This window comes from Cetorhinus maximus, chromosome 9, assembly GCF_964194155.1.
Source record: "Cetorhinus maximus chromosome 9, sCetMax3.hap1.1, whole genome shotgun sequence".
NCBI lineage: Eukaryota > Metazoa > Chordata > Chondrichthyes > Lamniformes > Cetorhinidae > Cetorhinus > Cetorhinus maximus.
The window spans coordinates 38,426,851-38,688,922 of NC_135887.1; the positions used below are offsets into that span (position 1 = coordinate 38,426,851).

General features: G+C 44.3%; 3 protein-coding genes across 3 annotated transcripts; 1 reads left to right on the plus strand and 2 right to left on the minus strand.

Moving 5' to 3' along the window:
- Positions 1-8,081: 8,081 nt before the first annotated feature.
- hsf5 (heat shock transcription factor family member 5) lies at positions 8,082-176,146 on the minus strand. The gene is made up of 6 exons (XM_078547925.1): positions 175,621-176,146; positions 122,279-122,692; positions 94,291-94,388; positions 67,977-68,522; positions 8,716-8,908; positions 8,082-8,146 (listed from the first exon to the last, which is right to left on the minus strand). The coding sequence occupies exons 1-6, from the start codon at positions 176,144-176,146 to the stop codon at positions 8,082-8,084; spliced, it is 1,842 nt and encodes a 613-aa protein (XP_078404051.1).
- A 5,676-nt stretch (positions 176,147-181,822) lies between these two features.
- Positions 181,823-193,384, plus strand: supt4h1 (SPT4 homolog, DSIF elongation factor subunit). The gene is made up of 5 exons (XM_078548553.1): positions 181,823-181,960; positions 184,893-184,999; positions 188,055-188,110; positions 189,445-189,498; positions 192,713-193,384. The coding sequence occupies exons 1-5, from the start codon at positions 181,889-181,891 to the stop codon at positions 192,778-192,780; spliced, it is 357 nt and encodes a 118-aa protein (XP_078404679.1). The 5' UTR covers positions 181,823-181,888; the 3' UTR covers positions 192,781-193,384.
- A 34,905-nt stretch (positions 193,385-228,289) lies between these two features.
- Positions 228,290-228,612, minus strand: LOC144684191 (large ribosomal subunit protein eL39-like). The gene has a single exon (XM_078547840.1). The coding sequence runs from the start codon at positions 228,443-228,445 to the stop codon at positions 228,290-228,292; it is 156 nt and encodes a 51-aa protein (XP_078403966.1). The 5' UTR covers positions 228,446-228,612.
- Positions 228,613-262,072: the final 33,460 nt, after the last annotated feature.

Sequence of the window (262,072 nt, forward strand, 5' to 3'; positions counted from 1 at the left end):
TAGCCATTATCCTGCAGGATGCCTTTAATGCTCCCTATTTCAGCATCAAGCTTGCATGGTGAGCAAATGGCTCCTCTTCTCTAACACATAATACAAAACTTGACATGGGAAAACCATCACTAAGCTAGAGAGTTCCTCTCCAATGACAAGACTCTGACCTTCCTACAAATAATTAAATTCCATCTAACCCAACAGGACTTGTTTTTGGTTCCATCAAATCAAAAATTCCGTTCAAAACCCAGCGGCTCTCCTCAAATTCAAGTGCATCTTTGATGCACTTCTTCAACTTGAATGGATGCAGAAATATATCTCTGCAACATACACCATATTTAGTACTGCACTGACTGGCTCCACCAAAGCATAGAGGGGGCTTGAGAGCAAGATAGATCTGGTTGACAGGTACTATCTGAAGAATGAAATAAAATTTAGAAACAAAGTCTTCACAAATAACACGTGTTGAAAATTTAAAATCAAGTATCGGACATACTCTTCCACACAAATATTATCTTCCTTGCAGGCAAATGCTGCAGAGGCCCAGATCAAATGTGCAAGTTTCACTTAACCAATTTATTCAACATCTATGACAGATGTACTCATACTAAAAGTTTATATCTTAGCAGATAAAGGGATTCTGGACATCACCCTTGATATACTTTTATTCCTGTGTATTCCTGGATTTTAAAAAATATATCGGCTAGCTACATGCTTCTGAAACTGAAATATTGATGTAGATTTTCAACTTTTCACCCAGATGTAAAATTAACACTGCGGATTGGCTACTTGTGATAAACACCAACTGATCTTCGTTACTATTTAAATCAGTGGAAATTAAAATTGAGTGATTTCCATAACAGACAGTCAATTGATAATGCCAATATTATGCCCAAGCTGCAGGTTGAAAATCTACCCATATTATTTTTTAAAAATTCATTCATTGGATGTGGGCGTCGCTGGCGAGGCCAGCATTTATTGTCCATTCCTAATCACCCTTGAGGAGATGGTGCTGAGCTGCCTTCTTGAACCATTGCAGTCCATATGGTGTAGGTACACCCACAATGCTTTTAGAGAGGGAGTTCCAGGATTTTGACCCAGCAACAGTGAAGAAACAGCGATATATTTCCAAGTCAGGATGGTATGTGGCTTGGAGGGGAACTTCCAGGTGGTGATGTTTCCATGCATCTGCTGCCCTTGTCTTTCCAGACTGTAGTGCACATGGGTTCGGAAGGTGTTGTCTAAGGAGGCTTGGTGAGTTTCTGCAGTGCATCTTGTAGATGGTACACACTGCTGCCACAGTGCTTTGGCAGTGAAGGGAGTGAATGTTATGGATGGGATGCCAATCAAGTGGGCTACTTTGTCCTGGAGGGTGTCAAGTTTCTTGAATGTTACTCGAGCTGCACTCATCCAGGCAAGTGGAGAGTATTCCATTATGCTCCTGACTTGTGCCTTGTAGATGGTGGACAGGCTTTTGGGAGTCAGGAGGTGAATTACTCATCACATTATTCCTAGACTCTCACCAGCCCTTGTAGCCTCAGTATTTATATGGCAAGTCCAGTACAGTTTCTGGTCAGTGGTAACCTCCAGTGTGTTGATAGTGGGATAGTGGTAATGCCATTGAATGTCAAGGGGCGATGGTTAGATCCTCTCTTGTTGGAGATGGTCATTGTCTGGTACTTGTGTGGTATGAATGTTACTTGCCGCTTGTCAACCCAAGCCTGGATATTTTCCGTGTCTTTCTGCATTTGGACATGGACTGCTTCAGTATCTGTGGAGTCATGAATGGTGCTGAACTTTGTGCAATCATCAGCGATCATCCCCGCTTCTGAGCTTATGATAGAAGCAAGGTCATTGATGAAGTAGCTGAAGATGGTTGGACTGAGGACACTAATCTGAGGAACTCCTGATGTCCAGGAACTGAGATGATTAACTTCTAAGAACCACAACCATCTTCCTTTATGCCAGGTATGACTCTAACCAGCGGAGAATTTTCTCCCTGATTCCCATTGACTCCAGTTTTGCTATGCCTCTTTGATCTCGGTCAAATGCTGCCTTGATGTCAACGGCAGACACTCTCACCTCACCTCCGAAAACATGCTGATTTTGCAGAGGCAATACATCTAATGCTCTGCTATTCTGCAGCAGAAGCAGATCAAATATGATCAAGAAAATCTGCTGCACCCTTCAATTGAAGAATTGCTACTCTGCCATTTTGAACATCAATTGGAGGAAGATTTGAGGGAGCAATGGTCTAAAATGTACTCTGGGTGGAGGACTTCAATGTCTCTGACTAAAATTAGATGATGAAACATATAGCTGCCAGACTCAAACTGTATCAGGTTGTGAGGGAAGTAAATTACTTGACGTCATCCTCACAACTCCAGTCTAAGTCTAAGGTGGACATGAAAGATCAAATGGTACTATTCAAAGAAGAGCAGGAGAGACCAGTGTCCTAGCCAATATTTATCCTAAATCAAGATCAGATCAGCTAGTCATTACCCCATTGGTATTTATGGGAGATTGCCATGTGCAAATTGGATTACCAAAGGCAAGAGGAGGAAAAGCTTTTTTTATGCACTGAGTGGTTAATGCACTGTCTGAGGATGTGGTGGAGACAGTTTCAGTTATTGCTTTCAAAGGGGAATTGGATAAACACTTGAAGAGAGGAAATTTGCAGGGCTTCGGGGAACAAGCGGGGGAGTGGCACTGTGTTGGTTGCTTTTGCACAGAGCCCGTATGGACACAATGGGCTGATTAGTCTCTTTCTGTGCTATAACTATTCTATGATAAGATGTGCCAGAGAGACAGTTTAAACACATTTTCCCCATAGTGCACTTATTAAGATCCTTAAAAGAGTAAGTTAAGCCATTAAATGGAGATAGACAAGCTCAATGTACTAAGGGTACAATACAAGATAATAAAGGGACCCACCTGATCCTGTCCACTATATCCTTAATACCTGTTTTGATTTTTTGATTTAATATTGTTAAAAAATATTTTTAGTCAAATTAACCTGTAAAGTGCTGTAGGCTATATTGCATGTTCTAGTTATTCGAAGAGATGAGACTGGGTGGTGGGGATTTTCGACTTTTGATTTTTGTGGATCGACCTCCCATAATAAAAAACAGAGAATTTCCTTTTAACTGATTTAGTGATAGCTTTGACCATTTCATTGTCCCTACTCCTAGGGCTGAATTTTCCCCCCGGCGCCCCCGATCAGGTGCACGCTACCATTTTACGTGGGCAGGCCAATTAAGGCCTGCCCAGCGTGACGCTCGCCCGGAAGAACTGAGCGCTCCCTGTGCGGACTGGGGGGATTCCCTGAGTCGGGAACACACATGCGCGCGAAAGAGCACAGAAAAGTTAAAGTTTTTAAAAGTTAAATACAGAAAAGAAAATATTATATGACATGTCCCCTCATGTGACAGTGTCACATGAACTGGGACGTGTCAAGGAACATTAATAGAGAACTTTATTTAATTTATAAAAACTTCATGAAACCTCATCCTGCCCGTGAATGAGGTTTCATGAAAAATGCGAAGGCCGCCTGGGCTCTTCGCTTGCCCGCCAACCGTAAGGTTGGATGGCCAGCTCATTTAACTATTTTAATTAGTTTTTAATAGGCCTTTGACAGTTCGGTGGGCATGCAGCTGAGTCGGCTGTGTGCCCGCCGCGCTGAAAATCTAAATGACGCGCGGTGACGTCAGGACGCCCGCCTGACGTCAACGCACGTCATTTTATGCATCGGTAAGCGGACCCTGCCCCCACTTGCCGACCAGAAAATTCTTCCCCTAAGATTTTGAGCTGACTTGTTCTAACCTATTTAACTTGCTTCAGTGCTATTGTTGTGTTACATGGTGCCAAAGAGCCACTCTGACTGAGATTCTGCTCCCCACTTATTGGCTGGAATTTTACGGCCCCATTGCTGCGGGGATGGGGCTGTAAAATGCGATAAGCCATTCTAAATGCCATTGACTTCGGCGGGAATGTCAAATCTCACTGCCGTAAAATTCCACACATTGGTCCTGCCAATCATGGTCACATTAGCAGGGTGTACCATTTTAGCTTTGCTTGAACATTTCCTTTGAAGTGCTTCATATATGAACCATATAGCTTACAACTCAAGCCTGTTTTTTAGGCAAATGTATATTTTGTGCCTGATTCCAGGAGGTGACATGTCATTAACAGAGGAAACTAAGCGGGTAGCCAAATCCTTAGGCTTATCAATGCTTTATGACCTTCACTGTTTAGCTGTAGCTATTTTGGACGCACAGGAATCTGTTGAGACTTTTGAAGGATTCTTATGTTCATCCTATAGAAATTTGGTGGTACAGGTAAAATCATGAATTGTAAAAAAAAACTTATGCCTGCCATATCAAAGGCACACTGAATTTTCTCTTTGAGAATGTGACAATTTTGAACTTTATTTTTTGAAAATCATGCTTGTGATTTAAGCTAAGGAAAGGAAAAGGAAGTTGAGTATAAATCATAAGGGAACCCTGTACATGAGTACAAGAAGGGTTAAATCATGCTGGTCAGCGATGCAATCCCCAGGATTTCATCAAAGAGAACAACAGAATATTGTTGTAAGCATCTGTATAAGTTTTATAGGCCTAAATTTCACACTTGGCATGTGTGCCAAGTCGGCGGAAGCGGAAGTGGAAGCCGCTCCCGGCCGTAGTTGCGTTGCAAACGCGATTTCACGCTGGATGGCCAATTAAGGTCCGCCCAGCGTGAAATGCATCTTCTCAATGGTCGGGAAGGTTCGAGCAGGGGCGGGAGCCTGTCGGGCGCCAGGTCCAATGGCAACCTGGAGGGCGCTTTAAAACCAGCAGAGGCAGCTCCCTGAAGGCTGCCAAGGGAGAATCTTTGGAGTCTGTCCTGGAAACCATTTCATTTGAACAATGGCCTCGTCAGCGGCTGGAGGCGTCAGGCAAGGGGACAAGTCGGGTGAGCACTCGGCTCCCCGTTTCTCGGATAAGTGTTTTGCGGTCCTTGTGGAAGAGGTTGGTGTTAGGCGGGACACTCTAGTACCCAGGGATGGCAGGAAAAGGCCACCGCACCTGACCAAAAAAGCCTGGGAGGAGGTAGCAGCCAAGGTCAGCAACCACGCCGTTGTGCAGCGCACATGGGTGCAGTGCCGGAAAAGGTTCAACGATCTGCTGTGCTTGGCAGGGGTACCAAGTTGGCATGGATCAGTGTGGAGAAGTGTTAAGGACTGGCCACCCCCTGTGGAACTCAGGGGTGTTAGAGTCTGAGTGCCAACTATCACTGACACCAGAGCCGGCCAAGGGGGTGAGCCCTGACTGCTTGGCCTGAGTGCCTTGCGGGTAGACAGCCATAACTCAGATGTGCCCTGTAGTTGTCCCAGGGGAGTGAGTTTACCAGGCTGCAGTGGCATTGCAGGTAGAGAGTGAATGAATCAATGAATCTTCTGTCATTTCAGGAGAAGAGCAGCAATAACACCAATTAAAGAACTAAGACAGGCGGAGGACCCCAAACCTCCTCATTCTGAGGAGGTACGAGATGGATGCCTTGGAGCCGGAATGCCACCACCCACCTCGGTCATCCGGTCGTGGAGAAGCAGGGGTCTCTGACAAAGGTAAGAGTGCAATGCAAAGATGTGAGAGCGTCGGATTGTGCAAACATTCTTGTGTAGTCTGATCATTAATGAGAGCCTCAAACCTGGAGCCCCCATTGATCACTGAAAGACAATGGCGCCATGATGCTGATCTCCATTGTCTCACCAGGACGCCTAGCATGCACAGTGACAGTGTGCTGACTTAAACTAATGGCATGTCATTGTTCTCCCCTAGAATCGCCAGCTCGTCCACGAATGCAGGACCCCGAAGAGCCACTCTTGGCGCCAGAGGACCACTGGGGTTTAGATGCACCTGCGTCACACCCCCTCTCTGAACCAAGCACCAGTGCAGGTACCAGCACCTTGGTGGGCATTAGATTGTCGGCTAGAGTGTTGGTGCATAGCGATGAGGGCACTTCACACTCGCTTGAGGAGCAGGCAGAGGCAGAGAGTGCCCAGGGCACTGGCAGTCAGAGGACTCTGGAGACCAGGATGATGCTGAATCGAAGGCAGATGATGAGCCTCTGGAGAAATGCTGGATGTGTGGAGATCCATGAGGGTATGCGTACCATGGTCTCTGTTGTGGAGGAGTCCATGCGGAGCACGAGTACTGCACTGACCTCATTGCTGACTGCACTGCCTCCTCCATTGAGAGTGGTGACTCTCATGGACAGGCAACTCCAGGGAAAGAATCAGGGGTTCCAGGGGCTGTGTTCGGACCTGCAAGCCCTCACACAGGCAATGGCCTCAGGTGATTAGTGCCTGTGCCAGTGTGGGAGATGGATGAGGCACCCAGTATCCCAGCTAGGTGCCTGTCCATCAATGACGAGCAGAGAGGTCCAGAGTGACCTTACATTGGCACATGAGATGCTTGTCGTCTCTGCGGGCTCCTCTCAGGGTGCTTTGGGTGATGGCAGCAGCTCCTCCGCCCCTCTGCCAGTGACTGGCATCTGATGAAGTTGTGATGACTGGGGAGAAGCCAGCCTTGGCACTGGCCGCTCCCTCCCAAGCGGGGCCAGCACAGGCTCCACTGGCTAGAGGACGACTGCCAAGGACATCAAGGCCAACAGGACAGCACAGTCAGCAGGCTGCCTCCAATGCCGCTGCCAGCAAGTGGGGGGCAACAAGACGCAGCACTCGCAAACATAAGTTTAAGGCACAGTGAGCACAAGGGGAACTGTTCACGGGTGATCTTCTGTTCTGCCATATTTTGTTAATATGTTTACTAACGTGACTATTAACACCTGAGTATGCTTCACTTGTTTTGTAGCTGTAGGGCACGCCAGTATCTCATGCTGGACGCGAGTGGCTCTAGATTTTATTGCACAGGCACTGAATGGACTTTGGGATGAAAGGAATCAGTCATTTCAAATGTCCGGGATGGAGGCGGCACCCCTGGCATGAGGTGGAAGCAGATCTTTGGCAGCCTAGCTGAAAGGGCGTTGGATCAAGGCGTCCCTGCCTCCCTGAAGGATCCAGAGGTCTGCCTCCACATCCTCACTGTTCTCCTCTTCTGACTCACTACTGGATTCATCCTCTGTGGCCTGTGGAGCTGCCTCAAGATCCTCTTCCTCCAGTGGGTCCCACCTTGCCAGAGCCAGATTGTGGAGAGCGCTGCGTGCAGCCACAATCAGTGACAACCGCTCTGGAGGGTATTGTGGTGCTCCCCCTGAATGGTCCAGGCATTGGGAGCGCATCTTCAGAGGACCTATGGTCCTCTCTATCACGGTCCTTGTGGAGGCATGACTCCTATTATAATGCTGCTCTGCCTCTGTTCTTAGGTGGCCGAGAGGCATCTTGTGGTCACAAACTATTTGGACATTCATTGAATGGAAACCCTCCCTGATGACAAAGGCACCCGGCTGACTCGCTGGCGCCTTGATGGCTACATGTGTGCAGTCGATTGCACCCTGGATGCAGGGGAACCCAGCAATCGCTGCAAACCCTCTGGCTCACTCAGCCTGGCTGGCTTCATCCGTATGGAAATGAAGGATTGTCATTACCCGCCTGAACAGAGCATCAGTCACCAGCTTGATGCAACTGTGGACAACTGATTGGGAAATCTGCAAAGATCCCCCACTGACTCCTGGAAAGAGCTGGAGGCATAGAAGTTGAAGGCCACTGTGACCTTCAGAGCCTCTGGCATGGGATGTCCACTCACACAGTTGGAGGTGATCTCAGGCTCAATCGTCTGACAGATGGAGGTCAAAGTCTCCCTGGAAAGGCAGAGCCTCCTTCGGCATTGCACCTCGGACATGTTGAGATATCACTGCTTGTGAACCCTGGCAGTAGGATAGTGGAGTCTTCTGTGGCTCCTTCTGCCTTGGGCTATCTGCTAGCCTCTCCTCCCACAGGTCGCTCCCCTGGAAGCTGCATAGGGACACCTGGCCTCCTCTCCCTTCTGCCCCTCTCTTCCTCCTCAGAGGAGATGCCACCAGCGGAGAGCACAAATTCCCATTACCAGGGTAACAGAAGGCTGTCCAGTGCCTGGAAGGTGTCCACCTGGTCAAAATCCTCCGGGGACCTTGGAGACACCAATGCGTCCTGAAATGATGTCTAGAAATACTAAAACTGAAGCTCAGAACAGAGATAAAGCTGTCAAGTTCAAATAATCAACCAGCAGCAAACTATCTCCTAAACTCCTCACCGCTCACAATGACAATACTGCAGACCCTTTTTATCCTGCCCTTGGATGAGGTTTTGTTATAGGTGGGCTGCCCACCTGCCCGTTTTGCCTGTGCGATGAGCATGAAATTACGTGGGCAATGTAAAATCGGGATCAATTGCCTTTTAAATGGACTTAAGAGGCCCTTTAATTGTTGCCAGGCGCAGCTCCGAAACCCATCCATGAACCTGAAGCTTGCTTGCATGTGAGATGACTTCGGGACACTCGCCCGACATTATCTCGCATTATTTCACATCCGTTCAGGTCGAGCGCGTGCCCGCACATGAGACGTGAAATTCTGGCCATAATCTTAAAAATTATCTGATTATCTCCTCTTCCTATATTTAATCCTGAAACTAATATAACAAGAACTTCATGAATACTGTAACAAATTTTTTGATGTTTTCCCACCTTAGTTAAAAATTTAGAGACATGGCACACTTGTGCACAGCTTCTTATTACCAAAATTCCTTACCTGGAGACTTGGTCTGCTGGCCACTGCTTTGTCGTTGCCTTGATTTGATAGGGGTAGAAGAAGCAGTATTAGCTGCAATTGTATCTTTAGGTATATCGAAGTCAGAAAGTAGTGCTGAAATAATGGTTCTTGATCGATCAGTGGTCTGGATAGAGTCCAAGGAACCAGTCTGATAGTCAGTGCTCTGTACTGTCTGCAAGAATGAAGATGTTAATTTAGAAAGCATAATACAATTTCAATACTTTACCAAATAGCCTCCAATATATAAGTGTTCATTGATTGTTTTATAGTGCAGTCTGTATAAATTTTGAAACTCACGCCAATTCACATTAATATTAAAGAACCAGCAGGAGATTAAAAAGTCCAACTGAAAATTTTAGTGCAGCTTTGGATACTGTGCTTATACAAGTTTGGGGCTGTCAGTATACAATATCCCTCATCAACTTTGTAAATAAGCAGTATAGTAATATCTAAGGGCTGAAAGTAACACATGTAACATGAAAGACCTAGGAATTGTGTTGTCAATGGATATTACATTAGGAAGTGTCGACCTATTTTGTTCCTGGTCCACAGCACTTTAGTGTTGATTTGGGTATACTATTTCATGCTCAAGAGGATTCCCATAGGTCCTACTGTATGACACCATATCAAAACTTACAAGTGCAATCTATGTGGAAGCGGGCAAATGCGCAAGTAGTTGTCAGGCATCTTTTATGCATATGCTGCCTTCCTTCATCATAGAATGCATAGAGCATAAGGTTTGTTTCTCCCCTCAGGGTTACAGGATGAGGAGAAAATATTCCCTTTTCACAGATGCGAGACACAACTGCAGCAGGACACTTAGTTCTGCTCCAACTGAGTAGTGTCACATTAATGACTTGTTAGGCAATCCTCTTGGAAAAGTGTTTGTTCTAGAGTAGGGGTCTTCCAGTTATAGCTGTACTGTTTGGAGTGCTTTTTGAATTCCTATTAATAACATTCCTACAATGGTGCTCCGTTTTCACACCAACACTGTGTACTTAGCTATTGGGAGAGTATCTAGTCATGTGTGACCTTACCACCCTAGATCATCACAGCACACAGGCAATGGGTCTTGTTCTGTTCATTGTGAAACAGTAAAAGATATTGAAATGATTGAGTTTGGAGGCAGGTTGGTAGCACCAAGCAATTAATATCATTTTTTGAGATATTTCCCATATTCCTTGTCTTGCTCCTTTCCTGGGGCTGCATTTACTGAAGTATGATGGAGAAAATGTCTTCGGTTCTTATATTTCGTTGAAACATGTTTACAGGCTGTTCTTTTGTCTTTCCATGGGTTTGTCCTACCATGAAGTTCCAGGGCGCTGTGCCTCAACAATCTTGCAAATCATAGGGCATTTTAGAAGTACTTCCCATTCTCTTAGCTACTAGCACCGTGTCAGCTAGTTTGAGGAAAGGGCGCCAGGTGGAGTACTAATTAAAGTAAGGGGTTGGGTGGGGGGCGCATATAGATAGGGTAGGAGAGGAAGAAAGAAGTTCCAGCGAGCCTGAATCTATCCTACTGAGCACTGGAACATCACCACCTAGAAAATTCCAAATCCCACACCACCCTGACCTGGAACTATGTCGCTGGTCCTTCACTGTTATTAAGTTAAAATCCTTGAACTCCCTCCCTAACAGCACTGTGGGTGTACCTACACCAAATAGACTGCAAAGGTTCAAGAAGGCGGCTTACCACCATCTTCTCAAGGGCAATTAGGAATAGGTAGTAAATGCTAGTCTTGCCAGTGATGCTCAAATCCCAAGAACGAATAAAGAAAAGGAAAAACTACAAACAGAAGTTGCTGCAGGAACACAAGCCAACAGATTTATTTTAGCATCTACCTTTAGTGAGCATGCAGGATGAGATGTGTGTGGCCGGTTAAGTTAGGAAAAATCCCAAGTGCATTCGGAAGCTGCCTCCAATCCTCCGACTTCTGAATTTCTGAATGTGTGTGTGTGTGAATGCAATCCATGCAGGAGAGGCAGATTGTCAATTTAGAGCTTTTTTATTCATTCATGAAATTGGGCATTACTGGCAAGGCCAGCATTTATTACAGATCCCTAATTGTCCTTGAGAAGGTGATGATGAGCTACCATCTTGAATTGCTGCTGTCTGTGTGTGAAGAGGTACTCCCACGGTGCTATTATGTAGGAAGTGTCAAGCGTTTGACCCTGCAACGATAATGGAACAGCATTATATTTCCAAGTCAGGACAGTACGTGACTTGGAGGGGAATGTGGTGTTCCCATATGCTTGCTACCCTTGCTTTCTAGGTGGAAGAATTTTCAGGTTTGCAAGTTGCTATTGAAGAAGCCCTGCGGATTGCTACAATGCATCTTGGAGATTGTACATGCTGCAGCCATGGTGTGCCAGTGGTGGTGGAAGCAAATGTTTAAGATAGTGCTTAGTGTACCAGTCAAGTGGGGTTCTTTGTCCTGGATGGTGACGAGCCTGTTGAGCATCCAGCCAGGCTCTTGAGCAGCCTTGTGTTTTGCACTTGTGCTGTGTTTTTTGTCATAATTGACGATGGGGATAGTCAGTGAGCTTCCTATTCCAGTTAGTTAACCACCATGTATGACTTGATGTGGCAGAACTGCAGAGATTTGATCTGATCCATCAATTAGAGCGATATTGACATTGGTTATGTAGTTTAACTTTTGATCCATGGGTGTCCCAGGCTCCCTAGAACTCAACAGTGAAAGCAAGGCAAAAACACAATGGCAATTGAGGAGGGTGAAAACATGGCAGGAAAATATCTGAATAAGTATTCAGTACTTATAGCTGCTTTTACAATACTTGTGCTGAGAGGTTATTTTACACAATGGAGTTGTCATCTACACTTTGGAGATTTGGAGGTTTGATCTGCACTTTGGAGCTATGGTCTATCAGATAGCATGGGTTACACTTAGGCTGGGTTACTCTAGGACTGCAGGTGAAGATCAAGATGACCAATAGCAGGAACAGAACTAGCAACAGCGTGCTGCTCATAAACCTGCAGCTCCACAGCAAAAAGGGGATCAGCAGAAAGGTGAGGCTCACAGGAGGCCATTTCTAGCATCCAAGGTGTACCGGCAGAGAATAAGCTTCCTCAACATTTCAGAGCACCAGTTCCTGAGCAGGCTCAGTGTTGCATCTGGTGGTGGAAAACATTTGCAGCTTGTTGCTAACTGGACTTGGTTGCCTCATTTTACCAGTGTTTGTTAAAGTCACCGCTGCCCTTTACTTCTTTGCCTCTGGATTCTACCAGCATTCAGGCAGAGAAATTTGCAGGATCTTGCAGTCAGCAGCGTACAAATACATTAGACAAGTGACCAATTCCTTCTTTGCCAGGGCAGGCAATTATGTCAACTTTTCTTCTGATGAAGCCCATTAGAATGAGAGGTGCTTGGATTTGTGGCTCTGGCTGGCTTCCCACAGGTACAAGGTATAACTGACTGCATGAATGTGGCAATTAAAGTACCTACAGATCAAGTATTCCTCAACCACAAGAGCTTCCAGTCCATCAATGTGCAGCTGGTGTGCAAACATAAGAAGAAGATCAGATATGAACAAGATATCCAGGCAGCTGTCATATTGCTTTTGTCTTGCTGCAGTCCATCCGCTTTGATTTCTTTGCACCACGAGGCAAGGTACCAGTTGGCTGCTTGGAGACGAGTGATTCCCGTTTAAAGCACTGCTGATGACATCTCTCAGAAATCTGAGGAATGAGGCTCAGGAGAAATACAATGAATACCATATAGTTACCAGGTATGTCGTTGAACAAACCATCAGGTTAACTACAGTACCTTAACAAATCTGGAGGCTTCCTTCAGCCAAGATCTCCAGAATGATTGTGGTGTGCAGTGCTCTGCACAACAATATGTTGCAGCGAGTTTTAGACCTGCAGATGGAACAAGACACAAAGTACAGAACCTCATCAGATGGTCGTAAGGAGGAGTAGGAGAAGGAGCAGGTTCTGCTTAGGTTATAAAACTGCTTTATGCATTGAATCCAGGAACCTGGCACTACACTCCTGCTGCTAACCTCCTGGGTAACTTACAACCACTCCTTCTTTGTGTCACCTGCAAACTCCCTCTCACCTGGAGGGAAGAGTATGTCCCTCCTGGCCTTTACAGCACCCAACAGCACATGCAGGGAAATGTTGTTGAAGCGCGGTGCAGCCTTTGCCTATCTCGACTCCACACTAGCAAGTCTGTGGCTCTCCATCCCAACTCCAAGCTCATTCAACTTGGATGTTTGGAATGCTCCTTTAAATACAGGAGTTGAAGTCTTGTAACGTGACTGGTCATTACCCCCGCTGATGTTAATTGGACGTGAAACCTGGAAGTAAAATGATAATTCTGTTATTCATTTAAAAAGCCACTGAAAGATGTGCTTACTTACTTACGGGTTTCCCATGCATTATTGGTCCTCCCCATTCCCAGTGTGTCTGTGCATTGAAATTTATGAGTGTGCTCCTGATTAATTGGAAGGTAGCTGGGTCTCACTATTTTTGCATCCTGCTGCTGTGTTGGAATTTCTAATTACAGTCAACAATCATGGGGGAAAAGGATGACCCTGGTCAGAGTAATTTGTTCATTTTCTTTGCATCAAAAAGAATTCAGGAACTGTGAATTGTTGTAGCATAAAAACATTGTAGGTGCTCCCAGGAAAATGGAAATTAATACATAAGATAACATTTTTGTGGTCGGAAATCAACTACATTCTACACATTCCTATTTTTATACACATTGGGATTGTGACTAGGATCCATGTTGGCCACATGGATTCATTTATGGCACCTTCCTCTCTAGGGAAGTCTGTAAATCGTTGAAAGTTCTGTGTTCTTTCCAATTGATGTGTTCTTTCCCCTGGTAAATTGATAAAGCTGTGGCTTCTGGCAAATATTAGGGTATAGCAGAGTGGTGATTTTGGCTCTGGATCAGCAATCCAGGGTTCATGAGTTCAAATTCTATTGTGACAAATTGTGAATTAGATTCAATAAGTTTGGCATTTTGTGGGCTGGCACCAGAAAAATGACCATGAAAACTGCCAAATTATTACAAAGATCCAGCTCACTCATGAATATACCTACGCACCTACCAAATCAGGCTTACATTTGTCTCCAGTTCTGCATTACCTGTTTGACTCTAATGCCCTCTTATGTGGGCTAGTGTGTCATTCAATTATAAAAATAATATTGGGGCATTAAACATTGCCTTGCTGGTGTTGCTCACACCCCAAGAGCAAAGGAAACGGTGTCACGAACTGCAGATTGGTCCATTTGTTAGATATTCCTTGCTGTGGCCTCAAAGAATCTCGCTGTGGTGACATTCTCTGTAACTTGACTGCAGCAGAAGGCATAGATAGTAATGCCCAAGGTCTTTATGGCGTCAGTCATAATATTCTTGAGACTGCTGTTCTGCAATTGCTCCCTCACTCCACAGGTGGCCATGAAGATGCCACTTCCTCTATTGTACTCTGATTTTGTGCAAGTTTCTTCCACAGCATCGCAGCAATATATAAGATGAACATTCTCAGAAAAAAGCTCAGATACTGTGTCTAGTGAAGTGGAAGCAATAAAGACAGATTGCTTCCGTCATGGCCATGTAGGAGTGGTCTGGTCTCTAAGCAATCAGGTCCTGAATGATGGGAAATACAGGACTTAAGGTGTTGTATCTGAATGCACGCAGTATACGAAATAAGGTAAATGAGCTTGTGGCGCAGATTGAAATTGGCAGGTATGATGTGGTGGGCATTACGGAGACATGGCTGCAAGGGAATCAGGACTGGGAGCTAAATATCCAAGGATATACATCCTATCGAAAAGATAGGCAGGTTGGCAGGGGGGTGGGGTTGCTTTGTTGGTAAGAAATGAAATTAAATCGATATCAAGAAACGATGTAGGGTCAGATGATATAGAATCTGTGTGGGTAGAGTTGAGGAACCACAAAGATAAAAAAACCATAATGGGAGTTATGTACAGGCCTCCAAACAGTAGTCAGTATGTGGGGCACAAAATACACCAGGAGATAGAAAAGATGTGTAAGAAAGGCAAGGTTACAGTGATCATGGGGGATTTCAATATGCAGGTAGACTGGGAAAATCAGGTTGGTAGTGGATCCCAAGAAAAGGAATTTGTGGAATGTCTACGAGATGGCTTTTTGGAGCAGCTTGTGGTAGAGCCCACTAGGGAACAGGCAATTCTAGATTTAGTGATGTGTAATGAGGCAGATTTGATAAGGGAGCTTAAGGTGAAGGAACCCTTAGGAGGAAGTGACCATAATATGATAGAATTTATCCTGCAATTTGAGAGGAAAAAGCTGGAATCAGATGTAACGATATTACAGTTGAATAAAGGCAACTACAGAGGCATGAGGGAGGAGCTGGCCAGAATTGACTGGGAGATGAGCCTAGCAGGAAAGACAGTGGAACAGCAATGGCAAGAGTTTCTGGGAGTAATTTGGGAGACACAGCAAAAATTCATCTCTAGGAAGAAGAAGCATACTAAAGGGAGGACGAGGCAACCATGGCTGACAAGGGAAGTCAGGGACAGCATAAAAGCTAAAGAGAAAGCATACAATGCGGCGAAGAGCAGTGGGAAACCAGGGGATTGGGAAGCCTACAAAGACCAACAGAGGACAACTAAAAAAGAAATGAGGGAGAAGATTAAATATGAGGGTAAACTAGCCAGTAATATAAAAGAAGATTGCAAGAGTTTTTTTAGATATATAAAGGGTAAGAGAGAGGCAAAAATGGACATTGGGCCGCTGGAAAATGACGCTGGAGAAGTAGTAGTGGGGAACAAAGAAATGGCAGAGGAACTGAATAGGTACTTTGCGTCAGTCTTCACAGTGGAAGACACGAGTGACATCCCCAAAGTTCAAGAGAGTCGGGGGGCAGAGGTGAGTATGGTGACCATTACCAAGGAGAAGGTGCTAGGAAAACTGAAAGGTCTGAAGGTGGATAAATCACCTGGACCAGATGGATTACACCCCAAAGTTCTGAAGGAGATAGCTGAAGAGATAGTGGAGGCGTTAGTGGCGATCTTTCAGGAATCACTGGAGTCAGGGAGGGTCCCAGAGGACTGGAAAATCGCTAATGTAGCCCCCCTGTTTAAGAAGAGAGTGAGGCAAAAGACGGGAAATTACAGACCGATTAGCCTGACCTTGGTCGTTGGTAAGATTTTAGAGTCCATTATTAAGGATGAGATTTCAGAATACTTGCAAGGGAGGTCATGCCTGACAAATCTGTTAGAATTCTTTGAGGAGGTAATGAGCAGGTTAGACAAAGGAGAGCCAATGGATGTTATCTACTTGGACTTCCAGAAGACCTTTGACAAGGTGCCGCACAGGAGGCTGCTCAGTAAGATAAGAGCCCATGGTGTTAGAGGCAAGGTACTAGCATGGATAGAAGATTGGCTGTCTGGCAGGAGGCAGAGAATGGGGATAAGGGGGTCCTTCTCAGGATGGCGGCCGGTGACTAGTGGAGTTCCGCAGGGGTCAGTGTTGGGACCACAACTTTTCACTTTATACATTAATGATCTAGATGAAGGAACTGAGGGCATCCTGGCTAAGTTTGCAGATGATACAAAGATAGGTGGAGGGACAGGTAGTATTGAGGAGGCGGGGAGGCTGCAGAAGGATTTGGACAGGTTAGGAGAATGGGTAAAGAAGTGGCAGATGGAATACAAGGTGGGGAAGTGTGAGGTCATGCACTTTGGTAGGAAGAATAGAGGCATAGACTATTTTCTAAATGGGGAGAGAATTCAGAAGTCTGGAGCGCAAAGGGACTTGGGAGTCCTAGTCCAGGATTCTCTTAAGGTTAACTTGCAGGTTGAGTCGGTAGTTAGGAAGGCAAATGCAATGTTGGCATTTATTTCGAGAGGACTAGAATATCAAAGCAGGGATGTGCTGCTGAGGCTTTATAAGGCTCTGGTCAGATCACATTTAGAATATTGTGAGCAATTTTGGGCCCCGTATCTCAGGAAGGATGTGCTGGCCCTGGAGAGGGTCCAGAGGAGGTTCACGAGAATGATCCCAGGAATGAAAGGCTTAACATATGAGGAATGTTTGAGGACTCTGGGTCTATACTCGATGGAGTTTAGAAGGATGAGGGGGGATCTGATTGAAACTTACAGAATACTGAGAGGCCTGGATAGAGTGGACGTGGGGAAGATGTTTCCATTAGTAGGAGAGACTAGGACCCGAGGGCACAGCCTTAGAGCAAAGGGAAGATCTTTTAGAACAGAGATGAGGAGAAACTTCTTTAGCCAGAGAGTGGTGAATCTATGGAATTCATTGCCACAGAAGGCTGTGGAGGCCAGGTCATTGAGTGTATTTAAGACCGAGATAGATAGGTTCTTGATTGGTAAGGGGATCAAAGGTTACGGGGAGAAGGCGGGAGAATGGGGTTGAGAAACTTATCAGCCATGATTGAATGGCGGAGCAGACTCGATGGGCCGAATGGCCTAATTTCTGCTCCTCTGTCTTATGGTCTTATAGTCATTTAAACCGCTCTAGGAAAGTTGGAAAAGCTGACAACTCGAAAAAATTACATACAGCTGAAAGCTAGCCCTTAATCAGGGGATACACCACAGAAAATTTTGAATATTGATACTTATTTTGAAGCATTTTCCAGCATTTTGAAGTGTACTGTGATTCAGCATTTGTAACTGAAATAATTTATTCTTGAAAAAGTTGCTACATGTTGCAACTGACTCTTGTTTTTGTACCATTAGGAGGTAAAATCTACTTGTAACCGACCTGTAAAAAGCTGCCATAGCTGGATGAGATAATGAAATAATGAGGAATGGTCTGCAGGCTTACTTACAACATATTTAAATTATAAATACTAGGACATTTTTAATTAAAAAATTGATGTAAGGAGCTTAACAACAATTGTGCTCCTCAAGTTCAGAAAGATGTTTTATGGAACTTTAAATTTCAGAAGAAAAAATTAGTAAATGGGTTAGGAGCATCTTAAAATGGGAACATTAAGAACAGGAGTAGGCCATTGTCTCACAAGCCTCTTTCACCATTCAAACTAGATCATGGCTGATCTGCACCCCAACTCCATTTTTTTACTTTTGCTCTATATCCCTTGATATCCTTACCTAACAAAATCTATCCATCTCAGTGTTAAAAGTTCCAACTGTCCTAGCATCCATAGCCTTGAACGGGAGAGAGCTCCAGACTTCTATTACTCATTGCATGAAGAAACATTTCCGATTTTGTTTATAAGTGGCCTAGCTATAATTTTAAGGTTAGGGTCCCTTGTTCTTGATTCCCATGTCAAAGGAACGAATTCTACTGCATATACCCTATCAAATTCTTATAACATTTTAAACACCTCTATCCCATCATCCCTGAATCTCCTGTACTCAATGGAAATCAAGCTTGTGTAACCTGTCCTCATAATTTAACTCTCTAACTGGTGAATCTGCACTGCACAATCTACAGCATAATGTATCCAACCTGAGGTGTGGCAGCCAAAACTGAATAGATAGATAGATAATTAGTTTATTGAAAAATCATCATGGCAGCTGGTGACAAATTGTGATGATGATACAAACAAAACAAGTAATCATAATTTATAAAATAGTAATAGGAAATCATTAAAATAAAAGTATAAAGAAGGTTGGACAATTATGAACATTTCAGTATACAAGTAATTACAATATGTTGCAAAATGCAAGTCTCCTTAATTTACAGAATAAAAATGAAAGGTTTACTGCACTCTGCATTTTGTATTAAAGTCCAAAGGCCATATGGTGTCAGGTTGAGTTCATTAAATTCTCAAACATTTACATACTATTTGTGAATTTTATAAAGTAGGGGATTGGGCTATTTCGTAGTCTATTCGTTCTATATCTTATTTGTGGAATGGTGTCTTTTCTGCTTAATTCCATCGCACATTTACTTTTGTGTGGTTGTGGCAAGAGATAGCAGAAATGGGAGGTGGGATCCAAGAGTTTTCTAACAAAGTCCATACGGAACTTTTTCTGCCTCTCACAATGGAACACATATTCAGTTGTTTGATTGTGTCAGCGTAGCTTTGATATAGCTTTGGTTGCACTATTGGGCAAAGTTTAGGGGATGGCACATAAGATGGTAATGTGCCCATGGAGGGAGATGGGATGAATAGATGTGAAATGGCCATTGATACAATTCGTGATACGTGATTATCACTATCAAAGCTGGGTATGCTGATCAGGAGTCGATAAGTGATGTCAGATGCCATCAAATGTATCCCTCTATACCATGCCACTGGATTACTCTGCTTAAGGCAGTGGATCTAGAAGGGCGAGGGCAGCAGATACATGGGAACACCACCACCTGGAAGTTCCCCTCCAAGCCACTCAGCATCCTGACTTGGAAATATATCGCTGTTCCTTCACTGTAACTGGGTCAAAATCCTGGAACTCCCGCCCTAATAGCACTGTGGGTGTACCTACACCACATGGACTGCAGCGGTTCAAGAAGGCAGCTCACCGCCACCTTCTCAAGAGCAATTAGGGATGGACAATAAATGCTGGCATAGCCAGAGAAGCCCACATCCCTTGAATGAGTAAAAAAAAAAATCAATTTGGAGTAGAAATAGCACTTCGCATCTATAATCGCATGGTTCAATCTGTTGTCAGTGTCTATACCGACTGATGTTATCATGGTGATAGACAGACTGCTGTTCACAAATCATCAAATGCAATACTCCAAATGGGGTATGATGAAGGCTCTAAACAATTTAAGTATTAAGTTCCAAAGTAGAGTCATATACTACTCTTTTAGTAATAAAGACATAGGCCAGAAGTTTTCGCTCGCCGGGCGGGGGCGGTCTGGAAGCCGACCACCACCTGTGATCGCCTCCACACTGCAATTTTACGTAAGATGCGGCAGTGGCAATAGCGAGAAGGGGCAGGCGGGGGTGGGAGCCCAATGTCCGCTGGGTCCAATGGCAACACGGCGGCCGATTCAAAGGTGTCCCAGGCAGCCCCTGGAAGGCTGCCACAGAGGGATGTGAAGTTGTCATGATGGATCCGGTTGCTGGTGGGCACGGCAGGCGGGACGGCAGGTCGGTTGGCCGCGGGCTTCTCTGACAAGAGCCTTGCTGCCCTAATGGAGGATATGGCAGTACGGCGAGAAATCCTTGTCCCAGGGACGGGAGGAGGAAGCCCCCGCACTTCATGTAAATGGTCTGGGAGGAGGTGGCATCCTGGGTCAACAGCCTTGATATGGTGATGCGCACATGGGTCCAGTGCTGGAAGCGCTTCAACGATCTCCTAACGATCCAGAAGGATGAGTACTGTGTTGGCATGGGTCACTTAGCACAGCAGTTAAGACATGCCCATCCACCCCTTGGATCTCACAGGTCTTACAGTGTGAGTGGCAAATGTAAAAGAGGAAGCATCTGGGCAAGGGGGTGAGCCCTGGCTTCTTGGACTGAGTGTCTTGTGGCTCCAGGGTCACGAATCAGCTGAGCCGTGTGAGGTATTCCTCAGATGAGGTTGGCCAGGCTGCAATGGCAATGCAGGTATAGGGTGGACTAATCAATGCTCCTCTATCCTTTCAGGAGAAAACATCCCATAACAGTGCCAAGAGGTTGTGGACTGGTGGGGGACCGCCCCACCTACTCATCTTGACCCGATATGAGCAGGAGGCCATGGAGCTGGAGAGACGCCATGCACCTAGGTCAACCGGCCGAGGTGAGGTTGGGGTGCCACAGGGAGGTAAGAGTGCAGTACGCTGAGGTCAGAATGTCTGTCATTGCAACCATTCCACTGTAGTCTCTATATTGATGTAAGCCTTGAACCTTTAATCCCCATTGATAATGGAAAGACGAGGGCCCCCTGATGCATATCTCTGTCTCATCCGGGTGCCAGGCATGCACAGTAACAGTGTAATGAATTCAACAAATGACATGTCCTTGTTTTTCCTTTCAGGCAAACCAGCAGCTCATCGGGGTGAGGTGCCTGAAGGCTCACCACTGACCCCAGAGGACAGCACCCAACAGAACGCACCTGCATCACACCCTCTCAGCCAGCAGGCACCAGCGCAGATACTAGCACCTTGGTGGGCATTAGATCGGCGGCTAATATCTCAGAGCACATTGGTGAGGGTACTTCACACTCGTGCAGATGGACGCAGAGAGTGCCCAGGGTGCTGGCAGTCGGAGGAGTGCTGGGGAACAGGACAATGCTCAGTCGGTGGCTGATTATGAGCCTCTGGAGTCGTCCCTGAGGCAGCAGATGCTGGACATCCAGCAGGGTGTGTGAGAGGATTTGGCGGGGATACATGTTCTCCGTTGTGGAGGAGTCCTTGTGGAATGTGAGCAATGCAATGGCCCTCATGGCCAAGCACAATGCCTCCTCCATGAAGAGAGTGGTGAATCTCATGATGAGGCTCCTCCAGGAGCTGAATCGAGGGTTCCTGGAGATGCAGTCAGACCTGCAAGCACCGGCAATGATCTCAGGTGGTCACTGTCAGTGTGGGAGATGGATTGGGCACCCAGTATCCCAGCTAGGTGCCCATCCATCAATGGTGAGCAGGGAGCTCCAGAGTGACCTCACGTTGACACACAAGTTGCCTGTTGTCTCTGCGGGCTCCTCTCAGGGCATTCTGGATGAGGGCAGCAGTTCCTCCACAGCTCTACTAGTGACTGTGGCATCTGATGAGGCTCCGGCGATAGGGGAGAAGCCAGCCATGGCACTGGCCGCTCCCTCCCAGGCAGGGCCAGCACAGGCTCCACGGGCCAGAGGATGCCCGCCAAGGTCATCAAGGCCATCAGGACAGCAGAGTCAGCGGGCTGTCTCCAATGCCGGTGCCAGCGGGGGGAAGAGCACCTAGACATAGCACCCGCAAGTGCAAACTTAAAGCACCTTAATCACAAGTGATTAGTGATTAAAGCACCCCTGAATGGTCCAGGCATCGGAAGCGCATCGTGAAAAGACCTGTGGCTCTTTCTACCACCGCCCTTGTGGACCCATGGCTCCTGTTGTACCGCTGCTTGGCCTCTGTTCTTGGGTGGCGAAGAGGTGTCATGAGCCACCTTTTGAGGGGATAGCCCTTGTCACCCAGCAGCTATTCATCCAGTCGGGCTGGAGCACTGAAGAGCCTCGGCACCTGGGTGTGTCTCAGGATGTAAGCACCATGGGAGCTGCCAGCTTGACACAACTGTGGACAACTGATTGGGAAACTCCATAAAGATCACCCACTGACCCCTGGAAAGAGCTGTAGACATAGAAGTTGAGGGCCACCGTGACTTTCAGTGCCACTGGCATGGGGTGTCCTCTGCAAAATCAGAGCTGATCTCAGGGCCAATCTTCTGACAGATGGAGGTCACTGCCTCCCTTGAGAGGTGGAGCCTCGTTTGGTATTGCACCTCAGACATATTGAGGCAGCTGCATGGCTGCCTGTAAACCCTGGAAGCAGGATAGTGGTGTCTTCTGCGGCCCCTTCCGCCTTGGACTTCCTGTTGGCCCTGTGCCCCTTGTGCCTGTGCCTCTCCTCCCACAGGTCGCTCCCCTGGAGGCTGAATAGATTCACCTGGCCTCCTCCCACTTCTGGCCCTCTCTTCCTTCTCAGAAGAGGTGCCTCCAATGGAGACCACAATCCCCATTCCCAAGGTAAGGGAAGGCTGTCTGATGGAAGGCCCCAAATGGTATGAATCCTCTGAGGGCCTGGAAAACAACACTGAGTCCTGAACTGAAGCCTCTTATTTCTGTCAAAGCAGCTGTGAAGCAAAATGGAGATGCCCTGTTCACACAAGCAAGCAGCAGGAAGTTATAAGCTAAAGTTGAAACTACTCACATTAAGAAGTGCACTCAACCCTCTTATCCCACCTGTGGATGAGGTTTTTGAAAATATGGCCTGCCCACCTGCCCCTTTAGCCCATGTGACATCCTGAAAATTGCACGGGCCACGTAAACTCTGGGACAATTGGTGTCTTAACTGGCGCTTCCATCTACATCGCGTGCCCGCCCAGCGAATTATCGTGAAGGTGCGCGTTGACGTTGGCACCCTCGGCAGACGTCAATGTGCTTCATTTCTCGGTCGGACGTGTCAGGTGCACACCTGACCTAAAAATTCTGCCGATTAACTCTGTTTCACTCTCTACAGATGCTGCCAGACCTGCTGAGTTTCTTCAGCACTTTCTATTTTATTTCAGATTTCCAGCATCCACAGTATTTTGCTTTTATTTAAGTATAATTTCCTCCCCTTTGTATAGTAGCCCCTTTGAGTTAAAGGTCAACATCCCATTACCTTTTGGATTGCATTTTGTACTTGTGCACTGACGCTTAACGATTTGTGCACATGAGCTCTCAAATCTGGCCTTGCCAGCAATGTCATGTCCCAAGGACTAATAAAAGAGAAAAACATTTGTTGCTCCACTACAGCTTGTAGTTTCTCACCATTAGAAAATACTTGGATTTTTCTTTCTTGCGTCCTAAGTGATGCCAAGTCCTCACACTTACCCACATTGAACTTTGTTTGCCATAATTTTTCCATGTACTTAATCTGCCTGTAACAATGAAAGGAAGACTTGCATTTATATATCCCCAGGATGTCCCAAAGTGTTTTACAGGCAATGAAGTACTTCTGAAGTATGATCACTGCTGTGATACAGTAGACTCAGCCAACTCGTGGACAGCAAGATCCCACAAATAGCAACGTGATAATAATCAGATCATCTGTTTCAGTGATGATGGTTGAGGGATAAATATTTGCCTGGACACCAGGGGGAATTTCTTTGCTCTTCTTCAAAATAGTGACTATTGTTGGACTTTTATATTCAACTGAGAGGGCAGAAAAGGTCTAGGTTTAAAGTCTCATCCAAATGACATCAACTCAAACAGTGCAGCATTTCCTGCACCGGAATGTCAACCCTGGTTTTTTGTTCAAGTCTCTGGACTGGGACTTTAACATGTTTCAGAGTGAAAAATCCCATTATTAAGCCATAGCAGGCACCTGCATCCCATCTATCTGCACTGCTTTCTGCCTTTTCTAGCACAAAGTCAATTTTTAAATGTTTTTAATCGTCACTCTCCCACATCCAGGCTCTCATTACCCAAGCTTACAAAGTCACTTTGTAAGACCATAGTTGACAGAAATACATACCTCATTCAACTACCTGTCCTTTTGCAACAAACCAGGGGTGGGGGCACCTCTGTAGCGCCATTGACATGCAAGATCTGCCCGATGTTATATTCAGGGCTGTGAATGGGCAAGCAGCACACCTATTTGAAATAGGTATGAGGCTGCTTTATTATGCACATCAGGGTTCTGTGCTTGTTGTAGAACCACAGTGTGAAATTTGTTTACAAATGAGCAAGCTCATATCTAGTTGTATCAGGCCATGGCCGGCCCAATGAGTGGATAGTGGAGGGACTTGGCAATGATAATGTCTTTGAATGTTAGGGAGAGGTAGTTACGCTCTCTCTAATATTTGACCATTAACCTAACATTTATGCAAATACTACTTTTTACTTACCAGCTCAAGCTTAGATGTTTACCAGTCTTGCTATATGAACAAGGATTGCTCCATTATCTGAGGGATTGGCAATGCAGCTGAACAGTGAAATTGTCAGTGAACAGCCTCACTTCTGATCTTCTGATGGAGCGAAATTAATTGATGAAGCAACTGAAGCTGTCCTGAGGAATTGCTGCAGAGATGTGTGGGGGTGAAGTAATTAATCTCCAAGAACTGCAACAATCCTATTTTGTGCCAGGTATGACTGTAGCCACAGGAGAATCTTCCACCATCTCTACCACTTGCCCTCTTTCCCCTGTACCTCCTGATCCAAGCATGGAAAATACATTTCCTGTACACTCCTTTGATCCTAATATAATGTATTCGTACTACACTGGGGAGACCAAATGCAGATTCAGTGGCATCTTTCTCAAATGCCCTCGGATAGTCCATATTTTGAATGCCATTTCAATGTCCTGTTGCATTGGGGTGAGGTGGTGGCATAGTGGTATTGCCACTAGACTAGTATTCCAGGGACCTAGGTTTGAATCCCACCATGTCAGATGGTAAGATTTGAATTCAATAAAAAGCTGAAATTAAAAGTCTGATGATGACCATGAAACCATTGTTAATTGTCATAAAAACCCACCTGATTCATGAATGACTTTTAGGGGAGGAAATCTGCTGTCCTTACCTGGTCAACTACAGGCTGACTCTTAAAAAATGCCCTCTGAACAAGGGCAACGAGGGATGGGCAATAAAAAAAAATCCTACTCTGACCTCTTTGCCTTCTACACTGTTTCAAAGAACACTCTGTTCTTCCTGAGATGAGTTTCTTGCCACATATCCCCAACATTACTAAGTGTCTATTTCCACCTCCATAACATCACCTGACTCCAGCCCTGCCTCATCTTATCTATTGCTGAAACCCTCACCAATACCTTTGATTATTCCAAAGCACTTCTTGCTGGCAGCCCACATTCTATCCTCCATAAATGTGAGGTCATCCAAAACGTTGCTGCCCATGTCCTTAGTTGCATCAAATCCCATTCACTCGTCCTCCCTTTTAAATAATGCCACAATTCCAAAATTCTCATTCTTGTTTTCAAAGCCCTTCGTGACTTTGCCCGCCTTGTCTTCCAAGCTCATAACCCTCTGAGATATCTGTGTTCTTCTAATTCTAGGCTCTTGGGCACTCCAATTTTAATCATTCCACATTGGTGACTGTGCCTTCAGTTGCCAAGATCCTAAGCTCTGGAATTCTCTCTCTAAATCTCTCTGCCTCTCTTTCCTCCTTTAAGATGCTCCTTAAAATATTGACAAAGCTTTTGGCCATCTACCCTAATAATATTTGGTGACTAGATATCAAATTTAGCTTTTTAATGCATCTGTGAAGCTCCTTGGGATGTTTTATTACATTAAAGGTGCTAAATGAATATAGAGTGGAATTCTACATTCCCTCCTGCCAATGGGATTTTCTGATCTCGCCGAAGACAATGGACTTTTGAATGGCTTGCTGCATTTTCCCATCTGCCCCCGCCATGACAGGGCCATAAAATACCACCCATAAGTTGTTATTGTTTTGCACTTTGCAGCCCTCTGGCCTAAATATTGACCTTAACTGTAGTGCTCACTGTCGTTTTGGCAGGAAATTTTGCTGTGGAATGTGGGTGCTGGTATTTCTGTGGGATGGAGGAAGAGGGTGGAGCAAATAGAGTTGGTGCTTTGGATGATGCTCCCTGTTAAATCACTGCTGGCAGGACAGTTCGCACCCTTGGTGCTGACTTGCTTTTTTTTCCATCCCAAACTCCGAAGGTACTGGAGACTGCTTTGCCTTGCCAGTTTTCGTGTTTCCATTTCAGCCTATTTTGTGGTCAGTTGGAACATTGCATTGAGGTACAAAGTACATTACTTTTAAGTTCACAATGTTAATCCAAGAAAATATAGGGGTAACTGGTGCTACATCACTGAACAATGTTCCAAAGATATTATTTCCAACTCTTGCATATGCAATGCAAAGGCAAATCAAGGGGGAATACGAGTAGAGATTTGAAGCTTCTCCCAGCATATGTTTTGAAATTATTTTTACACAAAAGCTCAGTTCTAGCTTTGTATTTCATAGCTATGAAAGAGTCTCAGTACAAGAAGTTTATTTCAATCCCTGTAGCCTTTTTATGGGTAGCATTAGAAGTTTTTTTCAATTTACAAATAAATCAAATATTAATTTTGTTTATTATCTTTGTTTCTAGATGTCTCTTAACTGTAAATACATTATTTTTTGTTTGTAAAAATATGGTTTTACTTATGATACATTCCATCATCCTAGGGACTGAAGATAAAGAGGGGATCATACGTAAATTTCAGAATACAATGCGGGTCAGTGCCACATTAGTTGGTGCCGAGCAATGTCAGCTGACATAAAAGTCGACCAACATCAAATACATCATTAGAGATTTTTTTCTAGAACAGCTGATTAGCCTGGTTGAACATGGTGGTCTGTTGAGGATGCTGAAAGAAAATTGAAACCTAGATTTGGCAAGAATGGCTAAAATGGCATTGAACTAATCCGTGGTACAGGTTCACATAAGCCAGGAGCTAACTGCGGTGTTATATTGTTATAATGGGACCCAATCCACCTCCAGAAAGTTTAAAGAATTGGCTAAACAGTATGGGTTCAAAAGCATCACCACAACACCACATTACCCAAGGGGACACGGTTTTATAGAAAAACATGTCAAGATGGTCAAGAAAACACTCATGAAATGCCGAGAGACAAGGGAAGCCCAAAGTTGCCTTATTGTCACTCCAAGCTACACTGCTCAAGGCTGAAATAGAATCGCCAGTAGAGCTATTGAATGGCAGAAAGAGCAAGACAACTTTGCCATGCAAGGTACACCCACCAAGTGACCAGGAGGAAGTAAGACAAAAACTCATTGATGCATAGGTATGAGGAGGTCAACACTTCAACAAGCATGCCAAATCCCTGCCTGAGTTGTTGAGAGGGCAAAATGTACATGTACAGGAACAAATCTTGAAAACCTGGAACCCAGCAAAAGTTGTTGGTGAAGGTGAAACCTCAAGGTCATACATCACCGAGACTAAAGCTAGTAAGCAAATGAGAAGGAACAGAGCCCATATTCAATTTACACATGAGCTGGAAAAGCAGAAAGGGTCATCAACAACATCACTAACAAGCGAGACGACATCAACAGTGTCATCAACATGTGGTGCAACATCAATAACAGATGACGTAACATCTGCAACAGCATGCACAATTCCTACAACACCAGGCATAACATCGCCAGTACAGCATGCCAACTCATCACTGAGAATGATGAATGCCAAATCCACGAGATGGAGGCACAACATCCCACCACCTAAGTGACACTGTGAATGTTTTTGAGAAAAGAAAAGCTACAAAAGACTCTTAATGTGCTCAGTTTAATTATAAATGTCGATTGTTCATCTTTAGTTCTGATATAATATAAAAAAAGTTAATAGGTGGAATTTTCCATTTCGGAGACTAAGTCCAATGGTGGAAGCGAAAGTTGGAGTAGCTTCTGCTGGAAAGTGGCGCAGCTGAACACACGAGATCTTGCACTGCTCAGCTCATTAATTATGCAGCCATGAGGAGCACCTTGAATCTCATGGCAGGGCAGGCAGGAAGTGGCCCACCCCGCCGTCACTTCATAGACTCCAATGTCTCCATATTTAAATGGCACGCAGACATCCAATGACTCTCTGCAGGCCAGGAACTCCAGATTCCATTAAAGAAAATGTCCAGGAGAAGGCATCAATCTTTGGCCACACAGTTCAGCAATGCCTCCCTGTAGATTCTCCTCCAGACAGTCAAGGAAAGGTGGGAGGACCTCTTTCTGAGAGATGGGAGCAGGAGGGCCTCCCGTCTGACCATGGCAGCCTGGGAGGAGGTCGCCAGGGTGGTGAGTGCCCATAGCGCCCAAAGGAGGACCGTCCTGCAGTGCAGGAAATGGATGAATGATCTCATCTTCTCTGCTAGGGTAAGTCAAACTTCTACACACTACAAACACACATTCTCATAAATCTAAGGGTTAGGGTCCACAGGTGTGACACACAATCCACAGATGGCACATCAGCACTGATTTTTTTGTATTCTTTCATGGGAACTGGGCGTTACAGGGTAGGCCAGCATTTTTGTTGCCCATCTCTAAATGTGGTGAGCTGCCTTCTTGAACTGGTGCAGGTATACCCACAGGGCTGTAAAGGAGGGACTTCCAGGATTTTGATCCAGCCATAGTGAAGGAACACTGATGCAGTTCCAAATCAGGATGGCGTGTGGCTTGGGGGGGAAATTGCACATGGATGATAAAAGTCATGTGCAAAAAGCCTGATGTGGACATTTTTCCACTTGTCTCCACTACCCTTGAAACTCTGTATAGAGATCATTGCAACAGCAGCATAGAGGACCAACAGAATTATCCCTTGTCAGTCATGACCATTCACCCGGGAGGGTGGAAGTTTAGTCGTGAGTTGGCAGCCCTCCACCAACCATACCCCTTGTAGGCATCCATCCCCCCCTCTCCCTTCATTCCTACATCTGACTGCAGCTGATGGCAAGTGGCTTAGAATGAACGGCAGCTCCATTCCTTGCTGGAATCTCGAGGTCATGAGACCCATGACTCTGCGACAGACCTGATGCTGTGTGGCCTTCCCCATAGAGTGAGAATCTCAACTGACCCTAGTTCTCATACACCTTCCTCATGATTATAAGGGTGTCCCTTTAGTCGGCCTATTGTGCTGCCTTTGAGCTCTACCCATCCGAATATACCCTCCTCCCACCTTGATGCATCGCAGTTTGACATTGAGGGCGTAGCCTTTCTGTTGTGGAGATGGTGCGCATCTCCTTTCAAACCCCCTCCACCACTTTCTCCACTTCCCCGTAACCAACCAACTACCTCCATCACCACTGGCCCACCAATGTGACCTTTACTCTCTGCTCTGTCACCCTTGAACCTCCTCCTGATATCCTGGACCTGTCACCATCCACCTCCACATGCCTTTTCTCCCCTCGGAGCCCACACATAACCATACCCATGCCCACCCTGACCCCTTCCGTTATTTATGCCACCTTTTGTGTCCCCTCCATGACCTTTCTAATGACACCTCCAACTGCTGGCCACACACCCTGAATCTCCCAACCTACCTCATCCACCTCCCTTTGACTGTCATTGTTCCCTCTTACCATCAGTACCCTGAGTTCTCCCTCCAGTGCCCCACCGTTGACTCCACAGGCCTTGCCTCCACAATAATCTGCCCCCCTTCCCCAGACACTTTACCCTCCTGTCCAGCCTTCCACCTCCTGCCCCCTCCCCTCCCACCACCCTTCTAGCCTTCAACACTCTACCTCCCTTCCAGCCTTCCAGCCCCCGCTTCCACTCTAACCACCCCTCCAACCCTTCCAGATTTCCACCCCCATTCCCATGTGCACCATGTCCTGCTTTGGCACAGCTTTGGCTCCTAACACCCAAGAGCGTTGTGCAAGGATGGGGAATGCAAAGTTGCATGCCTGGTAAGTCCAGGAACCACTTATGTACAGACATGAAACAGAACTTTCTAAATTCCCGCCGGATGGATGCTGAATTTGGAGGGGGGAACCAGGTTCCAGTGTGTTGGGCTTTTAATAAGCATTCATGAGATGCAAATGGGGTTCCTGACATAAATCCGTGGGACATGGCCTGCCTTTAAGCTGCCATGAAAGTTGGGAGAACAAGATTCCAAACTAATTTCCTGGTGTTGTGAAACTGATTTTTGGCCTCCCGCCAAATCTTGTTCTCCTGCCCGCCCACGACCCTGCTGCTGGCGAGAGTGGAAAACTCCGCTCAATGACTGGAACAGTTATATTGATATATAGAGGCATTATACTGTTTTGAATAAAGACAGATGCTATGTTACTCGTAATGAGTTAGGACCTATATTGTTAGATGCATGTATATTCAGGATGCCTACATCATTCACTACTATAGTCAGGTAATAAGCAACAATGTATCAGTCCACAGCACATGGTTGAAATCTGTGAAATACATTCAAAGAAAGCTCCAGCATTTTATGGTTAAAAGTGAGATTATTTAGAACTTCTGGAACCCGCAAGACATCATGTGGGGTGGAATCTTTCGGTTCCACCAGCAGCGGGAATCATGGCGGGCGGGGAAAATTAATTTGGTGTGAGGCCAAAAGTTTGTTTCCCGATGTCGGGATTAACTGTCAGAATTTTGTTCTCAGGATTTTTAAGGCAGGTTGAGCTTCTTGACGAACAACGTTGGTAAATCCTATTGCATGCATTACAATCTCATCCATGCTCATTAAAAGGCCACCTCACCAGAATTAAGTTCCCCCTCCAAATTAAGTTCCCCACCAGTGACAAATTAGAACATTCAGTTTTACAACTGTATATAAGTAGCAAGAACGTGGTGAGCTTCACTTCTTCCATGACTTTGAGGTCAGTAGACGCTGCTCTCGTCTACTTGGGGACTGCTGCTAACTTCACTCATATTGGATGCCAGTAAGAAAAAGCAGCGCTGAGCCTTGACACGGGAGGCAGGACCAGCTGGGAAGGGGGAAAGCGTGGATCAAAGGCTGGACAGAGGCTGGGGGAGGACCAGCGGGGAAGGGTGAAGCGAAGGAAGGATGGTGGGTGAGAATGGGACATCGTTAAAGAGTGCAGCAGAGGCAGGATGGGGAGGGGTGGACCAGCGGGGAAGGGTGGGTGTCCAGTGCATCTCAGAAGGGTGTCTGGGGAATGAAGACAGACTATCCAAGGCTTGTTTAGGAGGCTGTCTGGGGAAGGCAGCCAGACTCTCCGGACCATGTTTATGAGGCTGTCCAGGGAAGGAGGCCAGATTGTCCAGAGCATGTTTAGGATGGTGTCTGGGGAAGAAAGATAGACTGTCTGGGATGTGTTCAGGAGGGTGTCTGGGAAGGAAGCCAGACTGTCCGGGGCATGTTTACGAGGGTGTCCGGGGAAGGAAGTCAGACTGTCTGGGACATGTAAAGGAGAGTGTCTGAGGAATAAAGGCAGACTGTCTGGGACATGTTTAGGACGCTATATGGGGAAAGAAGGCAGACTGTCCGGGGCCTGTTAGAAGGCTAAGCATGTCAAGTATCTCTTGGTTCCATTGTAGGGCGGTGGAAGGCCTCTCTGGGCTGTGAGCGTTGTGGAGCGATGTGTCCAAAGGACATGGTCTGAGTTCTTGAATTTGGTCCTAGGGATTTGAAGGAGGGTATTGGGACTCAAAGGGTACCAGTAGAGGAGGGTGTTGGATCAGATAGGGGGGAAGACTCACAGCAGGGTAGTGGGGGATCTTGGAAAGTCTGGGTACAGCTGGCCTTAAGAATGGGAGGAGTCAGGGTCAGGAGGGGCAAGGGCACATCGACAGTGAAGGGAACAGGGGGAGAGCATGAATATTAAAATAAATGATATTTGGGTCTAGCTATCAGGAGGTGGCTGAATGGTTACAAGAGGGAGAGGAATTAGGAGGCAGTGATTGTGGAGGAGGAGGTGGGGAACTTGGTGGCTAACAGGGGGTGGGTAGAATGTATTGGAAGTGCTGCCAAACTTCAGATGTACCATCTTGAATCTCTCACGGTTGTGGCGTAATTTGTAAAACCACTCAAGTATTCAATATGGGAGGAATTTCAGAACAGGTGGGAGGAGCTAATGACTTGTCTTTTGGGCTGAGTGAAGGGTACCCTATTAATTATTAGCTCACTCCATGGAGAACTAGGCTTAGCTGAGATCTGTTCTGGAGGTTCCAATGCCCAATAAACCAGCATTGCTCCATGACTAATGGGTCACATTCCAGTTTGAATCATTCAAGGTCTGGAGCTGCCATTCATTCTGTGCAATTTGCCATTTGCTGCTGTCAGAGGCAGGGCTGAAGGAAAAGCCTCCAAGGGGCATTGGTGGATGATGGCAGCATGTTCCTGACTCCAAACCTCCATCCTCCACAGTAAATAGTCATAGCTGACAAGGGTTCATGTGGCAAGTCTTTCTATGATGCCAAGGCAATGGTCTCTCTAAAGAGTCTTGAGGTAATGAAGGCAAGCTGAATAGTGTCTGAGGGAGGGCTGTCGTGCATGCTTCTCATCACCCCGGTCAATGCACATTGTCTCTATGCACAGTCATGTATGAACAGGAGGAACACACATCTCTGGTCCTCCAGGATGTCCTTCACCTGGAAGGGGTGGGGTGTGGCCAGGCAAAGGCCTGCTGGTTTTGAGATGGAGGGAAATCTGTAAAGGATATGCTCACTAAATTTATTTCTTCAGATCCCCTGAGGTGTCGGTGATGCAGGCTGCAGGCAATCCTGCCTTGGCACTGGCTGTCATCCAGCTGAGGAGAAGGAGGGCCCATCGCAGGTTGGCACAGGGCCAGGAGGAGCAACACCCTGAGCAGCTAGAGGCAGCAGGGCCTCAAGAAGGTCAAGATGTTGGCAAACAGGGTCCACTACAATGGCGACCATTGGCCCAACTGCAGGTGTGTTGCAGGCAGTGCTCTTATCTAGAAATGAGCGGAAAGCAATGCTGGAGGTGCCTTTGTTTGTCCTGGCTTGTGGTTGGTCACATCTGCTGGCTTCGCTAGGATGAGTTGCAGCTGCAAGGGCTTGGAGGGAATCCCATGCTGGTGGCATTGAAGGTTACTGCCACCTTGAACTTCTTTGCCAGTGGATCATTCCAGAGCTCTGGGGACCTGTGAAGCATCTCCCAGTCAGCGACACAGAAGTGCATACCGGAGGTATGCCCTGTTTGGGAGAGTGCACCAATTTGTATAATTCCACCTGGATCCCAAAAGCCAGGCTGTAAGAGCGTTGGGATTTGCAGCAACCTCAGGTTTCCTACAAGTGCAGGGCACAATTGACTAAACACACGTGGCCTTGAGAACTGCCTGGCAACAGCCTGTCATATTCATCAATAGAAAAGGACTCCACTCTTTGAATGTGCAGCTCACAGGAGGCAAATCCTGCATGTTTGTGCTTTGTTCTCAGGGAACTCTCATGCCACATCCATTCTAAGCCACTCTCAGTGCCACAGGTTTTTGAAGGACCTCAGAGATTGCAGAGTTGGCTCCTTGGTGACAAGGGATACCCTGAGGAGATGTGGCTGATGACACTTTTACCGTCCGCAGAGTGCTGCTAAGGAGAGCTACAGTGATGCACAGAATTTGAACAGTTAGGAGCTAAATTAAAAAACAGAACCTGCAAGGTAATAATCTCGGGATTACTACCTGAGCCATAGGCAAACTGGCACAGGTAAATAAAGTCAAGCAGTTAAATGCACGGCCCAAAGAGTGGGAGGAATGGTTTTCAGTTCATGGGGCACTGGCGTCAGTACTGGGGTAGAAGGGAGCTGTTCAGCTGTTCATTTGAACCATGCTGGAACCAATGTCCTGGTAAATCGAATACCTAGGGCTGTAGAGAGGGCTTTAAATTAAATAGAAGGGGGGAGGGTTCTGGAGAGGCGATACATAGGCTTACAAAGCAAAAGGATATGGTAGCATTGCAGGGCAGCCATTTAGGTAATGATTCCCAGAGTGGTGACAGGAAGGGACAAAGTGTACAAACATTAAAAAAGGAGGAAATAAGGTCAAAGGGGGAAAAATAGTGAAAAGTCAAAGTTAATGGCTCTTTACTTAAATGCATGTAATATTCGGAACAAGATAAATGAATTAACGGCACAAATAGAGGTTAATGGGTATGATCTTATAGCCATTACGGAGACATGGCTACAAGGAGATCAAAGCTAGGAACTAAATATTCAGGAGTATGCGACTTTTCAGAAGGACAGGCAGGAAGGAAAGGGTGGCGGGGTAGCTTTGTTAGTATGAGATAGAATAAGTACTATAGCAAGAAATGATCTTAGATCAGAAGATGTAGAATCCATATGGGTGGAGGTAAGAAATAGCAAGGGGAAGAAGACACTGGTGGGAGTGGTCTATAGGCCCCCTAACAGTAGCTATACTGTAAGACAGATAATAAATCAGGAGATAATGAGGGCATGTAAAAAAGGCAGTACATTAATCATGGGTGACTTTAATCTTCATGTAGATTGAGAAAATCAAATTGGCGGAGGTAGCCACGAGCACGAATTAATTGAGTGCATTCGGGATGGTTTCCTAGAACAATATGTTGTGGATCTGTGTACTGTGTACAGTTTTGGACCCCGTATTTAAGAAAGGATATACTGGCATTGGAGGCAGTTCAAAAGAGATTCACTACGCTGATGCCTGGGATGAAGGGGTTGACTTATCAAGAACAGCTAAACAGGTTAGGCCTTTATTCATTAGAGTTTAGAAGAATGAGAGGTGATCTTATTGAAATATACAAGATTCTGAGGGGGCTTGACAGTGTAAATGTTGAGAAGATGTTTCCACTAATGAGGGAGTCTCAAACTTACAGAATTTACACTCAAAGTTACAGAATAAGGGGACACTCATTTAAAACTGAGACGTGAAGGAATTTCTTCTCTCAGAAGGTAGTGAATGTCTGGAATTCTCTACCCCAGAGAGTCGTGGAGGCTAGATCACTGGAAGTATTTAAAGAGGAGGAGGATAGAATTTTGAAATATTGGGGAGTTGAGGGCTATGAGGAGCTGGCATGAAAGAGGAGTTGAGGCCTGGGGCAGATCAGCCATGATCTTATTGGAAGGCGGGGCAGCCTTGAGGGGCCGAATGGCCTACTCTTGCTCCTATTTCTTATGTTCTTATGGATCCAACCAGGGATCAGGCTATTTTGCATCTGGTAATGTGTAATGAGACAGGCATAATAAATGATCTCACAGTAAAAGATCCCTGAGGAAACAATGAGTATAACATGGTAGAATTTAGCATTCAGTTTGAGAGTGAGAAACTTGGATCGGAAACAGCTATGCTAAACTGAAATAAGGGTAATTACAAAGGAATGAGTGCAGAGTTTGCTGGAGTGGGCTGGGGAAGGAGTTTAGCAGAAAAGACAATTGATGAACAATGGCAGACGTTTAAGAAAATAGTTCATGACCTACAACAAAGATATATCCCAGTGAGGAAGAAGGATCCTAGGAAGGGGATAAACCAACCATGGTTAACCAAGTAAGTTAAGGATAGTATGAAATTGAAAGTAAAAAACATACGATGTGGCAGAGATTAGTGGTAAGCCAGAGGATTGTGAAAGTTATAAAAACAAACAAAAGACGACAAAAAAAAGGGGAGAAAATAAACTTTGAGGGTAAACTAGCAAGTAGTATAAAAACGGACAGTAAGAGCTTCTTTATAGAAGAGAGAGGCCAAAGTGAACAAAGGCCCCTTAGAGAATGAGGCTGGGGAAGTAATAATGGGCAACGAGGAAATGGCAGAGGAGTTGAATAAATACTTTGCATCAATCTTCACGGTGGAAGACACTAATAGCGTTCCAAAAAAACTAAATAATCAAGGGGCAAAAGGCAGGGGGGAGAGGGCGGAAATAAATACAATAACTAACACTAAAGAAAAAGTACTAGGGAAACTAATGGGGCTAAAGGCTGATAAGTCCCCTGGATCTGATGGGTTTCATCCTAGGATATTAAAGGAAATAGCTACAGAGATAGTGGATGCACTGGTAGTAATCTTCCAAGAATCCTTAGATTCTGAAAATGTCCCAGAGGATTGGAAAACTGCCAATGTAACACCCTTATTCAAAAAGGCAGACAAAAAACAGGTAACTGTAGGCCAGTTAGCTTCACATCCATCATTGGGAAAATGTTAGACTCTATTATAAAGGATGTAATAGCAGAGCTTTTAGAAATGCATAATATAATCAAGCAGAGTCAGCATGGCTTCATGAAGGGGAAATCATGCCTGACAAATTTATTAGAATTCTTTGAGGAGGTAAGAAGCAGGATAGGTAAAGGGGAACCAGTAGATGTAATATATTTGGATTTCCAAAAGGCATTTGATAAGGTACCGCACATAAGGCCACTTAATAAGATGAGCCCATGGGAGAGAATTTTCTACCTATCAGGCGGGCCAGTCGGGAGCAGGCGTGGGCGGTCGTGGAGCTGATCACCACCAGCGAACGGCTGTGTGCTGCCATTTTGTGTGGGCAGGCCAATTAAGGCCCGCCCAGGGTGACCCACGCTAAGCGCTACCTGTGCAGATGAGGGGAGGAGGGAGAATTGGGGCCTGCACTCTTTTGCGCATGCACTGAGCTGCCTCAGGGAGATTAAGTTCAAGTTTAAAGTTTAAAATAAAGAATGTTAAAAATCATTTACGCATGTTCCCTCATGTGACAGTGTCACATGAACTGGGACATGTTTATGAAATGTTTCAAAAATTTTTATTTATTCAATTAAACCTTCATGAAACCTCATCCTGCCCGTGGGTGAAGTTTCATGAAAAATCCGAAGGCTACCTGGGCTCTTCGCCTGTCCACCAACCTTAAGGTTGGACGAGCAGCCCTGACAATTAGGTTAATCAGTTTATTAATGGCATTAGCAGGCCTTTAACAGTTCGGCGGGTATGCAGCCGATTCTGGTCGGCGCCCGCCAAATGAAAGATCTGAATGATGTCACCGTGAGTCATTTTATGCATCGGCGTGCGGGGTCCACCCCCGCACGCCGACCAGAAAATCCAATCCATGGTGTTGGGGGCTAGCACATTAGCATGGTTAGAGGATTGGCTAATTAATAGAAGACAGAGAGTTGGGATAAAGGGAGCATTTTCAGGATGGCAACCTGTAACTAGTGGAGTGCCACAGAGATCAGTGCTGGGGCCAAAATTATTTACAATATACATTAATGACTTGGATGAGGGAAGTGAATGTACTATCGGCAAGTTTGCGGATGACACAAAAATAGTTGGGAAGGCAAGTGGTGAGGATGACACAAAGGGCAGAATTTTCCATTTGTCGGCGACGCGGTGGTGGGCAGGCGGGCGATTGCCGCTGGAGAAATGGGCCACACCACCATTTTCCGCAGTCGGGCCTTACAGGTAAGTGACTGCTGTGGAGAACGGGAAAATAGTCGCGGGGTGGGCGGCCTCAGGCTTCCAGTTCCAATGGGGAACCGGCAGCCTGTATAAAGAGTGGCCAGGCAGCAATGCTTGAGGCAGTGCACCATGGCCACTCGTGGAGAGAGAGAGGGAGGGAGGACCGATTGGACAGCAGCATGAGCAGGAGGAGGGGGGCAGGCTACAGGAGAGGCCAGCGGGGGGCTACTGTGCCCCCCGATTTTCAGATGCATGCCTTGCTGTCCTCCTTCAAGAGGTGTCTATCCGTCGGCATGTACTGTATCTGGAGGATGGGAGGAGGGCCCCCCATGTCACCAGCCAGGCGTGGGAGGAGGTGAGTGACGCTGTCAGTGCCCATGATGATGTGCAGCGCACTGGCACCCAATGCAGAAAAAGATTCAATGATTTGCTGCGCTCTGGACGGGTGAGTGCCATGTCGGTCTTGGCCATTTGATCCAGAAGGCTGCCTTAGCCTTTGAGCGCCCCCACCATGTCTTGCTGTTGTTACTGCATAGGGCATCTGGCGCATGTTGGGTGGGCAAATGGATACTGACCATGCTTAGATCAGCCTTAGTGGTTGAGGTGAAGAAGGGTTCTCCCCACAGCATATGTTGGTGTTTGTGGCATTTGAGTAGTCTGGGACAACCTGCAGGGGAGGTTGACACATACTCAGAACTCCAACACATGTCATATTGATGGCAATGAGATGGTACAAGGGGTGCCTCAAGGTGTTTTGGCCAAGTGTCATCTGCTGGCATCGGCGCCGCACCTAGTTGCGCCTTCTTGCCATGGGCACAAAGACCGGTGTGCTATTCAAAGCGATGGATGCCGAATGTGTCCAAGGTGGCCACTGCGGGAGGGGGTTGGGACCAGCCATACTATCTTCTGGGGACTGATCACCAGTAGTGTGGGCAGGAGCCGCAGGAGGCCTCAGATGGGCTACTGTGGTTGGGGTGCGGCGTGCGCGTGCAGAGTACATAAGTGATCAGCCCCAATAAATCCTCTTCTCTGTTCTGCAGGCAAAAGGTTACCACAATGCCCAGGAGTGCCAGAGGACTGGAGGTGGGCGCGCCCTCCTCCAGTGCCTCACAACCTTTGAAGAACAGGCCATGGAGCTGGGCAGGAGGCCAGGGTGGCCGGGGACGGCGAGGCTGGGGTCCAGCAGCCAGGTATTTGAGGTCCTCGGTCCCATCCACTCTGTCTGCACACCATTCAAACCACTGATGGTTGCTGCAATTGTTAATGCTGAAACAATGCTCATTCACAGACTGAGACATTCTGACGTGTGGGTCATACAGAAGGGACCCTCGTCCCCTTGAGGATTTGCGTCTCCACCACCTTCCAAAGTCACCTTATCCCATTTGTGACCACTATCACCATGGTCTAACATGCCATTGGATTGCTGCTGCACTGCCAAAGAGTTATTGCATCTTAGGGGGTTTGGGACCTCCAGCACCCTTTCAGCCAGTGCGCCCCACATTACTTTGTCCAAAAGGTCCTCAGCACCTCAGCTGTGAACCTCATGGCACTCAACTTAGATAAATGCCACCACATTACTCATCCTTGCGCCAAGGGGAAATGTTGCCTTCTGCCCACCTAGTCAATGCCCCTCCTAACGGAATGAAGGCCAATAATGTGACCTTTCAATCTCCTGTGATCCACGGCAAATGTCGCAACTGTTTGCGATGTTTCCTCAGCTCTGCAACTATCCAGGCCAGCGTGCATCCAGGTCAGGTACCTCTGCACTCTCCCCACTCCTATGGTACATAACATGCCATGTGGCATTCCTGAGGCCATCTGACCAGCCTGTCTGCATGTGCGTTTAATGTTTGGGGCTCCTCATGACTCTTTCCCACCTCACCATGTTTGTCTCCTTAGGGTCTTGAAGGGTGAGCGACTTATGAGGCTGGGGGGGGAAAGGGATGAAAGGTTGAACTGAATGTACGCTAATTGATGCAGCGTCCTTGTTGTTAATTTCAGCATCACCACCAGAGCGAGCCGCATCTCAACACCGCGGCCCCCCCATCCACACCTGAGGGCCAACGTGTGCAACTTGCGGCACATCATTTCAGCCAGCCAGGCACCAGACACACATACCTCGGTGGGGACTTTACCATCGGCTAGTGTCCCGGGTCACAGTGGAGAGGGCATATCACAATCGCTGGAGGAGATGGTAGGGGCAGAGAGTGCCGATGGCGCCAGCAGCCAGAGAGCTGCAGGGTACAAGGCACATGCTGAGTCCGGCACTGATGACATGCCTCTGGAGTTGTCCCCAATGCAGCAGATGCCGGACAGGCGGCAGGAAGTGCATTTGCATCTGGCAGGGTTGCATGAGGGAATTCTTCAGTTGCTCTCTGCGACGGAGGAGTCCAGGCAGAGTGCACGTGAAGGTTTGACCCTCAGGACAGAGCTTCAGGCTTCCTCCAAAGAGAGATTGGCGACTCTCATAGAGAGGGGCTTCAATCGAATGGAACATTTTATGATTGGGATACGCTCTGACCTGCAAGCCCTCACAGCGGTATTGGCCATGGGTAGTCATTCCCAATGTGGGAGATGTTGTGGGCACCAAGCGTCGGCACTTGGTGCCCATGCATCTGCGGTGAGCAGGGAGGTCGAAAGGGACCTCACGTCGGCGCAGCAGCTGCCTGTCGTCGCTGCGAGCTCCTCTCAGGGCGCTCCGATGAGGGCAGCAGCTTCTCTGCCCCTCTGCCAGTCAACGTTTCTTTTGTTGAGGCTGCGACAACTGGGGAGGTGCCAGTTCAGGAACTGGCTACTCCCTCCCAGGCAGAGCCATCACAGGCTCCACGGGCCAGAGGATGCCCGCCAAGGTCATCGAGGTAAATAGGACAGCAGAGTCAGCAGGCCGTCTGTCAAGCCACTCTGAGAGATGGGGCGGCACCTAGACGTAGCACCCGAAAACGTAAGCATAAGTTACCTTAGGCACTCCACGGGTATGTCACTGGTGATTTTGTGTTGCCCTTAGAATAGGGACCCAAATTCTTCTTATTGCAATGGAGTGTTGTTTGCTTTTCTTTTGGACAGAATAAAGTCCACCTTTGTTACCATGGCTGAGGGTCTTTTGTTTGCGGTGCATTTTTCTTTTTTACGTATTTATCATGAGTGTTTGAGTGGACATTGATGTTTCTGTACTAAGCCCTTAGTTGCAGCTGAACAGGTGGAAGATGTGGCACCTAAGTGCCACTTGTGGAAGTGCCAGGCAATGCTGTTCCTGCTGATCCATGTGTGTGGAGCTAGCTGAAGGTTCTTTGGATTAAATTGTCCCGGGTGTCTATGCCTCCTTGGTGTAATTGCGGGTCGTCGTTCTGCCCCTCATCATTGCCCTGTGCTCCCTCATCCTCTGAGGCACTGCTAGATTCATCATGTGCAGCCTCATCCAGGGCGTCAAGGTCTTCATCGTCAACTGCATCCCTCCTTTCCAGCGCAAGATTGTGCAGGGCTCAGCAGACTACCACTATCAGAGAGACGCGATCTGGGGGGTACTGAGCGGTCCACGCAACGGAAGCGCATCTTGAGAAGACCAGATGGCTCTCTCCACCTCAGCCCTTGTGGTGCCCTGGCTCCTATTGTACCGCTGCTCAGCTTCTGTTTTGGACGGCGTAGTGGCATCATGAGCCAACTACGCAGGGGATAGCCCTTGTCACCCAGCAGCCAACCATCCAGCCGAGCCGGAGCACTGAAGAGCCCCGGCACCTGGGAGTGTCTGAGGATGTAGGCGTTGTGGGAGCTGCCTGGGTACCTTGCACAGACTTGTAAAATCTGCATCCTATGATCACACACTATCTGCATGTTCATGGAGTGGAAGCCCTTCCTGTTGACGAAGGCACCGGGCTCACCTGCTGGCACCTTGATGGCCACATGTGTGCAATCTATAGCACCCTGGACACGGGGGAAGGCAGCAATGGCCGCGAAGCCTCTGGTTCGCTGTGCCTGACTTGCCTGGTCGCAGCGGAAGTGGATGAAGGAGGATACCCATCTGAACAGAGCGTCTGTAACCTGCTTGACACAAGTGTGGACAGTTGATTGGGAGACACCGCAAAGACCACCCACCGAGCCCTGGAAGGAGCCAGAGGCATAGAAGTGGAGGGCAACTGTGAGCCGCTGGCATGGGGTGTCCACCCACACAGTTAGGGGAGATCTCAGGGCCAATCATCTGACAGATATAGCTGACTGTCTCCCTTGAGAGTCGGAGCCTCCTTTGGCACTGCACCTCCGTCATATTGAGGTAGCTGCTTCGCTGCCTGTATACCTTGGCAGCAGGATAGTGGTGTCTTCTGTGGCCCCTTGCACCTTGGACAACCTCTTGGCCCTGTGCCCCTTGTGCCTGCACCTGGCCTCCCAAAGGTGGCTCCCCTGGAGGCTGATTGACCAGCTCTGGCCTCTGCCTTATTCTGTCCCTCCCTTCCTCCTCAGGGGAGCTGCCTCCAGTGGAGAGGTGAGAACCCATACCTCCAGGCTAAATGGAGGCCTCCGGAAAGCTGCAGGCCCGAGAAAGATTACTGTTCGCAGACTGGTTTCAAAGTACACAAGAAGTTCTTGGAAGTCAATGAGAACTGCTAACAATCACACAGGCAACTTTTAAACACTTTCATCAATTAAAACTTCGTATAAAACATGAACAACCCCTCTGAGTCCACATATCCCAACATTGCATGAGTTTTCTTAAAAAAATCTCCTACCCGCCTGCCCGTTGGGCCCGTGCTCCGACCTGAAGTTCACACGGGCCCCTCAAAATCCAGGACAATTGGCAAGTTAAGGGCCTAACTGAGGCCTTCAATTAATGGCAGGTGAACGCCCCGCTGCTGAGCTTGCCTGCTGCCCGAAATATCACGATGCTGCACGCCGATGTCGGCACACGCGCGTGACATTTTAAGCACTGACGTGCGGGCTCTGCCACCCGCACGTCAACCGGAAAATTCTGGCCAAAGATTCTACAGAGGGATGAAGGCAGGTTAAGTGAGTGGGCAAAAACTTGGCAGATGGAATAAAATGTGGGAAAATGTGAGGTTATGTACTTTGGCAGGAAGAATAGAGGAGCTGAATATTATTTAAATGGAGAATGACTGCAGAAATCTGCAGCACAGGGGGATTTGGGGTCCTCATGCATGAATGACAAAAAGCTAGCACACAAGTTCAGCAGGTAATAGGGAAGGCAAATGGAATGTTGGAAAGCTATACAAGGCACTAGTTAGACCACACCTAGAAGAGTTCTAAATGAATACTTTGTGTCAGTGTTCACAAGTGAGAGGGACGACGTGGGTATGGAAATCAGGCAGCAGGACTGTGATATGATTAAAGAAATTAGCATAGAAAGGGAGGAGGTTCTAAGTGGTCTGACAGGCTTAAGACTACATAAATTTCCAGGCCCAGACGAAATGTATCCCAGGCTGTTGAGTGAGGCAAGGGAGGAGATAGCAGGGGCGCTGGCAATAATTTTCAGTACCTCTCTGGCCACAGGAGAGGTGCCAGAGGACTGGAGGATAGCCAATATGGTACCGTTATTCAAGAAGGGAGGAAGGGATAAACCAGGAACTACAGGCCAGTCAGTCTAACCTCAGTGGTGGGGTAACTATTGGAAGCAATTCTGAGGGACAGAATTAATCTACACTTGGAGAGGCAGGGATTAATCAAGGACAGTCAGCATGGTTTTATTAAGGGGAGGTCATGTTTGACCAATTTGATTGAATTTTTCGAAGAGGTGACTAGGTGGTGTAGATGAGGGCAATGCATTTGACATAGTCTACTTGGACTTCAGCAAGGCTCTTGATAAGGTCCCGCATGGGAGACTGATAATGAAGGTAAAAGTCCATGGGATCCAAGACAATTTGGCAAATTGGATTCAGAATTGGCTGAGTGGCAGGAAGCAGAGGGTCATGGTTGAGGGGTGTTTTTGTGACTGGATGCCTGTGTCCAGTGGGGTTCCACAGGGATCGGTGTTGGGTCCCTTACTGTTTGTGGTATATATAAACAACTAAGACTTGAATGTAGGAGGGTTGATCAGTAAGTTCGCAGATGACATGAAAATTGGTGGGGTGGTAAATAGTGAGGAGGATAGCCTTAGATTACAGGAGGATATAGACGGGCTGGTCAGATGGGTTGATCAGTGGCAAATGGAATTTAATCCAGATAAGTGTGAAGTGATGCACTTGGGCAGGACAAACAAGGCACGGGAATACACAATGAATGTTAGGACCTTGGGAAGGACTGATGATCAGAGGGACCTTGGTGTGCATGTCCACCGGTCCCTTAAGGTAGCGGGACAGGTAAATAAGGTGGTTAAGAAGGCATATGGGATACTTGCCTTTATTAGCCGAGGCATAGAATATAAGAGCAGGGAGGTTATGCTGGAACTGTATAAAACGCTGGTTAGGCCACAGCTAGAGTATTGTGTGCAGTTCTGGAATCCGCATTATAGGAAGGATGTGATTGCACTAGAGAGAGTGCAGAGGAGATTTGGGCTGGCGAGTTTCAGTTATGAAGAGAGATTGGATAGACTGGGGTTATTTTCCCTACAGCAGAGGAGATTGAGGGGGAACATGATTGAGGTGCATAAAATTATGAGGGGCATAGATAGGGTGGAGGGATCAATAATCAGGGGACATAGATTTTAAGTAAGGGGCAGGAGGTTTAGAAGGGATGTGAGGAAGAATTTTTTCACCCAGAGGGTGGTGGGGATCTGGAACTCACTGCCTGAAAGGGTGTTAGAGGCAGAAACCCTCATAACATTTAAAAAGTATTTGGATGTGCACTTGCGATGCCATGGCATACAAGGCTATGGGCCTAGTGTTGGAAAGTGGGATTAGAATAGTTAAGTACTTGTTTGACCAGCGCAGACTCGATGGGCTGAAGGGCCCTTTTCTGTGCCGTAGACCTCTATGACTCTAATACTATGAACAGTTTTGGTCCCCTTACCTAAGGAAAGATATACTGGCATTGGAGGCAGTCCAGAGAAGGTTCACTGGGTTGATCCCAGGTATGAAGGGATTTTCTTATGAGGAGAGGTTGAGTAGTTTGGGCCTGTACTCACTGGAGTTTAGAAGAATGAGAGGCGAGCTTATTGAAACATACAAGATTCTTAGGGGGCTTCATAGGGTAGATGCTGAGAGGTTGTTTCCCTTTGTGGGAGAATTTAGGACCAGAGGGCATAATCTCAGAGTAAGGGGGCACACATTTAAAACAGAGTTGAAGAGGAATTTCTTCTCTCAGAGGGTAGTGAATCTGTGGAATTCTTTACCACAGAGGGCTGTAGAGGCTGGGTCGTTAAGTATATTCAAGGCTGAGATAGACAGATTTTTAATTAGTAAGGGAATCAAGGATTATGGGGAAAAGACAGGAAAGTGGAGTTGAGGATTATCAGATCAGCCATGATATCACTGAATGGCAAAGCAGACTCGATTGGTCGAATGGCCTACTTCTGCTCCTATGTCTTATGGTCTTATTGCCTCCACCATGTTCCTGACTGAGCAGACAATAGGCCCCCTAAAGATGAGGTTCAGGTGTCAGGACTGCTCAGATGGAGCTCTCCAAATCTCACCTCAGAGAGTGTCCTGGTTCATTGTTTTCTGTTGCACTCTGTACAACCTTGTGCTAAAAAGGGCAGAATGTCTTGCCTGAGGTAAACATGGAGGAGCAAGATGTCTCCTCTGATGAGGAGGACATTGAAGAGGATGGAGCTGACGAGAGGAAGGGAGGGAGGGGAGATGGGGAAGGGACGGGTTGGGGGGGAAGAGGGGTGGAGGATGGGAGGGAAGGGGAGGGAAGGGGGAGGGAAAGGGAGAAGGGGAGGGAAGGGCTGGAAGGGGAGGGAAGTGGGGAAGAGGGGGGGAAAGGGGAGGAAAGAGGGGAAAGGGAAGGAGGGGGGATGGAAGGGGAAATCAGGGGGGTAAAGGGGGGAAGGGAAGGGGGAATGGGAGGGAGGGGAAGGGGAAGGAAGGGGGAAGTGGGAGGGAAGGGTGGAAGGCGGAGGGGGGGGGAGGTTAGAAGGGGGAATGGGGGGATGGGGAGGGGGAAGGGGGAGGGTGGGGGGAAGGAATGGGGAGGAGGGGGGGAGACAGTAGCTGCTGGTTGGTGGTGGGGAAAGAGTAGGTGCTGGTGGGGTGGGGAACAGTGAGTGGCTGCTGGTAGAGTGGAGGAGAGAGAGTGGCTGCTGTTGGGGTGGGAGAGAGAGAGTGGATGCTGGTGGGAGGGGAAGAGAGAGTGGATGCTGGTGGCAGAAGGAAAGAATGGCTGTTGTTGGGGAAGAGAGAGTGGCTGCAATGGGGTTAGTGAGAGTGGCTGAAGGTGGGGGGAGTGAGAGTGGCTGCAGCTGAGGTGAGAGAGGGTGTGTGTGTGAGAGAAAGAAGGTATGTATGTGTGTGTGTGTGTGTGTGTGAGAGAGAGGGTGTGTGTGTGTGTGAGAGCGAGGGTTTGTGTGTGCTTGAAAGCGAGTGTGTGTGTGTGTGTCTGTGAGAGCGAGTGTGTGTGTGTGTGTGTGAGAGAGAGAGCAAGTGTGTGTGTGTGTGTCTTGGGTCTCCAAGGTGTCCACCACCCTTTCCACAGAAGCAGCCAAGAACTCGCATGCCAGAGTCACGACAACAGACAGAACGTGGATGGACTCCTCCAGCTTGTTCCTGTCTGTGCATGGGCTCTGGCAACTCCAACATCTCTTAGGGCCTAATCCAGAGGCTCGACATCTGCTTGGGGCTGAGCAGGGGCCTGGTCTCCAGCAGTCCTCCAAATGTCAAAGACCTCAGCTGTCACTTTCTCTGCTAGCTGTGGACTTGGGTCAGTGATGTGCTCACCAGCTTGTGACCCCAAGCCAACTCTAGAACTTGGACCCACTGAGGTGAGTATATCTATGCTGGTGGAGGATTCAGTGAACGCCGCCACGGTGCATTGAGGCATGCTCCTCAGAGGTGGGTTTGGAGTTGGGTCTGTGGCTAGTCCGAGTTGCATCCCCCCTCAGTTTCTTGCTGGTACCTGGCATAGAGAAAAGATTTAGTGATTGGCTAAGCATGCACGCAAATTAAAGACATCTCACAGTCAGTGTGCGCAGCTGACAACTGCAGACTGGATGCATGCTTACTGGCTTCCTGGAGCAGTCCTATCTTGCCTTCAGCAAAGGCATGGTCCTGCTCCTCCCCAGTTATCTCGACAGCCTGCTCCTCATAAGAGGTGTGGAATCTGATCTCAGCCATTGCCCCTCTGGTCTTGGCCTGCTACTTGTTTTTTTTAATTCATTCATGGGATGTGGGCGTCACTAGCTAGGCCAGCATTTATTGCACATCCTTAATTGCCCTTGAGAAGGTGGTGGTGAGCTGCCTTATTGAGCCACTGCAGTCCACGTGGTGTAGGTATACCCACAGTGCTGTTAGGGAGGGAGTTCCAGGATATTGACCTAGTGACAATCAAGGATTGCGAGTGGCTTGGAGGGGAACTTCCAGGTGGTGGTGCTCCCATGTGCTTCTAGATGGTAGTGGTCTTGGGTTTGGAAGGTGCTGTCTAAGGAGGCTTGGTGAGTTCCTGCAGTGCATCTTGTAAACGGTATACACTACTGCCACTGTGCATTGGTGGTGGAGGGAATGAATGTTTGTGGATGGGGTACCAATCAAGCGAGCTGCTTTGTCCTGGATAGTGTCAAGCTTCTCGAGTGTTGTTGGAGCTGCACTCATCCAGGCAAGTGGAGAGTATTCCATCACACTCCTGAATTGTGCCTTGTAGATAGTGGACAAATTTTGGGGAGTCAGGAGGTGAGTTACTCACCGCAGGATTCCTAGCCTCTGACCTGCTCTTGTAGCCACAGTATTTATATGGCTAGTCCAGTTCAGTTTCTGATCAATGGTAACCCACAGGATGTTGTGGGCATTCTTCTCCTACAGAAAGACAGAATGATTGATTATGATCCCAATGGTTGCATAAGCAGATTAGGAGCACTCATGTGTATGGCAGCTGCTGAGCCCTCCCCAATAAGTGACTAAGAAGCTGTTTGTCCTGCAACTGATATGAGATTGAAAGCATAACGTGGCTGGCACATATTCAGTACAGATGGCCCTTCTGCTGGTCATGTGTGACATCCTTGTGCACTCTAACCCTTAGACTGCCTGATGCCCTTATTAGATTGTCAGTTTGCAGTGAGTAGTTGGTGCGCAGCAGATCATTCATCCCTTCCTACACTGCTGGCTGGTTCTTTTTTGGGTTCCACGGGCACTAACCACTGTTGCAACCTCCTCTCTAGTTGCTGTCGGACGGGAGGGCCTCCTGCTGCCATCCCTGCAAAACAGCAACTCCCACCTTTCCAGGAGAACCTGGAAGCGGGTCTCCAGGGAGGCATTGCTGAACTGTGGGGCTTCAGGTTGCTTGTCTTCTCTTGGACATTTTTTGGAATGCAGATTCCTCAGCTTCTGGCCTGCAGTGAGTGAGTGGCTGTCCGGGTGCCCTTTAAATATGGCGCCAGGACTTTTGACCAAATGAGGTAACGGCAGGGACGGTGATTTCCAGCTCGTCTCCGCCATGAGATTTGCCTTGCTACACACAGATGAATAAGTAATTAGCTGAACAGTGCAAGATCGTGTGTGTTCAGCTGTCCCACGCAGCACCCCCCACAGCCAAGTGGGTCCGCGCCTGCAACGGAAGTTAGTTCACAGCGGAAGGTTCTGCCTGTGGTATCTGTGCTCAATTTTCTAATGGGAATCCCTCCCCTAATTTGACTAGGTTACTTGCACATGAAAACCTAACCAAGAGAGCCTGGCTGATGGGACATTTGAGAGATGAGTGTAAAATCAGCGAGCCAGTGGCATATTAAAGGCTGAATTTTGTTTTTTAAATTCTGGCAGTAACAGAAATTAAGCATTGTTCAGAATGGCACAGCAGAGATATAAATACTATTGCAGCAGATGTACTAAAGGAGAATGGCTCTATTTGGTGTTGAAGGCCATCCTCTTGTAAAAGCAGAAGTGTATGGATATATGCTACAGATTAAGTTAATCCAGTCATCCAGAACCTTCATACCTGGCTGTAAAAGAGGAATAAGTTTTTAGTTATCTGGAGGAAGTTCAAGGTGATTGTGCTCCTCACTTGTGCACACTTCTCATATAGGGTCCATGAGTGATGGCATAAACACCAGTTAGGAATTCTTGTGCATTCTGTGATGTTCATTTAAAGCACTGCGCATTACTGCTGCCCTTTTGTGCTAACTCCTTTATTATGCCAAAAATGAATAGCACTTTCCTTGCTGGTGGAAATGGCAAATGTAAAGCAGCTTTCTTATGCTGTTAAGGGGTTTCTCGGTGGGCTTAATAGTTATGGGTACCAAGGTTAGCCCTAGTGCTTCAAGAACCTTCTCCTCAATGTTTCTTTTTCAAAAATTGCAGAATCCATTTCTGCCACATAATAAAAGTATGACTGCTGCTTCCTAGATAAAGCTCAAATGTGAATTACGTGTTCAGAAAACAGCTGACTATTAATTCAGTGCAAACCCTTCTAGGTCATAGGTTGTTGTGAGCTGCTTTATTGTCTGCATGGGTGTCATGTGTGAAGCCTTGTGCTTGAGGAAATCTTGCCACCCATTGAAAGCTGTGGACTCTGTCTGCCTGGTGCCCCCTTTCCATGGCGAAAACAATGAATAAATTGATCTTGCTGCAGTAACAACTTGCATTTATGTAGTACCTTTAACATAGTTAAGCATAATAATACAAACGTTAATACTGGGGTGTTAGGACAGTCATTAAAAGCTTTGTCAAAGAGGTAAGCTGGTCATGGTTGTTAGAGGCCAATCATCTCCTCTCCGGTAATTGCTGCAGCAGTTACCGTCTTTAGCTATTTCATCAATGGCCTTCCCTCCATCATAAGAGCAGAAATGGAGCTGTTTAAGAATACAGGAAATAAGAGTGGGAGTAGGCTATACAGCCCCTTGAGCCTGCTCCACCATTCAATAAGATCATGGCTGATCTTCGATCTCAACTCAGTTTTCCACCCAATCTCCATATCTCTTGGTTCTCTTAAAGCTCAGAAATCTATCAAATGTATCCTTTAATATACTCAGTGACTGAGCATCCACAGATCTGTGGGGCTGAAAACTCCATAGATTCATAACATTCTGAAGAAATTTCTCATCTCAGTCCTAAATTGTTGACCCCTTATCCAGAGGCTGTTCTCCCAGTTCTAGACTCTCCAGCCAATGGAAACATACCCTCAGCATATGAACATACGGACAAGGAGCATAAGTAGGCCATTCAGCCCCTCGAGCCTGCTCTGCCAGTTAATAAGATCATGGCTGATCTAATAGTAACCTGAAATCTGCGTCCCACCTACCCCTGAAAACCTATCACCACCTTGCTTACCAAGAATCAATCCACCTCTGCCTTAAAAATATTGAAAGGCTCTGCTTCCACCACATTTTCAGGGAGAGAGTTCAAAGAATCACGGCCTCTGAGTGAAAAAAGTTTTGCTTCATCTCTGTTTTAAATGGGCGATCACTTATTTTTAAATAGTGACCCTTAGTTCTAGATTCTCCTACAAGAGGAAACATCCTCTCCACATCCACCCTGTCAAGACTTTTCAGGATCTTATATGCTTCAAACAAGTCGCCTCTTACTCTTCTAAACTCCAATGGATTAAAGCCTAGTCTGATCAACCTTTCCTCATAAGACAACCCACCCATTCCAGGTATTAGTCTGGTAAACCTTCCCTGAACTGCTTCCAACTCATTTACATCCTTCCTTAAATAAAGTGACCAATACTGTACACAGTACTCCAAATGTGCTCTTACTAGTGCCCTGTACAACTGAAGCATAACCTCTCTACCTTTGTATTCAATTCCCCTCGCAATAAATTATAACATTTTATTAGCTTTCCAAATTACTTGCTGCACCTGCATACTAGCCTTTTGCGATTCATGCACTAAGACACCCAGATCCCTCTGCACCTCAGAGATCTGCAATCTCTCACCATTTAGGTAAAACGCTTCTCTTTTATTCTTCCTGCCAAAGACAATTTCACATTTTCCCACATTATACTCCATCTGCCAGATCTTTGCCTACACATTTAACCTATCTATATCTTTTTGTAGCCTCCTTATGTCCTCTTCACAACTTACTTTCCTACCTTGCTTTGTGTCATCAGCAAATTTGGCAATCATCCCATCCATTCCTTCATCCAAATCATTTATGTAAATTGTAAAGAGTTGAGGTCCCAGCACTGATCCATGTGGCATACCACTCATTACATCTTGTTCACCTGAAGAAGACCCATTTATGCCTACTCTCTGCTTCCTGTTAGCCAGCCAATCTTCTTTCTAAGCCAATATGTTTCCCCTATACCATGAGCTTTTATTTTCCACAATAATCTTTGACGTGGCATTTTATCAAATGCCTTGTGGAAATCTAAGTACAGTACATCCATTGGTTTCCCTTTATCTACAGCAGATGTTACTTCCTCAAAGAACACCAATAAGTTGGTTAAACACAATTTCCCTTTCACAAAACCATGTTGACTCTGCCTGATGACCTTGAGTTTATCCAAGTGCCCTGCTATAACTTTATTAATAATAGTTGCTAACATTTTCCGTAGACAGATGTTAAGCTAACTGGCCTGCCGTTTCCTGCTTTCTGTTTCTCTCCCTTTTTGAATAATGGAGTTATATTTGCTATCTTCCAATCTAATGGGACCTTCCCTGAATCTAGGGAGTTTTGGAAAATTAAAACCAATGCATCAACTATCTCACCAGACACTTCTTTTAACACCCTAGGATGAAGTCCATCAGGACCTGGGCTCTTGTCAGCTCACAGCTCCAACAATTTACTCAGTACCACTCACTTCTCTGGTGACTGTAATTTTCCTGACTTCCTCCCCCATTTCCATTTCTTGGTTTATAGCTGCTGCTGGGATGTTACTTGTATCCTCTATATTGAAAACCGATGCAAAATACCTGTTCAATTCATCTGCCATCTCCTTGTCTTCCATTATCAGTTCTCCAGACTCACTTTCTATAGGACCAATGGTCGCTTTGTTAACCCATTTCTTTTTAAAATATTTATAAAAACTCTCACTATCTGTTTTTATATTTTTGGCTAGCTTTCTCTCATACTCTAATTTTTCACTCCTTATTTGTCTTTTAGTCATTCTTTGCTGTTTCTTATATTCTGTCCAATTTTCTGACCTGCCACCTGTCTTTGCACAATTATATGTTTTTTCTCGATGTTTCATATTATTTTTAACCTTTCTAGTTAACCACGGATGGTGTGTCCATCCCTTGGACGTTTTCTTACTCGTTGGAATGTATCTATTCTGTACATTCTGAAATATCCCTTTAAATATTAGCCACTGCATCTCTATTGACCTATCCCTTAACCTAATTTGCCAATTCACTTTAGCCACTCAGCTGCCATGCCCCCAGTTGCCCTTATTTAAGTTTAAAAACAGTCCTGGACCCACTCCTCTCTATCTCTCTCAAACTGAATGTAAAATTCAATCATATTGTGGTCACTGCTACCTCGGGGCGCCTTCACTATGAGATCATTAATTACTCCCATCTATTGCACAATACCAGGTCTAGTATAGCCTGCTCTCTGCTTGGTTCCAGAACATGCTGTTTTAAGAAACTATCCCGAAAACATTCAATGTTTTGTCTAGGCTATCTTTGTCCATCTGACTTTTCCAGTCTATATGTAAATTAAAATCGCCCACGATTATTGCCGTGCCTTTCTGACAAGCTCCAATTATTTCTTCCTTTATGCTCCACTCTACCATGTGGTTACCGTTAGGGGACCTGTACACAATGCCCATAAGTGACTTCTTGCCTTTACCATTTCTCATTTCTACCCAAACCGTTTCCACATCCTGGTTTCCTGAACTTAGGTCATCCCTCTCTATTGTGCTAATACCATCATTAACTAAAAGAGCCACCCCTCCACTTTTTCCTTGCTTCGTGTCCTTCCCAAATATCCTGTACCCTTCAATATTCAGGTCCCAATCCATGTCCTCTTGCAGCCATGTCTTTGTAATGGCTATCAAATTGTAATTATTTATTTCTATCGGTGCTCTCAGTTCATCTATTTTGTTTTGAATGTTATGTGCATTCAGATACAGAGCTTTTAGTTTTATTCTTTTTATAACCTTTAGTTTCATCTGTTGATTTACTGTTAGATTTGTACTCTCTTTCCCTTCCTGTCATGGTCTGTTTTTCATTTCCCGTAATAATACCTTTTTCTTTTGCCTTGTCTCTGTTCTTTGATTTACCACATCTTCCCAAATTTGATCCTTTGCCCCCACTATTTAGTTTAAAACCCTCTCTACTTCGCTAGTTATGTGGCTCGCAAGAACACCGGTCCCAGCATGGTTCGGGTGTAGACTGTCCCAACGGTACATATCCCACTATGCCCAGTACTGGTGCCAGTGCCCCACGAACTGGTGGATCTACCCTGTCAAGCCATCTCAGAATTTAATATGCTTTAATGAGATCATCTCTCATTGCTTACAACAGTGATTACACTTCAAAATTACTTCATTGGCTGTAAACAAGAACACAAGAATTAGGAGCAGGAGTGGGCCAACTGGCTCCTCCAGCCTGCTACGCCATTTGAGAAGATCATGGCTGAGCTAATTGTGGCCTCAACTCCATTTTCCTGTTTGTTCCCCATTGCCCTTGACTCCCTCGTCGATCAAAAATCTATCTCACTCGACTTTGAACATATTCAATGACCCAGCCTCCATTGCTCTCTGGGGAAGAGAATTCCAAAAATCAACGGCCCTCTGAGGGAAAAGAATTCTCCTCGTCTCAGTCTTAAATGAGAGACCTCTAATTTTTAAACTGCGTCTCCTAGTTATAAACTCCCTCATAAGGGGAAACTTGCTTTCAGCATCCACCCTGTCATGCCCACTTAGGACCTTATATCTTTCAATAAGATCATCTCTCATTCTTCTAAGCTCCTATTAGTTTAGGCCCAACCTCCTCAATCTTTCCTCATAAGATAACCCTTTCATCCCAGGAATCAGTTGAGTGAACTTTCTCTGAACAGTTTCTATGACAATTACATCCTTTCTTAAATAAGGAGATCAGAAGTGTACACAGTACTCCAGATATAGTCTCACTAAAGCCCTGTATAGCTGTAGCAACACTTCCCTACTCTTATACTTGATTCCCCTTGCAATAAACACCTACATACCATTTGCCTTTCTAATCATCTGCTGTAGTTGCATACTAACTTTTTGCGATTCATGTAAAAAGTCATCCCGATCTCTCTGTACATTAGAGTTCTGCAATCCCTCTCAATTTAAATAATGTACTGCTTTTTTTATTTTTCCTTCCAAAGTGACAAGTTCATATTTTCCCACATTATGCTCCATCTGCCAAACTTTGGCCCATTCATTTAATCTATCTAAATCCCTTTGTAGATTCTTTATGTCCTCTTGACAACTTACTTTCCTACCTTTGTGTCAATAGCAAATTTAGCTAACGTACACTAGGTCCCTTCTTCCAAGTCATTAATATAGATCATAAATAGTTGAGGCCTTGGTACTGATTCCTGTGGCAGTCCACTAGTTACAGTTTGTCAGTCTGAAAATGACCCATTTATCCCTACTCTCTGCTTCCCATTAGCTAACCAATCCTTTATTCATGCTAATATGTTACCACTTACACCATGATCTCTTATTTGTTGAATCAGCCTTTGATGTGGTACCTTATGGCACTGGTGTACAGGCCACTTAATAGTACCCACAAGGTAGGATGGAGTATAAAGGAATAAATAATGGGAGCATGTCAGAAAGGTATGGCGATAATTATAGAGGATTTTAATCTACATATAGACTAGAAAAATCAAATGGGCAAAGTTAGCCTCGGTGAGGACTCCATAGAATGTTTTCAGGATAGTTTCTTAGAGCAGCACATTCTGGACCCAACCAGGAACCAGCCTGTACTAGAGCTGGTATTGTGCAATGAGATAGGATTAATTAATGACCTCATAGTGAAGGCTCCCCGAGGTAGCAGTGATCATAATATGATTGAATTTTACATTCAGTTTGAGGGAGAGAAGGATGGGTTCCAAACTGGTATTTTAAACTTAAAAAAGCACAATTTTGAGGACATGAAAGCACACTAGTGAAAGTGAACTGGCAATTTAGATTAAGGGATAGGTCAATAGAGATACAATGGCAGACATTTAAAAGAATGTTTTGGAATACACAGAATAGATACATTCTGACGAGAATGAAAACTTCTCACCATTTGTGGTTAACTAAAAAAATTAAAAATGGTATCAAACATAAAGGAAAAGCATATAATTGTGCAAGGATGGGTGGCAGATCAGGAGATTGGACAGAATATTAAAAAAAATCAAAGAATGATTAAAAGATTAATAAGGAGGGAAAAATTAAAGTATAAGAGAAACCAGCTAGAAATATAAAAATATAGTAAGAGTTTCTATAGATATTTAAAAAGGAAAAGCATTAACAAAGTGAGCATTGGTCCTATAGAAAGTGAGTCTGAGGAATTAATAATGGAAAATAAGGAGATGGCACATGAATTGAACAAATAGTTTGCATTGGTCTTCACTATAATGGATACAAGTAACTGTAGCTGTAGATCAGGAAATGGAAGGAAGGGAGGAACTCAGGAAAATTACAATCACCAGGAAAGTGGTACTGAGCAAATTGTTGGAGCTGTGGGCTGACAAGTCCCCAGGTCCTGATGGACTTCATTCTAGGGTTCTAAAAGAAGTGGCCAGTGAGATAGTTGATGCATTGGTTTCAATTTTCCAAAAATCCTGAGGTTCCATTAGATTGGAAAAAAAGCTAATGTCACTCTTTTATTCAAAAGGGAGATAGAAAGCAGCAAGCTACAGGCTAGTTAGCTTAACATCTGTCATAGGGAAAATATTAGAAGCTATTATTAAAGACATTATAGCAGGTACTTAGGTAAATTCAAGGTAATCAGGCAGAGTCAACTGGTTTTGTGGAGGGAAATCATGTTTAACCAATTTATTGAAGCTCTTTGAAGAAGCAACATGTACTGTGGATAAAGGGGAACCGGTGCATGTACTGCAGTTACATTTGATAAGGGCCACATCAAAAGTTATTGTGGAAAATAAAAGCTCATGTTGTTGGAGATAACATATTGACATGGACAGAAGATTGGCTAGCTGACAGGAATCAGTGAGTAGGCATAAGTGGGTAATTTTCTGGTTGGCAAAATGTAATGAGTGGTGTGCCACAGGAATCAGTGCTGGGATCTCAGCTTTTTATAATTTATATAAATGACTTGTGTGAAAGGACAGAAGGTATGGTTGTTAAATTTGCTGATGATGCAAAGATAGTAGGGAAGTAAGTTGTGAAGAGGACATAAGGAGGCTACAAAGGGATATAGATAGGTTAAGTGAGTGGGCAAAGATCTGGTGAATGGAGTATAATGTATATACAAACATACGAAATAGGAGCAGAAATAGGCTATTCAGCCCCTTGAGCCTGCTCCGCTATTTATTGAGATCATGGCTGATCTGTTTGTGTTTTGAATTCCACATTCCCATCTACTCTCGCTAACCTTTGATTCCCTTCCCTAACAAGAATCTATCTACCTCTGCGTTAAAAATATTCAATGACCCCACCTCCACCACATTCTGAGGCAGAGGATTCCATAGTTGTGCAGCCCTCTGAGAGAAAAAGATTCTCCTAATTTCTGTCCTAAAAGGGTGACCCCTAATTCTAAAACAGTGGCGCCTAGTTCTGAACTCACCCACAAGAGGAAACATCCTTTCAACGTCCACCTTGTCAAGGCCGTTCAGGATCTTGTATACTTCAATTGAATCACCTCTCACTCCTCTAAACTCCAGTGGAAACAAGCCCAGTCTGTCTAACCTTTCCTCATAAGACAACCCACTCATTCCAAGTGTCAATCTAGTAAACCTCCTTTGAACCGCCTCCAATGCATTTACATCCTTCCTTAAATAAGGAGACCAAAACTGCACACAGTATTCCAGGTGCGGTCTCATCAATGCCCTTTATAATTGAAGCATAACATCCTTACTCTTATGTTCAATCCCTCTCGTAATAAAGGATAGCATTCCATTAGTCTTCTTAATTACTTGCTGTACCTGCATACTAACTTTTTCTGACTCATGTACTAGAACACCTAGATCCCTCTGCACCTCAGAATTATGCAACCGTTCTCCATTTAAGTAATACTGTGCTTTTTTGTTCTTCCTGCCAAAGTGAACAACTTCACATTTTCCCATATTAAACTCCATTTGCCAGATCTTTGCCCACTCACTCAACCTATCTATATCCATCCACAATCTCCTCATGTCCTCTTCACAACATACTTTCCTATCTATCTTTGTGTCATCTGTAAGTTTAGCTACCATGTCTTCACTCTCCTCCTCTAAGTCATTGATGTAAATCATAAAAAATTGAGGCCCCCGTGGGACTCCACTCGCCACATCCTGCCAATCCGAAAAAGACCCATTTATGCATACTCCCTGCTTTCTGCCAGCCAGCCAATCTTCTATCTATGCTAATATGTTACGCACTACACCACTTTTACTTTTATTTTTTGTAATAATCTTTGGTGTGGCACCTTATCGAATGCCTTCTGGAAATCTAAGTATAGTACATCTACAGGTTCCCCTTTATCCACTGCGAATATTACCCCTTCAAAAAACTTCAATAAATTGGTTAAACATGATTTTCCTTTCACAAAACCATTGCCTACTGCCTTGAGCACTTCTAAGTGTCCAGCTATAATCTCCTTAATGATAGATTCTAATACCTTCCCGATGACAGACGTCAAGCTAACTGACCTATAGTTTCCTGTTTTCTGCCTCCCTCCCTTCTTGAATAGAGGGGTTATATTTGTTACTTTCCAATCTAATGGAACTTTTCCAGAATCTAGTGAATTTTGGAAAATTAACATCAGCGCATCAACTACCTCTTTAGCCACCTCTTTTAAGACCCTAAGATGCAGTCCATCAGGACCCAGAGTCTTGCCAGCCTGCAGCTCCATCAATTTGCTTAGTACCATCTCCCTGGTGATTTTAATTTATTTTGAGTATTCTGAAATATCCCCTTAAGTGCCTGCCACTGCTTCTCTATTGATCTCTCACCTAGCCTAGTATCCCAGTTCACTTCAGCTAGCTCAGCTTTCATGCCCACATTGTTGCTGTTATTTAAGTTTAAAATACTAGTCTTAGACCCACTTATCTCCCTTTCAAACTGGATGAGAATTTCAAACATATTGTTGCTGCTACCTAGGGGTGCCTTCACTCTGAGGTCATTAATTAATCCTGTCACATTACATAATACCAAGTCTAATATAACCTGCTCCCTGGTTGGTTCCAGAATGTGCTGCTCTAAGAAACTATTTTGAAAGCATTCTACTCATCCAGGCTCCTACTGCCAATCTGATTTTTCCAGTTTATATGTAGATTAAAATTACCCATTATTATTGCGATCTCTTTATTACAAGCACCCACTTTTTCTTCTTGTATACTTTGTCCTAAATTGTGGTTACTGTTAGGGTGCCTGTAGACCACTCCCACTAGTGACTTCTTTCCCCTACTATTCCTCATTTCTATCCAAACTGATCCTATATCCTGATCTCCTGAACCAAGATCATCTCTAACTATTGCACCAATGCCATCCTTGATCAACAGTGCTCCCTTCCACCTTTACGTAGCTTCCTATTGTTCTTGAATGTCATATACTCCTCAATATTCAGGACCCAATCCTTGTCATCCTGCAGCCATATCTTCATAATGGCTATCAGATCACATTTATTTACTTCAATGTGTGCTATCAATTCATTTACTTTGTTATGAATGTTATGTGCATTCAGATACAGAGCCTTTAGTTTTGTCTTTTTGTTATCTTTGTAACATCTAGTCTTGACTATTGGTGTATTCTTAGGTTTTATCTCTTCATCCCTTCCTATTATCTATGATCCTCATTTCCCATATTACTGTTATGGTCTCCTGCCACGAATCTACCCCTTGATTTTCCAGATCTACCCAAGCCTGATCCCTCACCCACCTTGTTTAGTTTAAAGCCCTCTCTACTTTCCTAGTGATGCGATTTGCAAGAACGCTTATCCCAGCACGGTTCAGGTATAGACCGTGCTCACGGTACAGCCCCCACTTTCCCCAGCACTGGTGCCAGTGCTCCACAAACTAGCGCCCACTTCTCCCACACCAGTCTTGGAGCCATGCATTCATCTCTCTAATCCTATTTGCCCTATGCCAGTTTGCATGTGGTTTAGCTACTAATCCAGAGATTATTACCTTTGAGATTCTGTTTCTTAATTTGGTACCTAGTTTCTCCTACTGAATATGCAGAACCTCCTTCCTTGCCCTGCCTATGTCATTGGTACCTACATGGACCACAACAACTGGATCCTCTCCCTCCCACTGCAAGTTCCCCTCCAGCTCTGAGCAGGTGTCCCGAACACTGGCACTGGATAGGCAACACAGCTTTCTGGACTTTCGCTCTTTGCTGCAGAAAACAGTATCCATCTCCCTCACTATACTTTCCCCTACTACCACTACATTCCTGTTTGCTCCTCCCACTTGAACAGCTTCCTGTAGCATGGTGGCATGGCCAACCTGCTAATCCACCTTGCAGACCTCACTTTCATCCAGGTTGTGAGCACCTCAAACCTGTTTGACAATTGCATAGCCTATGGCTTCACTACTGTCTGCTCAGTCCCATTACCTGCCTCACTCATGGTCACGTGCTCCTGTCCCTCACTGCTGACCAGAACAGACGACCCTATTTTAAGAGGCGTGACCGTCTTCTGGAACCAAGTGTCCAGGTATTTCTTCCCCTCCCTTATGTTGCGCTGTGTCTAGAGTTCGGCTTCCAGATCAATAATCCTGATCTAGAATTCCTCCAGCTGCTTACACTTTCTGCAGTTGTGTTTGTTCTGGATCACCTTGGCATCCAAAAGGTCCCACATTCCACAGCTGCAACAGCTGTCCAGCATTATTACTTATGTTATTTAGTTAACTTAATTTAATTACTTGCTTAATTAGTTTAGAATAATTCCTATGTATACACACCTTTTTCCCCTGTGTACCAAATTCCCATGTGACCCTAATTCACTACTCAGTCCGTCTCCATCTCACTCCAGCATAGTCGCCTTTCTCATTATGGCACCCTTACTGATCGTGCGGTTTAAAAAGCCTGTTACTTTTATAGACCCTCTGATGAGTCATTAGCTAGTTTAGCTTCCTGGCACAGTAATTAACACTACTTGAATCAACTGCATTCAGGTGATTGACAGATAACTTCCACTCCAGTCAGTTCTCTACTTAACAAGATAACCTAACTTACTTGAAGGTTAGTACTATGTCAGATCTTGATTCTTAATCTACAATTAAAACCTGAAATTGTCCATTTTGGCAGGAAGAGTAAAAAGGAAGCACATTACCGAAATGGTGAGAGATTGCACAGCTTTGAGATACAGAGGGATCTGGGTGTCCTGGTGCATGGATCATAAAAGGTTAGTATACAGGTACAGCAAGTAATTAGGAAAGCTAATAGAATATTATCGTTTATTGCAAAGGGAATTGAATACAAAAGCAGGGCGGTTATGCTTCAGTTATACAGAGCATTGGTGAGACCACATCTAAAACAGTTTAGAGAAGGTTTACTAGACTAATACATCAAAGGCATCCTGTGGGATAATGGCTACCCTGATCAGATCATTTCACACTATCACACAAACTCATGAACAGCCCTAAGGCCATTACTTTCAGCCCTGAAAAGTTCCAGTCTATCTCAGATTACCCTGGAAGGGCAAGGTTTCTCCAAAATTTCAGCAACAGGTGAAGCAAGCTGTACAGTAGCGGCATGAATGCTATTCCTCACTAACAGGATGCTGCCGCCAAGCCAAAAAGATATTCTGCTATCACACAAATGAGTAATGTGGTATATGAATTTCTGTGCCAGTATGATGCTAGGTATGTGGGCCATACGTCCCAAAGACTGGCAGACCATATCAAACAGCATGTCCCTTCCGCTGTTAGCAACAGGCAGGGTTCAGACCATACCCAACCAGTCCGTGCTTGCAAAACTCAAAACAGGGTGTCCAACATTAGATGTGATTCCGCGATTGGGCAACGTTTGCTAAATAATCCGCAGTGTGCTAAAAATTATGCTGACACCCAATTTAAGATTGTCAGTTGGGCTCGCAGTGTGGCGCATGTGTGTGTACTGGAAGCTACATATATGAATACACAGGGCACTGTTCTTTGCAGACAGAAAGAACATGATAGCCATTGGCTGCCTCATTCATCAGGGCAATGCCTTGACAATCAGAGTCAAGTTGCCTGATTTAAATTTCAAACAATGTTTGGCAGTTAACTGTCAGTCAACATTAACTGGTGAGTTCTCCATGGCAATGCCTCTATCAATCAGAATCCTTTTGTCGACCAATCAGCACTCTCTTCTCATACAGTATAAAGTTGTTGCTTCCTCTGACATTGGTATTTTTGCCCTAATGAGTGAAAGACAAAAAGTTTTGACAAAATGTCTTTTAAGTAATACTCATATTCCAAAGAACCATGTCTCAGACCCTGAAAGGGATGGAAGGAGTAATATGCCATATGGGTGACATCCTCGTACACAGATCATCAAGGGAAGAACATGACCATCGAGTGAGAGCAGTCCTCAAAGCTCTACAAGAAGCAGGTTGACATTAGACGACAAATGTGAATTTGCAAAGCCTTTGATAAAATTCTTAGGGCACATTGTGTGAGCTTTGGGAATTACTGCTGACCCACAGAAAACCAGGGTCATTAGGGAGTCCCCACAGTCTAGGACCATCACAGAATCACAAATATTCCTTGAGATGGTAAACCAAATACCATATAAGTTTCTACCAAACTTGGTGTAAATCAGTGAGCCATTATGTAAGTTGTTGAGACTAAGTCACAGTGGTGCTGGAATATGGACATCAAAATGCTTTTGACAAGATCAGAAATCTCCTAATTTCACCAGAAATTCTATTGCTCTATGAACCAGAGATGCCAACAATTGTAGCAACGGACGCATCACTGAGAGGCTTGGACACCATGCTGTTTCAAGTTCAAAAGGATAGACAAAGGAGACTGGTTTATTACATTTCAAGATCTCTCATGGACACAAAGAAGAGGTCTGCAGCCATTGAGGAAGAAACATGAGAAGCCATATGTGCTTGCGAGAAGTTCTCTGACCATGTCATGGTATTAAGATTGAAATTGACCATTTGAAACCGACCTCAAATCTTTGGCTTTTCTCCTTAACCTAAAGGAAATTGCAAAAATGCTGCTTAGAACTCAATGTTTCAGACTGAGCCTCATGAGATACAATTCAGTTACTGAGTATGTTCAAGGGAAGTACCAGACAACAGCAGATACATTATCAAGAATATCAGCAAAGGAGTGAAACTAGAAGATTTAAATTTTATTGAGGAAGTGGAAGCAGATTATTATTATTATCATTACCAAATATTTAACAGCCACTCAGAAGAGAGTACAAGAAATTAAGCAAGCACAACATCAGGATGATGAGTGCATCAAAATAAAAGAGCATTGCCAGAAGGATTATACTCCTAGCAATCCAATACTTCGCCAATACTTCAACTTCAGGCACAAAGCACAAGACTTAAAAGGGCTACAGCCCGGGGAAAGAGTGTGGATACGAGATCAACGGAAAGAAGGCATTGTAATAGAAAGAACTCCACAACTGAGATATTACATAATTGAGATGGACCAGGGAAAATATCAGGAAATGTCAGAAGGAACTGAAGAGCCTTGATATCATTGGGAAGGAAACCAATGGAAACTTGGACATTCTATTTAGATTCGGATGGAGACATGGAACCAGAAACAAGTAGGAACTCTACAACCACCCAGTTGGAAGACATGCCTTTCAAATAATGAGAGAGTGCAGTTCACTTCAGCCTCGAAATGAAATCAGGAGCAGATCAAGGAGATTGGTCAAAGCACCACAGAGACTAACCCTGTGAAGTCAGAGACTTTGCGGGGAGATGTTGGCACATGTATATAGCTGGGATAAAGGCTTGTGGGGGGAGATGTAGAGCAAAGGGTTAACATCAGGGGCACCTGATACTGATGTAACTGCTGATGTAACTATGATGCAGTGTCGCATGATTAAGTGACTGTGACCTGATGGGAAGCAGATGTACAACCTCATGTAGAGTACTGAGTTGTACATAGATCTGTAAATAAACAGGAATATTTTTTACGAATAACAGTCTATGGTAGCATTCTTAGGGCAACAGGCAAACCCTAAAGTAACCCCATCTAGACCCCGAACTCAAGACAAAACACTTGCAATAAAGGCCAACATGCTATTTGCCTTCCTAATTGCTTGCTCTACCTGCATGATAACTTTCTGCATTTTGTGTAGAAGGACACTGTAGAGCCACTGGTTTCCAACACAACGAAAACCTCAATGCAAGAAAATGCCGCTGCCCATGCTTCCTCCCACTTCCATAGTGGCCTGTGAGATGCCCCATACTCGGAAGGGTATTAAGGCAGATGTTGCCCAGCAAAGTTGGGAGTGGTGCTATCATGACACCAAATGGGATGGAATGGTGTAAAGCAAGAGGTCCTTGGTTACGCCATCTGCACTTTGTGTAACATGCCAAATAGCAGGATGTGGGTGAGGTGGGAGTTGAAAAGGCTACAAAGCAGCTTCATATCCTCATTATGAATGGTCTCAGCTGTGCAGGATGCTAGAGGCAGTCAACCCCATGCATCAGAGCACCATCTCCTCTGACAGGCTCAGTGGATGAATGCTTGCCTGGCCCCTGCCGGGTCTCTGCTGCTCCCTTCTGCTGTGTGACACCTTGTCCTGTGAGAGAAGGAATAATGTCAGTGATTCTGTATCACTGTATTTGGGTGATACACATGCCATAGCTGAATAGCTAGAGGTATTTGGAGGCAGTGAGTGCTGGGTGTGAGGCTGGGGTCAGTGGAAGGTGTGTGATGGTGAGGTACAGTATGTGAATATTAGGCGCAGGACCTGAGTGCTAGGATTGCTTCCGGGTGCGTGATGGGGATGTGAGCAGTGTGAGTGTCTGGTGGCGTGGTGAATAAGAAATATCATGTGAAGATGCATTCACTGGCCTTGATCAACTGTGTGAGGGCAATAAACTTCTTGCAGCACCATTTCAGGTCACTGGGGGCCAGACTCCAGGAATTGACCTCCATGGCTATCTGTTCGCATGCCCTTTGAAAGGCATTCCTTGAAGGCCTCCATGAGCCATAGAGTCCTCTCTCTGCCCTGATGTTTCATCTCCCTTGGTTGCAGTTGCATCAGTGGTACTCAACAGCAACCTTGTGAGAATCAGTGCAGCTCCATTTGAAAAAAAAGACAGACTGCCATGAAGAGCTGGGGGCTAGTTAGAAGACACGTTAGCTTCGCCCTAAGCATCGGTGTGGTGGGTGTGCCGAGCAGATATCCGCTTTGCATGCCTGATGTTTCCCGTGCTCCGAGTGGCTTAGAGACCCTTGACCCCACATGACCCAGCTCGGCCTGAACTGACAGATCTGGCCTGACCACCTGAACCGCATAGGAGAGCCCAACCTGACACCTCCTCTCCATCCTTCAGGTACCATGCCATAAGAGGGCACTGGCGACCATGGACTTCTGTTGGAGTAGTCCATGATTATACTTGGCAAAGTACTGCAGTGTATTGCTGTTGCCTTCTGCAGTATGACTGACCAGGAAGCTCTCCCGCTCTCAGCACCTGCCATCAGGCGTGATGGAAGGATTTACAGGCTGATAATCAACCTATCTGGCCACGTTATGAATGCGCCTTCCATGGCCATCAAGTCCTGGAGTAGGACTTGAACCTGGAACTTCTGGCCCAGAGAGAAGAAGCAAGACTAGGAGGAATTTGAATACAAGGATGAGAATTTTAAAATCAAGGCAATTGTGGATGGGGAGACACTGTAAGTCAGCAAGAAAACGGGTGATGGTCAGTGGGATTTGATATTGTTTAGGATATAGGCAGCAGAGTTTTGGATGCGATCAAGTGAAGATGAGAAATCAGAAATGAGAACACTAGAATATTTGAGCCTGGATGTAACATAAGCATGGAAGAGGGTTTCAATGCCAGATGAGCCGAGGCAAAGGCACAAGTGGGTGATGTTATGCAATGGATGTCGGTGGTCTTTGAGATGGAGTTGATATGGGGCCAGATGTTGAGCTTTGAGTCAAACAGGATGCTAAGGTTGTGAACAGTACCAGTAGTGAGTGAGCGGGATGGATTTGGTGATGAGGGAATGAAGTTTGTTGTAAGAGTAAAAAACAATGACTTTGGTTTCCCCAATATTTAATTGAACAAAATTCTGATTCATCTGGAATTGGATGTCAGACAAGTGGTCTGCTAACAGAGGCAGCTGAGAAGTCAATAGATGTTGTGGAGAGATAGAGCTGCATGTCATCAATGTACATGTACATGTACATGAAATCACGTCATCAGATGGTGTTGCTGAGATGCAGCTTAAAGATGAGAAGCAGTGGAGAACTAAGGACAGTTTCATGAGTGACAACAGAGGTAATAGTGTAGCAGTAATTGTCAGGAGCTGTATGGAAAATTTGATGGACCATCCAAACGATCATTGACTTCGGGCGGGTTGGTCTATGATTCTATAAGGGACTAGACAGTTTGTTGTCAACTAATGGGATTCAATGTTATTAGAAATGCACTAGGTAAACGTTGTGGGTATGCAGGATAGATGGGCTGATAGTCTTCTCCTGTTTGAAATTGTTATTATATTAAGATTCCTGTGACTATAGTTAAATGGCATGAAAAATGCTTGAACTACACTGTGGGCCTATCAACATCTCTAAAGAGAAAAGACAGGGAAATAATGTTTAGGACTGTGAAATTGGATTCAAATCAGCTTTTTTTGCCATGTACAGAATTTAAGCACAAGAGGGCATATTGCAAATTAAGGACAACGAAATGAAATTGGAAATGCAGGAGAAACATATATTAATAAAAGGGCACTCAGTAGAGTGCAGATTTCCACCACAGTGTTAACTCAATGTTATTACAGGTACACAGCTCTTCCTTGAGGCTTTCCTCTGCCTGGTTGTTGCTCCGTAACTATTGAAAAAAGAACTCTTATTATTAAGACCTTCCATCTCACTGAGGAAGCTTCAGGCCAATCCATATCCAATGGCCCGCTCTGAAAACTCTGCTCACATTTGACAGCGGTGACAAATTGTACCACAGCAGCTGAGACAATCCACAACATTTTAAAACAATCAGCAACATTCAAAATAAAACATGCCACAACATTCTAAAAAAAAAGTCATTTCACCCTATCCCCAATGTTAACAGATCCTTTAAGAAATTCCAGGATCCCAATCTGCATCTCCGCCAAAAACTAATCAGTCCTTCCTTAGGCTATACCATATCTGTGTATCATGTTACATTGAAATCAGTCCATTTGTTTTTGAGATACATTGTTTATAGACAATTAGACTAACAAACAAGGGTAAAAACATTACCTTTGCCCACCTGCAATGGCAGAGGTAAAAAGTCAATTCGTCCTACCTCCCAAAGTTACTAGATTCTTAAAAAAATTCCAGGATCTGGATCTGGATTTTTGTTAAAAAGTAATGAATTCTTCCTTGGAACCAAACCCTCTGTATCAAGGTTCATTGAAATTGGTCCATTAGCTGTTGAGATAAATTGTTTACAGACAGACTAATGGGGCAAAAATGTTACCTCTGCCCACATTCAGTTGCAGAGCAAATAAAAAAATGGTAAATACATTGTGGGTTATTTCCAATTTTCAGTTCTGGGGCAGGGTATATTCCTGGAATGAAGATGTGTTTGTTTTTCAATGCTCATGTGCATTTCCACCATTACCTGTTTTCTTTTCATTTTTATTTCACTAGAAAGTACTGTTTGCTAGAATAGTGGATGAACACATAACACACCCTTATGACAATGCTCTGACATCTATTGGAACAGAGTTTTAAAAAATTCGTTCATGGGACGTGTGCATCGCTGACAAAGCATTTGTTGCCCATTCTGAATTGCCCTTGAGAAGCTGGTGAGCCGCCTTTTTGAGCAGCTGTAGTCCATGTGGTGTAGCACCCACAGTACAATTAGGAAGGGAGTTCTAGGTTTTTGACCCAGTGATAAGTGAAGGAATGATGACATAGTTCCAAGTCAGGATGCTGTGTGTCTTGGAGGGGAACTTGTAGGTGGTGGCATTTCCATGTTTCTGCTGTCCTTGCCCTTCTAAGGGGTACAGGTTGCAGGTGTGGAAGGTGCTGTTGATGTATGCTTGGTGAGTTACTATGGTGCAAATGTAGATGGTACATACTGCTGTCACTGTGCCGGAGTGAATGCTTAAGGTAGTGAATAGTGTGCTGATCAGGCAGACTGCTTTGTCCTGGATGGTGTTGAGCTTCTTGAGTGTTGTTGGAGTTGGACAAATCCAAGCAAGTGGAGAGTATTTCGTCACACTCCTGACTTGTGTCTTGTAGATTATGGACAGGCTTTGGGAAGTCAGGAGGTGAGCTATTCCCTGCAGAATGATTAGTCCACTGTGCTCTTGTAGCCACAATATATATGGCTGGTTCAGTTAAGTTTCTGGATAAAGGTAACCCACCCCAGAATGTTGATGGTGGGGGATTCAGCAATGGTAATACTGTTAAATGTCGAAGGGAGAGGATTAGGTTTTCTCTTGTTGATGGTTATTCTCTGGCACTTGTATGGCTTGAATTTTACCTGGCGCTTATCATTCCAAGCTTGAATGTTGTCCAGGTCTTGCTGCATGTGCACACATACTGCTTTATTATCTGTGGACTTGCAAATAGTACTGAACATTGTGCAATCATCAGTGAATATCCCCACTTCTCACCTTATGATGCTGTGAAGGTCATTGATGAAGCAGCTGAAGATGGCTGGGCCTAGGACACTATCCTTAAGAACTCCTCCAGAGATGTGCTGGGGCTGAAATAGTTGGCCTCCAACAACCACAACCACCTTCCTCTGTGCTAAACATAACTCCATAGTGGAGGGTTTTCCCACTGACTTCAATATTTCTAGGGCTCCTTGATGCCACAGTCAGTCAAATGCGGCCTTGATGTCAAGGGAAGACACTCTCACCTCACCATAACAATTTATTTTGAATGGGTTAATGCCTTCTTTAAATAGCGCAGTGAGAATATCATATGAACACATTAATTGTTCATCCACTATTCCTGATAGTAATTTTTATCCTAATTATGTTATTCTCTAAAATGAGTCAAAGGTACTCTTCTGGATGTTCTTTCCTGCTCAATTACTATAACCCCGAGAACTGTAAATCAGGTTTATAAAGAAAAGGTTAAATTTGATTAGAAAGTAAAAGAGGGAAACCAAACAATAATTTTGTTTTAATGTTAATGTAAAATCTTAGTTTTGAATTTCATTGATCTATGAGGTGTCAAGGCTATCTGCTATTATTACACTCTAACAGATGCATATACACTTAATCTCATCCGTTCAGGCTTCAATAGCATGGTGATTATCATTTTCTAGCGAAATATTAACGGAATCATTTTTTAGATTGGTATGTGCAGAATATGTGTATTTTTTCAAAAGAGAAGCCCAAGATTAATATTCAGTTATGAAACACTACTGGTCATATAGTTTTTTTATGATGCCTTATGTTTTCCATTATAAGGATGTTAACTAATAGATTATCAACTGCTGGTAAACATTATTAAATCTGCTCATCATTTTTTACAGTATATGTCTTATTTCATCTACCAGATAGAAATGTATGTTGATAGTATAACTTACTCTTTCAGAGTTGGATTCTGGTCCATCCTCAACAAACACTATAGGATGGACAGTTGTATTATGACACAGCTTGTGCATCTCTCCTTCTGGTGGGCACTGCTCAGAAGGTACTGATTCTGGTACAATGCTTACAGTGGTTGTACTCTCAGATGGCTGTGTGGTAGCTGAATGCACACTATCAGCAGCTGAAGGCAGTGAGCAGGTAAGTGGCTGGTCTGCTGCTACCACAAATGATTTAATCTCTGAGACTGTAGAAGTAAGAGACGCAATTTCCATAGACTGAACGTTGGCTGTTGCATTGTCAGTATATGTTGGAGTGCTGGGGGCCTGATGGGTGCCCTGCGATTGTTGCATTTGTGTTGTGTTTTCTACGGCATCCATTTTCACCAGCTGAAGTTTTGGAGATGCCCTTAATTCATCCACTATCTGAAAGACAGTTTCCAAGTTAACTTCAGACTTTTTGGATTCATCTGTAGCAGTGCAGTGCCAGGCTGCTGCATTGCTGTGTAGAACATCAACAGGGTATGAAGACTGCATGGCAGCATTCTGAAGAGTAAGAAAGTTGAAATTTCTAAGTCTGTATGCAATGTAAATTTGGCACCAAAATACTGTTTCCATATTTCATTTTAAAAAATTGAAGAAGTTTCCCACCAACTAGGTTTTGTATATATTTCAATAATGTATATTATTTAAAAAATTGCTTGTGTACATTTCCTGTCTGCACAGCTTGACTTCCTGTTATAGCTCTTTTGTCAAGTTTAATGTCAACACTTTTGCATTAGGAATTTTTATGTCCTCATTTACAATAGGTTCTGACCATGTAAATTTGTTAAGCTGTGATTGAGCAATATGGCCATTTGGTCCCTACAAATCCCCCAAAATGTTTCCTAAGTTTCTTTTCATTTCTTTATCCCCATGTCAAAATAAGGATTTAAACAAAATAAAGTAAACATATTTAAAATAACATGGTTGAGTATATCATTGAGACATTTTTATGTCTTTTAATGCCTTCATTAATGTTTTTACTTCAAGGTCATACCATTTCCCAAAAAACAAGATTTGATATTTTTGTCCAATGCTACGAATCTGTGAGCTGAATTTGGATTATGCAGTCTAAGCATATGCAATGTACTTAATTTCCCTAGGTATATCAACACCATTCAGCCATCTGTACTGATGGAATACTTTTCTCTATTTTCAAGAAGTTTCTGCTAAATTATTTGAAGAAGAGCAAATGGACAACGTTCAAATTTTTAATCAGGTAAAATGAGAAGTGTGATTCATGTTGAACAAAATGATTTAGAATTTCTGCAGCATTTCTGGCGAAGTGTCCAGATTTAACCAGTGCAAGTAAGTTTGTTTCAGCAGCAAAAAGCATGGAACTGGTTTCTCTTCCTAATTTGATTCCGCCACCAACCCATCCCCAAGTCTCCTCTCATTTTTTGGTCCTTCTTGTAATCTGCCATCTGAATGTCAAATGAGCTCCCTTAAACTTATCATTACTTATTTTTACCTTCATGTGGGTGATCCTGGCTAGGCCAGCATTTATTGCCTGTTCCTAATTGCTCTTGTTCAGAGGGCATTTAAGAGTCAACTACATGTAGGCCAGACCAGGTAAGATAGCAGATTTCCTTCCCTAAAGGGACATCAGTGAATCAGATGGTTTTTTAGTAATGTTTTCATAGTCAGATTTCTATTAATTAATTTCAGATTTCACCATCTGCCATGGTGGGATTCAAACCCAGTTCCCCATGGCATTACCCTGAGTCTCTGGAGTACTAGTCCAGTGACAATATCACTATACCACTACCTCCCCCAGTGATGCCATAGCTCTAAGTTTCCCACTTTTACCACATAATGAATTTGGATCAATTAAACTGAAAGTTAAACTACAACTATTGCTAGGATCAGCTGAGGCAGCTGCATGTACTTTCTGCATCTGAAGAATGTGGAAAAGTTTAACAATGATTTCTTCAGTGGGAACAACCTTTTACAGTGACAATTTTAGCAATATGCTTAGACATGTGGACTTGCTGCTCACTGCTTTTGACAGTGAAACTAGTGGAGAATTATCATGGCTAATTTCACCCACAGTAAGACTTTTCAGGAGTAGGCATGTCATTGGAGGAGGAAGAGAAACAGTACAGGATGGTGAAAGAATGGTCTAGCAGCATTTAAGGCAGATGGACCCCACCAGACAGCACCCTCCATAGACCATAAAAGCAACATGTGTTATCCAAACACCTTAGTGAGGCACTAAGTGTAAAAAAAGTGTGATTCACCAAAAGGTAATAGGGCAGCTTTCCCACCTATTTCATGAGGACCTGCGGTCACATCTATTTGCTCACAGTTTTCTCTCTCTTTGTCTCTGTCTCTCTCTGTCTCTCTCTCTCTCCCCCTCTGTGGCTATGAAGGTGATAACCATAATCAACTTTCACGACAAACTCATTCAGGCAGCTATGGGAAATCTCTAATATCAGTCAGGGTATAGTACAGGAATCATGTTGTCAGCTGAGTGATAAACTTTATAGGAGCGCTGTGGCATTTATCATCATTAGAATCACAGCCAGCGAGATAGGGTATCAATTTTATGACACCGATGCCTTTCCAAGATCTAGGATGCAATTGACGACACTACATTGCTTTCTTGTTCCAACATGAAAATCCCTCAACTACCTCATCAAGGGGTTCCAAACACTGAATTGTGTACAGATATTGTGCAACACCATGAAATATACTGTACGTAGTCATAAACCATTCATTCTTGTTACGAACAGGAGAGGGGTTTAATTTAAACTGCTTTGATTTCTCCTCTCACCACTTGTTGGTAAACAGAAAGGTGTTTTGAATTTTGATCTCCCCCTTTTAAGCATTGGTGTATTTCCCAAACCCTCGGTTTTGCTGTGACCCAATTTCTATTAATAACACCACAGCAAACTCAAGATAGGATAAACTTAGAAGGTTATTTTAGTTTACACACACTCAAAGTACGGGAAGAGGGTTCGCAACGTTCCCCGCCCCCTCCCCCCACTCTTTGTATTCATACAGTAAAAGAGGGATAAAGAAAAGAAAGAGGAACAGGGCAGAGAAAATAAGAAATATTGTTTCACGTGAGTCCAGAGTACAGAATCAAAAGTCCAATGGTGTATTGCTTCACAGGGGTCAGCAGGCTGAGACTGATGCTGGATAATCCACTTTTCCAGTAGAGATGACTTCCACGATGAGATGGGCACGCAGAGGCAAATTAGTCTCGTAGGCAATGGTACAGAGGTTCAGAAGTTCCAGTAGAAACAGCATAGATGGGGCCAGGCATTCAAACCTTGACAGAGCTCTTATTCTGATCTGCTGCTTTGTTGATGGAAGATGGTAGACTGAAATTTGCAGCTCCACAAGATGGGTTCCACCAGTCTGGGGGCTGGGCAGGGGAGGGTGGTGGTGGGAAGAGTCATGTGCCTCCTACCTCTCCACTTTGGTTTTCATAAAGAATATACATTCCTTAGTCTGGATTCTTGAGATTGTTAATGTTTCAACCATCAAGAGTTTCAAAAGAGGTTTCAGGGTCCTTTGTCCTTTCAGACTGGTAGTCTCTATTGGCCAGGCCTGTCTTAAGAAACATAAAAGGCCTTTGTATAGTTTCCTTGGAAGTTTGTCTTCTGCAGCTTACCGGGTCATTAGTGTCTCTTCAAAGATAACAAGGTGGTAGCTTCTCTGAATGCCAAAAAATTCCTTTTGTTTGGATCATAGCCAGCCATGGCTTCAGTCATTTTAAAGTTTTTGTCCAGCTTTAAAAATTTTATAAATTTGCCATGATGATACATATATACTCTATAATATGACACATATGATGCTCTATAATCTGGAACTCGCTGCCTGAAAGGGTGGTAGAGGCAGAAACCCTCATAACATTTAAGAAGTATTTGGATGTGCACTTGCAATGCCATGGCATTCAAGGCTATGGGTCTAGTGCTGGAAAATGGGATTAGAATAGTTAGGTACTTGTTTGACTGGCGCAGACTCGATGGGCTGAAGGGCCTTTTTCTGTGCTGCTGACCTCTATGACTCTATATATATATATTTTATAAAAATATAGAGTGAGGTCTTAGCCCCCTGACAATTCTTCAAAATGAAAGCACATGGAATTGGAGGTAACTTTGAACTTATTAGCAATGAATCAAAATATTTTCTAAATGGTAAGAAGTTAGGAACTATGGAAGTACAGAGAGATTTAGGGGTTGTTACTAAAAGCTAGTAGACTGGTACAAAAAACTTATTTAAAAGGCCACTTTTTTATATTAATTCATGGCATGTGGGTACCCATGCCTATTTATCTTTGAGAAGACAGTGGTGAGCCACCTTCTTTGTGCAGTGATTTGCCTGACCATTTCAGAATCTGCCACCTTGGTTTTGAAGTCAGATATAGAGTAGACCAGGAAAGGATAGCAGATTTCCTTCCCCAAAGAACATTAGAGTACTATATATGTTTTTATGACAATCTAGTAGTTTCATGGTCACCAGTACTAACACTAGCTTTTTAACTCAGATTGATTGAATTAACTGAATTTAAACCCCACAGCTGCCATGGTGAGTTTTGAATTTATGCCACCAAATCATCCATCCAATTCTTAGGACTACTAGTCTCACTACATAATCACTATGCTACCCTACGGCCATGTTTAACTTTATCTCAAGGGGGCTAGAATACAAAAGAATGGAAGTTATACTGCAGTTATATAAAGTTCTGGTTAAACTATACGTTGAGTACTGCATTCAGTTCTGGGCACAGTGCCTCGTGAGGTCAATTAGGCCATGAAGGGTGCGTGGCATTAATTCACCAGAATAATACTTTTGCTAAGAGGATTAAATTATGAGGCCAGGTTGCACTGACTATGTTTGCATTCCTCTGAATGCAGAAGATTAAGCGGTGATCAAATAGAGATGTGTAAGATGATTAAAGTATTTGATAGGGTAAATAGAGAGAAACTATTTCTGTGGGGGAGTCCAGAACAAGGATCATATTGCTAAAATTCGAGCCAGGTCATTCTGGAGTGATATCAGGAAGTACTCCTTGTCACAAAGAGTAGTGGGAATCTTAAGCACTCACCCACAAAAGGCAGCCGAGGCTAGATCAATTGAAAAATTCAAAACTGAGCCAGATAGACCTTTGTTAGATAAGGACATTAATGGATTTGGAGCTAAAAGGTAAATAGAATTGAGGAACAGATCAGTCATGATCATACTGAATGGTGGTATAGGCTTGATGGACTAAAAGGCCGACTTCTATTCCTATGTTCCTATAATTTAGCTCTCTCTGACCTCACCAGGGGAAAATATGTCAACATATGTTTTCTGGGTAACATTATTACATGAATAATGGAAATGGTAGCAGGGACTGGAGGTTCACATACATTAATCTTCTTTAAGGTGATAGGGCAAATTGATAAGGATGTTAAAATAGGGGATCTATAGAAGCCTAGAGTACAAAGCAAGTAAGTTATGCTAAACCTTTAGAAATCAATAGTTACACCTCAGCTGGAGTACTGTGGCCAAATCTGGATACCATACTTTAGGAAGAATGTCACAAGCCATAAGGTGTTTCAGGTGGAGATGCCCCTTTCATAGGTACTGTCTGCCATTTTCTCCTGCAATAAGATTGAGGAAGTTATGTGAAGGCCAGAAGTTGAGGAGTGTGAGCCAATTACTCCTCAAAAGGCTGTGGAAGTGGGGTCACTGTATATTTTTAAGGCAGAGGTAGATATATTCTTGTCAGGCAAGGGAATCAAAGGTTATCGGGATGTAGATGGGAATGTGGAATTTGAAACACAAACAGATCAGCCATGATCTTATTAAATGGCAGAGCAGGCTTGAGAGGCCAAATGGCTCAATTCTGCTCCTATTTCATATGTTCGTATTAAGAGATCCTAAGAAAGAGCTGTGGTGATATCAAAGTATTAAAGCAAGAGAAAGGTTTTCATATTTGTGCATGCAAGTAATTGCTGCCAGGGAAGATTGGTAGCCATGCTGTAAGATCCCAAGGTACAGCACTCCTTGTTCAGAGATCGGAGCAAAAGGTCAATTGTACAACTGTTACTTGTAGAAGGTGAAGAATATGTTGGTGCCCATGGAGTCCAAGAAAAAACTGGGAGAAAATGTTCTATGTTACCTTGCCTGCTTTGGCTGAGTCAGTGAACATTTTTTGGCACTGATTTGCAGTCCTAAAGCTGAAAGCGTTGACAGTACCAATGCCTCCTTCCTCTGCATGCTGAGTGACATTTTTGACTATTTTTTGTCACGGACACCCTGCAGTCTGTTTCCAGAGCTCAATTTCATCCAGAGGAATTTGCAGGCTGATTTACATGAAATTGTGGCATCCTCTTTGCCTCTGCATCACAGTTTTATCACTTGCTTGAATGCCTCTGCCACCTGCCCCTATGGTAAAATTCTTGAGAAGTGGCACAAAACACTCGCAAAACAGTCAATCTAGCTAGGTGATAATCAACTGAGTAGTAACAGTAAGTAGCCATCATCCTCAAAGGACCATAGGCAACTCTTTTCAGTAGAGAGATACAACTTGGTTATATATAGCTTGAGAGATATCACTCCACAAGCATGGAACAAGGCAAGGAGGCAGGTTGCCATGAAATACCACAACCAGCACAGGGATTGAATCCACACTGTTGCTTCACACTCTAGCCATTTATCCAACTGAGCTAATCAACCCCTCAATCAACTGTGTAAACTAAGAATTTTAGTACTTATCTGTTGCTCCCTCAGGCTGCTGCTAAGATTTTCAGGTAGAACTGACATTTTAAAGGCTGTGGTGTAATTATGTGCACCTCAGCAAATTACTCCCACTGGGTATTATGCTAATCATTACATCAATGGACATGCAAGCAGCCTGATTCAGGAAAACCTGATATTATATTTCTCCAAAAGCTGTTGGTGGGCGCAATTATTTTCCATTAATGGACAAATGGTGCAATTCACCACATGGAAATTAATATTTATGTCTGTGAGTATGTGAGAAAAGAAGACTATGAGTTACACTCTAGATTTTTTGTGATCTGTAAATTTCAGACTGTGTATTAAGTTAGAAAGTCAGTGAGCTAGGTTTTCAACTTGCTTCCATGACTTATAACTGGCATTGCAAAGCAGTGGCTAAAAAGGGAAATGGAAATGAAAATTGAGCAGTATCAAGTAGCCACTCCTCACTGCCAGTTTTACACATGAGTAGCAAGTAGAAAAGTTAATCCAGTGTCTTTCCTCATTGTAACTGAGTTCTTATTAAAAACAGTTTAACTTTCAAGTAAGTAATCTATACGTTTCTTACTTGATTAATACTTGTATTGCATTGATAGTTAAAATAGCTTAATTATCATTGGTATTATGTTGAATAGCTGGAAAATATAAACATTCCACTGCTAACTTGTCAGGAACATAGGGCCTGATTTTAACTCTGTAAGTGAATGATGTTGAGTGAGTTAAAATCCCACTCATAAACATAAAGACACATATATAGATGGGAATTTATGCAATCCTCCCCCACCTGGAACAGAAAAATCCAAGAGCCACAATTTCTTGCTCAATGGCCCCATCCAGCTTTCCTTTTGCTCCCTATATGAGGAGTGACAGAATTAAAAATATTAAATAAATGTCCTTTTTTTGGAGACCATTCTGAGTTTGTGGCCTGCACTTACCCTTTCTCCCAGTGGGACTCACTTATGTCCTTCTGGAGTTTGGTGTTCCTCATCTCTCTCAAAATCCCAGTTCCCAGTGATATAATATTTCATCTTTGAATAGTGGAAGCAGTAACTTTCAGCATAGGGGGACTCCACTCCCATCTCAGTTTCCACAACATACCTGGCCTTAAAAGGGCTTCAACCCACACAAGGTTGACCAGGAAAATCTGGAATCAGCGGGGACCTGGTTTTCTGGTGTGTTTCCCCAGACTCTTGATGTTGTTACCATGGAAGTCCAGCACAGCTTCTGAGGAATTTTGGGTCCAGCTTGTTCTTCTTTGTACAATTTGTTCTTTCAAACATAAAGTATAATAAGTTGAATTTTGAAATCTCTAATTACTAAATGAATACTTTGTTTCGGCCTACATAAGAGAAAAGGATGCTGCTAATGTAGCAGTAAAGAAGAAGTAGTGATGTTGGATAGGATTAAAATAGATAAAGAGGAGATGCATAAAAGGTGGACTGCACTCAAAATAGAAAAGTCAGTCCACTTGGAAGGACAAGGGCAGCAGGTGCATGGGAACACCACCACCTCTAAGTTCTCCTTTAAATCACACACCATCCAGACTTGGAAACAGATAGCACCACCCGCCGCCCCCCCCCCCCCCCCATTCCCTCATCATTGCTGGGTCAAAATGTTGGCCCTCCATACCTAACAGCACTGTGATAGTACCTTCACCACATGAACTATAGTAGTTCAAGAAGGCAGCTCACCCCCACCTTCTCTAGGTCAATTAGAAATCCCGATCAATCCATCTCCCGCTGACACTCACCCTCATTTTTATACAATGTCATGCCTATCCCTCATTTTCGCCCTCAACAAATGTTCTCCACTTACCCATTCTACACATATCATTACCCTGACTCAGGTCTCTTCTTTTCTTCCTTGCAGGAGAAGAGAGCACAGAACACAAGGTAGAAGCAGAGAACTGGAGGTGACCTCCAGCCATCTCACAGTTACTAAGTACAGAAGAGCCAGTGCTGGAAATCAGTGGAATCTCAGTACACCTAGCTGTCAGAGATGGGAGCCTCCTAGTTATCTGGTGACAGAATTAAATATCAGACAGCTACATGGCATACAACACTCATTCATATTGACATGATGTCAACAGCAAATGAAATATGATCAAGTGTATAATGGTAACTTCAAACATTCTTACTTCCACAGTACTCATTCCTGTCTTTTATCTTCCACAGGGTTGTCATGCATTCCACAGGAGGTGGTCCAGGTTGCCAGTGACAACTTCTCAGTGGAAGTCAGTCCCTTTGCAGGTGCACTGTCATGAGATTCATTCAGAGCATGCACCAGCTCTGATGCTTTACTAGGATCAGTACAGCAGATAATAGGTTTTTATCTGCTGGCTCACACATCACAAGCAAGCAAGAGCAAATGGTGGCGAGAGAGAGAGAGGCAGTGATGGAAAGTTCATATTAGAGGGGGTAGAATGCTCCAAGTTCTGCTTAGTTGGACATAAATGCCATACACTGGGGGCCGATGGAGCAACAGCAGAGAAAGTGTGATGTACTTACAGGCATTCCAGCAGTCTTTGGTAGGCCCTCATGAGCTCCAAAAGCTAGAGGACATCAGTCAAAAGCATGTCACCAGTCAGAGCAGTGATTTGAGCAGACTGCTTCTACCTCTGCTAAAACCACAGAAATACGAGGAAAAGGAAGAGTAAAGATTTGTAGCTGCCTAATGATAGGTGCATAGCTGTGTTCCACATTGTTAGGATGTTAAGTTTCTGTTTTATATGTGAGTCGCATAAATATTATTCTTTTATAACATGTTCCTGTTTTACCCATTCTTGATTGCTGACTGGCAAGTGGCCTTTCCAGTTGTGTGCTACTTAATGGGAAGAAATGACTTGACAGCAAGCAATGAGAGTGAGAGTATTGGTTGTGTTTGCAGGATTGCTTTTTGTTAACGGCACTGGGGGTGGTGAGGCAAAACTTACATTTGCATATGTTTGTTATATGGATGCTTGGGTAGAATCCAAGTGAACCTTGCAATGTGCATCACTGGTGATGCATTGTCCATGTCACTTTTCTTCTCCACCTCCTCTTTCTCCTACTTTTTCTCATCTTCCTCCTAAGAATTGGCTGGGGAGGTTCAATGCCTTATTCCTCCTGCAAGTCCAGACCTTATGGCTATGCAATGTTGTGCACAGTGCAACACACCACAATCATTCTGGAGACCCTGGCTGGTGCGTACTGAAGAATACCTACAGATCTGTCCAGGCACCTGAAGCACAACAGTATGCCAATGGCTTGTTCGATGACACATCTGGCACAAACATGCTACTCGCTGTATTGCTCTTGGACCTCATTCCTTAGGTTTTTGAGAGTTGTCATCAGAAATGTTTTAAGTGGGTATCCCTCGTCTTCGAGCAGCCAGCTGATAATTTTGCTTCAAGGTGCAACGAGATCTGCACAGAATCTCTTCTGTGATTCTGAAGATCACAGAATCTTCAGAAGATGGATTGCTACAGATCAAAAAGTATCACGGCAGTTGCTTATAATGTTGCAAACACCTGCATAAAGCTCTTTTTTTGGTTGCACAGCAGCTACACATTGCTGGAGTAGAAGCCCTTGAGGTTGAGGAACACCCCTGTCTGCACATGCGTGCAGTCAATGATGTCTGCACCTGTGGGAAACCAGTCAGAACTGCAAACCTGACTGCATACTCATTCTAACCGGTTTTATTGCAAGGTTACAAAGAAGTCTTTATTAATATGACTGAACTATTTACATATTTACAATAAAGGGTAAAGGTATGGAGAGGACCCCATACTAGGCCCTTACATGTTGCTACCTATCTCTAGTCTGTCCTTAGCTCTAGGTTGTGTGCCTTCCTACATCACCGTGTGGGTGGTACTGTACTCAGTCCCAAGTCAACCAGATCCTTCTACTACACCTCCCAAGTTTTTATTCTCTGGATATAGACTGACATTAGTTTCTTTATAGTTTGCTTTAAGCCTTATGTTGTGATAAGCCTTGTGTACTTAACTTTAGTGTTGCAACCATAAACTATTCTAACTCCAAACTACTTCATGATTAATATTACAACATTAACAGCATGCATTAACGATGTTCTTACTATTCCATTTCCTCCCTTCAAGTTTTTGAAATTGTAGATTTGGGCGAACTGGGGATCTTGTACCCCTACGATGCCTCGTTTGCCGTCTGGTTGGGAGAGCGGTAGGCTCCAGAGGTTCTTGATGTTGGCGGTGGCTTCAAGGATGTATCTGGATGCAGGCATGGCTTCATGCACTTCGTCCATTGATGGATGCTGCACCATGCCTGGTCGATCTGGTTGATGTGGCAGCGATTTGTTGTAGTCAGTTGTGATAATTTTTTTCTGTGTGGACAAAAGCAGTGTTCATCAGGTTGTCAGTGGTGTTTCTTCTTCTTCTTCCGCCTTTCCTGGCATCTGGAAGCTTTCTGCTCTTGATGGAGAGTATTCCTGTGGATGGAAAAAGAGTTGGGAGGTGGCTCACCTTTGTGCAGTTGTGTTTGCGTGTGGCCCTACCTGGTTCCAGCTGATGCTGTAGTTTCGGCACGCTAGTTGGTAGTTGTTGGCGCTGTACATTGGTCAGTGTCTCTACTGTCTGCACCATGGTCGCTGATGGAGGCAGAGGCATCCCTGGAGGTCATTCCTACTCTGGCGTCACCTCCACTGAGGGTTTTGCTGTAACATCCTGCGCAGCTGGTTAGTCTGGCTTTTGGGTAGGTTCGGGGACCTGAAACGAAGGAGAACAGACTTGCTCTGTGAGCAGAGAAGAAAAGTCACAAATAAAGTCAACATTTGGATGGTGTGTAATGGTTGAGCCTTCAGGAAGAGGCTTTTGAGGAAAGGTGGGGACCATGGCTGTCTTCACATCTGCCAGTAGAACCTCCCAAGTCTTTATTCCCTGCAGAGCTATACAGGCATCTCTGCTGAGGAATGAAAAGGGCTGATTCACACAACATCCATCAGCTTCGTAATCTGTTTGTTGCCATACCTCAATGGCTCCTGAATCATACCAATGACCAGGGATTGAACTCCCCCTGTGCAATAGAGTGGGGTGTCTTTCATTCGGACCCAGACATGGTTCTTTATCCGATAGGACTGTCACTCAGGTTCAGGAATCTAACTTAAAGTTGGTTAGATGGCCATTCACTGAGGTGTCTGCATTCCAGAAGGAAGAGTAGCATTGTCTGATGTTGCCCAGTATGAAAGGGTGTGTGTCTTCTGGGTTGGTAGCCTCAAATTCGTGGATGGCTCTCAGGTTGTCTGTGTGGTGCTGAGGTCGCAACTGGCACAGCTTACTGCAGTTGCAACTGACACTGCTTACTGAAGTGTCCCTGTCTGTGGCAGTGGAAGCATTTGGCAACACTCGCAGGACATTGGTCCTTCCTGTGAGTGTGCTTCGTGTCGCAGCACTGGCACGGTCGCTCGGCCGGGTGGTTTGGGGATGGGTTACCCTGGCTAAGAGGGTTCCTCCACTTGTGTGGCTTGATGTGGTGGACCGAGATGTGGCTTCTGCCCCATGATCTGCCTTCCCCTCTGAGAACGGTCCCATGTTGGTCTCGAAGCTTAGACAGCCTAACTATTTGGACACCCTTGTTGAGAACAAGATCATCTTTGGCTTGGAGAAGGTTGGACAGCAAATTGTCCGTGACACTCATCACGATTCTGTCTTGGATGAGTTTGGATTTTGGATCACCGTATTTGCATCCTTCTGCCATGCGGTAAAGATCATTGATAAAGGAATTGACAGGCTCCCCAGGCTGCTGGATTTTCCTATCAAACTTGGAACCTTCCAAGATCTTGTTAGATGTCGGGTTGAAGAAAAGGTCAATAGGTTTTAAAGCATCGTCAAATTGAACAGATGATTCATCTATGGCTTGCCTGGTGATGATATTGTCTACAATCGGCCCAATGGAATAAAGCAACTTGTTCTGCATCTGACTTTCTATTTAATCCTGCAGCAATGCTATACTTCAGGAACGTTTTCCTCCAAATAACTCTAATTGTGAGATTGGTCAGGACCATAGGTGAGGCCGATTGGTGGCGGTAGTGAAGAATTGTGTTCCATCTTTAAAATATTTTAATATGTGGATGTCCCTTTAAGAGTGAAGGGGATTTCAAGATGGCGTTGCTGATATTGATAAAGATGGGATTTTCGCGATTCGCAGTTTTGGCGCGAAATTCAAAATGGCAGCGGCAGCCCAATGGGGAAGAAGAAGCATTAAAATAACTGTGGGTCAGGTTGCTGCTGAGGATCATTTTAGTACGAAGTGTGCTACGGGCCGTGGACAGGTCGGGAGTGCAGAACTCTCGCTGGCCAGGAGGCCGAAGAATCGCAAGTGACCCAATTTGCTTTTTTAAAAAAAAAATCCTTCTTTGTTCGATCTCTTTTTTTCTTTTCTTTTCGTGACATTCAGGGCTCAGGGCGTCATGTGGGGAGGGTGTCGAGTCGTAGTTCGGGCTAGTGATGAAATACACACTGGACTTTCTGCCTGACTGGATTTTAAAAACAAGGTTTACAGGACTGGCTTGCCTGGAACTTCAAAAGGATTTTGTCTCACCCTGCAGGCTCTGCTTCGTTGAAGCTGATCTTCCACAGGGATTCAGTGGCGACTTTTGCTTGAGCTTAACTTCTGCCTTTTTTCTGCTGCTAGGCTCTCGCGTCTCTGGAGCTTATCAGGTGAATTTTCTCAGCGTCTTGCTTTTTGAGTGAGGTTGCTTCACGGCAGAATCATTACTGCTGTACGTTTCTTGAGAGTTCTTCAGTCTTGTAGAGAGAATGACGATTTTTATCCACCGCTGCCACCATGATCAGTTCTGTTATCACTATCCATGATATGTACTGCTTGGGCACCATGAAGCAGTCTTGTTGAAGTTACAAAGAAGTCTTTATTAACATTACTGAACTACGCACACATTTACAGTAGAGGGTAAAGGTATGGAGGTATGGAGAGGACCCCATACTAGGTCCTTACATGTTGCTTTCTATCTGTGGACTGCCCTTAGCTTTAGGTCATGTGCTTTCTTACATCACCGTGCGGGTAGTATTATAGTCAATCCCATGTTAACCCTTAAAGTACCAGATCCTTCCACTACAGTCTTTATTAAATTTGAGGTAAAACAATTGCTCCCTAAAGACAGGCAGATACAGCCCCCTACTGACAGCCCTTCTCCTCCTCCCTTTTCTAGCAGTTTTTTCTGCTGATGTGGTCTTTCTTCATTCTCCCAGCCATGCTCAACTCCCAGAGGAAATGCTACCAGGTCACGATGCAACTTGTTTAGTACAAGCTTTTGTGTCAACAAAAAAGTATTACAGTGCCAGTCAGACCACTCTCTATAAACTATCCAACTTTAGTCAAATATAGAAAAGCTCCAAAAATGTTTACAAATGCACCCACAGGCTTAACCAAAGATCCAGCAACTAATCTATAAATAGTTCATGATCACTTTAAGTAGTGCTGGTTTGGGGAGTGGGGGGGTCTTTCATTTTGTTTAATGCCTGTTCAGCTGTACGCGGTTAAGCCTGGAGTGTGAGGTTTAAATGTGACAACGCTGCCATCAAATCAGCATTGCACAATGAAATAATAATGTCTATTCTGCATGTTGCTGGCGGTTGTTAGGTGCATGCATGCAAACTCTTTTACCAAAATGACATCTAGTGCACTTCTCATCGGAGGCATGGGCAGATGTCTCAGGCCTCATTTTTGAGTGTTTGGAGCCCATGTAGCATATAAAAATGCGCACTACGTAAACCAATTGATATGCCATATCCTTGATATAATTTCATGTACATACATATTGGGGGGAGGGGGGTTGGTGAGGTTTGTTGAGAACAAATCCTAATTGTATGACTAATGATTCACAGATTATACAAGATATAATATTAATTATTAATGGGCTTGTTCTAAGATGCAATTAGCTAAGTACACTTACCCTTCACAAGATTGTATAGACAGCTGATTGTAAAACTTTTAAAGGCATAAAAAGTACTTCTGCTTTGAAAAAGAGGCTAGATTTGTAAAACTACAAAACCAAGCAGATGCAACAGAACAGCTACAAATTAAAGCAAATTACAGACAAACTTATCCTGAAGAGGGGAGAAAATGGATGAGAAAATGCTGACAGCAGACGTCTGGTATAATGAGGAGTATAACACTTTATATGATTAATCATTAATTAATCTATAACCAACCTTATGTAAATATAATTAAGTATGCTTCTGCATCTTCTGTGCTCAGAATCCAAATCCATAGTTTTATTGGCATGGCAGGTCTACCTCAGGGTAATTAACAGGTTTTTGTTAAAGCTGAATGGGTTCTGACAGGTTTGGCGATAGGATGCTGCACTATTTATAAACTCCCCAGTCTTTCTTGAGGCTGATTTTTCTTTCTGTATTTTTCCCTCTGGCTTTTTCTCTCCCAACTTGATTTCTTGCTGTCCAAACCTATGGGGAAAGGAGGAAACAAGGTGGAGGGGGTATAACAGATGGGGGAATGGGACAGGAGGATAGGGGTGAGAGGGAGATGGGTGGGAGGCTTCAAAGTGTGAGAGAGTTCTTATTTGCTACAGAAGGGCCAGTTTTTCATTTCTTATTTCTCCTGATTTTCCCTCTGAGCAAATTGGTTTGCTATTCAATGTAGGGTCAGGGTTAAGAAAATTCCATCAGCTGCATTGCCTTGAACAGAAGATTGCTTCAGCAGTATCTTCAGAACAGAACAGAGATTCGCAGGATATTTGTCCTTCACCCTTCACACCTCATTCCATTACTCTAGTCATGATTTCATTTATGGCTTCAATCTGTTAGAATTTATTTGGGAGGTGGGGTGAGAATCACAGATGCTGGTTGGGAGAACACCACATAAATTTGAGTGATATGAATGAGTGGAATCTGTTGTAAGGATTATTGCTGGGCAAGATAATACAGTAGGTTCAGTCATTCTGTATAGATCAAAGGGAATGTCATGTTGGTTTGTGAGATAGCTACTTTTGATTTAATTTTAAAGGAAAAGTGAATATTAACTTCCTTATTAAAGTTTTGAACAACAATATGTATTTGCAAAATTTGTAGAGTTAAAGAAAACATTTCTGCCCTCATTTCAAGATCCTTGGTTATAGCCTAAGACATTCCTGTGCTGCCACCCTATGCCGTTGTCCTGGAACTACATGTGAACTCTCATGACAAAAAAACAGTATCAATGGTTGACTGTGCACCCGCCAGTACAGTAACAAGCAGTGAACACTGTGAATGTTAACCATTGTGCCATTTATAGGCATTACAGGTACTGCAGATGGATCTGATATTTAAAATGGGATTTCCCATTGGCAAAGTCTGACAGGAGTTTTTGATGCATCTTGAGCTGAAATGGTGTGTCTTTCTTAAAATATAACATAGCATTTTACATTATTACCTTGACCTGACTACCTACCCACCCACCTCATCCACCTGCCACCCTACCCACTTACCTCACCCACCTACCTACCCTACCATTCACTCATTTACCCACTGACCCATACACCAACATGGTAGATCTCCCATTGAATTTTACGCAGGGGTGGGGGGGCAAATTTACTGGAAAGGTGCGAGGTCCCGCTGCTGGAATCAGAAATGGAAGCCATTGCTGTGTCAGCAGGGTGGCCTGCTAAAGTCTGCAATTCAGTGGCAGCCAGCCAATTAACTGTTGGGAGGCAGAGCAGCTGTCCATATTTAAATGGCTGCTAGCACACTGGCAATTCAATCTGCCAACAAAGGCAGCATACATTGAGGTCCTGAAGAACAAAGTAACATAAGGAATGGCTGAAGAATGATCCAGGGTGGCCCCATGGTTTACTGATGTCCCCTTGCAGGTTCTCCTCCAGGTTGCTCTATCAAGGAGGGAGGTCCTTGTCTCCGGGATAGGAAGGGGAGACTGGACGGCGAGGTGAAGGAAGCCTGGGCGGCAATCGCAGAGGAGGTCAGTAGCCATAGGGTCAGTGCCACAAGCGGGTTAATTACCTCGTGTGCTCCCCCAAGGTGAGTGCATCACACAGTGCTTACCTTATAGCCTTATATGTGACTAGGCGTGAATGTGAGATTGGTAGAAAGGGCATGCCCACCCAGTCGCTGGCAATAGCCAGGCAGCAGCATTGCCTGTCAAAGGCATGTCAGCCTCTTTATAAATGGCTCCAATCTGTTGGGGTTGAGTACTCCACTATTATTCTAAGTGACCACATGTAGGAGGCATTCCTGTGGACAGTCAGACGGCCACCAACTCAGGCTTTGCACGTCTTTGGTAGATGACTAATACTAGATATTTTTGTGCTTACAGGAGAAGACAGCACATAACATGAAAGAAATACCTAAAGTAGGCAATTGCATCCCTTACTTGACCATCCTGACGCCAATGGAAGAAGAGGCTCTGGAACTCGGAGGCCTGCATGCAGGCCAGTCCTTAGCTAATGATGAGATAAGAGTAGAGCCCTGAGAAAATGAGTGACCTAATGGATGGACACAAGAGAGCCTCTGGCAAACACAAGGCATAGTGCTCACGTGTTCACTACTGATCACATGGAGCTCCACAGCAGTAGTGCTGTGAAGGATATGGTGGAAGGATATGCTGGCATTACCCCCAGTCTCTTTTCTTTCACACAGGTCTCATCTAAGTGAGTATCCACTTGCTGGTAGATTTGAGATCACAGCCTGGTGAGCACACTGCAGGTAAGCCTGAGTATGTGACAGAGGCTGTGATGGCCGAGGCCTCTCATACTTTAAGGACTATGGGAGGGCAGAGCGATGCTGAGCTTCAGGCTGATTACATGCCTCTGGCGTCATCGACATGGTAGATACTGGTCGTGTAGTATGTGGGAACATCTGATGGAACTTCCAGAGGCTATGTGCAACCAAGTGCGGACAGTGCAGGAGTCCATCCAAACCATGAGGGCCACTGTGTCTCTGGCATGTGCGCACTTGGCTTCCTCCATGGAGAGTGTGACAACCCTCTTGGAAGGTCATATCCTATACAACTCAGTAGATGCTAGATATACATGCAGACCTACATGCCATTGCCACCTGCATGAGTTCTGTGGAGCAATGACTGGGCGAGAAAGGCTGAGGCACATGGACTCACCACCAGGTCCTTGGACTCCTTAGGTGAGTAGGGAGAAACTAGTGTGTCCTGAAAGAGTAGAAGAGTGACTGCCTGATGCACCTGGGGCTCCTCTCAGGGCACTCCTGGCATGGACAGCGGCTCCTCAGCCCCTCTATCAGTGACACCAGTGCCTCAAGATGGCAGACGTGGTTCCTGCACTTGAGCAAGGGGTCCACAAGATGGTGGGACCCTCCAGACATCGGGCAGCCAGAGAGAAACCACCAATCTCACTGAAAGGCATGGGGAACCAAGGTCAGCAACCTGCCTCCACCACAGCTGACAGCACAGTGGTAGCACCATGTAAGTGCACAAGTAAGAGATTTAAGAAGAGCATCCAGATGCACTTGGGGGTTCACAGGTTTATTTTTTTGTTAATGCATACTATCTTGCAATAATTGTGTTTTCTACTAAATGTGGAACGTTGCAAAGTAAGAGAATCTCTTCCATTTCTTGTGGGCCGCTGGGCCTTTAGCAGTGCCCTGGCTCCTTCAAAGGGTGCGATAGGAAGGATCACACCACACGAGGTCAACGCATTCTTCATGCCACTGTCTAAAAATGTATTAGCAGGTAAATGGTAATGGCAATCAAGGAAATGGCAACAGGGTTGTAAAGGCTGTATTGGTTAAAACAAAAACAAAGCACTGTTGATTCTGGAAATATGGATTAAAAACAGAAAGTGCTGAAAATACTCAACAGGTCTGCCTGGCAGCATCTGTGGAGAGAGAAAGAGTTAACGTTTTGAGTCAAATATGACTCTTCTTCAAAAGTGTTCTAGAGAAAACCTGTTAATTACCCTGAAGCGTCAGAGACCTTAGACAGTTCCAACGTACTTACCTGGATAGATACCCAGGAAATGTTAGACAGAAAACTCCTAGTCTAACTCTTGGGTAACTGCACAACCGACCCCCCAATCACCCACACTCACCCCAACTCACCCCTTGATACCCTGACTACACCCCTGACCCGACTTGCCCTCACCATCGACAACCCTTCAACCAGACCTGACTACCCCCGACCACCTAACTAACCCACCTGACCTGACCTGACTAGTCCTTGACCTGACTACCCACCCACCCACCTCATCCACCTGCCACCCTACCCATTTACCTCACCCACCTACCCACCCTACCATTCACTCATTTACCCACTAACCCATACACCAACATTTACACTGGACTTTTAAACTTACCTTGCAGCAGCTAGTGCTATGGAAAGGGGGTGCGGCTTCTGCACTGATTCTTTTTGTTGCTCTCTGCATGAATTTCTGTGCTGAAGGAGTTCTTCTGCACCATGGCTCAGAAGTCTGACTTTTTTAAACATATCCAGGTAAGTAGGTAGTTTTCATTCTGATCAGCGTCAGACGAAGCGAGTCCGATGCTGATCGGAAGCTTTAGGCTGTTGGCTGGTTAAGTGAGTGGGCAACAAGATGACCGATGGAATGTGAGGTTATTCATTTTGATACTAAGAACAGAAAAGTAGAATATTTTTTCAAAGATGGGAAACTTGTAAGTATTAAAGTTCAGAGTGACTTGGGTGTACTCGTAAAAGGAACATAAAGTTAGCATGCAGGTATAGCAAGCAATTAGGAAGGCAAATGCTATGTTGGCCTTTATTGCATGGAGATTGGACTACAAGAATAAAGAAGTCTTGCCACATTTGTAAAGGACTTTGGTAAGACCACATCTGAAATACTGTGTGCTGTTTGGTCTCCATATTTAAGTAAGGATATAATTGTATTGGAAGCAGCAAAGGTTCACCTGATTGGTCCCTGGGATGATGTGGTGCTGAGAAAATTGGGTCTATGCTCTCTAGAGTTTTGAAGAATGAGAGGTGATCTCATTGACACATATAAGGTTTGGAAGGGCTTGACAGCGTAGACTCTGAGAGGTTGTTTCCCCTGGTGGAATCAAGATCACAGGGGCACAGTGCCAGGATAAAGGGGCCAATCATTTAAGACAGACATGAGGTGTGGAATCTTGTGCCTACCCCGCTGGCGAGTTTGGTGCCAGGTGAGCATTTAAATTGATAGGGAGGGTGGTGGATGGGGACCCTGATTAAGTCCTTGGCAGGAAGACTCATGGATAGCCTTCCCACATCACTGCCAATTGAGGCCCTTAAATGGGCCATTAATACCCACTTAAGGGTCTCATCTTGGCACTGCTGGTATTAATCCAGCAGCAGGTAGGGGGCTTGCCATGCAGGAAGCATGACAAGCAAACCCTGACATTTGTTTGCAGGTTCCCCATGAGGGAGTTCCTTGTTGAAAGGCACTCAGTGCCTGATCAAGGGTCCCAGAATCAGGACCGGGGGGCTTCTGTGGGTTACCCACTGTCCTGCTGTTGATCTTCCCTCCCCCTGCAACCCCCTTGCCACCATCACTTGCCTGTGCCTGGGCCCTTCCTGATCTGGATGCTTCAGGTGGGTGTTGTACCGGTAGCAACCACTGCCTTCCCAGTGGAGCTCCTGAGTACAGAAGAGCTGCTGGCCTCTGATTGGCTGGCAGCTCTTGGCAGGCGGGACCTCTTCCTCTGGGGTCCTTTATTCCAGGGAAAACACGCCAGTGGCAGGACTGTTAAGTGTCTAAGTGACATAAGATGCAGTGGGCCTTCCCATAAAAAGGTGAGATGGGGTTCTCGCTGGCTCTCCAGCTGAAGGGCGAGACCCCTGTCGCCTCCACAAGATTCTGCCTTTCGAGAAATTTCTTCTCTCAAAGGATTGTGAATTTTTGGAATTCTCTACTACAGAGCTTGTGGATGCTCCGTCACTGAATATATTTAAGGCTGTAATAGACAGCTTTTTGGTCTCTCAGGGAATCAAGGGATATGGGGAGCAAGTGGGAAAGTGGAGTTTAAGCTGAACATCAGCCATGATTGTATTGAATAGTCAAGTAGGCTCGGCAAGCTGGACTACTCCTGTTCCCTTATGTTCTTATGATCTTAGGGAATAACAATGACAGATTGAACTGCTTAAAATGGTGCCTGTATTGTTTGTGCATCCTGGTTTGATTACCAACTGCACTTTCCTCTTAGACTTCACCAGGTCTTGACTCTTCTTTTGCAATGCTTCAGAGGAGCAAAGAAGAGCACTATTAATTATCTTATGTCTGCAACACTTCCTGTCGATAAAATATTGCTTGTTCAGTTCCCTACAGTGTACTAAATCTATTGTCCTGACACCTTCCCACTTTGGGCAGCAAAAAGGGCCTGAACAGATTCACTAAATAGAACCTAGAACCATAGAACCACAGAAAGGTTACAGCACAGAAGGAGACCATTCGGCCTATCTTGTCCATGCCAGCCCGAGGACACCCAGGTGCCCTTTCTAATCCCACCTTCCTGCACCCGGACCATAGCCTTGCAGCATACAGCACTTTAGGTGCAGATCCAGGTACTTCTTAAAAGAGTTTAGAGTTTCTGCCTCTACCACCAACTTGGGCAGCGAATTCCAGACATCCACTATCCTCTGTGTAAAAAAGTTCTTCTTCATGTCCCCCCTACACCTCCTGCCACTTATCTTGAATCTATGTCCCCTGGTTCTAGAATTCTCCACCAAGGGAAACAATTTTATCCTGTCCACTCTATCTATTCCCCTCATAATTTTGTACACCTCAATCAAGTCACCTCTCAGCCTTCTTTGTTCTAAGGAAAATAACCCCAACCTATCCAATCTCTCCTCGTAGCTAGTCTTTTCTAACCCTGGCAACATTCTTGTAAATCTCCTCTGCACTCTCTCCAGAGCTATTACGTCCTTCCTGTAATGTGGTGACCAGAACTGCACACAATACTCCAGTTGTGGCCTCACCAGTGTTTTATACAATTCCAACATTATATCCTTACTTTTATATTCTATACCTCTGCCAATGAAGGAGAGCATTCCATATGCCTTCTTTAAGTGTCTACTTGAACTGCTGCCTTCAGGGACCTGTGTACTTGTACGCCAAGATCTCTCACTTCATCTACGCCTCTTAGTATATTCCCATTTATTGTGTAATCCCTGTAACTGTTTGACCTCCCTAAATGTATGACCTCACACTTCTCTATGTTAAAATTCATCTGCCACTTTACCGCCCACTCCACCAGCCCATCTATGTTGTTTTGGAGATTATGGCTATCCTCTACACTATACACTACTAGGCCAATCTTTGTGTCATCTGCAAATTTCCCAATCATGCCCCCCATGTTCACGTCCAAATTGTTAATAGATAACACAAACAGCAAAGGTCCCAACACCGAGCCCTGTGTTACACCACTTGAGACAACTTTCCATTCGCAAGGGCATCCATCGAACATTACCCTTTGTTTCCTGTTACAAAGCCAACCTTTTATCCAGTTTGTCACATTACCCTGAATCCCATGGGCTTTTACTTTCCTGACCAATCTGCCATGTGGGACCTTGTCAAATGCCTTGTTAAAATCTATGTACACAACATCCACTGCACTACCTTCATCAACCCTTCTTGTCACTTCCTCCAAGAATTCAATCAAATTTGTGAGGCAAGACCTTCCTTTAACAAATCCATGCTGACCATCCCTGACTAGTCCATGCCTTACCACATGACAGTTAATCCTATCTCTCAGGATTGATTCTACTAATTTGCTCACCGCCAATGTAAGACTAACTGGCCTGTAATTGTTTGGCATTTCCTTTGATCCCTTTTTAAACAATGGAACTACGTTTGCATTTCTCCAGTCCTCCGGTACCTCCCCTGTATCGAGTGAAGATTCATCCTCAGAGCATCTGCTATCTCCTCCCTGACTTCCTTCAGCAGCCTCGGAAACACTCCATCTGGCCCTGGTGACTTATCAAAGGATTTCAACCCTTCGAGTACTTTCTCTCTCTTTATGACTATCCCGTCCAATATCTTGCAGTCTTCCTCCTGGACTACTATATCTACATCTTCCCTTTCCTTTGCAAACATGGAGACAAAATATTCATTCAAAACCCTTCCCACAGCCTCTGCATCTACACACAAATTTCCATCTTCATCTCTGATAGGTCCCACTTTTTCCTTAACTAACCTTTTAGCATTAATGTATTGGTAAAACATCTTTGGGTTATCTTTAACTTTACTTGCTAATCTTTTTTCATGCCCTATCTTTGATTTCCTTATTTCCTTTTTTACTTCGTCCCTGCACTTCCTATATTCGTCTAGGCTATCTGCAGTGCTTAGTTCTTTGTGCCTATCGTATGCTTTCTTTTTCTGTTTGATCCCCTGTATTCCTTTAGACAACCAGGAAGGTCTAGATTTGGCAGTACCAGTCTTATTTTTGTAGGGACATGTCTACTTTGTGCAATTAGGATCTCGCTTTTTAGTGCTTCCCACTGGTTTTCCACTGTTTTAGTGCTGTCCAGTCCACCTCAGCCAAGTCCCTTCTCATTTCTGCAAAATTTGCCTTCCCCCAGTTCAAAACTTTTATTCCTGCCTTATCTCTGTCCTTTTCCATGGTAATGCTAAATCTAACTGAATTGTGATCACTGTCCCCGATATGGTCGCCAACTGTCACTTCACCCACTTGCCCTTCTTCGTTCCCCAAGACTAGGTCTAGAATTGCATCTCCTCTCGTTGGCTTTGTCACCAATTGGTTGAAAAAATTTTCCTGGACACACTGCATTAATTTTTTCCCCTCAGTGCCCCTTATATTGTTTGAATCCCAGTTGATATTAGGATAGTTGAAGTCTCCTACTATTATTGCCTTCTTGTTCTTACAAGCAGAAATTTGCCTACATATTTGTTCTTCTATCTCCCTTTCACTATTTGGGGGTCTGTAGTATACTCCCTGTAGTGTGACTGCCCCTTTTTTATTTCTAAGCTCAATCCATAAAGCCTCGTTTGTTGACCCATTTAGTATATCATCCGTTCTCACAACTGGAATTGATTCTTTAACCATTAGCGCTACCCCCCCTTCCTTTTTTATCTCCTACTCTATCGTGTCTGAAGACTCTGTAACCAGGGATAGTAAGCTGCCAGTTTTGTCTCACCTTTAGCCAGGTCTCTGTTATAGCAATGACATCCTGCTGCCATGTCATCTAACTTGTTTGTAATACTCCTTGCATTGAAGTATAAACAGCTTAACCCCGCCAATTTCCCTTGCTGGACACTTTGTAAACTTTGCTTCCCCTGTAACTCCATGTCTATCACAACGTCCCTAGCTAATGTTCTACCTCCATTTTTCTGATCTGAATCTGACCTATCTGATCCTACTCCTGGGATCCCATCCCCCTGCCACATTGGTTTAAATACTCCCCAACAGAACTAGCAAAAGCCCCCGCAAGGACACTGGTCCCAGCTCTGCCTGGGTGCAGCCCGTCCGGTTTGTACAGGTCCTACCTTCCCCAGAACCGGTCTCAGTGCCTAAAGAATCTGAATCCCTCCCAGCTACACCATCTCTCCAGCCATGTGTTCATTTGGTCTATCCTCTTATTCCTGCTCTCGCTAGCATGTGGAACTGGGAGTAATCCTGAGATTACTACATTTGAGGTCCTGCATTTTAATTTATCTCCTAACTTCCTGTACTGAGCTTGCAGGTCCTCATCCCTTAGTTTACCTATGTCGTTAGTACCAATGAGTACCACGACCACTGGCTGCTTACCTTCCCTCCCCAGAATGTCCTGCAGCCTCTCCGTGACATCCTGGACCCTGGCACCAGGGAGGCAACATACCATCCTTGATTCATGTTTGCGGCTACAGAAACGTCTGTCTGTGCCCCTAACTATTGAATCCCCTATCACTATAGCCCTGCCACTTGTTTTCCTCCCGCCCCTCTGAGCAGCAGAGCCACCCACAGTGCCGTGAACTTAGCTGTTGCTGCTTTCCCCTGAGAGGCCATCCGCCCAACAGTATCCAAAGCGGTATATCTGTTAGAGAGGGGGATGACCACAGGGAACTCCTGCACTACCTTCCTGAGCCTTTTACTGTTCCTAATGGTCACCCATTCCCTTTCTGCCTGTGTAATCTTCACCTGCGGTGTGACCACCTTGCTAAACGTGCTATCCACGACTTGCTCAGCATCGTGGATGCTCCACAATGAGTCTTGCCATATAAAGCACCAAAAGAATCCTTCCCCCTGCTCACTGACTGGTAAATGTTTATTCTTCAGCTTCCCCCTCACCCCACCATGCATTAATAGGAGCCCTCACCTCTATTTCCTCATCCCGCTCTCCTCATATCCCATTCTCCCTCCCCTACCCTACCCTCTTCACCTTCACCCTAACCTCATCTCCCGTTCCATCTGCCTCCTTCCCTGATGCAGCATGACACATCCAACTATTTTCCCTTCCTTGTTCTAATGAAGTGCCTCATTTCTGTTTATTGTCTTATAGCCTATGCTGCTGACCTCAGAAGTATATTATTCTGATAAAGAATCCTATAACAAAATGACAGGCATGTTCATTAGCTACAGCACTTCAACCTATTCACTTCATAAAAAAATATCAGCGATTTTCAACGTCAAATTCAAGTGCGAATGTGTGCAAAAAATAGACATTTCTATGATAGCAGAGGTCAGTGTCAGTTATTCTCTGCCACTGGATTAACCATAATATTTCAGGAAAGATGTCAGACCAAGGCCTCATCAGTCCTCTTAGGTGGGTTAAAAGATCAAATCAACCTTTCCACCTGATGTTTTAAGCACCACCTGCGCTGCAAGTAGCAGAGTCTGGAGATCATACATTGGACTCATCAGCTATCTCAGAAACCAAGTAGAAGCAAGTCATTCTTGATCCTGAGGGACTGCCTAATAAGGAGTAGAAGATTGTTGTGCTGGAGGTGGGTAATGGAATCTTTATCTTGTAACTGGTATCAGCTGGAGGAATCAAGTGTCAGAAAGGCATAGTATGACAGGAAAAAAAGATCTGAAGGGCCGGGTTCTTTTAAACATTCAGTTGTAAATAAGTAAGCGTATCTAACAAAACAGAAGCAGTGATAATTTGCCACAACTAATTAATGATTTTATTGATATTGGCAAAACAGTGCAACTGAACAGTCAAACAAAACATGGCTGATAAACAAACATAACTACTGTCCACCAACTAAAATGATGCAGATGGAAAAAGAATTTTATTGCAAATAGCTCTGTATTCACATCAGTGATCTACTGTTCAAAGTAACTGTCTAATCCCATTTTATACCCTACAGGAAAGTCAGTACAAGTTTTAGCTAGGAAAAGTATGACATTATGTTATATTGTGAAACTGTGCCCTGACAAGATTTGGAGAATTCCATAAATTAGTAGATCCGTAACTTCATAAATATGTTAATGTTTAACAAGAATCAAATCCCTCTCCCCATCACTTGAATGGAAGCATTAATCAATTTAAAGGAAATACTTAATCACTGTTACAATAGTAGAATGAGAAAAGTGCATTAATCATTTATATTATATCATTTACAGACATTTCTGAGCTAATACTTCATAAACTACAGAATTTTCACTCAGTAAACGCACCTGATAATAGCTGTAGTTAGGATAAGAAGAAGTGTTTGTGTTAGGACAACCTGTCATTGGATCCAGATGGGAGTTAGGAGGGCAGCATTGCAAGACAGCTAGAAAAACAAAACCCTGTTCAGTAAAATGCTGTAAAAATGTAATGTGACAGCTCTCATAAAGGTTTATTATTATCAGGTGAAACTTAAAAGATTTAGATTATTTTTACAGCTTATAGCAAAAAAAGTGTGGGTTTGCAAGGAAATTGGCAAACAATTTAAAAGACACTGAGAAAAACATTGCATCAACATGCTAATATTCACATGTACAGATAGGGAATTTCTCAAATTGAATACATCCAGAATATGAGTAAACCAGATCAGAACGTCAGGAAAATACCTGAAGAATTTGTCTGTGACAGCAAAGAATTAGAAATTGGCATCCTGTTGGGAGAGGTCACCAATGAGTTATAACATATATGATTATACACAGCAACCCTGTCACTATAAAAGAAGAATGCACTATATGGTGCTATACATCATAGGAACAAAGGAGCAGCAGACCATTGGGCCCAATGAGCCTGCTCTTCCATTCAGTTAGATCATGGCTGATCATCTACCTCAATGCCATTTTCCCATGCTATCCCCATATCCCTTCATGTCATTATTTCGGCCTTGAACAAGCTCAATGATTGAGCTTCCACAGCCGTCTGGGGTAGAGAATTCCAAAGATTCAGCACCTTCTGATTGAAAGAGTTCCTCCTCATCTCATTCTTAAATGGCCTGCCCCTTTGTCTGAGACTGTCTTCTCTGGTTCTAGACTCAACAGCCAGGGGAAATAGCCTATCTACAACTACCCTGTCATGCCGTGTAAGAATTTTGCTGAAAATGTTTTCTTTCATTCATTCTTAGGATGTGGGTGCCGATCCAAATTTGCTCTTGAGAGCTGGTGGTGTGCTGCCTTCTTAAACTGATGCAGTCTATATGCTGAAGATATTGATGCAGTACTGTTATATAGGGGGCTCCAGAATTTTGACCCAGTGACACTGAAGGAATCGAGTTAGGATGGTGTATGACTTGAAGGGAAACTTGGAGTTGGTGGCGTTCACACGCGCCTGCTGTTCGTGTCCTTCTAAGTTAGCTTGTGAATTTGGGAGCTGGTGTTGAAGAAGCCTTGGGGAGTTGCTGTATTGCATCTTGTAGGTGGTACATTCTACAGACACAGTGGTGGTGAAGGAAATGAACATTTAAGGTGGTGTATGGGATGACAATTAAATGGGTTGCTTTGTCTTGGACGGTGTTGAGCTTTTTGAATGTTGTTAGAGATGTAATTCCTCAAGGCAAGTGGTGTTATATTCCATCAAACCTCTAACCTGTGCCTTGTAGATGGTAGAAAGAAAGTGGGGAGTCAGGTGAGTCACTCATCACAGAATGCCCAGCCTCTGATCTGTTCTTCTAGCTACAGTATTTAAGTGGCTGATCTAGTTATGTTCTGGTCAATGTGACCCCACCAGAATATTGATAGTAAGAGAATTTGATGATGGTGATGCCATTGAATGTCAAGGAAAGGTGGCTTGATTCTCCCTCATTTGAGATAGTCATTGCCTGGCACTCCTGTAGCACAAACATTAATTACCACTTATGAACCGCAGAGTACTTGTGGAGACGAAGTCCCGTGTTCACATTGAGGATACTCTCGATCATATGGCCTGGCACTACCACCATGCTAAATGGGATAGATTTCGAACAGATATAGCAACTCAAGACTGGGCAACAATGAGGCACTGTGGGCCGTAAGAAGCAGCAGAATTGTACTCAACCACAATCTGTAACCTCATGGCCTGGCATATCCCCCACTCTACCATTACCACCAAACCAGGTAGATCAACCCTGGTTCAATGAAGAGTGCAGGAGGGCATGCCAGGAGCAGCACTAGTCATGCCTAAAAATGAGGTGTCAACCTGGTAAAGTTACAACACAGGACTATTGTGTGCCTTTCATGACGCTATTAATGTATATAATATTATTGGAAAATATTTTTCTTTTAAAATAGAGGTTTAGTCTGTGGGAGTGTCTCAATTGGATTAAAGCCAGCTAGTCTGGGTGCTTTGATGTGTACTAGTTTTGTACTATTTGGCTATGGGCCAAGTGCGGGTAAATGGGATTAGGTAGGTAGGTCAGGTGTTTCTCACATGTCAGTGCAGACTCGATGGGCCGAAGGGTCTCTTCTGCACTCTGTGATTCTGATTCTGTGTGATTCTGTGATATGTAAGAGAGATGGTGTATTTACATTTTTTTGAATAGAGCATTCAAGAAGGGGGGGTGAAAACTACCACCTAGCTAGCAGATACCACGCAATATGTTTATGTTACTAGTAAAATTGGTACTATGAAAGGGGTTTTATTGTTAAAAGATGGAGTTCAAAGAGGCTAGTGTTAAAATAAGAATTTACATTCAATGGGCTGTGCTAGGTATAACTTCAGCAATTTTGCGTGTGTAGAGCAGAGACAATGTGACATCAAAAGCAGCTGTTAGCCTCCAACTGTCTCCACAGTGAGAAGAACCTCATTTTGAATTCATAAGGTGAAAATGCTTTGTCTGGTGTCTGGTTAAGTCTGCTGTTGCCTTAATGGAGATTAGTTTGGTAATTTGTAGCCATGTGTATATATTTTAACTTGTGTAAATTAATAAAATGTTTCATTTAGCTTAATATAAAACTTCTCAAGAACTGGTGGTATGATTCCTGACTTTAGAGTTGCATCTCAAACATAACATTTAAAATTATAAGTTATGACCATTGTTTAAAGTTTCCCTCTGGGTTTTTTTTTTAAATAACTCAGCTTTACCAAACTACTGCCTCATAACAATTGGGGGCTCTTGCCGGGATTAAATTATATTTCTAATTCCTTGATTGGTAGGGAATTGGTGAATCTTAATCTTACGGGTACGAGAGGCATTTTGAATTTAAGAGTTGGTGAGGTATTTTGGTAGTGGTGAGACTGCAAGATGGCTTTGGCAATTGCTAAGACTTGTCTGGGAGTAGATGAGATAACTCTGATTGGGTTGGAGAAAATAACCAAAAATAAGTTAACAGAGTTGACGGATAAATTAAAATTGGGGAAATCAGTTATAGTTAAAAATATAGCATAGCATCTACATTTGGAAGTGAAACCTGACACTAGTGAGTCACAGCTGGAGGTAGTGAGATTTCAGTCGCAAATGAAGAAGCTTGAATTAGAAGCAACGGAATTAGAAATTGTGAAGTTGGAGAAGGAGGAAAGAGAAAGAGAGAGAATTCCAATTGAAAATATTGGCAGTTAAAAACGAGATGCCAGTAGATGAGGAAGGATTTATCTCTAGAATAGAACCCAGTGAGGATATGTTTAAATTTGTACAAGCTCTTCCAAAGTTTGAGGAAAAAGATATTGAAGCATTCTTTATTTCATTTGAGAAGCTGGCTAAACAGATGAAATGGGCACAGGAAAACTGGACATTATTATTACAGTCTAAGTTGTTAGGTAGAGTGCTTAAGGTATATGCTTTGCTTTCAGAAGAAATATCGGTGAGTTATGATGTGGTGAAGAAAGCTATTTTGAGTGCATATGAATTGGTTCCTGAAGCATACAGGCAGAAATTTAGGGATATGAGAAAACAGCCAGGGCAAACTTATATTGAGTTTGAAAGAGTAAAACAAAGTAATTTTGACCGGTGGATACAGGCGTTAAAAATAGAGACAACCTATGCAGCTTTTGGGGAAGTAATTCTTTTGGAAGAATTTAAAGATTCAATCACTTTGGTAGTGAGAACTCATGTGGAAGAACAGGGGGTTGATTCTGTAAGACAAGCAGCAAAGATAGCTAATGATTATGAGTTAGTTTATAGAGCTAAACCTTTTTTCCGTCATCCTTTCAAATTGGATAAAAAGTGGGAAGGTGAAAGGAAGGTAGGTAGTCAGGGAAGAGAAGGAGTAGCTGGAAGTTCCCAGAAAGTTTTTTCTCAGAACAAAAAGGAAGGTGCTGAAGGTAGAAGTGAAATTTGAAAATTGAGGCGTTTTCATTGTAAGAAAGTGGGGCACACAAAGTCAGTGTGTTGGAGATTGCAGAAAAAATCTGTAGGAATTGTTGGGGCACAAAAAGTTCTGGAAGTAAAAGTACTATGGGTTTTGAGGTACAGGCACAGGATAAACCAGTGGTTTGTGTAGAGGTGAAACAGGGAGAATCAGTGACAGGTAAAGAAGTGGGAATGTGTTCACAGTTTACTCAAGAGAATTCTGAGGAGCAGGTTGCAGAAATGATTAAAGATTTTGTATGTGAAGGGAAAATCTTTCCATGGGTACAGGGTTGGGTAGGTAAAGATGTTAAAATTTTAAGAGACAGAGGCTAGTCAATCCTTAATGTTGTGGGATAATGATATTTGTTGTTCGGAAGGAGTGTTGCAAGAGAAGATAATAATAAGCGGGGTTCATGGAGATGCTAAATCTATCCAATTGTAGAAGGCAAATTTAAAGAGCAAATGGAAAGCAGGTGAAGTTATAGTTGGAGTGATGGAAAAATTGCCCATTGCAGGAGTATAATTCATTCTGGGTAATGACATAGCTGGATTGCAAAAGCGGGTGATGCCTATGGTAGTGGAGCAGCCTGTAGAAGTGTTTTCAACAGAGGTGTTACAGAAGGAACATCCTGGATTGTTTCCCAATTGTGTTATAATGAGGTCAAAGGCCCATAGGGAAGAACAAGATAAACAAGATAAGCAGGCAGTTCAAAGGCAAGAAGAAGGTGTCGAAATCCAAATAGCTGGCACTGTATTTGATAACATTGTTCAGGAGGAAGAAATGCAGGACAGTTCAGTTGAAATGTTTAACTCAAAGAGGTTAGTGGAGTTACAGAAAACTGATTTGCAATTAAAACAGTTATATCAGGAAGCTTATTCAGAAACCAAAGCAAAATGTATTCCAGTATGTTATTATCTTCGGGAAGGTATTCTGATGAGAAAATGGAGGTCGGATCATGTCTCAGCAACTGAAAGCTGGAGGGAGGTGCATCAGATTGTTATCCTATTAGAGTTTAGAAATGAGATTCTGAAGATTGCTCGTGAAATTCCAATGAGGGGACATTTAGGAATTAGGAGAACACAGGAAAAGATAGAGGTATATTTTTTGGCCAGGATTGCTTAGGGATGTAGTCAAATTCTGTAGAACCTGCTATACATGTCAACTAACAGGAAAACCACAAGCAGTGATTAAGCCGGGGCCTTTAATCCAAATACCAGCATTAGAAGAACCTTTTACCAGGGTCATGATTGATTGTGTAGGACCCCTCCCTAAGACAAAAAATGGAAATCAGTATTTATTGACAATGATGGATGTGTCTACCAGGTGTCCTGTAGCAAACCTTTAAGAAATATTATAACTAAGAAGATTGTGGAGGAGTTAATTAAATCTTTTACAAGATATGGTTTACCTAAAGAAGTGCAATCAGATCAGGGGTCAAATTTCATGTCACAACTGTTTAAGGAAGTAATGAACAGTTTGGGGGTAAAACAGTTTAAGTCAACAGCTTATCATCCGGAGTCACAAGGGGCTTTGGGAAAATGGCATGAAACTTTAAAAACTATGATAAGGGCATACTGTCATGATTATGCACAGGATTGGGATACAGGAATTCCAATTTTGTTATTTGCTATTAGAGACACTCCTAATGCATTGACTGGTTTTAGCCTTTTTGAACTAGTTTATGGTCACAAGATAAGGGGACCACTGAAATTGCTTCATGAGAAATTGGTGGGTCAAAATTCAGAAACTACTCTCCTGGATTACGTATCAAATTTTAGGGAAAGATGGAACAGACCGTATGAGCTGGCTAGGGAACATTTAAAGATATCACAGCAAGTGATGAAAGTGAAATCAGATAAGAAGGCTAAAATTCATAGTTTGGTTTCTGGAGAGAAAATACTAGTTTTGTTACCAATATTAGGTGATTCATTAAATGCAAGATTTAGTGGGCCTTACAGGATTGAAAAGAAATTGAGTGAAGTAAATTACTTAATAAATACTCCAGATAGAAGAAAGTAGCAGAGGGAGTGACATGTAAATATGTGTAAGAAGTACTTTGACAGGGAAGAGGAACAAAATTAGGTATTAGTGATGGTGGTTGACGAGAAAGAGGTAGAAGTGCAGGACTCTGAAATTGATTTTCCTCTAATCAAATTGGATAATGAGGGGGTGCTTGAAAATTTAAATGAAATACTGAGTTACCTTCCAAGCAAGTGTCAAAGTGATTTGGAAAAGCTATTGCAGTCACACAAACCTATTTGTGGAAATAAGTTGAGAAAGACACATTTAGCTTTACATGATGTACGTATAGAAATATCATCTTCAATTAGGCAACAGCCTTATAGATTAAATCTAGCAAAGTTATCACAAGTATAAAAAGGAATTGATTTCATGCTTCAGAATGATATCATTGAGTCTAGTTGCAGTAACTGGAGTTCGCCTATTGTGCTGGTACTGAAACCAGATGGAACACAAAGGCTGTGTGTGGACTATCGAAAGGCGAATGCAGTGACAAAAGCGGATTCATATCCCATCCTGCGGTTGGAGGATTGCATTAAGAGAGGGACAATCGAAATTTATCACAAAGTTTGCCTTGTTAAAAGGATATTGGCAGGTACCGTTGTCGGAAAGAGCAAAGGAGACATCAGCTTTTGTAACGCCAAGTGGACGATATCAGTTTAAAGTCATGCCATTTGGTATGAAGAATGCACCTCTGACATTTCAAAGACTGACAAACAAAGTAATTGCAGGTCTCACCAATTGTGCAATTTATATTGATGATCTAATTCTTTTCAGTCAGACGTGGGAGGAGCATTTATAGCATCTGGAAGAATTATTTACTCGACTACAAGAAACTAATTTGGTGATGAACTTGGCTAAAAGTAAATTTGCAAAAGCGCAAGTTATGTATCTAGGCCATACCATTGTTCATGGTAAGGTGGCTCCGAGAGATGAGAAAGTCAAGGCTATCATGGATTTCCCAGTGCCTACAACAAAACAAGAAGTTTTGAGATTTCTGGGCATGAGTGGGTTTTACTGGAAATTTGTACCAAATTTTAGCCAAGTGGTTGCTCCACTGACTGAACTATTAAAAAAGAACAAGAAGTTTCAATGGACACTGGAGTGTCAGAAGTCATTCGATAGTTTGAAAACTATTAACTACGACACCAGGGTTGGCAGTACCCAATTATGCCAAGCAATTCAAGTTTGTCGTTGATTCAAGTGATAGAGGCATTGGGGCTGTACTGTTACAAGAAGATGACACTGGAATTGAAAAACCGATAGGCTATTTTTCACGGAAGTTGAATGTACAACAGAGAAGACACTTAATGATCGACAAAGAGACTTTGGGCAGGATTTTGCCGTTGGCGAGCAGGGGGCGGGGCCCGCTTGCCGATGTGTAAAATGACGCGGGATGATGTTGGGCGCATGACCCGATGTCATCCTGCCCCATTTAAATTTTCAGGAAGGCGGGGGTGCAGCAAAATCAGCTGCAGGCCTGCCGACCTGTCAATGGCCAATTGAGGCCATTGACAGGATCAGTTAAACAATTAAAGGACCTGCCCATCCAACCTTAAGGTTGGCGGGCAGGCCAGGAGCCCCGGCGGCAAATAGAAAAAACATGAAACCTCATCCACCGGCGGGATGAGGTTTCATGCAGGGTTTTAAAAAGTTTAATAAAGTTATAGTGTAAATTATGAACATGTCCCATCTCATGTGACATTGTCGCATGAGGGGGACATGTTAGGGATTTTTTTTTCTATTTTTAATCTTTTTCAGTGTGGAAGTGATCTCCCTGAGGCAGCACTTAGCCTCAGGGAGATGTGCGCTCTTTCGTGCGCATGCGTGAACGAGCGCAATCTCGCTTTTGGGAAATACCCCCCCCATCCGCAGAGGAAGCACACAGTGCTTCCTGCCAGGCGTCACGCTGGGCAGGCCTTAATTGGCCCGCCCACGTAAAATGGCGGCGCAGCCCGTTTCTCCGGCGGGGATCGGCTCCCCGCCCGCCGGAGATTGGGTTGGGCCCACCTGCCCGACAGGCAGAAAATTCTGCCCTTTGAGTTTGGTGTTAGCATTGCAGCATTTTGAAATTTATGTTGCAAACAATTCATCAGAAACAATTGTTTATACAGACCATAATCGTTTAAAGTTTTTAGTCAAATTTCAAAATAAAAGTACAAGGCTTTTCAGATCGAGTCTATTATTACAACCATTTAATCTATGTATTATACATATTGCTGGAAGAGAAAATCTGTTTGCAGATGCGTTATCAAGAGTTTGAAGCTTAAAGGAAAATGGGACATTTTTAATAAAAAAACCTAGACACTGAACTGGAGTGATTTCCGTTAATACCAAGGACTTGTGTGTGTATATATATATATATAATATATATTGTTATGTTAATGCATGCATCTGGTGATGTAATAGTGTAATAAGTATAGGAGATAGTGTGAGATGGGCTATTAAAAAGAAGCCGTCTTCTAGAATTATAATGGTTCATTTTTCGATAGGGAGGGGGTGTCATGAAGCTATTAATGTATATAATATTATTGGAAAATATTTTTCTTTTAAAATAGAGGTTTAGTCTATTGGTGTGTCTTAATTGGATTAAAGCCAGCTAGTCTGGGTGCTTTGATGTGTACTAGTTTTGATATGTAAGGGAGATAGTGCATTTGCATTTTTTTGAATAGAGCATTCAAGAACGGGGGTGAAAACTACCACCTAGCTAGCTTTTACCAAGCAATATGTTTATATTACTATTAAGATTGGTACTATGAAAGGGGTTCTATTGTTAAAAGGTGGAGTTCAAAGAGGCTGGTGATACAATGAGAATTTACATTCAATGGGCTGAGCTAGGTATAACTTCAGCAGTTTTGTGTGTGTAGAGCAGAGGCAATGTGAAATCAAAAGCAGTTGTAAGCCTCCAACTGCCTCTACAGGAACCAAAGTGAAAAGAACCTCATTTTGAATTTGTAAGGTGAAAATGTTTTGTCTGGTGTCTGGTTAAGTCTATGGCTTGCTGTTGCCTTAATGGGGATTAGTTGGGAATTAGTTAAAAATTATGATCCCGTAGTAATTTGCAGCCATGTGTATATATTTAACTTGCGTAAATTAATAAAGTATTCCACTTAGCTTAATATAAAACTTCGAGAACAGGTGGTATGACTCCTGAATTTAGAATTGCACCTCAAATATAACACTTAAAATTATGGGTTATGACAGTTGTTTAAAGTTTCCCTCTGGGATTTTTAAAAATAACTCAGCTTTACCAAACTGCTGTCTCATACCAGTGCCAAACAGCATAAGCAGCAAGTTATAAACAGAGCTAATCAATTCCACAACCAACAGATCAGATCCAAGCTCTGCAATCCTGCCACATCCAGTCGTGAATGGTGGTGGACAATTAAACAACTCATTGGAGGAGGCTCCACAAATATCCCCATCCTCAATGATGGAGGAGCCCAGCACATCAGTGCAAAAGACAAGGCTGAAGCATTCACAACAATCTTCAGCCAGAAGTGCTGAGTGGATGATTCATCTCGGCCTCCTCCAGAAGTCCCTAGCATCACAGATGCCAATCTTTAGCCAATTCGATTCATTCCACATGATATCAAGAAACGACTGAAGGTACTGGATATTGCAAAGGCTATGGGCCCTGACAATATTCTGGCAAAGTAGTGAAGACTTGTGCTCCAGAACTTGCTGTGTCCCTAGTTAAGCTGTTCCAGTACAGCTACAGCACAAACATCCTACCGGCAACGTAGAAAATTGCCCAGGTAAGTTCTGTACACAAAAAGCAGGACAAATCCAACATGGTCAATTACCACCCATCAGTCTACTCTCCATCATCAGTAAAGTGATGGAAGGGATCATTAACAGTACTATCAAGTGGCACTTGCTTATCAATAACCTCATTGACATTCAGTTGGGGGTCTGCCAGGGTTACTCAGCTTCTGGCCTCATTACAGCCTAGTTTCAAACATGGACAAAAGAGCTGAACTCCAGAGGTGAGGTGAGAGTGACTACCCTTGACATCAAGGCAGCATTTGACCTGGAGCTCTAGCAAAACTGGAGTCAATGGGAATCAGGGAGAAAACTATCCGCTGGTTGGAGTCATACCTAGCACAAAGGAAGATGGTTGTGGTTGTTCTAGTTTAATCGTCTCAGTTTCAGGACATCACTGCTGGAGTTCCTCAAGGTAGTGTCCTGGGCCCAACCATCTTCAGCTGCTTCATCAATGATTTTCCTTTCATCATAAGTTCAGAAGGTAGGAAGTTCACTGATGATTGCACAATGGTCAGCATCATTCGCCACACCTCAGATACCAAAGCAGTTTATGTCCGTTAGGCTAAGGGATGGTAGATTTAAATCAGAGATGAGGAGGAATTACTTTTCTCAAGGGTCGTGGATCTGTGGAATTCACTACCTCAGAGTGGATGCCGGGACACTGAATAAATTTAAGGAGGAGATAGACAGATTTTTAATTCGTAATGGGTTGAAGGTTATGGGGAGAGGGCGGGAAATTGGAGTTGAGGCCGAAATGAGATCAGTCATGATCGTAATGAATGACGGGGCAGGCTCGAAGGGCTGAATAGCCTACTCCTGCTCCTAGTTCTTATGTTCACTCCCTCCACCACTGACAAACAGTGGCAGCATGTGTACCACCTACAACATGCACTGCAGGAACTCACCAAGACTGCTTAAGCAGCATCTTTCAAACCCACGACCACTACCATCTAGAAGGTCAAGGGCAGCAGATACATGGGAACACCACAACCTGGAAGCTCCCCTCTAAGCCACACACTATCCTGACTTAGAAACATATCGCTGTTCCTTTCACTGTTGCTGGGTCAAAATCATGGAGCTTCCTCCCTAACAACACTGTGGATGTACCTATGCCTCAGGGACTGCAGCAGTTCAAAAAGGCAGCTCACCACCACCTTCTCAAAGGCAATTAGTGATGGGTAATAAATGCTGGCTTAGCCAGTGATGCCCACATCCTGTAAATTAATTTAAAAAAACCCAAGCCTGAATGTTGTTCAAGACTTGCTGCATATGAGCACGGACTGCTTCATTATATATATTGCAAATAGAGTTGAACACTATGCAATCATCAGCTGTCATCCCTACTTCTGACCTTCTAATGGAGGGAAGGTGATTGATGAAGCAGCTGAAGATAGTTGGGCCTGGGAAGCTGCCTTGAGATAATTGGCCCCTAACAAGAACAACTATCTTCCTTTGTGCCAGGTCCAACTCCAACCAGTGAAAAGTTTTCCTCTTGATTCCCATAGGCTTCAATTTTACTAGAACTTCTTGGTCATTTGATGATACCTTGATTTCAAGGGCAGTCACTGTCACCTCACTTCTGAAATTCAGCTCCTTTTTACATGTTTGGACCAAGGCTGTAATAAGGTCTGGAGCCAAGTGGTCCTGACAGAGCCCAAACTGAGCATCAATGAGCTGGTTATTGGTGAGTAAGTGCCATTTGACACTGTTGATGACATCTTCCATCATTGAGAGTGGGCTGATGTGACAGTAATTGGCTGGATTAGATTTATCTTGCATCTTGTAATTAGGACATAAGTGGACAATATTACATTTTGTTAGGTAGCTATCATTGCTGTAACTTTACTGGAACAGTTTGGCTAGAGATGAAGCCAGTTCTTCAAGCACAAGTCTTCAGCACTATTGCTGAATATTATCAGGGCCCGCAGCTCTCAGCTGTTTTTGAATCACATGGAGTGAATCTAATTGGCTGAACACTGCCTCCTGTGATGTTGAGGACCTAATGAGGAAGCCGAGTTCAGTGTGTCTGGTTGAAGATGGCTGTAACTGACTCAGCCTTGTCTTTAGAACTCACCTCGTGGGCTCCGGCATCATTAAGGATGGGAATGATCTTGGAGCCTGTTTTTTTTTTTAGCTAGTTTTTCATTTCTCCCAGAAGGTCACTTGGTTTTAGATTTAATGGGGAGTATATATATTGTGATGCATAAATGATCACAATTGGATGAGACAGGTGGGATGGATCAGAGTGTTGTTTCCTATCTCTTATTGTGTATGACTGCCATTTTCATTTGTATTAAAATAATAATTGGAAGAAGAGGATCCACAGCCTTAAAAACCAGTGCAATCATTGATAAACAGCAGGTGAGTGGGGTTACTCATAGGAGGCCATAGCCATCCCACAAGATTCACAGACGAACAAGCAATTTCTTGGATAAAAGCAAAATACTGCAGATGCTGGAAATCTGAAACAAAAATAAAAATAGCTGGAAAAACTTAGCAGGTCTGACAGCATCTGCGGAGAGTCATACAGTTAACATTTTGGGTCCATATGACTCTTCATCAGAACCGACTCAGCCTCCTCTCCGCAGATGCTGTCAGACCTGCTGAGTTTTTCCGGCTATTTTTATTTTTGTTTAAGCAATTTCTTGGATTTATCTAAGGTACATTGTATTAGGAGGAACCAATGATGAAGAAGTTAAGGGTTGTGATGACTGGCAAAGCTTGGCCCCCTGTTCATTCATGCATCAGGTTACATTGCAGGAGACTACAGAAGTGTGTAGTAGCCTGTTTGGAGGCACAACGTATCAGTAGACTCTGTAGCCTCCTACAATGCACCTGCTGCATGGATGACCGGGGACCAAGCTTCGCCAGTCACCACAGCACTTAATTTCTGTCATTGGTTCTTTTCAGTCTACACAATGAACATTTCATACGCCTCCTTGAATGTAGCAATGGTGATCTGCCAAAAGGCAGGTCCTCTACTCATTTCTCCACGCCTTGTAGTCCTGTGCTTTCCTCTTCAGCTGCTCGTAAGAGCCTTCCATTTCCAACTTCAATGAGCAATATGACTATGGAAAAGAATAGATGAGAAGGTTTCCTGTAGCCTTCCTCATGTTTGGGACAGCCTCTGCAGACTTCCTCCAATGTCTGGGCACTGGGCTCCACTGAAGCACCCCATTCATCCTCCTCTTCTTCTTCCTCCCCCTCCTCCTGCGGGCAAGAGTTGCATACCAGGTCCTCCTCTTCATCCATCTCCACACTTCTTTGTAAACTCATTGTGCGGTGTGGAGCAGGCAACCACAATATGGGGCACCCTAGCTACTGGAAGGCGCCACTCCACTAGCTAAGGCAATGGAAATGCATCTTCAAGATGCCAATGGTCTGTTCAATGTGGGTGCTTGCTAGTAGATGGCTTTAGTTATAGTGCCTCTCTGCAACCATGCACTGGTGCCAGATGGGAGTCAGGAGCCACCTCATTAGGGGATAACCCTGATCCCCCAGCAGCCACCCATGGAGGTTGGCCTGAAGATGTCCAGAACGATAATGGAATCATAATTAGGCGCAGGTCTGCACTCCACATGATATCAAGAAATGGCTGAAGGCACTGGATACTGCAAAGGCTATGGGCCCTGGCAGGTGCTGGAAAGTGGGATTAAAATGAGTGGCTAGTTTCTTTTTACTCTTTTTGGCCACTGCAGACGTGATGGGCTGAATAGCCTTCTTTCTGCACTGTAACTTTTCTATGGTTCTATGGGCAGAATTTTACGGCCCCGTCGCGGCAGGGGTGTGTCCGTAAAATGCGGCAAGCAATCCAGAAGTCCATTGTCTCGTGCGGCACCATAAAATCCTGCCATTGTAAAATTCCGCCCTATGTTTCTTTTATGGTAATAGTGGTGAAGATTTGTGCTCCAGAACCAGCTGTGCCCCTAGCCAAGTTGTTCTAGTACAGCTACAATATTGGCATCTACCCAACAATGTGGAAAATTGACCAGATATGTCCTGTACATAAAAAGCAGGACAATAAACTAACAATTACTGTCCCATCAGTCTACTCTTGATGATCAGCAAAGTGACCTAAGGGATCCTTGACAGTGCTATCAAGCGGCACTTGGAAATAACCTGCTCACTGACACCCAGTTTGGGTTCCACCAGGGCCATTCAGCTCCTGACCTTGGTCCGAACATGGACAAAAGAGGTGAAGTCAAGGGATGAGGTGAAACTGCCCTAAACATCAAGGCAGTATTTGACCACATGTGGCATCAATGAGCCCTCACAAAACTGGAGTCAATGAGAATCGGGGTAAAACCCTCCACTGGCTGGAGTCATACCTAGCACAAAAGAAGATGGTTATAGTTGTTGAAGCTCAATTATCTCAGTCCCAGGACATCCCTGCAGGAGTTCCTCAGGTTAATGTCCTAGGCCCAATCATCTTCAGCTTCTACATCAATGACCTTCCCTCCAACATAAGGGCAGATGCGGGGATGTTCACTGATGATTACACAATATTCAGTGCCATTCATGATGCCTCAGATACTGAAGTAGTCCATGTCCATATGCAGCAAGACCTGAAAAACATTCAGGCTTGGTCTGATAAGTGATAAGTTACATATGCGCCATACTAGTGCCAGACAATGACCATCTCCAACAAGAGAGCATCCAACCATCTCCTCATGATATTCAATGGCATTATCATTGCTGAATTATTATTGACCAGAAACTGAACTGGACCAGTAATATAAATACTGTGCAGGTCAGAGGCTGGGAATTCTGTGATGAGTAATTTTACCTCCTGACACCCCAAAGTCTGTCCAACATCTACAAGGCACAAATCAGGAGTATTACGGGAAACTCTCCACTTTCCTGGATGAGTGCAGCTTCAACAACACTCAAGAAGCTCAACACATCCAGTACAAAGCAACCCACTTGACTGACACCCATCCACCATCTTCAACATTCATTCCCTTCACCACCGATACACAGTGGCAGCAGTCTGTACAATCTACAAGATGCACTGCAACAATCACCAAGGCTCCTTCGACAGCACATTCCAAACCCCTCTCCTCTACCACTTAGAAGGACAAGGGCAGCAGATGGATGGGAACACCACCTGCAAGTTCCCCTCCAGGACGCACACCATTCCAACTTGGAACTATATCGTCATTCCTTCAACGTCGCTGGGTCAAAATCCTGGAACGCCCTTACTATTGAAGTAGTAGGGTCTGGTATATACAGGGTTAATGTGGGCCTGAGTACAGTATCACCCACACAGTGCTGTAAGAAGGCACATAACCTAGAACCAGAGTCAGTTCCATATCTGCACCCTCTACTGAATATATGCATGAATATATGAGTTGTTTATAAAGACTTGCTGTTAATATACTCAAGACTATGAAGCTTACTTCATGGTGTAAAAAGCAAGATTCTTCATGGTGGCAGTGACCAGATAAAAAACCCTTATCCTCACAAGAATTAAAAACTAAGGGAAAGGACACCTTCAATGAATTCTGAAGCGAAACAAACTCCCAACTGAAGCCACAGACGCAGAAAAAATTCACCAGAAAGAAATAGCTCCAGAGAGAGAGGAGACTGGAAGCAAAAAGGTTTTACTTCAGCATAAGACACCCTTGAATCTCCCTTGGAAGTCCAGCTACAGTAAGCAGAGCTCACAGCCTGCAAGGGTGAGATAAACTTTTTTTAAATTCCAGGCCAGCCAGTCCTGAGAAACCCCTTTACATTTATTCAGTCAGAAGTGCCGTTTGAAAGAAATCCATTACTAATCCCGGCTCCCGACTCTTGAGCCGCAACACATGGCTCTTGGGTTCGACAAGGAAAAGAAAAAAATTAATAATTAACTTTGTCTACTTTGGGTACCTCGTGACTGTCCGATTTCCTAAACAGCAGGTCTGCGGTTCTTTTCTATGCATCCTGACTCACAACGCTTTACCGTTTATTAAATTAAGTTGGCAGCCAACAGACCCACGCAGTCAATGCGGACCTTTCTTCTTCAGACAGAAGCGTGCTGCCACCAGTTTGGAAAGCCCGCCAAAAACCGGCAATCACTGTTAGACCGTTTGTTTGGCAGTGAATAGCAATGCTATTTTAGAAGCCTGTAATTTCTTGAAGCTGTACCCACACTTTTAAAAATCTTCAAAATGGATCACAATTCCACACTTACAGCTTCACTGGGATTCACCCATGGCCCAGACCAGCCACAAAACTGGAGTCCCTGGAGGGAAATACTTTTATGGGGCAGCATTGCCCCAGATTTCAGTAAAATTTCTGCAGACCTGCAAGCTAGAGGATATCTTACCCGTGTGGCAAATTAGTTAGTTAGACTGAGCTACGTGAACAATACAGGACCATCTTAAGGGTGGAGAATACAATATGAGGTGGAAACCAACCCTCAGTCCAGCTTATCAGGTCACAAAGATGCAAGACCAATCCAAGTCAGAGAAAGCAATTCCAGCAGAATGACCTTGCCAGCACTGTGGTGTGAAGCACGCTCACAGGAAAGATCAATGTCCTGCGAGCCAGTGCTTCCTCTGCAACCGACAGGGACGCTTTGGTAAACTGTGCAAGTCAAAACCCCAGCACTGCACAGATAGCTGAAAGGCAATCCACAAAGTTGAGACCGAAAACCCAGAAGACACACAGCCGTGCTTCTTGGATGAGATCAAAAATTGCGGTTCTTCATTTTGGAATGCTGACAGCCTGGTAAATGGTCACCTAACAAATTTTAAATTAGATTCAGGACCCAGCATGACAGTTCTGTCAGACAAGGAACCATGGCTGAAAGATCTCAAACTTCAAATGGACACTCCGCTCCATGCAGCAGGAGGACTCCGCCTTCCAGTAAAGTGTATCCTGCAGGCCGCTTTGCAGTACAAGAACAAAATGATCCAAGCAACCTTCTTTGTGGTCCACAATCGGGACTACTCTCTGTTAAGCTACAAGGCTTGTATTGAGCTTAGTCTCCTGCTATGGATTGGTGAAACCAACTGGCAAGTGCCTGGCTCCAAATACAGATGGCAATTTTCGAAGCTCTTCATGGGACTGGGCTGCCTGAAAAATGCCTACAGACTCAGGAGTGATGTCAAACAGTGTGCTTCTACACTCCATGAAAGGTCCTTCAACCCCTCATGGAGGAAGTACGGCGACAGATGGACAACATGGTGAACATGGGAGTCACTTCCTCAGTCAAGCAACCTGCCACATGGTGCTTGGGGATGGTCCCGGTTTGAAAACCAAAGGGGCCTCTCCGCATTCTGCGTAGAACTCAAACAGCCTAACAAGGCCATAGCCAGGGAGGTCCATCCCATGTCCTCAGTAGACAAGAGCCTGATCAAGCTTTCAGACAGCACAGTATTTTCTCAACTAGATGCTAACAGCAGTTTCTGGCAGCTCCCCCTCAATGAGGACTCATGGCTTCTAACCATATTTATTACCCAATTTGGCAGATTTTGCTTCAGCTATCTGCCCTTTGGGATTACATCAGTGCCACAAAAATTCCAATATCAGACATCCTGAAGGGCTTTCAGGGAATCATTTGCCACATAGATGATGTCATGGCTCATGGTGCCATGGTGGAAGAGCATGACGAAAGGCACAAAACAGTTTTGGAGCTGCTGCAAGAGGCAGGGCTGACGTTGAATGATAAATGTGAGTTTACCAAAACCTCCATCTTGTTCCTGAGCGACGTTGTCAGCAACAAAGGTATCAGAGCAGACGCACCCAAAACCAAGGCGATCATTGGCGTCCTTACCCCTCCCCTTGTCCCCGACCTCCAGCGTCTCCTCGGGATGGTAAACCAGCTGGCGAAGTTTTTGCCTTATTTGGCACAAGTCACGGAATCATCATGACACCTGCTCAAGAAAGACCAAGCATGTTTTTGGGACTCCCAGCAAGAGCATGCGTTTACTTGTATCAAGATGTTCTCTCCACCGACATTCTGGCCCATTACAACTCGATCCTGCCCACCACCATAGCAACCGATGCTTCATTCACAGGCTTCAGGGCAGTTCTCTCTCAGGAGCAATTGGACGGCACTTGATGCCCCATCTACTACACTTCTATAGGACTGTCAGACACGGAATCCAGCTGTGCCTCCATTGAAAAAGAAACTCTGGCGGTCATATGGGCCTGTGAGAAAATCTCCAACTACACCATCGGCCTCAAAATTACAATCGAGACAGATCATAAACCACTGGTCTCCTTGTTAAACACAAAGTAGTTTGCAAAGTTGCCCTCTTGGATCCAGATGTTTCGCCTATGCCTCAAGAGATTCGCGTATGAGACCATTTATGTTCAGGGAAATAATCAGACGACGGCAGATGCACTTACAAGAGCCATTGCGGGACTTCTGACCAAACATGACGTTGTCTTCATCGCTAAGCTGGAGGCCTACTTTCAGACACTACCAGAAACCTACCGGCCAGCATGAGCAGGCTCCAACAAATCCACCAAGGACAGCTATGATGAAGAATGTGCCCGCATCTGCACCTACTGCTAAAATGGGTGGCCTCGTCACAAACTAAGCGGTGGTTCAGCCACAACAGGGTTCGAACAGCAGACCCACTTCACAGTGATAGATTACCTCCTGGTCTATGACGAATGGCTGGTCATTCCAGCTTCTCTGCAGGCGGATGTTCTTCAGGGTCACCTGGGAATCTCAAAGTGCAGAGCACAGGCCCAATCCACCGTCTGGTGGCCAGGCACCTCCAAAGCAATAGAAGAGACTGTCGCAAATTGCCAGGTTCGTGCGTTGCATCGCCAACACCAAAGGGAGCCACTCATCCCCACGCAATTCCCTAACAGGCTGTGGGAAAGGCTTGCCGTAGACCTGTTTGTCTACACTGGCAGGTCCTTCCTCATCGTTGTAGACTACTTCTCCAAATGAGTGGAGGTAAAGCAACTTCATATAACCACCACAGAGACAATCAACAAAGCACTCAAGGAGATATTTGCAAGCAATGGCATCCTCAGCAAGCTCATATTGGATAACAGCCCTCTGTTCTCTAATAAATGCTTCACACGCTTTGCAACTGTAGCCAGCTTCCATCACCATACCAGCTCCCCAGGATACCCATAGTCAAACGGTGAAGCAGAATGAGGAGTCCATACGGTGAAGGCCCTCCTGAAGAAAAATGAGGATTTCCTCACTGCACTGCTCAATTACAGGTCCAACCCCTTACAGTGTGCCCTGTCCCCATTTGAGTTCCTGATGGGCAGGGAACTTTGTACATATCTTCCGAACCTGCCAAAGAAACTCCTGCCAGGCTGGCAGCCAAAGGCTACCACGTTGTACAAGCAAAAGAGCAGTTCTACAGACAGAAGCAAGCTTCTGCCTACAAAAGATGGCACTGCACCAGACGGTTGCCACAGCTGCAGCAGAGTGACCTCGAACCTTGGGAGACAAGGGACAGTCCTCTGCCAGAATGAGGACCAACCCCGCTTCTACCATTTTGGTACGCCAGAGGGTACAGTCAGACAGGCTCCCTCCATTGCATGATGGAGAACTATTGATGAAGATGCCCAGTTGCCAGTCCAACCTCCAAGCCAACAACAATAACCAGAATCACCAGATTTTACCATTCTCCCAACAGAACAGTGAACGAGATGTGGAAGGGTTATAAGGTCTCCAGGCTACCTGAACTAACTTCAAGTACTTGAAGTGGGGAAATGGGTTAGCGAGAATGTTGTTAATATTGTAATAGCAATAATGTTAGAATAACATTAAGGTTGTAACAATATGGCAAATGCATAAGACTTATAACAATGTAAGACTTGAAGTAAACTTCATAAACTGGATAAAGACTTGCGGGGAGGTGTAGTAGTAGCCTCTGGTACATATAAGGTTGATGTGGGACTGGGTTGCTAATAAAGACTTGCTATTATTATACTCAAGACTGCGAAGCCTACTTCATGGTGTCCAAAGCAGGTTTCTTCATCTAAAGGCACGGCGGATGTACCTAATTAATGATCCGTGGACTCGATGACAGAAAATTTCAATATCATCTGTGCCCGCACTGGCCCATCTGTCTCAAAATAGATGCAGAGCCCTGCCCTCTGGAATAGAATATCCTTGACTGGCTAATGCCGACGGTAATATGCAACCCACGTCTGCAGCTGATTCCTGGAACAACCTGGATGCAAAAATATTCAGCACCACAATGACCTTGACGGCTACAAGTAGGGGGCTGTCATGACTACTGTGAGGTCTCAGGTCATTGTGGACCAAAGTATAAATAATAGAGACCAACTGCCTGGACTGGCACACTGTTCTGCAGCACTGGCACTCTGTCACTTGTAGGTAGCTGACTCTTGGGCGGTACACCCTATGTTGTGGATGGAACCTTCTTCTCCTTGGAGCCTTTCACTCTGCTCCTCTGGGCTTCACTTGACCAGGAGAAGCATCTGCTGATGCTCCTCCTCGCTGCTTTCTTCAATGTCAGAGAAGCCCGCTCCCATCTCAGTAACAGCAATGGCAACTCTGTGCCATTGCATAAGCATCTGAGCTTAAATCTCCTGTTTCACACAACAGTTGAACACTGCATTCATAGCACATGGCTCACCGATGTGTTCCAGTTGGCTAGAGCCTAAAGTATCCAGATCCTCCATTTTCTCTGCGCTTCTCAATTGAAAATTCCAAACTGTTGCTCCCCAAACACTTAATGAGCCCCACAATGACCTCAACAAGCTGTCAATTGCAGACAAGCAGTTTGACGGTTTCTACTTCCATCCCCCCATCCCTGAGCGCTCCCTTTGAAAATCGCATTGTATTCCAGAGGTGTTAGTGACCAGTGACGCCAACCGAGATTGCAATTTTCAATGCACACATGCACTAGAACTCGCCCAGGATGAGTTTGAGTGGCTCGAGTGGGATTGTAAGTGAGTTAGCCAGCAAGCAGGGAGATAATTATGTTGTGAGTCAACAAGATAGGTTGTACTAGGTCCCAGAACTACCTGCCTACTAAATGTTCCTTGAACTTTAACTCGCTCGCAGTTATCCTGCATCATTTCAAAGCTGCTTTGGATGTTGGTAGAGAAGATGGCATTGAACACCATCATGATTCCTGCCACTCATCCCAGGTCTTCTGAGATGATCGTCCAGTATCTTTTTCAGTGCTGTCATGATGTTAGACCAGCACGTCATAACATCATGAGTCGGGCAGGTGTCTGCCAACACGTTTAAAATGTATTTGTGAAAGTGGTGGGAAGGGAGATGTGTTTCAAATCTATGAAGATCGTGCTGCTATGCTTTTACTGGTCACGCTTAGATCAATAACAAGATCTAAGACAGGCTTGTCCAACTTTTTTGCATGGAGGGGCTACATTTCAATTTTTTTCCCAGCATATTTCTGAAGGATAAGGTTTGGCACAACATCAAACATGAATTTTTTTAAAAGCTAATGTATGAAAAGAAACAATTTGCTGAACAAAATAATGTCAAAATAATAAGTTGACCATTTTAAAAAATGAGTAATAAATAAAGATGACCATTAGAGTGTGAAGGGGTGAAAGTGTGTGTGTCGAGCTCACTCCCAGTCTTGTGTGCTCTGAGAACCTTGAGACTGGGAGTGAGCCCGATACATACTCTCCCCTCACCCCTCACCCTCACCTCTCCCTCTCACATACTCAGCCCCCCCACCATATACACACACACACAAACCCCTCTCACCCCCCCCCCCCACCCCACCCCCCCACCGCCACCCCACCCCACCATATATATACACACACACATACAAATACACTCTCACCTGGAGAGTGCGGGGAGAAAGCAGGGAGAGAGTCCGGGGGAAGCGGGAGGAGAGCGGGGGGGAAAGTGGTGAGAGAGCAGTAGGAAAGCAGGGAGAGAGTGGGGGGAAAGCAGGGAGAGGGCCTGGGAGAAGTGGGGAGATAGCGGGGAGAGTGGGAAGAGAGTGAGGGAAAAGCATGGCCCCGTGTGCCCCTCAGTCTCTCTCTCTTTCTATCTCCCTCTATCTTCACATATTCACACCTTCTTCAATCACAGCCTGTTTGTGTCCCATGATTGCTGCTGATAACTGGCTCACTAGTGAGCCAGCTATCAGCAGCAAACATGGGAGAGAACCAGGCTTTGATTGGAGGAGCAGCCCCTTGTAGAAATCTTCAATTTCACTGACCAGTCTAACTAGCATTTTGATCAGTGGCTCCGGGGGCCACATGGAGAGGTTTTGCAGGCCACAATGCGGCCTGTGGGCTATCGGTTAGACAAGCCTGATCTAAGACCAAGGAAAAAAAGTGGGCCTCCTAGCCACCTAAAACAAATCTGCCGGTTTTACTTTTCATCTGACCATCACCTGTGGGAGACTAGGGCTACATTAACCAGCCGTCAAAGATCAATGTTAAAGAAACTCTAGTTTATATGCATGTATCAGACATACTGGATTTTAAAATGGGTGAAATTTCAGAAGTAGAATAAGACAATACACACATAATAAATTGGAATTAAATACATTAGTAGCATTGATCATATGTTACTAAGTCTAAATAAAGTGGGAAGACTTGCTGCACTTTATTTTTTGAAAATATAGTTACATGAATATTCAACAAATTTTACACATCGTTCAAGATCAGGCCGTCTTAGACGTGCAGGTGTGAACTGGAACCAAGAAGTTCTTTTCCTTTGGGCTATGAACAGGAGGACTCAGGAGTCTAATTGTATATTCCGGGAGAGTACTGGGAAATCGAAGGGTTGACAACCCCATCATCATCTACTTGGATTATGAGCACTTTAAAGGAAAATAAAATGTCCTTTTGGTCTTCTGTTCTTAGTACTATAAGTGCTTCAAATAACATATTTAAAGTAGTGAGGACCACTATTCATGGTAAACTAAATTAGGTGGATGGGGTGATATAGGAAGTAAGCCAGCAGTAGAAAGAGGAGGCAATGGGAATGAGATACTGACAGGATGGAGGGATGGTGGTAGGGATGAGTAGAAGTAGTGAAGGCAATAGGAGTGAGGAGTGACTGAAAAACAAAGATGGGAAGATGAGAGTGAGGGAAGAGTATGATATGGAATACGGCAAACCAGAGGAGCCACAAGGGGGAAGCAAGGGGGATGGTAAGATACAGGGATGTAAGGCAATATTAGTCCATTGGCGAAGCAGGAATAGGGAGATCCTGTATCCTGGCTGGAATTCTCCTCCTTACAAAACTTAACTCTAACCCCCAGTGAAATCCCTTCTCCCATCCATGGCATGAAATTCAAAGCTGCTGTGCATTTGGAAAGGTGTGCATCAAGGGAACATAAAGGAGCAGATAATAACAGATTGGCTCATTAAATCCTTTAGGGTCAGCTTGGATTTAAGAGATCAGGTAGACAAGTGTGATCAGAATGTCACTGAGAGAAGAATGAAGTTAGCAAGAGGAGCAATGAGGGATGGCAACTATGCATGGGAATGTCATTGGAGAGATGGCAGGGTGAGGTGGGGGACAGATGTTGCAAAAACAAGCAGATGTGATTGGGAGGATAATATAGGTGAGCCTCTCATGCAAATGGGAAGGCAATGGCAGGGAGAATTTAGTGGAATGGTTAGATTCTGATAAGAATAGGGAAATACGAGCTAGGCGCAGCATTTAGGAGGGGCCATTTGGCCCCTCGAGCCTGCTCAGCCATTCAATTAAATCATGGGTGATCTTCCATTTTCAATGCCATTTTCCCGCATGATCTCCATATCCCTTGATATCTTTACTATCCAGAAATCTATCAATCTCTGTCTTGAACATACTCAATGACTGAGCCTCCATAGCCCTCCTGGGGCAGAGAATTCCAAAGATTCACCACCCTCTGAGTGAAGAAATTCCTCTTCAATTTACTCCTAAATGGTCTGCCCCTTATTCTGAGACTATTCCTTGGTTCTAGACCCCCCCAGCGAGAGTAACATCCTTCTTGTATTTATTGTGTTGAGCCCTGTAAGGATTTTGTATGTTTCAATGAGATCACCTTTCATTTTTCCAAACCCTGGAGAACACAGGCCCAGTCTCCTCAATCTCTCCTCATAGAATAATCCCGCCATCCCAGGAATCAGTCTGCTGAACCTTTTTTGCACTCCACCTATGTCAAGTATATCCTTTCTTAGGTAAGGAGACCAAAACTGCATGCAATAATGCAGGTGCTATCTCACCAAGGTTCTACACAGTTTCAGACAGACATCTTTACTCCTATAATCAAATCCTCTTGCAAAAAAGTCCAACATACTATTTGCCTTCCTAATTACTTGCTGCACCTGCATGCTAGCTTTCAGTGACTCATGAACAAAGAAACCCAGGTCCCTTTAGACATCAATACTTCCCAATTTCTCACCATTTAAAAAATACTCTACCTTTCTGTTTTTCTTACCAAGGTAGGTAACTTCACATTTTTTCACATTATATTCCATCTGCCATGTTCTAATTTTGTTTAATAACCTCTTGGGTGGGACTTTATCGAAAGCTTTCTGAAAATCCAAATACACCACATTCAGTGGTTCCCCTTGCTAGTTACATCCTCAAAAAACTCCAACAGGTTTGTCAAACATGATTTTCCTTTCATAAATCCATGTTGACTCTGCCCAGTCCTACCATTATTTTCTAAGTGTTTTGTTATCACATTCTTTAGAACAGATTCTGGCATTTTCCCTACTACTGATGTCGGGCTAACAGGTCTGTAGTTCCTTGTGTTCTCTCTCACCCCTTTCTTAAACAGTGGGGTTACATTTGAACTTTTGAATCTGCAGAACCATTCCAGAATGTATAGAATTTTGGAACATAACCACCAATGCATCCACTATCTATAAACCACCTCATTCAACATTCTGTGATGTAGATCGTCAGGTCCAGATTTAAGACCTTAGTATAGGATTGAACTACATCACTTTCAAACATAACGTAAAATTCTATCATATTATGGTCATTCTTCCCTATAGGGTTCTTTACAACAAAATTATTAATTAGCCATTACTCATTGCACAATATTAGATCTAAAACAGCCCATTCCCTTGTTAGTTCCTCAACAAATTGTTCTTGAAAACCATCTTGTATGCATTCCAGGAATTCATCTTCCACAGCATTAGTGCTAATTTGGTTTATCTAGTCTATACATAGATTCAAGTCCCCCATTATTACTGTACCACCTCTTTTAAATACACCTCTAATTTTCTGATTTATACTGTTCCCTCCATTCCCACTACTGTTTGGTGGCCTATAAACAACTCCCACTAATGTTTGCTGCATCTTGTTGTTTCTTCCCTCCAACCAAACTGATTCTACGCCTTGATCTTCTGATCAAAGATCCTGTCTCACTTTTGCAATGATCTCATCCTTTATTAACAGCGCTATCCCCAACTCCTTCTCGTTTTTGCCTCTTCTTCCTAAATATTGAATACCCAGAAAAATTCAGTTCCCGGCCTTGGTCACCTTGCAGTAATGTCCCTGTAATGGCAAAACCCATTTACTTCTATTTGTGCCATCAATTTATCTATCTTGTTGCGGATGTTGTGTTCATTCAGATAGAGTGCCTTTAATTTTGCCTTTTTAACATTTTTCTGTATTTTGACCCTATTTGATACTATCCTTTGTTTCCGCTGCCTTCCAATTTTGCTTCCTACTTTCACTCCTATCATTACTAGCTTTGTTTCTCTCCTATCTGAATTCCCTCCTGGTTCCCTTCCCTCTGCCAAGTAAGAGAGGGAATTCAGATAGAAATTCAAAATAGAAGCAAGGAGGCAGTGGTAGTTATGAGGTGAACGGGAAACACAAAGGAAGGATGAGATGACCAGTATTGGGAAAATGGTATGACACAGGCAGCAGAGGAGAAGAGGAAAAGGAACGAGGGTAGCAAATAGGGCACAGCATGAAAGTAAAGGGCAAAGTAGTATACAGTAGATGAAGGGGTTGTTGGAAGGGGGTAAAAGGCAGTGTTTGTTGAGAGTATAGTGGGAAAGAATAACAGTAGAGACAATATGCATAGTGTTTGGATATCCCTCCTCCTTCTCCTCCCTCCAAAACCTCAAGCCCTGGGGAATTGCTACCTCCACCAATAATCTGAAATCCAAAGGCATTGGGGAAGCAGTAAGATGTATAGAAGATGTTATAAGTGATGGGATGGGGTGATAGCAAGGACTTGAAGGCATAACAAGAGGCAGGCTGGGAAGGACAGTCAACGGTTGATGATGAACAGAGTGTGACATTAGAAATAAGAGTGACAAATCGGGCTGGAATAGTATAGCAACAATGACAACTTTCATTTAGGACAGGAAAGTGTCTCAAGGTGTCTAATCCAAGCCCAAATTTGGCAAGCCCCAGGAAATTCTGTGACAACACATTGGAGGCAGTGAGCTGATAACAAGTAACATTAGCAAGTAACATTCACGCCTTACAAGTGTCAGACAATGACCATTTACAACAAGAGAGATCTAACCATCTCCCTATGACATTCAATGGCATTACCATTGTTGAATCCCCCACTATCAATATCCCGGGGGTTACTATTGACCAGAAACTTAACTGGACCAACCATATAAATACTGTGACTACAAGAGCAGGTCAGAGGCTGGGAAGTTGGCAGAGAGTAACTCACCCAATGCCTGTTCACCATCTACAAGGCACAAGTCAGGAATGTGATGGAATACTCCCTACTTGCCTGGATGATTGCAGCTCCAGCAACACTCAGGAAGCTCAACACCATCCAGGACAAAACAGCCCACTTGATTGGAATCCCAACCACCACATTAAACATTCACTCCCTCCACCACCGATGCACAGTGGAAGCAGTGTATACCATCTACAAGATGCACTGCAACAACTCACCAAGGATCCTTCGACAGCACCTTGCAAACCTGCAACCTCTCCCACCTAGAAGGACAAAGGCAGTGGATGCACAGGAACACCACCACCTGCAAGTTCTCCTCCAAGCCACACGCTATCCTGACTTGGAACTATATTGTCGTTCCTTCACTGTTACTGGGTCAAAATCCTGGAGCTTACAGTGGTTCAAGAAGGCGGCTCTTCACCACCTTCTCAGGGGCAATAAATTCTGGCCTAGCACCGTGAAAGAATAATTTAAAAAAAAAATATATATATATAAAAAATACGCTCTGTCCCTTTTTCATCTGCTATGCCTCGGAAATCAGTGATTCTCAGGTACAACAACAAGGAAAGTCCACCCTATTATTTTTCCATTATTACTCGCAACTTCCCACCATCCTCTGATGATTCAGTTCATAACCCAGTTTCATAATATTTCAGTGAACCTGTGGCTCCATGCAGTCTCAGGAAAAGGGGCCAATAATTTAGGAATGGGATGAGAAGAAATTTCACTCAAAGGTTGTGAATCTTTTAAATTCTGTACCCCAGAGGGTTGTGGAAGCTCCATCGTTGAATACAATTCAGGATGGGATAGACGGATTTCTGGTCTCCCAGGGTATCAAGGGATATGATGGACAGGCAGGGAATCATGCTTATTACTGGCCTGGCATAACTCCTTTAAGAAGTAGGCTTTTTTTTCTACCCTTCAGCCAATTTTTCTGTCCATTTCCATGATTTTCTCTGAATCTTAACAGCTTTGAGCTTTGACAATATCTTAACAAATTTTGTCAAATAGTTTTTGGAAGCTTAGGCACAACATGGTATGCCTCATGGGATATCACATTCTTAAAGATGTCAAGCTGGTAAGTCTGGTAGAATCCCTCCTTCCCTCCTCTGAAGCCATACTGGCCATACTAAGTTGTTATTGCATCCATAATCCTCAAATTTATCCTAATAAATGATTCCATTATTTTATATGAAATTGATGTCAAATTAATTTTTGTCACCCTTTTTCAATATAGATACCATGCCTGCTTTCAATTTACTGGTATCTCCCCCAAATGCCTATCAATACTGTGCAAACCTTCTCCCTCATTTTTCTTAGCAGTCTGAACTAAATACCATTCACCATTGGCTTGGACTGATTTTACTTTCAGGCTTCTATCTCATATATATATAAAAAAAATAGTTCGGTCTAAAACTCCTTTTTGAGTCAAGGCTTGCATGGTACAGTTCTTGAAGAGGTCACTGATCATTTGCTGACGGAATGGTGTATGTTGCTCAGAAAACCTAAAAAACCTTTAAAAAGTCAAAATGGAAAGAAAACTGAAATAAAAGTAAAATGATCAAGGAATTAAAAGGCTGTACCTGTTGGATAGAAAGCCTGGTGATACTGTGGTGGAGAAGTAAGGTAACTAGTATATTTCTGACCAGTAGCTCCAATCTCATGGGATCCTTGCTGAACATGCACATTATTAGGATTTGGTTGCAGTGTGTAGGTGACCTCAGTTGGAAATCTTTGTATGACAGAAAATGGAATTGCTTTATCAGAAAATGGAGATGAAGACGTTGTGTCCATTTGTCCAGCCACCAATCCAATAGAGCTATGCCATGTACGTGGTGGAATAGGGGTTCGATCTAGGCCTCCAGTATTGGAACTTGACAAACTTTTAATGGACACTGTATGTAAAGGACTTTGATTGTGCGAAGGTGACATAAATGGGTATGGAGACAAGCTATCCCTGCGAAATGTTCGTTGAAGTTGTCCAACTGTCACAGGCCCTGAATAAAGTATAACAAAAGAGATAATATTATCTGGTGGGTCAATACTTATACATAAATATGAATGTTTTGCTGAATAATAAAAAGCTTAAAATTGCTGTTGATATAAACACAACATTGCCATATAACATTTCTCCTTCACTATTTTAATGGAGGTATTAATGGGTTAATGCCTGTATTAAAATGGCTGACAACAGAATATAAATTAAGCATTAAACATTGATCCGCTAATGTGTCAACGTTAAATTATAGGTTATATTTCAATACTTAGTTAACTTTTTCCATAAGTGAAATGATTACCACTTCAATCCACTGAGGTGTCATGTTTAAACAGATTCCTGAACCATGGAAGCTGTAATAAAATTTGGTAGCTTTTAGCTTTAGAGCAAAACTAGGAGGGCTATAATTGACTAGCCCGTGCATTACATAATGAGATTGATAGCCTTTGATTGGAGGGTCCATTTTTGTCACTGTTCTACAATCTGAGAGATTCTGGAATCTCATTCTATGTTCACTAATCACTGACATGTTCATGGAATTTTATGTAATTAGTGCCTACATGATGTCAGGTATTAGGAAATACAGTGATTCCTGCCACAATTGTTGATGTAGTGCAATAAAGTTACATTGATGGTTCTTAATTTCTATACTCCTACATACTCTATTAGAAAAGTTAATAACCAATCATGCTCTTTAGAAATCATGGCCCTGAAATTCTTATAGAGTTATGGTTCAGGACCAACTCCGTTGGAGTTTGCAGCATTTCCGGGAGGCACCTCAGTCTCTTCAAGCAAGTGGGCAAGAGCCACTTTGGAAGCATTATAGAAACCATCTGCCCAGGACCGCTGTAAACTCTGGTATGGTGTCGGAGCGGGAGGAAGGCCATGTTGTTTAGTTCTCCAGATCCTGGCTATTAGTTTTTTACCCACCTAAGCAAGAAGGCTGATCTCCAAAAATTTCTGTCTTCAGGGTGTTATGATCCTTGGACAGACCCCAAAGTTGTTGGTGGGATGCAGGGAGGGATGGCTTACATTTTGTTCAAAATAGACAAAGTTTGAGATTCAAGACGCTTGGTAATAGAATCAAGCCACAAAATTTCACAAACAAAAGCAAGCTTTACTATAAAAGGTCAGAAAGATAAAACAATTTACAATATCTATGTTATTCTCTGATATTCAGGGTAAGTATGAGGTACATATGAATTAACAGGCAACTGCAGTCGAATACACCACACTGCACAATAAATGCAAAATGCGACCAAAACAGATTCCATGGATTTCTCAACAACCCACCCAGTTGTCAGTAACACCCTGAGTCAACCAACCTCACTGAAACTTCGCCTTTCTCATGAAGGTTTCCATTCTTCCATTCAAAGATCTTGCCTTGGAATTCTCTCCAAGCATCGCTCCAACTTGGTATTTCAATAATGGCCCACCTTGCAAGGTTGCAATCTCGCCTTCCAAGATTTTGTTTCTCTGGATCCCCAAGTACACTCAAGCATCAACTTACAACACAATTTCAGCTCTTTGGCTGCACCAAGCAGAACACTACTGCTCCAAAGAGGTACCTTTTCCCTAATGGCCCACAGCATGGAATCACCAAACTTCAGCTGCCTTCTTGGATCTTCAGGGTTTCTTCTGAGCTCTCTTCCATTACCAAGGCTTTCCCGAGCCCACTTCGCTTAAAGTCTGCTCCCTGCCCTTTTCTCTAATTGGAACCTGCTTCTCCGCTTCTTCCTTTTAAGTGAACTTAACTAGGACCTATTTCTGTCCACTGTCTTTGTCCCTTAATTGGGAATCTTTTTCTTGGCACTTCCCCAGTCCCATCTCCCTTTTGCCTTACCTGGGACAGTTCCTGAGACCTCTCCCTGTCCCCTCTTCCTTGTGCCCCTCTCTGAGACAATTGCTGGCCCTGGTGCTACGCACCTGGTCACGTGACTTGGGTTTTCACGCCCTTTTTTCTTTTATGTGCAAGCATGTGGGGCCTGTCCTGGGCCTGAAGAACATAAAGATGCAAAAATGCGCACGTGCAGCCCACTCCTGGCCTGCACATTTGCGGGAAGTCCGAAGAATGTCGGGACTTGGATTTCTCGACCTCCAAGCACAACACTAAGGTGAGTTGGGTTTCATAATGCCTCCCTCCATGGAGGAAGGAAAGCTTCAATACAGTGAAAGTTTCTTTACAATAGCTTTAAAGTTTCTTTAAAAGAAGCGCTTAACATTATAAACTTCTAACAAATAGCTTAGTGCATACTACACAGAAAAACTTTTCACAATTTTGTTCCACAATTACAAGTATCATATCATAACATTACAAAGATGTCACTAAAACAAAAGATGGCACATGTAACAAGTAGGATGAGCAGAATTTAAACATCATAGACTTATCATAACTCAGAACTTGCATTTTTTTTCTCTTTTTCCCAATCTTTAACTCGCAAAGGATGTTTAATTTAAGTCCACAGCCCAATTGTCCTTTTCGTTAACTGTCGGCATAATTGGATCTTTAAGCTCATTTTACGAACTCAAACGTGGTAAATTCTCATTTCAAGACAATAAGGTCAAAATGGTTTCTTTTTGCATTAACAACTCATTTCTCCTCTGATCGAAATCCCTTTTAGCCATTTCGAGTATGTTATAGAGATGCTTTTTATGTTTAGACAAAAGGATTTGGTGTACCTGCTTGGTTTGATCTTTGAACATTTTAAGATCTTGTAGTTTCTTCTGATCCCATTCCAAACAGGTCTTATTCAATACTTTTCATGCAACGTCATCCACTTCCTCACTCTGGATTTCTAGTTTCCTTTCCAATGCTTCAACTCTTTCATACAATTCACAAACCATATCATTCCACTCCTCTGCTGGTTTTAAATGGTCTTTTGCGAACTGTCCACTTGCCTGGATTCCTGCTGCAGTACCCTGTGTGTCAACACTGGCAGGCACATGTAATTCAGTGTCCGTGGTCATTGATCCTTCCAGATCATTTTATGTTTTCAGTCCTTTCCGTTGACAATTCTTAATTTTCAATTCTGCAGGCACTTATGTTGCATCTGTACTGTCCATTATTAGGTTGATACATCGGTATTGTTACTTGGATCAGTTTTTCGCTCAACTAGATCACAATTGGGCAAGGAATTTTTATTCACAGGAACAACTTCGGAACTGTGATACCCCATCCCAGGTTGTGGAACAACTATACTGCCCGCTATATCATTGCCCAGTATAAAGTTTACAGTTTTAATAGGTAATTTTGGAATAATTTCAACCACAACAAGGCCTCTCCATCAGAGCACAATTTAAATTTACTTTATGCAATGGGTAAGACACATAATTCCCCTCAATACCATGTATTAATTCATTCTGATTTAGTGAACTTTCTGAAGAAAGGTCCAAATCTTTTGCTAACAATAAGCTCTGAGCAGAACCAGTATCTCTCAGGATAATAATTTTTCTGCGCCCTTTCTTGGACAAAAATGGAGTAACTTCTCCTTTCAATATAAAGCCCTTGTAATCTTTTTCACTTCTATCTACTCCCACTGTAAAAAATAATTAGTAGCACTCTGTTTCTCACAAGTTTCACTTTCTGGTGCAAATCCCTCTATGGAAGTCTCTGTCAATTACACCAGTGCCACTGTTTTAAGATCCATTTCACTTTCTGGTACAGTCTTTTCTGAAGACTCCTTAAGCATCCTTATTACTGCCACTGGTTTTATCGTTCAACTTCCAACAATGGGCTTTGAAATGCCTGGTCTTACGGCAATAAAAGCATACTGGTTTCTTTAGATCATTTTTATCCTCTACACTATCATTTTTCTTGACTGGAACATCTTATGCCTTCTCTATAAAGATCAACTCTTTTCTGTTCTCCAAGTTCCCTGTGGGTTACAGATGGAGATCTATTGCTCCCTAGCTGCCTATGTGGCTACCAGGACTGATGCATCCCATACCTCAGAAACCATTCGTTCTTCCAGGTGTGGCCTAATAGCTATTGGGATACTAATTTGAAATTCTTCCATTATCATTAACTACCTCACATTCTCAAAGTTTTGTTCTAACTTCAGAAATCAAAATTACCACTCCCACAACATTTCTTTTTCCCTGGCAAATTCTACAAATGGTTAATTCGGTCTTTTCTTTAAAGTCCGAAATGTCAATTGATATGCTTCAGAGACAAGCTCGTGCATTAAGTATCACAGTTTTAGCCACCTCATAATCTGAAGATTATTCTTTCGAAAGGCTAGATTATACATCCATTGCCTCCCCAGCCAAAACACTTTGCAAAATAAGAGTCCACGTGTCCTTTGGCCACTTTAAATTTGTAGCCACCTTTTCAAACAAGATAAAATATCCCTCAGCTCCATCTTTTGTACATTTAGGCAACAGGCAAAGGCTCTTTGTTATGTCAAAGCTCGGAATGGGACTTGATTCCTCATCTTAACTACTAGACCCTCTTTCACCCTGGAACCTAAGCTCTTCTCTAGCCAGTTCATGGTATTTGATTTGTTTCTCTCTCTGGAGTTTAAGTTCAAGCTTTGGTATTTCTCTTTCTTTTTCCTATTCAAGCTTTTTCATTTCTCTTTCTATCTCAACCTGCTTCACCTGCAACTAAATCCTAGCCAACTCAACTTAATTGCTATCTATATTAACTTTTCCTTCTTCCAATCCCAAATGCTACACTACTACCTCAATCATTTCTGCTTTCTTAGGCCCTGCTTTAAACTCTTCTGCTAAGGGAATTAACCTAGCCTTGGTTAATTGTTGCAAATCACTCAGGGGTCAATCTTCCCTCTCCAGAAAAGGCTTAGCAATTGATAAAGCCACTCTGCTTTTCAATCAGTATAGTAAAACTCATTTTGGAAATCTTATCAACTTTAACCTCAGCAAATACCAGCACTTGTATTTGTCTGTGTTAGCCATTACAGAGACATGCCTGCAGGATGGCATAGGTTGGGAGCTGAATATTGAAAGGTATGTGATATTTAGGAAGGATAGGAAGCTAGGAAAAAGTGGAAGGGTGGTTCTGTTAATTAAAGATGATACAGTAAAGTCCCGCCTTTTGTGACTCCCTTGTTAATGTTTCAATTTACCTGCACTTTGTACTCTACATCGCATCACCCATCTTGTGAGCAACATTCTCTTATCCGCGTTTGAAATGTCCTAATCTCTGCACTGATTCTTTGACGGGTGCACCTTTTGAGAACAGCTCGAGTGTGGGATCGGTTAATTTACTGAGAGAGTAGGAATAGACTGAATATTAGGTGGTATGTCTTTTCTTAGAGAAGTAGTGAGGCTCTGGAATGCAATACAGGCTGATGTGGTAGGTGCTGACTCTCCAAATGCTATCAGAGGGAACTGGACTAGTTCCAGCCGAGGAATCGCCTAAAGTTAAAGAATGTAAGCATCTTTATTAATCTTTGTAATCCTTGGTTCATGTGACCACTTTGGTTGGTTTCAGTGACCTGAGTGGGGGGATCAGAAAGGAACTTTCCAGGATATATTTTACCCCTTGTTGGCCCTGGGTTTTCCTCTTTTTCACTAACCGCAATTTTTAAATGGGTTGAGAATAAAACTGCCAGTGCAGGAAATCGGAAACTAAAAGCAAAAATATGGAGTATACACAGCAGGTTTAATAGCTTCAGTGAAGAGAAACACAGGTCATTGTAGAGTACTGTAACTGCCTAAAACAATGCTGCCCTCACATGGCTGGGATCTATCCAATTGAGTCCCATTCAAAAGCATGTTCCTCCTTCGCGATTTCACTGTTTGTGAGGCTTCACAGGAATGCAAGCCCCATGAACGGTTGGACTTTACTGTATTAGCACTATAGAGATGGATGACCTAAGTTCAAGAAACCAAGATATAGAAGCGGTTTGGAAAGAGATGAGGCATGATAAAGGCAAGTCATTTGTGGGAGTGTGGCCCCCAACAGTAATCACAGAGTAGGATGGGGTATCAAAGAAGAAATAGAGGGAGCTTGGCAGAAAGATACAGATATTATCATGGAGGATTTAATCTGCATATAGACTACAAAAATCAGACAGGCAAAGGTAACGTAAATGACGAATTAATGGAATATTTTCAGGTTAACTTCTTAGATCAGCACATCCTGGAGTCAACCAGGGAGCAGGCTATACTCGACCTGGTATTGTGCATTGAGGTAGGATTAACTAATGACCTCAGACTGAAGGCACCCCTAGGTAACAATTATCATATTATGATTAAATTTTACATTTAGCTTGAGGGAGAGAAGAGTAGGTCTATAGAGATGCAGTAGCAGACATCTAAGGGGATATTTCAGAATACACAGAATAGATACTCCAACAATAGAATAGATATTTCAACGAGAAAGAAAACTGCCAAGGGAAGGACCGATCATCTGTGGTTAACTAAAAAAGTTAAAGATAGCATCAAACTTATAGATAAAGCATATACTTGTGCAAAGATGGGTGGCAGGTCAGAAGATTGAACAGAGTATAAAAAACAGCAAAGAGTAACTAAAAGATTAATAAGGAGGGAAAAATTAGAGTACGAGAGAAAGCTACCTAGAAACATAAAGACGGATAGTAAGAGTATCTATAGATATTTAAAAAGATTTAACAAAGTGAGTGTTGGTGCTATAGAAAGTGAGTCTGTAGATGGTACACACTGCTGCTGCTGCTGTGCGTCGGTGGTGGAGGGAGTGAATGTTTGTGGATGTGCTGCCAATCAAGCGGGCCCTCTACAACTGAAGCATAACTTCCCTACTTTTGTAATTAATTCCCCTCACAATAAACGGTAACATTCTATTAGCTTTCCTAATTACCTGCTGTACCTGCATACTAACCTTTTGTGATTCATATACTAGGACATCCAGATCCCTCTGAATCTCAGAGCTCTGCAATCTTTCACCATTTAGATAATAAGCTTCTTTTTTGTTCTTCCTGCCAAAACGAATGATTTCACATTTGCCCACATTATACTCCATTTGCCAGATATTTGCCCACTTACCTAACCTACCTATGTAACTTTGTAGCCTCCTTACATCCTCTCCACAATTTACTTTCCTACCTATCCTTGTGTCGTGAGCAAACTTAGCAACCATTCCCTCAGTCCCTTCATCCAAATCATTTATATAAATTGTAAACAGTTGAGACCCCAGCATTGATCCTTGTGGCACACCGCTCGTCACATCCTGCCAACCAGATAAAGACCATTTATGTCAACTCTCTGCTCCCTGTTAGCTAGTCAATCTTCTATCCATGCCAATATGTTACCCTGATACCATGAGATTTTATTTGCTGGAAATATCTTTGATATGGCACTTTATCAAATGCCTTGTGGAAATCTAAGTACAGTACATCCACCCCTTTATCCACAGCACATGTAGCTCCTTCAAAGAACTCCAATAAATTGGTTAAACATGATTTTCCTTCTACAAAACCATGTTGACTCTGCCTGATTGCCTTGAAATTTTCTAACTGCCCTGTTATAACATCTTTAGTAACAGCTTATAATATTTTCCCTATGGCAGATGTTAACTGGCCTATAGTTTCCTGCTTTCCGCTCCCTCCCTTTTTGACTAAAGGAGTTATATTTGCTACTGTCCTAATGGAGTAGGTCATGCTTCAGTTATACAGGGCATTGGTGATGCCACACCTGGAATACTGTGTACAGTATTGATCTCCTTATTTAAGGGAAGATATGAATGTGTTGGAAGCAGTTCAGAGAAGGTTTACTAGATTAATACCTGGAATGGGCTTTTTTTTTTATTCATTCACAGGGTGTGGGCTTCGCTGGCTGGGCCAGCATTTATTAGCCATCCCTAATTGCCCTTGAGAAGGTGGTGGTGAGCTGCCTTCTTGAACCGCTGCAGTCCGTGTGGTGTAGATACACCCACAGTGCAGTTAGGAAGGGAGTTCCATGATTTTGAACCAACGACAGTGAAGGAACGGCCATATATTTCCAAGTCAGGATGGTGAGTGACTTGGAGGGGAACTTCCAGGTGGTGGTGTTCCCATCTCTCTGCTGCCCTTGTCCTTCTAGATGGTAGTGGTCGTGGGTTTGGAAGGTGCTGTCAAAGGAGCCTTGGTGAATTCCTGCAGTCACCTTGTCAATGGTACACATTGCTGCTACTGTGTGTCGGTGGTGGAAGGAGTGAATGTTTGTGGATGTGGTGCCAATCAAGCAGGCTGCTTTGTCCTGGACGGTATCCAGCTTCTTCAGTGTTGTAGGAGTTGCACTCATCCAGGCAAGTGGGGATTATTCCATCACACTCCTGACTTGTGCCTTGTAGATGGTGGACAGGCTTTGGGAAGTCAGCAGGTGAGTTACTCGTTGCACAATTCCTAGCGTCTGACCTGCTTTTGTAGCCAGTGTTTATATGGCTAGTCCAGTTCAGTTTCTGGTCAATGGTGACCCCCAGGATGTTGATAGTGGGGGATTCAGTGATGGTAATGCCATTGAACATCAAGGGGCGATGGTTGGTTTCTCTCTTGTTGGAGATGGTCATTGCCTGACACTTGTGAATGTTACTTGCCACTTGTAAGCCCAAGCCTGGATATCATTCAGGCCTTGCTACATTTGGATACGGACTGCTTCAATATCTGAGGAGTTGTGAATGGTGCTGAACATTGTGTAATCATCAGCAAACATCCCCACTTCTGACCTTATGAAGCTGAAGATGGTTGGGCCTAGGACACTAACCTGAGGAACTCCTGCAGTGATGTCCTGGAGCTGAGATGACTGACCTCCAACGACCTCAACCATCTTCCTTTCTGCTAGGTATGACTCCAACCAGCGGAGAATTTTCCCCCTGATTCCCACTGACTCCAGTTTTGCTGGGGCTCCTTGATGCCACACTCGGTCAAATGCTGCCTTGATGTCAAGGGCGGTCACTTTCACCTCACCTTGGGAGTTCAGCTCTTTTTCTATGTTTGAACCAAGGCTGTAATGAGGTCATGAGCTGAGTGGCCCTGGCGGAACCCAAACTGCGCATCAGTGAGCAGGTTATTGCTAAGCAAGTGCCGCTTGATAGCACTGTGATGACCCCTTCCATTACTTTACTGATGATGGAGAGTAGACTGATGGGGCGGTAATTGGTGGGTTGGATTTGTCCTGTTTTTTGTGGACTGGACATACCTGGGCAATTTGAGGAAAGGCTGGTCAGGCTAGGCTTGTACCGCTGGAGTTTGGAGTTTAGAAGAGTAAGAGGCAACTTAATTGAAATATATAAGATCCTGAGGGAACTTGACAGGGTGGATGTGGAAAGGATGTTTCCTTTTGTGAGAGAATCTAGAACTAGGTGGTCACTCTTTAAAAATAAGAGGTCCGCCCATTTAAGACAAGAGATGAGGAAAAATGTTTTCTCTCAGAGGATTGTGAAACTTTGGTATTCTCTTCCTCAAAAGGTGGTTGAGGCAGAGTCTTTGAATATCTTTAAGGCAGAGGTAGATAGATTTTTAATAAGCAAGGGTGTGAAAGGCTATCTATGGTAGGCAGGAATGTGGAGCTGAGGTTAAAATTAGATCAGCCATGATCTTATGGAATGGCGGAACAGGTGCGAGGGGCCAAGTGGCCTACTCCTAATTCATTTGTTTGATTCAAAATCCTTCAAGAGCCCCCAGTTTATGTTATGATCCTTGGCCAGACCCCCAAGATGTTGGGAGGATCCAGCGAGGGATCAATAACAAAAATAAAAATACCTGGAAAAAATCAGCAGGTCTGACAGCATCTGCAGAGAGGAACACAGTTAACGTTTCGAGTCCGTATGACTCTTCAACAGAATTAAGGAAAAATAGAAAAGAGGTGAAATATAAGAGATGGAACATTCCTTGTTCCAGTCCTACTCTGGCCCCCTCCCACAACTCTTTCTCTGGTACATTGATGATTGCTTTGGTGCTGCTTCATGCTCTCGTCTGGACCTGGAAAAATTTATTAATTTTGCTTCCAATTTTCACCCCTCCATCATTTTCATATGGTCCATCTCTGAAACTTCCCTTCCCTTCCTTGACCTCTCTGTCTCAATTTCTGGTGATAGACTGTCCACCAATATTCATTACAAGCCTACCGACTCCCACAGCTACCTCGACTACAGCTCCTCACACCCTGCTTCCTGTAAGGACTCCATCCCATTCTCTTAGTTCTTTCGCCTCCGTCGCATCTGTTCTGATGATGCCACTTTCAAAAACAGTTCCTATGACATGTCTTCCTCCTTCCTTAACCGAGGTTTTCCACCCACGGTGGCTGACAGGGCCCTCAACCATGTCCGGCCCATCTCCCGCGCATCCGCCCTCACACCTTCCTCTCCTTCTCAGAACCATGATAGGGTCCCCCTTGTCCTCACTTATCACCCCACCAGCCTCCGCATTCAAAGAACCATTCTCCGCCAACTCCAGCATGATGCCACCACTAAACACATCTCCCCTTCACCCCCCCTGGCAGCATTCTGCAGGGATCGTTCCCTCCGGGACACCCTGGTCCACTCCTCCATCACCCCCTACACCTCAACCCCCTCCCACGGAACCTTCCCATGCAACCGCAGAAGGTGCAACACCTGCCCCTTTACTTCCCCTCTCCTCACCATCCAAGGGCCCAAACACTCCTTTCAAGTGAAGCAGCATTTCACTTGCACTTCCCTCAATTTAGTCTACCGCATTTGCTGCTCCCAATGCGGTTTTCTCTACATTGGAGAGACCAAACACAGACTGGGTGACCGCTTTGCGGAACACCTTCGGTCTGTCCGCAAGCATGGCCCAGACCTCCCTGTCGCTTGCCATTTCAACACTCCACCCTGCTCTCATGCCCATATGTCCATCCTTGGTCTGCTGCATTGTTCCAGTGAAGCTCAACGCAAACTGGAGGAACAGCACCTCATCTTCCGACTAGGCACTTTACAGCCTTACGGACTGAATATTGAGTTCAACAATTTTAGATCATGAACTGTCTCCTCCATCCCCACCCCTTTTCCGATCCCCCCTTTTTTCCAATAATTTATATAGATTTTTCTTTTCCCACCTATTTCCATTATTTTTAAATGTATTTCCATCCATTGTTTTATCGCTACCTTTTAGCCTATCTTCATCCCTTCCCCCCACCCCACCCCCACTAGGGCTATCTGTACCTTGCTCGTCCTGCTTTCTACCCTTAATGTCACCTATTAGCACATTCCTTAGATAATATCACCACCTTCAACACCTCTTTGTCCTTTTGTCAATCTCCACCTATCACTGGCCCTCTATCCAGCTGTACCTGTCCCATCCCCCCTTAAACCAGCTTATATTTCACCTCTTTTCTATTTTGCCTTAGATCTGTTGAAGAGTCATACGGACTCGAAACGTTAACTGTGTTTCTCTCTGCAGATGCTGTCAGACCTGCTGAGTTTTTCCAGGTATTTTTATTTTTATTTTTGTTTTGGATTTCCAGCATCTGTAGTTTTTTGCTTTTATCTTAGGGATCAATAACGTTTTGTTTAAAGTAGAGAAAGTTTGAGATTCAAGATACTTGCTAATAAAGCCACAAGTTTCCACGGGTTTAGAACAAATAGGTGTAACATTACTCTACAAGATCAGAAATATAAAACAATTCACAACATATGTATTATACTCTAACATTCAGGGTAAATATGAGGTACATGTGAATTAACAGGCAAACTGTGGTCGAACACACTACACTGCACAATAAATGCCAAATGTGATTAAAACAGGTTTCATGGATTTTTTAACAACTCACCCAGACATCAGTAACACTGTGAGTCAACCAATCTCACTGAAACTTTGGGTAGAATTTTCCCTTAATTGCACTAAATGCGATGGCGGGTGTAAAAAAAGATGTTTTTTCCGCTGGTCGCAAGGGCAGATTTTTGTGTGGCATCATATGCTTCCTGCCTCATTAATAATGCAGTCACAGGAAACACAGCGTTTCGCTGGCGGGCGGCCTCTTAATCGCCTGCCACACCATTACCTCACCATTTCCTCACTCTAGGTGCCATACCTAAACTGCAGCTGAGCACACACTTCTCAATGCTTGCAGCCCAGGACTGCTCCAGTGAAGATGTGGCCCCGAAAACCAAGAAGAGTTCAGTGACCTATCCCTGGAATACCTTTTGGAGGCCCGCCATGATGTCCTCTATCCCCACTGTGGCCACAGGAGGTCCAGCAATCTCACCACTCTGGCTTGGGAGGCAATGACAGTGGTGGACAGTGCCAACACTGCACAGAAGAGGTTGGCCACCCAGTGCAGAAAGATGATGAATGATCTTATCTGTGCCGCCAGGGTAAGTCAACCATCTCATCGCTCCAAATTCACAAGCCCATCACACATGCACTGGCATCTCACTCACTACCAGCTCAAGGGACTTCACCACCCACTCTCTCACATCTCCATCTGGCCTCATCTCCTCTGGGGACTGCCTCCTCAGTCTCACCATCTAGAGGCCATTTGCACAGATCAAAATGGGCCACCATACACACCCTGGGATACCTCCCTTCCCCAGTACAGCCCTCACCCTGCAGCCTCTTCCCCTGCCTGAGGCCACTTCTCCCTCTTCCCCAAGCAAGCCCTATCCCAGCATCCGCTGAAAAGCTACCGCCACCTTACCGCTAGTCTGGTAGGTAGACACCTGCCCGTGAACCCTCCTAAAAGTGATGTGGTGTTGTCTGTGAAGCCTGGAGCTTATGGCCGTGAGTGCAGCCCGAAACAAGGGAGGCAAACAAACCTCAAAGTCCCGAGCGAAGTGCAGGTCACCAGGTGCTTGTCGCTTATGTACCGTTGTGAAACACTATGTGCTCATGATCCAGTGTGGGGGGATGATTCCAGCGAACAGGGCTTATAATGAGATTCTAATGTATTGAAATTAGCTTCCCAAAGTGTGCTGGCAGGAAACACAGCCTGATATTGGCAGGTGGAGCAGATGATCGCAAACTAATTTTACGACCACATGAAACCAATTTTTCTATCTCCTGGTATTTTCCGCTTCTACCCGCTATGATGCCCGCCATAAACAGGAGCAGAAAATCCCAGCTTTTGTCTTTCTCATGAGCATTTCCAATCTTCACCTTCAAAGATCTCGCTTTGGAATTCTCTCCAAGCATTGCTCCAACTCAGACAGCTTCAACAATGGCCCACCTTGCAAGGTTTCAATCTCGCCTTCCGCGATTCTGTTCCCCTGGATTCCCCAGTACACTCAAGCATCAACTTAGAAACACAATTTCAGCTCTTCGGCTATGCGAAGCAGAACACTACTGCCCCAAAGGGGTACCTGTGCCCCAACGGCCCACAACACAGTCACTAAACCTCGGCTGCCTTCTCGGATCTCCTGAGCCCTCTTTGTGATCAAAATCTGCTTCCAACAGCCTTTTCTCAAATAGGAGCCTGTTTCTCTGCTCCTTGCTTTTAACTGAACTTAACTGGGACCTCTTTCTGTCCCCTGTCTTTGTCCCCCACCTGGGACTCTTCTTTTGGGACCTCTCCCTGTCCCCTCTTCCTTGTTCCCGTCTCTGGGACACTTACTGGCTCTGGTGCTCCGCACCCAGTCACCTGACCTGGGTTTTCACACTCTTCTTTTTTCCTTTATGGGCCTGTTGTGGGCCCAAAGAAGGTGAAGATGCAGAACTGAACATGTACAGCACTCTCCCGGCCTGCACATGCACAGGTGGTCTGAAGCTTGTCAGGACTTGGAGCTCCTGACCTCTGAGCTCAACACTAAAGTAAGCTGGATTTCATAACAAGGGGTCCAGGTCACTTAGCTGGATCCCACTCATGCAGGCCAAGTATGTCTTTGTGGAGGTCAGTAAACTGCAACTCACTTGGCGCACTGGCTGTCACAATGATGCAGAGTCCCAACTGAGGAGAAGTGATGAGAGTTTCAAAGATCGGGAGTACAACAACATATTTGCCTTGTAAAAAGGGTGGCTAAAATCCTGGCTGTAAAATTTGTTTGCATGGTGCCTGTATTTTTTCTGTTACAGGTGTTGTTTCCAAAATGGTGTCTGCTGTAAGTGTGCATTCATCTATTGCTGGCCACACCAGTTGCCACTTTGGTAAGGATGGTAGTGAGGGCAGGGAGAGTGAGCTGCAAGTATGTTCAGTAGACAGATCATGATGTTAGTCAATGTGTTAACACTGATTAGATGCCATCTTCAATCTGAAACTTATATCTAATGCCCTTTCTTAACCTTGCACAGCTGAACTTGTATTTAGCAGTAGGAAGGCTTCCCACCAGCACAATTTAGAAAGATCATCAACTACTTTCAAATTAGTTCTGCTGGCTTTTGCTGAATTAGAAATGTTTGGTGGTTTGCAATGCTACTTAAAGTTGTTGAAGTCTACAAGGAGTGGTGTGGCATGTGATGAAGGTTTTGATTCTCGCACAGGGTTCTGATTACATTGGTCATGGTTGTGACAGTTTCTATTCCCCTTAGCTTGCAGCACAACTGGGAGGATGACAGGGAGGTTATACAGTGGAGGGAAAGTTGTTCAAGGACGGAGGAGCAAAAGCGGGAGAAGGGCTCTCAGTAGGGGGCCATATCCACCCAGGGCGGAACCCAAACTGGGCATCAGTGAGCAGGTTATTGCTAAGCAAGTGCCGCTTGATAGCACTGTTGATGACCTCTTCCATTACTTTACTGACGATGGAGAGTAAACTGATGGGGTGGTAATTGGCCGGGTTGGATTTGTCCTGCTTTTTGTGTTCAGGACATACCTGAGCAATTTTCCACATAGCCGGGTGGATGCCAATGTTGTAGCTGTACTGGAACTGCTTGGCTAGGGGCGTGGCAAGCTCTGGAGCACAAGTCTTCAGTACTATTGGCGGAATATTGTCACGGCCCATAGCCTTTCCACTATCCAGTGCCTTCAGTTGTTTCTTGATATCACGTGGAGTGAACTGAATTGGCTGAAGACTGGCATCTGTGATGCTGGGGACCTCCAGAGGAGGCCGAGGTGGATCATCCACTCGGCACTTCTGGCTGAAGATTGTAGCAAATGCTTCAGCCTTCTCTTTTGCACTGATGTGTTGGGCTCCACCATCATCAAGGATGGGGATATTTGTGAAGCTTTCTCCTCCAGTGAGTTAATTGTCCACCACCAATCACAACTGGATGTGGCAGGACTACAGAGCTTAGATCCGGTCTGTTGGTTGTGGAATCGTTTAGCCCTGTCTATCGCCTGCTGCTTATGTTGTTTAGCACGCAAGTCGTCCCGTGTCATAGCTTTACCAGGTTGACACCTCATTTTTAGGTATGCCTGGTACTGCTCCTGGCATGTCCTCCTGCACTCTTCATTGAACCAGGGTTGATCCCCTGGCTTGGTGGTAATGGTAGAGTGGGGGATATGCCAGGCCATGAGGTTACAGATTGTGTTCGACTACAATTCTACTGCTGCTGATGGCGAACAGCGTCTCATGGATGCCCAGCCTTGAGTTGTTAGATCTGTTCGAAATCTATCCCACTTAGCACGGTGGAAGTGCCACACAAACCAACGGAGAGTATCCTCAATGTGAAGATGGGACTTTGTCTCCACAATAACTGTATAGTGGTCACTTTTACCAATACTGTCATGGTCAGATGCATCTGTAGCAGGCAGTTTGGTGAGGATGAGGTCAACTATGTTTCTCCTTCTTGTTGGTTCCCTCACCACCTGCTGCAGACCCAGTCTAGCAGCTGTGTCATTTAGGACTCGGCCTGCTCGGTCAGTAGTGGCGCTACCAAGCCACTGTTGATGATGGACATTGAAGTCCCCCACTCAGAGTACATTCTGCACCCTTGCCACCCTCAGTGCTTCCTCCTAGTGGTGTTCAACATGGAAGAGCACTGATTCATCAGCTGAGGGAGGGCGATACGTGGTAATCAACAGCAGGTTTCCTTGCCCATGTTTGACCTGATGCCATGAGACTTCATGGGGTCCGGAGTCAATGTTGAGGACTCCCAGGGCTGGCGGTTGGCTGCTGACTTTCACTGGGGTGGAGACTGCAGATAGCTTTGCAAGGCAAGGCTCAAACTTTTCTGGTCCTAGAAGGCCTCGTGTGGATTGCAATCTTGGCATGGGGGCCAGCAATTTAGGCAGGTTGACTGACAATCAGAAGGAAGGAAATGGAAGAGCAGCAATGGTGGAGAATGAATACAGTAATCCTGAGAATTTCTAAGAGTGGCCACTGTCGCTCCCACTGTATAGTAACTTGACAATCCTAGCAATGTGTTGGAGGGCTGATTGTTGGATTATTGTGAGAGCCTGCAAGCCCCTTTGCTCATGGGTATCTGCAGCCAAGATGGCAGCAGTTTGGGTTTGCATGGCAGCAACCTGAGCTTGCATGACTTCAGTTTGAATTTCCAGTGCAGCACCTAAACATTGGATAACTTCGGATTCTGCTGCATTATTTTGAGACATCAGCCACTGCATCATGGCTCAAGTGTTCTCATTGAGTTTATCACCAATTCTATGCTGGAAAGAGTGGAAGCTCTGTGCAAGGTGCTGAAGCAAGTTGATGCCGGGCTCTTCCATGCTCCTTAACAGTAACCACACGCTTTTCGTCAGGCCTGCGAATCCACCAAGTATTTCAGTGTGCATACCATTATGAAGTTCTTGGGAAAGAAACAGTTATATATCCAGCCAGAAACATTCAGAGTCAGAAATGCATGAGCTATTAAACATATCCTTCTTTTTTTATTATCTCTTCCTATTAGACTCTCGCTGTTGGTACATGTGTACATGGTAGTCTCAAGTGAACAAAATGCATAATGCAATTTTCAATATACTGCACCTATCAGTTTTTTTCTGTAGGGTGCCCAATTTAAGTTCTAGTCTAAGTCCTCTGCAAACTGGTGCTGACATCTGCCTTGGCTGCAAACCACTCATGCCTGGTGTCTTACCACATGTAGATTCTTCCTCTGAGTTACACTCTAAAGTAAACACAATGTCAGTATCAGAGTTGGTGGCTATGATATGAGATTGTGCAACAGCATTTCTTCTTTATCATTATCTTTCTGTTTTTCCAGCTCTTGTTCTTCCAATACTAAGTGGCCACGTAGCAGTTTTTAGGTCTCTGGGAATGGCAAGGCACAAAGGTAGGGCTGTATGAGGAGAGGATGGAGAAAGCAAGAGGTGCATGCCTACAGCTTGTAAATCAGAAGAGATTATAGGATGAAGGCAAAGTGGGGTGTGAGAAGGAGGTTAAGGTTGCGCATGCTATCATGTTTGATGGCTTCTGCCCCACAGGTGCCCATATTCAGCCAGCATCATTCCAATGATGAAGAGCATAATCTCCGCTATGGGAGTAAGGAGATGCATTTGTGCCTGTCCCCTTTGGGTAGGAGCTACTGTCTCCGGTTATAGACAGCCTTGTCCTGCAAGGGAGAAGGATGTGCGTCAATGTGTTTCAGCAATGTGGCTGTCATGGTTGAGTAGTTGACAGGGTGAGCAAGTTGTAAGATGTGGGTGTAAGGTTTGCAGCAGTGATAGGTGTATGAGGGTAGGATGAAGCTATGAATGTGAAGTATGTATCATGATTGATAAGAGATTGCTGGTAGGTGAGAGATGTGTGTGTGTGTGGTGAATTGAGCAGTATCTGTGGCTGATGGTTCAGTTAGTAGGAAATAACATTTCAAGCTGCATTCAATGAGCTTGAACACTTGTATGAGGTCCCTGAACTTTTAGAGGTACTGCAACAAGTCCTCTAGGCTTGACTGCTTATACTGACACTATGGTTATCTGATCCCACTGCCTGCAATGACTGTCTGGAAAGTGTCCTGATCCACTGTGTATATAGGGCATTTCTCTTCCTCTTCACCTTCTGAACCAGGCATGCAGTGCTGCATATGAGAACCTTGAAGCATGATCCCTTCCCTCTTGCACCATGAGTCACTCTTCTTTATGCTGAGAATATCTTCCCCAGCCACTTGCAGCACCTGCTCCTGTCAGAATGGTTCTCCCTTTAAGAAGTGCAGACTGGCTTTAAGTAGTGCAGTCTAGTTTTAAGTGGTGCCAGCCTCAAATGAACTTGGAGCTCTTGCTGAGGCTTGCAGTCATTTGACAGCATGGTTAGAAATGGGTTGCATGCAGATATAAAGTAAATGAGCAGGCAGCCTGAAGCTGCCTGCATCAGAAGGAATGGCGTGTGTTAATTACACATCACAATCTCCTTGTCTGATTTCGGGGCCTATCCACTTTTGCTCCTGTCTCTTGCAAGGTTTTGAGGAAGTTCCTGAAACAACATAGCCACAGTATAACCAGATATCTGCCATGTTCCTGGAGTTACACTACTCTGCTGCCTAAAGTATTGTAGGAGTCCAGTGGAACCTGCACAGAATTCCAGGACCCGTATCTACTTATGTGGCACCTTTTGGATGGCTAAAATGGAGGCTTGCTCTTCTCTAAGTGTAAAAAGGAAATACAAAATACTCACCAGTTATTAGCTATCTACTGTTATGTTTAACTATGCCAATAACCCAAAGAGTCTGCTTTCTAAAAGGGTATGTTAGCCCATACATGTCAACATAGAAAAAGAGCAAAATATGCCCAACGAAAAAAGCAACAAGCCTACAAGAGTATTAAAAAGGAGCAGAAATAGGCCATGTGACTCCTTGAACCTGCTCTGCCATCCAACAGATCATGGCCAACCTTCAACTTCAACTCCGTTTTTCCACCGAATACCATATCCCTTGATTCCCCTAGAGTCCAAAACATACTATCTGCCTTCCGAATTCCTTGCTGTACCTGCATGTTAACTTTCTGTGTTTGGAGTACAGCATATCAAAATACCTCTGAACATCAATATAATAGTTTCTCACCATTTAAAATTATATTTTGTTTTTTAATTCTTCCAACCAAAGAGAATAACCTCACTTTTCCCTGCATTATACTCTATCTGCTACCATCTTTTCCACTCACTTAACACATCTCTATCCCTTTGCAGGCACTTTGGGGGAATCTTCCTGGCCCTGCGGATGTGGGTTAGCAGGTAGGATAGGAAGGAAACTTGTGAACGCGTGCATTGGGTAGGCTACCCGACTTTTTCACACCTCCAAACAATCTTGCTACCCGCCTCGCAGTAGTAAGCAGCCAATTAGACTTATTAAGGGGTCAAATAGGAACATGGTCCTGCCACCGCCAGGAACTTCCCAACAGCAGATGGGTCCCCGTCGAGCACTGCAGGTAAATCCTCCAATCCACTTGGACCATCCTAGAATTGAGTGAATTTTGGAAGATCACAATCAATGATTCCACTATCTCTGCAGCCACCTCTTACAGAACTCTAGGATGTAGGCCATCAGGTCAAAGAGATCTGATGGCTTAGAGTCCCATTAATTTTTCATGTATCTTTTCTTTACTAATATTACAGGCCTATCCTTCTGTAGTTCATCATGGACCATTACTTCTGTGGAGTGACAATCAGTCAGATCACCACTCTGCTCCAAGTTACTTACGCTGAAATGCAGCTGCACACTTCTCACCAACCTTCCAACTCGGGCCGAGTGAGAAAGGTGCAGCGTAGCAGGTTCCTGAGGCCTAGTGTTGAGGGCGGCTGAGACAAGGGTAAGGAAGACATGCCCCCTTTTTTTTATGGCACTAACTTCCATAAAGCAGGTGAAGTTTATAGGTCCAGCCACTTTGAGAAGCCAGGGAGAAGGTAAGTGTGTAAGGTAAATGGGTAAGATTGCAGGGGTGGTTGTTGGGGGTGGCTGGGGGTGGGGAGATTAGGCGGGAATGGTCAGTGTTGGTCAGAGATGACAAGCAGCTCGTGTGCCAATGTGAGGTTGCTCTGAACCTCCCGGTTCACCATTGATGGACAGGCACCTAGCTGGGATACTTGGTGTCTCATCCATCTCACACTGGCACTGATCACCTGAGGTCAGTGCCTGCGTAAGGGCTTGCAGGTCCGAGCGCAACCCCAGGAACCCCTGATTCTGTCCCTGAAGCTGCCTCTTCATGAGAGTCACCACTCTCAATGGAGGAGGCAATACGCTTGGCCATGAGGGTCAACGCAGCGCTCGCGCTCTGCATGGACTCCTCCACAACAGAGACCATGGCACGCAGATCTTCATGGATCTCCGCCAGATCCTCCCGCACATTCCACTGGACATCCAGCATCTGCCGCCTAATGAACGACTCCAGAGGCTCATCATCTGCCTTCGACTGAGTGTCGTCCTGGTCCCCAGCAGTCCTCCAACTGCCGGCACCCTGGGCACTCTCTGCCTCTGCCTGCACCTCAAGTGAGTGTGAAGTGCCCTCATCAATGTGCACCAACATTCTGGCCGCTGATCTAATGCCTACAGAGGTGCTGGTATCTGCGCTGCTGCCTGGTTCAGGGAGCGGGGGGTGACGCAGATGCAAGTGAAGCCCGGTGGTCCTCCGGCATCAGGGGTGTCCCTTCGGGGTCCAGAGAACGAGTGCGTACTGGCGAACCTAAAGGGGAGAACAAGGACATGTCATTAGTTAAAGTCACCACATTGAGCATCAGCAGGTTGGGTGGGCATCAGCAGGTTGGGTGGGCCTCTGCGTCTACGTGACCTCTCTGCTTGGTCATGGCTCATCTTCTCCTGAAAGGACAAAGGAGCATTGACTAGTCCACTCTCTACCTGCAGCCTGGCCAACCCCAGCTGAGGAACACCTCACAGGGCACATCCAAGTCATGGCCTTCAAGTCGCAAAGCATTCAGGCCAAGCAGCCAGGGCTCACACCCTTGGCCAGCTCCAGCGTCACTGACAGTTGGCACTTAGACTCTAGCACCCCTGAGGTCCATGGTGGGATGGCCATACCTTCACACTTCTGCACACTGACTCATGCCAACACCGGACTCATCTTCCCTGAGCGCTACAGATCATTGAACCTCTTCCGGCACTGCACTCATGTGTGCCGCACCACGTCATGGCTGCTCACCAGTGCTGACACCTCCAACCATGCCCTCTTTGTCAGGTGTGGTGGCCTCTTCCTCCCATCTCTGGGGACAAGCGTGTCCCTACTGACAGCCACCTGCTGCAGCAGGACCGCGAGGCATTCATCTGAAAAGCGGGGGGCCGAGTGCCTCCAGCCGCACTTGACTCCATCAAGACAACGCAGGACAAACGTCCTTCCATGGCCGCCTTTCTGGGGCTGCCTGGGCCATTTAAAATGGCCACCGGATCGCCATTGGACCCGGCAGCCAACAGGCCCCCACTTCGCTCAGCCCTTCCCGACCAGTGAAGAGCCACGTTTTGTGCTGGGTGGGCCTTAACTGGCCCATCCAGCGTGAAATCAGGGCCGGGGGTCGATCGCAGGCGGCGGGCCATTTCTCAGCCGCTCCTGGTACCGACCGCGCCCGCCAGCCGACCTTAAAATTCTGCCCATAATTTCAGTGAATCCTGCTCTAAAGAGATGTTACCTGTAGCCAGCTTGCTCTAAACTAAACTGCTTGAAAGAGAATCACACCCCAAGAATCTAATTCCCCTGTAATTAATTTCTTGTCCCTTTTTCTATTGTTTATCATCCAGGCAATTTGGTCACATGATCAGTTCCTGGAAGCCAGTTGCTTTTTACAAGAAATTATTTTCCAGAGAAACCTAGTTCTTAAAGGAACCATCACCCGAACATAAAACATAGATTTTTTTCCCCAAAAGCATATGGTCCATCACAGTAGTTATTATGAGGTTAACTAAAGGGAAAGAATATCTTTGGACCCAGATTCAAAAAGGTCCACAGATCGATATAAATTAGTCCTTGGGCCGCATATGAATAATTGGAGTGAGCCACTGAAATGGTTATGTCTCCACTGCAAGATCACCCATAGGGAGATGTCAATTTTGGACAGCTTGCTTTACTGGTAGCGGCTCTCAGAGATGTCCTTGAAAGGGTTAAAATGGGCTATGGGACAATCGTGATTCACCTCAAGTGAGGAAACCCACTATCAAATAATGTGGCACTGCTACAATAGTAAGCAGGACAAATTAGGGGTAGATCTGCTGGACATCCATGAGACATTATTGGTCATCAACAGCCACAGTGTTACATACCATTACAATTTTTTACCATGGAGTGCAACACATCTCTTACTCCTCCGACACGATCAGGCTAGGAAATAAACAATGGGTGAAATTCTCCCAAAATGAAACTAAGTGTGGTGGCAGATGGTTTCAGCAGTGCCCAGCCCACTGTCCGTAATGGCAGCAACTCGTGCCCAATTCTGTGCTTGGAGCCTCATAATGCAGAGAAACGTCTCACTCCAAATCACCTGGCAGGTCAGGAGCTGATTCAACCTCCTGCCGTCAGCTGGTGGGTTCAAAGGTCCGGGCGCCATATTTGAATACCAGTCCAACACATAATGTCACTCTCTCCAGCCCACCAAAGATGCCCGCAACCCATAACTGAAAGGCCGAGAGCCTCAGCACAAAGTCTGCACCCCGCTTCACCCGCCAGGCCCTCCAGGTCTTGGTCAGAGGAATGCAGAAACAATGGCACATGCTCTATCCCACTGATGGCTACAGGAAGCACAGCAGCCTCACCTCTCAGCCCTGGGACACCGTAGCAGAGCAGGTCAGCGTGGCTGGCACCCGCGCCCAATGTGCCACCCAGTGCAGGAAGAGGATGAATGATCTCATCTGCTCTGCCAGGGTAAGTCATCCTTCAACGCCCTCCAATATCAAACTCTCATCATGGCACCATGCACTCAAACGGCTACTCTCTTCAGAGGTCTCATGCAACCATTAGCAAGAGGGCACATATAAACACTCGTTCTCTCACGGAGATGTTTACATCACCACCATCCCATCTATCATACTACTCACACCCTGTCCCCTGGCCCTTCTGGGCTCACCACAAACAGGGGACATGCATCTCACCCAACCTCTGCTCCATCCCTTCTCATCACATGCCTTTCTTTATTTTTCACACTGGCGCACAATAGGTGCGAGAGAAAGCAGGCTGGGGGAGGGACGGCTGACATCATCACTCTCAGTGAGTTTGAGAAGGTGCAGCCCAGCTGGCTGGGGAGGACAGTGATCGTTCCAGAGGGGAAGGGGAGATCAGTTTTTCCAACGGAAAAGTACGGATCACAGCCCCATCACCTCATCAAATCCTGACATTCACAGTGAGTCAGGTGCAGTCTTATTTAGCTCATGCTCATTACTGAAACTCTCTTTTCTGTTTTCTTGGCACAAACACATTCATGCCCCCAAGCCATTCCAGTACCACCAGTGCAAGCCCCTGGACCTCATCCGAGGACGAAGCTACAGAAGAAGTCAGGGCACTCACACACACCCTCCACCAGCACAGAGACACGCACGCTGGTGGGCCACAGATGTAGATTAGGCTCAGGCTCACTTTCTGGGGAACGTCTCACTGACACCTCCCCGCAGCAGTCGGAAGCAGGGACAGCCCAGGTCTCTAGTACACAGAGGGCTGCTAGAGACCAGCCACCCACTTGGTCCGAGTCAGATGATGAGTCTTTGGAAGCGGCCGCCAAATCTTTGCTGGAGATACAATGACAGGTGGCGGAACATCAGGCAGCGATTCGGCAGTCACTCAGCAGACTAGAGCGAATGATAGAGGAGTCCGTCTGCATTCTGTTCTGTCCGATGTTGCTCCAACATTCGAGCACCTCGAGGTCACCATAGGAAGGCTGGCAATCATCATGGAGACCTTGGTCCAGTAGGTCTTGCTGGATTTGCACTCGGCCTTGCACTCCATGGCCACACACCCTGGTGGGCGCCATCAAGATGTAGGCGACATAGGGACAAGGCACCTTAATTTTCCTCCAGTTGCATCATCTCCTGCAGGATCAGGGCGGGGCCCTCAGGCACCCACAGAGAGGATGAGCGTCAGCCAGACACCCCGGGAGGCTCCTCTCAGGACACTCCAAGGGCGTGCAGCCACTCACAGCCCTCTTTGGCTGTGACTGCATCCACTCCAGCTTCTCATGCTGCCGAGGGCGCTTCTGCCCCTGAGCAGGTGACCCTAATCAGGCCACCAGAGGACATCCACCAAGGTCATCACAGACATCAGGGCGTAGCAGTCAGCAGGCTGCCTCCACCTCTGATGCAGATGTCGGGGCTGTACCTAGGCATAGCGCTAGAGTTAGGAAAGTTAAGAAAAATGGATGTCACTTTTGGGTCATGGGTGTGCGAGACATGTAACTAAATTGCACTTTTGTTAATACATTTGATGGTTATGTGAATGTTCCTGTCAACTGAAGGCATTGTGATTTTGACTTCGGAATCCTCTTATTTTGAGGTTTAGCCTTCCACTCAGTGTTAGTGTCCCACTGTGAGGTTAACATTCCTGTGATGTCGACCTCAGTTGAACTAGAATCTGCACCCCTTGTGTGATGTCAGGAAGGTGTGTTTAAATCTTTATTGGAAGTGTGTGATGTAAGCGTTTCTCACCCTTCTGCCTCAAAGAACACCATTGAGTGAGGGCAACTCATCAGCTTTGATAATCTAGCAGCATGTGGTAGTGTCACAAGAAAAGACATGCACGGAAGGGGGAAATCCCTAGGCATGTCCACATCTTAGTCACAGCAGTGTTGGCATCATTAGATGGTGGTGAAGGCTTCAAGTCTTCTCTCGCATTGATTTTGTTCCTAATGGGCTCTCAGTTCCCAGATTGAGCTCACTCGCAGGACCCATGGACTAAACCAAAGATCGTGGCCTGGCAATTCATGAGACAAGTGTGAATGCGGGACTCGCTCTCGCTACAAGCGAATGGACATCCCCTGAGTTGAAATAAGATGGCATTGAGGGCTAGGAGAGATGTGGCCATATTCCCTCCTGGAACCTGTCAGCGATTAACATATCATGGACAAGTCTCCCATGTCTTCCTTCCTCCATGGCATGATTACGCTCATACTGACCCTCAACAGCCTCTTGAGGTTCCTGGGCCTCGGATCTTCAAGCTCTGATGAGCTCTCATCCTCCTCGAGGTCATCCTCTGGCAGGTGGTCACCCCTTTGCATAGCCAGATTGTGAAGGGCGAAACACACTGTAATGATGTGGGAAAGCTTGTCGGGAGTTTATTGTAGTGAGCCACCTGAGCAGTCCAAGCATCAGAAACGCATCTTCAAAAGCCCTATGGTTTGCGCTATAAGGGAACGTGTGGACCTGTTAGCAGTGTTGTACCTCCCCTCGAAATGACTCTGAGGACGATACACCGGTGTCATCAGCTAGCGCTTCAGCGAGTACTCCTTATCTCCAAGAAGCCATCCCTGGAGGCGTAATGGCCCTTCGAAAATCTCAGGCACCTGGGAGTGACTCAGGATGTAGGAATCATGGCAACTCCCAGGGTACCGTGCACAAACGTGCAGTATGTGCTTCTGGTGATCACACATCAGTTGTACATTGATGGAATGATAGCCCTTGAGGTTTAAAAACATTAGGGCCTGCTGCCAAGTAGCTCGTATAGCCACATGGGTGCAGTCTATTGCACCCTGCACTCTAGGGAAGCCTGAGATGGCGGCGAAGTTGGTGAATCTTGCAGCCTGGCTATCTTCGTCCAGACTGACATGGTGGGCCTTCCTGCAAAGAGCACCTGTGACCTCCTTTATGCATTGATGTGTTGTGGATTGATTGATGCTACACAGGTCATCTTTTGATCCTTGGAAAGAACCAGAGGTCAAGAAATTGAGTGCAGTGATCACTTTCAAAGCCACTGGCAAGGGATACCCTCCAGCTCCACATGGCATCAGGTCTTCACGAAGAATGTGGCATATATTGATGTACCAGATCTCGGGACAAACACAGACACACATGGCATTGCCTCTCGCTCATTTGTAAATAGGAAACTCTTGGACAATAAACCCTAGGTCTGGCAAGCCGCCTCCATTGTCTGGGTCTCTCCTCCTGACACTCCTGTTCATGCTGTGGCTCTGCTTGACCATGTCTCTCCTGCTGTAGCTGCACACGGAATCGCCTCTCCACCTCCTCCACTGCTTTAGGACCCTGACAAAGGCAGCATTGTGCCCTGGATCTATATCTCCTTTAGCCTTCTCTCTGAAAGGAAACATTGAAGACATTAATGATTCGGGGCAAGAAAGCAAAGCTCAGAGGATGACAGATTTGGAGACTGTAAGGGTCCAGTTTCTCCTGCCCTACTTGCTTGGTGGCTGTTGCTGCCTTGTCCCTTAGACACTAGCACACATATCAAGGTGACCAAGATGACATCGCAGATATGTAACATCTTGAGCCCTGTGTGGGATGTTAAACTTTAAGTGAGATGATTGACCCAATGTAGCTCTGTGCTCCAATCTCTGATATGGCATATTAATGACCAATCAGTTGATCATGGTCAATGAGTGGATGCCCTTTGGCCCATTAGGAGTGTCACATCTGGTAAACACGTGACAGGCCTTCATTGATGGAATCCCATATATGATACAGTGTCTCCCTCACTATTGCCTGCATTACAAAATTCTACATTTCTATGTGTTACACTTGAGATGCAGCGACTGTGATGTGTAGCTGCTGAGTTCTGAATCGCCCTTTAACAGTGCTAATGAAGCCATTGGCTTTAAGTGGTTTTTATTGCAAGGAGGTCTTCCTCCTTTCTTTCTAAGAAAACTCCAGTTGAGTCTGGCATCAACAAGAGGTTAGAGGGCCACTCCATAAATGCCTTTCCCCTGACTGCCATTCCATAGCCTTCGCTCCCCATTGGCCTCTCTCGATTTCACCCTTCCCTCTCACTGCCATTCCACAGTTTTCCGTCCCCATTGTCCCCCTCGTGTTCGCCCTTCCCTCTCTCACTGCCATTCCACAGCCTTCCTTCCCGTTGCCCCCATCGTGCTCTTCAGCCTGACCCCAGTTAAGTGCAAGTCTCTGAAAGTGGAGGCCTGCATGAGTACCACAGCACAGTGGTGTTCCTTGGGACAATGGAAGCGAAGAGAAGGAGCAGTCCAACCCTAGAGCCCCAGCAGAGTGGCGCACATCGCAACAAGACCGGCGCAGTGCTATGGCAGGTATGTCCCACTCACCTCAAAGTTACTAGCTAACTGAAGTCTGACTTGTGCACACCACCCATTTTTAAACAGGTTTGAAGCCAACATAATTTCCCGCTGGCATGATGGAAGATTGGAAGGCATAGCAAGATTCCATCAAGCAGCTGTTTGAATGAGCATACATGACACGGTAATGAATGCAAATGGTGTTCGCGCCACTAGTTGACGGGATAACCGACCTGCCATGAAAACACCATCGGGAGCATTGCGACCTGTTTTTACGATGGTGGGTTTCCAAGTTTTTGCCTCCCGCTGGATTCTCCCCTCCCACCTGCCACAAAACCCACTGCAGGCAGGATGGGAGAATTCCGGCCAATGATTCAATGGGAAATATAGAACAGCATGCTGAAAACAGCAAAAAGCATGTCATAAAATGATGCAGTAAACCCGTAATGCTACAATGCAGGGCTACCTACATAATAAATATATAAAACTGCATGTCAAAAACAGGGCTAAGTGGTTCCACAGACAATGACTAATACCAAAACTCTAAAGCCCTACGCACTTAATTAAGAATGGTGGTGGAGAATCAGCAACAAATACGCGGTGGGTGGGTTGGGGGGGGGTGGCGTGGGAGGGGGCTAGGGAGAACATCTCCATCCAATCATAGTGCAGCTTGATACGAGTGCAAGAAGCATGTTTGTCAGGGCTTTTTTGCCAAAAATGCAGAGTGGGTAATCCTACTTGACATTACTTAGGTTTCCAACATTATAAAAATCAGCGCTCAGTCAACTTTGTTTTACTCTACATGGCAACAACAGCAACTGGCATTTATAAAGTGCCTTTAACATAGCAAAATATCCTACAGCACTTCACAGAAGCGTTATCAAACAAAGTCTAACAGCAAGCCACAAAAGGAGATATTAGGACAAATGTCCAAAAGCTTAGTGAAAGGTAGTTGCAAGGAGCATCTTAAAAGAGGAGGAAGATAAAGAGATGGAGAAGTATAAGAAGGGAGATTGTGTGTTTAGGGCTTAGACAACTGAAAGCACAGCCGTCAATGCTGGAGTGATTAAAACAGCAGATACTCAAGAGGCCAGAATAGGAGGAGTGCAGAGATCCCAGAGAATTGTAAGGCTGGAGAAGGATTCAGAGATAAGGAGGATTAAGGCCTTGAAGGGATTTCAAAACAAGGTTGAGAATTTTAAAACTGAGTCATTGTTGGACTGGCAATCAATATGGGATAGTGAGTTGACGATAATGGGTGAATGGGTAAGTATGAGTTAGTATAAAGACAGCAGAGTTTTGGATGAGCTCAAGGTTATGGAGGGTGGAAGTTTTGGAGGCTGGCCAGGAGAGCATTAGAATAGTCAACTTTAGAGGTAACAAAGGCATGGATGAGGGGAGGTGAGTTAAGATAAGGCAGCCTTGGTGATGCACTAGTATATAGCTGGAAGCTCATCTCAGGGACACTTATGACCTCAAGGTTGTGAATAGTCTGGATCAGCCTCAGGCAGTGTCAGGGAAAGAGATGGGGTCTCTTGTCTTTTACCAGATCAATGTGGAAAATTACATCAGTCTTCTCAATCATCAAGAGATGGGCTATGGAAGAGAGCTTGTGGCGAGGACTGTGGATATTGGCTTTGGTCTTACCAAGGACTGAACTAATCATTTAAAGACCTGCAGTTCTGTCACTTCCAGTCATGAATGATAGTGGATAATAAAGCAAGTAACCAAAGGGAGAGGCTCCATGAACATCCCTCAAAGATGGTGGAGCCCAGCAAATTAGTGCAGAAGACAAGGCTGAAGCATTTGCAACCATCTTCAGCCAGAACTGCCAAGTGAATGGTCCATCTTGCCCTCCTTCAGAAATCCTCCCATCACACAGCTACTTTGATTCACTCCACATGATATCAAGAAATGGCAGAGCGCACTGAATACAGCAAAAAGCCATGGACCCGGACAACATCACGGCTATACTGCTGAAGGTTTGCGCTGCAGAACTAGCCTTACCTCTAGCCAAGCTATGTCAGTACAATTACAACGCTGACATTTACCAGATCAATGTGGAAAATTTCATCAGTCTTCTCAATCATCAACAATGCAGTGGCAGGTGTTGTCCATAGTGCTATCAAGCTGCAGCTAAGCACAAATAACATGATCACTGATAGCCACCAAGATAATTTAGCTCCAGATCTCATTGTAGCCTTGTCCAAACATGTACAAAAGAGCTCCAGGGGTGAGGTAAGACCTTGACATCAAGACAGTATTTGACTGAGTGTGACAACAATTAGAACAATATTAACACACAGTTTTGACTTTAACAAGAACAAAATTCTGGAAATACTTAGCAGGTCTGACAGCATCTGAGGAGAGAAAAACAAGAATTAACAGACATGCAGCTCCACTGGAGAGAAGACAGCAGCAGAGAGAGGAACAAGAGAGGAAGCATTCAGCAGGGAGACAGAGCTTGCAAGAGGTAATACCCAGAGTAAAGGGTCCACAGTTCACAGCTGAGTTTTCTTGACATGTCTGAACACCAATTTTTCAGGAGGTTCAGGTGGTGACAGACCTCTACAGCCTCCTAGAAGAAGACTGGTTGCTTGCTGGACCTGGTGACCACACACTACCAATAGCTCTCAAAGTCAACACTGCCCTCAACCTTTCCCCTCAGGAACTTCCAGGGTTCTGTTACAGATGTATCCAGGATCTCCCAGTTGGCCACACAAAAGTGCACAAGGTAGGTGACTGATATTTTCTTTGCCTTGGCCAGCAATTATGTCAATTTACCTGTAATTATGCAGTCAGAATGAGCATATCTGGTTGGCTTCCCAAAGGTGCTGGATGCCATTAATTGCACACGTGAGACAATCCTTAGAATAATCAGGAGCATTCATCAATCATAAAAGGGTTTCATTCCATTAATACGCAGTTGGTGTGCAACCCCAAGAAAAGATGTTTATGCAGGTACATGCAAGATTCCTAAGCAGTTGCCATAATGCTTTTGTCTTGTTGCAGTCCAAGCTCCCTGATTGCTTAGGATCTGGACACAGACTTCAGGGTTGGCTACTAAACAGCAAAGGATACCAACTGCAAACCTGGCTCACCAAATCTGTCAAAGACCTCAACACTGACGCTCAACAGGCCTACAATAAATACTATATCATTACCAAAAGTGCAACTGAACAGGCCAGTGGCATGCTCAAGATGCGCTTCAGGTCCTGGACAGGTCTGGAGGCACCCTTCATTAAGCATCAGCCAGAACCTGGAAAATAATCATGGTTTGCTGTACTCTGCACAACACTGCACAGCACGATGCTTGGACCTGAGGGAGGGACAAGGCAAAGGGCTCAGATCCTCGTCAGACAATTCGAAAGGGGTGGAGGAGGGAGAGGAGGCACTTTACCCTCAGCTGCTCATATTGCTGGATACCAACATCACCCTTTTTAATGCAAGGTTCACTCAAGCTACATCATCAGTGGACTCATGTCAAAAGGAAGTGCTCCCCGCCCCCAACAATGCCACTGACACAAAGCAATTGTAGCCTATGAACCACCCCTTCAACAATCCCCCACTGGCTCCCATCAATTCATGTCCTCAAAATCATCATCAAACAAGTTGGAAGGTCACTTACTACCCAGCACTCAAGAATGGACAAGATAGGAAATTGGTGTAATAGAATAACATTTATGGGATGTAAAGAAGGAAGAGAAATGTATCAAAATAACATTTTCTCAGGCACCCATGTGCATTGCCTTGTGTAGCTTCAAGCTTCCTTTTTCAACTACTCCAATATGGTGGTGCAACCAATGTGGTTTCAGCAGAGATAGAGGCAGGCTGCTCAGATCCTTGCTCTGACTACTGAGATGCTCTTGGCCACAGTCCTCTGGGTGTTGGAGCTTGTGATGCCCCTGCCAAAGACCGTTCCACCTGCATCTAGGCAGGGGCAGACTCAGCAATTGAGAGATGTGGCAGTATATGGGATACTACCTGAAAGGTGGGCTATGGGTGAGGAGTGCATAGAGGAAAGTCCCCACTTCCATCTACCCTTTTGCCATCATTTCTCTCATGACCCAGATGGGCTTCACTGCTACCACTAAGCTGGAGAACACTTCGGTGCAGATCACTGTGGCCCTGCACGGCCAAGGCTGAAGTATATGCTAACCTATTTAAGATAACAGGCATGCTTTCATACAGAGGCTGCACATCCAGAGGCTGCACAGTGGTCTCCCAGGCATGTATGAACTCATGTGATAGCAGTGTTTAATAATCCATGGAATTAGCCACTCTATTACTGGGAGAATGCATTACCTCAATGGCCTGCGTCTTCACCCTCTCCTCATGCTTGGTGTGGACTCCTCTAGTCTCTCGGCAAATCTGGTGAGTGTGCTTTGAAGTGCATCACATATTGCTGATGTTCAGTGATGCTGTTATTCTTCATTGGCAGCCCCCAAGGTACAGCATCTGTATCCAGTTGAACCCTCCAGTGTGGATCTCCATTGCTATCCCTGTCTCCACCATCTGCTCCTGTTCACTTGTGAAGTGTGAGGCACCAGGTGAAAACCTAGCTATCTGAGTTACTGGTTCCACCAAAATGTGAATATCTGATCTAGCTATATCTGATATAGTTTGCATTAGTCCTGTATTAATGGACCTTCAGATGGGTGCAGCTCCTCGGAGGACTCATTGCCCATCATGTCCACCAACTCCAGTTGCACATGCGAAGGCCCTGTGGAAAATAAAAAGACATGAATTAGCCATGGCATGGTAGGAATGTTACAAATTATTACGATAAATATTATCATATAACACTCACTGTTGAAACCAAGTCAAAATGGCTGAGTGCCATATGAGATGTGGATGGCTTTTATTTAATTGTGTCACCAAGTAATTGAGAGCTTCTCATCTCTGACAGCCAGGGACTCAACAAGTCCACGGATCGCCAATGGCTCCTTCTCTGCAGCTGTCAGTTGTGTGATCTGTTGAGGCACTTCCAATCTTCTCCCTCTCCCTGGTGTTCTGTGCTCTCTTCTCCTGCAAGGAAGGAAAGAGATGCATGAGTAAGTGTAATGGTATGTATTCATACGAAGAAGGAGTGACTATGAGGGAAAGACATGACATTGCATGAAGATTGCAGGGTGAGGGGAATGGGTGTGGTGGATGGATAAATGGGGATCTGATGAAGAGAAACAACGAGAAAGATAGATGTACCTGCAAGATAAGTGGGTTTCGAGGAGTACTGTGTTGGGAATAGGTGTGAGAAGGCAACATCACAAGCTAGGGTGATGCACACAACAGGATGTAGGCGAATGTTGTTCTGAATTCATCTTTTCAGCCCTGCTTAGGTGATTAAGCTACTTTCTGCATTGAATTCAAGAGTGCAGCACCATGCTCCTGCTGCTGACCTCCTGAGCAACCTCTAACCATGCCTTCTATGTATCAGCAGCAGGCTTCTTCCTCCCATTATTAGGAAGAAGTATTTTGTTCTGTTCCCTCACAGCCCCCAACAGCACATCCAGGGAGGCTAGTGCAGGGAAGGAACGTCATGATTCCTGCCAAGAAAACAAGCAAAGCAATAATGTACTGGCTGTTTTTCAAAAAATATACTTTATTCATAAAACATATAAAAATACATTACATGACTGTTCAAAGTTGACATTACATAAGATGCAAACCAAATCAGTTTCTTCCAGTACTGTATGTGACTCACTACATTTACAATTACAGATAATATTTACAATATTCATTACATGTCAAACATGCAGGCTGAGGGGTTTTACTCAGTTGCCAGACCCTTGGTGTACTATGTCTGAAAGACCTTAGGCAATGGCCTAACACATTGTGCCTTTGTGGTGACTACCCCAAGTTTTAGTGGGCCCCTCAGAACATAGTTCTGGATCATGCAATGTGCCAGTCTGCAACACTTGGTCATGGACACCTCTTTGCACTGGAAGACCAGAAATTTTTGGTCAGACCAAAGAGTGTCTTTCACTGAGCTAATGGCCCTCTAGCTGCTGTAGATTTTTTTCTCAGTGTGCGTCCCTGGGAACATCCCGTAGAGCAGAGTCCTGCATCACTGAGCAGCTCGGGTTGAACCTCAACAAAAACCATTCCATCTTTTTCCAGATATTCTTTGAAACAGCACATTCCAAATGGAGGTGGGTAATGGTCTCTTCCTCACCACAGACCTCTTGAAGGTAACGTGTGGAGGGGGTGAGACTCCAGGAGGGTAGGAAGGATTTGAAAGGGAGGGCCCTTCTCACAACCAGCTGAGCTACAACTTGGTACTTGTTTGAAAGCTCTGGTGATGAAGCATTCTGTCAAATAACTTTGGTGGTCTGCTCAGGGAAGTACCTGAGTCTCGAGGACATTATGTGTGGACCACTGCCTGATAAACTTGTGATCAAAGGTATTTTTCTGCATAAACTTTTCCACGAGGATAGGCGATAAGCATAGACCAACTGAATGGAGCATTCTGTAGCCAAACCCGTCCCCTTGTAACACCAACAGGCAGAACCTTATCACGTGGTGATGCCTGGTGTTTGCATACCAAGGGTCTACGCACAGCCTGACACAGCTGAACAGAAGAACAAGGGCAGCAGATGCATGGGAACAGCACCACCTGGAAGTTCCCCTCCAAATCACTCACCATCCTGATTTGGAAATATATTGCCATTCCTTCACTGTCACTGGGCCAAAATCCTGGAACTCACTCCCTAACAGCACATGGACTGTACCTACACCACATGGACTGCAGCGGTTCAAGAAGGTGGCTCACCACCACCTTCTCAAGGGCAATTAGGGATGGGCAATAAATGCTGGCCTAGCCAGCGATGTCCATATCTCATGGCCTCGACCAGGTGTATCTGTGCAGCACTCCATCTGTATGACTGATGAAGATGTCATCCAGCTTGACGACGTTAACTATTTCTGTCAGGAGTCAGGTCCAGTTTTCTGCAGGTTCTGCCAGATCATCCAGCTGCATCAATGATGCAGTTAAAGTCATCGACTAGAATGACCAGCCTGGACATCGCCAGCAGCAATGGGAGCTGCTGATGGATGGCTACCTGCTTGCTGTTTTGGGCTAGCGAGTACAAGTTAATTGACTGGAGCTTAGCCTTTTTGTACATTATGTCTGCTACGACGTGGCCTCCCCACGCAATCCCCCCTTTAACTTTGGAGATGTTGAAGTTGCCTCCCCACAGCAGAATATCAAGGCTGGAGGAATGGGAATCGTTCATGGAACATTGCCTGTAGGAGCTGAGGTGCAGTATTCCACACTCCTATAGGAACAGCAGGCCAGCTTTGACCTTGGCAAGGTAACCCAAGGTTGAAACGCACTGTGTCACAGACTTAATGCCACATGCATTAATGGAGATAATCTTTAGAGCCATTTTAAAACTGTTCGTTACTTACAAGGCCCTATGGCTTTGATATTTCCAGCCCTTGGTTATGCACCTGCATACCCATAGCGTTCACAAACCGTCTTACTTTTGTTGGACTGAGAAAGCCATCCTGATCTGCCCTGCTAGTATGGTTTTGCCTGGGTGACATTTGGGGGGTGGGGGACAGCGGTCATGCTAACATTGAGGTCTGGGCTGTCCTCCATTGGGGCATTACTTCAAATATGTTCCTCCACGACTCCAGGAGGATGCTGCCATTCCCGGCTTCCCGGAGCTGGGGTGCTCTGGCCTCTGCTTTGAGGTTGGGTTGCATTGCCCACTTCACTGTTTCCAATATTTTGGAGCTTGGATTTCTTGTCCTCCAGATCTTTAGTGCTTTGCTGCTTCTTCTGCAGGTGCTGTCTTTGTCCTTCCTCATCCAAAGAGTAGCCATATCAGATGTACATATCAGATGGGAGTCACCTATTGCCTCTGATTTGGGGAGTGGCTTGGTCCCCTCTTGGGCCCTTCTTCTTTTAGACCAAAATGCCTTTATTCCAAGGGGTACGAGAAGTCTTGTAACAACTGTATAGGGCATCGGTGGATCATACCTACAGTACTGTGTACAGTTTTGATCACCTTACTTAAGGCGGGACATACTTGCATTGGAAGCAGTCCAAAGAAAGTTCACAGTGCTGATTCTTGGGATAACAGGTTTGTCTTATGAGGAAAGGTTGAGCAGACTGGGGCTATACTCATTGAAGTTCAGAAGAATGAATATTAAAAATACGGAAATGAGGAGAAATTTCTTCTCTCAGGGGGCCAACAGTGTTTGAAATTTGCTTTCAAAGGGAGTAGTGGAGACTCAGTCATTGAGTATATTCAAAGGTGAGTTAGACAGAGTTTTGACTGACAAAGGAGTCAAAGGTTATGGGAGACAGGCAGGAAAGTGGAGTTCAGGCCGCAATCAGATCAGCCCTGATCTTATTAAATGATGGATCAGGCTTGTGGGGCTGAATAGCCTACTTCTGCTCCTGTTTCTTATGTTCTTATGTTCATCAGGTTGTCCCTCCTCCACTGATTTGATCTGCTGAGGAGCAGGAGGCTCAGGAACAGTGCTGGTGTTTTGCAGCCTGTTGCCGCACCCTTTTCCTTTCCCTTCTTGTCCCTCCCTGTCTCCTCCTTTGACCCATCCTACTCACTGAAGGGCTTGGTGGATGGAGGGCTGCAGGTCTCCTTTGTGGTAGTCATGCTGTCTTTGCATCTGCATGCCCCTCCTAGGTTCTCGACGCCTGGGAAACAGAGACGCGTTTTGGGCAGGTCCTGTAGAGATGGCCTACCCCACCACACAGTTGCAGCATTTAGTCTGATTGCATTCCTTTATGTGGTGGCCCTTCTTGTTTGAAGTTCTTGCAGATGACGGTACTGCAGTTGGGCGCAACATGGCCAGATTTGCTGCCGTAGACAATATAGACCTGGTTCCCCCCGATGCAAACCTGGAAGGAGGGTGGAGGATTGCTCCCTTGCTGTCCATCTTCAAAGTGACCTTCGCCTGCCGTTTTCTGGATTAAATCCTAAAGAGGCCCTTGACCTTCCTGCTGTTCCAGACTGCATCGACATACCTGACGAGTAAGGTAAGCACATCCACAACAAGAACATGGGAGTTATAATGATGCACGGACACAACACGATTCCTTTGTGATGGTATTGTAAACAGCGGTTTTGCCATGAGGATTCTCAGCTGTGCCATGTTTCATTTCTCCTTGAACACCTTGTGGAATTTTATACATGCAGCCACATTCTTGAAGGTCATGTTGAAGTACCCAGCTCTGGGAAAATCCTGCAGGCAGTAGATGTCCGCAGCTTTGAATCTGCAGGATTCCAAAAGGTCTCCCTTACAGAAGAAGGCACATTCGATGGGTGTATCTCCTTCACTATCTTCCATCACCACCCTAATGCTGTTATGTACTTCCTGATTTGGGGCTCGGTTGCTGGTTGCAGCCAGGGTGAGGGGGAAGTGGTGGTGGTGGCATAGTGGCATTGTCACTGGACTGATAATCCAGAGGCCCAGGGTAATGCTCTGGGAACCTGGGTTCAAATCCCACCACAGCAGATGGTGAAATTCAAATTCAATTAAAAAAAATCTGGAATTAAAAGTCTAATGATGACCATGAAAGCATTGTTGATTGTTGTAAAAAAAACCCATCCGATTCAGAGGAATGAAACCGATTGGACCAACCGGCATTGACCTAGACACAGGAAATGACAATGGCAATCTGTCGACCTTGCAAAGTCCTCCTTACTAACAAAGCCCTTCTGGGGGCTTGTGCCAAAATTGGGAGAGCTGTCTCACAGACAACAGCCATACTCACAGAATCATACCTTGCAGATCATGTCCCAGACACCGCCATTGTCCCACCAGCAGGACAGACCCAGCAGCGGTGGCAGCACAGTGGTATGCAGTCGGGAGAGAGTTGCCCTGGGAGTCCTCAACATCGACTCCAGCATCCATGAAGTTTCATGACATTAGGCCAACCATGTACCCCACCCCTGCCCTCTCAGCTGATGAATCAGTACTCCTCCATGTTGAACACCACTTGGTGTAAGTACTGAGGGTGGCAAGGGTGCAGAATGTACTCCAGGTGAGGGACTTCAATGTCCATCACCAAGAGTAGCTTGGTAGCTCCATCACAGGACCAAGCTGGGACAAAGGACATAGCTGCTAGACTGGGTCTGGGGCAGGTGGTGATAGAACCAACAAGAGGGAAAAACATACTTGAGCTCATCCTCACTAACCTGCCTGTTGCAGATGCAGTGGTCCATGACGGTATCGGTAGGAGACCACCGCACAGTCCTTGTGGAGACAAAGTCCCACCTTCACATTATGGATACCCTCCATTGTGTTGTGTGGCACTATTACTAGCAACAGATCTAGCAACTCAAGACTGGGCATCCATGAGGCGCTGTGGGGCAGCAGCAGAATTGTACTCAACCACAATCTGTAACCTCATGGCCTGGTATATCTCCCACTCTACCATTCGTGCCAGACAATGACCATCTCCAAAAAGAAATAATCTAACCATCACCCTGTGACATTCAATGGCATTACCATCGCTGAATCCCCCACTATTAACATCCTGGGTGCTACTATTGACCAGAAACTGAACTGGACTAGCCATATAAACGCTGTGGCTACAAGGGCAGGTTGGAGGCTAGGAATCCTGCGGTGAGTAACTCACCTCCTGACTCCCCAAAGCTTGTTCACCATCTACAAGGCACAAGTCAGGAGTATTATGGAATACTGTCTACTTGCCTAGATGAGTGCAGCTCCAATAATGCTCAAGAAGCTTGACACCATCCAGGTTAAAGCAGCCCGCTTGATTGGCACCCCTTCCACAAACATTCACTCCCTCCACCACCATCAAACAGTGGCAGCAATGTGTACCATCTATAAGATGCACTGCAGCAACTCACCAAGGCTCCTTAGGCAGCACCTTCCAACCCTCGACTGCTACCATCTACAAGGACAAGGGCAGCAAATACATGGGAACACCACCACCTGGAAGTTCCCCTTCAAGCCACTCACTATCCTGACTTAGAAATATATCGCTGTTTCTGGGTCAAAATCCTGGAACTACCTGCCTAATAGCACTGTGTATGTACCTACACCTACAGGGACTTAGCGGTTTAAGAAGACAGCTCACCACCACCTTCTCAAGGGCAATTAGGGATGTCAATAACGCTTGCCTAGCCAGCGATGCCCACATCCCATAAATGAATAAAAAATATTTCCCGGGATAGGCACTAAAGACCCACCAGAAGCAAAACAAACAACCACAGTTGGCTTCCAATACCAAAGGCTGGAAGGCCAAAACCTCCACTGAAACCCCCGAAAAATGTCACACATCGGCTGGACATTCAGGGAGTGTAATCGATTTCCACTGACACATATTCTTGGCTTTTCAGATAAAGCACACATGGCAATGTGAGCGCAGTCAATGATGTCTCGCACCAACTGAAAGCCTGCTCTTCTGACAAAGCTCACATCCTTTTATTTTGCTTTGTTAACTCCATGGGGAACACGCTGAATTGGTTCCTCTTTATGTGAAGCATCTGCATAAAATCCATAATGCAGTAATGGATTGTAAACCAAGCAATGTTGTTTGTTATCTGTTACAGTCTGGAAAGACCACGTGGCTTAGAAATTAACAGCCACAGTCAGTGGTGTGCATACCCTAGTAAGGACAGCAGTTAGAGACATCTCACACACAACTCCTCAGAGAGGTTTAGTTAGAAAATGTGGTTCCTAGACAAGTATGTCATGGGGTCTCCTGCATCCTCCTCCTCTTCTAGCAGCATCTTCTCCTCTTTGCAGTCTTGCTTGCTGCTACTGTTCCTTGAAATTTTCCACCCACAATAGTAGACTCCAGCAGAACACCCATTATAATAATGGTTGTGCTCATGGCAAAGCAGATAAAGAAACCTGCACCTCCAAAAACTAAGTCTAATTTGAAAACACTCCTTAACAGCAAAAATAACCAAGAAGAGTCCAACAATCATTCTTAAATAATTAACACAGACATACATCAGTGGAGGTGAGGATCGTATTAAATGTCATTTTTGCAATCTGCAGACAATTCTCAGCATGATTTTTTATTAAGCAGGTTTAAGAATGAATGAATCAGGTGCTGCTACACACCAATATCACAAAAGGATCCTGAAACAAGCAAATGATCCTGATATGAATATCTTAATTGGTTGAATGTTTATTTTCAGGCAATTAACCTGAGGGCTTAAAATCAGCTGAACCAATATAACAATTGGCACATTTCTTTTGTAGATTGTGTGCATGTGATCATTATCTGAAACTTATCTCTTTAACCCCCAATATATCTCCCCATCAATTCTATTCTACCTGTAGCTCGAATCTGGAAATAGGTGAAGAAAAATATATCTTCCTGTACAGGTTTGCCCAAATAAGCATGTAATTTTGTGATGACATGTTAATCAATAACCCTGCCAAGCTTTTTCAATTGCTTGTCACTCTAAACTTGATGCAGCATCAGAGGGAGAATATGTCATGATCTTATTAAATGTCCAAGCATGTTCATCATCTACTACTTCTTCTAGTCCTATTCCCATATCATACTGCCACAGATTTTGGCCATTAAATAATGGACCAAATAGCAATGAGAACGTACTATGGCAACATAGGATTCTTTACTGTTCCATTTTCACATATCCAGAGGAAACAGCATATTGGTATGAGTCATCAATATACTCTCTTCCTCACTTTTCATTACTTTTCTACTTATTTCTTACTCATTCCTCACATAATAGACAACACTTAATTATTTGAGTGCTTTAATAAGCTTTAATTTCTTGCGATCTTCAGTTATCTTTCAAGAACTGTATTAATGCAAGCATTGTAAAGTATGTTCTTCTGCTCCTCTGAATGCCCAAGAAGAGGAGTTAGTCTGCCCAACAACAGAGCCTTGGCCAAGTGTTTTATTGCACCCAATGTCACATATTTCTAAAATGGCAAGCGCTGGTACAATATACCCATCCTGAGGAATAACTTGTTGGTGCGCTACAGTAGGAAGCATACTGAAATGCTGAGCATGAGTGAGAAGGAGTATGTGCAGGTGTCCTCGGCCTCCTGCAGTGTTCCAATGAAGCTCAATATAAGCTCAAGAGAAAGTATCTCAACTTCCGAAACCATCCAGACTCAACCATTGAGTTCAACAATTTTAGACTATAATCTCTGCTCCCACTTTTCCCTTTTTCTTGCAGATTTCAGCTTTAGTCTTATTTTTCTCTTCTTCTTCTTGCTCTCAGAACGCAACAGCTCATAATTCTGCCATTCACACCAGCTCCAGACACATCTTTTGCTTCTTTACTTATCCCATTAACCCTCTCTTTGGCCTTGCACCATCAATTCTTTTGTTATTTAACCATTCTGCCTTCCACATTAACACAGGCCTTCCCCATTGTTCTTTCCCCACCCCTTACACTTGTGCAAAACCTATTACATTTTTAACTTTTCCCAATTCTGATGAAAGGTCATTGACCTGTTTTTCTCTCCACAAATGTTGTCTGACCTGCATTTTCTGACTATATATGGATGATACCTATATGGCCTTCCATAAGGCAATTGATAAAGTCACTCAATTGATAAGGTCCATCATAAGAAACTGTTGGCTAAGGTTGAAGCTTATGAAATTGAAGGCAAATTGTTGACCTGGTTAGGAAATTGGCTGAACAGCAAGAGAACAGGGGGTAAGGATAATGGCCAGGTACTCCGATTGTCAGGACGTGACTTGTGGTGTTCTGCAAGGATCTGCATTGGAGCCTCAGCTTTTCGGCATATTTATTAACAGCTTACATAATGGAGCAGAAAGTCACATATGTAAATTGAGATGCAGAATTTTTAATGTAGATGGAAGCATAAAATTACAGAGATATTAATAAACTAAGTGAATGGCTAAACTGTGGCAAATGGGTTTTAATGGAGGTAAATGTGAGGTCATCCACTTTGGACCTAAAGTGATAGAACAGGAATTTTCTAAATTGCAAAAAACTAGAAGTAGTGGAGGTCCAAAGAAATTTGGCGATCCAGGTATATAGATCATTAAAATGTCAATAACAGATACAGAAAATAATCAAAACGATCACTGGAATGCTGGCCTTTATATCTTGAGGACCAGAATGCAAAGGGGTAGAAATCATGCTTCAGTTATACAAAACCCTGGTTAGACACATCTGAAGTACTGTAAGCAGTCTCAGCACCACACCTTAGGAAGGTTATATTGGCGTCAAAGGGAATTTTTTAATTCTTTCATGGGATCTGGGCTTCACTGGTTAGGCCAGCATTTGTTGCCCATCCCAAATTATCCTAGAGAAGCGGGTGGTGAGCCTCTGTTTTGAACCACTACAGTCCATGAGACGTAGGTACACCCACAGCGCTATTAGGAAGGAGTTCCAGGATTTTGACCCAGCAAAAGTGAAGGAATGGCGATAAAGTTCCAAGTCAGGATGGTGTGTAGCTTGGAGGAGAATTTGCAGGTGGTGGAGTTTGTATGCACATGTTGCCCTTGTCTTTCGAGGGGATAGAGGTCACGGATTTGAAAGATACTGTCGAAGAAACCTTGGTAAGTTACTACAGTGCATTTTGTATATGGCACACACTGCTGTCATGGTGCGTCAGTGGTAGAGGGAATGAACGTTCAAGGTGGTGGATGGGATGCTGATCAAGCAGGCTGCTTTGTCCTGTATGGTGTTTTTGAGTGTTGTTGGAGCCCCACTCATCCAGGCAAGTGGAGAGTATTCCATCACACTCCTGACTTGTGTCTTATAGATGGGCAGGCTTTGGGGAATCAGGAGGCAAATTACTCAATGCAGAATTCCAAGACTGTGACCTGCTTTTGTAGCCAAAGTATTCATATGGCTGGTCCAGTTAAGTTTCTGGTCAGTGCTAACTTCCCGAATGTTGATAGTGGGGGATTCAGCGATGGTAGCGCCAATGAATGTCAAGAGGAGACGGTTAGATTCTCTCTTGTTGGAAATGGTCATTTCCTGGCACTTGTGTGGCATGAATATTACTTTGCCATTTATCAGCTCAAGTCTGAATGTTGTCCAGGTCTTGTTTCTTATGGGCACAGTCTGCTTCAGTATCTAAGGAGCTCCACTTCTAACCTTTTGATGGAGGGAAGGTAATTGATGAAGCAGCTGAAGGCGTTTACACCGAGGACATCACCTTGAGGAGCTCCTGCAGCGATGTTCTGGGACTGAGGTGATTGACCTCCAACAACCACAACCATCTTCCTTTGTGCTAGGCATGACTGCAACCGTGGAGAGTTTTTCCTCTGATTCCCATTGACGTCAGTTTTGTTAGGGCTCCTTGATGCCACTTTCAGTCAGGTGCTGCCCTGATGTCCAGAACAAGTCTTTCTCACATCATCTCTTGAGCTTATCTCTTTTCTTCATATTTGGACCAAAGCTGTATTGAGCTCAGGAGCTGAGTGACCCTGGCAGAACCTAAATTGAGCATCAGTGAGCATGTTATTGCTGTGTATTTGCCATTTGATTAAACTGAGGGCAGTAATTGTCAGGTTGGATTTATCCTGCTTTTTGTGCACAGTAGATACCTGGACTAGCAATCCAAAATTGGGCACCAATGAGATGCTGTGGGCCATCAGCAGCAGAAGAATTGTATTCAACCACAATCTGTAACCACATGGCCTGGCCTATCCGTCACTCTACCATTACCATCAGGCCGGAGGGTGTGGGTTAACCTTGATAGTTGCAAATGCTTCAGCCTTGTTTTTTGCACTGATGTACTAGGTTCCACCATCATTGAGATTGGGGCTATTTGTGGCACCTCCTTCTCCAGTTAGTTTTTTAATTGTCCATTATCATTCACGATTGGATGTGGCAGGGATGCAGAACTTTGATCTGATCCGTTGGTTGCACAATCACTTAGCTCTGTCTATCACATGCTACTTCCACTGTTTGGCATCCTGTGTTGAAGCTTTACCAGGTTGACACCTCATTTTTAAGTATGCCTGCTACTTCTGGCATGCTCTCCTGCACCCTTCATTAAACCAAGGTTAACCCACACCCTCCGGCCTGATGGTAATGGTAGAGTAACAGATAGGCCAGGCCATGTGGTTACAGATTGTGGTTGAATACAATTCTTCTGTTGCTCTTGGCCCACAGCGTCTCACGGATGCCCAATTTTGGATTGCTAGATAGTTTCTAAATCCAGCCCATTGAGCACAGTGGTAGTGCCACACAACATGATGGAGGATATCAATGCGAAGATGGGACATCGTCTCCACAAGCACTGTATGGTGGTCACTCCTACCAACACTGTCACGGACAGAAGCACCTGCGATAGGTAGGTTTTTCCCTCTTGTAGGTTCCCTCACCAACTACCACAGGCCCAGTCTAGCCGCTATTTCCTTCAGGACTTGGCCAGTTCAGTCATTAGTGTCACTACTGAGCCATTCTTGGACATTGAAGTCTCTCACCCAGTGTTCATTCTGTGCCTCATCACCCTCAGTTTTCAACATGGAAGAGTACTGATTCATCAGCTGAACGGAGGAGGGGTGTGTGGGAGCAATAGGTGGTAATCAGCAGGAGGTTTTCTTCCCTATTTGACCTGATGCCATGAGACTTCATGGAGTCCTGAGTCAATGTTGAGGACTCCCATGACAACTCCCTCCAGATTGAATACCACTGTGCCACCACCTGGTGTGTCTGTCCTGCCGGTGGAACGGGACATACAAGGGATGGTGAAGGAGGTGTCTGGAAAATTGGCTGTAAGGTATGATTAATGAGTATCACCATGTCAGGCTGTTGTTTGACTCATCTCTGGGACAGCTCTCCCAATTTGGGCACAAGCCCCCAGCTATTAGTAAGGAAAACTTTGCAGGGTCAACTGAACTGGTGAGCCTTTGTTGTTTCTGGTTCTAGGTCGATGCTGCATGGTCCATCCAGTTACACACGCACGCACGTGCACAGATGCACGCAATTGCATGCATAAGCAAGCACATGAATGCATGCACTCAGGCTGATTATCAGCCTATTGAACCATGTCACGAACACTCCCTCTGTGTCCAACAAGTCCTGTCATAGGACTTGAACCTAAATGTCTGGCCCAGAGGTAGACCTCCTAATCTAGCTCAGTGACATTACCACTATGCCACCACCTCCCCCTAATGTAGATTTACCAGAATGAAATCTGGATTCCCAGAATTACATTTTAAGGAGCAATTACAGAAACTACAAAACAAAAACAGAATTACCTGGAAAGACTCAGCAGGTCTGGCAGCATCGGTGGAGAAGAAATCAGTTAACGTTTCGAGCCTTCACGGCCCTTCGGCAGAACTGAAGCATAGTTAGGAGAGGGGTGAAATATAAGCTGGTTTAAGGTGGGGGGGGCGGGGGGGGGGGGGGAGAGAGAAGTTGAGGGTGTAGTGATTGTGGAGATAAGCAAGCAGTGATAGGAGCAGATAATCAAAAGATGTCACAGACAAAAGGATCAAAGAGGTGTTGAAGGTGGTGATATTTGTCTAAGAAAAGTGCTAATTAAGAATGGAAGACAGGACACAGGACACTCAAAGTACAGCTCTAGTGGGGGTGGGGTGGAAAAGACTAACAAGGTTTTAGTTTTAGATTTAAAAATAATGGAAATAGGTGGGAAAAGAAAAATCTATATAAATTATTGAAAAAAAAAGGGGGGGGGAAACGGGGTGGGGATGGGGGGAGGGGGAGTTTAAGATCTAAAGTTGTTGAATTCAATATTCAGCCCGGAAGGCTGTAAAGTGCCTAGTCGGAAGATGAGGTGCTGTTCCTCCAGTTTGTGTTGGGCTTCACTGGAACAATGCAGCAAGCCAAGGACAGACATGTGGGCAAGAGAACAGGGTGGAGTGTTAAAATGGCAAGCGACAGGGAGGTTTGGGTCTTTCTTGCGGACAGACCGAAGGTGTTCTGCAAAACGGTCGCCCAGTTTGCGTTTGGTCTCTCCAATGTAGAGGAGACCGCATTGGGAGCAACGAATGCAGTAGACTAAGTTAGGGGAAATGCAAGTGAAATGCTGCTTCACTTGAAAGGAGTGTTTGGGCCCTTGGACGGTGAGCAGAGAGGAAGTGAAGGGGCAGGTGTTGCATCTTCTGCGTGGGCATGGGGAGGTGCCATAGGTGGGGGTTGAGGAGTAGGGGGTGATGGAGGAGTGGACCAGGGTGTCCCGGAGGGAACGATCCCTACGGAATGCCGTCAGGGGGGGTGAAGGGAAGATGTGTTTAGTGGTGGCATCATGCTGGAGTTGGCGGAAATGGCGGAGGATGATCCTTTGAATGCGGAGGCTGGTGGGGTGATAAGTGAGGACAAGGGGGACCCTATCATGTTTCTGAGAAGGAGGAGAAGGCGTGAGGGAGGATGCGCGGGATATGGGCCGGACACGGTTGAGGGCCCTGTCAACGACCGTGGATGGAAAACCTCGGTTAAGGAAGAAGGAGGACATGTCAGAGGAGCTGTTTTTGAAGGTAGCGTCATCAGAACAGATGCGACGGAGGTGAAGGAACTGAGAGAATGGGATGGAGTCTTTACAGGAAGCGGGGTGTGAGGAGCTGTAGTCGAGGTAGCTGTGGGAGTCGGTAGGCTTGTAATGGATATTGGTGGACAGTCTATCATCAGAAATTGAGACAGAGAGGTCAAGGAAGGGAAGAGAAGTGTCAGAGATGGACCATGTGAAAATGATGGAGGGGTGGAGATTGGAAGCAAAATTAATAAATTTTTCCAGGTCCCGACGAGAGCATGAAGCAGCACCGAAGTAATCATCGATGTACTGGAGAAAGAGTTGTGGGAGGGGGCCGGAGTAGGACTGAAACAAGGAATGTTCCACATACCCCATAAAGAGACAGGCATAGCTGGGGCCCATGCGGGAAACTACAGTTGTATACCCGTAACTTAGAAGTTTAAGAGGTGATTTGATCATAGATTTTAAAATATTAAGGGGAATAACAGGGTAGATTGGGATAAACTATTTCTGCAGTTGGGAAGTCAAGACTAGTTGGCATAGTCTAAAAACTACAGCCAGACCTTTCAAAAGTGAAAGCAGGGAACACTTCCGCATACAAGGGACAATTAATGTTAGGTCAATTATTAGTTTTAAATCTGAGATTGAGAGTGGTGCTAAATACCCTATTCCTCTTCCTTTGAAATTTATCTGGTTATCTTGATGTTGAGGATAGACCATTCTGAAATATCTCACATTTGAAAAATACTCTGAATTGTGATATAAATGGAAACATCCTGGAGGTCACTTCCAAATTGGCTACAAATGTTGGAAGCTCCAGCCTCCCTGCTTAGCTTGTGTACTCTGAGAGGAGGGATCACAACTGGGTATTTGAGAGGATCCGCCAGAGGAGGAAGACTTTTATAGCCCCTTATTGGTTTGGTCCTTTTTAACAGGCCTCGGGCCTTGGTATGGAGCCTTGGGTTCTTTAACAAGCTACACAAGGTATTACCGCTCAGCCATAATTGATGAATTGGGTGCCAAATTCAACGAGAGTTGGCTCCACTCACGGACATTATACGAAGACAGTCTCTATGGTTGCGACATACAGTTCTTCAGCAAATCCTGAGGTGGATTATCAAAAAATGTCACCAAAAGTTGTATGTCACAGCAAAATTGTGGTGCATATGTACCAAGACTCTAACTGCCATTGTTGCTGTAGTGAAGCAATCTGCATGAGGTTCTCCAATGCTGCTATGAAAGACTCAATGTCCGATGATGAAAGTATCCTTGTCAAGGCATGTTATAACAGCAATTAATATTCCACAATGGAATTAACAAGTGGTGTGCATATAGGAATTCTGATAAAATGTAGCATACCCTATACCTCAGCCACTATCTGGCTGTGGTTTAAAGGGAATATAAAAGGATGAAAGTCAGCACATATTGAGGAAGTTAACTGTTTTGAGATCTGGAATATAGGCTCCATCCCTGGATTAGACATCTCTCAATTTATCACATTAAAATCTTGGGCTTAGAATGAAAGGCACCAAAAGCAGAAGTAGTCAAGTGTTGTCATGTTGACCAATTAAGATGTGACTTCCTGCTCCAAATCATATTCCCATGAAAATCTTCCTGTGAGGAACAATGTCCACTAAAGAGTTCCTTGATCTCCATCATTGGGGAGGCTTGAAAAGAATGAGTAATATTCCTTCATAGATGGGATGAAACTGTTGGCTGAGAGAACTCTTTGGCTTTGACTTCTTATAATTCAGGACCTGATGAGAAATCAAATCACTTGCATGCTTATTTGTAGGTCAACACTAGAGGTTTGAGGTTTCCACCAGCATTAATAATAACACACAGCATACATTTGGGGAAGAGGGAGCCCTCAAGAAACCAGGAAGAAGGACTCACTGTTTTCCTGGCCACTTGTGATATCTCTTGCTGAAAAGACAAACTTCAAATGATATGCTGGTGCCAGGAGAAATTGAAAACGCCCAAGAATATAAATCACTGAAGTTAATCTGTGCCAAGACTATATAGAGACCATTTGCTACTGGCTAGCATAACCATTATTTCTGGATAACTCATCATTTTGTAAGAATGGTTCAACTGAAGAGTTGAATTGATGTTCAGTGACAAGTGACCTGATGAACTGAGTCCACCATCACTACAAATTTCTTTCTAGAAAATGGTTTAATGCAACCACTTTAATGATGTAAATGCCAAACAGATAGCAAATGAAATCATGTTGTCACTTAAAAAAGATCACTGGAGATATGCCATATGGCAACTGACCAACATAAACGTGGAACTATATTTGATACATTGTTTGCATCTGAACACCCTACTATCACAGAATCACAGAATGCAGAAGAGGCCCTTCGGCCCATTGAGTCTGCAACGACACGTGAGAAACACCTGACCTACCGACCTAATCCCATTTATCAGCACTTGGCCCGTAGCCTTGAATGTTATGACGTGCCAAGTGCTCATCCAGGTACTTTTTAAAGGGTGAGAGGCAACCCGCCTCCACCACCCTCCCAGGCAGTGCATCCCAGACCGTCACCACCCTCTGGGTAAAAAAGTTTTTCCTCACATCCCCCCAAAACCTCCTGCCCCTCACCTTGAACTTATGTCCCCTCGTGACTGACCCTTCAACTAAGGGGAACAGCTGCTCCCTATCCACCCTGTCCATGCCCCTCATAATCTTGTACACCTCAATCAGGTCGCCCCTCAGTCTTCTGTGCTCCAACAAAAACAACAACCTCTCTTCATAACTTAAATGTTTCATCCCAGACAACATCCTGGTGAATCTCCTCTGCACCCTCTCCAGTGCAATCACATCCTTCCTATAATGTAGCGACCAGAACTGCACACAGTACTCCAGCTGTGGCCTCACCAAGGTTCTATACAACTCCAGCATGATCTCCCTACTTTTGTAATCTATGCCTCGATTGATAAAGGCAAGTGTCCCATATGCCTTTTTCACCACCCCACTAACATGCCCCACCGCCTTCAGAGATCTATGGACACACGCGCCAAGGTCCCTTTGTTCCTCAGAACTTCCTAGTGTCATGCCATTCATTGAATACAAATCCTTGTCAAATTACTCCTTCCAAAGTGTATCACCTCACACTTTTCAGGGTTAAATTCCACCTGCCACTTATCTGCCCATTTGACCATTCCGTCCATATCTTCCTGTAGCACAATACACTCAACCTCACTGTTAACCACCCGGCCAATCTTTGTGTCATCCGCAAACTTACTAATCCTACCCCCCACATAGTCATCTATATCGTTTATATAAATGACAAATAATAGGGGAATCAGCACAGATTCCTGTGGTATGCCACTGGACACTGGCTTCCAGTCACTAAAGCATCCATCTGTCATCACCCTCTGTCTCCTACAACTAAGTCAACTTTGAATCCACCTTATCAAATTACCCTGTATCCCATGTGCATTTGCCTTCTTTATAAGTCTCCCATGTGGGACCTTGTCAAAGGCTTTGCTGAAATCCATAAAAACTACATCAACTACACTACCCTTATCTACATAACTGGTCACCTCTTCAAAAAATTCAATCAAATTTGTTAGGCATGACCTCCCTCTGACAAAGCCATGCTGACTATCCCTGATCAAACCTTGCCTCTCCAAGTGGAGATAAATTCTCTCCTTCAGAATTTTCTCCAATAGTTTCCCCACCACTGACGTGAGACTCACTGGCCTGTAGTTCCCTGGCTTCTCTCTACAGCCCTTCTTAAATAGCGGAACCACATCAGCTGTTCTCCAGTCCTCTGGCACCTCCCCCGTGGCCAGAGAGGAATCAAAAATTTGGGTCAGAGCCCCTGCGATCTCCTTCCTTGCCTCCCTCAGCAGTCTGGGATACAAATCATCCAGACCTGGAGATTTGTCCACTTTTAAGCCTGTCAAAACCTCCAATACCTTGTCACTCCCTATATCAATTTGCTTAAGAACCTCACAGTTTCTCTCCCTGAATTCGATACCTTCATCCTCATTCTCTTGGGTGAAGACAGATGTGAAGTAGTCATTCAACACTCTAGCGATGTCATCTGGCTCCACCCATAAATTGCCCCCTTGGTCCCTTATGGGCCCTACTCTTTAACTGGTTATCCTCTTCCCATTGATATACTTATAGAATATCTTGGGATTTTCCCTACATTTACCAGCCAGAGCTTTCTCATATCCCCTCTTTGCTCTCCTAATTGCTTTCTTAAGCTCCACCCTACACTTTCTGTACTCCAGTAATGCCTCCGCTGATTTGCTTCCCTTGTACCTGCTAAAAGCCTCTCTTTTCATTCTCATCGTAACCTGAATACCTCTGGTCATCCATGATTCTCTGGGCTTATTACTCCTTCCTATCATCCTTGAGGGAACATGTTGAGGCCGTACCCTCTCCATTTCCTTTTTGAACACCCCCCACTGCTCCTCTGTAGATTTCCCCACAAGTAGCTGTTCCCAGGCTACCTTGGCCAGATCCTGCCTTATTTTACTAAAATCCACTCTCCCCCAATTCAAAACATTTTTTTGCAACTTGTCTATTTATTTGTCCATAACAAACTTAAACTGTACCATGATGTGGTCGCTATCACTAAAATGCTCCCCACCATCACCTCAGCCACCTGTCCGGCTTCATTCCCCAGAATTAGGTTCAGCTCTGCACCGTCCCTTGTTGGACCTTCTACATATTGACCTCAAAAGTTCTCCTGTACACATTTCAAGAAATCCACTCCATCCAAGCCCTTAACACTATGTATACCCCAATTAATATTGGGAAAGTTGAAATCACCTAATATAATTACCCTATTATTATTGTTTTTACACACCTCCACAAATTGTGCACATATTTGCTCCTCAATTTTTCACTGACTATCTGGGGGTCTATAATAAACATCTAACAATGTGGCTGCCCCTTTTTTATTCCTAAGCTCTACCCACAAAGCTTCATTCGATGCTCTCTCCAAGATATCATCTCTCCTTACTGCAGTAACTGACTCCTTAACTAATAATGCAATGCCTCCTCCTCTTTTACCCCCTCCCCTGTCTCATCTGAAGATTCTATATCCTGGAATGTTGAGCCGCCAATCCTGCCCCTCCCTCAACCACGTCTCAGTGATGGCTAGTATATCACAATTCCACGTGTCAATCCTCACCCTTAACTCATCCGTTTTACCAGTAATACTCCTGGCATTAAAGTACAGGCCATCTAGCCTTGCCTTACTCCCTTGAAACTTAATGCAGCTGTACTCCCTCTGACTTGATTGTTTTACTGTATTATGATGTGTCCCTATTCTGCTAACATTCTGTGTCCCCTCCCCCTGCCGATAGAGATTTTAAAATATTTTGAAGAATTAAGTTTTTCAATTAGAATGGAGATCCCAACCGCAAGCACTTCCTTATATCTAGTGAGATGGAGAAGTAAAAAGGCACGGAGAGACAGTAGAGCAATGGGTGAGTTTTGGAATGTTCTCGCAAAGAGCACAGACACGATGTGCTAAATACATCACTCAGTACTGGAAACTTTTATGGCTCTAAAATGGCACTTAGGAAACTTCACAGTATGAAAATCAAAGCATCTTAAAGGAATGTAATTTCTCATTGTCCTTCCTTGCTTCCAGCTGGGCTCCCTCCTGTGCAAGTGTTGGATGCAGGAAATGAAGAATTAGAAGTACTTAATGCTGCTAGCACCAAATTGTTGATAATTCCTTGTAAATTTATTTCTAAAATGCTGTTATATATTATTTGTACACAAAATATAATAAATAGAGTGCTTTTGCTCCCATTTAAGCTTTGGCCTCAGCTCACCTCCAAAACATGAGTGAGGAACTCTTGGACTAACTTGTCAAAAAAATGTCATGAAGATTGAGACCAGCCAATCACCTGCCTCTGCCTCTTCCTTCCGTTCCCCTGGTCCACCAGGCTAAACTTCCTTTATAGATTCTCACTGCTCTGGTCCTGAACTTGCATCTTCCTCTAGTTTCTCCCCTCTGTCCCCTCATGTCCTCCCTGAGTCAGGTTGTCCATGGGTCCCGCCTCCTTCTATCTCGACCCTATCCGCAATAAACTTCTGATCAGCTTTCCCGGCCATCATATCAGCTGTTGTGATTTACAGTTCTTTCTCCTCTGATACTGTCTCTATCTCCTTCAAATCTGCTGTCATCACTACTCTCCTCAAAAGCCAACTCTTGACCCCATTTTCCTTATAAACTACTTCCCTATTTCCAACCTCCTTTTCCTTTCCAAAGTCCTCAGAAGTGCGATCTTCCCAGGAACTCCATATTTTAATTCTTCCAATCATGTTTCTGCCCTTTCATAATTAATCAAAGTCACAATGGCATCCTATGTGACTGTAACAAAGGTAAACAACCCTGCCTCATCCTTCTTGACCTGTCTGCAGCCTTTGACATGGTTGATCATACCATCCTCTTCCAACAGCTCTCCAATATCATCCAGGTGGTGGGACTGCATTCTCCTGATTCCATTCTTATCCATCTAAACAGAGCCAAAAAATCACCTGCAATGGCTTCTCTTTCCACTCCTCCACAGTGCCCCCTAGTGTCCCTCAAAGATTAATCCTTGGTCCCTTCCAATTTCATATCTAAATGCTGCCCTTCAGCAACATCATCAACACCAGCTCTACCTCATTAGAATATCTTTTGATAACACCTCTCTCAATCCCTCCACTGTCTCTAAATTGTCAGACTGTTTACATGACATCTTACTGGATGAACAGAAATATCTCCAAATAAATATTGGAAAGACTGAAGTCATTGTATTTGACCCCTGCCACAAACTCTGCTCCCTAGCTATTGCCTCCATCCCTCTCCCTGGCAACTGTCTGAAGTTGAATCAAATTGTTTGCACTATATTTGTATCACATTTGATGCTGAAATGAGCTTCCGACCACAAATCAGCGTCATCACTAAGACTGCCTATTTCCACCTCCATAACATCTCCTGACTCTTCCCCTGCCTCAGCTCAAATGCTGTGAAACACTCATCCATGGCTTTGTTAGCTCTAGATTTGATTATCCTAACATACTCCTGGCCAACCTGCCATGATCTATAGTCATTGAACTTGACACCATCCAAAGCTCCGCTGGTTATGTCCTAATTCATAGCATGTCCAATTCGCCCATCGCCCCTGTGTTCACCAAGCTCACTGGCTCCTAGTTAAGCAAGGGCTCCATTTTAAAATTCCCACCTTTGTTTTCATATCCCTCATGGCCTCGCTCTTCTCCACCTCTGTAATCTCCTTCAGGCCCAAAAGCTTTTGAGATTTCAGGTTCCTCTAATTCTGGTCTCTTGAGCATCCCCAATTTTAGTTACTCCACCATTGTTGGCTGGGCCTTCAGCTGCCCGGAATCTGAACTCTGGAATTCCCTCCCTAAACCTCTCCACTTCACTTTCATCATTTAAAACACTCCTTAAAACCTAACTCTCTGGTCGATCTTTTGGCCATCTGTCCTAGTATCTTCTACGTGGCTCGGCATCATATTATGTTCGGTTCGTTCCCCTGTGCAGTTCCTTGGGACATTTTTGAAGACATTATATAAATACACATTGCTGCTGTTGGTATTAATCCCCCCTGCCCACCATAACCATCAGAGTATGTAGCAGTAACTCCATCCTTACCATGTCTGTCCCCTTTAGTCTGGCCAATGGAGTCCATGGAGTTGGTGAGATACCTCTGGAAACGGTTGGGTGGTCTGGTGTTGACCTGGAGCCCAGCTGCCAGTTTGGCTTTGTTGGCACTGGTTAGCCTTTTCATGTTGATCAGAAGCTCCGGGTGGTCCTGTTTGAAGCTGGGGTTGTGGAAATGGTGAAGGAGCCCATCTCCTGCCCCCAGCTCCCCAGGCACCGGGTGCTCGCCGCTGCCTTGCCCCATCTTTCGGAAGCCGTAGAGGTTGAGCTGGCGGATGAAGCTGGTGAAGTTGGTGGTTTTGAAGAGCAAGTCGGTGTCGGGCTCCAAGTTGGCACCATTGCTGACGTTCTTGATCGGGGTGAGGAGCTCGGATTCGAAGAGTTGCTGGTCGACGATGAGCCCTTCACCGCGGGGGTCCCAGCGGATCGAGCGGTACCGGGGGCTGTTGACGATCCGCCATAGCTTGGCCGGGAAGTTGTTGGGATTGATCGGAGTGGAGAGCAGGAACTCCTCCATTTCATGGCTCACAACAGGGCTCATCGGGGGAATCGATCCAACTGATTGATGAAGCATAAAGAGGAGCAGGAGGGGCTGGCTGGAACCGAGCACTCCCTCTGACACGGATATTGATCGATGCCGATCACTCAGTCGGGTTCCGCTGTCGATCGATCCCTTCCATGGAACCGTTAGTGCGCGTTCCCGAACCGCTGTTTAAATTCCAATCCGGCCAATCAGTTTTCGAGCTCAGGCTCGCGCCCAGGACACGCGCGGCAAACGCCCGCCGCACGCGCGCAGCCCCAACCGCGGCACGCGCTGCTGCTCGCGGCCGCAACTCCGGCTCATCCCGCACGTGTCCCAGGGCGCATGCTCTTGGCGGCAAGACTGTGCCACCACTTAGAGGCTGAGGCTCCTCTCCCGCAAAAGCGCATGCGCCGGGAAGCCTTCCGTCCCACGAGCGTCCACGTGACCAGTGGAGCGTGTGTGCCAGGTGATGACTGCCTTTCTTAATGAGAGGATCTTTCTTCCTAACCTATGCCTCTACCATGCAAGACGAACGTTAGAAAGTATTTCCTGCCCGAGGATCGCTAATGACAATTTATTGAGATAAAAACAGAAAATGTTGGAAAAACTCAGTCGGCCTGGCAGCATCTGTGGATTTATTGCGGCTCAGCCAACTGTCTCCTGTCATTATATTTGTCTGTAATAGCAATAGAGTTGTAATAGGTAGACGCAGCATGTCTATTCTGATGGATAGTCCAAATATGGGGAGTTGGTTGCAATTACCTCACAAGAAATAACTAATTTGGAAAAATCCGATGAATTAAAATTGTTCTCTAAAGTTGTAACTTCAAATCTCATTTGTACTGGAAGTTCCAAATAGCTGGAAGTTTTGCACAGGGAATTCCTTGTGAGATGATCTAATTGAGGTGTTTAAAATGATAAAGAGGATACTGTCTATGATGAAATTCTACTTTATTTGGTGTAGGAGTCCCAACACAGGAAGGCATAGTCTTAAAATTAGAGCCAGGCCACTCAGGAGTGAAATCAGAATACATTTCTTCACATAAACCTTAATAGAAATCTTGGAATTTCTCTTCTCTCCCCCCACACCACCACACACTGCCACCCCCCCACCCCCCCCCCCACCCCCGGCCAACCAACAAAAGTTGTTTGAATTGAATTGAAGCATTCAAGACTGAGATCTGTAACTTTTTGTTACATAAGGGCATCAATCAATAAGAACACAAGAAATAGGAGCAGGAGTAGGCTATACTACCCCTTGAGCCTGCTCTGACATTTAGTAAGATCATAAATGAACATCTATATCAATTCTATCTTCCTACTCTATCCCCACATTACTTGATTCCTTACTTCCCAAAAATCTATCTTTGATTATGGGTCAAAGGTGGAAAAATGAGCTTTGGTGGCAGATCAGCCATGATTTAATTGAATGACAGAACAAGCCTACTCCTGTTGTTAGAGTTTTTAATGGGCTTCCCTTATCAGCAGCTTTGGTGGCAGATGAATGGATTCCCTACTTACATACCTATTTGGAATTTCTGCTGATTTTCCACCTAAGTTACAATAGTTGATTGAGAAATTTCCAACGTTAATCATTTGATATAGTAGCACAAATGGCATCATCCCTATGATAAGTTTAGGTGAGAATCTCAGCTACTCAGTTTCAATTATAGACAGATATCTGGTTGGTCCAGCCTCTTGTTGAACCTGTGAAGCTTCCTATTCAAATCACAGAAACCTTTCTTTCCATTTACCTCCTGGTATATAAAAAAACCTTTAGAAAAAGTAGTTAGTCATTAGATGTTTTCATGAAGAAATGAAATGGATTTACCCTTTTCCCAAGAAAAGGTGAAGCAATCGCTTCAAGGATATTCAGATGAAGGAACTCACAACAGTTTAGAATCACAGGCAGTTTGGAGAAACACTCCATGAATCTATAACTTATATGTAAGTGAATATACCTGTTATTAGAGTTGCTATCAATGTATTAATTTAGCTATCAAGAAATTTAAATGATTGCTGTACAGCAAAATTATGACTGATAGTCACATTGCTGTTATTATACTGTTCATTTAATCCATAGTAATAATAATATTATGCAGTCTTTGTCTGTCCGCAGTTTTTTGATTGGTCAGTGGGCTGATTTACTGGAAGGATCCTGGTGCATGCAGAGGCACGTGGCTCGCATGGAGGACTAGAGTGTGTGATGCATGCCAATGGTTAGTGGTGGCGACGACACTGGCAGTGGTAGTGGGAGTTTGTTCATGGAGAACAAGAAAAGCAGAAGGTAAGCAGAGCCCAACAACTAAGTTACCCTAGCAGGAGGGATGGGGGTAGGGAATGGCTTGGGAGATGGCAGGGACGATGGCACGGGAGGGGACAAGGGAGCAGAATGGGAGGGTTGGGATGGCATTGGGATTGGACAGAAATGGGAAAGTTAGCATGGGGGGAGCGGGGTCAGCATTGAGTTTGACTGAATTTTTCAAAGAGGTGACCAGGCATGTAGATGAGGGCAATACATTTAACGTAGTCTACTTGGACTTCAGCAAGGCTTTTGATAAGGTCCTGCATGGGAGACTGATAGCGAAGGTAAGAGCTCATGGGATCCAAGGCAATTTGAAAAATTGGATCCAGAATTGGCTGAGTGGCAGGAAGCATAGGATGATGATCGAGGGGTGTTTTTGTGACTGGGTGCCTGTGTCCAGTGGGGTTCCACAGGGATCGCCATTGGGTCCCTTGCTGTTTGTGGTATATATAAACGATTTAGACTTGAATGTAGGAGGGTTGATCAGTAAGTTCGCAGATGACATGAAAATTGGTGGGGTAGTAAATAGTGAGGAGGATAGCCTTAGATTACCGGAGGATATAAACAGGCTGGTCAGATGGGCTAATCAGTGGCAAATGAGAATTTAATGTGGATAAGTGTGAGGTGATGCACTTGGGCAGGACAAACAAAGCACGGGAATACACGATGAATGGTAGGACCTTGGGAAGTACTGAGGATCGGAGAGACCTTGGTGTGCATGTCCACCAGTCCCTTAAGGTAGCGGGACAGGTTGATAAGGTGGTTATGAAGGCATATAGGATACTTGCCTTTATTAGCCAAGGCGTAGAATATAAGAGCAGGGAAGTTATGCTGGAACTGTATAAAACGCTAGTTAGGCCACAGCTAGAGTATCGCGTGCAGTTCTGGAATCCTCATTATAGGAAGGATGTGATTGCGTTAGAGAGAGTGCAGAGAAGATTTACCAGGATGTTGCCTGTGCTGGAGAGATTTAGTTATAAGGAGAGATTGGATAGACTGGGGTTATTTTCCCTCGAGCAGAGGAGATTGAGGGGGGACATGATTGAGGTGTATAAAATTATGAGGGGCATAGATAGGGTAGACAGGAAGGAACATTTCCCCTTGGTGGAGGGATCAATAACCAGGGGGCATAGATTTAAGTTGAGGGGCAGGAGGTTTAGAGGGGATGTGAGGAAGAATTTTTCATCCAGAGGGTGGTGGGAATCTGGAACTCACTGCTTGAAAGGGTGGTAGAGGCAGAAACCCTCATAACATTTAAGAAGTATTTGGATGTGCCCTTGCAATGCCATGGCATATAAGGCTATGGGCCTAGTGCTGGAAAATGGGATTAGCATCGTTAGATACTTAAATAAAAACAAAAAACTGCGGATGCTGAAAATCCAAAACAAAAACAGAAATACCTGGAAAAACTCAGCAGGTCTGGCAGCATCGGTGGAGAAGAATAAAGTTGACGTTTCGAGTCCTCATGACCCTTCAACAGAACTGAGTAAAATTAGGAGAGGGGTGAAATATAAGCTGGTTTAAGGTGGGGGGTGGGGGGGCGGCGGGGGTGGGGGGGGGTGTTGGGGGGGAGGGGGGGATGTTGGTGGTTGTAGGGACAAGCAAGCAGTGATAGGAGCAGATAATCAAAAGATGTCACGGACAAAAGTACAAAGAGGTGTTAAAGGTGGTGATATTATCTAAGAGAATGTGCTAATTAAGAATGGATGGCAGGACACACAAGGTACAGCTCTAGTGGGGTGGGGTGAAATAAGACTAACAGGGCATAAAAGGTATAAATTTAAAAATAATGGAAATAGGTGGGAAAAGAAAAATCTATATAAATTATTGGAAAAAACAAAAGGGAGGGGAAAGAGGATCTTTAGATCTTGAACTCCCTCTTCCATCCCCACCCCCTTTCCGTTTCTTCCCCCTCCCTTTTGTTTTTTCCAATAATTTATATAGATTTTTCTTTTCCCACCTATTTCCATTATTTTTAAATTTATACCTTTTATGCCCTGTTAGTCTTATTTCACCCCACCCCCACTAGAGCTGTACCTTGTGTGTCCTGCCATCCATTCTTAATTATCACATTCTCTTAGATAATATCACTACCTTTAACACCTCTTTGTACTTTTGTCCGTGACATCTTTTGATTATCTGCTCCTATCACTGCTTGCTTGTCCCTACAACCACCCCCCCCCCAACTTCTCTCCACCCCCCCCCACCCCCCACCTTAAACCAGCTTATATTTCACCCCTCTCCTAATTTTACTCAGTTCTGTTGAAGGGTCATGAGGGCTCGAAACATCAACTTTATTCTTCTCCGCCGATGCTGCCAGACCTGCTGAGTTTTTCCAGGTATTTGTTTTTGTTATAGTTAGATACTTGTTTGACCAGCGCAGACTCGATGGGCCAAAGGGCCTTTTTCTGTGCTGAACAAAAAAGAAAATAAAAACATTGGCGGGGGTGGGGGTCATCATGGAAGGGGGCAGTGACATGGGGGAAGGCAGGAGACAGCATGTAGAGGATGATGTGAAAGGCAGGAAGCATGGAGAAGAATGGCATGTGGGGGCTGATATGGGATGGGGAGCAGCATAAGGCAGAAATGACATGAGAGGGATAGCATGGGAGGGGGCATGGGGGCATTATGGGAGGAGGGGAACAGCATGAGGATGGCATGAAAGGGGGGACTGCAAGGGAGATGGGGTGAATGACATGGAAGAGGGTTTAGATGGCATGGGATGTTGAGGGGAGAGGGCATGAGGGGTGACAGCATGCATGGCAGGGAAATGGGAGAAGTATGGGCAGGAGAACTGCATAATATCTGAAGAGGACAGCATGCGAGTGAAGGGCAGCATTGAGGGAGCACCACAATCAGGAATAATGGCATGGGAAGTAGGAAATGGGGGATGGTGATGGTATGGCATTGGAAGGGTGGAATTGGGAATGGGGATTGCATAGGAAGAAGGGGAGGAATGGGATGGAGATGATATGAGAGGAATGAAAGGAATGGGTTGGGCATGACATGTGCGTGTTGCATAGAAAAGATGGAATAGCATGGGATGGGGATTTAAAGAATTACTGTTGCAATTATTTTGTCGGTCTCTGCTAGTATATATTTAATAAATTGACTTCATGTTTTATATTTAAGGAAGGTCTACTGTGAATCTGGGAAATCGGATGTATAAATAAGAGGTGGAAATTGAAAGTGATTATGATATATATTGCTCTTTCTAATCAGAAATAGTAACGCTGACTTTGTTGCCATATTGACCGTATTATTGAGCTATCAGTCAACATTGTTAGGTAACGACAGCGCCATTCCTTTATATTGCGGCCAGTTCCAGTATTTCACTGGATGTCGCACCAAATTTACGGAAGTGACGCTGAATTTATGCGTAGTCGGAAGTTGTACCTCTGGAAGGGACTTATGCGATTTCTCCATCAGTAATGGCGGCATTGGAGACGGTTCCGAAGGATTTACGGCACTTGCGAGCTTGTCTGCTTTGCTCGTTGGTCAAGGTAAGACTGGATAGAGAATGTCTTCAGACACGATTCCAACTAGATTGTGGGAAAACTCAGCAAGTCTGGCAGCATCTGTGGAAGGGAGCACAGTTAACGCTTCGAGTCCGCATGAGAAGAGTCAAGCGGACTCGAAACGTTAACTGTGCTCCCTTCCATAGATGCTGCCAGACCTGCTGAGTTTTCCCGGGTATTTTTGTTTTTGTTTTCGATTTCCAGCATCCGCAGTTTTTTGCTTTTATCCAACTAGATTGTGTTCGCTGCTGTTCTCAGCGAGTCGAGCTTGAGTTTGCCTTTTTCAGCAAGAGCCGAAGATTGGTTAGTTGGCTTCAGCTACTGTGTTTAGGTTCGATTGCGAGTTGCATTGGAAAATTTTATCTTCTCCCCGACTTTGAAAGCCGTTTTCTTTCAATTTTCACTATGGAAATTATAATACAAGGGTCATCCTGTCACCTTTTTTTAATTCATTCATGGGATGTGGGCTTCGCTGGCTGGGCCAGCATTTATTGCCCATCCCCGGTTGCCCTTGAGAGGGTGGTGGTGGGGTGTGTAAATATTGGGCAGGATCTCGATCGTAAAATAAAACTCTTCATTATTTCCTTAATAGTAATTTCTGAGTTAATATGAATCCTTGCTGAAGTATTTATTGTGGTGAAATTGAATAGCACACGCTCAAGGAGTTCTGCCAGCACCTTAATGATCATAATATACTATTTACTATTTTCTCAGACACTTTCCCTGAAACCTCTGCCTCTGCAAAACTTGTTTATTCTTGACTACAGCCCCTCACACCCTGCTTCCTGCAAGGACTCCATCCCGTTCTCTCAGTTTCATTGCCTCTGTCGCATCAGTTCTGACGATGCCACCTTCCAAAATGGTGTTCCTGACATGTCTTCCTACTTCCTTAACCGAGGTAACCCCCACCCCCCACTGTGGTTGATGGGGCCTTCAACCGTGTCCGACCCATCTCCTGCACCTTTGCCCTCACCCCTTTCCCTCCCTCCCAGAACCATGATGTGGTCCCCTTGTCCTCACTTTTCACTCCACCAGCTTCCACATTCAAAGAATCATCCTCTGCCATTTCAGCCAACTCCAGCATGATGCCACCATCAAACGTATCTTCCCCTCACCACCCCACCCCTCATCAGCATTCCGTAGGGACCGTTCCCTCATGACACCCTAGTCCACTCCCCCATCACCTCATCCCCGTCCTATGCAATTGCAGAAGGTTCAACACCTGCCCCTTTACCTCCTCCCCCCCTTGCCGTCCAAGAGCCCAAACACTCCTTTCAGGTGAAGCAGCGTTTCACTTGCACCTCCTTCAATTTGCTCTACTGCATTCGCTGCTCTCGATGTGGTGGTCTCGACACTGGGGAGACTAAATGCAGACTGGGTAACTTCTTTGCGGAACACCTTCGCTCAGTCTTCAAGCATGACCCAGACCTTCCTGTCGCTTGTCATTTCAACACCATCCTGCTCTCATGCCCACATGTCTGTCCTTGGCCTGCTGCAATGTTCCAGTGAAGCCCAACGCAAACTGGAGGAACAGCACCTCATCTTCCACTTTACAGCAAAGCCTTCCGGACTTAACGTTGAGTTCAACAACTTCAGACCATGAACGCTCTCCTCTATACCCCTTTTTAAATCCTTTTTTCAAATTTATTTTTAATCATTTTTTTATCCTCTTTCCCCAACCACCTCATCTCCCCGCCCCACCCTAGGACAGGGCCATTTCCTACTTGTTTCTATGTTGTTTTTTCATAGTGTTGGCCATTGTTCTGCTGTTAACACATTCTGCTTTCTTACCTTTATGCCACTATCAGCACTTTCTTTAGCCTTCACCACTACCATTAACAGTCCCTTTGTCTTGTGTCCATGACACATTTGTCAATCTCTCCTTAGTCCCCACCTGTTGTTGACCTTCTACCTTGCTTCACCTGCTGCACCCCCTTAAACAGTATAAATTCCAACATATTATCTATCTCTCTTTAGCTCTGAAGGAGGGTAATATGGACTCAAAATGTTAACTGTTTCTCTCTCCACAGATGCTGCCGGACCTGCTGAGTTTTTCCAGCATTTTCTGTTTTTGTTTATTCTTTGTTATCCAATCCACTTTTCTACAATTGTCAGCCTCTCTTTCAACCACTTTTACTGCAACTTGTGAATTCCTTGACATAATGGCCTCTGCCTTGCAACTGTTCTTCTCCCCAACTGATCTCTGGTTTCAGAGGCCATCTAAAAGTGCTTAGCTTTTGCCTCTACTCTCCCTGTCTTTTTATTTAATTCCTTAATTTTAACATTCTGTTAGATGTCTTACTTATTCTCTCTCTCCTGTCTTGTGTTTTGAGACATCTACACATTAGTGGAGTGCTGTATACAATGCCAATCTACAGAATTCAAAACAATTGATGCAACTACTCAAAAGTTCAGCTCCAATAAAAATGGACAAATGAAAAATAATCTTGAATAATGTCATGTCACCAAGTCCATTGCTTCAAGGTAATGTTTCCATCACTGTATGTTGGAATCAAATTCTGCAATTCAGTGTGTTACTTTGTGAAAACTTGAGGCCATTTGCTTTATATATACTACATATGAAATGTAGTTGCAATGGAATTAGAGTGGGTATGAGTTTGTCATGACTTTAACTGCAGTTATATCCAACCCTCCAATTGTTTTCATAGTTGTCAACTGTTCATTTTAGTGTCAATATCAACTTTTCCAACCTTCATTTGCATTGGTGGTTTGAAGCCAGCTATTTTACAACTGAAAACAATTGATGTAGGTAGGAGCATTAGCATCTGAAACTCTGAACCCTTATAAATGTCATTTAATTTGCATTTTGAAAAACAGTTACAAGTCTTTAACAGAACAATTGTTAATTTCAAAGCCTGACAGAGATACCTATTTGTCTTTCTACTCCCTCTTGTAGACTATAGATCAGTTTGAGTATGATGGTTGTGATAACTGTGACTCCTATCTGCAAATGAAGGGGAATCGCGAGATGGTATATGACTGCACCAGTTCTTCTTTTGATGGGTGAGTTGATTTATAATTATACTCAGAACAAAACAATGGTTCATAGTGCTGTTAGCTTCTTCTATTTAATTTTTTTGGACTGGAATTTCTAAGGCTCAGTATCGGAATAAGGGGTCAGCCATTTAGGACTGAGATGAGGAGAAATTTCTATGCTCAAAGGGTTATGGATATTTGGCATTCTGCACTCCAGAGGGCTGTGGATGCTCAAATCGTTGAGGCAGAAATTGATAGGTTTTTGGATATTAAGGAAATTAACATCTGTGGGGTTGGTGTGGGAGGCTGGAGTTGAGGTAGAAGATCAGCTACTATTGAGTGACGGAACTTGCCCATAGGGGAATTTGATCCTTTGACCCTCTTTTCTTTATTACATTCTTAAGAGATTTAGTAGAACGGTTCCAGGAATGAGGGATTCCAGTTAGTTGGAGAGACTTGAGAAGCTTAGTCTATTCTTAAAGCAGAGAAGACTAGGAGATTTGATAGAGGTATTTAAAATCATGATGGGGATAGAGTAAATAAAGAGAAACTGCTTCCAATGTGTAAAAACCAGTGGGCACAGATTTAAATCAATTGATAAAAGAACTAGAGGTGACGTGAGGTAAAAATTTTTGCTGTACAAGTTTTTTTTATTCTTTCACAGAATGCAGGTGTCACTGGCAAGGCCAGTATTTGTTGCCTGTCTCTGATTGCTAGGTCATTTGAGGGCAGTTAATAGTTAACCACATAGCTGTGGGTCTAGAGTCACATGTAGGCCAGACCAGGTAAGGATGGCAGATTTCCTTCCCTAAAGGACATTTGTGAACCAGATGGGTTTTTACGAGAATCGATGATTGTTTCATGGTCACCTGACTATCTTTATATTCCAGATTTATTAACTGAATTCAAATTCCACGAGCTGCCACGGTGGGATTTGAACCCATGTCCAGAGCATTAGCATGGGTCTCTGGATTACTTGTTCAGCGACATTACCGCTATGTCACCACCTCCCCCAAATGCTTGGCCTGATGGGTTCTGGATACAGATTTAAAAGTAGCCTTCAAAAGGGACTTGGATGAATATTTGGATACGGGGATAGAGTTAGGGAGTGGGATTAATGGGATTGCACTTCAAAAGAGATGGTGCAGACCAATGATCCTGCTAAGCTGTGCAGGTGCATGGCTGCACACCATCCTGAAAGTTATTGTGCAGATCCTGTTCTGGGATAAAGACGGTGCAAAAAAAATTAAAGCAACTGCACTGAAGAAAACAGGCTGTTCACAACAACTAAATTTTAAAGGGAACATTGGTGCAGGCCTGATGGGACAAGTGTGCTGGCACTATTTTATTATCCACTTGGGTTCTGGAGGTGGGTGAGGACTGGGTGGGGTAAATGTTCTCTTTGCATAAAGCAGGGATATAACTTTCATCCTTTCTGAACTGCTCTGGAGCTACTGACCGTTTTTTAAACAAAAAATATCTCACTGCACTCTGAAACTGAGATTTGCAGTCTCTCCTCAGCTGTTTGCAGTTGAGTTGCTACAGAAAGATTTCTGCAATTGACATCACTGGAGTTTCTTGGGTATATATGCTTAACCCTTGTTGGCAACTGAAAATAAATTCCTCCTATAAAAAGGAGTTTTTTTTTGTTGCCTAAGTACGCATTGGACTACTGATTGATATTTCATTATAAATAAGCCTCTTTCTTTCCCAATTCAGTAAACTCTGTGCCTTTTTTTAACCTCCCGGAAATAGTATAAGATGAGGTATTGTTTGGCTTAAGAAATGAGGCAGGAAAGAAGGCTTCAGATTCCTGGGGCATTGGGTCCAATTCTGGGGCAGGAGGGTCTTGTTCAAGATAGGCAAGTTGAACCTTAGTAGAGCTGAGATGAATGTCACTGTGAGGAGAATAGTTAGTGCTGGGGGGAGAGTGCAGGGGGTAGGGTTTAAAATAATTTGACAGGGAGACAGGCACCAGAATGAAAAATTGGATATCTAGGTCTGTCTGTGGAGGAGTAGCAAGAACGGGGAGGGAGGAGTAACAAGCATGGGAGAGACAGAATCTGTGCGTAGCTGTTCCTCCAATCAGAGATTGTTTCTCCCATGCTCGCTGCTGCTTCAATCACTTCACTGTTTTCCCACTCCCAATGAGATGCCTGCACCTACAATCGTTCAGACCTGTTTGGACCATGGAGGAACCATAATGTAATTACACAGGGGCGAGCTTTCTTGAATTTTTTTGCCCCTTTGTGGCCTACTTGTGACATTTCAAGAGTGATTTCACCTGCCTTCCCCATATATTTTGAGCCCTGCTTTTATTTTTTTCCAGTGCTATCCATCTGCAGGTGTTGAGCCATGCTATGACCCACCTTTTCGAAAGCCACTTTTTAAAACTCTTAAAGGAAATCCCATCCCAGTGAGGGACCAATTGCATTTATTTCTAACATTTCTCTGTCTGGAAGCATTTCTCACGAAATTAAGTTCATGGATATGCAACTATGATGTATAGGTAAATTACACTTTGCAGCAGGAGTCACTAGGCAGTGAAGTAAAAGTCGTCGTAATTTTGGCTGATATCCCCCCATCCCCCTCCTCCTGCTCCCTGAACAGAGAATGCTGATGCAGGTAGATGATAGTGCCCTAAATACCATCCCTGGTTGAGGTCAGCTAAGTGTAGACTAGAAATTAGCTTGGTGCCATTTGATCTCTTATCATGTAACACCACCAAACAAGGTTGTATAAGTACTTTCTGCACACAAATAAAATTTATTTATAGCATTTCCCTTCTTTCATTTCCCCTATCCTGCCCCCACAACCTCAAACATATTAAAAAAAAAATTTGGGTTATGTTGTACTTGCAGAATGCTGCATGTACTTACAAAGTGGGCCAGAAAAGCCAGCTCAAAAGATGCTAATCTATCTTTTCAGATCTTTGCTATTCGTACATGGTGGCTCTGGGGATCCAGAGCATACCTTTTTTTTTCAATTGTTTTTGACTCTTGATGCAGTGGATAATATTGTTTATAGATGTTGTGCAGGATGTAGGGATGTAGCTGTTCAAATGGTTATGTATTTTTTTCAGGATTATTGCAATGATGAGTCCTGAAGACAGTTGGGTCTCCAAGTGGCAGCGGATAAGTAAGTGTGAATCGACTTGGTGCCTATTGCAATATTTCCTTATTCCAAGTTTATATTTAGGCATCATTTTGTGGGAGTTGGTGAGGTGGAGAGTTATCTGTGTAGTAGATTGGGAATTGTACACATAATGTACCATTGATCAATTTGTGCTGTGAAGGTGAATGAATAATGCCTGTTTCTACTTGGGTAACTGTAAGTATGCTTTTATTAAGCAGCCTTGACTTGTCAGTTAAACGTAGTGACTTCATCAAAGCATTCACTCCATGCAGATTGAAAAATAAAATTCCTCTGAAATCTACCCCAATTCTGCAATATTGAATGTGTAAGTTGAAGAAATGATTTAAAAGCAAAATAGTGTGAATCCTGGAAATCTAAAATAAAAGCAGAAAATGCTGGAAATACTCAGCTCAGGCAACATCTGTGGAGAGAGAAACAGTGTTACTGTTTCAGGTCCAAGACCTTTGTTGGAATTGACTGAGCAAGTAATTATCAGCTTGGTAAGTTTCCGTAATTATTCTTTAGAGTTCCAACACCACATATGGAACGCCTGGTGAGACTTTGAGTTTCTTTTCTCCCAAGTTTCGGCACCCTCGTTGATAATTATCTGTTTCACGCTGCAGATGGTAGTTGTGCTATGTGAGGAGAATGGCACCAGACTTCAACAGGAGAGATTTTTTTCCTCGCCAGTTCTTTTCTATCCTCTCCTCTCTGCTAAGGTGTCTACATCTTATTGGCACATAGTAGCCTGCTGAAGTAACCATTATTCATGTGTGTGTGGGGACGTACGTATATGTACGTGTATGCATGTGGGTGACTGGGTGGGAGCAGAATCACTGCAATAGCTAACGAGATATATAGCCTCATAATGCATTGTGAAGGCACAGGAGAACTGACAATTGAAGTTTATTAAAATGGGAGCTATGGTTTTAGATTTATTTCCCTGGTGGAAGTACCATGTCTATGTTCATCACATTTGCTAAATAGCCTGGCTTGGATCTGAGCCCCATTCTAGGAATCTGAGCCCAAGCCATATCATATGGCTTTAAAATACTGCCTATTTGAGATGCAAGTTGGTTTATACTAGGGCCAGTAGTAGTAGAAATTCATTGACTTTTAAATTGTAATGATCACATTCTCAGGCTGAAATATTACTAGCCAGATTAGTGATTACAGTGTGACTTTAATGGCAATAATATGGTAACGAAGATGCTTCATGTATAATATTCAAGAAATCTAACTGTTTTACACAAGACAGTACTTTATGACCTATGTTTGTCTGAATTGGTATATGATGGCCTGCATCTGTTACTAATGTTTTGTTTCTTGTTTTTCAGGTAACTTTAAGCCAGGTATCTATGCAGTATCAGTGACAGGGCGGTTACCTCAAGGTAAGAGATTAGACAGATATAAATTCTCTCTTCCATGCCTTGGACAGTTACAAACAATACTATCAAATCTTCAAAATGCAAGTGGGAAAATAAATGGATACATCCTTCAACTATATCATAATTCCATGGGTACATTTTGATTTGTATTCTGAATAGAGGGCCAAATATTAGCATCAGTATATGAGGTTTGCTTCCTCCTTGTTAGTTGAATGGCCTGTTTCTGTGCTGTAAAAGCAAGGCAATTCCACGTGAATTATTTTAGTGAGCTCTTTCCAAACAACAATTGTCTTATTTCTCTCAGATCACAGAATTCACCAAATCTCCTTAGACAGCACTTTCCAAACACACGACCACTACCATCTAGAAGGACAAGGGCAGCAGATGCATGGGAACAGCACCACCTGGAAGTTCCTCTCCAAGTCACTCACCATCCTGACTTGAAAATATATCGCTGTTCCTGCACTGTCACTGGGTCAAAGTCCTGGAACTCCCTTCCTAACAGCACTGTGGGTGTACCCACACCACATGGACTGCAGCAGTTCAAGAAGGCAGTTCACCACCACCTTCTCAAGGGCAACTAGGGATGGGCAATAAATGCTGGCCCAGCCAGCAAAGCCTCCATCCCATAAATGAATTTAATAAAAAACTAAAATATAGCAATTGCATAATTGAATGAGCACCTTAATCAACTTTGTAACTGTTATCCATAACAATTTGGGACAGTAGTAACTCAAATTTCGGGCACTTGCAGTAGACATTCAGTCAGGAGATGGCAGGAGGAACCGTGTTCTTCTCTGCATGGCATGGGGTTGTCTATTGGGTATTGTGAGGAAATCTGTTTTCGGGGGGGCAAGCGCAGAGAATGTAGTGGGCTGACAGAAAGCGTCTCCTGTCAGCCCTTCCGCGGTACGTTGCTATGGAGATGAGCTGATGTTGACACAAGGGAGACAGGCCACGCATGATCGGTTTATGGTGTTCTTTTGACAGTTGCAGAGCTTGGCCTATGTAAAGCAGTGAATTGAAACATGTTCCCTCAGAACCTACTAGAATGTGGGGATCTATCTCAGGATATTCAAGGGGACTCTTCCCTAGATGCTGATGAAGTGAGTCAGGTTCCAGGAAGTTAGAGGATTTGTATCTAAGGGGATGATATTCACCTACTCATTCAGCAAAACAGGTGAACAAATTAATATTTTGAGACATTGGGCAGTTCTGTTGCTGGTGGTGGCTGATATAATTTGTGTTCCAGAAGGTTGGATGAAAGAATAGTATTAATAGTGGGTATTCATGGGATCTATGAACGTGTTCCCTTATGCAAAGTTAACTTACGAAGTGACTCAGTAAATGGAATTGATATTGTAGGAATTGTTCCCAGCTTACCCACGGAAGGATGGATTTTATACTGGATAATGATTTGGCCAGTGCAGATGGAAATGAGGTGACGACTGTGTTTCAGCAGTTGCTCGTTGTGCTGAACTTGCCAAACTCCCCAAAATGATCATGGCCAAACTTGAGAAACTTATTGCCAACAAAGAGCAATTGAGTTAAAAATTGATCAGTGCAGAGAACTAACTTTCATACACAAAAGGTGAGTTAGATTATGAAAAGCAAGAACTGTTGAGAACACTTGAGTATCAGTCACAGGAAGTGAACACTCAAATGAGGATTTGAAAAGCCTGAATGATAAACTTGTAGAAGCCAATTCAACAAAGTTAGACCTTCATTTGATACTTCATGAACTCCAAGTATCAGAAGCCTTTAAGTATCGTGAAAAATGCCTTGACCAGGGAAAGGAATTGCTGATAAATCGGAACAGTTGGTTGTATGCAGAATTAACTAAGATTGACTAATTATTAGAACGTCGTTGTGAAAAGAGCAATGAAATTCTTGAACTCTGATGCAGTCTGGTGATCAAAAAGGATGAGATGTGTGGGGTGGAAGAGTAGATCCAGAGTTTTAAAGCAGCAAAGAAAAATTTTGCGAAACAGATTGAGGATTTAATAAGTAAATTGAGAGTCTAAGGAGCTGTCAGCAACCATGGAAGAAAAATTCTGAAATGAACTGAATGTCCGTGTGAAGTTGTTGAACTTGCATAAGGGTTCTGTAGATGACTGTGAAGCAAAGGAACTGAACTCACCAGATCAGTTGCTGACCTGAATGAAAAGATTAATAAACTTGGGAAAGAATTGGAAAATAAGAGAGTAAACAAATATTTGAATGAAATTGTGAAAGAAGTGGAGATAAAGATTCTACTTTTGAAGCTTCAGTGGGAAGAATATGAACACGCACAGAAGGCTATGGCACATCTTTCAGCTAAACTAGATGACGACTTGAGTAAAAGGAGCAAAATTTCCTTGCAGGTTTATTCATTTGGTGTTGACCAGAACAATGAAATGACAAAATTTGTTCTGAAGGAAGTGATTGAGGAAGATAATTTTAAAGCTGGTTGTCAATCAGAGCTGCATGTCCTCTTTATCAAACTTAGAGGACCAATTGAAGGCACATTTCCATCAAAAGAGAAGAGTAAAAAACCTCACGGTCTTCTGTATTAGTATTGGGAAACCTATGCGAAAGTCATATGTATCATATAGCATGACTAATATGCATCCATATATGAAGAGCGGGAGGCCCTCAGTGTTGGTTTTCAGTTCCATCAGAAAGGCTGAAATACCATGGCACAAAATGGAAATATAAGCTGGTCAAGATTTTTCTAAAGAGAGCTTATATGTACCTTCGCTACATTTTGGTTCAGCATGATAAAATTGTGGGAAAAACAATGTAATTGCTGATGGATATAGGAGAAAGACCTGGCTCTGAGCTATGACAATTTTGTGGTTCACTGCACCTGCCTCAGGATCTTCATTCAGGGGAGATGGGTATGACTGCAGTCGGTCTCGCTGCCTCCAGAAACTGTTCAGAGACTGCTGAGTGGCGAGGCGGGCCTTTAGAATGGCCAGCCTCGGTTCTCTGGGACTTTGTTTGTCTTTTGTTGTTCAATATTAGACCCTTTAGCATTCGTACCTCACACCCACTCACCCATTTCTGAGACTAGCTTTCAATTCCAGAATTGAATTTTTAATTGAATTTGCCTGCTGTCATGGTGGGTTTTGAACCCATATACCCCGAGCATTAGCCTGGGCCTCCAGGTTACCAGTCAAGTTACATTACCATGCTAACATACCATTGCAGTTAGTCTCATCTGTTTGTTTTACAGGTATTGTAAGGGAACTGAAGAGTCGAGGTGTGATCTACAAATCAAGAGACACTGCTATCAAATCTTAATGGCTCCATCTTACCACCAAAATTATTCCTAATGATGCTTTCCAACTAGCATTCACCTTTTTCCTATTTGTAACATTCTGTAATATTATTACATTTATGTATTTGTGTAATGTAGCATCCAAATGTTATGCTTAATATCAGTGAAGTGTTTGTGCATTCTTCCAGAAAAATAAGTGGAGAGTCCAGCACTTTATACTTTTATTCTGCAAAGTTATTTTACCCCTTGGTCAGGGAGAAAAGTTTGTTTACCAGATAGTAGAGCAAATGTTTGAGAAACAAGGAAGAGCCTAATCTGACTGTTTAGTGCAGATTGCAATAGAAGTTCTGTTGTTTACAGACATAGACACTGAAATACTGATACTAAAGCCCAAAAACATCTTTTTGAGTTGGAAGGGGGAGAAAAAGAAAATTTGAAGCATAGATATGACAGTGTTTGTTGAAAAATTGAGAAGTGATAGAACTGGCAAGCTGCCATGTAAATTTCAAAGGCTTGTATTCTTCACTTTGAATGCTGTTCCTTCCAAGAATACACTTTGGAGAGCATTTATAATAAGGAGGAAAGTGGAATAATAAAACAATACCAACATATTGGATATGAGCATCAGCCGTGGCTTAGATGATAACTCTCTCACCTCTGACGCAAGGTCCCACACCAGGGCTTGAGCACAAAAATTGAGGCTGACACTCCAGGGAATAAGCTGTTAAACTGAGACCCCATCTGCCTGGCTATTAAACATCCCATGACACTATTTCAAAGAAGAGTAGAGGAGTTATCCTCAGCGTTCTAGCCAATATTTATTCCTCAATTTAACATCAAAGACAGATTATTTGGTCCTTATCACATTGCTGTGTGTGGGAGTTTGCTGTGTGCAAATTGGCTGCTGCATTTCCTATGTTACAACAGTGCCTACATAACCAAAAGCACTACATTGGCTGCAAAGCACTTTGAGAAGTCCAGTGGTCGTGAAAAATATTTTTTTAATATATATATATATATATATATAATATATAATGTGTTTTTATATATATGCAAGCTTTTTATATAGCACCTTTAACGTGGAATAATATTCCAGTGTCCTTCACAGGAGTGTTATTGAGCAAAATTTAACACCAAGCCACATGGGATGTTAGGGTTAAAGAGGTAAGTTTTAAGAAGCCTCTTGGAGGGGAGAGAGGTGGAAAGGTTTAGGGAGAGAATTCCAGAGTTTAGGGCCCAGGCAGCTAAAGGTATGGCAGCCAATGGTGGAGCAGCCAAAGGTGAAACAATTCAAATTGGCAATGAGCAGGAGACCAGAATTGGAGGAGCACCAATATCTTGAAGGGTATAGGACTGGAGAAAATTGCAGAATTTTAAAATTGAAGCTTTAACTGGGACCAGTGTAGGTCGTTGAGCATGGGGTGATGTTTGAATGGAACACGGGGAAAGTTAGGACATGCATAGCAGAGTTTTGGGTCACCTTGAGTTTAAGGACATTCTACACCCTGTTTCATGGTGGTAATATGAAACCATAACTTTCTTTGACACTTTAATGTTGGCTAGTGATTAAAATAGGCAGAACATTTATTGTAAGAATGTTAATCAATTTTCTGGACAATTGATTTGTACTGCTTGAGCTGTTGTAAAGTTCAATTAGGATTACAAGTGGAGTTCTGTACAATGACATAATCTCACAGATGAATAGAGGAAGAATAGTTTTGAGGAGAATGAAGCACTACCTAGAGATTTGTGAGTTGCAGCTATCTAGTAATTAACCCTGTGGCAACACTGCAATCTGGCCTTCGTTAAAAAGTTAAACATGGAACTTTGCTGGTTTCCTCAGCTGCCTACTGTATCCTTTTAAACTCCTCTACTCTTTCCCTACCACCCTAATTTTTAACAAGTTTGAGGTGCTGATGGATTTCTTTGGTTGATCGCTATATTAGTATTATTTTGCTCCCTTGCCTGTTTCCCTTCAGTCCTTTCTTATCTCTCTTGTTGCTTCACCCAGCCTGTTGTCAGGCTCATCCTATTCCTGAAACATTTCCTGGCTTTTCAGACTTACATTGGCACCTTGTTCATCAATGCTTCAAATTTAAACTTGTGTTTAATTCCCTGCATTTGTAACCTCCTCCAGCCCTACCCTCCCAAACTGTTTCTCTGCCTCTAGTCATTTGTGCATTTTGTCGCTCATCCCCTTTTCGCTCCACCTGTAGTGACTGTACCTGTAGATGCCTGATCCTCATTTTGGAATACCTCCCTAAACACTGCTGCCTCTCACTTCCCGCTCTAAAATCTATCTTGAATCCCACATCTGACCAATATGCTGGGGGTGGCCTTAATGAGGTCAGAGTGGGACTTCTGCCCCACACAGGCAAGAAGTCCTGCCCTTGAGAGCTGCTGGCCAATCTGTTCGGCTAGCAGCTCTGTAGTTCCAGTAGTGAATGTTACTGTGTTCTGGCACTGCTGAGAATACAAGCAGTCCCAAGAAGAACTGAAGATGTCTCCCAGTCTCAAGGTTAGTCTGGGAATTTTTAGGTGGGCATGTTTTCATGACCTCTGCGAGGGAGTGGGGTTTCAGGTTTTAGAGGCCAGGGGATAGGTGCAAAGGTGGTGGTCGTGTTCCATCTTGGGATGTTCTCCTAATGGGCCCAGAGGCCCCGAACCCTCCCCTTCCTGCCTGTCTAGTCCATGCAGTGAAACCTACCAGGCTAGTCCCCTTCTGCCTTTCCCTGACGTACATATTATAGCAGCAGAGGTGGAATGAGTTCCTTAAGTGTGCGGTTTATGGCCATTTAAGGGCCTCAGGCCTAATTGTGGGTGGGCTAATACCTTACCTGTCCCCCTATAAAATGGGGTCAAGTTATGGTGGATGGGAAGGTGGTGGCCTGGCCTCCTTTATTTTATGTGCCTTTTGCCTTCCAATATGCTGGGGGGATATAATTCACCTGCAAATATTTGTCCTCCCACACTATTCTTTGATTCATAAATTCATTTTTTCTTCCTCTGAGTGCAAATTGCTGAATAAGCAATATATACCTGGGATAATCCATACATCATAAATGTAAGAATGCAAAGCTCCATGTCCATATTAGGTCAGTGGAAAGTCTGAATTGCCACCAACTGGCTTCCATTCAAACAATTTTTACTCCCTCTAATCTGTAACTCATTCAATGATTTGGCAGATTCACAATTAAGCGTGTTTCTTACCAGTTTTGATTTTGCAACATTGACTGAAGAGATTTATTGTTTTCTGTTGTTATGCCCCACTTAAAAAGCTTCAATTTCCATCATGTAACCTCCTTACAAGACATCTGAAGAGAATATGATTGGGAATTGGTTTGTGAAGAATTGAAGGTGAATTGTAAATGCCTTTTAAAATCAAGCTTTGAGAAGTTTCTGAAAGCTTCATGTGCTCAGATGTCAAAGTTCTTGCTCACCTGTTGTCCAAGGAAAATATCCGGTCAAAGCAATGATTTTGAGGCTGACCGAGGCCTTCGAATAAAAGCACAAGGCACATGCAAATTAATTTTGACCGAAATGTATGACCAAATGCTGAGTGCTCCAAATGAGAAAACCTTACCATAGTGTCACCTGGAAGGATTGCAGGCAATTACAAATGTAATGGGTATGGACACATTTAGCATTGAAATAACCATAAAGAATATTTACAGGTAATAGAATGTAATAATTTTGATATAATTTCCTGTGACATTTTGGAATAGAAGGGGAAAGGGTTGCAAAGCTATTTTATCCTTTGACTTGGTTCCATTTTCTCTCCAAGTTGGAATGGGATTGATATAGGATCTGAAAGACAAAGTCTCAGTGAAGGGGAATTGTAAGTATAAAAATAGAATACAGTTGTGGTGCCCTTTTTGATGCAGCATATGTGGTATTCAGGTATCCCTTAGCTGCATGTTCTAAGTAGGGGTGCTGTACAAGGGAGGAGGAAGTTAATGATTATGAAAATTGAGTTATTCAAGGAATAATATTTTGTGGTGCAATGATAGTGTCCCTGCCCCTGAGCTAGGAGGTCTGAGTTCAAGTCCTACACCAGAACTTGATGGGTGTGTTCATAACACAGCCAAATAAGCCAATATAAGGCAGTAAGAGTGGGAGAGATTCCTAGTCAGTCATGTGATGGAACGAAAATACGGTCTTTAGCCTCACTATCCATAACTCCAGGCTACAACATTCATTTAAAAGTGCATATAAAAGCAAAATATGGCATATGCCATATCTGAAATAAAAACAAAATGCTGGAAAAACTCAGCAGGTCTGACAGCAGCTGTGTAGAGAGAAACAGTTAATGTTTTGAGTCTGTATGACCCTTCTTCAGAGATGACAGACTTGAAACGTTCACTGTTTCTCTTTCCATAGATGCTAAGTTTTTCCAGCATTTTCTGTTTTTATAATGTAAAAGTGTATGTCTGATTGTCTGGTGTGGATCAGATTGGTGCTAACAGCATGGGGTTTGATCCCCATTCCGGCTGGGGTGGATTCTGGATCTGACAATACTGCCCTACCTGTGGTGGAGATCATGGTGCCGTGGGTTGGACCTTCCTTTGGACAGAGATCAGAGGATGATTCAAGGAACTTTTTCTTGACATTGTGTTTTGATTACTACTATTTTTGCCATGTGAAGTAATGATGGGGAACTGGTTTGAGAATGTTTTCTGTTTAACCTGGTGGGTCATCATATCAGAAGGCCATTCAGAAGAAACAGTCAAGGTGGTTAAGAAGGCAAATGCAATCCTTTCATTTATTAGCTGAGGCATACGTATAAAAGCAGGGAGGCCATGCTGGAACTATATAAAACGTTAGTTTGGCCACAACTTGAGTATTGTGTGCAGTTCTGGTCACCTCATTACAGAAAGAATGTAATCGCATTGGGGAGGTTACAGAGGAGATTTACGGGGATGCTCCCAGGACTGGAAAATTGCAGCTATGAGGAAGGATTAGATAGGCTGGGAGGTCAGTGATTAGGGAGCATAGATTTAAAGTGACTGGTAGAAAGATTAGAGGGGAGATGAGGAAAGATTTTTTCACCCAGAGGGTTGTGGGGGTCTGGAACTCTCTGGCTGAAAAGGTAGTAGGGGCAGCAACCCTCAACCCGTTTAAAAGTTGTCTGGATATGTATCTCAAATGCTGTAACCTGCAGGGCTACGGGCCAAATGTTGGAAAGTGAGGTTAGGCTGGGTGGCTCGTTTTTCAGCTGGTGCAGACACAATGGGCCAAGTGGCCTCTTTCTGTGCTGTAAACTTTCTATGTTTCAAGTAGTGATGGGTACGAAAGAGGAGATATCAGAGGCACAGTTACAATTTCTTGGCTAGCTGGGTTTTGCTTCCGGGTTGGTCTCCCGTGGGGTAAAGAAAGTTTAGTACAAAAATATAAAACATTTGTGCTTAAAGAGTAAAAACTAATCTGTTTATTCATCCCTAATAAGATGGCTGCCAGGACATTTGACACATCAGGAATTTCAGCATTATGCACTGCCACACTATTAGAAAAATCTGATTCAAAATGTGACAGGGCAGGTGCCACCAGATGTGGGCACAGTTAGCATTGAAACTCCCATTAGGATGGATGAAATATGACAAAAAGATGGATACAATGGTTTTAGCAACATATGAATAGAAATGTACTTCTTGTTTACATTTATTTACCTGAGCTGAATTTTTTGTTCTACATTCTTCCAACCAGACCACCATTTCTGGAAAAACTAGCTGAACTGTACTGCATTTTTAGAGGCATCTGGGAATTTTGAGATGAGATTAAGACATGTCTTAGTTGTTAAAGGAGTTTTAAGCCTGGATAAGCCCTGGACATTGGTAACCATTGTACCAGCTTCAAGACAAAGTTTCACCATTAGTTCTTGTCAAGCTTTAACAGCTCTCTTTGTCTAATGATTAGAATTAAAAATACGCTTTATATCATATTGACTTCACTTTATCTCATACGTGATCTTTTCCAACTGGCAGCCTCTGCTCTTCGAGCTTCAGATTGCTTCCTCCAATCCACAATCAGAAGCTGAGCTCAATCACGACACCTTTTTCCGGAATATTCTCCCCAAATCTTGCCCAGCTCCTTTCCCTCTAGCTCCAAAAGCCTCCTAAAACAATCTATTTATTTGACCATGATCTCAGCTCAGTTTCCGCCATTCCAAAGTTCCCTTTTCTTTCTAAATTTTGGCCTCCCACTTATAAAATGTTTCAGGAAGAAAGAAATAAAGTTCTGCATTTATATAGCAGTTTTCAGAACCTGAGGATGTCTCAATGTCTAACAGCCATTTAAGTACACTTTTAAAACATAGGCCCCTGTTGTAATGCAGGAACCACAGCAGCCAATTTGTGCACAGCAATGTGATAATCTTTTCAATGATATTGGTTTTGGAATAAATATTGGTCAGGACCAGAAGAACTTCCTGGCTTTTCATTGAATGCTTCCATGGGATTAAAAACACCCACCTCCAGAAGACAAATGAGAACTTGGCTTAACATCTCATCCCAAATGAATTAGTAGTTGCTGTTTGTGCACATTTGGATTCTTGAACTTGAGAAATGTTGAAAGAAATTTTTTGCCAGTTTGAAAGAGAGAGCATCTTTTAATTAAATTTAACCCATGTAGAATATGCATAATCTAGAAGGATGATTAATTCCCACCTCACTTAAGTCACAGAACAAAAACTTGCCAAACCTCCAAGTAAATTGATTTCTTTGCCCAGATTCCCAATACTCCTTACTTGGCTTGGAAATACAAAATTTTACAAGCAATTTTGAAGAGTTGTTGAATTCTTTGAATTGCAGAATTCCAAGTTTCCAGTTAGGTCAATCTTCCCCCTCCTCTAGACCAATGCCACTCGTCATCAGTTTCCCTACGTTATTGAAGATAGCTGTTTCTTGTGTGCGGAGAGCCATCTGTTGTGTATTCTAATGTACTTATGGAGCCTGATTGCAGACTTGCATAGCTTTCAACAGTGTGTGCAAGGATGAATTGTCTGATAATGTTGGGAGTGCTCTTTCTTTCTAGTTTGACTTCTGTCCTTGGCTACCTATATTCTATGCTGTTTGAAGGAAATAGTTCCATTACTTGAGATTGCTCCCCAAGTAGTTTCTTTTTTCATTTTTCTCCAAGTGGACATGCCACATTTCCTGAGGTTTGCCTTCAAGCAGTCCTTGAATCTTAATCTCACAAGCAGTGTCCAAGTTTAAGTTGTGAATACATGACCGCTTTAAGGATTTTATTGTAAGTCATCCATATTACATGTCCAATTCATCTGAGCTGCGCTCTGGTGATGATGGTGTCAATTCCAGACATTTCTGCTCTTTGAAATACCTCAGTGTTGAGTACTTTGTCCTTCCATTTGATGCCTGTCCAACTGCTTAATATGTCTGGAGTACATAGTCCATATTACACCGGCATACAGGAGGCTACAAGCAAGTTTTGTTGCAAGATTGACACCTCATTTCCTCCACAGTCTCTTAGGTAAATGGGAAAATGCTGAATTTGCTCTGGCAATTCTATTTGTGAGCTCTGTGTCAATGCAGACATTTTTGGAGATTGGACTTCTGAGTTTGGTGAAGCTACAGACTTCAGGGTTGTATCATTGATAGTTATAGAAGGGGTATAGTCAGAATTCAGTGGTAGTTGGTGGAGTATCTCTTGTTTTCCTTAAGCTGATGGCTACCCTATAATCATCAACCGCTTTTAAAAAACAGTCCATGATTATTTGAAGGCCATGCTCACAGTATGACATGAGGGCACAGTCATCAGCAAACAGCAATTCCCATATCATCATCTCTGATATCTTCGTTGAAGATTTCAGTTGTCTCAGGTTGAAGAGGTTGCCATCTGCTCTTAATTGGATTATATTCCAGCAACGGTTCCATCAAATGCCCCAGAAAACAAAGCAGCAAAGAATATACTGAAGACTCAGGGGCTATGACACACCACTTGCTACGTCAATGGAGTTGGTATATTCACCGCAGTCAGCGACTCTGGTTGTCATTCCATCATAAAACTGTTGTATCAGATTTACAGCTCTATGAAGACATCATATTTGGCTATGACTTTCCACGAGACCTTTCTGTTTACTATGTCAAAGGCCTTCATCAGGTCAACAAAGGCACAGTAGAGTCCCATTTGTTGTTTTCAACATTTCTCTTGCATTTGCCAGAAGGCGAAGATCATGTCGCAAGTGCCTCTGCCTTTCCTGAACTCTCTCTGGTTTTCTGGCAGTACACATTCTGCTATGAGGCTTACCAGTTTTCTTAGTAGAATTTTTGCTAGAATCTTACCAACTATCAAAAGCAGTGAGATTCCTCTGGTTGTCACACACAGATTTTTGTCTTTTTCCAGGGTACAAGTAAACAATTGTGGCATCCTTGAATTCCTGAGGAATGGTTTGTTGATCCCACATTCTGTGATGTAATTGTGAGTTTGATGGCTAGCTGGAGTCCCCCAGATTTATAAATTTCTCCTGGGATCCCATCTCAACCTGGAGTTTCCCTTGAGGGTAGGGATCTGATGGCTCTGTCAACCTCCACAACAGACTCATCGCTGTCCAAGTTTTCACATTGGAAAAAACCCAGAAAATCCTGGAAATGCTCAGGTCTGACAGCATCTGTGTAGAGAGAAACTGAGTTACCTTTCAAGTCTGTGACCTTTCATCAGAACTGGGCAAAGTTAGATATGTCATAGGTTCTGAGCAAGTGAAAGGGGGTAGGGTGGAAGAAAGAACAAAAGGGAAGGTCTCTGACAGGACAGGAGCAATGAAATCATAAAAGGTTTCTTGGTGCAAGGCCATAGAGTGGTAATAGGACAAGTAAAAACAGAAGATTTGTCTTGAACAGCTGCTGTCCAAAAGAAAAGGAATAAAAAACAGAAACGGGAGGAAAACAAGCAAAGTTAAATGAAACAAAAGGGGGAGTGGGAAGTGGGGAGGGGGAAGTGGGGTGGGGGGGGGCGGGGGTGTCTGGCAGAGATTACAATCTAAAATAGTTTAACTCAAATGTTGGGTCCAGAAGGCTGTAAAGTAAGCCTCTGGACCCAAGTCTACAAGTGTATTTCAATTTGCATTTGATTAATTAATAGTTTGAGGTATAAATATTAAAAAGAGGTGCCTTCACATCCTCAAAGTACTTTACAGCCAATGTACTTTTGAACTGCAGTCACTGTTGGATTATTGGAAATGGGGCAGTCATTTACACACAGCAAAGGCTCAGACAATATTGAAATGATGACTAAAAGCCTTGTTCTAATAATGATGATCGAGGGATGAATATTGACCAGTTGCCAGAGAGAACTTACCAATCCTTCAAAGTAGTGCCAAAGGATGTCTTTACACTTATTTAAGAGAGCAAAATGTACTTTGGCTTAACATCACGTCCAAAAGATGGCAACTCCTACACTGAAACAATCTCTCATTACTACACCGCAACATCAGCCCCGATTATGTGCTTGAGTTACTGGAATGGAGTTTGAACTCTCAACCTTCCAGCTCAGAGGTGAGTGTGTTACTCCTCCTATTCTGTGTAGACATAAATAGAAAGCATTGGCCTGTGACTTCCAAGTTCCAGGGCAGTGTATCTGAGGGGTACCCAAGGTGCACTCAGAAAACCCACCCCCCACCCAGAAGTTCCCAGGTAAGGATTGCACAACAATTGTCTGGGAAGTTCAAACTTCCAATAGGCAATTGCTCTGCAATGGGAACCATCCAAAAATGCAATTTAAATCGCAAACTTCAGATGGTTCCAACTGTCATGTAGAAATAGTTACCCAGGAAAAGTTAGAAGAATTAAAACCACTTCTAGCTTCTGGGTAATTTTTGTACTGACCTCCCCCAATCCTCTTCAGGACTCCCAAATACCCACTACACACCCTGCCCCAAAGCCCATGGGAACCCCAACTACCCCCCCATTCCATCCCTGGACCACCAGACCAAACCCCTCCCCAACTGCACAACCTCCAGACCAACCAACACCCCGCCCCCGCCAAATCCTGCCCACTTACTGTAAAAACCTACCTTCTTGGCTTGAAAGTGGCTGGACTTTTAAACTTAACTGCTTTACCACAACTAGTGCTGTAAAAAAAGGAGGTGGCCTCCTTGCATCTGACTCTGCAGCCCTCGACAGAAGGCCTCAAGAGTGCGCTGCACTACACAGTTCTCGCCCAGCCTGAGTTGGAAGGTTGGGTGAGAAAGGATCAAAAGGATTTTGAGGTAAGAAACTAGGAGCGGATTGGCAATCCAACTCTGCAACTCTGCGGAAATTCAAGCCCATTGGGTTATAAGACTTCATAGTAAATTAGAATTTTAATAATTTTAGTGTTGCTGACAGATTAAAAAAACTCTGATGGTGTTCATATAAAGAGCAGAACTTGATCACAGCAAGTGGGCAATCTATGGTTACACACTAGGGGGAGTAATGGAGCCATCAATCATACATAGCTGTGATGATTGGCCTCCAACAACTATAACTATCTTTATGTGACTCCAGCCAGTGGAGAGTTTTCTTCCTGATTCCAACTGACTTCAGTTTTACAAGGGCTCCTTGGTGTCATACTCAAATGGTATCTTAATGTCAAGGGCAGCTAGTCTCAACTCACCTCTGGTGTTCAGTTCTTTTGACTATGTTTTGACCAAGGCTGTCATGAGGCCTGGAACCTGAGCATTGGTGAGCAGTTTGTTGCTGAGTAAGTGCCACTTGATAGCGCTATCAACGACACCTTCCATCACTTTGTTGATGATTGAGAGTAGACAGTTGGGGCGGTAATTGGTGGACATGTTTTGCTTCTGTGGACAGGACATACCTGAGCAATTTTCCACATTGTAGGGTAAATACCAGTGCTGTAGTTGTACTGGAATAGTTTGGCTAGGAGCATGGCTATTTCATGAGCACAAGTCTTTGGTACTACAGCTGAGATGTTGCAGGGCCCATAATCTTTGCTGTAGCTAATGCCTTCAGCTGTTTCTCAATATCATGCGGATTTTCACAGAAGATATGTTTCCTGAATTCAGTCTGGAAAGAGAAGAGCAGATTGATTCATCTAAAGGAACTGCTCCATTCTGAGAATGTGCAAAATCACAGTTTCTATTAAGGATAAACTAACACATTTCAGGTTGATTACAGTTATCTGGTGAAAGTATTGTGCTTCACATTTTGCCTAATTGTTTTTGATTCTGTAATATTTTATTTGTAAATTAACCTAAAATAATAATTTAATCTGCATAAAGTATAACATATATCCTCTGCCCAGATTGATACGTAGTGCATATTTTTCATCTTTTCCAGTCAACAATTTAATCTAATTAAGGTTAATTACTAGACCTGTGTTATGTGAACTCAAATGTAGCAGAGCATAACGGCATAAGTTTCACTTCCATTTACAAACTGTCGTCAAACCATTTATATAAGAAAAAGCAAAAAATTAAGACTGGGTTGGCTCCATGGCCTGTTAGAATTGCTGTTTAGATTTGGGATTTCTGTTGTAAAGGGACTGTAGTTTATTTACTTGGAATACCCTTTCCATCCACCACAGGGCACCATTATTCTAAAAATCATTCTGAGCAATTTAGCATAACATTCCAAAACATAAAATGTCTGTTTGCAGAAATGTAAAGAGAGACCTGACTATCAAGGTCAGCAGTATCAATTTTCCAGAAACAACAACTTGCATTTGTATAGCACCTTTAACACAAAAACCCTAGACACTTCACAGACGAACAAGGAAAACAGACAATAAACCAAAGGAGAACAAGAACAGAGAATAAGTCGGATGTGTGGGTAGGGTTGGTTGTGAGTGGCGTGGGGGGTGGAATGAACTGTAGGGCCTTAAAAGGTTACAGAGGTATTGAGGGATGAGGAAATGGAATGATTAAACACAAGGATCAACACGTTAATGAGGGACTGGGGAGTTTGAAAGCCAATATAGGTCAGCAAGGACGAGTGTAATGGGTGAACATGACTTGGGACAAGGATTGGATATGGGTAGCTGAGCTTTGGATAAGTTGAAGGCTATGGGTTGGGATTCTAGCTGGGAAAGCATTGAACAAGGTTAAATCAGAAAATTGGAAAAGTTTTCTATGCACAAAATGTATTATTCTGTACTCAAATCCTGCACTGCTTCTTAGAACTGATTCTTGCAGTAAATCTGAAGTTGTGGCATTATTGTAAATTATTCAGATTTATCGCCTTAGCGAACATCTTCAGGTACATTTGCTCTCTATTACCTCTTTAAAGTCATACCTGGTCTCTACAGTCAATACTTGTCACTTGTATACCGCTGAGAATGATCTTTTGGTCTATTGATCTATTGCTATCAATATTCCAGTTTTCTATGGTGCTCTTATCTTTTCTCAAACACTTAAGTAATTTTCAACTGACTTCTATATGATTCTGAGTTCTCACATGTTTTTATTCCTTTGTTCCATTTAAATATTTTCCTCTGGGGAACTTGTGGTGGAGTGAGTTAGACTATAGCTTTTTACCTCTGAGATGTAGCTTCCAATTCAGTTCAGACTGAAATGAAAGTCACTTCCAGCTGCTGGCTATACACTTACTCAATCCAGTTCCTTGTGGATATGGACCTATAACACAAAACTGTCCCGAATTTGATACTGATTGGTAATCTCAATCAGATCATCAAATGGCAGGTGTGGAAAATGTTATATTGCTGAATTAAGTTGCATTTTTTGGAGGTTGAGGCCAAATTACAAGGAGGTTATGCTAAATCTGGTCTGGAATGTTTGATGCTAACACCAGGTACCAGTATTCCAACCCCCAACACTGACATTCCTCACCTTGATGAGTGCAAAAATAACAATGTTCCTCTTTCTGCAATCTGCCTCTAATGCATCTGTTTGTATATTTACTTCACTGCCTGTCTATTGCTCTAATTGTCCATTTGTCTGCTTGTTAGTTATCTTGACTAACTCTGTCACTCTGCTGTAAATTCAGAACATTCTGAAAACACATAGCAAATCAGTAATCATATTTTCAGAGAAAAGACAGGTTAATATTTTGCACATTTTGCTTGTCTAATTGTCTGTCTGCCTGTTGCTATGTTTGTTATTTTTAACTGTCTCTCCCTCAGCTTGTCTGTTCACCATACTTTTCTATGTTTCTTTCCACCTATCTGTCTGGTTTACTTTTTACCTGCTGTCAGCCTATATACTGATTTACCTATCCTGCTTGTTAGCTGATCTGCCTCTGCCCCTGTGCTCTTCTGCTCTGGTTGTCTGTCCCTTCCCGGTTCTCGTGGCTACAAGGTTTGTTACTGTATTGAATGATGCTGATGACACAATGAGGTGAGGCCACAGACATAGACAGGATACAATCAGTCAGTGTAAAGTGTGTTCAGTGTGGATGTAGGTTTGCACCTCCAATTCCTTCATGGGGACTGAGTTCTGATTCTATATGCGCATTCTCGCCTTGTACATATATAGCAAACATTACACTGACCATCCAGGATAATACATCACCTAATTACTATTAATAAAACAAATTTAATCTAAATAAAACAGGTGGCAATAATTGTGTGTAGCATTTTTGGCAATAAAATGAGAGTTGTCATGTTCAGTTACTACTGAGCACTAACACCAAATGGTTACAGCACAGATTTTTTCACTCTGAGCAATAAATTAAGCTATCCAATCTCTGAACATCAATAATAGTCAGTCTTAAGCACCAAGTTACATGACGCCAAGGTCTGTGTCCTAAATGGCATCATGCCAGAAGAGCAATGCCAGGGTTGAGTAGAGGGAAAACAATACAATAAAATTCAGATTCAGATGAGTTAAAAGTAAACCTGTTGTGGGAAGGCAATAGTCAGGAGCAGAACATGAGATTTTTCAACAAAATTCTCATAAAAGGAGGAAACCTGAGAAGAAGCTGCTGGGCAATTGAAGGCAATCTCCTGGAATAAGCATTGCTTTCAAATACCAGGAAAGAGCAGCAAGTGAACAACCCTAGGTGCAGAAAGAATTCTCAGAAGCTAAAAATAGAGCTGCATATCTCTTCAACCGGCAAAAGTCATAGAATCTCCAACTGAGACTGGTAAGTTTCTTTCTATCTACTTATAGGAACATAGAAGATATGAACAGGAGTAGGACATTCGGCCCTTTGAGCCTGCTCCGCCGTCCAATATGACCATGGCTGATTCTCTATCTCAACGCCATAATCCCATGCTCTCCCCATATCCTTTGACACCTTTAGAGTCCAGAAATCTATTGATTTCCTTCTTAAATATATTCAGTAACTTGGCCTCCACAGCCTTCTGTGGTAGAGAATTCCATAGGTTCACCACCCTCTGAGTGAAGAAGTTTCTCCTTGGCCTGAATTTTTCAGTCGACAGGCGGGCTCAGCGGGAGTGGGTGGGGGTGGTCGTGGAGCCGACCGCCACCCGCAACTGGCTTTGCACTGCCATTTTACGTGGGTGGGCCAATTAAGGCCCGCCCAGCGTAAGACGCAAGCCGTGGTGCTCAGCATCTACCTGTGTGGACCGGGGGAGGAAGGAGAGTCAGGGCTTCCTGTTGAGCTCCTGTTCATATTTTCTAGGTTTCTATAAGTAGATAGAAAGAAACTTACCAGTCTCAGTTGGAGATTCTATGACTTATGCCGGTTGAAGAGATATGCAGCTCTATTTTTAGCTTCTGAGAATTCTTTCTGCACCTAGGGTTGTTCACTTGCTGCTCTTTCCTGGTATTTGAAAGCAATGCTTATTCCAGGAGATTGCCTTCAATTGCCCAGCAGCTCTTTCTCAGGCTTCCTCCTTTTATGAGAATTTTGTTGAATAATCTCATGACAATCCTGCCATTCCAGGAATCAGTCTGGTGACCCTTTGCTGCACTCCCACTATGGCAAGTATATCTTTCTTAGATAAGGAGACCAAAACTGCAGATATGGTCTCACCAAGGCCCTGTACAGCTGCAGCAAGACATCCTTGCTCCTGTATTCAAGTCCTCTCGCCATGAAGCCCAACATACCATTTGTCTTCTTGTTGCACCTGCATGCTTTGCTTTCAGCGATTGGTGTACAAGGGCACCAGACCTTGTACATCAGCATTTCCCAATCTATCACCCATTTAAATAATACTCTGCCAGTCTGATTTTCCTAACAAAGTGGATAACTTCACACCTTTCCACGTTATACTATATATGCCATGTATTTACCCACTCTTTCAACCTGTCTAAATCACCTTGAAGCCTCTTAACACCCTCCTCACTGCTCCCACCAAGTTTCGTGTTGTCAGCAAACTTGGAAATATTACATTTGGTTCCCTCATCCAAATCATTGATTTATATTGTGAATAGCTGGGGTCCAAGCACTGATCCCTGCAATACCCCACTAGTCACTTCCTGCCACTCCAAAAAAGACTAATTCATTCCTACTCTGTTTTCTGTCTGCTAACCAATTCTCAATCCATGCCAATATATTACACCCAATCCTATGTGCTTTAATTTTACACACTAACCTCTTATGTGGGAATTTATCAAAAGCTTTCTGAAAATCCAAATACACCACATCCACTGGTTCTCTCTTATCTATTCTGCTAGTTACATTCTCAAAGAACTCCAAGAACTCTTGTAGGTTTGTCAAACATGATTTCCCTTTCATAAATCCATGTTGACTTTGCCTAATCTTTTTGATATTTTCTCAGTGTTCTGTTATCACACCCTTTATAATAGACTCTAGCATTTTCCCTATTACTGATGTTAAGCTAACCGGTCTGTAATTCACTGTTTTTTTCCTTCCCTCCTTTTTTTAAATAATGGGGTTACATTTGCTGCCCTCCAATCTGCCAGGACTGTTCCAGAATCTACAGAATTTGACATATATTGTACTCGTGTACAGTTTTGAATGCTATATTATAGAAAGGATTTTGGAATCATAGAAAACTTGGGTTCACTAGAGCGATGATGAGAAAAAACTAATAGTATTCACTGGAACAAAGAAGACTAAGGAACATTTAACAGAAGTGTTTAAAATTGTGGAAGTGTTTGGCAGGGTAAGTAGCGAATTATGACTTCCATTGGCCAGTGCATTGGTAACAAAGTGGATTAATAATAGAAGCATAAGTTAGCAGAAAGCTTTTCACACACAAGATTCTTAGAATATAGGACCCATTACCACAGATAAGTACAACATTTAAGAATTAAATAAACACATGAGAAAACATATTAAAAAGTCATGAAGAAAGACTAAATAAATGGGATTAAAGTAGTTAACTACAACATGGAGCTAGTATGCACACAGGCACAATGGGTCAAATGGCTTTCTTCAGTGATGAAATTTCTATAAACAATGCAGAATGCATTAGTTATTTGCTACATTAGTTTCTTGTCAGTAAATCAAATTAATTTTATGCCTGCTGAGCTTATGAAGGTACATTCTAAATTGTTCTTTACAGATTAATATGGGGCATCTGATGTTCAAGGCTCAACAGCGCAGGAAAAGTACAACCACTAATATTGGAAGAGTCAGCACCAACGGATTCTGCTGTATCCTTACATGTGAGCACTTACTTGACAGAGGATGGAATTGTATAATAACAGGCAAATTGACAAGACTCATTCAGTTTGCAGCTATCACACTCCCAAGGAGTAGTCTGCTATGAAATCAATAGATACCTCGGTGAGTCAGCTGTGGCTTACTTGGTAGCACTCTTGGCTCTGAATCACAAGATTTTGGGCTTGAGTCCGACTCTGGAGCTTAAGCACAAAAATCAAGGCTGACAGATGGACTGTTGGAGGAGCTGCCTTTTGGATGAGATGATAAACTGAGACTCCATTTGTTTGTGTGGTTGGAAAAAATTCCACACCACTATTTTGAAGAATAGTAGGGGATCTGCATTGTCGTGGCTAACACTTATTCCTCAATGAACATCATCGAAACTTGCCATTATCACATTGGTGCTTGTGGGTGTTTGCTGTGTACAAACCGGCTGCCATTTCTACATTCTGACAGTGACTGCACTTCAAAAATACTTCATTGGCTGTAAAGTGCTTTGAGACATCTGGTGATTGTGAATGATGCTATATAAATGCAAGTCTCCCTTTCTTCATCAAGACAAGAGTGTTGGAGTTTGTGAATAGCTGTTGAGTTTGAGGATGAGAGGCCAGGAGTGCATTGGAATAATTGAGCTTTGAAGTTATAAAATATAAGGGTTTCAGAAACAGAGGGGTTGATATACAGCTGAAGATGGGTAATGTTGTGTTGGTGGAAGTACTGCCACTTGGAAATATTGACTAGAATGTAGAATTTGAAGCTCAGCTCAGGGCCAAACAGGATGCAAAGTTTGGTTTATTTTGAGTGGGTGACTGCAGAGGGAAATAGAATGAGTATTATGTAAGTGCAATTTACTATGGGCATTGAGAACGATGGCTTCAATTTTCCCAACATTAACTTGGAAGAAGCTGTGGCTCATCCACAACATGATGTCAAGCAAGTATTCTGACTTGACAGATAAAACATTAATTCCTCTGAGAAGGCAGTACAAGGAATCATTTAGTTTGATGTGTGAACATCAGTGAATTCTGGTGATCTCTGTATCAGCCCACAGCCTTAATTGCACAATAATATGTGTGTGGGACTCCTTCCTTATTATCACAACACTTATTATACACTGGCAACTTTTTGCCCTGAATGCAGTGTAGAATCAAATAGTGACAGAGGTCTAGTATGTAATATTATTTTCCACCTCACATGTTATGAACCAGTTTTTTGTTCAATAAATACAATTGATATGTCTGATTGCATTATTTTGTACTTTTGATCCATAAGTTATGTCATGGTACTTGAACTAGTTAAATTAGCAACTCAACTATTGCCAAGGAGATGTACAATTATTCTTCCTCAAAGCTTTGCATAATGATGAATGACTAATTTCATGAGTTAGCAGACTAGTGTGCTGGTACCAGTATGAATAAACACCCCCAGATGAGCTAAGAAAAGATGGAGTAAAATAAAATAAACAGACAAAAGCGATCTGAAAAATAACTAATAGTTGATGCACAATTTACACTTTTATTGTATGTTTTGTAACAGTATGTGGGGCTGATTCTAAAAGCAGTCCCTCTAAGATGAATTTAATTCAACACCTATAGACCTTGTATTTAGGAATTAGTAGTGCACATTTCAAAATGGGAAGATCAATTAAACCATTTGGTGAGTGGAGATTTGAAAATACTTTGATATAACACATGAGAACAAACCAGTTAAGACCATGGAGACTCTTGTGCATGCACAAAGCATTCTTTTCCACTCCTGTCTGTGTCACTAATTTCTGAATTTCTTAGAGGGGTGAACACATATTAAGAACTTTTATCGTAGCAACAACTCAGTGTTCTTCGGGAACTGGGCTGACTGATCCTTTGTCCTCTTCGCCATCAGACCAAACTATCTGAAGGTTCTGGGGATATGGTTTGGAGGGGCCCAAGTGAGCACCAAAAACTGGAAGGAGCATATAGCCATGGTGAAGCAGAAACTGGGCATGTATATTGTAGATATTACCTGTAATGGCAAGTGTAGTGAGGCACCTTGTACTATATTGAAAGAAACAGATCTGTATTGCACTTTACACATTGTCAAATTTGAACTTCCCATGTTATGCAATGTACTTTTACAAATTTTATAAATAAAGTATATTTTTGAAAAAAAAATTCAATGGCAGAAGAAGCCCAACAAGAGACCTATGGGGCTGAATTTTAACATTTCAACCCATTCGCAGTGGGACAAACTGGCAGTGTGTCAGGAACTCAGAAGTTTGAGCAGAGGGTGTTTTTTAGTGGCTTTTTAACTGAACAATAGCATTAGCATCCCACTTCCAGGTTTCCAGATTAAAGCAGATGGCGTGATGACAACCCACACCTGACCGTTCAAGGTTCACTATTTAAAGAGACTCTGCAAGGTTTGGAATGCAAGCATTCTACAAATGTTAAGAGATCCAGTTAGTTGACAGAGGGAACAAGGGAAGGCTGCCCCATGGCTCTGCGATGCATCCCTGGACAGAGAAACCAGGGAGTTCGTGTGCATAGGTCTTTGAATGTGGCAGGACGTATTCAGAGCGTATAGTTAGCAAACAGATGGAAACTCAAGCTTCATAAATAGAGCTATGTGGCATAAAATCAGGAAAGTTATGCTGCACCTTTATAATTGTGTCCGGTTCTGGTTAACACACTTTAGGAAGGATGTAATGGTCCTTGGGAGGGTGTGGAGGGGATTTATCAGAATATTTCCAGGGATGAGGGATTTTAGCCATTAGGTTAGATTGGAGAAGCTGGTGTTTTTCTCCTTGGAGCAAAGGAAATTAAGGGGAGATTTAATAGAAGTGCCCAAGATTATGACAGGTTTAGACAAGGTAGACAAAGATAAGCTGATTCAGTTAGCTAATGGTATATGGACTGGAGTACATAAATTTAAGGTTTTGGGCAGAGATGTAGGGGGGATGTGAGGAAGAAATGTTTTACACAGCGCGTGGTAATGATCTGGAACTCGCTGCCTCTATGGGTGATAAAGCAGAGACGAACAATGATTTCAAAAGGAAATTGGATGAGCATTTAAGGGAAATAAACTTGCAGGGTTACAGGGATCAAATGGGGGAATGAGACTGATGCAAAGAGCCGGCATGGACTCGATGGGCCAAATGACCTCCTTCTGTGAATTAATGATTCTATTTTGAATTTTACAGGTCACAGTGGAGTCATGACAATGAAACGGAAGCGTGCGGCGCACCTGCTCCTGCCTAGCCCCATGTTCCCATTACGATTAAGTGCCGGTCGGCTGCCAGGAGTAATGAAGGATGTGAAATGCTGAGTGGCTCCACCGTTTGATGATGATTCCCACCATTTCCTCCTCCAGGCTGTGACTGAATGGCAGAAGTTTCATATACCACAGGATAGGAAGAGGACACCTCCTCATCAGACCATGAGGCCAGTCTGGATGGAGGTCGCAAAGGAGATCAGTAACCATGGAGTCATCCAGAGGACCTGGCTACAGTGCCGGAGGTGGGTGAAAGACTTTCTCCTTTCTGCGAGGGTGAGTGAAAAATCAAACTGTTGATCTTGGCACACAAGGGATGGGAAGGTATGTGGGTGATGTGCATGGGAAGTAGTTGTCATGGAAATGGATAACTGGCACGTGGCCAGAATGGCAACTCTAGGATTCTCATCACCCGGACTGACTGGGGGACTGGGGTGGGGCTAGGGTTGGGAAAAGTAGGGTGGCATGCGAGGAACACTGCTGTGTGGGCGATTGAGACACTGTAGGTTGTGGACCCCACCATTGAAGATTTAACCTCTCCAGATATGGAACTCATCACTCTTCCATTGTCTTTGCAGGGGAACAGGGCCTATAATGCCAAGGACAGGGTGAGAACTGGTGGAGAAGTGCAATTATGATTAAGATGAAGGAAGACAACCTGCTGGCTGCCAGTTGCAAGGGGTGCAGATCCATTGGAGTTTGTGCCAGCAAGGGAGGGTGGGGTTGAGAATCTGAGGGACCACCGCTTGGTCTGGGGGAATGGCTGTGTGGCTGGGATAAATGTGAAGGGATGAGTGTGTTTTAGCTAAAAGGCTGGGAGGACATCACTTTATGTCATGGCGAAAGTGTCTGTCTGAGATGCACTGATCTCATTTCTGTCTTCATCTGCAGTGTAGAGCAATATTCACCTTTCTGTTTTCTCCAAAAGGTCAGTTATCAGCCACCACTCTCAAGAGACAGGCATCGACCCCTGAGAAAGAAAAGGGGACCACAGATGGGGCACCATCCCATCCTTCCAAACCTTCCACCAGCTTAGTTACTCGCGCCTCAATGGGCACGCACACATCAGCCAACACCAGCTGGTTTGAACACCACACAAGCAGCGGACTAACTGTTGGAGACCTGACAGTCCAGCTTGCTAATGACCCCAGGCTTGTGACGATCTTCTGAAATTGTCAGTAAGGCTGCAGATGCTGGATGTACAGCGGGAGATGTGTGAAGATCTGATGGCGATTCCACTGGGTTTATGTGCCCTGGCAAGGACACTGGAGGGGTTCACCCAGGCCATGAGTGTTGGGATCTCCCTCTCATCTGCACACCTGGCTTCCTCCACTGAGAGAATGGCTACTCTCATGGAGAGCCAGAACCAGCAACAGATTCAAGGGATGCTGGGTATACGTGCAGAGTTGCAGACCATTGCATGGTTACTGAGCTCAAGCAGGCAGTGGCAATGCAAAAGGGGGAGGAGGCACCTGGGGTCTCCACCAAATCCTCATTCCTCTCAGGTAAGCAAGGAGGTTTTTTTGGATCTCACAATGACGGATCTTCTCAATGTGCTTCGGATGGTGACAGCAGCTCCTCTGCCCCTCTGCCAGTGACACCGGTGTCTCAGGCTACAAAGGAAGCTCCTGCCACTGTGCAGGAGTCCCTCACAATGCCAGGCACAGCCTCAGGCCATCAGAGGATGCCCGCCTAGGTCATCAAAAGCAAAGGTGCATCAAGGTCAGCAGCCTGCCTCCAGCGCAGCTGACGGTGAAGGGAGAACACCATGGTGCAGAATACTTAGAAGAATTTTGAAAATTACAATAGACACACATGGGCCATCCGGTTGTTCATTTAAATTGGTTTTCTGTGTGAGATATTGCCTTGAGAACCTTTATTAAATGCATGTGACCATATGTATCTACGTGTCATAGTTGTGGTTAAATGGTAGTTCAAAGAGCAGCAAGCCCGTAGCCGCTTGGTGATGTCTGAGTGGACGCGGTTCCTTAGCCATTACACAATGCAATGCTTTCCTTGGGGGTGTTGGCTTAGAATGGTTATTGGGGGTCGCAGAGTGGGAGATTGAGGAGTACTGCTAATGGTGTATAAAGACTTCCACATCCTCAGGAGAAGCACCTCAGTATTAGAGCTGCCCTAGTCTCCCTGACACCCAATCCCTTTTGGTCCTGAGGTGGAATGGCAGACCGATCTAGATCCTCCTGATCCTCTCCCAATTCCTCATCTGATTTTTTATCTGAGAATAATGGCCGGTCAATGAGATTCACTTCTGCCAGGACCTCCCCACCCTGGAGCACAAGGTTGTGAAGGGCCCAAAAGACTACAATAAGCAGGGATACCCAAGCCAGTGCCTACTGCAGTGCCCCATGAGCTTAGTCCAGGCATCAGAATCGCATTTGAGCAGACAACTGGAAGTGGGGACTCTGCTCAAAGTGTACCACTCTTCGCCCCCTTCTCTTTTAGACAGAGCCCCCACATGTTGTCCCTTGTCTCATTGGCCTAGCTTGTCTCGCAACTGAGATTCCATTCGCTCAATTTGCAGCTGATGTTCAACCACAGCAGACAGATCGCGCAGATGAATATCCGTTATCCTGGCAGTGGTTACTATTCTTTCAATGTTCAGCGGTTCTCTGTTCCACCTGTGTTTGAACCACCACAGCAAGGCAAAGGCTAGTTTCTGGATGAGAAGTGTTGACATGACTCATGAACACAGAGCTAAGCTGCCACAAGAAACATTATGGGACACATCACTGATGTCCTCAAGCAACATTTCCACTGCTTGAACCACTTTGGAGGAACCGTGCAGTACTCAGCTGAGTGGGGATTAAGATTTGTGGTAGTATGCTGCATGCTGCACAATCTGGCTATTATAAGGGAACAGCCCTTACCACCACCGACTAGACAAGAAGCTAAGGGGCAGAAACAAAAGGAGGAGAAGAAAGAAGTGTAAGAGTACGTGGAGGAAGAGATGACAAGATACAATTTAAACAGCCCCTTTCTCCCAGGGCTCCACATGATCAGATTATTTATGAGCGATACCAATAACATAGATCTGGAGGGCCTCCGGCCACAATAAACCTCCTTCTCTCCACAACTGTTACCATGACCTACAGTTCACTATCAGAATACCTTGGAGCTCATTCTCTCACATGTTCAGCCAATTTTCAATTTTTCACAGCACAGCTTCAGTTCTCAAAGGATTCCCATCCCTTCTTCCAGCTACAATGCATCGCTCCTAGAAGTGGAAGCTATCTTTAAATAGGGCTAGGCACCCACAATAGCAGGTCTTCCGCTGATGATTGCAGCCAATGCACAGTTCCGGTAGTGCTGGCTGCAAGCAGCAATCATCTAAACTGATGCTAGCAATGCAATGAACATATGTGGCTTAATCATTTACTGTGACGCCTTGGCCCTTTTTTCGGGAGTTATCCATTATATTCCTCAAAATGTTTTTAGTTCACTTTTCCAAACTATTGTCTTTGCTTCAGAAATGTACAAATCGGAGCACACAGTGTTCCCTGCCAGTTGGATGTTTTCCTAGAGGTTTACTGATCTCCTACCTCCAACAGCCTGGACACTACTGCCATTGGCTGTCTGACATGTCCAGCCTCTTCGCCTTCCCACGCTGAAACTGTATGCAGTACTCCAGCGGGGATCTCACCAAGGCTCTGTACAGCTGAAGCATCACTTCCTCTCATTGCATCTCAGCCCCATTGAAATAATCGCCAACATTCCCCTAGCCTTTCTGATTATTTGTTGTCCCTGTGCACTGGCTTTTAGTGGATTGTGTAACTATTTTGCAAAGCAGTAGGCAAATAGAATCATTTGAACAGACTGAAACTAACATGACTCTTAACCCACAAGTGGAATAGGCCCTATGCATTAAAAGCTGCCAGTTAATAATATCTAGTTTACACACTGATAAAAGATACACATCATCCTGGTATGTCTTAGTTAAAAAGCACAACAAACTGTTAAATGAATATCAAAAAAGTACCATTTCCATGAAAAAAGTGTTTGGCAAACTTATTTTTATTTTTCATAATGATGCTTTGAAATGTATCTTTGCAGAACTTACATGCTATGTCCTAGTTAGGAAAATGGGTTGCAACTCCTTTATCTTTTCTCTCCCTCAAATGAAGAAGCAATTTATCAATACCTTTCACGAAAATGATGCCATTAAATAATGAAGCAGGTCCACATACCTGCACCCCTCTGCCTGCACCCCTCTCTCCATTTCCATATTAATTTCCTCACACACCCTCTGCTTCTTTTATTTTTCTTTTCTGAAAATAGATAAATCTTATAGTAAAATGCAGCAGTACTTTAGATAGACAACATAGCCCCTGCTCTCTTCTGTGTTACATGTAGTGTAGATCTAAATTACTTGACGTTTGAGGTCAGCAGGGCTCTATTCAGAGCAGTTTGCACATCCACTTTAGACAAGTCAGTCTTTTACTAACTTATCTCTTCCTCACCACAACGCGTAGTTTTATTTAGTCTTTGCTGCATAAGGAGATTTCTGAGTTCTGAAAAGGTCTTAAAGAGCCCAACAGGAAGCAATGTAGATCTTTTACTTTATCTGCAGAACCAAACCTGTTTTAAAAATGTTGCTTCTTGTTAAGACATAGGACTTGTTTAGATCATATGATAGAAAAGGGGATATAGAGGTTGTATTCTGAATGGGTTAGAGTGCTGGTATAATAGATTGGTACAATAGAGGTTAGAAAGGTTAATTTTTGAGCTACGATTATTGGACTGAGCACTAATCTATTGGACTGATACAAGTTGATATCCTTAACAAAACTTTCCAGCATATATTAGACCTAAGATTAGCTCTTGGCTTTTCTATGTTAAGTAAGTATTATCAGGACTCTACGAAAGAGCTATTTGATTAGTCCCATTTATCTGCCCTTTCCGTATAGCCCTGAATATTTTCCCTCCTTAAATATTTATCCAATTTCCTTTTGAAAATTATTATCAAACCTGTTTCCACCACAACCTTCAAGAAGTATATTCTGGATCATAACAACTCGCTACATAACAAAAATTCTCCTTATCTCACCTCTGCTTCTTTTGCCAATTATCGTAAATCTGCATCCCCTGGTTACTGACCCTACAGCCACTCTTTCAAAACATTTCCTGCTTCTCTAATCCCTCCATGTAACTGAAGCTCCGCATCTTTGGTGCCATTCTAGTAATTCTTCTCATCATCCTTGACATCCTTCCTAATGTGTGGAGAACAGAATTGGACACATTACTGCAGCTGCAGTCTAACCAGTGTTTTATAAAGGCTTAAAATACCTTCCTTGCTTTTGTATGCTCCGGCCTCAATGTTTATTTGGAACAGATCTAAGTTATGGGGGAAGTTTAGAAATCTTGAACTCATCAGATTGAAAGGAGGTGAACAAATTATCTGAATTTGTTGCCTACCATTACTGTCTTCCTACCTTTTATTTGGAAATCTGGAGTCCTCTCCCTGAAAAAGCTCTTGAGGCTAAATTACTTGAAAACTTAAAATTGAGATGGATAAATTTTTGGTAGGCTTTGGCATTAAGGGACCTGGAGCAAAGGCAAATAGAGTTGAGACACAGATCAGCCACCATCTAACTGCATGCCAGAACAGGCTTAAGGGGCCAAATGACCTACTCCTGTTCTTATGCTCCTTTGATGTGAACTGCTATTGGTTGCATCATATCCACAGTATGATAGAGCATTGATTTGCTGAATATATTTGATAAATGATCAATAGCTAAAGATTTAAGAGTAGGTCAAGATTTTCCAGACTGGTTGGCTAAACTGAAAACTGGCTTCATTGTTGGAATCAAATGGTGCTGATAAACAAACAAGGCTCTGCCGAGGGTAAGTCACTTTACAGAGATAACTAAGTGTTTGCCTTTGAGGACCACAAAAGTTGAACATCATGAAGCCTAAGGGGCCACATATAGGACTAAATGCACTGAGACCCTGGCAGATCCTTGTAAGCACTGGAAAATAATAGGTGCAATCAAGAGTTGCATATTGCTCAAGGGTGTAGGCTTGGTTCCCATGGATGAGTTGAGATCAACAATTGTTGTCGGTTCTTGGTCAGTGCTCTTTGTATACTTCATAAATGATGAGGGAAAAGGAACTTCAATATTCTGGGGATATACAGTCCTTCAGTTCTTTTTTGAGTCTTCCTTAGTTTTCTGGATCATGCACTGGTGGAAGCCAAGAGGCAAGGCAGTCAATCTGTCTTTGAATACCTGCTAATATTTATTTGAACTTGTCAATAGATAACGCATGATTGTTGCCTAAGGCAACTGTCCCTCCATCTGGAGACCCATCGGCTTCTGCTCAGGATATTCCAACAACAGAGTTACTGAGGTCAGGATGTCACTGAAGTAAGGGATCAAACCTTAAGCCCAGCATCTCACAATGTTCTTTGCTTGTTAAATTACAATGTAGCTGGCTATGTGCCCATACCACTTCTCATTCTCACAAATTAACAAATTTGTGTCCCAATACTCCAGAGCACTGATGTTAGCACATCAGTGGCCAAGTACCTCAAGATAATTTGTGTTGGGTACATTATCAGCTGTTAACTGCTATTACCAGGCTGTCTTTTCAAGCAATATTGACATAGGCTCGTAGACATTAAAAAAAGATTTTGGAAATACATTAGCAGGGGTAAGTAGTGTAGACAACTAACAAGCCTTCTTTCCGAAGGAGGTAGCAGAGGAAGGAAATTGCAGAATGTGTACAGATCCCTTTCAACATCAATACCCACACACATGACTTTAGCACCCTGACACAGAGTGGGTGCTGTACTAGGCTCCAGGAAATCTGAAATACACAATCCCTTCATATACTGCATTTTCCAACAATGTTGGCACTTCTTAAAAAAGGTTTTTTTTTTAATTCATTCACAGGATATGGGCATCGCTGGCTAGGCCGGCATTTATCTCCTATCCCTAATTGCCCTTGAGAATGTGGTGGTGACCTGCCTTGCTGGTACACTCACAGTGCTGTTAGGGAGGGAGTTCCAGGATTTTGACCCAGCGACAGTGAAGGAACAGCGATATATTTCCAAGTCAGGAGGGTGTGTGGCTGGAGGGGAACTTGCAGGTGGTGGTGTTCCCGTATGCCTGCTTCCCTTGTCCTTCTCGATCATGGTCTAGATCTAGGTCATGGGTTTGGAAGGTGCTGTCTAAGGAGCCTTGATGAGTTCCCACAGTGCAACTTGTAGATGGTAGATATTGCTGCCACTGTGCGTCGGTGATGGAGGGAGCGAATGCTTGTGGATAAGGTGCCAATCAAGTGGGCTTCTTTGTCCTGGGTGGTGTCGATCTTCTTTAGTGTTGTTGGAGTTGCATTCAGCTAGGCAAGTGGAGAGTATTCCATCACACTCCCGAATTGTGCCTTGTAGATGGTGGACAGGCTTTGGGGAATCAGGAGGTGAGTTACTCGTCGCAAGATTCCTAGCCTCTGACCTGCTCTTATATGGCTAGTCCAGTTTATATGGCTAGTCCAGTTCACTTTCTGGTCAATGTTAACCTCCAGGATGTTGATAGTGGGGGATTCAGTGATGGTAATGCTATTGAATGTCAAGGAGCAATGGTTGGATTCTCTCTTGTTGGAGATGGTCATTACCTGGCACTTGTGTGGTGCGAATGTTACTTGCCATTTGTCAGCCTAAGCCTGGATATTATCCAGGTCTTGCTGCATTTGGACATGGACTGCTTCAGTATCTGAGGAGTCACAAACGGTGCTGAACACTGTGCAATCTTCAGTGAACATCCCCACTTCTGACCTTATGATGGAAGGAAAGTCATTGAGGAAGAAGCTGAAGATGGCTGGGCCGAGGACACTACCCTGAGGAATTCCTTCAGTGATGTCCTGGAACTGAGATGATTGGCCTCCAGCAACGACAGCCATCTTCCTTTGTGCTAGGTTAGACTCCAACCGCCGGATAGTTTTCCGTCTGATTCCCATTGACTCCAGTTTTGCTGGGTCTTCTTGATGCCACACTCAGTCAAATGCAGCCTTGATGTCAATGGCAGTCACTCTCACATCATTTTGGGAGTTCAGCTCTTTTGTTCATGTTTGAACCAAGGTTGTAATGAGGTCAGGAGTTGAGTGACCCTGGCGGAACCCAAACTGAACGTCAGTGAACAGGTTGTTGCTATGCAAGTGCCGCTTGATAGCACTGTTGATGACCCCTTCCTTCACTTTGCTGATGATCGAGAGTAGACTGATGGGATGATAACTGGCTGGGTGGACTTATCCTTCTCTTTGTGTATAGGACATGCCTGGGCAATTTTCCACCTTGCCGGGTAGATGCCAGTGTTGTAGCTGTATTGGAACTGGTTGGCTAGGGGTGCGGCAAGTTCAAGAGCACAAAATCTTCAGCACTATTGCTGGAATATTGTCAGGGCCCATAGTCTTTGCAGTATCCAGTGCCTTCAGCCCTTTCTTGAAATCACATAGGGTAAATCGAATTGGCTGAAGACTGGCATCTGTGATGCTGGGGACCTCCAGAGGAGGCCACAATGGATCAGCCACTTGGCACTTATGGCTGAAGATTGTTGCAAATGTTTCAGTCTTATCTTTTGCACTGGTGTGCTGGGCTCCCCCATCATTGAGGATGGTGTATTTGTGGAGCCTTCTCTTCCAGTGAGTTGTTTAATTGCTGACCACCATTCACGACTGGATGTGGCAGGACTGCAGAGCTTAGATCTGATCTGTTGGCTAGGAATCACTTAGCTCTGTTTGTCACTTGCTGCTTATTCTGTTTGGCATGCAAGTACTCCTGTGTTGTAGCTCCACTAGGTTGACACCTCATTTTTAGGTATGCCTGATGCTGCTCCTGGCATGCTCTCCTGCACTCTTCATTAAATTAGGGTTGATTCCCTGGTTTGTTGGTAATGATAGAGTGGGGGATATGCCGGGCCATGAAGTTACAGATTGTGGATGAGAACAATTCTGCTGCTGCTGATGGCCTCATGGATGCCCAGTCTTGAGTTGCTAGGTCTGTTCAAAATTTATCCCATTTAGCACATTGCTAATGCCACACAACATGATGGAGAGCATCCTCATTGTGACTTTGACTCCACAAGGACTGTCTGGTGGTCAGCCCTACCAACACTGTCATGGACAGATGCATCTGCAGCAGGCAGGTTGGTGAAGATGAGGTCAAGTATGCTTTTCCCTTCTTGTTGGTTCCTTTACCACGTGCCGCAGACCCAGACTAGCAGCTATGTCCTTCAGGACTCGGCCTGCTAGGTGTGTAGTGGTGCTACCAAGTCACTCTTGGTAATGGACCCTGCCCAGAGTACATTCTGTGCCCTTGCCAGTCTTAGTGGTTCCTCCAAGTGGTATTCAACATGGAGGAGTACTGATTCATCAGCTGAGAGTGGGGGCGAGGGGGTCCCGGAGAATTACCCTGGGTCTGTGGATTACTAGTCCAGTGACAATACCACAACACCACCGCCTACCCCCTGAAATACATTTAAAGAGGCTGTAGCTGGTGTTTCTTTACATTGAGAGATCTTGAAAGTAGGAGTTGTACTACGAAGTTGCTGCTGCCTTTGATACTACCACCTCTCATTGGTTGGCCCTGATGCTGTGGTAGATAACACATCTCACCTATGTCAGTGGAAAGTTTGTGCAAATACCACAAACTGCTGAAAAGCAGTAGTCAGGCATTGGTTCAGCCAATCACAGCTCACCAACAAATGGGGCTGGCTTACCACACTCACAGGAACTTTTCAGTGTTTCGATGCTGGCTAGCATTTGTTTTCATGCCGCAGTTTGACCATAAACTCCAGTGTAGAAGCACCTGCTCAATTAGTGGGGATTTATGCCAAAGTGTATGAGACTTATTTGCAGATGGGCAATTTGAATAGTACATAAGTTTTGCCCCCTGTATTTCATTTTCCGCTGAATGGCTGAAAGATCAATAATGCCGTTCCGCTCTGATGACCATTTTGTGTAAATTGGAAAAAGGATGACAGTAACTGTCACCTAGTCACAACATTTCAATCACAGATCAAGAAGAATTTAAGATGGGATACTGAACCACCTTGTGCATAATTGATCATACCCTCACAACCACTGACCCTGTCTACAACATGTTACCTTGCTGTTGTAACCACTGCCCCTGTAAAGTACAAAGATTCTTTGGCATGTTGATTCAGCTCAATTGCTGGAGTATCAGGTGAAGAAATGTGCTTTGTAGACAGCGGCAGTGTAGTTTCCATCACCTGTGTGCTTGTTAACCTGCATTGTCTCCAAGTCCATCAAAGCCTCAAACTTCTCATACTTGTGTTCAAATTCCTGCATGGCCTCACCCCCCCTGCCCAACTCCCTGCACCTCCCTCCCCCACCGCCCTATCTCTGTGACCTCCTTCAACCCTCCAAGAACACTGTGTTCCTCCAAAGATGGATCCTTGCGCATCCCTGACTCCTTTCATCCCACCATTGGTGACTGTGCCTTCAGCTGCCTAGGCCCCAAAATCTGAAATTCCCTCCCTAAACCTCTCTGCTTTCACCACTCTCCTCTGATAAGACAGTCCTTAAAAACCTACCTCTTTGACCAAGTTTTTGATCAAATGTCCTAATGCCTTCCTCTTTGGCCTGGCATCAATTTTTGTTTGATTATGTCTTGAAGAGTAGATTGGGATGTTTTACTATGTTAAAGGTTCTGTATAAATACAAGTTGTTGTTGTTGATATTCTATGTCCCTTGATGTGCTTGCCTTTTTTGTCATTTATTTCAATAGCCTCGTCAATTCTAATATCTTATACTTGCTTAATTCTCTTAAAAGTCCTCTTGCATGCTCCAACTTTTTTGGGGTGAGAAGTTGGTTTACCTCAAAATTCACACCATTCCTGCACTGATTCCAATGGAGGTTGGGAGTGTGTAATTTTGGTGCTTCCATCTCATTTCCATGATTATAGTTTGTCCTTGTGCTGCACTCCTCTCCATAGCACTGTTGGCAGCCTCTGAACATTGTGAGCAAATCATGTGCTCCAGGCTACATCAAGGTGCAGCCTCTACAAACAGAAGCTGCACTAATGGCGGCAAAACTGTAGAAGATTGAGACTGAAGGGGAATGTTGCAATGTGCCTGGGACAGTGCCTCCGATTCAGTGATGCTGCTCTGGAGGCACTCGTGACACGCGGAGGCCATGTTTCCAGCGGGGGTCAGGAAGACTGTGAGGCACATCCTCAGAAGGGAATGGGAGCAGGGGTGAAGGGCCCAGTATCACCGTGAGGACACGGCAACAATGCCAAAAAATGTTTACTGGCTTCGCTCGGCTAGTCAATGTGAGTGAATGTAACCTGTTCATCACATCTCAGATTCACACACCATCCACCTTTCATACTGGTCAATGTTCCACATCCCCAACACTCACTCTGAAACACACTGTCAGGACTCACCCCTAGCATCCTTATTCTAAATCTTAACCACATACACCTTCCAATCATGTCAGTCACACACACTCCACTTCATTCCTCTGCTAACCCACAACTATGCAGCCATATCACTCAAGCACAGTGACAGACAGTCATTAACATTCTGTGCTCTCTCTTGCAAGAGAAGGCGGCACACAACAGGCAGGAAACCAGCAGGACAGTTGGAAGACCAGCAAGGATTAATCCCCTCAGTGCCCTTGAGGAGATGGTTAATAGAATTATCAGTACTAATGCCAGAGAGCCAGTGGCACCCAGTGCTGCCGGGACCATTGAGGATGATGGTCAGTTGCTGCCTTATTCACCTTCTCCACTCAGCCCTCAACCTTATCCTGGAAGGTGCCATGACATAGGAATTGTAGAATGTATGAGCGTGAAACTCCCACCATCTCCCTCACCTCAACCGTCCCCTTATGCTGTTGTGCTTTCAGATGGCCAAGAACTGATGCCTGCTCAGCCTTCACAGAGCCATGAGGAATAGGACAAGCAAAAGAATGAAGAGGGGGCACTGTCACTTGACCTTACACTTGCAGCTGCCCAATCAGATATTGGCACTGCACAAACCTTCGAGGTTTTTGTAGAGTCAGGATTAGCATGTGCTGAGTAGGCACGAGTGAGCGACAGCCAGGCAAGGGGGAAAAGATAATTTGCATGCAAATTCCCTGAATTTTCTGCAGGGAACTCAGATGAGAGCCTCATTGAGGTGGATCACTGGAAAATGTTGATGATGATGATGCACACCAGTCTCTGGCTGGGAACATGGAGGAGTTCAGCTTCAATATGGCAGAGGACATCACCCAGAGCTTGGAGTCCATTCTTTCCAACATGGAAGTAGTGGGCATCTCCAGGGCAGCACCGCCAGACCCACCCATGATACAGCATCTGCTGGCCCCTGTCTCAGCTTCAACTGTAATATAGGAGGAGGCCTCCTAATGTCTCAGTGCAGCAGTGGAAGCTCAGGCTCATTAGATCCACCCTTGCTGCTATTCAGACTCAGATTTCTGCCATCATAGATGTGGATCTCAGTGCTTAGAGGGGCATGCAGGCTTTCACTGCAGTCCAGCAATCTGTGCTCCAGCAGAATACAAGATTTGTTGAGGTGCAATCCCATGGGAGTGACAGTGGCACTGTGAAGCACCAACCTGCTTTCCTCTCTCAGGAGTATTTTTACTCCTGTTATGGTCACTCCGCTGCTGTCCTTGCTGCTGCCTTTCAGTTGGCCAACCCAGACACCTGCCACTCATGCCCAAGATGGTACTGCTTAGTCAGACCCTCAAGGCCCAGAACTGCTGGAGAGTATTCTGCAAGGTCATTTGCAGTCTCTCACATTGAAAATCAGCAGCTTTTCATCTGCCATGCTGCAGCCACTTGAGTAGCACTGCTTAGGAGCACTAGGCCAGGCAAAGGCACCTGCAAAACAGACAAAGGTTATTTGCCTATTTTGTTTTGTATTATTGATGTGTTGCTACATTAAGTTGTTGAATGAAGGTTTTTTGCTGTTGGCCTTTATTGAATGATGTTGGCCAAGGGGACTGTGTGATGGGGAGTCTGTTGGATGTATTGTTAGGGAATGTTAGGGTGGGGTGGTTCTGCGTTCTTGAGCAAAGTCTCAGAATGTGGTCCCCGTCACTTCATGCAGTTGCATGAGGCAGTTGTAGTCTCCTCTCTGCCTCTTCCTCATCCTCTTCTTCTTCCTCGTCTTTCCTTTCCTCCTCCTCTCAAGCTGGCCTCCAGATCCCATGAGGTACTGGTTGAACCTTCAGAACGACAAGATTATGGAGGATGCAACATTTCACCACAAACATGGACACCTCCGGCACACCTTGTAGAGTTTCCCGAGCGATCCAGGCATCAAAACCATTGTTTGGGAAGACCGATGACTGCACTAATGCCACACAGGCGTGTCAGAAGATGCCAACACTGAAAACAACAATCCACAACAATACTTGTGTTGTTGCTTCATGTATGGCACTTGAGGCAGAACCTTTTTCTCAAGGATTGGCCTCTTCAGCCATCAGCAAAGGTGTGCCATGTGAAGACACCCCATCTGAAATGGATTTGTTTGCTCCATGTCCATCATTTTTGGAGATGGAAGGATACTGGAACAAAATATTCCTTCTGCACATCGATGCTCTTTTTACTTTCCCGTGAAATATCGGAGTTGTTTAACCTTGTACCTGTAGCAATCCCACCAGTAGTTTCCCTTATTTAACTTTATCCAGAGTGATTCATTCTCTCCTGTATCTTCTCCTGTATCTTCATGTTTTACTTTATATTTAACGCAATTGCCGATCCCCTATAACTACAAGCATCTCATTTAAACAATTTGTATTATTGCAGTGTGATAGAGTCTTAGGGATGGATTTTAAGGGTGGGACAGTTTACCTGCTAGCCCCACTGACTGAAAAGTCTGTCGACACCACACTGACCAGAAACCCATCTCCCCCACTAATATTACATTGGGGGCAACCTTAATTGGATCAGAGAGGAAGTCCCACACTAAAGAGCTGCCAACCAATCTGATTGGCAGGTAGCTCTGTAGTCAGTGGCCACTAGTGACCCAGCAGTGGTCACTACCCGATTCATATGAGCATGCGAATTAGGAGCAGGAGTAGGCCACTTGGCCCCTCAAGCCTTCTCTGCCATTCAATAAGATCATGACTGATCTGAATGTAACCTCAACCCCACATTCCTGCCTACCCCGATAACATTTCACTCCCTTGTTAATCAAGAATCCATCTAGCTCTGCCTTAAAAATATTCAAAGACTGTTTCCACCGCCTTTTGAGGAAGAGAGTTCCAAAGACTCACAACCCACTGAGAGAAAAAATTTCTCCTCATCTCTGTCTTAAATGAGCCAACCCTTATTTTTAAAGTGACCCCTTGTCCTAGATTCTCCCACAAGAGGAAACATCCTCTCCATATCCACCCTGTCAAGAGCCTTCAGGATCTTAAAGGTTTTGATTAAGTCGCCTCTTACTCTTCTAAGTTCCAGTGGATACAAGCATGACCTGTCCAACTGTTTCTCGTAAAACAACCTGCCCATTCCTGGTATTAATCAAGTAAATATTCTCTGAACTGCTTCTGACCAGTCCTGTACACAATACTCCAGATGTGGTCTCAGCAATGCCCTGTACAACTGAAACATAACTTCCTTACTTTTGTAATCAATTCCCCTCACAATAAATCATAACATTCAATAGCTTTCCTAATTACCTGCTGTACCTGCATACCAACCTTTTGTGATTTATGCACCCAGGTGGACATCCAAGCCTCTCTGAATTTCAGAGCTCTGCAATCTCTCACCATTTAGATAATAAGCTTCTTTATTATTCTTCCTGCCAAGATGAATGATTTCACATTTGCCCACATTATACTCCATTTGCCTGATCTTTACCCATTCACTTAACCTATCTATGTCACTTTGTAGCCTCCTTATGTCCTCTTCACAATTTACTTTCCTACCTCTCTTTGTGTCATCAGCAAATTTAGCAACCATACCTTTGGTCCCTTCATCCAAGTCATCTATATGAATTGTAAAAAGTTGAAGCCCCAGGTCTGATCCCTGTGGCACACCACTTGTCACATCCTGCCAACCAGAAAAAGACCCATTTATGTCAACTCTTTGCTTCCTGTTAGCTAGCCAATCTTCTATCCATGTCAATATATCACCCCTTACACCATGAGCTTTTATTTTCTGCAATAAACTTTGATGTGGCCTTCCAAATGCCTTCTTGAAATCTAAGAACAGTACATCCACCGGTTCCCCTTTATCCACAGCACATGTGACTCCTTCAAAGATTCAGGCCTGCTGGGATTACAGGCAGTCCACAAAGATAAACAAGTGATTGATCCTGAACTTAGGTAAGTCAGGGATTTGCTCGTCTTGCCTCTGCCTTCCCCAGCCACACAAACCTGCAGCGGAGGCAGAAAGAGACTCTTAAGGGGCCATTAATTGGCCACTTAAGGTGCCTCAGTAGGCCCATGGGTGGGCAGGCTGCCTGGTGCATTGTCCGCCCACCATAATATGGGAGACATGTTGGGGTGGGTGGAAAGGCGGTGGGCAGGCCACCCATTTTATTTTACGAGCATCCCCTTCCTTCAAATGCGCCAGTGGGAGATGACAAAATTCACTGCACAGAGGCTTTTCTTTTGGATTTATATCGGTTTAATTTTCCACAATAGAAAACATGAAACAAAAAAATTACATTTTTCTGCAGTTAGTTTTTGCTCAGACCTGCACTTCCATCTGCAGAGGAGAGAGGGAGATCGGGAGAGACGGCTGTTGCTAATAGTGTGCCAGTGGTGGTGAATCCTTTTTTACAGACCCAGCTTGGTCCTTCTCCAATGTCTGCCCTCGGAGTTGTACCTGATCTTGTTGCCGGTTTTCATGCGGATCCACTGCGGAATTGGTCGGTTTTGCTTCAACTTCTTGGCAAAGAATCGCTTGATCCTGAAGATTTTGTGGGATGGCATGGCCGAACCTCCACTCGTACAGAAGGCTCATCGAGTTCGTGCCGGCTCTCTGTAGAACAATGCAGTCAGCCTCATTCCCTCTCTATTCCCATAGCCTTGAAAAATTATTTCCCTTAAGTGCCCATCCAATTTCCTTTTGAAATCATATCCCATTTAGATCTCGAATCTTCCCACTGTCGCATATGATTTTTGCCAGCTGTTCAATTTTGAGCAGATCAAAGAGTGTCATCTGTTGCGGATAGGAGAGGGCCAGTTCAAACAGCATTGTTTTCCTCTTACCATTTGCCTGTAAACAAAAGGTGTTTGGTTTAGTTTGTTTTAAAGAATAAGCGGTACTGTATTTTCTTAGCCCTCTCGGTTTTTGTGTGATCCAATTTTGCTAATGACTCCACCGTAAACTTGAGTTTGGATTAACTCAGCAGGTTAGTTTATTTTCACACATTCGATGGTCAGCTACAGGAGGCCGATGTTGTAAGATTTGCTTTTTCAGGTGGCGTTGATGTCGCAGGACTATCAGAGCTATTAGGAATAACGTCATTGCCCTCAAATACTTGTGTTGCAAAATTACATTGCGTAGCAATACCACGGACCCTTCTGGAGATCTAAGTACAGTACATTGACCGGTTCCCCTTTATCCACAGAACATGTGACTCCTTCAAAGAACTCCGATAAATTGGTTAAATGTTGCCTCTGCCTGGCTGCCTTGAATTTTTCTAAGTGCCCTGCTTTTACATCTTTAATAATAGCTTCTAACTTTTTCTCTATGACAGATATTAGGCTAACTGGCCTATAGTTTCCTGCTTTCTGTCTCTCTTTTTGAATAAAGGGGTTACATTTGCTATTTTCCAATTTAATGGAATCTTTCCTGAATCTAGGGAATTTTGGAAAATTAAAACCAGCGCATCAACTATCTCACTAGCCATTCCTTTCAAGGGTGACGTCCATCCAGACCTGTGGATTTTTCAGCCCACAGCCCCAACAAATTGCTCAATATCACTTCTTTGGTGATTGTAATTTTCCCGAGTTCCTCCCTCCTTTCCATTTCCTGATTTACAGCTATTTCCAGGATGTTACTTGTGTCCTCTATGGAGAAGACCAAAGCAAAATAACTGGTTAATTCATCTGCTGCCTCCCTACTTTCCATTATCAATTGCCCAGATTTTTATTGGACCAACGCTCACTTTGTTAACTCTTTTCTTATTTATATTCTTTCCAATCTTCTGACCTGCCACCCGTCTTTGCAAAATTATATGCTTTTTCTTTAAGTTTGATACTGTCTTTAACATTTTTTAGTTAAGCACTGATGGTGGGCCCTCCCCTTGGGATTTTTCTTTCTCATTGGAATGTATATATTCTGCGTGTTCTGAAATATCCCTTTAAATGTCTGCCACTGAACTTCTATTGACCTATCCCTTAACCTCATTCCAGTTCACTTTAGCTTCCCATCTACCCTCTCTGTCGGATATGTCAGCTCCAAATGCTCCACCAGCAAATGGATCAGTTCACTTCTTTTCACCTGACTGAGTAATTTCTACTCTACCTCCCTAGCTACAGCTTTCAGTTGCACTGTCGGCGTGACATCGGCCATCTTAATTTCTCTGCTCCTCTTGCCCACTCTAACCTGAATCCTTCTGAACTTGCCGCATTCCGTTCTCTCAGGTCCAACCCTGACTTTGTTATCAAACCTGCTGACAAGGGCGGTGCTGTTGTTGTCTGGCGTACTGACCTCTACCTCACAGAGGCTGAGCGCCAACTCTCAGACACTTCCTCCTACCTCCCCCTGGACCGTGACCCCACCACTGAACATCAAGCCATTGTTTCCAGGGGAATTTTCTCCTTGTCGGGCCAACCGGTCGGGAGCTGGCATGGGCGTGGGCAGGTGTGGAGCTGATCGCCACCCGGGATTGGCTGCACGCCGCCATTTTACGTGGACGGGCCAATTAAGTGGCACCCAGCATGATGCGTGCCCGGAAGCGCTCAACGTTACTTGTGTTGGTGGGGGGGACGAGGGAGAGTTGGGGCCTGCGCTCTTTCTCATGTGCGCGAAAGAGCGCAGAAATCTCCCTGAGGCATGGAGCTGCCTCAGGGAGATTAAGTTGAATTTGACAGTTCAAAATTTAAAAAGTTAAAAATCATGTACACATGCTCCCTCATGTGACAGGGTCACATGAGCTGGGACATGTTTATCAAATATTTTTAAAAATTTTATTAATGTAATAAACGCTTCATGGATGGGTTTATTACCGCCCGTGGATGAGGTTTCATAAAAAATGCGAAGGCCGCCTGGGCTCTTCGCCTGCTCACTAACCTTAGTGTTGGACGGGCAGCCCTGTCATTTTGGTTAATTGGTTTATTAATGGCCTTAACAGGCCTTTGGCAGTTCAGCGGGCACACAGCCGACTCCGGCGTGTGCCCCCTGAAACTAAAGATCGGAATGACGCGTGGTGATTTCGGGACGCACACCTGATGTCACCGCGCGTCATTTTATGCGTCGGTGTGTGGGGCCTGCCCCCACATGCTGAACAGAAGATTCTGCCCCAGAACTGTCACTAACTTCATCTCCTCTGGAGACCTTCCCTCCACAGCTTCCAACCTCATAGTCCCCCAACCCTGGACTGCCTGCTTCTAGCTCCTCCCCAAAATCTACAAACAGGACTATCCTGGTAGACCGATCATGTCAGCCTGTTCCTGCCCCATGGAACTTATTTCTTCTTATCTTGACTCCGTTCTCTCTGCCCTTGTCCAGTCTCTTCCCACCTACATCCGCGATTCCTCTGATGCTCTACGTCATATCGACAATTTCCAGTTCCCTAGCCCTAACCGCCTGCTCTTCACCATGGCCATCCAATCCCTCTATATTTCCATCCCCCACCAGGGTGGTCTGAGGGCTCTCCGCTTCTTCCTTGAACAGAGGCCCGAACAATCCCCATCCACCACCACTCTCCTCCGTCTGGCTGAACTTGTTCTCTTACTGAACAATTTCCCCTTAAACTTGTCTCACTTCCTCCAAATAAAAGGCGTGGCTATGGGTGTCTGCATGGGCCCCAGTTATGCCTGTCTCTTTATGGGGTATGTGGAACATTCCTTGTTCCAGTCCTACTCAGGTCCCCTCCCACAACTCTTTCTCCGGTACTTCGATGACTGTTTCGGTGTTGCTTCAACTCTGTTTTTCTCTCCATAGATACTGCTACAACTGCTGAGTTTTTTCAGCATTTTCTGTGTCTGTTTTGTGAAGTAGTTTGTTTTAAAGAATAAGTGGTAGCATATTTTTTAAGCCCCCTCAGTTTTTGTGTGATCCAATTTTACTAATTAGCCCACAGCAAACTCAAGTTAGGATTAACTCAGCAGGTTAGTTTATTTTTGCACATTCAAAAACCCACGTAAAGGAGTGTTTACAACTTCCCAATCTGCATTCACACAGTAAAGGGAGGGATAGAGGAAAGGAGGTCTACAGTACAAGGACCACAGAAAAAATAAACTGAATGCTGGTCCCATGTGAGTTCCAGAGTCCCAAAGGCAGAGTCCAATGAGGAAGTGTTTCACGTAGGCATTCGATGATCGGCCACTAGAGACCGGTGTTGTAAGAATCGCTTTCTCAGATGACTTTGATGACGCAAGATGAAGTAGGCACGCAGAGATGGCATCAGTTCTGTAGACGAGGATACAAAGTCTTCCACTAGCTGGTTGTCTTATGAGGAAAGGTTGGACAGATTGGGCTTGTTTCCACTGGGGTTTAGAAGAGTGAGGGGTCACTTGATTGAAGTATATAAGATCCTGAACATTATTGACAAGGTGGGTATGGAAAGGATGTTTCCTTTTGTGGGTGAGTCCAGAACTAGGGGGCACTGTTTTAAAATTAGGGATCACCCTTTTAGGACAGAGTTGAGGAGAATTTTTTCTCCTAGATGGTTGTACGACTTTGGAATCTTTGCCTCAGAAGGCGGTGGAGGCAGGGTCATTGAATATTCTTAAAGCAGGGGGAGGTAGATTCTTGTTCGTTAGGGAATCAAAGGTTATCAGGGTAGATGGGAATGTGGAATTCGAAACACAAATAGATCAGCCATGATCTTAATGAATGGCTGAGCAGGTTTGAGGCGCCGAATGGCCTACTTCTGCTCCTATTTTGCATGTTCATGTGTTATCAGAGTACATTTTATACAGGATATGATAGCTGTTGACGTAGAATCAAACAATACAAGAATGTTTGATAACGTAACCTAACAGTCACCAGTTGACAAAGTTTCAGGAACCTTGCAAGTCCCCTGTTGCAAATGTTGTGAAATATCCAGGCTGCCCCAGCCTTGCCCTGTGTTGAGGGTATTACCTTGGCTAAGTTACTGGCATTGCAGCTGCTTTTGTTTCCATATATAATTTATTGCCTTGCAACACCTCGCTGTCCATTGATCTACTTGTGACAGTCAGCAGGATGTGTAATTTGCAAACAATTTGTTCATTTTTTTTGCAATCCGAATTTCTTGCAATAACTCTCTAACTCAGCCTGCAGTTTCTTTTCTTCCTGTTTCACGAAGAGGAAGTTGCAATTTATTGTATTGGTTTACTAGAATTTTAATTACAACATGATTGTTTAATTTTCACTGTGTGCCTTGGTTAGATACTATTTCTGTGCCTTATTGCCTGCATCAATGAGAAAGCTCTGCTTGTGTAAATCACATTGATTCTTGCAGCTGAAGCTAGAGCTGACTGTTTGGTGTAGTGCTACTGAAACAAATGTTGGGCAGTTATGTTGGCTCTAAAACTTTCTGATGTTCCACTGAGTGTCCTTCTGCGCAGTTGAAACAAGTCCTGTATGTCTTGCACTCAGCCCTCCCCCTCACATATCAGCTTGCTGGGTTTGGGTGTGTTTCCACCTCACTGCTAATGAAGGCCTCTTCCCTTTTATGGAGACTGGGTGATACAGTGTATTTGATTCTTCTCTTTTGGGGCCTTGATTCAAATTGAGCTTAGACCGATGGGTTGATGCCCTCGTGTAGGTGTAGGGTGCTACCATGTGTCGGAATCTGTCCATTTATCTTTGCAGGGTGATTGGTACAGTTTTTCCCTGGTGGTTAGCTGTTTATCACAGAGCTCCTTGTGCTTTTCATTGCAGGAGCACTGCAGAATGCACACTGCTCACAAAATATTCTAAGAAACGGAGCATTAACTGGGTGGCAAATATCCAGCATGCGACATTTAAGTTGGAACAAAGAATCATGAGAATTCTTTCTAATTTTTTCATTCCTTATGAGTTGTGTGAAAGACTTTTACAAGTTAGAATGTTGCTTTTCTCTTTTAATAAGAAAGCTATTTTTTAGTCCTATTTAACTCACACACCCAATTTCTACCTGGACATGCGTATAAAACCTCTCGAATATAACACAAGACGACATGACATATTATAAAATGCTGCATTTATGAATCACTTGCAGAGATTAGCTGCTACTGGTCAGTCACATCACTGATCACTGCAGTTAGGTCATCAGTGAGGAGTGCGGGTAAGAGGGTTCCTTAGTTGTATCTTAAATGTTCCAGGTCCAACCCTTTAATGCAACCCACTTAAGAGTGACCTGTTTACCTCTTTGGCAAGAGGTAGATGGACATATTAAGGTCCATCTAAGAAAAGCTCAGCATGGAATTTGAAGAAGTCATACATTGATAATCAAACAACAAAGTCACTGATAATCAAAGAACTCACAGATAACCTAAGAAAAAGCCTTAACCAGAACATGGACAAATGACAGAGACCAAGCTGGATAAAATAGTCTTTTGTTTGTTTGTTTGTTTGTAAGGGCCATTTACTCCCACTTAGAGCTCTCCTTGACATGGGTAAAAAGGTTATCCTTATTCTTTCATTGTTCCTGCTCTTCAGAACACATCTTATAAAAGTCAGTGCACCGGGCACCCTCTGTTCCTCAATCCATTCTACTCCTTCTCAGACTCAGTCTCCACCTCTTCTTTTTACCATGCTTCTAGCACAGATGGCCTAGATTACTTCTTCTGTACAACAAAGGTAGGAACATTTGTGAAAATGCGTATTACCACCTACAATATACAGAAGTAGTAATCCAGGTAATTAGTACTGGAGACTAAGGGATTTTTAAAACATCATTGGGAACAAGAGCTATGAGCATCCCAATAATGGTGGCTTCAGATACTTTCCTTAACCAGAAAACAATGACAAGGAACGAACTGGTTCCCAGCTTCAGATTACATTCATAAAATCAAAGGTCATATAGACATGGGCTATATTTCTCGGTTTCCAGTTTGTGAAGAGAGGCAAAACTGGAACTGTACAATCCACTCGCTACTGGCCCTGCCATTTCAACACGTCGAATCAAGCATTGGCCAGTTACTTAGTGGTGGAGAGAGGTTAGGCCATAAACCGGACATCGGTTCCAGCCATCAGTTTAAAGACCCCCCTTCTCTCCTACTCACTGCTTTGTTCCTATGATTTTTGTATTCATTTACAGGATGTACGCATCACTGGCTATGCCAGCATTTATTGCCTATCCCTAATTGCCCTTGAGAGGGTGGTGGTGAGTTGCCTTCTTGAACTGCTGCAGTCCATGTTGTGTGGAAACACCCACAGTGCTGTTATGGAGGGAGATCCAGAATTTTGAACCAATGACAGTAAAAAAAAGGTGATATAGTTCCAAGTCAGGAAGATGAGTGGCTTGGAGGGGAACTTCTAGGTGGTGATGTTGCCTTGTGCCTACTGCCCTTGTCCTTCTAGATGGTAGCAGTTGTGGCTTATGAAGGTGCTGTCTAAGTGGCCTTGGTGAATTCCTTCGGTGCATCTTGTAGATGGTACACACTGCTGCCACAGTGTGTTGGTGATGGAGGGAGTGAATATTTGTGGATGGGGTGCCAATCAAGTGGGCTGCTTTGTCCTGGATGGTGTCGAGCTTCTTGAGTATTGTTGGAGCTACACTCACTCAGGAAAGTGAAGAGTATCCCATCACACTCCTGGCTTGTGCCTTGTGGACAGGCTTTGGGGAGTTAGAAGGTGAGTTACTCATCGCAGGATTCCTAGCCTCTGACCTGCTCTTGTAGCCACAGTATTTATATGGCTAGTCCAGTTCAGTTTCTGGTCAATGGTAACCCCCAGGATGTTGATAGTGGGGCATTCAGCGATGGTAATGCCATTGAACATCAAGGGACGATAGTTAGATTCTCTCTTGTTGAAGATGGTCATTGCCTGGCATTTGTGTGGCACAAATGGTACTTGCCATTTGTCAGCCTAAGTCTGGATATTGTCCAGGTCTTGCTGCATTTGGACATGGACTGCCTCAGTACCCAAGGAGTCGCAAATGGTGCTGAACGTTGTGCAATCATCAGTGAACTTCTGACCTTATGATGGAGGGAAGGTCATTGATGAAAGAGCTGAATATGGTTGGGCCGAGGATACTACCCTGAGGAACTCCTGAAATGATGTCCTGGAGCTGAGATGATTGACCTCCAACAACCACAGCCATCTTCATTTGTACTGGGTATGACTCCAACCAGCAGAGAGTTTTCCCTCTGATTCCCATTGACTCCAGTTTTGCTAGGGCTCCTTGATGCCACACTCAGTCAAATGCTCCCTTGATGTCAAGGGCAGACACTCTCGCCTCACCTCTGGAGTTCAGCTCTTTTGTCCATGTTTGAACCAAGGCTGTAATGAGGTCAGGAGCTGAGTGGCCCTGGCAGAACCCAAACTGGGTGTCAGTGAACAGGCTATTGCTAAGCAAATGCTACTTGATAGCACTGTTGATGATCCCTTCCATTATTTTACTGCTGATGGAGAGTAGACTGATGGGGCGGTAATTGGCCAGGTGGGATTTGTCCTGCTTTTGTGTTCAAGACATACCTGGGCAATTTTCCACATTGCTGTGTGGATGCCAGTGTTATGGCTGTATCTGAATAGCGTGGCTAGGGGCGCGGCAAGTTCTGGAGCAGATGTCTTCTGTTCTATTGTCGGAATATTGTCAGGGCCCATAGCCTTTGCACTATCCAGTGCCTTCAGCTGTCTCTTGATATGTCGTGAAGTGAATTGAATTGGCTGAACACTGGCACCTGTGACACTGGGGACTTCTGGAGGAGGCCGAGATGGATCATCTGCTTGGCACTTCTGGCTGAAGATTGTAGCAACTACTTAAGCATTATCTTTTGCACTGATGTGCTTGGCTCCCACATCATTGAGGATTGGGATATTTGTGGAGTTTTTTCCTCCAGTGAGCTGTTTAATTGTCCACCACTATTCACGACTGGATGTGGCAGGACTGCAGAGCTTAGATCCATTGGTTGTGGAATCGCTTAGCTCTGTCTATCATTTGCTGCTTATGCTGTTCGGCATGCAAGTAGTCCTGTGTTGTAACTTCACCAGATTCACACCTCATTTTTCGGTATGCCTGGTGCTGCTCCTGGCACGTTCTTCTGCATTCTTCATTGAACCAGGGTTGATCTCCTGGCTTGATGGTAATGGTAGAGTGGGTGATATGCCATGCCATGAGGCTACAGATTGTGTTCAAGTACAATTCTGCTGCTGCTGATGGCCCACAGCGCCTCATGGTTACCCAGTCTTGAGTGCTGGATGTATTTGAAATCTATCCCATTTAGCCCAGCGGTATGCCACACAACTTGATGGAGGGTATCCTCAATGAGAAGGCGGGATGTTATCTCCACAATGACTGTGCGGTGGTCACTTCTACTGATACTCTCATGGACAGATGCATCTGCGGCAGGCAGGTTAGTGAGGATGAGGTCCAGTATGTTTTTCCCTCTTGCTGGTCCCCTCACCACTTGTCGCAAATCCAGTCCAACAGCTATGTCCTTTAGGACTCAGCCAACTGTGTCTGCAGTCATGCTACCGAGCCACTCTTAGTGATGGACATTGAAGTTCCACACCCAGAGTACATTCTGTGCCCTTGCCACCCTCAGTGCTTCCTCCAAGTAGTGTTCAACATGGAGTAGCACTGATTCATCACCTGAGGGATGGGGTAGGGGCGATGCACGCTTCGTGGCAGGAGGTTTCATTGCCTGTGTTTGACCTGGTGCCATGAGACTTCTCATGAGAGTTGAGGACTCCTAGGGCAACTCCCTCCCAACTGTATACTGTATACCACTGTGCCACCACCTCTTTTGCCAGTGGAACAGGACATACCCAGGGATGGTGCTCGTGGTGTCTGGGACATGATCTGTAAGGTATGGTTGCATGAGAATGAATATGTCAGGCTGTGGCTTGCCTAGTCTGTGACACAGCTCTCCCAATTTTGGCACAAGCCACTAAATGTTAGTAAGGAGGATTTTGCAGGGCCGACAGGGCTGGGTTTGCCATTATCGTTTCCTGTGCCTCTGTCGATGCTGGGTGGTCCGTCCGGTTTCATTCCTTTTAGAGTTTGTAGCGGTTTGATACAACTGAATAGCTTGCTAGGCCATTTCAGGGGACATTTAAGAGTCAACCACATTATTGCGTATCTGGAGCCACATGTAGGCCAGACCAGGTAAGAACAGCAGATTTTTTTCCCTAAAGGACATTAGTGAGCCAGATAGGTTTTTATGGCAAACGAGAATGGTCATCATTAGTCTTTTATTTCCAGATTTTTATTGAATTCAAATTTCACCATGTGTCGTGGTGGATTTAAAACCTGGGTCTCCAGAGCGTTACCCTGGGTCTCTGGATTACTACTTCAGTGACAATAGCACTGCACCATCACCTCCCCACGTTATCCTATAAAAACTGAAATAATTAAATCTACTGACAGCCAAATGTTGCTGACTCCTCATACCTGACATAACTCACTCTCAACGTTTTTCCCATGCAACTAACAAGAAATGGAGAGAGTAATGAAAAATTACAGTCGATTGGCTTTTTAACAAACTTAATGGCTTGTTAATTGTTTCTTCAAATGGGTGGGTGGGCTGCTGATTTTGGCACCTTCCATATTATTAGAGGCTGGGGGGATGAAATTGGATTGCCAACTTGATGTCATCACCCGAGGATGTGGCCGTAAAATCCAGCCCATAAATTAGCACCATCACTCTGTTATTAATAGATATTAGTCCGTGTTGATCAGTGCTTGTTATCTAGAGGTCTTGGTCAATAATGGTACAAGAATGCCGTTATACTAGGGCCTAGAGCAGTATTGATAAAGGCGCCCATGTACTCAAAGTTTTAAGTCATTGCTGACACTGTCACTCCCATTATTCTGAGGCTTCGGTCCAAGGCTCAAAATTTTTTTTTCAAGGGATCTTCAGGAATTTTCTTGAGGGCTACTTTTAGATTTTTGGGGGTTACTTTTTGGTATTCACTGGCTCTTTTTTCATTCTCACTAACTCCTTTATTAGCTGATGCAGTGACGTGGCAATATGACATTCTGTATTTGTGTTGGCATACGGGGTATTTGGACTCACAGAGAAGCAGAATTAGAAGACTTCATCAATACCTTCAAGAATCATCATCCTTCCATTAAACTTAAACCACAACACGCAAGGAAAGCATTAATTTCCTAGACACCACAGCACTTAAATTGGCACAAGAAAGCATAAGTTAGCAATAAAAGTTTTTTTCAAAATAACTGGCAGTCTTGTACACACAAAATGCCATCACCCTAGACGTGCCCTCTGTGGACTGGTGAGGTCACAGCTAATGCATTTCAATTGCATGTGCACAAAGCTGGAAGATTTGAACCTGGCAGTTACTGCCCTTTTTACTGCATCTCAGACATCAACCCCAGATTTAAATTTAACAATTGATCTCGTTTTGATATTGATTTAGCATTAATTGCTGTTTGTGGAAGAGATTTTCAAACTTCTATCACCGTTTGTGCGTAGAAATGTTTGCTAATTTCACGCCTAAATAATCTGCTTCTAATTTTTAGATTATGCTCCCTAGTCCTAGACTCCCTAAATTAATTGACCTTTTACCTCATTACATTTCCTTCATTACAACAATGACTACACTTTCAAAGTATTCCATTGATTGTAAATCACTTTGGGTTGTCATGAGGTCATAAAAAGCACTATAAAATGCAAGTCGTTCATTAATGTTTGGGATCTTAGTATGTGCAAAATTGTCGCATGTTTGTCTCTAAAACAGTCACTGTATCTCAAGTAATTTGCAGTATGTTAAACACTTTGAGATGTCATAACATATAAATGTAAAGCTTCTTGTGAAATAAAGCTGTTCAGTTTTAAATTGTCCAATTTTAACACAGTGTTCATCACAATAGCATCCACCATATTTTTCCACTTATAGTAGCTTCTGAGCTTGTGCAGCCTTAAACCAGAGATTCTACATTCATTTGCAAGGAATTCATTACCTCAGGGACATTCCTAGTTCCCAGCTAGCTGAGTATTCCTTTGTTGACAGGTTTGAAACTGTTCTCTCCCTTTTGCAGTCCCTTTCCCCACTTTGCAGCACCTGGCCTTGCCAGACTCGCTCCCTCCCCAACCCCAGTCTCACTCTGTCCACCCCCCACCGTCCGTCTGAGCAGCCTTGCTCACCACTACCACTCACCTTCCCACTGCTGTTTGCTTCTACAATCATAGACTGTTGCTCTCCTGCGTTTGCTGCTAGTGAGCCTATCAGCAACAACGTGAGAGAGAAGCAGCCTGTGAGTGGAGATGCAGCTCCTCACAGATCCTGTCACTCCCATGTATGTCATTTTCCTCTGATTGGTTGCTCCATGATTGAATTTTCCAGGGCTCTTTGGGGGTTTTCAGGGGAAAATTTGCCTGCTGCCCCATGTATTTTGAACACTGCTTCAGTCAGTATTGCTACAATTGGTGCTTGACCAGTCATCCAGTTGTAGAGGCCTCACTTATTTTTGGTGCAGTCACCCTGTTATACAGGGGTGTCAGCCATTGCTGGTACAATCATCTGGGTATAAATTGACCTCAGTCAGTACTGGTACTATTATTATTGTTACACCAAGCCTTCATTTATTCCTAGAACAGTCAGTGCTAATTCCGTTCAAAAGGAAACAGCTAATGAAAAGTGGGATATGATTAGCAGGCATAAATTAGGCAAAGTGATTTAAAATATTTTGTCTAGTTATTAAAGATCAGCCACCATCATAACAATTGGGATGATAGATAGGAGTTTAACTGTGGTAATCTGAATATTAAAGACATTTTTAGAAAAAAAGTATATATAATTGGGTTTTCAGGGACATTTAATCACAAAGAAAGCATTAATAGTCAATTTCAGAAAGCAACAATTAGTACCACCACATAACAGTGAGTGTAGTAACAAAAATACAGTCACAAAGAGTTGAAGGAGTGGAAAGGTGAATATCAGTAACACAGGATTACAGGGAGTGACAGTGAACAATAAAGAATAACTTGGCAAACTGTAACCAATGGAGTGCGGCCATAGTGATCAGTGCTGGGGCCTCAACTATTTATGATCTTTATTAATGACTTGGAAGAAGGGGCCAATCATACTGTAGTCAAATTTGCTGATGATACGAAAAAAAGTAGGAAAGCAATTTATGAAGATAATACAAAGAGTTTGCAAAGTGTTATAGATGGGTTAAGTGAGTGGTCAAAGATTTGGTAGAAGGAGTATAATAGGGAAAATATGAGGTTGGCCATTTTGGCAGGAGGAATAGAAAAATAGAATATCATTTAAATGGAGAGCAACTTCAGGATGTTGCGTTACAGTGGGTTCTGGGTGCCCCCGTACATCAATCACAAAAAGTCAGTAGGCAGGCACAGCAAGGCCTTTATTGCAAGGGAGATGGCTTATAAAAGTAGGGAAGTCCTGCTACAACTGTACATGGCATTAATGAGATGACACCTAGGGTAATGTGTGCAGTTTTGGTCTCCTTACTTAAAGAGGGATATACTTGCATATAAACAATTCAGAGGATGTTCACTAGGCTGATTTCTGGGATGAAGGATAGTCTTATGAGGAAATGTTGAGCAGGTTGGACCTATTCTCATTGGAATTTAGAAGAATGAGAGGTGACCTTATTGAAGCATATAAGATTCTAAGGGAGCTTGATAGGGCAGATGCTGAAAGGATGTTTCCCCTCATGGAATTAGAACTAGGGGGCACAATTTAAAAATAAAGGTCATCCATTCATGACTGAGATGAGGAGAAACTTTTTCTCTCGGGGGCAGTTAGACTTTGGAATTCTCTTTCGCAGAGACTGGGTCATTGAATAAATTTAAGGCTGAGTTAGAGAGATTTTTGATCAACTGAAAAAGTTGAAAAAGGAAGAAAAAAGTTTTGTAGTAGCACAAGGATACGCACATGGGTAATTGAGAAAATTTGCCTGCCTAAGTTTCTGTTCTTTAGTTAGGTCATGCAAACAAGTTTGAAAAGCGATTTGCCACCCAACACACACAAGTGGATAAGATAGGGAAGTAGTGCACTACTTTCTCATCTTATTCATTCTTGGGTGCTAGATGAGAAGTTGTTTTTCTAACTTGTATGATGGTGAATGGGAAGACATGAATTAAATGGGAACTATTAATGCACTCCACCCATCAAGTGAACACATGCTATTACACTCACTCAGAGGTCTACTCTTTCTGTAGTGGCAGATGAGAAGAGCACAGAACACGAAGGAAAGGCAGAGAGCTGGAGGTGGTCCTTCACACATTGCCCAACTTACAAGTAGACAGGAAGAAGCTTTGGAAATCAGTGGAGCTTTGATATGTACAACCATTGACAATGGGGAATTAGGAGCTCCCAGATACCTGATGGCACAATTAAACATTGTTATGGACACGAGAGAGAGAAAGTGAACTTCTTTACCCCCTCATCATCTGTCCATAAGCAGAGGTGTTTTCAAATTTTTTTGAAGTCGGCTGTGTAGTGTTTACCCAGTCCCACAGTTTGTGTGATCCAATTTTACAAGTAACATGCAGCAAACTCTCTTTATGATTAACTCAGACAGTTAGTTTAATTCACATTCAAAATCGTTGGTGTGGGTGGGGTGGGGAGGGGGTGATGTTCACAACCTCATGCTCAAATGTACATGTACAGCAAGGGGGAATAGAAAATAAGAGAGTATTTACAACTATGGATAACAACAGTTAAAGAACCACAGAAATGAATATTAGTTCATGTGATTTTCAGAGTCCAGAAAGTCAAAGTCCAAAGGGAGTTTCCTTTTTGGTGGAGTTCAGTTCAGCTGAGTCCCTGATTGGAGACAGCAGCACAAAGGTCCTTTAAAATGAATGAGGATGTAGCACGATTAGGTTTCTAGATTGCTTGGCAGGCGATTGGTCAGCTGCTTATAAGAGTAAACAGGCTTTGAGGAGTTTAGAGATGGTGGACGGCTGCTTGGTCAGCCTGGAGCCCTATTGTTGTTCTTTGCTTGTGTGGAGTATTCAGCAGATTGATCTGGGAGTCTAGAAGTGTAATATTAAAACTGATCAAGAGGCTAGAAGCATGAGGTCATGCGATTTGGCCCATTAATGAATTAATTGCAGCTTCAAAAGTAATTTCTGTGCCTCTGGCCGAAATCCATTATTTCCCTTATGAGTGAAATGGTGGCTGTTAACACTTCTTCAGGTGTAATGAATTTTGATGTTTCTGTCTTTGTTATCATCCTAGCTGGGGAACCAATTCATCTGTTAGCTGTCTAGTTTCATGATTATAATTTGGCCTTACAGTGGGGTGTGAGATTTCACAAGGTTGAGAGTGGAGCTCTTTTGTTCTTGTAATCTCTGTTGGAAGCTTCCAGAACAGATGGCCAACCTTGTGAGTCATGTGATCTGTAGCAGCCATCCTTTAGTTCAACAAAAGCCCATTTTAAAATAAAAAGAAAGGAATAACGTTTTGATGCACACAGTTTTGATTTCTTTTCATGTTTTATCGACATGACAATATCAACCACCCACATGCCACACGACACTTAGTCATGTTGATTGGATTTCAACAGTGAGTAAAACCTTACCTTGCCACTACTCATTCACATCTTTCATCTCTGGCAGGGCCCATGGAACAAGTGTTGATAAAGGTCACAGACAATGATTCATCAGAGTGGGATGTTGAAAGGGTGGTTGGTAGTTGCGGGACTGCATTGGGCTAGTGGTATTTTGTGGGGGTTTGGGCTGGAGTGGGGGATGTTGTGGGAAGCGGGAAGAGTGGCTGCTGTATGTGCTTGTGACATTAGTCTAATTGTGCAACCTTAGCTCATGGAGTTTATATCTGGAAAAAAATCATTGTGTGGGGTTTTTCGCGACATGGTGAATTTCGAAAGCAATTTCTTAGTGAACCCTACATGAATAAGGCATCCCTGGAAAAAGTGTGAGTAGCTGAGGTGTTTATCTTCCTCCTCCTCCACCTCTGAATCATCTAAGGAGGATCTGAGTTCTTCGCCGTGAATCTCCTGCAGGTCCAACCCTTGCTGCAGTGGAACATTGTGGAGAGCGCAGCAAACCACAACCCTAAAGGATACGTTGGTTGGAGCATCCACAAGGGCACCTCCAGACCTGTCCACGTACCAGAAGCAAAGTTTGATGTGGATACCCCTTGTCTTCAGTAGCCACCCCTTAATTCTGCTTGGAGGTTTGAAGGCTTCAGGGAACTTGGACTGGCAACTCCATGGGAATCTTGCACACACCACAGTAATAGCTTTTTATGGTTGCACATCACCTCACCTTGATGCAGTGGAAGCTCTTGTAGTTGATGAATACTCTTAGGTGGTCTGGAGGTGCACAGATTTCCATCTGCATTCAGTCAATGATGCTCTGAACCTATGAAGCCAGTCAGAGATGTAAACCCAATGCCTGCTCATTTTGACTGGCAGGCAAATTTGATACAACTTGGCAAGCAAACCATCAGTTGCCTTAATGCATTTGTGGGCTGCTAACTAGGAGATCCTGGATATGTCTCAAACAAAGCCCTGGGAAGATCAGAGGCAAAAATGTTCAGGGCGGTGGCATCCTTTACAGCCTCTATTAAGCCTGTACTATCACCTGGCACAACAACCTGAGGCTCCTGCAACACTGCTGTTCAGACATCTTAAGAAAATTTACCACCCGCCTGTAGACCCTGTTTCATGGGAAGTGCCTTCTGCAAGCTGCACCTCTCTGCTGCTACCCTCCCTCCTGTGCAACAGGCCTCTGACCAACAAACTATCGCTGCTGTTGATGCTGGTGCTACTGGTGCTGCTGGTCACGTTGCTCCTTGTCACTGGTCCAAATTGAGGCAGCCAAAGCACCACACATCTTGTAGAAAGCAGAAGTGCCGTGAGCAACCTTTCCCACTAACAAGTAAGAAAGTAGCTGCGTGTGCTGAGTATTTATTGGCATATTTCCCTGAGATTGATTCACCCCCCTCAATTTGTGCTGTGCTTTCAGTTTGCTTTTGCTAGCAAGTTTCACAAATTTGGGGAAGGCCATGGACACAAAATTAAAATCAAAAGTCTGTATAAATTTTGATATAATTGCACAATTAGCATATGTTAATTGGTTAATTATTATAAATATGTTAGCTATTGGCTGCCAGCCTCTCCTGAAGTCATCATGCGCACACAGCCTAACGCCTTTGAATGAAATGTGGAATTCAGTGAGTTGAAGCTGGCTTCACAATGTGCTGACATTTTTCTCAGTTTTAACACTCCACGCACACCCAAATCCACATATGTTTGCAGAATAAAATTCCCCTCAATTTGTGTGTGCTTCACTAGCGCAGCCCAAGCCCACTCAACATAAAGTCCTCACCAAAAGATTAGGCCTGCAAATGTACAAGATCAGATGCATGTACTGGGCGGAATCGTCCCATATTTGCACTAAGAGCAGTAGTGGGCGGGTTTTACCAGCCGGCTGCGATGGCGGGTTTTCACACCGTATCAACCCAAACCCACCTTACTTATGCGCTCCCGGGAAACATGCCATTTCCATCACCCCGCCGCTGCATCACGCCAGATGCCATATTTAAAGTCCAGCTGCAAGCACACATCTCAGCACTCCCAGCTCACCACTGCTGCACGGAAGACATGACTCTGAAACCGAAGAAGACTGCAGCCCCCAGGTTCAATGACGTGTCCCTCAAGCGCTTTTTGAATGGCGTGGAGGCCCGCCACGATGTCCTCTATCTCAGTTCTGGCCACAGGATGGGCAGCAACAGCACTAACCTGGCTTGGGAGGTGGTGGTAGCAGTGGTCAGTGCTAACGCCCTTCAAAAGAGGGCGGCCACCCAGTGTCGCAAGAGGATGAATGATTTCCTCAGTTCTGCCAGGGTAAATCATTCTTGAAGCACCAAGGCATAGTGGCAGGGTTAGGGCAGTTAAGGAGAATTAGCCTGGGCACGGGTGTTAATCATTTGTACATGCTGTTCACTATTGTCAGTAAACTCCCAAGATTTTTCCTTGCCTATTGCTCCTTGTTCTGATGAGCAGTGTTCTTGTCATCGGATATGAAACCTTTCTGCACAGGACAAAGGCAGATGCATCAGTCCAGGGCCTCTTCCCTGTGCTTTGTGTGGTGATGGTTTGAGCTCACACTCACTGGAAACATTACTGATGCCTGCACCTTGGCGATGATGGTCATTGCTGCCAGAATGTTGTGGGCAAGTGCTACAGAGTTCTCTCATACTCTCCGTGTGCTCTCAGCACCTTTAAGGAGGGGCTGGCCCCCATCTCTTCTGCATCTGTGACCACTGATGATGTGCTCCAGCTCCTGAAGGGCTCAGGTGCTGAAGGCAGACAAAGGATCAGATGCTTCTAAAGTTTCATGGCTGTGAGTTTATGATATGATCCTGATCATGGAGCGCAAGCGAGCTGCCCTCGGCCAGACAGGAGTCAGACATTCTCAGAGGCTATGTGAAGATCTATGGAGTGTCCTCACTGCACATTGTTGTCATCCTCCTGCAATCAAGCGACTATTGGGGCCTCCTCTGCGTCTCCATGACAGGAGCTTTATCACAGAGCATATGTACGCTGACATAAGCCAGACTGGAGTCAAACATTCACAACTGCGATGTGAGGATCTATGGGGACACCACACTGGATGATGTTGTCATCATCCTCCACAAATCTGGCAGCTATGAGGGCCTCCCGAGTGCACCTACCTTGTCTAGCCAGTGCGAGAGCCTCTTCCCCATCATCTTCGCCACCGAAGACCCCCTCACACTCATTCCTGTCGGCATCCTCCTTATCGGAGGAGATGTGCAGCTCTTCCATCTCCTCCTCAGCCAGCTCCAATTGGAGTGCCAGGTTGTAAAAGGGCGCAAGGGGCAACAACGATATGTGACACCTCTGCAGACTATATTGCAGGGCTCCACTGGACCGGCCTAGGCACCAGAACCTCATTTTCAGCATCCTAATGGTCTGCTCCACCAAGTTGCGAGCTGTAGCATGAGCCTCATTATAGCGTCGCTCTGCTGCAGTCTGAGGCCACCGCATGAGTGTCATCAGCCACGGCCTCTGCGGGTAGCCCTTGTCCCCGAGGAGCCAACCCTGCAGCTTTTGTGGACCGTCGAAGACTCTAGGGATCTGTGACTGACTGAGGATGTAGGCATCATTCACACTCTCTGGAAACCATGCGCACACCTGCAGGATGCGTTTCTGCTGGTCGCATACCAGCTTGTGGTTGATGAAGTCCACTGTGTGTTGCGATGGAGGCCAGAGCGCCACATGAGTGCAGTCGATCGCACCTGACACCTATGGGAAACCCGAGATCTGGGTGATTCCAGTCACTCTTGCATCCTGGCTGTCCTTGTCCCGGGCAAAATGCACAAAATTGTGTGCCCTTGCAAAGGTGGCATCTGTGACCTAATGGATGAATTTAAAGGTGGAGGCTTGTGAGATCCCAGTTATCACCTGTGGAGCCCTGAAAGGAGACACTGATGTAGAAATTGAGTGCCATGGTCGCTTTCACGGCTACTGGCAGTGATGCCCTCCATGTCTCCGTGGTGCCAAATCCTGTAGCAGGTGGCAGATATGACCAACCAGTTCCCTAAACATGCGCAGTCTTCAGCAACACTGGTTCTCGGTCATTTGCATGAATGAAAGGCGCTATCTATAGACTATGGTGTCGCTATGCGCTGGCCTGCAATGGCTTGCTGTGGCTCTTGGGTGGCATGTGCGGGAGCCCCAACCTCCCCTTCTTCCTGAGGTTGCTGGCCTACGCAGCCAGGAGCCTCAGTTGCTCTCTCCTCTATCATCTTCATGCTCTGTAGGCCATCAGACATACAGCTAGTCTCCACGATCCTGATGGTGAAAGAGAGAGACATGTGATTAGCATGGGTGTACTCAGAACCTGTCCTAGTTAAGTGTGACGGCCTCTTAATGCTTCCCGGAGAGTGCTGGCCACCACTTGGATGGCCAGAGATTAGTGTGCTGCATGGCTGCCCTGTTAGCTTGAACCATAGGGGAGACTGGTCCAAACCAGGTTGCTGACATTGCAAGGGGCTGTGAGCAACTCCAGCAGTGACTGTTCCATGGCCAACTTTAGCAGAGAGATTGTACAATGTGTGCAATCGTCCAACTGTTCTGTAGTCCACTAAAATGCTCATGAATTTGCAATATGTGCTGTGGGGGAAGCTTTGGAGTACTTGGTGGCACTTTGATGCCTCTGCATTGCTGGAGTGGGCAGATAAGCTAGGACCCCGACCCCAATCATATTAATGTGGCTGTGCCTGAACTGTCTCAGCTGCAGAGAATGGTCACTTTATACAGGTTCCCTAATGTGTGGCCGATCCCCTCACCCACCAGCACCCCCACTCCCTGAATGCTTGTGCGCTATATTCAACGGCAGGGCTGCCCTTAAGCCTGACCTCCAAAAGCCCCTGAAGCTTGAAGTCCAACAGGCGACCCTGGCGTGTGCTGCACAACGTTACTGTGTACTGACCTCCGAGATCCCCTCCAAGTGCAGGCCGCCAAGTGCTAGCCTTTTATGTGCTGTTGTGAAACACGTCGGCATGGACGGACAATCCAGTGGGTGGAGGGTGGGGGTGGTGGGGGCGGTGGGGGTGGTGGGGTCGGTGGGGGGGGGTATGATTCTGACAGGCTGGCCTGATAATGTTATGCTGATGTATTACAATGAGGTTCCCAACGTCCGATGGTGGGAAAACGCAGCCCGCCAGCGGTGGGCTGATCGGACGATCGCGAACTGGTTTCCCGCCGTTGTAAAACCGATCATGCCATATTGTCTGCTCACGCCACTGATCACATCCTACGTCATCGGGCACAGAAAATTCTGCCCTGTGAAGTGTGTAAGCACTTCAGCTTGTTTATCTCTTATCTCTGACATCGACTTACAGTTGAATTCAGTAAAAGAATACAGAGGTCTAGGAAACGTGGCCTGAAACTTGGTCTGGATGAGTGCAGCTTCATCAACACTCAAGGAGCCCAACAACATCCAAGGCAAAGCAGCCTGCTTGATCGGCACCTCATCCGCCACCTTAAGCATTCACCGCCCCCCACCACTGACACATGGCAGCAGTGTATACCAAATACAAGATGCACTGCAGCAACTAACCAAGGCCCCTTTGACTTTTCCAAACTCGTGACCTCTACCACTTAGAAAGACAAGGGAAGCAGATGCATTGTAACATCACCACATGCAAGCTGCCCTCCAAGCCACACATCACCCTGACTTGGAAACATATCAGTATTCCTTCATGTCGCTGGATCGCAATCCTTGAACTCCCTTCCTAATGGTATTGTGAGCGTACTGCAGCAGTTTAAGAAGGCGTCTCACCGCCATGTTCCAAAGGGTAATTAGGCATGGGCAATAAATACTGGCCTAGCCAGAGATGCTTACATCCCAGGAATGATTCTTTTCTTTAAATTTCATCAAAGAGAAATTTTTAAACAAGAAAGAGAAGGAAAAATGAAAGAAGATAAAGAACCATAAGAACATAAGAAATAGGAGCAGCAGTAAGCCATTTAACCCTTCGAGCCTGCTCTGCCAACAGGCGACCCTGGCAAGTGCTGCACGTTACTGTGTACTCACCTCTGCGTTCCCCTCAAAATGCAGGCCACCAAGTGCACGCCTTATATATGCTGTTGTGTCCGTTCTGCCATTCAATTAGTTCATGGCTGATCTTCTACCTCATCACCATTTTCCTGCAATATCCCCATATCCCTTGATGTCTTTACTATCTAGAAATCTATCGATCTCTGTCTTGATCATACTCAACGACTAAGCCTCCGCAGCCCTCTGGGACAGAGAATTCCAAAGATCCACTGCCCTCTGAGTGAAGAAATTCCTCCACATCTCAGCCCTAAATGGCCTGACCCTTATTCTGAGGCCATGTCCCCTGGTACTAGACCCACCAGCAAGGGGAAACATTCTTCCTGCATCTATCCTGTCGAGCCCTGTAAGAATTTTATTTATTTGAATGAGATCACCTCTCATCCTTCTAAAGTCAAGAGAATAAAGGCCCAGTCTATTTAATCTTTCCTCATAGGATAATCCCTTCATCCCAGGAATTAATTTGGCGAACATTTGTTGCACTCCCTTTATGGCAAGTATATCTTTCCTTAGGTAAGGAGACCAAAACTGCACACAATACTCCAGGTGTGGTCTCACCAAGGTTCTATATAATTGCAGTGAGACATCTTTACTCCTGTATGCAAATCCTGTTGTAATAAAGGCCAACATACCATTTGTCTCCTTAATTGCCTGCTGTAACTGCAGTGACTCATGAACAAGGACACCCAAGAAATACTCTGTATTTCTGTTTTTCCTGCTAAAGTGATTAACCTCACATTTGTCCACATTGTATTCCATCTTCCAATTTTTTTCCCATTCGCTTAGCCTCTCCAAATCCTCCTGAAGCATCTTTGCATCATCCTCACAACTCATAGTTACATCTAGCTTTTGTCATCTGCAAACTGGGAAATATTACATCCAAATCATTGATATATATTGTGAATAGCTGGGGCCCAAGCACTGATCCTTGCGGTATCTCACTAGTCACAGCCTGCTAACCTGAAAATGATCCATTTATTCCTACTCTGTTTTCTGTTCATTAACCAGCTCTCAATGCATGCCAGTATGTTCCCCCTATCCCATGTGCTCTAATTTTGTTTATTAACCTCTTGGGCAGAATTTTGCCCTTGATGGGTGGGCGGACCCGACCGACTCGGCGGCGGGCGGGCAGCCAATCGCCGCCGCCGAAACGGGCCCCACCGCCATTTTACGTGGGCCACCCGGCAGGAAGTGCTACACGCTCCCTGTGCTGGGGGGAGGGATTCCCCAACCGCGAGAGTCTGCTCTTTCGTGCATGCGCGCGAAAGAGCACACATCTCCCTGAGAAAAAGTGCTGCCTCAGGGATATCGCTGAAAGGCTGTGACACATTAAAAATAGAAAAATTAAAAAATCATTAACATGTCCCCCTCATGTGAAAATGTCACACGAGATGGAACATGTTAATGAAATACACAAAAACTTTATTACACTTTTTAAATTCTGATATCAAACCTCATTCCGCCACTTGATGAGGTTTGTGAAAATATCACTTACCCACCTGCCCATTGGGCCCGTGCGCCGAGCCGAAGTTCGCACGGGCCCCTCAAAATCCTGGTCAACTGGAGACTTAATGGCCTTAACAAGACCTTTAATTAATGGCGGGCGCACCTCGCGCTGCATAGCACGCCCGCCAACCTAAATATCGCGATGCCGTGCGCTGACGCCGGGACGCTCGCGCAACGTCAGCGTGCGACATTTTAAGCGCTGACGGGCAGGGTCCACCACCCGCACGTCAGTCAGAAGATTCAGTCCCTTGTGTGGGACCTTATCAAAGGCTTTCTGAAAATCTAAATATACCACATCCACCGGTTCCCCCTTATCTATTCTGCTAGTTACATGCTCAAAAAACTTCAACAGGTTTGTTAAATATGATTCCCCTTTCATATCCATTTTGACTCTGCCCAATCCTACCATTATTTTCCAGGTGTCCTGTTATCACATCTTTTATTATAGATTCTTGCATTTTCCCTACTACTGATGTTAGGTCTGTAGTTTCCCATTTTCTCTCTCCCTCCTTTCTAAATAGTGGAGTTACATTTGCTACCTTCCAATCTGCAGGAACCATTTCAGAGTCTAATAGAATTTTGAAAGATGACCCCCAATGCATCTACCATCTCTACAGCCACCTCTTTCACCACTCTGGGATGTAGATCATCAGGTCCAGGGGATTTATCCACTTTAAATCCCATTAATTTCTCTAGCACATTTTTTGCTAATATTAATATCTTTCAGTTCCTCGCTTACTAGTCCCTTGATTCTCCATTATTTCTGGAAAGTTTTTAATATTTTCCTCCGTGAAGACAGACACAAAGTATTTGTTTAGTTTCTCTGCCATTTCTTTATGCCCCATTATAAATTATCCTGCCTCTGCTTGTAATGAACACATACTTGTTTTTGCTAATCTTTTCCTTTTTACGTACCTAGAGAAGCTTTTACAGTCAATTTTTATGTTTCTTGCTAGCTTAATCTCATTCTTAATCTTTTCCTTGGTCCTCCTTTGCAGAATTCTAAAATGCTCCCAATCCTCAGGCTTATCATTTTTTTGGCAACTTTATATGCCTCTTCCTTTGATCAAATACAATCCTTGGTTTATTTCATTAACCACAATTGGAAGACTTTCCTTACTAGGTTTTTGTACATTAAAGGACCGTATTTTTGTTGTAAACTATGTATTAGTTCTTTGATTGTTAATCGTTGTCTGCTTACCATCATACCTTTTAATGTAACTTTTCAATCCACCATAGCCTCCCATGCCTTAGTCGTTTCCTTTGCTTAGATTTAAGACCCTGGTTTCTGATTGAACTACATCACTTTCAAACTTAACGTAAAATCCTATTATCTTACGGTCTCTTGTTCCTAAAGGCTCCTTTACAACAAGATTATTAATTAGCACTTACTCATTGTACAATACTAGATCTAAAATAACCTGTTCCCTAGTTGGTTACTCAACGTACTGTTCTAGAAAACCATCTTGCATCCATTCCAAGAATTCATCCTCCAAAACATTAGTACTAATTAGGTTTACCTAGTCTGACAGTAGAATGAAACCCCCCGTGAGAGAATCATGGAGAGTTTGATAGGAATATATTTTAAGAAAACAGCTTTGCATTTACAACACACTTTATCATGCCCGCAGAAACATTTCATATCACTTTGCTTAGTGAGTTACTGTGAAGAAGTTTTTGTCTCAGTAACTGAATGAAGCAGCAACTGGATCAATGATCCATTAACCTGTTGCTGTTTGAGGAATGAAAGTTAACATTCAGTACACCAGTCACGATGACGGGAAATTGTGACTGAGTGAGATCTACCTATAACTTTACCAGTTAACCAAAAGCATAGTAAACTGTTTAAAGAAGACCTGTTTTCTTAAAAAACCCAAGAAAAGACACTGACCAAAAATGGCTGCCATGAGTAACCTGATGTCAGGAAAGTTAGTATATGGATTGCACTGCTGACATGTTGCTCATTGAATTCCGCACTTGGGGGTGTCAAGGTATATTTCAAAAAGGGACTCTCGAACGGATGGCATTAAAAATGCAAAGTGCTGAACTTTAATCAAATGTAATTCTGTCAAGACAATGGGAACGGCTAACTAGCCAAATACCTAACAGATATTCAAAAACCCCCGTGGAGAATGAAATAACTCCATCTCCTGTCGGTTTCTACTATCTTCAAATATGTCAAAAGTTTCTGCAATGAAAGATCAAAAATGTGATTACTCGTCTTGCAACAATGGCTGCAAGACATGTTAATCAAATTCTTTCTTGGAATATACAGACAGGAAGTTTAAGAATTAGTTTTGCCAAGACAGAAACAGAGAAAAATAAAGTCATCTGGAAACACTGCTAAAGGAATCTCACTCTCTCCTCCTGTCTCTCTCTCTCTCTCTAAAGCTAGGATTGACTCCATCAAGGTGCAGTTACTGGAACTTCAATTCAACTCTAGGATTTTAAAGGAAACCAGCTAATTTCAAATGTTGCATTCAACAATCTACGCCTCAAAGACAAGGAAAAGACTTAACTGTAAATTCTTTTAACTTTTATTTGGACTCTAACTTCTCTTCTGATCTGTGTGTCTGTATCGTCACATCTTGTTTTTTCCAGGTTTAGTAATTAATAAACTTACTCTTTCTTTGACTCAAGAAAACTTTTGTTGCAACCAGCTGAGGGGAATGAATAAAGGGGAGTCAGTTCACTCCTCCTCAGCTAGTGAGAACAAAATTGGGGGTCATTTCTGAGATTGTTCTCACAGATTAACAAAAGAATTAGAGTGGGGAAAGTAAATTGTTCCTTCAAAAACAATTTACAAACTGCAAAAGGTTTTCTTGGGTCTGTAATACCAAAGTTAGAAAATGGCCACATTTGATGCCAGTGCTTTTCTAGAAGAGAGGGAAGTTACTTATGAGGATTTAAAAGTTCTCTCCCGCAAAGAGCTAAAAGCTCTTAAGAGCTAGAATTTCGCCTGAAAGCCGGAAAACCAGAAATTTCAAAATGAGTGGCCAAACACCTGGAGGTGGAAATTGAGGACACTGAAACAGATAAATTTGTGGTAGAGAAATTAAGATTGGAGCAGCAGAAATTGGAACTGGAATTTCAGGAAAGGGAAAAAGAAAGAGACACAGGAAATGGAGTGGAGTGAAGAGAGAGAATTCCAGGACAGAGAAAGAGAAAAGGAAAGGGAGTTTAAATTAATACAGCTCGAGCTGAAAAATGGGGGGATTCCACTGAATCCCTTGAAGACACCACTAGCTCAGACCTAAGGGCTGAGGCATTCAAGTTTGCCCATTTAATCCCTAAGTTTGATGATGCAGAGGTGGACACCTTCTTTATCTCTTTCAAATGGGTAGCAAGCACAGCAGTTAAAATAGCCAGTCCAACACTGCTCCCTGCATCAGTGAACCGGAGGGGTCTTTTAAAACAACTGATGATTGTTTCATGATCACCATTACTGTTTTAAAATTCATTCACGGAATGTGGAATTTGCTGGCTGGGCCAGAATTTAGTGCCCATCCCTAAATGCCCCTGTGAAGGTGTTGGTGAGCTGCCTTCTTGAACCGCTGCAGTCCATGTGGTGTAGGTACACCCACAGTGCTGTTAGAAAGGGAGTTCCAGGATTTTGAACCAGCGACAGTGAAGGAACGGCGATATATTTCCAAGTCAGGATGATGAGTTACTTGGAGGGGAACTTCCAGGTGGTGGTGTTCCCATCTATCTGCTGCTTCTTGTCCTTCTAGATGGTAGTGGTCATGGGTTTGGAAGGTGCTGTCTAAGAAGCCTTGGTGAATTCCTGCACTACATCTTGTAGATGGTACACACTGCTGCCACTGTGAGTCGGTGGTGGAGGGAGTGAATGTTTGTGGATGTGGTGCCAATCAAGCGGGCTGCTTTGTCCTGGACGGTGTCCAGCTTCTTGAGTGTTGTGGGAGCTGCACTCATCCAGGCAAGTGGGGAGTATTCCATCACACTCCTGACATGTGCCTTGTAGACGGTGGACGGGCTTTGGGAGTTAGGAGGAGGGTTACTCATCGCACAATTCCTAGCCTCTGATCTGCTCTTGTAGCCACAGTGTATATATGGCTAGCCCAGTTCAGTTTCTGGTCAATGGTAACCCCCAGGATGTTGATAGCAGGGGATTCAGTGATGGTAATGCCATAGAACATCAAAGGGCAATGGTTGGATTCTCTCTTGTTGGAGATGGTCATTGCCTGACACTTGTGTGGCGTGAATGTTACTTGCCACTTGTCGGCCTAAGCTTGGATATTGTCCAGGTCTTGCTGCATTTGTACATGGACTGCTTCAGTATCAGAGGAGTCGCGAATGGTGCTGAACATTGTGCAATCATCAGCGAACATCCCCATTTCTGACCTAATGATGGAAGGAAGGCCATTGATGAAGCAGCTGAAGATGGTTGGGCTGGGGCATTACCCTGGGGAGCTCCTGCAGTGATGTCCTGGAGCTGAGATGACTGACCTCCAACAATCACAACCACCTTCCTTTGTGCTAGGTATGACTCCAACCAGTGGACAGTTTTCCCCTTGAATCCCATTGTCTCCAAGTTGCTCGGGCTCCTTGATGCCATGCTCTGTCAAATGCAGCCTTGATGTCAAGGCCAGTCACTCTCACCTCACCTCGGGAGTTCAGCTCTTTTGTTCATGTTTGAACCGAGGCTTTAATGAGGTCAGGAGCTGAGTGGCCCTGGTGGAACCCAAACTGGGTGTCAGTGAGCAGGTTATTGCTAAGCAAGTGCCTCTTGATAGCACTGCTGATGACCCCTTTCATTACTTTACTGGTGATGGAGGGTAGACTGATGGGGCAGTAATTGGTTGAGTTAGATTTGTCCTGCTTTTTGTGCACAGGACATGCCAGGGCAATTTTCCACACAGCCGAGTAGGTGCCAGTGTTGTAGCTGTACTGGAACAGCTTGGTTAGGGGTGTGGCAAGTTTTGGAGGACAAGTCTTCAGTACTATTGTCGGCATATTGTCAGGGCCCATAGCCTTTGCAGTATCCAGTGCCTCAGCCGTTTCTTGATAACATGTGGAGTGAATTGAATCGACTGAAAACTGGCATCTATGATGCTGGGGAAGAGGAGGCCGAGGTGGATCATCCACTTGGCATTTCTGGTTGAAGATTGTAGCAAATGCTTCAGCCTTATCTTTTGCACTGATGTACTGGGCTCCTCCATCATTGAGGATGAGGATATATGTGGAGCCTCCTCCTCCAGTGAGTTGTTTAATTGTCCACCACCATTCTTGATTGGATGTGGCAGAACTGCAGAGCTTAGATCTGATTCGTTGGTTGTGGGTTTGCTTAGCTCTGTCTATCACATGCTGCTTATTCTATTTGGCGTGCAAGTAGTCCTGAATTATAGCTTCACCAGGTTGACACCTCATTTTTAGGTATGCCTGGTGCTGCTCCTGGCATGCCCTCCTGCACTCTTCATTGAACCTGGGTTGATCCCATGGCTTGATGGTAATAGGAGAGTGGAGGATAAGCCAGGCAATGAGGTTACAGATTGTGTTCGAGTAAAATTCTGCTGCTGCTGATGGCCCACAGTGCCTTCATGAATGCTCAGTCTTGAGTTGCTAGATGTGTTCGAAATCTATCCCATTTCGCACAGCTGTAGTCGTACACAACATGATGGAGGGTATCCTCAATGTGAAGGCGGGACTTCGTCTCCACAGTGACTGTGTGGTGGTCATTTCTATCGATTCTGTCATGGACAGATGCATCTGCGGCAGGCAGGTTGGTGAGGATGAGGTTAATTATGTTTTTCCCTCTTATTGGCTCCCTCAGACCCAGTCTAGCAGCTATGTTATTTAGGACTCGGCCAGCTCAGTCAGTAGTGGTGCTACCGAGCCATTGTTGGTGATGGACATTGAAGTCCCCCATCCAGAGTACATTCTGTGCCCATGCCATCCTCAGTGCTTCCTCCAAGTGGTGTCCAACATGGAGGAGCACTAATTCATCAGCTGAGGGGGGTGGGTTATGCGGGCGGGCTACGTGATAATCAGCAGGAGATTTCCTTGCCCATATTTGACCTGATGCCATGAGACTTCATGGGGTCCGGAGTCAATGTTGAGGACTCCCAGGGCAACTCCCTCCCAACTGCATACCACTGTGCCACCACCTCTGCTGGGTCTGTCCTACCACTGGAACAGGGCATACACAAGAATGGTGATGGTAGTGTCTGGGACTTTATCTGTAGGCCATCATTCCATGAGACTGACTATGTCTGTAAGACAGTTCTCCCAGATATTTGTAAGGAGGACTTTGCAGTGTCGACAGGGCTGAGTTTGCCATTGTTGTTTCTGGTGCCTAGGTCGATGCCGGGTGGTCCGTCCAATTTCATTCCTTTTTCATGACTTTGCAGTGGTTTGTTACAACTGTGTGGCTTGCTGGGCCATTTCAGAGGGCATTGAAGAGTCAACCACATTGCTGTGGGTCTGGAGTCACATGTAGGCCAGACCAGGTAAGGACGACAGATTTCCTTCCCTAAAGGGCATTAGTGAACCAGATGGGTTTTTACAGCAATCATCAATGGCCTCATGGCCATCATCAGGCTTTTAATTCCAGATTTTTATTGAATTCAAATTCCACCATCTGCCCTGGTAGGATTTGAACCTGGGCCCCAGAGCATTACCCTGGGTCCCTGGATTACTAGTTCAGCAATACTAACTTTATATTCAAGATTTATTAATTGAATTTAAATTCCATCAGCTACCATGGTAGGATTTGAACCCATGTCCCCAGAGCATTAGGCTGGGCCTCTGGATTACTAGTCTAGTGATATTACCTTTATGTTACAATTGCCCCCATAGCTGGTGAGACCACATCTAGAGTACTTTGTACAGTTTTGGCCTCCTTACTTAAGAAAGAATATAATTGCATTCAAAGCAGTTCAGAGACAGTTCACTTGACTGATTCCTTGGATGAAGGGGTTATCTTATGATAAAAGGTTTGTCAGGCTCGGCCTGTATCTATTGGAGTTTAGAAGAATGAGGAGTGATCTTATTGAAACATATAAGATCCTGAAGGGACTTGACAGGGTGGATCCTGAGAGGATGTTTCCTCTTATGGGAGAGACTAGAACTAGGGGAAACAGTTTAAAAACAAGGGGTCTCCCATTTAAGAGGAGGAATTTTTCTCTGAGTTTGGTTAGCCTGTGGAATTCCCTTCCCCAGAGAGCAGTGGAGGCAGGGTCATTGAATATTTTTAAGGCTGAGTTTGATTGACAAGGGAGTTAAAGGCTATAGGCAGCTGACAGGAAAGTAGAGTTGAGGCCACAATCAGATCATCCATGATTTTATCAAATGGTGGAGCAGGCTCGAGGGACTGAATGAGCTTCTCCTGCTCCTAATTCATATGTTTGTATGATAAATGTGGACCTGTCAGCCTCTTTAAACAGGATGGCAGGTACCTTAGCCATGACCTCACCGTATGCCACTGATTTGCTCCAAGTTGTTCACCTGCAGCTCAGGAATGATATGCTGCTGGCCCAAGAGAGGCTGATGATGATGGACGGGATATGGAAATAGCAACTCCACTCAAAGCACTCCCACTTCATACCCATTGCCCACCCTCAGCCAGTGCCGTACCAGCTGGTACTCCCAATGGCAAAGTCTGCCCATGCATAGACACAGATGGAGCAATCTTTGACAGGGTCCTTCAACTTGCAGAGTCACCTGACTCCCTCATTGGTGGTAGTGCCCCTTGTGAACTCAGTCCCCCTGCTGCTGCCCTCTCTTTTATCCACCTGCAGCTCCGTCCCCTGCAGCACGCCCTTTCTGCTGCTGGTGCTGATTGTCTTCCTTGTCCAATCTGCAACAACCACTGTGCCACCCATACTGACATTTTCTGTGTCAACATCTCCAAACACATACACAGAATTTTAACAGCATAGAAGGAGGCCATTCGGCCCATCGTGTCTGCACCGGCTCTCCAAATGAACATTATGACCTAATGCCATTGCCCTGCCATTTCCCCGTACCCCTGCACATTGTTTCTATTCAAATAATCATCTCATGCCCTCATGAATGCCTTGATTGAACCTGCCTCCACCACACTTCCAGACAGCGCATCCCAGACCTGAACCACTCGTATGAAAAAGCTTTTTCTCACATCAGATTTGCTACTTTTGCAGATCATTTTAAATCTATGCCCTCTCATTCTTGATCCATTTATGAGCAGGAACAGCTTCTGCCTATCAACTCTGTCCAGTCCCCTCATGATTTTGAACATCTCTATCAAATCTCCTCTTAGCCTTCTCCTCTCCAAGGAGAGTCCCAACTTCTCCAATCTATCTTCCTGACTGAAGTATCTCATCCCTGGAACTATTCTTGTAAGCCTCTTCTGCACTCTCTCCAAGGTGTTCACATCCTTCCTACAATATGGTGCCCAGAACTGTACACAATACTCCAGCTGATGTCGAACAAGTGTCTTATATAAATTCAGCATAATCTCCTTGCTCTTGTACTTTATGTCCCTATTAATAAAGCCCAGGATACTATATGCTTTATTAACTGCTCTCTCCACCTATCCTGCCACCTTCAATAATCTATACACAAATACACCCAAGTCTTTCTGCTCCTGCACCCCCTTCAAAATTTCACCCCTTATATTATATTGTCTGTCCATGTTCTCCCTACCAAAATGCATCACCTCACACTTCTCCACATTGAACTTCATCTGCCACTTATCTGCCCATTCCACCAACTTGTCTATGTCCTTTTGAAGTTCTACACTGTCCTCCTCACAGTTCCTAACACTCCCAAGCTTCGTATCATCCACAAACTTTGAAACTGTTCCCTGCACCCCAAGATCTAGATTATTAATATATATCAGGAAAAGCAAAGGTCCCAATACCAACCCTTGGGGGAGTCCACTACAAACCTTCCTCCAGCCTGAAAAATATCCATTGACCATTACACTCTGCTTCCTATTTTTCAGCCAATATTGTATCCACATTGCTACTGTCCCTTTTATTCCATGAGCAATAAGTTTCTCACAAGTTTTGTGGCACAGTGTCAAATGCCTTTTCAAAATCCACATCAACAGCATTACCCTCATCGATCTTTCCTTTTCCTTCTTCAAAAAACTCCAGCAAGTTAGTTAAGTGCGATTTCCCCTTTAGAAATCCATGCTGGCTCTTCCTTATCAACCCATATTTTTCCATGTGTCTACTAATTCTATCCCGAATAATTGTTTCGAGAATCCTGCCCACCACTGAAGTTAAACTGCCTGGTCTGTAATTGCTGGGCTTATCCTTACAACCTTTTTTGAACAAGGACATAATGTTGGCAATTCTCCAGTCCTCTGGCATCTCCCCTGAGTCTAGGGAAGACTGAAAAATTATGGTAGTGCCCCTGCAATTTCTATCTCACTTCCTTCATTATCCTTGGATGCATCTCATCCGGTCCCAGTGCCTTGACAACTAAGTACAGGCAGTCTATTCAACACTTCCGCCTTACCAATTTTGAACCCTTCAAGTGACAGTGTTTCCTCCTCTGTCACCATGGCCTGGGTAGCATCTACCTCCTTGGTAAAGACAGATGCAAAGTATTCATTTAGTACCTCAGCCATGGCCCCTTCGTCCATGTGTAAATTCTCTTTGAGGTCCCTGATCGGCCCTCCTCCTCCTTTTACTATTTATATGCCTATAGAAGACTTTGGGATTCCCCTTTGTGTTGGCTGACAGCCTTTTCTCATAATCCCTCTTCACTTCTCTAATATGCTTTCTCACCTCCCCTCTGAACCTTCTGTATTCCTCTTAGTTCTCAACTCTATTTTCTATCTGACACCTGTCATAAGTGCACTTTTTCTTCCTTATCTTAATTTCAATCTCCTTTTTCAGGGAGCTCTGGATTTGCTTGCCCTACCTTTCCCTTTTGAGGGAATATACCTTGACTGTGCCCAAACCAATTCTTTTTTGAAGGTAGCCCATTGTTCAGCTATAGATTTCCTGCCAATCTTTCATTCCAGTCTATCTGACCCAGCTCTATTTTTGCCCCATCGAAGTCGGCTCTCAAACAGTTAATTATTTTTACTCTGATTGCCTATCGTCCTTTTCTATCATCATACAATACAATGATCACTGTCTCCTAAATGCTCCCCCACTGACACTTGATCTACTTGGCCCACCTCATTTCAAAGAACCAGGTCCAACAGAGCATCTTTTCTTGTTGAACTGGCCACATAGTGATGTAGAAAATTTTCCTGAGACAATCTAGGAACTTTTGCCCATCTCCAGCCTTTACACTACTACCGTCCCAGTCTACATTCGGGTATTAAAGTCATCTATTATAACTACTCTAAAATGCTTGCGCATCTCTGCAATTTCCCTGCATATTTGTTCTTCAACATCCTTCTCACTAGTTGGCGGTCTATAGGCTACACCGAGCAATGTAATTGCACCCTTTTTGCTCCTTAGCTCGAGCCAAATTGATTCTGTCTTTGATCCTCTTTCTCCAGGATTGCAATGCTCTCCTTAACCAATACCGCCACCCCTCGTCCTTTCCTATCTTTTCTGAATACCTTGTACAACACCCAGTTCTGCCCTTCCTTGAGCCAGGTCTCTGTTATTGCCACATCATCATATTTTCACATTCCTGGAAAAACTTCTTCACTCACTGTGAGGTAAGAGTGGTTAAGACAAAAAACATATATGCATTTAAGGGGAAGCTAGATATGCCTAAGGGAGGAGTGAATAGAATGGAGTTTGACTGAGGTTAGACAAAGAGGGTGGAAGGAGGCTCTTATGGAGCATTAACAGCAAAATGGACATGTTGGGCCGAATGGCCTGTTTCTGTACACTATATGTAACACACGTCCTTTCATGCACATAAGCTCATTCAGTATTATGCTTCACACTTCTCGCTCATACAGATAACCCTTCAGCCCCTCCATGAGAAGGATACTGCTTCATCACTTCCTTGTTGTTCACCGTGTCCCGAATATCTATGTTGGCTGGGAACGTCTCTGACAGCAACTACACTCAGGAAACTATTTGCCAGAGGGAGCTGAGAAAGGAGATTTGAGTACTGAACCTTCATCAATCTCAGGCTGCTGAGCTTTATCAGGCCCATGAAGTATCGCTCAACTGCAACTCCATTAAACGCAGAGTTTCCCGGACCTCAGAAAACCCATACATGAAGAGTCATGTTTAAATTGTGGCAGAAGTCTCATTAAATCACCCCAATTTAAATATT

Excerpts from the sequence above, each read along its gene's own strand:
- hsf5 (XM_078547925.1), bottom strand. The coding sequence starts at position 176,146 with ATGGAGGAGTTCCTGCTCTCCACTCCGATCAATCCCAACAACTTCCCG. Across the intron at positions 68,523-94,290 it reads CTAACTACAGCTATTATCAG|AATGCTGCCATGCAGTCTTC; the intron begins GTGCGTTTACTG and ends CTTACTCTTCAG. Across the intron at positions 8,909-67,976 it reads CAGAATCCAACTCTGAAAGA|ACAGTACAGAGCACTGACTA; the intron begins GTAAGTTATACT and ends TCATTCTTGCAG.
- supt4h1 (XM_078548553.1), top strand. The coding sequence starts at position 181,889 with ATGGCGGCATTGGAGACGGTTCCGAAGGATTTACGGCACTTGCGAGCT. Across the intron at positions 185,000-188,054 it reads ACCAGTTCTTCTTTTGATGG|GATTATTGCAATGATGAGTC; the intron begins GTGAGTTGATTT and ends TATTTTTTTCAG. Across the intron at positions 189,499-192,712 it reads GACAGGGCGGTTACCTCAAG|GTATTGTAAGGGAACTGAAG; the intron begins GTAAGAGATTAG and ends TTTGTTTTACAG.
- LOC144684191 (XM_078547840.1), bottom strand. The coding sequence starts at position 228,445 with ATGCCATCCCACAAAATCTTCAGGATCAAGCGATTCTTTGCCAAGAAG.